The 288,358-nt window shown below is 38.9% G+C and overlaps 1 protein-coding gene and 1 long non-coding RNA gene across 13 annotated transcripts; one reads left to right on the plus strand and one right to left on the minus strand.

The window, feature by feature from the left end:
* Window positions 1-858: 858 nt before the first annotated feature.
* On the plus strand, window positions 859-21,896 carry LOC140624194 (uncharacterized). 2 transcript variants are annotated; one of them, XR_012023707.1, is made up of 6 exons: window positions 859-2,280; window positions 2,590-2,675; window positions 16,016-16,273; window positions 18,546-18,607; window positions 20,273-20,344; window positions 21,147-21,896. It is a non-coding gene; the product is annotated as an uncharacterized lncRNA (long non-coding RNA). The 2 variants fall into 2 exon arrangements; XR_012023706.1 differs by lacking the exon at window positions 21,147-21,896 and adding an exon at window positions 20,487-20,999.
* Window positions 21,897-30,082: 8,186 nt separating this feature from the next.
* On the minus strand, window positions 30,083-124,204 carry TANK (TRAF family member associated NFKB activator). Of its 11 annotated transcripts, none has more exons than XM_072811352.1 (9): window positions 106,371-106,518; window positions 105,894-106,014; window positions 87,260-87,407; window positions 65,010-65,121; window positions 63,613-63,731; window positions 41,000-41,076; window positions 40,240-40,355; window positions 34,513-35,093; window positions 30,083-30,904 (listed from the first exon to the last, which is right to left on the minus strand). In XM_072811352.1, the coding sequence occupies exons 3-9, from the start codon at window positions 87,356-87,358 to the stop codon at window positions 30,725-30,727; spliced, it is 1,284 nt and encodes a 427-aa protein (XP_072667453.1). In that variant the 5' UTR covers window positions 87,359-87,407; window positions 105,894-106,014; window positions 106,371-106,518; the 3' UTR covers window positions 30,083-30,724. The 11 variants fall into 11 exon arrangements, 10 of the variants coding, with proteins under 10 accessions (XP_072667453.1, XP_072667456.1, XP_072667455.1 ...); XM_072811355.1 differs by having other exon boundaries at window positions 65,010-65,118; window positions 106,371-106,516; XR_012023938.1 differs by lacking the exons at window positions 105,894-106,014; window positions 106,371-106,518 and adding exons at window positions 33,153-33,321; window positions 105,418-105,711 and having other exon boundaries at window positions 30,767-30,904.
* Between the last annotated feature and the right edge of the window lie 164,154 nt (window positions 124,205-288,358).

Consider the following 288,358-nt stretch of genomic DNA (forward strand, 5'->3'; position numbering starts at 1 on the left):
GCAGAAACAAGTCAAGTTGTGCAGTTTCGTGAAGTGACCAAGTATGATGTATTTTAAATAAACAAGGCAAATTGTTGGCCTATTCAAAGGCGAGGTGCTACAGTACAGCATTTTAGTGCAAATTATTTGATATCTTAAAAGCTATTTCTTATTACTTCTTTTCAGTCTACAGTGACTGACAACACTTCTGAAGTCACTTGTTCCCATTTGAGTGGCATTTCATTAAAAAATCCCAAGCTAAGACCCCTCCTAGTCCATTATTAAGTACTGCAGTCTACATCAAAACTGTCTACAACCATGAGTCGTGTGTGTTTATGTCTTTACATTAACTGCTTTTCGATTGTATTGAGAAAATTTACTTTTGTTTTTCAATTACTTATTGGATTCTAAGAGAAACAGTTGTCAGAAATAAGTTTACAGTGGTGAATGGCTGCCTCAGTAGGTGTAAAATCAATTTGTGATTTTTATTTAAGAAAAGGGATATGCCAACTACCCACTGTTCCTTTAGTTACTGGATTTGGTAGTGACGGTATACCTAATTCCAAGGAGAAAGTTTTGTTTTGTTTTTTTAAAAAAAAACAAGAGTATGTACTTTATCACGAAGGCAATCGTATCATGAGCTGTGGTGACTGACATTCTTTGAGGAAAGACTTTTCCCCCCAACCTTCTGGCTTCATGTATCTCAATTTACTTCTTGAAATGATAGGATCCTCTTTTTATCCCACAAGTAAGTCTATTTCAGAATCAAAGTCCACAGTGGAGAACCAACGAAGGAGCATATTAAGTGTTAACGTGGAAAAATGACCAAGTCTACAGAGGAAGCTGAAGGGCCAACTACCCACGCAGATGTCACGCTAAAATAGAGCTTAGAGTTCTAGGGTTTTCACTTTTACATCTCTCTCGAGGTCAACTTCTGCACTTCCGAATCCCTGGCTAACGTGGCACAAGCAAGAGCAGCAGGTCGACGGACCGTCTAATAGGGTCGTGTTGATGCCAATCCTCATTGAGGCAAAGGACCTACGGCTAACCCGGCTAACCCGCCGAGACTCCAGCAGGGCCACCTGAGGCGTTTGGGCTCCCGCCCCAACCGCACCAAGCGTCGCGATGAATTTGCCACGTGGACGATTTTGATTCAAGTAATAACCGGAGAAGTACCAGTGCTTGCAAATCCCCAGAAAACAATTTAATTTTTACCCAAGGCACAGTCCTCACGGCCTGCATCTGAAAACAAAACTGTTGGGTTGAAGTGGAGCCAACTAAGCAAAAACAAATGGTTGCGGGGGGCGCGGGCCGAGGGGTCAGGTGCTCGGGGCCTACCTGAGGAGGGCCGAGCGGCGACGAGCCGCTGAAGAGCAGCTCTGCTTGCTGCCTCTTTTGTTCTTGCCAGGGTGCCCATTTTTAAAGTATTCAAACAAAGAACCACAGACCGCCAGTCACACCATAATACCAGCTTGTGTTTACGTTTTCAGCTCTCCGGATCGTGATCCTATTCAGTGCACACAGAGCGGGCGCCCGCGAACGCGCGCCCGTCCGCCGTCAGGAGGCCTGCGACTGTAAACACAAGCTGGTATTTTGCTGTGATCACGCTAATATGGCGGCTTGCGAGGTCGAGGGGCGGAAGGTGAGGGACGGATCCACAGCTTCCGTGCTTTTGTCAGTTTGAGGCAGGCTGCTGACGCAGGGGCTGCCTGTCAGGCTCCAGCAGCCCAGCTCCCCGGGGGCCCGAGGGCCCGGCCCAGGCAGGCGGCGGCGTCTTCCGGGCAGCGGCCGCGGCCTTCGCGACCCGCCGCGCCCCCGACCCGGAGGGCGCTTGGCGGCCTGCTCGGGACGCGCCGCGAGTCGGCCTGGTCGGCGGCGCTCGGCCCCTCCTGCCCGAGGAAAACCACGTCGGGGCTGGGTTCACCACTCGGAGGGTCCGCCTCACCGAGAGAGTTGGGCAACGACTGTGTCATCGGTCAGGGCGCTCCAAGGAGAAATGGACCGAGTTTGAGAAGTGACTCAGAAGACTCCCCCCCCCCCCCACGTCTTGTGGTTCAGCGATTGAGGTTGCCCCCTAATGACAGACACGTGAGGCATCTTGAGCGGAAGCTGTGTTGGATGACATCTGGATTCTGAAGTACTAGGAAGCACCCTCAGGACAAAAAATGGTGCCCCAACTCCCCCCAACAAGAATGAGAGAAAGCAGATTTACTAGAGCTCAATGCCTATTGAAACATAGGCTATAAAATACATAGATGAAATTCGTTTTATAGTCTCGTTTATACCTCCACGCAGATGCAGGTAAATACGATCTTTTTAGTCTGTTAATTTTTTAAGAGTATGATCTTACTAAAATCCTCAATGTTGGAAAAATAAATGGTGATTTCAGTACGTGGTATACATTTGCCTTGCTCTTGGCTCTTTTTGAATGCAAGTTACATGAGGACTGGTTATGTTTCTAGTCAAGTGACTTAAATTTTCCATTTTGCTGACAACACAGACGTTTCTTTCGATGTATATTCTTTAAATGTGTGTGCAAAATAGTCCTGAATAAAAATTGGTTGTCAAACTGTGTTTCTTTGTTGTGTGTGTTTGTTGTTCCGTGTACAGAGATGGAAAACAGAAAGAAAGGTTTCTTCATACGTCCAGTTATTTCTAGTTCATCAGAATCAAGCTTGAAACGAAGCTCAAACGAAGTAAGTGTTTTATTTTGAAACAGGCCGATAATAATTGTACATAATAATATAAATACATATATATATATATATTTAGTTGTCCCCGTAGACAGCAATTATTCCTGTGACAACACTGCAATCGTTAGAGTACAAAATTCAGGTAGCCCTTTGGTCCATTATCCTTCGTATCATTATCTTCAAGTTGACTCCAAGCATGGAATTAGTATCTGCATGTCAAGATATGTGGAGTCTCCTTCTCTTAGAAGCCTTCTCTCACCAATTCAGAGCAACTGACCACTCTGTTCCCTATATGTCCCCACATGCAAGAACCTATTCAATAGATGCACATAACTATCCATATAATAGGCAAACCTACAAATACATAACAAGAGTAGATAACCCATATTAGCTTATTTTCACTCAATTCATTTCAGGTTTATCTTGTCTCTTCTACTAGACCATCAGCTATTTAAAAATTTGAACTACATTTAAACAAGAGTTTGAGCTCCCACTACATCATTTATTCTGCTCATCTTATAATTAATGATGGCAGTACTGATTAAAATGGAGGTGAGAAAATAGAATGTAAGGAGAGGTCAAAAGCCTGAACAATGGTTAAGACCTCGGTAGGATTTTCCACATTTTGACCGAGATCAACACATCTTACCTGGTCTGCGGCAATGTCAGTGACTTGAGAAACACAACTCTTGTAGAAGGAAAGTATATTTAAAGAATAAAGAAAATAATGTGAATGATTAAAAACAAATAAAACACCGCATTATTTCCTGCTGTGTTTTCCTGCTTTACGGTTTTACCTGCCTCTTTTTTTTCCTTGGAATGCTATAATAGAAAAATATATGAAAGTAGCTTTATTTTCTACTTTTTTTTTTAAAGATTTTACTTATTTATTCACTAGAGACACAGAGAGAGGCAGAGTCATAGGCAGAGGGAGAAGCAGGCTCCCCGAAGGGAGCCCGATATGGGACTTCATCCCAGGACCCCGGGGTCGGTCACCACCTGAGGACCGGAGCCGAAGGCAGCTGCTCAACCACTGAGCCACCCAGGCGTCCCTATTTTCTACTTCTTTAGTTAAAAATTTTCCTTTCTTGGCAAGATGGATGACTACTGAATTTGAAAAGAGCAGAAGGGCTTGACTATCATTAGATTTCTTTTCATCTTATTAGCCTAGTGCTCTTTCATTTGGAAAGTAGCAATACATTTTATGAGATGATTATTTGATTAGTAGTTCCACTGACCAGATCAGATTCTGTGGAGGATAATGGGACATGTGATGCCTCCATTTTCTTAACAGTCTTATAAATTAGCTCAAAATGGCGTTAAATGAGACAACCTTGGGCCTCAATCTTAAACAAATTTTCCTCTTTTCAAGAACAAAATTTGTTCAGATTAAGTTAGGCTTCAGAGAAAATGCAAGACATGGTTTAAATATTCAGAGTTTCGTAAAGTGGAGATCAAATCTGTAGCTGACATCTACATGAAAGTTTACACAGCAAGTTACGTGTAAGCATTTGTAGCATTTTAAAAATTTATCTTTTTTGGAAACAACTTCTCATTATATGTAAGCAATTTTCCTCCCTATTCATTATTTAAAATATTTCTTATGTGCTAACATAGAAAAGAAATGAATTAATAACTATGTGTTAGATTGTATACAAATATATGTAAAAGTAGAAAGAAGTGACTAGCGCTAAATAGTGCTTTTGTACTTCTTTAAAAAAAGTTTTTTGGGGGGCAGCCCAGGTGGCTCACTTGTTTAACGCCTGCCTTTCGCCCAGGGTGTGATCCTGGAGACCTGGGATCAAGTCCTGCATCTGGCTCCCTGCATGGAGCCTGCTTCTCCCTCTGCCTGTGTCTCTGCCTCTTTCTCTCTCATGAAAGAATAAATAAAATCTTTAAAAAAAAAGTTTTTTTTTTTTAAGTAAACTCTACCCCTAACATGGGATTCAAACGCAGGACCCCAAGATCGGAAGTCACATGCTCTACTGACTGAGCTGGCCAGGCATCCCTCTTTGGTGCTCCTAATATTTGGTTTACAAAGGCATGGACAAGTTTAGTCTCAGAAATAAATAATGTCATGTGTGAGGTAGACAAAGAAATAGGAAACAACATATCACAACAGAACATACATTAATAAATATTAATCTCTAGTGAGATTAAAGCCATGTAACATGTCCTGAAAGAAAAACATTAACCTCAGTTTGATATTATTCAAAATAAGATAATCAGATAAAATGCTAACATAGGATATATCTACTCATTTAAAAGCGTTTAAGAAGTGTTCTGTCTCTGACTTTTGATAGAAATGACCAGCTGCGGGCAGCCCTGGTGGCTCAGCAGTTTAGCGCTGCCTTCAGCCCAGGGCGGGGTCCTGGGGTCCTGGAATCCAGTCCTGCCTTGGGCTCCTTGTATGGAGCCTGCTTCTCCCTCTGCTTGTGTCTCTGCCTCTCTCTCTCTCTCTCTCTGTCTCTCATGAATAAATAAATAAAATCTTGAAAAAAAAAGATGATCAGCTGCATCTCCCTGGAAGTTTACCAAGAGAGACCAACAAGCCAGGTTTTCTGGTGCTTTCAATACCATGTGTATGAACAGTATCCACTGAGTTAAATAGAAACTTGGGGGTTTTCTGGTTTGTTTGTCTGTTTTTTTGCCACTGAACAAAGAGAGGGACATAATCTAAATGAGGCATTTTCTAGGCATATCTTTATTTCCCTTTTCCTGTTTTTAAAGAGGTTTTAGCTTTTTGTAGCTTGGTAATGGGTGGGATGTGTGAAGAGCGGAATGGCAGAAATGATGGAGAAGTGGAGAATAATTATAAATGTTTTACCTTATACTTTAACAATTGTTTACCAGGGAAAAAGTTTCTCTGTGTTAAAAAGTATTCTTTAGAAAGCTCACAGGTTTATTTAATTATCCAATTCATAAATGCATGCTTGTTCTCAAAAATTAAAACACAACACCAATACCTTAGAGTAAAAACTGAAAACCCATATCAGAACCTTGAAACATATGATTTTATCAACATACCTCTGTATCCCAGAGGTAAATAATATTAAAAGTGTTGTGCCTATCATTTCAGAACATATGCTTATTCATTTACATCACATAAATTATTTGGAGAATTTTGTAGTTTTTTTTTTTAAACTCTCAACAGTACATCTCGGCGATCTCTCCATGCACTAATGCATGGACCTACCTCCTTCTTTAGAAACCGTTGTGTAGTATAGATGTACCTTAATTTATTTAACTATCTGCCAATGATGGGCATTTAGTTCCTTTCAAATATTTCTGTTGAAAACAATGATGTGGTGAGTAGCCTTGTATACCATTCTTTGCGAGTATGTTTGGATATTTTACAGGATAGATTCGAAGAACTGGAATTACTGGGTCATGTGTATTAAATTTTGATGAACACTGCCAAATTGCCAACTATAATGAACGAAAACGCCAACTAAACACTTGAACTGTAGCTTTAAAAACAGCAAAGCTATGTCTGTAGCTTTAAAAAAGGCAAGGCTATGTCCAAGTTCAATGACTCTGCAAAGGTCCAGTTTTGATACCATCATATTACATTGTCAAGTTCACCCACCTGATAAATAGTATCGAGTGCTGAGATGATGCTGAGATGCCTCATGAGTTGCTCAGTGGTGGACAGTCAGTTCCAAGGGCAGGATAAACACTATCCTCACCCTTAAAATCATAGTCAGTCCTGACAGCAGAGTCCTAAGGATGCAATTTTCCTTTTGTTTTACAAAAAAAGGAACAAATGTTTGAATAAAACACGAAGTGATATAAAAGCAAATTGAGTTTTGAAATTGAAGTAGACTTCCTACCTACCTTATTTCCAACTTGTGCATATATGTGCCTGCATTGGTGATTCTCTGACCAGGAAGCAAGGCTGTCACTTTTGATCACATTCTTCTCCAAATGGGTTGATCTGTCTAGATCCAATGCAAAGAAAACCTTAAGGGATTTTCAAAACTAACACAGACATCAATACACTCTGACAGCGTATTAATAATGCAAATAAGAAAGTATCAATAGTTGGAATAATGCAATTTTAAAAAAGTGGAACCAACTGGAAAGCTTTCAAGCAGTGAAGGCTATTTAATCATGTAAAGATGAGTAAGCCATCGAAAAGTGAAAATAGGCCTTTGCTTGGGCCAAAATGCAGTCAGGCCTAAGAATAGCAGTAGTTTGAAAAGAATATTTATAAAAAATTAGGCAGGATTAACTAACCCATTTATAATACTCAAATGCACTGCTTCCTTACACATAGGTTACTTCACTAAGCTGAGACTTGGGAATAAACTGATGTGTTTTACACACACACACACATACACACATGTATTTCTTAGAACCATTGGCAGGGGATTAAATAAAAACAAAAGCACTGTACCTCATTCTTGCTTTCACCAAAACACATTTCTTATCACTGGATCTAAATTAATTGACAGGTTTGCGCTATATTTTTGAAAACCGACATTTACTCTTTCTTAAAAATTCTCATCACACACACACACACACCAGCCAGTGCTTCATCAGACTGAAAGCAAAGGATATCTCAGCTCCTCCCAATTGCCCTTTTACAGAGAATTTCTTGGTTTTTATGTTACAGACCCCTTTTAAAATGCATTGAAGATGCCCTCTTTGAAAAATCAGTTTTACAACACTAACAGATAACATTTAAAAGGGCATTTCAGTTCTAAAACCTGGGTCTTTGGAGGACAACTTAAAATATATGACTCTAAAATTAAGCCTTAAGGCAACGCTTAAAAATACAATTAAAACTCTGAATTTCTATGTTATAATCAAGGATAAATGGGTATAGTTTTGGCAACATTTTGTTGGATGCTTGTGAATAATAGCCTAAATTGATCCACAGAACATAACTAACCGAATGTATTTCTAATATATCTATTGCTATTTATTAAGAAGAAATAAAAGTAAATTAGGCAACTATGCTATATTGTTTCACGTTCAAAATGTGCATAAATATGTCAGTATATTGCTATGATTAAACTACATAATAAGTATTTGAGTTAATTTATTAAAGAATACTACAGATTAATGTGTTAGGCAACTTAAGAAAAATTCATAGGCTTACACTGGTTGGGAGGGTTAATCTGGTCTATCACTTACCTTCAAATGACAGTTTTAGCCAAAATGTAATTGTCTTTTACTTAAAAAATAAAATATTTCTCTTTCTAGAAAACGAAATAAAAAAAATCTTTCTTGGTATTTATCTTTAGTGTTTCCTTGATCTAACAATCACTGCTACCTTATAAAAGTCACATGAGGAGCACCTAGCTGGCTCAGTAGGTAGAGCACACAACTTTTGATACTGGGATTGTGAGCTGCAGCCCTTATTGGGTTAGTTAAAAATAAAAAGAGGTTATTTAAAAATATAATCTTTTAAAAAAAAGTCACATCAAACTGTTGTAATAAAAAAAAAATTCTGTTCTTATTTAGACATAGAGGACTCCTGTTCAGCATCCTTTCTCTGAAAATAAATTTTGCCTTTGAATACTAACCAAGTCACATGTTAACCTTTTACAACTGAATAATGCCAACCCCTTTAGCTTTTCTCAAGGACTTAAATTAAATCTCTTTAGCTTTTTTCTGTCCTTTGAGTTCTCATCAGTTTTGTCACTTCCTTTACAGATGTGATCCCAGAGGTGCCAGGGTGGCTCATTTGATTGAGCTTCTAACTCTTGATTTTGGTGCTCAGGTCATGATCTCAAGGTCATGAGCACTGCCTCTGGTGCTCAGCAGGGAGTCTGCTTGAGATGCTCTCTCCCTCTGTCCTGCCCCTTCCCTCTCCCCCCACGTGCTCATGTGCTCTCTCTCTCAAATAAATACATACATCTTTTTAAAAAATGTGATCCTAGGACGCCTGGGTGGCTCATCGGTTGAGCATCTGCCTTTGGCCCAGAGCATGATCCTGGAGTCCTGGGATCGAGTCCTGCATCGGGCTTCCTGCATGGAGCCTTCTTCTCCCTCTGTCTATGTCTCTGCCTTTCTCTCTCTGTGTCTCTCATGAATAAAAAAAAGTAAAATCTTTAAACAAAATGAAAGTAAATTTAAAAATGTGATTCCAAATAGAAAATGATTTTCAAACAAAAATGTAATTAACATATGATACAGAGGAGAAAATTTCCCTTCCATGTTTAAAAATATTTAGGAAATCATAAAAATCATGTTTGTTTTCTCCCACATTGACTATTTATACTTTTAGATAAATCTTCAAGTCTGTCTCTTCTGTCCTTTTGCCCTGACACTCTTTACAATCCTATATTGTACTGAATGATTATGAATGTAACTTGCACTTCCTTTGAGTATCATTTTCAAAAACATGATCATTATCCTAAGTTGAATTATAATTTATTTTTCCAGGATACCAAGCACCATAATTAATTTAATATCATTTGAAAATTTGTGTGGTATTGCTTTGACTTTTTTTTAATAAACAGATAATACGTTGATTATTATGAGTCTTAAGAGTAATTCCTCAGTCCCTTCTTGGTAAGGCCTTGAAACAAATGCTCATCATTCTAAAAGTAGTATGATTGAGATTTTTTTTTCAGTTATTAATGATCTGAACACATGTGATAGAATGAAAAGATTGTTTATTTCCCTGGAAAAAATGATGTAGTTAGAAAAATGCTGTTAAAAAAGAGTGACAGAGGGTAGCCCCTGTGGCGCGGCGGTTTACCGCCGCCTGCAGCCTGGGGTGTGATACTGAAGGCCCGGGATCAAGTCCCACATCCGGCTCCCTACATGGAGCCTGCTTCTCCCTCTGCCTGTGTCTCTGCCTGTGTCTCTATGAATAAATAAATAAAAATCTTAAAAAAAAAAAAAAAAAAGAAAGAAAGAAAGAAAGAAAGAAAGAAAGAAAGAAAGAAAGAAAGAAAAGAAAGAAAGAAAGAGTGAGTGACAGAATCACTTGGATGGCTCAGTGATTGAGCATCTGCCTCTGCCTCAGGTTGTGATCCCAGGGTCCTGGGATGGAATCCTGATTCAGACTCCCTGCGAGGAGCCTACTACTCCCTCTGCTTGTGTCTCTGCCTCTCTGTGTCTCTCATGAGAATAAATAAATAAAATCTTAAAAAAAAAAAAAGAGTGACGGTGTAGGAGGTAATCTGCCTTTTTACATATTAAGGTATATTGAAAGCTATAGTGTATGGTGAGGAAGCAGGTACACATTTATTGAATTACTAGATGCCAGTAATTTATGATTTATATTATTGAATCTTCACAATTGACACATTTAACAGTGAAAAACCTGGAGTTTTAAAAATATAACTAGCTCAGTGAGGTATTTAGTATTTTTTGTTTATAAGTTTTCATTTTCTCCAAGTCCTTAACATGCCTTTCCTGGGAAGGCAATATATTTTCCTTTGCCATTCACCTAGGGCTTGGACTGAGCAATGGAGTGTGGATGGAAAAGAGAATACGCTGAGTTGAGATTTAAGGAGTATGGCCAAAATTTTGCCAGCCTTCTTGAGCTCTTGCCATTTATCATGAGAAGAATATGCACTAAAAAAAGAGGCATGTGAAATAGTCATAAGGCTGACCAGAAGCCTGTAGCAAAGTCCACATCTAGCAGAATTCTGGAATGTCACAGTTAACCCAAAGACCCATGAAAAAGAAATAAATGTTTGTTGTTGTAGACCATTGAGATTTGGGGGAGTGTTTGTTACACAGCACTATTGTTGCAAAACCTGAACAATATTCTCAGAATCTCATGAATACAGATCATGCTAATACAGATAAATGAAACTGAAGATAAAAATAAAATCTGGAACAACTAGATTACAATATATCTAAGAAGTTAGAGGGGTGCCTGGATGGCTCAATAAGCTAAGTGTCTGCCCTCATCTCACACCATGAATCCAGGGTCCTGGGATTAAGCCCCACATTGGCCTCCCTGCTTAGTGGGGAGCCTGCTTCTTCCTCTCTCTCTGCAGCTCCCCTTGCTTGTGCTCTCTCTCCCTCTGTCAAGGTAATAAATAAAATATTTTTTTAAAAAACAGTGGGAAAATTATTGGTTGCTCAAAACTGTGGTAACATTAATCATTTGGAAAAAATATGGTTAGAGCTCTATCTTAAAAAAGAAAATCTAAATGAGTTAAAGATGTAACTGCAAAATATGAAAACATAAATACAGTTGGAATAAAACATATGAGAATCTTTTCTTACTAATCTTGTCATACAGAATGTCTAAGAATGATACCAAAGATATTAAATGAAATAATAATTTGCAAATTTGATCACATAAAGAGTTTATATGCCAAAAATGACGCAAAGAAGGTAAAAAGACTAATGATATACTGAAATATGTGGATATAACAAAGGATTAATCTTCTTAATCTTAAAGGAGCCATTTACAAGTCAATAACAATACAATATATGCTCCAGAAGAAAACCTGGAAAGGATAGAATAGCTAACTCACAAACAAATATGGAAATAACAATAGATCATAAACATGTGAAACACAATAAGTCTCCTTTGTAATCAAATTCTGGAAATTAAAAGAACAATGAAAAACCATTTGTCACCTATCAGATTATAAAAGATTTAAAAAATATGTCACAACATTCAATAACAGAAAGGCTTGAAAGCAAGATCACTATGACATTTTGGGGGCCAGTTTGGCTGTATGCATCAAAAGTCTTAAAATTGTGCAGACTTGTTGATCTAGCATTTCCACTTCTTAAGGAAATTATGTGTCAAATGTGAAAAGATGTTTTTAGAATATTCGTTGTAAAATATTGGAAAGTGCCTAAGTGTTAATCGATGGAAGACTGATCAAATTGTGAAACACCATGAGATAAAATATACATTTTAATGGCAGCCATTAAGAATTATGAAGATCTGCATTTATGGACAATTAAACGGCAGCAGTAATTATACATTACAAGAAAAAAAGGAGCTATTAAACAATATGCACAGTATGGTCTCATTTTATAAATATATGAAATATATATGAATAAAAGTAATTCTTGAAGAATAGGCAAAATACTATTTTTTTTTAAGATTTTATTTATTTATTCATGAGAGACACACGGAGAGAGGCAGAGACACAGGCAGAGGGAGAAGCAGGCTCCTCGAGGGGAGCCCGGGGATGTGGGACTCGATCCCGAAACTCTGGGATCATGTCCCGAGCTGAAGGCAGATGCTCAACTGCTGAGCCACCCAGGCATCCCAGGCAAAATACTAATAATAGTATTTTTTTCTGGATGATAGGTTTGTAGCTGAATTCACATAAGGAAGTCTCTTTTTTTCTATAATATTTGAATGCTTCTTACAATGAGAATATTATATATTTATAGTCAGGAATAAGAGCAATAAAACACCTTCCTTTTTAAAGAGAAAAAAATATTTAAAATGGCAGTATCTTCTAATACAAATATGGAAAAAAGTCTACAGGATTCAAAATAGGTCATATCTCTTATTTCTTCCTTGTCTAGGTCCTCATAAATTATTCATGGAAATCCTATCTATACTAATAATTATTTTTGTTCATTACTCCTTTGCATTTCATTTCAAAAAATGACAGGTATTGTATTCTGCAGTCATTTATACTTTAGAATATTCCTCATAATTGCAATTTTCTTAAGCCATGTTTACATGATTAAAAAAAAAAGCATATAAATAAAAACAATTACATTGAGTAAAATCAGAGTATTTGTACATAAACCAACCACTTTAGCCCAAACTTAAATGGACAAATTGAGCTGACCAATTATTTTAGGATTATTTTTAAAGTTCAAGTTAAGAAAACTAAAGAAATCAATTATTTAAAGAAAAAAAAAACAAGAAATAGTCTTCAATGAGACAAATTAACTTTACAAACAATCACAGTTATGTAATATATATTTATGATATTGTATATTTATATTTCTGTATATCAATCTATAGATACAGATATATAATTAGGTATGTATAGGTATATAAAATCAAGGTAGGGACTCTCGGTGGCTCAGGGGTTGAGCATCTACCTTTGGCTCAGGGCATGATCCCAGGGTTCCAGGATCGAGTCCCACATCAGGCTCCCTTCATGGAGCCTGCTTCTCCCTCTGCCTGTGTCTCTGCCTCTCTCTCTGTCTCTCATGAATAAACAAATAAAATCTTTAAAAAAAATCAAGGTATAATAAACCACAGAGCTTGTGTAGGATCCATCTGAGAACAATTAAAAAACTTACCTGAGGGACACAGAAATTTTTACAAACAGTTCCTATGTGGGATAATGACAATATTATATAAAAGTGTACCGATTAATCATTTATAAGTTGAATGCAATTCTGGGGCGCCCGGGTGGCTCAGTTGGTTGAGTTTCTGCCTTCGGCTCCAGTCATAGTCCTGAGGCCCTGGGATGCAGCCCCTCGTCGGGCTCCCTGCTCAGTGGGGAGTCTGCTTCTCCCTCTCCCTCTGCCTCTCCCCCCAGCTTGTGCTCTCTCTCTCTCAAGTAGATAAATATAATCTTAAAAAATAATAATAATGCAATTCTGTTTAGAACTTCAGGTGAGTTTTTAATTCCAAACTACCTAAAAGGACTACTTTGTAGTAAAAAGGAAAAGTTCCTCTTCCCCACAATGTTCATTCCCACACCCCAAGGGTAACTATTGTCAAGAATTCTTTTTGTTTATTCTTTCAGAAATTTTTTATGTGTCTATAAGGCACATATCTACATATGCATGGGCACTGCTATACACGTCTATGCTTTTGCTGACTTTAAATACAGGAGGGATAATATCATCTATACTGTTCTACAACTTGCTTTTTCCACTTAATGTATCTTGGGCATTTTTCCATAAGAAAACATATGCTCGCAACTGATTTTTGTAACTTGATAAAGTAATTCTGAAATGTATAAAGAATAAGTAAGCAAGAATAACAAAGACTACTTTTGGGGGGAGAATACTGAAGAGAGACTTGCAATATCAGATGTAAGAATATATAATCAAAGTATTGTGATAAAGGTAGAAGAATAGAGAAATCAGAGGAGCAGAAATTAATCTTGGGAGTAGACTCTGGAACATAAATTCTTTCAGCTTGATTTGAAATCTTTTTAAGTCCTTAGGAAAGAAGTATATCATTCAACAAATATTCAGGGACAGTTGCTGAACAACCGGAAAGAAATGATCAAATCATCACCTCATATGATAAGACAAAATAAAGTGCAGTTTGCTTAAAGCATTAAGTGCATGAAATCAAAACAAAAAACAAACCAAACCAGAGTTATCAAATATGTAGCAGCAAATATAAATGGAATATATAATCTTCATAAGGAGTATTTTCTAAATCCACAAGCATGGGCAGAGAGTTTAATGAAAACTTTTGAGAAATTGATCATTTAAAGATGAAAAAAATCAGGACATCTAGCTGGCTCAGTCTGTGGAGCATGTGACTCTTGACCTCTACACTGGGTGTAGAGTTTACTTAAAATTTTTTTTAAAAAAATGGAAAAGTTAATGACACAATATTACCTTGGATAAATAAAATGTATGGCACAGCGTTATTATGCTTATTATATAAAAAACTCTCAGAAATTAATTAAAAATAAAAACATCTCCAGAGAAAAAAATGAATGATGTAGAGAAAAAAAGCAAGCCACTAAGAAACAATATAAATAGCAAATAAACCTAAAATATATTAAAAATCTTTGAGCCAAAGTAAAAACTAGAAGAACAAAGATGTTTTTAAAGCATCACAGTAGATTAAAAACCTGGTAACATACAGATAAATAGACACCTTCATACCCTTCCATTCTGGAAGATATTTAGGCCTTATGTATTAAAGCTTCTGAAAAAATTTCGTGACCCTGAAATTCTCCTTTTGGGAATTAGTATGGAGGATATAATTGTAGATGTATGCAAGTATTGTCTACAGAGATGTTCATCGTAGCATTGTTTATAATGTAGGAAAATTAGAAACCACTAAATATATAGTTAGAGAACTTCTTAGGTAAACTATGGTGTACTATATAGTTATACAAAATAATTTTGGTAACAAACATTTAATGACATGGGAAAATATTTGTGATTTATTTTAAGTAAAAAAGTATAGCTTACAAATAAGATGCCATGTATTCTAATTATTTTTAATTACTGCACAGAAAAATACACTGTAATGATATACTTAAAAATATTGACAATGACTATCTCTAACTAGTTGGGCTATGGGCGATTTTTCTTACATTATTGCCATAATTTTCACAATAAACACATTAGTTTTATACTCAGCAATAATGTTATAAAAATACAAACCTGGAGCACCTGGTTGGCTCAGGCGGTAAAGGCAGTGACTCTTGATCTAAGGAATGTAGGTTTGAGATTACTTAAAAAAATAAAATCTTAAATAAAATACTTTAAACAAGTGTTTATGATGCAGACATTGAAATTTATGTCTTTTCTCAAGTGACTGGTTGCTTTGGGTCACTGTGTTTAGGCGTAAGCCCAGGTCAGTTTGTCAGCATTTCAATGAAAAAATGTACCAAGTAAATCATGAGAATAAAATTATATGGCGATTTTATAAAAATATCACGATTTTTTGTTAGACAAAATCATAGAGTTAAAATAGGCAATATTTTCATTTTTTAAAATGAAATAAATAGGGCAGCCCGGGTGGCCCAGAGGTTTAGCACTGCCTTCAGCCCAGGGCCTGATCCTGGAGACCCAGGATCCAGTCCCGCGTCAGGCTCCCTGCATGGAGCCTGCTTCTCCCCCTGCCTCTCTCTCTCTCTGTGTCTTTCATGAATAAATAAATATAATCTTTAAAAAAATAAAATAAATAACTATAATAATTAAAAGAATTCAATTAGCATTATGCACCTTTAAGTAAAGATTAAATGGCTCCTCCCTAAATTTAATATGTAATGCAACCTCATTTTTTAATTAACGGGAACACAAATAAGTACAGTTATAAAATTTAATACTCAGCAACAGATCATTTTTTTAATAAAAAATTTCTAAATATTTTCCCATAGACTTTCCCTAGGGAACAAATCATGCCACAGAATATAGTAAATAAACTCTAGGGAAAATTCGTCATTTTTTATTTCTAGAAAATGCCAACTTGTTGATTTGGTGATAAACGTATGCATACATATTGTATTAAAAATAAAATTAATATAAACCTAGTGAAATGTTAAAACTGTGAAGCATTTAGCAGCTAGTTAAAACTACCCATTCTTGCTCATGTATCCTTTCATTTGCCATTTGAGTTAGTAGCACAAACTTTGCATAGTCTTCGCATGGTTAATTAATATAAAATTGTTATTAAAGACCCCCCAAGTAGCAAATATTGAACAGGATACTATTTTAGGATCTGGTTGTAGATCTGACTACTCTGGCGGGCAGCGTGAGAAGCGGCAACCTGAATGACATGCAAGCAGGAGGGTCAGTTCCCAGCACAGCCTGAATGAGAAGAGCAACTCATCTTCCGTGAGCCAGACGCCTTTTGAATTTATCAGTGCGTACTCCATCGGAAACCAGGTGCTGTTCCCAAAGGAGAAAACACTGCCCTCCAGTGGTCTTCCCTGGTGAAATGGAAGTAGCTTCAGGTACCATGACTGCAGCACTTCACAAAACATTGTGTATGTATCTAGTCTCATTTCTGGCTAGGTTTCTTAAGCTGAAATCTCCATCTACAACTGAGCATAAGGACAAAACCTCCAGAGTCAGTTCTAGCATAAGAACAGTTACTCTGGTTCAATAGTCCTATTGGCTAGAAGGAATGGCTGTGGCCTTCTGGCCCCCAAGCTGACCATTTATCTGACAGTCACAATTGGATCACGTTACCCACCTATAGCTTCTCACTTCCCAGATAAGAAAAAAAGAGATTTCATCTCTATGTTTCCCTTGTTGGCCAATTTTTTCGCTAAAAGACATTTAAAATTGTACAGCAGGCAAAACCCCAGGGGACTGAACAGTGTTCCAACATCCTTAAAGGCTTCCCATCACTTGAAAAACCAAATTCTTCCTCCTGTTTCTTAAACTAACCAAAGTAGGCAAAAGCAATTTTAAAAAGTCTTTGTGTCTAGCATTGGAAGTTTCTCATATTTCACACCATTATATAAATGTCACTCTAACCTATATGTATCACAAATGCTACGCTAAATTAGGGCCAAATTTGCAACCTAGTTTAACTGGGTTTCCTCTTTTTGCAAATGCAGTTTTTGTGTCTGCATTTAGCAATGCATACAAAACTGTCCGTGTAGCTAACTGCTTCGAATTGCTAAATTTGAGGATGGATGTGTAGATCGCCTGAGTCTTTATGCCTGTGCCAAAGCAATCCTGTTTCTAGGCATATAAAGACTTCCTAATCAAATGGACCTCGATTACACTGCTAAATTCTTGGACTACTTCATTGAGTCTTTTGGATCGAGTAAAGGAAAAATGGAATTTTACGGGGGCAGAGATGGTTTCCTAACTTCCCATCCCTCTACCCTTCAGATGCCAGAATGGAAGTGCCTCACAGAAGAGCAAGGGCTAGTTCCACGGCCTTAGGGGCTCATCCGTTACCAGTTATGTGACTTAAACTTAGCCTCATTTTCCTCGTCGGTGAATAAAGATAATAATGACCCTCACAATCACCAGCACTGCTTCGACTATTAAAGCCATGCCTATTTCTAAAAATATTACTCTTTTACCATCTTAAGTAAAGGCTCCTCATTCAGTTTACTATCTAGAAGTAGTCCTGGGTCCTCCAGATACATTCTCCAAAGCAAATGCCCTGTGCTATTAAAATATTAAACAAAGTATTTTAACATCATATTGTTCAAATATGGCATCTTTAAGTAGGAATCAAGATTTTTCTTCTTTTCAGTCCCACAGAAGGTGGTATCTATTATTTTCACCTGGATTCACGAAGCACTTCAGAATAAAAAAATGACAGACATAAAATCATAATTATTGTGAAAATGGCTTAGGTATTAGACACATTTGGGGACATTGGACCGAACTACAAAGTCTTTGGTCTGGAGAATATATAGTTCCACAGCTATGCCTGTTCTGGTTGTTTACTCAACTTAGAAAATGTACTCTTCAGAAAGAAATATTGCTTCTTTTAGTACATTAATGTACCCTCCTTTCGGATGAAGAAAAACTTACAAACACATTTCAATACGGCACATCGTTTCCCCCGTCACTAGCTGTGGTAATGAGTTTTTACTGAGCCGAGGCCCCACATCTTCATCTGTTCCCATTGTGTACACCTGCAGCATTATAAAACATAGTTTCTATCCAGATAAATTAATCCAGTGCTGTCTTCACTGTCCATGACATCTCACCAATCACTGCATTATGATACTTTGTGTCATATGACAGAGAATCTTTGATTAATCAGAAGTTTTTATAATAGTACAAACTTTATGATTTAAAACAGAACATATTGAATTGAGACTATAACAATGATTTGATAAATATGCTATATTAGAAATTTTTGAGATGAAGTTCCATTTACAGATGGAACAAAGTACAGCTAGGTATTCCAATAGTGTATATATGTTACATTGAACCCCTGAATAAACATCATCTATGTATTAATAAATGCAAAGAAAATAAACTATGGTTATAACAGTTAAAACTAATCTAAATTAATCTCAAAATCTGACAATGTAACATATGAACTTGTGGCATTCTGAATTTTGAAAAATGCATCATATTTGTGACAGCATCAAAATAATCTAAACTCAGAACACCTTTCCTGGATATAATTATATTATTATAATTCTCTACCTTGACAGATGACATTTTTAGAAAACTCTAAATACAACTTCTAGTATATGCACTAAAATAAAATGTTAACAGATAGACAACTCACCATAGTATAAGTAACACATTCAAATTTAGTAATTTATTTTCCAGGTGGAAACCAGGCTTCTTGGAAGACTTCAAACTATGCCAAATGGTCTGATTTTACCATAGAGGTAGGCACTAAAGGACTAAATTTACTTCTGTGTAATTTTTGTTAACTACATTTTACATGCAAATGTCTATACAACCATGTTAATGAAGTTATAGAGAAGGAAAGAAAGTTGGCATTTCCATTTTTCTGTTTTATTCAAAAGCAACTTTTCAGTTGACTTGCTATATCATTTTAAACCACTTTTCATTTTGTCAAAAGAAAATAGAAAAGCCTAACAATGCTTTCAAATTGGATCACAAGTCAAGGAAAAGAATACCTTACTTATGAAAAGAATACAGGCCTGACGATTTTTTCTCCCATACCGTAAATCTTCAGGACATAGGCTACCTCTTTTGGAATCAGACCAAAAAAGTTCTGTTAATCATACATACTTAGCAAGTGCAATCTACTGACCCAGAGTTGGTCACTCAGTGGGAAAAAAAAAATATCCTTTTTATTAGGAGCTCAAAATTTTTTGCACCCAACATGGGATTGGATGTTTACTTGACAGTTATCAAAAATCTTCTTATCCAAGAAATATAAACAAATATCTTTACATTCTACGTGGGTGAATTTTCTATAGACATTTTGGTATTCGAGTATCAAAGCTCATATTCGCATTGAAAGTATTGCTTTCAAGGGGGATGTTAAGCCCAAATTTGTGTCCCTAGGGTCTAACACAAAGAATGTGTTTAAAATAAAGGCACACTTGACTTGTAATAGACCTGAGAGTGATAACATCAGAAGCGTAGGTGATAAAAGGAGAAAAAGGCAGCGGTAATGGTCACAGCTCTGCATTTATGGTCCATGTTACAGCTAGGACCTATGCAGTCTCACCCCAGAACATCTCGAGAATAATAAAGCAAAATAAAACCTCCTTCACTTTCACCCATGGAAGGGAATCAGGATCCTCACCCAAATTTCAAACTTCTGGAACTTGGAAATATCTGTAAAACCCCCCAAAAGCAAGGTTTCCAAAACCTGCCACATCCCAGGAATAGACAGACAGATCTTCCCCCCTGGAACTAGGACTATTAAGAATTCACAGATTATCTGAAACATTTACTAGTCACCCACCCCCATGCTAGAGGGAGAGGAAGACTCCAAGCCCTGGAGAAAGCCTGCTGTGAAAATGCCAGGTCCTTCTTAGGCCTTGGGTTGTCAACTTAATTCCGGCCACAGCTATTCCATGACTGTATCAGGGAAAACAGTGTACTTGTGTACTTGTGTGTATGTGTGAGAACTGGGGTGGGGTGGAGGTGGGGGACCAGGATGTCAAGACATGTAACAAATCCATATGATTTTTTTTTTCTTTAAACGTTTGAGAATGTTGTGTTTATACGTGCTGGGCAACATAAATCATAAATCTTGCTGGATTTCTGCTACTGCTGCGTGAAGCCCAGAAACGGCATTTCTGTCAATGGGCGGAAGAGATAGAAATCAAGACCCAGACAGGCAGCCCCCCCCCCCCCCCCCCCAGGACGTGAAGCTTGTTCCTACTGCAAGCTGGAGTGGAAGGAGATGATGACATCCAGAACAAAATGTCTTTGCCACGAGGATGCTAAAGCTCTGGCTTTGTGATCTCTGTGTATGAGAAAGCATGATCAATGGAAGGGACTTAATTTTCCCCCTTTTCTGGGATCAGAATATAAGGGTTTTTTAGTTATTTTTAAACTTCTTCCTGTAGAGTCCATTGCTGTGTTCCATGGAACAGACAAAACTCAGCAAGACAACAAAGACTTGATCTGCAGGAGAGAAGGTAATAAAGAGCAAGTCCTCTCCAGAGGGTAATTAATCCTTAGTCATTCATCCTGGAAGTCCCAGTTACCGGGAGGTTAATGTTCAGGTAGCTTCTTTCTATTTTCTTTAAAATTTTTTTAAACATTTTTTTTTTTTTGCAGAATGTTATACTATTAATTGCCAATTTGCATATGTGTGCAGCTGCTGTTTTGGCTCTGAACTCAATCCGATAAGCTTGCTGGAGGTATCGCAGAGCACTTGGCAGCTTTCCTATTTGAAAAGAAAGCCTCTCCCCACTACAGAACAGCTGATCGTCTATCAGCGATAGACCCTGATGGCGTGAATTACAATTACACTACTTTTCACACTAAATCTGGGTGATAGCTACTTGGAAAGAAGTTTCATCATTTTTTACCACAAACTGGAAAAAGAATTACATGGTCATGCTGTGCTTTTAAAGGCAGTTTGGTTCACTTTTGTCTATTTAACACCTAATTCCAAGAAGTCCATAGGCATCCAGAGATCTGAATGGCGCGTAATGAATTCACTGTTTAGATTGAAGATTTTTAAAATCTACCTCAAATTACATTTATTAACAAGGCGACCAGGAAGTGTTAAAGTTGTTAGACGCTTCATTTATTAAATAATTTGTGGGTATTTTCAGTTGTCATATCTAGAGTCATGGGGTTTGCTTATTTTTTTTTAATTAGCAATCCAAAACAATGCTACTGCAATTTAACAATTCATCACATAATCCTGGGCTCTTCAGTTCAGCTGTTAATGTTAGATAATTCAGATTGTTATTTTGATCTGTTTATAAGTGATTTAGGTTGCATTGTGCGGTGAGGAGAGCTGCAGCAGCCGAGGCGCCGGATCTCTCTGTTCACCGCGAGGCTCGGGATCGCAGAGGGCACTTCCGAGGCTGCACCTGGGGAGCTGGCGTCCACCGGAGGGAGCAAGCGCGGGGCCAGGGCCACTAATAGTGACTTGATTTGTTACCAGCCCTTGGTTCCCTTCGTCATTAATGTACATTTCCTGTCTGCGTGGAACACCGAGGAAGGCCTCCTCGCCCAAGTGCCTTCATGGGAGCCTCCATCTCTCGCATGGGTTCTTCTTCTTCTTCTTCTTTTCTTCTTCTTCTTTTTCTTTTTCTTTCCTGGGACATCAGAAAGTACCTTCTTTCCTCTTCTTGCAAGAACCGACCACTCCTCGGAAGCCGTTAGGAGGCCCCAATCCTCTCCCCCCCCCCACTGGCCATCCTAATCCACTTGCTCAAAACACAAGAACAAAGCAAGCCCCCGAAGAACCAGAGTTAGACCCACCTCGAGCAGCGCAAGTGCAACACACTCATCCTGACGTAGCTAACCTAAGAGGAAAGTAGATTGTTTTCCTTTTTTAGTCGCTAGCTTTATTAGATTTCTCACTCTCACAGATTATCCGAAGACTACCCATTGATTGATCGCCCGTAGAGCTGCATTTGGTGTAAAGAAAAAACTCACAGCTTTATTGGCTCCCAGGAGACAAAACAAACAGAACAAGATATTCATATTAATGCAAACAATGCAACAAATGAGGGGAAGCCGCGCGGGGCTGGGGCGCGGCGGGGCGGCGCGGCCGGCGGGGAAGGGCCTGGCGCCTCCCGCCCCAGCCGGAGCCCCAGCCCGAGCCCCAGCCCGAGCCCCAGCCCGAGCCCCAGCCCAGCCCCAGCCCCAGCGGGAGCCGAGCGGGAGCCGAGCGGGAGCCGAGCCGGAGCCGAGCCCCCCCCACAGCCCCCCGCAGGCCTCCCCCGCAGGCCTCGCCCCCCCCCTCCCGCCCCCTCGCTCCGGGGCCTGGGCCCCGGAGCGCCCACCCTGCAAGGCAGGCGCAGAGGGGGGACCCCTCCACCTGGTCGCCCTCACCCCCCCTCACCCCCAGACCCACAGGGAGCAGAGCAAAACCCAACGAAACAGAGACCCTGGAGGAAAATCTGTTCAGTAAGACCTGATTTCACATCATTAGGGTCAAGGAAACACTAAAACCCAGGTTCCCAGGTAGCGCACGGGGCATCCGCAGAGTGCAAATGACTTGTTGTTTAGCTGAAATTCAGATTTAACTGGACATCTTGCATTTTTACTTGCCAAATCTGGCAATACTCACTACAAAAAAAAAATCGCTTTTTTTTTTATTTTTTGAAGAAACCCTATGAGAAGCAAGGCTTGCTGTCTGACGCAACTTAATATAGGATAGTCAGGACTTTGCAATGGGACTTTGCCTTTGAAAGGAAACGAGTTGCCCCCACAGGGTGCACCCTGCAGGTGGGAGGAGGAAGAAATGGTGGAGACCCCTGGAAGTGCCCCTGTAGGTCCCAGGAAGTGGCAGTGTCCTTGCTGACTTGACTGGAAACTGGGCCGGGCTTCCTGCCTTGAGCGTGGCTCCCCTCAGGCCCGGGCAGGGTAACCCGATTGTGCCTGGAAGGAGGGGGGCTTCCAGCGATCCTGCCCACGTCACATCCCATGTTTCCTACCCTTACTATGGAGCCACATTACTCGTTGGTATTTATTTTATTTCAAAAGAAACAAAGTCGGGACTTGGAAACTTAAAGGCCGAAGGGAAGAGCAGAAATCTGCCTTAAAATGTATCCAGTGCTCTCCCCTACAAACCCATCTCATGCGGGCCTTACAGATGCTGAAAGAAAAGACTTTCAAAATGCCTGTGGCAAAAACCTCAGAAAAAACTAAACCGCGGGTCTTTGCATGTTGGAATGTGTGTGTGTGTGTGTGTGTGTGTGTGTGCGCGCGCATGAGTGTGAGGGAATCGAAAAGCTGAACAGTGAGTGGAGCCTGCTGCTTGCATTTCTCCCTCAGTCCTGGTTAGTGAGAGCTTTTTCCAGGAAGCTTTATCACCCTCCCTGATACTTTGGATTCCCAGGGAGCTTGCCTTCCTTTTAAGCCAATTGCTTGAAGTTGCAGGAGCACACCCACCCGGCCGCCCCTCCAACAGCTGCAAGGGGGGCAACTACTGTCTAATGAGACCTGTTTTCAGAGTCCACCCACCAACACCAAGGGCAGATAATATAATGCTGAGACCTCCTCAGGGGCCTCAGGCCCATCTTGAGGCAAGTGAAGGCCAACTCTTGAACCGATGAAACATGCCTTTGGTTTAGAAAATGTTTTAGTTCTAGTTTGATAGTTCTAGAAAATATACAGGCTCACTTCCAGTTCATACTGGCTTCCCTTTTTTTTTTTTTTTTTTCTTTACCAAACAAACGGTAAAGTGCTTGCTTCGGGAGCAAGTGTAGCCAACAAACTGTAACCCTCGGTTTAGAATTTAGACAAAGTTAGCGTTGTGGTTTGGGTGTCATGGTGAGGTTTAACTCTAAGCTTTAAGTTTTGGAGATACAAATCTTTTTTACTTTCTCTTCTTAGTTTGTGTCTCAAGCTTCAGAAATACATCCCAACACTTGCTGCATGGAGCAGGAAAAGAGGAAAATGCTTGACATTCAGTGCACTGAAGTGTTTCTCCTTCCCGGCAGAAATGTCCGGAGGCCTGTGTTGGGGTGGGGGCACATGGATAATCCCTAAGTAGTACACCCCACCCATGGTCAGGTAATGGCAGGCTCCCCACTGTCCCTGTGGTTTAGTATAATGGTTAGTCTCTTTGTGTACAAAAGACTCCTGATAGAATGATTTAAGCTTCCTATGAAGCCAAGTACTAAGCCAGTGGAAAAAGTGTACTTATTTTAAGGTGAAGGATTATTTCAGGAAAAAATAGTGGATTGAAGGGAGAGCATGAGTTGGGTTCTAATGATTTGAGTGGGTTTGAAGGACTCATTCATTCCCTTTAGATGCAGTTTATTTGGGGTTCATTGTTTGTTTGCTTCCCCCCCCCCATTCCAAACAAAAAGAAAATTGGATTAGGCAATCTCTAAGATTTTGTTATTTCGAAAACAATTATTCCTTGAATTAATTAGTAAGTGATGACTTATCTTTTGTACACTGCTTCCAAAAGATGTAAGTAAGATATTTAGAGAATTTATTCATGATCTAACTCTAAACAACAAAGGAATCATGGGCACACTTCAGGTAATCCACGCATTCCAGATTCCAAGGGGTTATTCAAATGGGGGAGACCAGTTCAACATCAAGAGATACCTAAGCAGGTGCAAATATTCTGGAGAAGGGTAAGGGACTTAACCCTGAAAAAAACGGACAAGGGGATAACGTGTTCGAGAACTTACAGTTGAGTCCTCTTTGGGGATTGAGAACTCAGAAAGGAGAAGACTGCAATAAGGAGAAAGCTAAAGTTATTTAGTAAATATACGTAGCATCGTCATTCTCAATAGTCTAGTGTTTGCTGCATTTTAAGTGTATTAATTTATCCGTGAGGTGCTCTGAGGCCGGAGGAAGTTAGCAATCCAGTTGTAACTGGTTCTAGAAAAGGCCCAAGAAACTCACTTTTTACATCCTATCGGGGGGTTATAAAGTGGTATGTCTTTTAATTTGAGGCCCTCCTTGTACTGTGAGCTCCAACAAGCTTTCGCTAAACAGACTTCATTCACATTCTGAATCTGGTTTTTGTCTCACACATATTAAATTTTACAAAACAGAAAGAAACAATAGAGCTTATTAGGAAAAACTTGTTTTGAATAGTAAATTAAGCATAATGGAAATAGGCACATGTTTTAGCACGGTTTTCCCCCCTTTTTTACCAATTGAACATTTACATCTTTTTCAAAGTGCTGTGATTTTCCCCTTAAGTCTTAAGCTGGCATCACATACTTTCAATAAATGAGACTTACATCACTTGTATCTACTGAGAGGACTCATTGTAATATTGTGGATTCCAAAATGCGCAGCCTCCCTAAAAAGAGTTTTAAGCAGTCTCCCCTAAACCGTGTTAATCAACTCATTGTGGCGTTCTAAGAGTCCAGAGAACTACCTGATTTCAAAGATAGTAAATCAACTATCAGTTCTGACCGGTTTCTAATTGTACCCTGTTCTTGGAGACTGGAAACCGGTACATTCCGAGGGAGGTCCACCTGACTGGATGGGTTGTTACTGAGAGATATGCCCCAGGTGGAGGCATCTTCAAAGCCAATATATTTTCTTTATAACTGGTGTCAAATTGATGTATATATTAAAAAATCTTGGAAAATGATCTCAAAAAGGAAGTAACAGCCCAATGAGCCATATGTTCAGGGAACCTAACAGGTTTCCATTGGGACCAAATTTCACTTCACCTTTTTGTCCTTATGTGCAAATAAAAACTTATCTGTAAATACACCATTAAAACAACCACGCAAAATCGTCAAGTCTGTGGACTGAGAAGAAATTGCCTTACACCCGCAACAACCAAGACATTGGAAGATAAAGATTTTGATTAGATATTAGAAATACATACACAGCAAGCAACTGAACTAAATGTATTTGAACTCTGTAGGTTTATCACTTAAGAGAAAGATTTTGGTGGTATAGAATTGGTTAATAAAGAAAAGCCTAGTGAATAGTTAATGAATTAGTTAATTTTGATGCCGATGGAGCACCTGAATCTCCAAATTTACATTAATAAATGTAAAGTCAATTTTTTTTCCTGCTAGGTAGGCTGCTATTTTAACAGACTCAGGTGCTAGAGAGTTTGCCAAATGCCAGATAATGCTCTAGCACCGGAAAATCTCTGAGGCACTGAGGGCAGAGAGGCCTGCTTACTGGTTTTCCAAGGAGTAGAAACCCCCCTCCCCCAAAAAAACATCATACAAAATTCTTGAGGTAACTCTTGTAAGAATTCTCAATTTTAAAACTTTCAAACATTCTGTATTTTTGTGTTGTCGATCCCAACAATTTTGCATTTAGCTATTGTATTGGTATGTCTGGGCATCTGCTAAAAGGAAAAACGATTCACTCTGTGTGTTTGTGTAGTTCTTCATCTGATTAGATCAATGGTGATGATATAAAATACCAAAATTTACTCAGGTCATTTTTATTTTATTCTTTTGTGTTGTACTTTCATTATGACTCATTACAGAGGAGGGTAGAGAGAATAATATAAGTGAAACTCTCATGTATAAATGACAGTTTTATGGAATCTTCTTCACATTTTAAATTGATCTTTTTAAAACAAAACAGTTGTGTGTGTAAATCGATGCAGTGGTAAAGGTCAGCAGAACAAAAAATTAATACTGGCTGGATTATCTTTCAGGGGCTTTCGTTTTCCATGTACGGTTTATGGGGGAAGGAAGTTTTATGATGTTAATTTAGACACCTGCTTAGCTAAATAGCACAGAACTCGTTGGAAGGAGCTGCTTTCTTAGTTCTGGGAAGCTGGGTTTCCTTTATCCCACTGAAGCCACAACAGCAGTGTTTCAGTGTTTCAATCTGTAAGGGTAGTTTATGTAAATGCATAATAGTAAAATGTAGGGTATGGGTAAAAGTGTATTTTAAGCAAGAGCTTCGAGCTCAACAATCAGCTTTTAAACTCAGAAAGTAGGAGGAGACGTTACTGAGACCTCAGGGCCCGGGCCGCCTCCCTCAACAGGCACAGCAGAGGCTCAGGGTTGGGGGTTCTCCGGGGGAGGCTGCAGCCCAGCTGGCTGGGAGGGAGGGGCAGAGGCCCGCGCGCCCGGGTCAGGAGGTCAAGCGAGGGCCCCTCGCCTTCCCGGCCTAGCGGGCGACGAAGGCTGGGGGCGGCCGCGGGGCAGAGCCTGAGCTCGGCTGCCCGCTCCCGGGGCCTTCCGGGCCCTTCCTCGCCCTCCTGCCTGCCCCTCGCGCCCCTCGTCCTCCGTGGAGGCGCCGGGCTCGCGGCCCAGGCCCAGGCCCAGCCCCGCAGCGGCGGGCGGCGTCGCGGGAGGGCGGGAGCGCGGGAGCGGGGCTCGGCGCCCCAGGAGGGAGGCGGGGGCCGGAGCGCGGGCCTCGGCCCACCCGCGGGGGGGCGCTGGGGGGCGGGGGGTGCAGGGCTCAGGGCGGCTGTGGCCGCGGGGGGGCGCTGGGGGGTGCAGGGCGGCGGTGGCCCGCGAGGGGGTGCCGGGGGGGGGCGCAGGGCGGGGGGCGGCGGTGGCCCGCGGGGGCGCCCGAGGAGGGGGCGCAGGGCGGACGCGAGCAGTGGCCCGCGGGGTCGCCCGGGAGGGGGGCGCAGGGCGGGGGGCGGCGGTGGCCCGCGGGGGTCGCCCGGGAGGGGGCGCAGGGCGGGGGGCGGCGGTGGCCCGCGGGGCCGCCCGGGGAGGGGGCGCAGGGCGGGGGGCGGCGGTGGCCCGCGGGGGTCGCCCGGGAGGGGGCGCAGGGCGGGGGGCGGCGGTGGCCCGCGGGGCCGCCCGGGGAGGGGGCGCAGGGCGGGGGGCGGCGGTGGCCCGCGGGGGTCGCCCGGGAGGGGGCGCAGGGCGGGGGGCGGCGGTGGCCCGCGGGGGCGCCCGGGGGCTCCCGACGCGCGAGGGCCGCGGAGCGGTGCTGCCAGCGGCGGGCGGGCCGCGCGGGAAAGCGAGGGAGCAGGAAGCGGCGGCGGCGGCGGGCCGGCTGGAAGGGAGGGAGCGCCGCAGGCGGGAGGCGGGGGCGCGGGGAGGGAGGCCGGGGGAAGGAGGGAGCGCGGCGGGCAGGCGGAGGGAGGGCTGATTAGCATGCAGCAGCGCTCGCGCGCTCGGCTCCATTGTTTTAACACCTCCCCTCTCCTCCGCGCCAATCTGTCACCGTTCAGCAGGCGAACGCTGCTGCCTCAAATGCTGCTCTTCTCAAATGAGACGGATAATTAGTTGCCCCGCACGAATGCCGCACTCTTCTCACCCCTGATTGCTATCACCTTCTTGCTCCTGGCAGTTTTGACACCTCGTAATCAGCCTGCTGCTTTTCTCTTTTCTTCCCGACTTCTGCTTCCCTCCCCACCCCACCCCACCCCCCCTTATTTATTTATTTATTTATTTATTTATTTATTTATTTATTTATTTATTTATTTATTATTAGTTTAAATGCCACCCGGGTCCCCCTTCGGACGAGGCCTCCGCGGCGTCCGCCCGGCGCGCAGGGTGTCTGCGGGCGTCGCGGCGGCCTCGCAGCCTTGCGGGGAACACCGCTTCCGCGCGGAGATCTTTCCGGGCCGGGAGGCGTCGCGGGGGGTGGGGAGGCGCCCGTTCCTGCCCCAGGCGCCCCTGCCCCCCCGGCCGCCCCCCGCCCGCAGCCGCCGGGAGCCGCCGAGCCGAGGCCGCGGGGAGGGGCAGCCGGGCCAGGCCCGCACCCGAGCCGCGAGCGCCAGGCGGGCCTGGGAGCGGCGGACGCGCAGCCTCCCGTGTTTATAAAGTCTTTACCTTGAAGGTTAAAAGATGTGAAGAAGAAAAAAAAAAAAAAAAGGAAAAGGAGGGGCCTCGGGGGTGGAGAGATCCCCAGCTTGCCTGCAGCCCGCCGCCCTCCGCGAGCGGACCCGCGCGCCCGGCTGAGGGGGCGGGGAGCGCCGGGCTGCAGCGTAAGGAAGCAGATGTCCCCGCTGGCAGCAGCCGCGGCTCCGGGGAGGCTGCGCCGGGGGCCCTCCCGGGGACAGTCACCTCCCACTTCTCAGGCGTCCCGCTCACAACTGCCTCGGCGCGGCGGGGGCGGCTCGCTCAGGCTCGGCGTCCCGCGCGCGCAGCCTCACCTGGGAGCTGCTCCTGCCCGGCCACGCTCAGCAGCTGCCGGCACGCGGCCCGCACGACGCGGCCCTGCGGGGCGGGGGGCCGGGGGGCCGGGGGGGCCGTCCCGGGGAGCCGGAGCCGGGGACCGGCGGGGACCGGGCCTTGCCCGCTCGCCCTAACGCTCGCCCTCCCCGTGGCGGAGGGGGACAGAGCGCCGATGACACCTTGCTTTGAGTCACTTTCTGGGCTAGACTCGCCTTTGGTTGGCAGCAGGCTAGTAGATGTCAACTGTGTGAGAGGGGCTCTCTCTCTTCTAGAAAAGGACAAGGAAAACGAATCCCCGTTCACGAGATAGGTACAGTGGCATATTCTGGGTGGCACAGGCGGAGAAGTTTTTATTTTTAATCCCGTGTGTGCGTGTGCGTGGAGTGAGAGGGAGGCTGTGGGTGCGAGGTGGGGTGAGGCTCGGAGAATCCTCTAGGTATTTCCATTCAGCCCCAGCGGCAACGGAGGAGAGAAGTCCGCGCGTCTCAGAACCCTTCACAGTGAATACCTAATAATCGCTATGTCACCTTGGTGAAGAAGATGTCAATGTGATGTGCTTGGCACCCTGAGAAGTCGAGGCACCATTTTCATTCTTCCACGAGTTAAGGCTTTTTACTGGGGCACAGGGGCCTCTCAAATTCCCCCATCCTAAAATCCTCCAATTTTTAAAAACATTTCCTCCAAAGAAGGCTTAAATTCCTGTTTTGAAAGCTGCAAATCAATGTTCACTTTATAAAATGGAAGCCATGCCTCAAAGAGTTTTAAAAATCGGAGGCAAAGGGAAACCTGAAAAACAAGCACCACAGGGAAGAAAAATGAAAGAGACACCTTATTTTAAGAAATATTTTGCAGCCGTCGGATTTGGTATCCTCTCTCTCAAACGTCTTCCAGTGGCCATCAGGCTGCTGACAATGAACCACACATTTCTGAACAACAATGTAAATACTTATAAATCAATCAATAAATGTGGATACTCCTTATAGGGCTTTTTAAATTTGCTCCCTGGAAATACAAGTGTTTCTTTAGCAAGTTTAGTTTGAAAAATAATTACTAAATTCAAAGTGATCTACTACTCGTAATTAAATGTCACCAGATCTGATATCACCCTTCTACCATTAGAAAACATGAATGTTATAAACTTCCCCCAAATGTAATTTATTTCTTTATTTTTTTCACTCAAGAACAAAGAACACATGTAAAGATCACAACATAAGTAACTTTTTAAATATTTAACTAATTTTCATCATGTAGCTATATACATAGCAAAATTTAAAACCATGTATATTATTTAACAAAACAATCTAAAGTATTTAAATAATTCTAACCAGTGATTTTATCCCTGGGCAACAAATGTCTTAGGTTTGGCATTTACCTAGGCATTTATGTTGTCTGCTGTTCTGTATTACAGGTTTACTTAAAAAAAAATAAAATCGCCTATAGCATAAATAATCTAATTTTAGGTGAAAAACCCCATAAACATTTGACATCACCAAATTCAACAGATCTAACTAGAAATCCAAGCAATAAGCTTAGATGTTTGAAACAAACATAAATTAAGGTAATAAACACTGTAAACATGAATACAATGAACTACAGCTTTGTACAGAATGATCTTTTAAAAGAGAAGAAAGTTACAATGTAAGGTTAGAAAAAAAATTCATAGCTATTATTCACTAAATGATCTTGAACTAAGTTTGCAATCAAGTATCTATAGTATTACAAACCCAAGACCATCACCCAGACCTGGATGATCACATAGACTCATCCCACAGGACTGTCTTCAAGTGCATCTTAAGTCTCCCCATTAAAGTGGGAGTTCAGGTGCCGCAGGAAATCCCCCCTGGATGTAATGGATGGTGGGAAAACAGCTTGACAGAATTCACAGACCCGAGGGATAGGCAGCTCTGAGTCCCTGCCACCCAGGACCGAAGATAAGTCACTGTCTTGATTAGGAAAGGGCTTCCAAATGGGCTGCAGGAAACAAACAAAAACATCTTCTGTTATTTGTACTTACAATCAACTTACAGTGAATTTCAAATGCGGGGTTTTCTGCACGGGGTATGCGCATAAACACAAAATTCCCTCACAGGAAAGCAAAGTACCTTTCCATAGCATTAGCATGAAGACAGGACTCTGGTCTCGGTTCATTAAGGGCACAGCTGAACTTTGATTAAGAGTCACTGAAAACACATACATGCGCTTTATCTTCATCTAGTCAAAGATTTTCCAGTTTTACCATCAGCAAATTTTAATGTCTGTTATCATAATGGCAGTAGTTTTTGGAACAGTCAATAAGACTTTTTAAAAATTAAAATTTCTCTTTACTATTTTCCAACAGAAACCTTAAGTTATAGGGCTCTTATTAATACACAGTACACTAGACATGATGTGTGTAAACATGCATTCTGATCAAGAGCCATTTAAATTTCGCTACTTATAAGCAAATACACAATGAATAAAACATATAGGAATAGTGTGGTTTTGGTGAAAGAATTTTTAAAGTACTAAAATTCCACTGATCAGTTGTTTTTTGAAACCTCAAAATTTTAATCATTCAACAAATCTAACATAAGATGCATTCTTTTGACTTATTTTGCTCTTGCTATATATACTGCATAGTTTTGCCTTCTTTACTCTTTCTTGTGACTGAATACAGTGAGACTTGTCAATAGCTGCCTAATTAAAGAAGTATGAAAAATTCAAAGGGACTATCTCCATTATAAGCAACACATAAATACTCTGGAAATACTGCATTTATTCTAAAAAATCTAGTAGGGCAAGAAAAAGCATTTAGTTCAATAGTAGGTGCTCAATAAATGCTTGTTGACGGTCTTATTTTCCTGAATATTATAAACCAAATTATTTAAAAAATTCACGGGGATCCGTGGATGGCTCACAGCAGTTTAGTGCCTGCCTTCCGCCCAGGGCATGGTCCTGGAGTCCCGGGATCGAGTCCCGCATCGGGCTCCCAGTGAGGAGCCTGCCTCTCTGCCTGTGTCTCTGCCTCTCTCTCTGTGTCTCTCATAAATAAATAAATAAAATCTTTTAAAAAAATTCACTTTCTTGTATACCTTGACACAAAGTAAATTACCTTCACACAGCTAATTTCTGATACTTTGAGGAGAATTACCTCAAAAACTCAATTTAAATAAAGAGACCCCTTTGGCCTCCTATGACTAATGTGTTTTTAAAGTAACAGCCTAGTTCAACACCTGATACAGTGTTAGTTTTCATTCCCTTAACCAATCTCCCATTCTAGTTAACCAATCATTTACAATAAACAAGTGTATTACTAATTGAAGCAACTGAGTTTCAAAACATCACTGTCTTCTTAAAAACATTTTACCGGACAGCTGTGTACAGTTGGTGTAAATATACAAAGTCTGCTAGGCACCGAGATATATTCAAATAGCAGAACAGAGGCTTCTAATAACACTGACTCAATTCCCTTTTTAAGAAGTGACAATTTTATCACAAAAACAGTAATATTTAAAATATTTTAAAGTTTGGGGTAAGATAATTTTCTTTAGAAAATAGGATTAAAAGCAGTGATAACTGTGAGAAATAAGCAAAAATAAGTTAGAGTTAACCAGATTTAAATTTTACTGTTTTCAGTTTAAACAAGAAGTACAAGTGATTAAGATGATCACTTTCATGGGAAACTGATATGGATATAAATAAAAGATTGTTCCGTTAAAGGTAATTCTTATTAAGATCTATAAAATAGGAAGAAATAAGCTTAGAAGCAATTTAGCTTCTAAATTTGGTAAGCCAACCTTCTACTGCCAATTTATCTTCAAAGTCCATGTTTATCCTTCTCTATTAGGAGTTACTGGTTCAGATTTGATCTTTTCATAGAATTCAGTTGGGACCCCACTCACTGACTCAGCAAAAGTAGGAAGAAAAGAAAATCACATACAGTAAAAATAAGCAGATATATTTTAGGCTTTGTTATGATAGCTGAATGTATAAAAAGGTATTAAGAAGTAGTGATTGATATAAAATAAAAATCTGAAATATGTAACCCAAATTTTTCACTTCTTTGTCATTATCAACAATTCAAGAATTTTGTATTTATCATACTAGTTTTATTAATACAAATAAAATGGCAAAATGTTCTTAAAATTTTAAGAAATATTCTTTCAATCCTAAACTGCAACATGGCCTTCAAAACAAACTAATTTCTTTGCCTTTTCTGCCAAAATATCAATTATCTAACCTTATGCCCCATGTCTTGTGACAGCTCAACACCAATTCTTCTGCATTTTTTAAGCTGAATACTTTTCCATCAAGTTGTAATCACATACCAGCTGTTTCCCTTGCTGTAGCATAGAAAGCAAATGCACAATGCAGGGTGCCATCTACTGAAACATGAATGCACAGACTAACTAGTAAAAGAACAAGCAAGAGATATAATGGGGGAAAAAAGTAACAAGCATTAGAACTGATGCACTTTACAGCTCCACAGGAATTCTACTTGCAATAAAAGAAATTGTTTAATTTGTTTCATTTAGTAATAACTATACTGGGACTATGATGTGAAATAAGGCACAATGTAGAACATAAGTGAATTTATAATTAAAGCTTATTGTCAGAGATGCCTAGTTTTTCCCACTACCAAAATATACCACAGCTTGACTACTGCCTCCTTTGTATGCTGATTTAGAAGTCTGTAACCTATACCAGTACTTAGAAAGGCAAAGGCTATTCATCAAGTTGTTGGATTTTTAAAAATAAGTATCTCAAGGCAAAGAGAAATTACACAAATGTGTGCAAATTATATAGATATTTACACCATTGTGTATTTTCACAAGCTTCTGCTTACTGTAACAATTATATATTTTTCACTTGCTTTCAGGCATTTTTTTTTTTTTAAACTAAAAGCATCATTCTCTGATAGAACCTGGATAAATGAGAGAGTAACTATGGACTGGGGGCTGTAAGTAGTCTTCAAGCTTTAGAAACATTGAAGTGTTTGATTAAAATCATACATATGCAGAGACTATTTGAAAAATATATTAGGCTGCATGTTCATTGCCAGATTAGAAACCAAAACCAAACCCTGCGGATCTACGTACTGTATAACTGAGAATGTAATGGAAGTATTAGATGAAAGACAGTTTACTTGTTTTGATAAATAGGAGTATATGATGCAATTATTTACTTATGAAAAACATCTATTCTTGTAAAGAGGAAAATGACAAACTTTTCAATAAAAAAATGCCATTTGTTTCACAGTATGAAATTTAACAAAGGATCCTACTGTAACACTGATGCTGAGTAAAAAGCTTTGAATAAGGCACTAAGAAAATGACATACACTAGGTATGGATAAAGCTACCATGTATTTTAAAATGTGCCCTACATTTTAAGGTACTTTATGATAGAGCTTAACCATATTGAGCTTCTAAAATTTCATGACATTTATTATAGGGCTTAGCTTTTTAATTAAAGTCCTTAACTGTAGCTAGTCATTAGTTTAAAACAGGATGTCTGATAACCTAAAAAGGATGCATATCTGTGCATGTATGGCAAAATGTGTGTTCACACATAATATATTTGTTAATGCAAAACGGTTACCTGCTGTGGTCCTCGGATAGCTTTTCCCGGAGAATCAAATGAAGCAAAAGGTACATCAGATGGGTCCTGAAGTAGTAATGTATTTACATATAATGCATTATGGTTTCCAGGTGGCAAACACAGAACTCTATCCAGAGATGTCCTGATACACGTGTTTACAAGATTGGAGGGTTTTGTTTTGTCAGTTATTTTAAGATTTTGTATAGCTGATGCTATGGGGTCAATTCCCTGAATTTGAAATAAAGTTTCTTCTGTTTTAACAAAGTTTCCCGGGTTGTCTCTGAACTCCTTATTAAATTTATCATGACATGATGTCTCAGTTACGACAGGACCAAGGATGTTGGGTCTTTCTGGAGTACTATGTAAGAAAGTAGAGTCATTGTCCGTAGGTGGAAACTTGACATTGAATTTAGAAAGTGATTCAAAAGAGGTATCTTCCTCATCTCGGCCCAGTCCTCTCGGTGTGACAGATGTGACGCACTGTGCACCTCTATTTATATCATCTTTAGCCTGAGGCTTAAATAGCACTTCTTGTTTATCTGTTTTATCCGTACACTGTATAGGAAGAGAGCACTGTGTTTCTGCAGGGAAAAGAGCACAAAAGGAAAACAGTTGCATTCCAATCATTCTTAAAAATCTGAATGTTCAATGAGCTTTGGACAGATGAATATTATTTTTTCTATTAGTTTTCATAGCAACTGAAGGCAACTAGGATTTTTTACATTTGCTATCATCTTCCACAGGAATATTAACAGTCTCTAGTGGGTGAACTGGAATGTAGTTTATTAGTCACAGTTAAACTACTTTGTCTTTTCCTAGGTCTTTTGCTGTAAGCTTTGCATCTCGTTCACAGTTATACTGCTCTATGCTCAAAAAACATTTGCTTGTAGTGTATACATTTAAACATTTTGTCAGTAATGGAAGCTGCAACTGTGAGCTTGCTTAGACAAATAAGTTGTTAAAAAGGAAAATCCTTACTAGGCATATATAATATTATACAGGTTAAGAATCTACATGAATCAGGCCATTTATTACCCCTAATACCACTGTGTTACAAAGTATATCACCAATCAATTTAGCCATTGTGTACTCTCAGTAATCCATGTGAGGGAGTAGTAGTGGTGGGGGTTGGGGAGAAAGAAGACAGCAGAGGCAAGAAGGAGGAAATTTTGGGATGCGTGTTCAGAAAACTGTATGTGAATACATAATTCTCTCATTTTATATATAGCCTCTGAAACTAGTCGGTAGATACAGGTAGATACCATGGCCTCTGCAGCTCATTTAACTGGAAGCTGCTTATCTAACAAATTCAGCTCTCTAGAACAAATTCAGCTCTCTAGGACACAGGCAAAAGCTAGAAAGTAAGTAAATAGAGCTTCTGAGTCAGAATTAGAGCCAAAAGGCCCACAGATACATGCATTTTGCTCTTATTCTCTTTTTAGATTTATTCTAACAAGCTTGATGATATTTCCCTAGCTCGGAGCTGGTTAGAAACAGCAAATTAAAAGGTAGGGATGGGAGTTGTTGAAGACAGATATAGATATCAACAAGAGCTAAAAGCATGAGAGGAGACAAGAAAAACAAAAAAGCACATATAAGAACTCAGAAAACAGTATAGTCTGGGATAGTGCCAATAAGGGCTACATTTCTCAATGCATAGAAACAATGATCAAAACACTCTCCATGTTGATGATCCCGAGACATTAGAAAAAGCTAAATTGTGCTTCTGCAATCTTACCTAAGAAGACCATAAGGTTGGAGATTGGTAATATGTGATTTTCATTAAACAGACAAAAGGTAGAAATTTTTAAAAATCAGCACTTTAAAAAGGTCCTCAGAGAAGTGCCTTCACAAAAGGAGACTTTCCCAAGGACACCAATTTAAACAGAGAGTACCCTGTACAATGTCTGTCCGGCTTAGTAGGCACTTAACAAATATCAGTTCCTTTCTCTCTAGTCTTTACAGTCTCATGACACCTTTCCATCTTTTGCCACAGCACATTCCGACAGAAGGTATTTTCTGCTTGGACATGATGGTAGTACAGTGCAACCAACTTTTTTGGTTTACCTCCGTATATACCTGCTACCTCTCTTTAGTACGTAGCATCTTATCTTAATGGTACTGAACTGCTTCTTTGCCTTTAAATTTAGATCATGTCCAATCCATTCTCTACATTGCTCCCTATTTTCTTTCTAAAATACAAATCTGGTCATGTTACCTTCCCAATAAAATCTTCTCATGGCTCTCCAAAGCTTCACCCCTCAGAAAAGTCATATAAAACTGTTCGTGTCTGGCCCCTGGTCACCTCTTCACGGTCTCACCTTTCACCACAACTATAATGGTGGTGAACTTTGTACAGTTCTCCAAAATAGCCATGTTCTCCTGTCTTTGGGCCTTTGCACACACTGTGCAGACTGCCTGAAGTGTCCTCTCTGCTAATCTTTACCTAACTTTATTTGTCCCTCATTTCTTGGCGTAGACATTAATTTCTCTGGATAGCACTCCTGGCTCCCCAAGACTGGTTTAGGCATAACTCTTGGGCCTTGAGGGTTAAACACTTTGCATTGTATTTGCAAGTGGGAGACAGAATAGTCTCCCATTAAAGCAGGTTTCTTAAGATCTTCAACTGTGTTTTGTTTCCCACTTAATCCGAGTCCCCTATCTAGTGCCTGGCAGATAGTATGCCCTCAATAAATATATTCTAAATGAATTTGTATTCTGTTCCCAACAGAGCCTAGTAATGTACATTTGCTAGATAATTTGTCTCTGACTAGGAGTGGTCTCAATTGAGACCAAGCTCAATTATCTGGCAGGATTTCTTTGTCCTTGAAGGTATCTTAAAGTCCATTAACTGTAGTCATTTTTTCCTGATAGTAGACTTAACAGTAGCTAGAAATTCTAGGAAATACTACTTTCTTTGTAGGTGACATTTGCTAACTGCAAAAATCAAATCAGGAAAATCAACTGTTGAGGTAACCAAATTCTATAACATGTGAGGAGGAAATGCTTATCAAAATGATCCTCACAAGCACAACAGGGAGATGATGAAGAAGCTTCTGCTGCTGCTAATGACAACTATTATAATAGCACTTCTATGTGCCATGCACTGTTAATACCATTGTTTGTGCCTTAATTCATTTCCTACTTAAAATAATCACATGGTAGGCACTATATTATCCCCACTGTACTTGTGAAGAAACAGAGACATGAAGAGGTTACTTCCAAGGCTAATCAATGAGTGGTAGATCTGGCACTGGAACCCAGGCAACTTAATTCTAGAGCCTGTGCTCTGAACCATTATGCTAAATCAAGCATGCTGGTTTCTATATATACAGAAGAGTCCCCAAAATGATAGAAATGTGTTCTGAATTTTTTTTCCCCAGTAGTTGATCTATTCCCCTTGTGAACAAAATCTACAAAACTCAAAACAGCTAAAAAAAGGCAGGTATTTTGTTTTTGTATAGCTAGTGGGCATACCTCAGCCACATTAAAATAATTTTCTGAATTAATCTGTTTAAGCAATGAGTTACTATCAAAAAAAAAAAAAAGATTTTAACGAGGTGCCTAAAAGCACTTGTCATTCTGACACTATACTGAGAAACATAATCAGGTGGAGCAAATTGCTTTTCTATTTTGTTTATTTCAAGAACATTTATTTTTGCAAGGAAAAAAAGCAAAATGAGAAACATTTTTAGATTTCCAAATTTTAAGTACAGGCTGTCCATTTAGACTACTTCTAGCTTAATTACCTTGTATACTGACAAAAGAAAAAGATCTGATGTGGTTGTTTGTAATCTGCAATCCTATATTCTACTCTCTTGATCTCCTCTGAAAAAAGATCCTCCTTTATGCATCAAATAATACTTTTTATGAAGCCACATTTGCTTAACCATACAACTTATCTTTATCCCTTCTCAAGGCTATTGCTGTAAGTGAATGAGAAGAAAAAAGAAAAAGGGAATGTACACTTCTACCAACCCAGCAATTTTCCATGAATTATATATTTATCTAAAAGTTGAATTTTCACAAAAAATAACATGGGGACAATAACGCTAAATATACTCTTTTCAGCTGTATTATGCAAATCACATTTGAAATAGCTTCTTGATATTTTTATTCAATATAACATCCATCCTTAAAAAGTCTGAACAGGCATCTTTTTCCAAAATGCCTTTCTTTTTCTTTTTGACCTACTACTACCAGAATAATACTTAATATTTTGGTTTTTGTCTGGACCCAGGACAACTTCACCGAAGTTGCTGGGACAACAGATCTAAAATATTTCAAGAATAATCTTGTATTATTATTTATGACACATTTAATATAAAACACACACAAAAAATGTTAGGAAGCAGTTTTGGTGGGGAAGAAATTGAAGTTAAACACTCAGTGTTCTAGTTGACAGATACATACTCAGATTTAGACCTGTGCAATTTAAAAATGGTCAAAGTATTAAGCCATTGATAATGGGGTAGGTTCTCTGTATAACAATGAATATATCACCATTACAATGTTTTGATAAGATGCTGATGTTACAAAAATCACGTTGATGAATTCTATGCACTACATCTCTATAGCTAGTACATTTTAAATGAAAATAATTATTTTACTTCAGAAGTACTTAGTGCCTTTAGGCTACACAAAAGAACAATTTCTCATGAAAATAACAAAAATTCAGGTGAAAGAATCAGTTATTTTGGGGGAGGTAGAAGGGAGGGAGGAAAAGAAATAAATGATGTCTATCTATACAGATTGTATTGTTTCTCTACCACATTGTGTACCTTTTCTGAAAATAAAATGGTAGTAGTAGGCAAAAAGTGAATTTACACTGTAAAAGGATTTCTAAGTAGCCTAGATATAAGAGCTGTTAGAAGTGGAAAGTGATCTTTAATTAAAGGGGTATTAGCACTGCTGCAACATCTTTCAGAGTGAAAACTGTAAATCACATCTCTTGGGAATTGTATGCAGAATATCTCAAATCACAAGGGTAAAGGAGAATTTATCATTTTAAATGATCAGTTTACCTTTCCTTTGTTTACAGAAGTGCCTAGTAGCCAGATTCAAACCCTTGCTATTCATATGAAACTACTGAAGCAAACCCCAGTCTGGGGTTTTAGGAAAGGGTAAAGGTTTTAAAAAACAGACTCTAACACATCTATAAAACAGATGTTCATTTTAAGTTATATTTTATACTAAAATTTGTACTTTGCATCTCCAACAGAACTGGCCTCATGAAATGTGAAATGTTTACTTCTTAAACCAAATTATAAAAATCTATCCATAGCGTTCAATCAACTTTCAAGCAGAAGTTAAAAAACTGGTGTTATAATTTTACTTAGCTCATATTTGGTAGTACAGCTTCAAGGTTGCTTACTAACTTATGAATTAATGTTTAATTAAACTCCCAAATAGCTACTGAAGACTTTGAGAGGTATTTCCTATATTTATTTTGTACTTTTTCCAAGGTGGGACTTCTCATTAAGAAGATTAGTAATTACATCACTCATTTCACTCTATATACTCCCACAAACAATAAAGAGAGAAGGCCAATCATTAGATAACGTAATACAGTACAGAACTTAGATAGCACTTACCCATTATAAGTGGTAGGAGGCACAAACTGCGATCCTTAGCACTTAATAAGCATTTAGAAATATTTTTCCAATCAAAAAGAAATAAATTTAAATCAATCAAATTAATATTACTGTGTGTTAAATCAAACCTTACCAGTTGCAGTGGCTGGTACATTAAGTTTGCTTAAGTGGTCTTTTTGTGCTTTTGCTAGCATGCATATTCTATGAAATTCTTCTTTTAGATCCTGGAAAGTCTTCTCTATATAAGCCCTAAAAATAAATATTTCAAAATATAAGGCTTTATCGTTAGACATTTTTTATTATCATTAAACTTAAATAGCACCGTTTTATATACCATTATATACCATAAAATAATTATTGAAAGGTTAAAGTTTAAAAATTACTTCAAAATCCTAGAAAATGTCCCACAGAACTACTCTAATGTTTGGAGAGCCAGCACAAAGGCACAAAGTAAGTGATAAATTAAAAGTTCTAATACATACAGGTGGCACAGACTAGGATATTTACTTATTCATAAGCCGCTCTTTGGATGGCTGTCTCATTCTTATGCTAGAAATTCAATGATTTTTGTTCTCAGTAAACATCTTAAAAAGAAAAAATTAAATGTCCCTCATTTTGATAAGGTTTACATTATAATCTGTCCATATAAAATAATGTGGCCATAATACTTTGTCTATTAAATATTAGAGCTTTAAGTTAGTTTTCAGATCCATCTCTGCTATTCATTGTATGACTTACATACACCATTTTAACATGGAGGAGCCTTGGGGCAGTCTCTTTTAGTTCTAAAAGGCTGCTATTTTGTTACACTTGCAAAATTTTAAAATACGTAAATAAAAATATATTTCAATATTTGTAATTTTTAGAGTTGGCAAAAAAGAATATAGAACTACCTTTCATGGAATAAAGGAATGCCAAGACTCCTTGGTGAAGTTTCTTTTCTAGGAGAAGAAACTTCTTGTCTTCTTACCTTAAAGATACAAAATAATCACCACTTTAAATTGCTTCTAAACTCAAATGAGAACGGGTTAACAGAAAATACAATGGAAAATTCACCTTCCTCATTGAAAAACAAATTTAGGTAGCTTACAGATATACAGAGATTTTTTTTCTTTAAATGGGAACAATCAGAGGAAAAGGAAAATTAAGGTAGAAAAATAGGATGTAGACGAAGTGTTTCTGGTAACTTCTGTAATTACTATTTCCAGTAGTGACAATTCAAGAACTTTCCCAAATTCAAGTACTGAGGGCAGCCTGGGGTGCCTCAGCAGTTTAGCACCACCTTCAGCCCATGGCCTGATCCTGGAGACCCAAGATCGAGTCCCACGTCGGGCTCCCTGCATGGAGCCTGCATCTCCCTCTGCCTGTGTCTCTGCCTCTCTCTCTCTCTGTGTCTCTTATGAATGAATGAATGAATAAATAAAATATTTAAAAATAATTCAAGTACTGATTGAAACTGTTGCTCTGATTATTAAGGCTTGGTATCACCAGCAACGAGGGGAAAAAAAAACCTGTGTATATGTGTGTTTACTTCTTTCCTGTTATTGGCCTACGTTTAAAGACATTTAAATCAATGTCTTTGTATTCTGTTATAGATTCTTGGCTGAGGAATGCAGTATATTTAGAGGAAGAAAGAAAACCAAGCTACAGCACCTTAGCATTTAACAAGCAATTTTAAAGACCATGCAATGATGTATTTAGGCTACTTTCTGAAGCTAAGTTCTTGCCTTTCACTCCCACCCTGTGGCTTATTCTGGTATTACATTTATTCTGACACTTCAAAGTCCACATTGAAGAACATGTAATAAATCCACTGTATGGCTTAGATTAAAAAAAAAAATCTTTAATCATACCTAGAAAACTTTGTGTATCTTCTAAAGGCATGATAAACTGAAAGATGTGAAGATGTCCTAATATTATACAATCATAAATTATAATTCTACCCAAAGTTCATAGGTCTTATTTAAGTTCAAAGTGAAACCGTGAACATTTGTTCTTAGCAACTTTTTAAGATTTAAAGTCATTGTAGCCATCATTAAAATGGATGATTTTACCTCTTTCTTACCATGGTATAACCCCTTTTAATTTGCTTTTCAAAAAGTTCTTTCAGTTTCTCAGGAGTTTCATTTGTTAAGAAAAAGGCTTGATTCCAGGTTTGTTTTTTTTCTAAATTAGTCTCTTCTCCAATTTATTTGTTTATTGCTCTACTTTTCTAGCTTTTTCTAAGAGTGTGTAACATTTCTAAAATAGAGTATTCCTTTAATTAGTAAAATAAAATCTCAGCAACCCAAACAATTTGTGATTTTATATATTATGTTGTCAGATTGAGGTAAAATGAGTATCATTTGCTGCTGCATACTTTTGTCTGGCAAACATTTAGGCCGTGTCTTCTTTTGGATTAGAAGTGTTTTACTGAGCTTGTAAAGCAGTCACATCAAAAGACATTTTCACACTCGTAGTTTGTTTTTAAAAGCAGTTGACAAAATTTTTCTTTAGTGTTACGTGCAATTAAAACACTCAATGGATTTTAGTGTGGACTAGGAAAAAAAGCAACATCTTAAAGATAACCAACCATTCAGGATGCCCCAAGTATGGAAATAAACTGTTAAAAGATACTATATTAAGGGGTGTCTGGGTGGCTCAATCAGTAGAGCTTGTGACTCTTGATCTTAGGGGTCATGAGTTCAAGCCCCATGTTGGGTAAAAAGTTTACTTAAAAAAATGGTATTAAATCTGTATCAACAAAATCAGAGAAGAGGTAATATTAAGAGAACAGAAGCATTTGACAATTTAATGCTAAACAAATCATAGTAAAATATGTGATTAAATGAAATCATTAATCTCCTTTTAAAATTTACTATGAGAAATCCTCAGTACAAAGCAAAATTATTTTATTAGGAGCCAGAAAGAACCAAAAAGTTCTGTTGACCCCTGAACTATGTGGAGTTAGAAGTGCCAATCCCTGTATATAAAATCCATGTATAACTTTTGGCTCCCCCAAAACGTAATTACCAATAGCCTACTACTGACCAGAAGCCTTATGGATAACATAAACACTCTATTAACACATATTTTATATATTATATACTGTATTCTTATAATAAAGCTAGAGAAAAAAAATTACAAAAATCATGAGGAGAATATGTTTAGAGTGCTATATATATATATAAACTGATATTTACTTTTTGTAAATATATAAACTGATACACACACACACACACACACACACACCACATAGAAGTAGACTCACTCAGTTCAAACCTATGTTGTTCAAGGGTCAGCTGTGTTCTGTAATTTTAACCTAAAAATGAAGATATTGGGCAGCTCGGGTGGCTCAGCGATTTAGCACCGCCTTCAGCCCAGGGCCTGATCCTGGAGACCCGGGATCGAGTCCCACATCAGACTCCCTGCATGGAGCCTGCTTCTCCCTCTACCTGTGTCCCTGCCTCTCTCTCTCTCTCTCTCTCTCTCTGTGTCTCTCATGAATAAATAAATAAAATCTTTTTTAAAAATGAAGATATTTACAAAAAGTAGTAAAGATTATTCCAGTTTCCAAAGTACTGATTTGGGAATCATTACTTGGGATGATTGCTTCAGATGTTAAAAAATCTTTAAAAACAAAGGGCTTGGGGGTGAAGATGAGGAGATGAAAGTGAAGGAAAAGGTAGGAAAAGAATGACAGACTTTTTGTGGTTTGGCAAATAACCTGAGTCAACCCATTTCTCTAGCATTTAGATTTTTTTTTTTTTTTAAAGATTTTATTTATTTGAGAAAGAGAGAGAGCATGAGTGGGGAAGGAAAGGGAGAGGGAGAAGCAGATTCTCCACTGAGCAGGGAGCCCGATGAGGGGCTCAATCCTAGATCATGACCTGAGCCAAAGGCAGCTGCTTAGCCAACTGAGCCACCCAGGTGCCCCCTGACATTTAGATTTGATAACTAGTATGTGTGAATTTATCCAGAAAAGATTCCTCAGGTAAGGGCTAATGGGAAGACTATCTTACTGAGAAATTTCCATGAAGTATGTAACACAGCCTTGCTTACTATTATTATTGAAGAAAAACATTACAGTTGTACTCAGCAGTACACTGCATCTTCTATCATTCACATCAAATACATCTCTTGATATAGGCTGAATGAAAATTTTAGGTCTCCAGCACCCTAAGAAAATATTTCAAAGGGACCTTTTAACATGTCAGTTCAACAGATGACAAAAATGGCAAGCAGTTCTCTGACATTGGGAAGCAGGGTTTATCTAGAATGGGTATGGCATGTCAATTCTATTTTCCATTGTAGCTATCTGATGCAACTTTCTGAGAACAATCATTTATTTTTCAAAGGACATAGAATTAGTATAGTCAATAGTAACTCCAATACTTTTCCCAGAAACTCAAGACTCACTTTTCAACGCTAAATTACTTAATAAAAACTATGCAGCTCTCTGAACATCCCAGAGAGTCAGTAAACATTAAAAGACATAACTTGTATTTTTCCTTCAATTCTCAAATATTATCCAGGCGGACCCTGCACTGCAGGAAGCTGAAGTTACTGCAACTTCAAATAAGAAAGCAAGGGAACTTTGAACGTTATATTTTAGGAGATTTTAAACGTTAAATCATTCAACAAATGAGTTTATTTTGAGGTACTGAAACTTAAAATACTTAACATTATAAACTGTTCCAAGTACTAGTTTGGAAATGCCGAACTTGTGGAATGAATACTGAAATAAGAGCTTTACACGTCGTACTTTTCATTTACACTTCCACTATGGCGCTGGATAAGTCATTCAACTAAATCATTAAGATAAACCCATTTAAAAACAGTTGAAAGATGTTGTGAAATGATTCCTTAAATTGCCTCTTATGTGAATTGGGAGAATTCTGTTTTAGTGTAAATCAATTTAAGTTTCTCATAGATGGGTATCATACAAAAAATATATGTTCCAGGGCCAGTTGAATATGCAATGATATTTAAGGAAGGAAAAGAAAAAGTGGCTAATATTTTTGTTAGTCCCAAACCAGATTTATTCTTAATGCAAAGATAATGGAAAATGTTTCTGTGTCTGTGTGTTGTGTGTGTGTTGGGGGTCCAGGATCTGTTAGATATCTACATCTTAAAGAAAGAAATGTAGGTTTTCCCCAATGCTTGCTATTTTTTATATTTAGCACTTGAAGTGAAAGCATTTTATTCCTTTTATAAACCAATCTGAAACATAAAGAAATGACTCACAATAACCAAAATATGGATTCAATCTAAGTGTCTGTAAATGAATGATTGCATATAGAAAATGTCATATACACACAAACACAATGGAATACAACTGACCCTTGAATATCGGTTTGAACTGTGCAGGTCTACTTCTATGCAGATTTTTTTTCAGTAAATAGAGTACAGTTCTATAAATGTATTTTCCTATGATTCTTAACATTTTATTTTCTGTAGCTTATTTTACTGTAAGAAGACAGCACATAATACATATAACATAGAAAATATGTGTTAGTTGGACTGTTCATGTTATCAGTAAGGCTTCTTGTCAATAGTAGGCTACCAGTAATTATGTTTTGGGGGGGGTCCAAAGTTACATGTGGATTTTCAACTATGTGGGGAGTCAGTGTCTCTGACAATATATATGTGTACACACACACATGCACAGACATACGTGATGAATATATCAAGCTTAAAAAAAAAGAAGGAAAATCATGTCATTTGAGACAACATGGATGAAACTGGAGGACAAAATCCTATGTGAAATAAGGCAGGCACTGAAAGACAAATATTTCATGATCTCACTTATATGTAGAATCTAAAGAAGCCAAAAATCATAGAAGTAGAGAGTAGAATGGTAGTTGCCAGGATTTGGGGGGGGGGGTGGGGAAATGGGTGGGATGTTGGTCAGAGTACAAATTTTCAGTTATGCAGGATAAATAAATTCTAAAGATCTCATGCACAGTATTGTGGTGATTATAGTTAATACTGCTACACTGTATACTTGAAATTTGCTAAGAATGTGTTCATCACAATGAAAAAGAAAGAAAACTATGTAAAGTGATGGATATGTTAACTGGGTTGACTATGGTAATCATTTACTAACGTATACATTATCAAAACATCATGTTGAGGGTGCCTGGGTAGCTTAGTCGGTTAAGTGTCTGACTCTTGACTTCGGCTCAGGTCATGATCTCAGAGTCCTGAGATGGAGCTTGGCTTCAGTAGGGAGTTTGTTTGAGATTCTCTCTCTCTCTCCCAGTCTGCTCCTCCTAGCCCTTCTTGCTCTCTTTTTTCTCTCTAAAATAATAAATCTTAAAAAAAAAAAATCACATCATGTTGTACATTGAAAATATATACAATTTCTAATTGTTAATTTTACCTCCATGAAGTTGGAGAAAAATGCAGTAAAATTTAAATTTAAAATCATGTTTTTTCTTAAAACATTTTAAGCAACCAAAGTTAGGAAATTAAATTGTGTTACGAAACTTTTAAAGATAATACTACATTCGTTAATACAATGTACACTCTCTCATATGGAACTTAAACTTTAAAAGCCTAACACTTAATAAAGGTGGTTAAGTTTGCAATGACACATTTTGAACTGCAGCAATGACTACCATTCTATTCCAGTATTCATATAAAAGATTCTCTCTAAAATGTAGTTAAGATGCAAAAGGAATATTTATTTTTAGGTGGCTCAGGCAACTGAGTGTAGCCAATATTTGATTATGCTTCTGGATGAGGCTTAGTAGAATTATGCCTCTTTAAAAAAAAATGGTTTTGTTTATTTTTAAAGATTTTATTTATGAGAGTGAGAGCAAGCACGGGAGGGAGGGGGGAGGCAGAGAGGAAGACACAGACTCTCTGCTGAGCAGGGAGTTCCATGTGCAGTTTGATCCCAGGACCTTGAGATTACGACCCAAGCTTCCGCTTACACTTAACTGACTGAACCACTCAGGCGCCCTTAGAATTAATTATGCTTTTAAAACAGAAAAGAGACTATGGAACTACTTGGAACAATGTAATTCAAGAAATAAGCCAAGGTGAGATAGGATAGATAGTAAAGGAAATATAACTGTGGAATAGTTATAAATACTAGTTTGATAAAGTTTTCTATAGAAAAAGAAATAAATGAGCAGTGGAAAAAAGTAAAAACAAGAATTCACTTATCACTTAGATTATTGAAATTAAGAATGAAATGTTAAAGAGAAACTGAGTTTGAATATTTTCTTACGAGCTGTAGATATATTGAGACAAAGATGTCACAGTAAAGTCAAGCACTGAATACTGCTGAAATAGGGAGAAAGTGAGAATAGGGCTAAGACAAAGAAGAGATTAAGGTGGAAATAGCAACAAAATAATTACAAAAAAAGAGATTTGATGAGAATATAAAAGCATAGTAAAAGAAAAGTTTGAGGACAAAAGGCAAATAAAAAATACAAGAAAATTGTATTTGTAAGTATTTATGGCTGTGTGAAACCTACACTTCTCTAAACATCATTAATATTACTGAAAAGTGGAATACAAATCCTATGATTCTTGTCTGTTCGGCATGACACAGTGTGCCAGGCAAACCCACTGCCAGTACAGGAACAATTTCAAGGCAAAATGGGATCCATTCCAGATTTCTGAAGGAAGCAGCAAGAAAATAAACAATATAAAAATAAACTTCCAAGTTCTTCACAGGATTCTGGTTTAATGTAAATCCCCCAAAATCACTATCAATTCCACAATAAAACATTCTTTAAAAAAAAGTTAAAATTCTTTACCAGTACTGTCGTAATGACAATAATTTCAATTCTATTAATTTGAAGCAGAGTGAGATTGATACTTTCCTATGGTCTTCACTGTGTTCCTTTTGCACACCTTTCTGAATTTACTTTCTTAACAAGAAGAAATATCAAATTGTGGGGGTGTCTTTTTATGCAAAATAGAAAATGAATACCTTAAATGACCAATTAAAAAAAATAAAGTTTCCCATAACTCCCTCATCCCTTTTCCAAACATTACATTTAAAATGCACTTGGGAAAACCCTTTTTATTAACCACAGATTTTATGTAATACCACTACTATTGTGAACTGAAAATATCTTCATGATGTTATTTAAGCAATCAGCACATATTAATTACCATAATCTACATAATATTATGAATTAGGTACTTTGATCTTAAAATTTGCTATAGTAAAGAAGGCTTTGAAGAGGTCGAATAATTTGTCTACAGTCCAGTAGGTGGAGGAGCTGTGACTGGAACCCTGGCCTTATCAGTCTAGGCTCTTAACTTCTCAAGTATAGAGCTTGGCTGCCAGTGAAACTCAGTAGTAGTTATCTAGCATGGTGAGGTAGATATAGAATGGTAACATTTACACATCGCACCAATGCAAACTAATTTTAAGATTCCAAAACCTGTCATACAACAAATACATTTCTCACTGAGAAGCAGTGATAAGCCAAGTTTTGATATTTAAATTTTGCCTGGGAAAAAACCTTTGGTATGGCCTTTTTTTGTGCTCAAGAATGTCCAAGTAGAAATTTACATTTGAAAATAACCTAGATAGATTTACTCAAGTTCTGCCAAACCAGTTCACTTGCTGACAGAAGCAATCTGGCAAGTTTCTTAACCAAAATTCCATAGTTTAAGTATTTCTCAAACTTACTAATAGAAGTTAATCATTTGACAAAGCATGACAATCAAGTATCTTACTGTTAATTCTATCTTCTCAAAACCTCAATTCTCTTCCTGCACTATCCCATTTCCTAACAGAGGACTGGGCCTATATTACAGTAGCTAATTTAAAACCCTTGTCTACCTATTTCACTATCTAGATCTACTTAGAGTTGGTGTGTACTCTTGAAACTGGATCACACTTTATTGACTCTCCATGTATTGAATAATTCTGGACTGTATCTTGAACATTATGAGTATGTTGTGGAGACATTACGGTACATGGTACCAAGGCTGGTACTATTTTTGTTTTTGTAGCCAAGTAACTTGGTGAGGCTCAAGACTCCAAATTGTCACTTCTTTGAAGAAGGGCAGTTCAGATTTCAGTTCAATCTTGTAACCCTAGCTGCAAACTGCTTCCTATTTGCCCCACACATCTACAGCCTCGGGTGCAGCCACAGACTTGGGCTGTCTAAACACAGAACTTAGGGTTCTCTTTCCTTCTCTGGCTTTCTACTGTCTGGGGCTCTTTCCCTCCCTCTGGTGACCAAGCTTATCCTGAGCTCATTCTCCTTCCTGCTTCTTCCAGCCAGAATGATGGTGGACTTTCTATTGGAATTTTAGCCACTGCAACTATGGCCACTCTCAGGACAAAACTAAAGAAAACTGGGAATTTACTCTGAGCTGATTACTTGGTCCACATTTGACTCGTTTCTAAAATATGCAAAGTTCAGTGTCCAGTTCCTCAGGGAGTTGTTCTTGTGTATCTCACCAGAGTTAATACTGTTAATTGTAGAGAACTGGTTAGGTATTCAGTCTTCTATACAGAAGCTGTAGCTCCCAAACTCAGGGTTTTTTTTTTTTTTTTTTTTTTTTTATCCCTCATTCTTCTGAGCTTTCACCATAATTTTCCAAAGAAGTCTTGCTCACAATCCTATGGCTTTTCCTAAAGCTCTCCTTCTGTTCACTGCTCACTTGACAGTATTCACGCTATTGACCATAATCTCCTTCTTTGAAACATTCTTTTGGCTTCCAGCATAACTTACTTAGGTTTTCTTCCTAGGTTTGATATTTTCATTGGCCCCTCTTTCAAGGCCATACACGTGGGCATTCTCTAAGGTTCAGACATGGGTACACTGTATTTCTCTCATATACTTTTATCATTCATTCTCATATCACATCTATGGAGTTTTCATTTTCTTTTTTTTTTTTTTGAGTTTTCATTTTCTACAGTCTGTTTTCAGACCTACCCTCTCTCTTGATAACCACTTTCATCTCTTGATCAATACTTTTATACTTGTTCTGTTGTCTACTATAGACCAAATTTAAAAACATAACCTAGGATTAAAAATCAAAAAACAAAAAACATAACCTAGGACACCTGGGTGGCTCAGCGGTTGAGTGTCTGCCTTTGGCTCAGGATGTGATCCTAGCTAGGGTCTGGGATCGAGTCCCACACTGGGCTCCTTACAAGGAGCCTGCTTCTCCCTCTGCCTGTCTTTGTCTCCCTCTTTGTGTCTCTCATGAATAAATAAATACAATCTTTTAAAAAAATGAAAAAACATAACCTAATTACCCTTTCCTTAAATATAGTTCACATTTTTTTTTTAAGATTTATTTATTCAGGAGAGACACAGAAAGAGACGCAAGACACAGGCAGAGAGCGGAGAAGCAGGCTCCATGCAAGGAACCTGATGTGGGACTCGATCCTGGGAATCAGGGATCAGGCCTCGAGCCAAAGGCAGACACTCAACCGCTGAGCCACCCAGGCATCCCTGGTTCATGTTTCTATGGAGTGTTCTCCTTAGCATCAAAAAATCTTAGGGCAAGATAAACCCTTAAAGAAAGTGAGATTAGGCTTTCCTGGAATAGTAAAATACAAAACAAAAACTGTAGGTCTGACAACAGGCAATAAAGTGCCAAGATCTATTATTTTCTTCATATCAAAAAGGAAGAGAAATTTAAAAAGTAGGGAGGAGAGAGTTTTAGATTCAGCTTTAGAAAAAAGTTACCACTTTGTCCTCAGGACAAGAGGAGAAGAGAATGTTTAATCTGCTGCAGCAAGAAGGAAAAGCAAGAGTTACTGTAGTTATTTGGTCATCCAGCAGAAGTAAATTCCAGATGACAGGTTCAGGGAATATGGACAAGTCAGTGAGCTGCTGCAACATTATGTGGATGCAATGTAGAGGGAGACATACTGTTCTTAATATTAAATAGTGAAGAACAATTAGAGGTAGAAATAATGTGTGTAAACCCATCCAATATGGAATTACTTAGCTGAAAACTAAGTTGGAATACAAAAATCACAATAGCATTGCTGATAAACAAAATGGAAGAGAGAAAACAAAAGCTATCCATTTTGGGTAGACAAAAATCTTTCAGGGAAAAACTTGAGGTTACATAACATGGCAAGACCACCTAAGTAAGCAACAGAGTTCACAGAGTGTAACATATTAGCTGCAAATGAAAAATTAAGTGAGCTGAGCCTTCCCTGTCTCTCCCCCACCAAATTCTAGAGATATCTTTAAGGGGACTACAAATCCATCTAGAGGTTGTTAAAATACAAAATTGAAAAAAAAGCTAGCTGGAGATTCTGTGGTTAAATGAAGCTAAGTGTAGTCTGTTGATTTCAGATCCCATAATACATTTTTATGCCTTTAAAAATTATTAGAAAGAGTACATAGTATGCAGCATTTTACAGGTCGGGGTTCTGTGGAATATCCCAGGAAATGTATCAGGCACCACACTAGCTTTTAAAGGATTAGAATCAAAATTCAGTTTGTTGTAGATTTAATATACTGGGTATAGAGAAGTAACTGGGAGCAATTTATAGGTTTGTTTGTTTGTTTATTTATTTATTTATTTATTTAGATTTTACTTATGTATTCATGAAAGACAGAGAGAGAGAGAGAGAGAGAGAGAGAGGCAGAGACACAGGCAGAGGGAGAAGCAGGCTCCATGCAGGGAGCCTGACGTGGGACTCGATCCCTGGTCTCCAGGATCACACACTAGGCCAGAGGCAGCACTAAACCGCTGAGCCACCGGGCTGCCCTAGGTATTATGATTTAAAGTATAAAGATCTAACTCTTTGGGCTTGGATTTAGTTGGTGGCAACATGGCTAAATATATCAAGAAGGTCGCAATCACTGGTAAATATAGGACCTGTCATGGTGCCCTCCTTGAGAAAATGATGAAGACTGAAGGACGGCTGGGTGGCTCAGTGGTTGAGTGTCTGCCTTCGGCTCAGGTCATGATCTTGTGGTCATGATCATGTATCTCTCATGAATAAATAAATAAAATCTTTAAAAAAAGAAGAAGAAAAAGAAAATGGTGAAGATTGAAACAGGCCAGCGTATCAAATTATACTTGCTCCTTCTATGGCAAAACCAACATGAAAACATGAGCTGTGGGTATCTGGCATTGTGGTTTCTGCATGAAAACAGTAGTGCCTCGACCTACAACACCACATCTGCCATCACAGTAAAGTCTGTTGACTGAAGGAGTTAAAAGACCAGTAGAAGCTCCACCATTTAAAACACTGTTAGCTTATAATAAATGGGTTAATTTATGTAACAACAGAATAAAGGATAAAGCTGTAGAATAATTATTTAAGAAAGGACTGAACAAACTATATGACTTCTATGCATAAATAAGGGATCCTGACGAGATGTTAGAGTATTCTTAGTGCATGATATGATTTCAACAGAAGGAAAAGTGAAAAAGGCAGTATTTTTCTGAAAGAAAATTATAATCTGGTAAAAACTAGTCTTCAAAATATGGCTCAGTATCCCTGAGGTCCTGAAATCCTTTCAAGGGATTCACTGTTGGGAGAGAAATCTCCTTGGGTCCTGAGTGTTCCTGTACATTTTTGCTGTGTATGCCAAGAATACAAGGCTCTGATTGCTCTTTACCTGGGATATTTCTCGGGACTGTGTTTGCAGGGGACAAACCTGAAAGATAATGTCTCCCTTGGACAAGGAGCAGGCTGCTAACTCCTTGCTATAAAATGATAGATCTCCTAAGCTCAGTGTTCCTCACCTTTAAGGCAACCCACCGCATATACAAGCATCCATCTGGGTCTTACTGCATTACCCTTCCCCCTCTACAGGAGGGACCAAAGCAAATAATGCTTTTGCTTGCTGTGATGTGTATAATGAGATCTTTTTTTTTTCCCCCTGATTCTGGAGTCTTCTTATAGCATCCCTGAAGCACTAAGTGGCTTACTTACTAGCTTATAAGTAGGGTAAAAATCAAATCCCTGACGCTGAAATCCATGGAGTCAACTATTATAACATTATTAGATGTTATTATTTGCCTTTTTCACTCCCTTGGCATTTATACTGATGATGCAAAAACAATGGTGAGTGAAACTGCTGGCACCTGAGTATGATCAAGGCCATGGTACCAAACTGGAGTCACCATACTCTTTAATGCCACACATTTGGGGCAGCCCAGATGGCTCAGCGGTTTAGCACTGACTTCAGTCCAGGGCCTGATCCTGGAGACCTGGGATCGAGTCCCACGTCAGACTCCCTGCATGGAGCCTGCTTCTCCCTCTGCCTGTGTCTCTGCCTCTCTCTCTCTCTGTGTCTCTCATGAATAAATAAATAAAATCTTAAAAAAAAAAAAAAGCCACATATTTGGTTAAAAAAAATCCCTGGGGGAGTCTTAAGATATCTCCTTGATGAGACTGGAAAAATTATTAATTTTAATAAATTTTGATCCCAAGTTGATAGCTTTTAAATATTGTGTGAGACAAAATAGGAAATACACAGAAAGGACTTCTGTTTCATACCAAAGTATAAGGGTTGTTTGGGGGAAAGCACTGGTTCAACCATTTAAGTTGCAAGATGAACTAGTCACTTTTTAAATGGAACACTATTTTCACTTGAAAGAATGACTGACATGCAAGCTATGGTTATCCATTCTTAAAAGCAAATGAAGTTAGCTTCTAACTTTAAGGAAAACAGCTGACAAGATTTGTGGTCCATGAAAAAATTTAAGTTTTCAACCAAAAATTAAAATCCCGGGGAATGTACACCTGTTATAGCAAGTCTGACAAATGTTCAATCTTTAAAAGACTTTTATGGTGAGATCCATATGATGTTAGATGTGACTTTAAATACTACATCATAAGTCAATATTTGAAAGATCTGCATAGTTCAGTGAACCAATATTTTCCAAATGACCAATTCATGAAGCTACAAAATCATAGGTTAAGATAGACCACTGGCTTTTAATGCAGTAGAAAAGTTCACTGGTTTCAGTGTTTATAATGCAGTTAACACTTAAGAGACTACTACTACTTACTGAATTTTGGTATAGTACCAAAGGAGAATAGCCACAATTTCTAAAAAGGTTATTAAAATATTCTCCCCTTTCCCAACTACCTATCAGAAACCAGATTCCATATAATTCAACCAAAAACCAAAATAATCAAAAAACAACAGATCACAACACATCAAAGGCAGAAGCATTTCATAACACTGAAAAACAAATGTCTTCAAAACAGATTTTGAGATTTTTAAGGGTGAAGATCATAAGAGAAACTAGATTCTTTTGCGGGGCTAGTCCTACCTACTGAGGTTGAGAGAACAGACTTTTATGCTTGGGTCAAGAGAAACCAGGGCTGAACCGAATATACGGTTTTGTGGTCTCTGCAAAAAAGTAGAAAAGGGAAAAATGGGAAATGTGAGGAAGGAGTTAAAAAGGGGGAAGGTAATGAAAGCCATCATTAGAAAGAATCAAATTTGTTTAGAAGCCAGGGAAGAGGGCAGCCCGGGTGGCTCAGCGGTTTGGCACCACCTTCGGCCCAGGGCCTGATCCTGGAGTCCCAGGATTGAGTCCCACATCGGGCTCCCTGCACGGAGCCTGCTTCTCCCTCTGCCTGTGTCTCTGCCTCTCTCACTCTCTGTCTCCCATGAATAAATAAATAAAATTAAAAAAAAAAAAAAAAGCCAGGGAAGAAAATTTAAAAAATGATATGCCACTTCTCATTTTTTTCCCCTCAAAAATTATTTCCGGTATTATAAAAACAAAAACCCTAAAATGATGTATTGAATTAAAAAACAGACTAAGAACAGTAAGAGGTTTGGCTGGATTAATAATTCAGATTTGGGGGGCAGTTGGGTGGTACAGTTGGTTAAGTGTCTCTTGTCTCTTGATTTTGGAGTGGGTCATGATCTCAGGGTTGTGGGATTGAGCCCTGCACAGGGCTCCATGTTCAGCAGAGTCTCCTTGAGATTTTCTCTCCCTCTGCCTCTCCTGCTTATGCACTCTCTCTCTCTCTCTCTCCCTCTCTCAAATAAATAAATCTTAAAAAAAAAAAAAAATCAGATTTGGAGGGGTTCCTGGGTGGCTCAGTAGGTTAATGTCCAACTCTTGATTTTGGCTTAGGTCATGATCTCAGGGTTTTAAGATCAAGCTCCACGCTCAGCTGGGAGTCTGCCTGAGATTCTCTTACCCTCACCCTCTCCCTCTGCCCCTCCCCACTGTGTGCTCACTCTAAAATAATAAATGAATAAGTCTTAAAAAATAATTCAGATTTGGAAGTAGTCAAAATGTCTGCAATATAAATTTCAATGTAAATATTAAGTGATTTGGATATCAATACATATTTGTTTCTTAAGTTTGTGATATATTTACTGTAACACTGGAAAAAACTCTGAGCCTTAATGAACTGGTTTTCTTCCTTCGAATTATTATTCTACCAGAGAGTCTATAAACAAAGACCAGTCTCCAAAGAGGAGTGATATAGAAATGTTAAATGTTAAAAGAAGGTATATTCAATCCAGTCTCTAGAAACAAAAATTGGAGGAATAGGACATTTGCTCTGACTGAGAAGACAGGGTAGAGTGCTTACATACATTTTTCTCTAATCCTACATAAATCCCAGCTTAGGCTGGCATGTGCCATTATATAGATAGTACAATCACTACTTTTATCTAATAAAAGATGATGAAAAGAAAGAATTCATCATTTGAAGAATATAGTAACTCTTTTTTTTAAATGAAATTGAGTTATATAAGTGACTTTGTTTCAAATACTATGCATTTAGATGATGTAAGCCAAATTTGACTTTCCCACAGAAATCATTTGATAGTTCTGTATCTTGATTAATGGTCTGATTTCTAGCTTTCACTCAAATGATGAAAAATATATTTATCATATATCTGCATATGACAATTATTTTTTAAATAAGCATGTAGATTATTTTAAATCAGTTCAGTACATCATATAGATTGGTTTTATAGTTTTTAATGGACTAAAACAGAAATTTCTAAATAAAGCAGTGTCTGTCTGCCTCTGTAATATATATCTTTAAGGTAAAACAGGTGAGTTTTTTTGGTTGTTGTTGTTGCTGTTTTTAAGTAGACTCCAGAATGGAGCCCAATGGGGCGTGAACTCATGACTCTGAGATCAAGAATGAGCTGATATCAAGAGTCAGATGCTTAACCAGCTGAAGCACCCAGACACCTCAAAATAAGGTATTTTGATAGAACTACATCCACATAAGTAAACAAATCTAGAATCTAGAAGAGAAATCTAGAAACAAATCTAGAAGAGAAATCTAGAAAGGTTTCTCTATACTTTCTTGCTAAAAAAACCCCCAACCAAATTATTAATGACTCAAAATAAGGTATTTTGATAGAACTACATCCACATAAGTAAACAAATCTAGAATCTAGAAGAGAAATCTAGAAAGGTTTCTCTATACCTTCTAGCTAAAAAAAAAACCCAACCAAGGGGATCCCTGGGTGGTGCAGCGGTTTAGCGCCTGCCTTTGGCCCAGGGCGCGATCCTGGAGACCCGGGATTGAATCCCACGTCAGGCTCCCGGTGCATGGAGCCTGCTTCTCCCTCTGCCTGTGTCTCTGCCTCTCTCTCTCTCTCTGTGTGACTATCATAAATTAAAAAAAAAAACTCCCAACCAAATTATTAATGACTCCAGATCCTAAACTGCTAAAGGAAGAGGGGGAAAGGCTGTTGAGTACTATTCCAAGAGCTCTTCTTGCAAAACATAACTGGTTTCATACTATGGTTTTGCTGTTAGGGCAGTATTTTAAATTACAGATGGGAGACTTTATCAGCTACATTTTCACAAAATTGCTATATGTATTGACATTAATATGTCAAAGTATTCATAATACAACAGTCTACTATAAAGCTTTTATAATGCATATAAAACAAGGTACTTGAACAATATACGACAACTTGAATATATAGTTTAAGAGACCTGCAATAGAAAAAGTGAGGAGCTATAGAGGGCCTAAACTCGGAGAGAAAGCCACAAGTGGGAACTGCATCTGAAATCCAATGTATATGACAAATGAACTGTTCAAGAATGGGGATGCCATCCAAAACCTAGACTCATGAAGCTAGGATTTTAAAAGTTACAGAATTCCAGAAAGTAAAGCAGGGTTAAAGTTCATATCCTGCCTGCTAAAACTGTCATAATCAACAACTAGAGGAATACACCGATGCCTTTCACTGAAGGACCACCCACAGAATAAAGTACCATCTACAGAATAAAGTAACAAAATGGTAGAGAGCATTCTGTCTTCTGAAGCCATGATTATGTCATTTAAAAAAGATTACAGTAAATGAAATGCTCTTTTAAAATCCTCAGTTTTAGCCCTCAGTTAATTTATGTATGTATGTACATATTTATGGATATATCTATGTATGTAATTTCATAGGGCTCGAACTCATGACCCCAAAATCAAGAGTCTGACTGAGCCAGCCAGGCACCCCAACTTTCAGTTTATATAATGTTAAGTTATTCTTTTTCCATTAAAATCTTGCAGAAAATTTACATATCTGTGCCCACATTACCAAAATATAAACGTATTAGAATGCATTTTCTTTTCTCTATTTGAACTAAATGTCGAGCCCCTACTCAAGCCTAACTTCAGCTCACCAGGAATTTTTATTTTTAAATTAAGGTCCTACATGTTTTATCTGTAGCATTAAATTATAATTAGTGTTTCATTTTATCATATAATCAAGACCTTGCCTCATCTTATAATGTTTGCTAATTGCTTTGGGTCTCCAAATCCTTGTTTCTCCAACTAGATTATATATAGCTCCTTAAAGGAGATGGATCTTGTCCTCCTCTTTTTTTGTATTCCTGTCACTGACTAGCAAGACTGGGGAAATAGGAATTCAAATACTTCTCATCTAAGTGACTGACAAGTGAATTTTTAGACATCAACTTTCTTCAAACATATCGGAGCCTCTGTATAGACTAGAATTGCCAGGTATCGCACATCTTATTTCCTTAATGTTAGCACTGATGGCAGCTCCACAGCCACATCACTGTTTTACTCTTCTAAACCCACAAAATCTTCGCTGCTCCTCAAAGCTACCATCTACCTGGTTATCTAATAATCGTAATGACAGCTACATTAGAAATGTGCCAAATAACTGGAATCTTTCAGTAATAACTACATTCTTTGTATTTTTACACTTTTGCTGGAAGCATGTAAGTTAGATGAAAAAAGACACATATAAACTAGAAATATATACAGAAAATCAGAAATAGGGATCCCTGGGTGGCGCAGCGGTTTGGCGCCTGCCTTTGGCCCAGGGCGCGATCTTGGAGATCCGGGATCAAATCCCACGTCGGGCTCTCAGTGCATGGAGCCTGCTTCTCCCTCTGCCTATGTCTCTGCCTCTCTCTCTCTCTCTTTCTCTCTGTGACTATCATAAATAAATAAAAATTAAAAAAAAAAAACAAAACATAAGTGCATCTTTAAAAAAAAAAAAAAAAGAAAATCAGAAATAAAGCATAAAATCAGCTCTTTGGACACATAAACACATGAGTACTATTTAAATAAATAGAAGTTAAAATAAACTCAGACTATACTTTGTATCCTGGATACTAGAACCTGAAATGACTTCACAACAATTAGTAATGTTGGTTTTATCTATTAAATCAAGACTTTAAGCCAGAGGGCAGGGACAATATCTCTTTGTTCTTCCAGTAGCTCAAAACGTGAGGTAGATAGTTCAGTTATTTAATGAATGAGTGAAGAAAATGTATCAACATCACCAAATTCTACGTATTCTATATTATCATCACTCTCTATATGTTTTCTTGTATCCTCTCTATCTAGACTTTCATGTAACATCTACAAAAACAAAAAATAGAATCTTAGAAAGAGGAGGGCAAACAATTTTTGTCAAACCCTAGACATCTAGAATAGTATTTAGTTTGGCAATTGAAGCGCTTCTCATAAGCAGTATTATAAAAATCTCTTATTTCCAAGATCTTTTTTTATTATTTTAATTTTTTAAATTATTTCCAAGATCTTAAAAATGACACAGTATATCACAATCCTGGTTTTTAAAAAGGTAAACCAAACAATACCAATTTATATTTACATTAAAAAACACAATTTGTTATTTAAATAACTGCCTCCATGACATATGTTACTATGTCTGACAATGGTGTTCTACAAACAAGAGATAGTTTTGTGAAGAGTAAGTATGTGCATTTTTGTGTTATTTGATTTTCTACATATTTTGAAAAAAAGAAAGGTAACAATAGGCAACAGTTTCTTGATTCTCTAAAACACTGCTCAGCTATTCTTTGGCAAGTCTACACTCATGTTAGAATTTTTGAAATTGTTCTTAGGTTGAGAAGCTATGACATTTCTTTCTTCTGAGATTAACAGTGATAGGAGTCAGGAGATTAAATTTACTATTAAATTCTGCCAAGGTCCTCTACTTTTCACTAGTACTTATCATATTAATTAAACATTATGCCCCATGCCCCTGATCTCTGGTACCCTCTTCTGTACACCACAATCTACAATCCCACAATGCTTTAAAAACACATCTGAGGAGCTTATTTCTTTGCCTCTGGAGCACCTCATAACTTAATTCTAATGAGCAGAACAAAGCAGAAGTGAAGGTATGTGATTTTGAGAGACTAGGTCCTATAAAGCACTGTGGCTTCCTTCACTCTCTCTCTTGAATCTCTTACTTTTTACTTTGAGGAAGTTATTGGCCAGGTTGTGAGGTAAGGCCCACATGGAGAAGTCTCCTACCAACAGTCATGTGAGTGAGCCATCCTGGGCGTGGATCCTCCAACCACACAAACCCTTTAGATGACTGAAGCCTTTGCCCACGTCCTGACTAATCACAAGAGATCTTGAACCAGAACCATCTAGCTAAGTGACTCCTAAATTTCTGACCCGCGGACACTGAGATAATAAATATTTGTTGTTTTAAGCAGTTAAGTTTGGGAGGAAGATTTGGGGTACTTTATTGTATGATGGATAATGGAATGACCCCTTTGCCAAAAATATCTCATCAAGAAAGACTGCAAACATGGTGTACAAGAAGTGAAACTCAGGGGCACCTGGTGGCTCAGCTGGTTAAGAGTTCAACTCTTGATTTTGGCTCAGGCTGTGATCTCAGGTTCATGAGACTGAGCCCTATGTCAGGCTCCCCACTGCTTGGGATTCTCTCTCTCTCCCCCTCTGCTCCTTCGCTTCCCTCTAATAATAATAAAAAAAGAAGTGAAATTCAGGTTTCCCATTAAACTAAGTACTTTCCCCCTAATGCCTCTAAACTATATGCAGAATACTAAGGGTCATCCATTTATATAAGCTCTGCTGTCTTGACTTTAAGATTTATTTTTAGAGAGAACGAGCATACACGCACATGTATAGTGGGGGGATGGCGAGGGGCAGAGGGGAAGGGAGAGAGAATCTCAAGCAGACTCCCCACTGAGCGTAGAGACCCATACAGTGTTTGATCTCAAGACCTTGAGATCATGACCTGAGCCGAAATCAAGAGCCTGACGCTTAGCCAACTGAGCCACCTAGGTGCTCCTTGACTTCGTTATGCCCTTTTAGAAATCAAAGGACTCTGGCATGCTCTATGTAGGAATACTATGAACACAGAATGAACTACAAATTCATGTTTCTCAAATTTTCTAAAAGAGCTTCTTTCTCAACATACCCTTTTCCTCCACTGTTTGTCTCATTCATCAAGACACTCAAAGTTGTCATTTGCCATAATGTCAATGGGTCTTTCCCCTGTCATATATCCTAAACAAATCCTAAACAAAATAAATAGTCTAAAGAAAACAAATTCTCAAACCATTCACCAAACAGAAGGAAAGGACTGTGGGTGGTTAGTAGCTTCCTTGTGTTATTGGTTCAAAGCATCTATTAACTTAGTTATTCATTACAGAGGCTAGGGCAACTGATTATGAATGTGGGAATGTGATTTCTAGAAATTATTTAGTTTTTAAGAAGACTAATAAAAGTATATTGAAAATGGAAAAAAAAAAAAAAAAACACTGTAGCCTTAGCCATTTCTGCATACTGCCTTGTAGTTTTTATGTGTAGGTGCATACTTTTAGAAAATTGCAACTAATAACCAATATATTTTTTCATTTTGGAAAAATCCTGATATACCCAAAATCAAAGTTCTTTAGGAAAAGATTTTCCTTGTATTAACTAAAATTGAATTTAATTATAACTCAACAGGTATAGAATAAAATATATGCCAATTGAAAAGATTTTAATTTCAATTACTTAATTGGCCAACACTTTTCTAAATGTGGCCTAACTTTTTACAATATATAGCTGGCTCTCAAATATTCAATATTTTTCCCCTCTATTGTCTGCCTACAAATAAAGTTATAATGGATGCAGCATTACTAATTCTTTGGAAATAAGCCATCTCTAACATAATTTCTGTTACTTACATTTATGTTAGCCCAGGTATCCAGACATATATTTTACAGACAAAGACATCTTATAAAAACAAAACAAATGGAATTTAAAAAAGAAGTCTGTTGAAGGTTCCTGTTGAGTACTTACTGACTGAAAAATAAACTCTAAAGTGTTCATAAACAATGACAAATTCCCAAATATAAGATAAATTATTAACATATCTAGGAGCCTTTTACACCATCCCATTTGTTCTAACCAAGACTAATCTCTGTATTTTGAACTAGAGATAGTACCTTCAAAGAAATATTATAATGGAATATAGGAATTTTTGAATAAAAATTAATGGTAAATGGTAAATAATATTTAGAAGTCTCTGAAACAGTAAAGTGAAATGTAAATATTGTTTACTTAAGCACTAAATTTATAAGTCACCATTTACAGCAATTCAATTATTTTATACTATAATAGACCCAATCATAAAATTGTATTTCAGAAGTCAGAATCACTGTTTCTGAATCCTGTCTTTTGCAAAATAAATCTAAACATATTCCAGTGCAAGGGTTTCTTGTGTTTATCAGCATTTTTAGATAAATGGAAATTGTAGTCGGGTGAAGAGAGCTGAATGATCCAAATAAAAAGACAAAAATGATTTTTAAAAAATGAAATGGGAGATACTTTAAAGAACTTCCCATTCTAAAATTTTTATATGATATTAAAAAAACAAGATAGTCTTAGTTATGAGGCTTATTGGTAACTGAATAACCTTGGCACACAAAGCTTATATCTCCTACGTTGTCTAGAAGGAAAGAAATAAAGATAGCGTTCTTGATTTAATGATATCTTGTGGATGTTAAGAGTCCTCATTTATTGGGAGATCTTATATTATTCAAAACTGTGTCATCCTCCTAAAACCTAAGTCATTAAAAAAATTCCTTTCTAAGCATAACATTTCAATGATTCATAAAAACATGGAGAATTATATGCACCTATATATACACTACCTTGATTTAACAAGTGTTAACATTTTGCTTCAGCTCTTTTCTTTTTCTTTTTCTTAAGATTTTATTTATTTATTCATGATAGACATAGAGAGAGGCAGAGACACAGGCAGAGGGAGAAGCAGGCTCCATGCAGGAAGCCCGATGCAGGACTCGATCCCAGGACTCCAGGATCGCACCCCGGGCCAAAGGCAGGCACCAAACCGCTGAGCCACCCAGGGATCCCCCAGCTCTTTTCTTTAAAAAAAAAAAAAAAAAAGCTATAGCTACAACTGAAGCCCTCTTTACTACCCAGAGTCAGACTCTTTTCCCCCAACTGTAGAAGTGATCATTTTTCTAAAGTTGTTAACATTCCTGTTTTTATACTTTTACTATATACTTCTGTTTTTATAAACAATGTCATAATATTTTATATTTAAAAAAATTTAAATAAATCATTCCCATTTTATCATTTTGTAATTTCTACTTTTTATTCAACATTGTTTCTGAAATCTAGACATACTAATATATAAATATTTAGTTAATTTTAATTTTTCTAAAGTGTCTCATGGTAAAGGTGTGCCATTCTGCTACTGATGGATGTGTAAGTTGTTTCTAAACAATGTAGCTTGAACATCCTCATACACATCTTGCAAATACAGAATGTTCCTTTTTATATTGTTTCAATGAAGACTTTCGCATAAGCTGGTTAGGTGGATTTTTAAAAAATTTAAGCTCTGGCAATTGAAGAAAAAACTAGAGTGTCATTTTCTAATCCAGAATCATCTGTGCCTTACTATCTACTAGTTAAATGTTTTATTTGTTTGTTAAATGCCTGTGATATAGAAAAGAGAGTATCAGGAAACATGAAACAAATCTAAGCATTTATTTTACTTGGAAATAATGCTTCTATTTAGAAAAATCTAAGTCATTTGTTTGTGTATAAATACAATTTGCTTAAATTCTAATGGTGGATCTACCTCAGGAAAATAAAACAAGGAAGATGTGTTATATGTCAGCATTTGAATGTTGCTTTTTGCAGAAGCATTGGTAGGACTGAAAAGAATCTTCACCCCTGTTCCTGCCCACCCAAATTTGATAAAATACTGACTAATTCAGGAAGTCTGTGGAACCTGATTTCTCATTTCTTATTTCCTTTATGGAATAAACCAGCAGTGCAGTCTACCTTTAATTCCTTTTCTCTTGGTATTCCTGATTTTACATTATCATGTGGCTGATCAAGAATCAAATTATTCTTCCTTGCTTCACTGTCTTCAAGCAGGGGAACATAGCCAAAACTGTTATCTGCAAGACAAAAACCTCTTGGATATAAGTAGAGAGCCCCTGTTTTTAGGACCACCTGGTAAAATAAAAATAAACCAGAAACCCCAATTATAAAGATATTTTAAATTGCGAGCTTCGAAAATTCTTTAGATAATAATTACTTTGACAATTTAAATTTGCTATTTTAGATTTTTTTCATTCCCACTAAATACACAAAACCCCCACTCCCCAAAATCAGTGGTGTAAAAAATATATAGAACTTAGAAAACTAGAAGTTCTTTATAACTTAATAATAGCAATTAAACTTTTAATAAGCCATATTTCCAGGTATGTATTTCTTGTTTAAGATAATTATTTGCATAATTACTCCATACTTATTCTAGGAAAATTAGAAAACGCAGACATGCCAAAAATAAATAAATAAACAAATAAATAAAAACTGCCACAACTTTTATGACCTGTGAATTATTACTGTTAACATTTTGGTTTATATTTTTATCACAGTTTTTCTTTTCCTATACTTACAAATTCAAACAAAAATCTTTTTTTTTACACATAAAATTATATACATTTTTTATCCTGCTTTGTTCATTTTTCTATGTATTATAGGTCTCAAGATAGTAAGTTAACATCTATAATCATCATTTTTCCTTGGCTACATAGCTGTTTGTTATATGAATGACTAATTTAACTCTGAACATTTACTTCTAACTTTTCATCATTACAACTTTTATTGTGGGGGCAGCCCTGATGGCTCAGTGGTTTAGTGCCGCCTTGGGCCCAGGGCGTGATCCTGGAGACCCAGAATGGAGTTCCGTGTCGGGCTTCCTGCGTGGAGCCTGCTTCTCCCTCTGCCTGTGTCTCTGCCTCTCTCTGTGTCTCTCATGAATAAATAAAATCTTAAAAAAAAAAAAAAAAAAAGAACTTCTACTGTGATAAGCTTCCTTGCATATATAACTTTGAGTTCTATAATAAATATTTTCTTATGACATATTTTTAGGGCTTGAATTTTTCATTTAAAAGGTACAGACATTTAAGAAAGCTTTTGCTATTTACTGGTAAATTGTCTTCTAGGAAGTTTCATCAACTTAGAATTCTACAATATAGTATATGTGCATGTTCATTTCCCCATAACTCTGTGCAAGTATTCATTTCTTAAATAAAAATATGTAACTGCACTAGTTATTTAAAAATCAGAACTATTGAGAAATGATGGAGAAATAAAAAAGAAAAACTTAACTTCTACCTTTTTTTCTCCAAGAGGTTCAAGTAATACATAAAAAATTAATATGAACATACCTTGACTGGAATTCACAAGAAGCAACTGTGATTTTAGCTTGTCAATAATAGTTTGTTGAAGTGACAGCTGTTCCTGTTGCTCACGTATTCTCTGCTCATAGTTTTCAGTCTGCTGACATAAAAACCAGTTAGCCTGGTATTTACTAGCAGACGTGCATATACATTTACTGTCCATTAATTAATTATATATAGAGGTGAGTTGCTCTATTGCCATTTCTCAGGTATTGAGCACGCTGTTTGTGAACTAAAAACTGGCTTCAACAGTGTATTAATAGTCATTATAAACATCACTGATTTAAAACACTTAAAACACTGCAAAATTTAAAAAATCATCTTAATTAGTGAAATTTCAGTTCATAGTTCTTGGTCCTTCAAGCTAGTATAAAAATTGTAATTTAGAATTCAGTCCCTAATGAAAACAACAAAAAAGCATCAATGACAAAATGCATGTTATATTGTTCTATAAAAGTATATACTAACTTATTTTTTTAAATACCTAACTTATAAAATGTTAAGATTTCATATCTTTTAAATAAACAGTTTGAATTGGTATTTAGCATATAAAACCACAAAGGAAGTAGCACAACCTAAGTAGCATTTTCCCTATGAGAAAATCAAATGAGCAAGTACAAATTATAAAATTATATTTATCAGAAACTTCCTTTTTCAGATTAAGTTTTAAGAAGTCAGGAGAATATGTGGTTTATCCTTACTGGATATCTTTAATATCATAATTTCCCTTATATTTTTAATCCATTCATCTTGCTATTTTATTGCAATGGCTGTGAGAATTAAGCAATGAAAGAAGATAGCAGTTTGCATTAGAAAATAAGAGATGCTAACAAACCTTCAAGCAAATTTGAAAATGTTGCATTACAATTACTAAAGTTTAAATATATATTACCAATAATAGAGAATTCTTTATCAATTTTTATCACTGGTGCAACAATAAATGACTAAACTGTAAACTCTCTGAATGTAAAATAAGATCCTAATAATCTTGGAATGTCTTCAGTAGATACTAAAGAATTTGATTTTGAGGGGTGCCTGGGTGGCTCAATCAGTTAAGCGTCGCCTTCAGCTCATGATCCCAGGGCCAGAATGGAGTCCCACATCGAGCTCCCTGCTTAGCAGAGAGCCTGCTTTTCCCTCTCCCTCTGCTATTCCCCCTGCTTGTACTCTCTTTAATAAATAAATAACATCTTTAAAAATTTTTGATTTTGTTGTATTTTTTTATTTTGTTATATTTTTATCAATGTTCAAAATTAGTGAAATTATTATTTTCAGAGACCAATAAGCTTAAAGTACTTTGTAAGTTACACAGCTATTCCTAGATTCCCAAAATAAATTAGCTTAGGAAATTAAAAAGTATATATTTAATTTATTTGAGAAAGAGAGAGAGAGAATGAACATAATGGAGGGGTGGGAGGAGGAGCAGAGGGAGAGGGAGAAGCAGACTCCCTGTGAGTGGAGGGCCCAACATGGGGCTTGATCCTGGGACTACAGGATCATGATCTGAGCTGAAGGCAGATGCTTAACTGACTGAGCCACCAGGTGCCCCTAGTTTAGGACATTAAAGCAAAATACAACATTTTCCCAAATAAAGGGGGAAATTTTATATGTAATACACTTCAAACAATAATTAACAGAGTGATAAGTAACTCAAGTGGTTTGTTATATCTTTGCATTATTGTCTGAGAGTAGTGTTATATAACCTTATACTCCCATAGAACTCTGTGAAGTAATTTAGACATAGGAGATATTTAGTACATGCTTGTTAGGAAAAAAAAAAAAAAGGAAATAAAGAATCCAGGTTAAAAAAAAAAAAAGGAATCTAAATTCTATTAATACAAATAGAAGAATGTATGTTGTGAATCTATCTGGACCATATGATCTATAATTATGAGTCTCCAAACTAAATCTTAAATAACAGGGGATCCCTGGGTGGCGCAGCGGTTTAGCGCCTGCCTTTGGCCCAGGGCGCGATCCTGGAGACCCGGGATCGAATCCCACGTCGGGCTCCCGGTGCATGGAGCCTGCTTCTCCCTCTGCCTGTGTCTCTGCCTCTCTCTCTCTCTCTGTATGTGACTATCATAAATAAAAAAAAAAAAAAAAAAAAAAATTTAAATAACAGGGCCATGCCTTTCAGGACAAGACATTTTATTCTCACAAAAATCTATATCTGAACCCCTAGAGTGAGTAGGATTTAAATATCTACAGCAAATTCTGTAGCATCTTAAATTTCCCTGAGCTACACAGAGCTACCAGGCTGAGGAATCAGCAAACTTGCTGATGTTACTTCTTTTTGCTATCTACTTCTGTTTATTTAAACTTTCTCCAAAGAATTCAAAGCTCTTCATGAACACTAACCAGTAAATGCTTATTCTTTTACTATATTTTGATAGGTAAAAATATTCTACTATCCAGACATTAAGTAACCAGGACAAAAAACCTAGCAAATTAGAGACAGACCCAGAATAAGTGTGCAAGTTATTCAAACCTTAGCCCACTGTCTATTATATATATTTTTTTCCTGCCTTCATGGAAAAAAAAAAAAGGACTTGTATTTTCTTTTGGAACCAACTCAGAAGTCTTTGCCAGGTAATATTCACCTTTTAGTCTCTGGCTTAAAAACATACTTTAGAACACCTACAGATAAAATATTATAGAAAACGAGTAAGGCTGAAAATGTTATTTATTGGGTGGGAAAGTTTCAAGTTGAAGTTTTGAACTATTAAACTACTTAATAAAGTACTCAGTAAACTCCAGTAAACTCTATAATAACTTAAAAACTGATATTCTGAAAGTATAGCAGGGGAAAAAGAATAGTAATAGTCCTTGTTCTCTTACTGCTTTTTCCATATACTTACATTATAGCAATTATAATATTTTAGTCTAATTACCCATTAAAGCGACTATAATATTTTAGTCTAATTACCTATATTTCTGATTTTGCTTTAGACTATGACCTCTTCATAGTCAGAGGCTAGAGGCTATTTTCTTCTGACATCTCTAAAGTATAGAGTGGCTGGTACATTTTAAGATGCTCACTATATTAGCTGAATAAAAAGACTTTAAGTTGCTAAGTATCACAGAAACAGGCATGACTTCAGAAGTTACCTGAAAGAATGGAAAAAAGACTTTGCTTTTATTTTAAAAGGGAAACAGGAAAAATGGAGAGAGGTCAACAGGTGAATAGATAAAAAGAAATTAAGTTTGAGAAAATGGGTGCAAAAGATAGGCAATATCTGAATATTTTTTTGTCTTTTTTTTTTTTTTTTAAAAAGAGAAGCTTATACCATCAGAAAAAAGGTACTAATTCAAGAAAAGAAAATACATAATCAGAAAACAGTATAAAGATTTTGACCACAAGGCTATGAGAGGGCAAGTCCAGAAGAAGATACCGCATCCAACTGGGAAATAGCCAGTAAATTTCAATTTATTTGCTGTATTTGGAAACTGAAACAAGAAGTTTTTTTCTTTTTATTAAATGCTTTTGTTCACTGAACAGATATGAATAAACTTATAATCTGAAAAATCCTTTTAAAAGGTCAGATAATTGTTGTACTGTCACAGCATTTTTTAAAAAACAATACAATTACAAACCAAGTGCATTCCAGCCCTATCAAAGACCCCACAAAACAGAAAAATCACTAACAACCACATTGAAAATGTACAACAGCAATGTCTTGTCAACACTTCTGTACAGAGCACAGACATGACAGCTAAAACAGACAGAAGAGAAGATGCTTTTGACAGCCAGTGTGTGTGAATGATTCTTTGAGTCAGATGGCAGCAACAAGTTACCAACTAGGAGATCTGCATGACAACTAACCATCCATCTGTATCAAACACCATCTGGCCAAGATGACTCTGGCTTCTGTGTATTTGACACTCCTTCCAATTCCAAAGACTAGCAAAACAAGTGGTCTATCAGCATCTAAAGAGGTAAGCAGGTACTTAGGTACATGTGCCCATGTGCCATAATGTACTCTGTACTCTTTCTTAGTGTTCAAAAGCAAAACTTAAAACAATGCTGATCAATATAGTACACATTTTAAATTTATTGAAAATGGTTGTCCATACATGCCCTTCTCTGATCATAAACAAAGCAGAAAGCTTATCTTTAGAACTGTCCCTTTACCCAGGGAAAATTTCAATTCATCTTCAAAACTAAGGCAGCATATTCTCTATAATTTTGGATATACAGCTGCTCAAGTTTTCATGGGTTTCATAAATATTAAAAGAGTTCTATAAATTGAAATTTTTTTCCTACTGCTGACACTGAAAACTGTCATTTTTCATATTTTCCAAAGTACTTATTTCCTAGATGGGTGAACAAAAGTTCAAGTGCCCTTTGTCATGGATGGTACTTGGAAAAGGTTCAAACATTATCCCTTTTCATCCTCAAGAACTAATCCAATATTCTGAAAGATACCATTTTTTCCCTCCAGGTATAAAGACAATAGGAATTTAATAAATTGAATGGGTTAAAAAAAGAATCTCAATTTAAAAACCTTTCAGACTGTTCTAAGATTAACAAAGAGAACAAAAGCTTTATAGAAGGCTACTACAAATGCTCTCAATAAGGAAGCATTTCATGAAGTAAGACAATTAAATAACTGTCCCAATACACAACACTTTGATCACAAACTGTCTGATTTTGAAACTCTGGGTAAACTAAATATCAACTTCAATTTTAAGTTAAAAAAAGAGATTGTATAGGATTAGCAACTCAGAGAGCCTGGTTTATATAGCTTATTCTTCAACAATTCTCTGCTATGTTTTCTTGTAACTAGGTTACAAACCCTGCCCTCCTCTTGTCCTGGCCCCATCAAGATTTACCTAGACCTGCAATGTGACAGATCAGATTATCAATTTAATTATCTACTATTTAGTTACAGTGCTACCACCAATTTGTCAGCATGCCAAATGGTACCAATTTCTCAGCATACTAAATGGTAAGGGATGACATTTTTATTTTATGATCTTGTGTTTTTGTTCTGATTAACTTACTTAGCCTCTGAGCTTTGTTTTTTTTTCTTTCTGAAATGAAAATGATATTTGCCTGAAGGGCTGAAGGAAATGGCATGTATAAATTATCTAGTACATAATAAGCTCTTTGCAAACGTTAGTTCCTTTCCTTTAATAATGAGCAAGATATATAATATCTGTTACGATAACATGTAGTGTATGCATCCATTAACTAAAGCCCTAATTACCGCTGAACATGGACGATATGTCACCAGACTTACCACACAAATTCCCAATGCTCTAAATCAGTTTTCTCAGTCTTTCTTCTAGTTCATTGTAACCCAGGACTCAGAAGTTTCTTTTTGAGAAAGCACTGTGGTACCTCCATTGAATCAAAAGCATTCTGTCAAGCAAAAAAACTAAAAACTCTGGTTGTTCAAGGTTTATAAAGAGAAAAAATAGTAAAAAATAATTAAGGAACAATTAATGGCTGTTAAAAATTACAAAAGCAGCACATTGTTGAGAAAATGCAAAAAAACAACAAAATCACTACCACAACAAAACCCCACATATGTACAAGGTAAAAAGTCTTTTCCTTTTACTGTGACTTCCATTCCTCCTCAGAGTTAACTACTGACACTTTGGTATGCACTCTTGCAGAACTTCTGCACATGTATATACGTATCTTACTTTTTTAAAAACCGTGAACTGTTCTGCAACTAAAAAAAACAATACAATCATCATATGATCATTTCACTGAATACTTACTATGCACCAAAATCAGAGAGCTCTATTTTATTTCATTTTAGTTCTTTAGTCTTCTACATAGATTATTTCCCACATTTTACAGGCGAGAAAACTGAGGCACAAAGCCGTACAAACTAACCCGCCCAAAGTTTTTCAGGAAGCAGTGAGGCTGGGATTCGAATCCAAGTTTGACTAACCACTGAAGCCCAGGTCTCTAACCACTATGGCACATCACCTAAGTATATCCAATTCTACCAAGATCCTCTTTTTTTTTTTTCTTTTTTCGATCCTCTTTTTTCCATATATTCTCCCCTTGAACAATCTCATCCGAAGTGGAGGTTATATACCAGACTCTCAAATTACATATTCAAAATTGATGATCTCTTCCCTCCAATTTCCCTTTCTCCCTACTCCTTCCCACCCCAGTTCCCTGCACAATCAGGTCCTTTGCACTCCTTCTCTGTACATGGTACCACTATCTATCTATACAGATATCCACTACCTATTATCTAGAAGGCTATTAACAACCATTGACATCTACTTGTTCTACAGTCAATCTGTTACCAAGTGTCAATTTTAATCTTGAATTTCTTTCAAATTTATTCACTTTCTTATCCCCAGTGTAAGCCACCACCATTCAAGCCATCACAGCCTTAATAAACTACTGCAGTAGCTTCATTGCTCTCCCTAAATGTATCAGCCAATCCATCATTTAAACTGAAGCCATTATGTTTTGCAGAATGCATATGTAATCACAATACCCATTCGGTCCTCCCACTCTTCCCCCATAAATACCTTATAGGGTTTCCTACTGTTTTCAAAATACAGAACCCAAAATCCTCCATATAGCCTCTAAAGATCCTACACAGTCTTGCCCCTGATTCTTCTCATTGTCGTATTTTCCTTAAACTTTCAATTCTCTGATATCAGTAAGTCTTTATAACAAAAGTCCTTATACCTGGAAAGCACCAATCCTGCCCTTTCAAAAATCACTTCATAAAGACTATCTTCTTTATCTCCTAGCTTAGGTCAAGTCCCTAACAGATGTTCTAACAGCAGTTTACTTTTCTTCCTAATACTTATCAGAGTTTGAAAATTTACATTTATGAGATTACTTGTTTAGTCTCTGCTTTACTAGATGTGCCACCATTCCATGAAGCAGGGACATACATGCTTATAATTGTGGACTCAGCACTTGATACAATGTACTGAGTAGGTGCTCACAATATCTTTGAATGAACATAATTTAAACATTCCCAATTATTAACAGATCTTCTTGAACTTGTATCTTAGCATACCTGTCTAAAAATTTTGATAGGACATATTTCTGGAAATAAAAACCTGGAACAAAGGATGCAAATATTTTAAATTTTGATAGGTAGAAAATAAGTCTATGGCAATGTACTGACAATGTACAATAGAAAAAATAAAACTTCCATCAGAAATGGCCAGAACCACCTTTATTCTAATACTAGTAGCTTCTGTATAAAAATACAAGCATCAACTGCTCCATTTCCATGGACACCTACACAGAGATTTTGGGGAACAAAGGAAAAAAAGAATATTAAAAAAACAAAGCCCTTCCCATTTTAAGTCAAAATAAAGGCATTTTAAAATATAGTAATACCTATAATAAAGGTATTTTATGCCTTCATACACACCTAGAAAACATATTCTAAAGCTTTTAGAGGTAACATAAACTTGACATTTTAACATTTCAGATGGGTCAAGACTAACTCTAGGATAAAGCAGTCTGACAATACAATCTTTAATGGCTTAACATTTGTCAGGAAAATGTAAAATGTAATTTATGACAAAAAGTGCATGGCCAAATTTAGTCTTATTTGAGGAGTTCATCTTAGACTCATTTGTTAGTCAGTAAGGCTCTTTACTTAGCAAATGAGCTGGCTTTAAATATTCTGTATCCTTCACTTTTCTTAGCAGTACAAAGAAAGGAAATTTTCTTTGTAAGCACCTGAACTATCTTACAATTAAGAGATTTCTACCTTTTTATACAAGACATTGTTGATTTTCCACTTTAACCAAAAACTGGCAAGAAGAGACAAATATGTTTTATTCCGCATCTTTTTTTTTTTTAAGTTTATTTATTTTGAGAGACAGTGAGAGCATGATCAGAGGGAGAGGTTGATAGAGAATCTCTAGCATACTACATGCTGAGTGTGGAGCCCGACACGGGGCTTGATCTCAGAACACTGAGATCATGACCTGATGAGCCTAAACCAACAGCTGGCTGCTTAACTGAATAAGCCACCCAGGTATCCCTCCATGTATGTCTCAACAAAGGAGATTTATATTTTCTTTTTACATAATGCAAAGATCTTGGGAAAAGCAGATTAGCTGTAGGATGTTTTCTGAAACTTATTTATAAATATGGTAATCTGATTTTAAATCACAATCAACTTTAAAATTTTCAAATGTTTCAACTGTTTTACTACTGATTCTTCTCTTGGCAAGATGATCAAAGAAACAATAGAGGATACCTAAGTCTTTATGAAATATATTTGCTTTTTTCTACAGAACAGTAGCAGAAATGGGTAAGAAGCAACTTGGTATAAGCAATAAAACTGATTAAATATTTAAGTCTACATAATGGGCTTGTGTGACATTTGGAACTCTCCAGCAACATGAGCCTAGTCAGTCAAGAGATGTGGCAAAGACTGCTAATTATTCCCCCACATACATTTTTGTTTTTTTCTTTTAGTAATATAGGCTTTTACCTGGGCACATGGTCATCCAGTAGAGGATATATTTACCAGCCATATGTCTAAGTTCTGTTCACAGCAGGTCAACAGAAGTGACCTATACAAATTTTGGACTGCCTTATTAAAAGAAAGCTGTCTGCTCTTCAATGCTTCTCTGTTCTCACTGGCAGGGAAATGTTAACAAGTAGAACAGCCACTGTGATTCCAGACAGGGAAACCATATTTTAAGGATGGTAGAACTGCCTTACTATCCCTGGCTACGCATCTCTGGACTGCTGCATGAGAGGATAAACTTCTATTTATTTATAAACGTCTTATTTAAGCACAGTACTTCTTGGTCTCTTGTTAACAATAGTTTATCCTGTACAGTGACTAATTCAAGGACCAAGCCAACTCTACCACTGTTCTATATAAGAGTTTCTTCTTTTATTCTGTAAGTGTATCCAAAAGCTGTCCATGTCAGGGGCTACTGTGTTTAAAACATCCCTCTACTTTGGAAAAACCAGAAGGCCTCTTAGTATGGGTACATATGCATGCTTACACAAGGCAACAAACAGAACAAGCGATCATCAGATTGTGAGCCCTTTAAAGTGCATGCTCTATGTTTTAATTATCTTTGAATCCCTAGCATTTATTAACTGGCATATCATAAATTGTAGTATGAATGAAAGAAATATTAGTAACTAGCATTATACTCCGGCCTCTTTTCATAAGACATGTATAAATCACAAAAGTAAGGATTCATCCAAGAAAAGAGGAGCTCAAATTAGGTTATTCATAGTAATGGGAAGAACAGTTTGAATACCTACAATGGGCTGTGATTTAGCCAGGTTAGTAAAACAAGTCTGGATTCAGGTAACCCTAGTTTCAGTATACATTCTGCCACTTAGGCTAAAAAAACTTATTTCTGAGTCTCAGTTTTCTCATTTGAAAATGGGCTACCTATGTCTACTTTGCCAGGCTAGGAGGATTTACATATAAACTATGTGATACTTGTAAAATACATTCATTCAATGAATATTAATTTTTCTTTTTTATGATGTAATAAATTTAAGGACTGAATGAGAAGAGGATGCAACTGGTTCGGCATTATTTGGGGTTATGTGACATTTTAGTATAGTCTAGAATAAAGGCTATACTGGAAGGAAAAGCTAAATATAGTTGTGTTCTAAAAATGAGAGATTCTAATACAATTTAATGGCATGGTGGCAAGAGTACCTCGGTATAACAATGCTAAAACTATTTTAGGGCCAGAGTTAAATAAATATACTTGACGGTCAACAGTAGGACACTAGTTAATAGAATGAGGAATCACTCTTTGAAATTTAAGTAAGGCAATTTAGGATAAATAAAGGTATTATAATTCTACACAGCAGTTTCTAAATCTCACTCTTTTGAAATGATACAGAGAAAAAAATCAGTGGTCTGGGCATCTAGTTTAATATACCTTCCAAGTAGCAATGAGATACATTTGGGTATAGAGCGCAGAGGGCAGATATGGAGTAGGGGGATAAGTTTAGTAGTCATTGTCATAGTTATCTGAAATTATAGGAGAAAATAAGAAGTGAAGAAAATCTTGAAAAACTAATAATACTGTCCTGGTAGTAGAGAATAAACCCACAAACAGATTAAGGAAGAGGGACTCAACAAGAAATGAGAAAAATCGGATGCTATCTGGAATGTTAAAAAAAAAAAAGTTTTAAGGAAGAGGCAGTGCAAGAGCTATAGTCAGCCATTAAATGGAATGCGGTAGCTCTATTATGTATGAATCTGAAAGACTACTGATGATTTTAGATTTAAAAAGTTATAGACATAATATTTACTGTCAGGTAGATTTTGTGTCAAATTAACAGTTCCATTAGCTTTAGTATTTATTAGATACGTGGTTGTGGGCAAGTTATTTCACCTCTCTATACTTCCTTTTCCTCATCTGAAAAAAGAAAATACTTCCTCACAAGATTTGTATAATGATTAAATCAAATGACTGTATAAAGCACTTGGTAAACATAAACTTTGATAAATCTTAGTGATGATGATGGTGAAGATAAAGACATTTAAAAGAATATATTTATTAGAGAGAGAGAGAATGTGTGCATGCATGTGCACACGCAGCAGGGGAGGGACCGAGGGGGAGGAAAAGTCTGAAGCAGATTCCCTGGCTGAGTGTGGAGCCAGAAGTGGGGCGTGATCTCATGACCCTGAGATCATGACCGAAGCCAAAACCAAGAGACCAATGCTTAATTGACAGCAGCACCCACACCCCAAAGTTAGACATTTTTGAAAATCTTAACCTTTTTCAGATTAGCACCATTCTATTTTTCAAAAAGCATGATTCACATATTCTGGAAGAATATGTTTCAAAGTACTAACAATGCTTACCCCTGTGGAGTAAGGGAGAAGACAATCACTTTATATTCTGTATATCTTGAATTACTGCATTTTTTCAATAAGCATGCGCTGCTTTTGTAATTTCAGCCGTAATACTTAAAAAGAAAATCACTTACCTACCCTTATTTGACTTTTTCCCCTCATTAATTTCTAATACACTTAGATACCTTTGCTTGACAGGATGCTCTTAAATGGATGTAGCTCAATGACTTCCTAGAGAGGAGTCTTTTTTTTTAAAGATGTTATTTATTTGAGAGCGAGAGAGAGAGCGCACGTGTGCGCCTCCACGAGCACAAGCAGGGGATAGGGGTAGAGGGAAAAGGAGAAGTGGACTTCCCACTAAGCAGGGAGCCCGACGTGGTACTCGATCCCAGGACCCAAGGATCATGACCTCACCCAAAGGCAGATGCTTAACTGATTGAGTTACCAGGTGCCCTAAAGAGGAGTCTTAAATTGTACTTTTTTACATAAAGACTAAGAGAAGAACTGGCTTTGGGTACCTGGGTGGCTCAGTGGTTGAGAGCCTGCCTTTAGCTCAGGTTGTGATCCTGTGGTCCCGGGATCAAGCCCTGCATTAGGCTCCCGGTGAGGAACCTGCTTCTCCCTCTGCCTATGTCTCTGCCTCTCTTTGTGCGTCTCTCATGAATAAATAGATAAAAAAAAGAACTGGCTTGGAGTATGGACAACTAAGTGGTAAAAGGCTGGTGAGTTTGTATAAACAGATGAACAGCAATAAAACACAGCTAGTAAGAGAATCCAGGTTATACTGATTCTTTTCTTTTTGCAACACTAACTCTCCATTCCCTTTCCTCAGCCTCTAGGAACCACCCTACTACTTGTCTCTATGATCTGACTACTCTTAAGTACCTCATATAAGTAGAATCATACGTGTCTTTTTGTGACTGGCTTATTTCACTTAGTACAATATCTTCAAGGCTCATCTGTGCTGTACTGTGTCAGAATTTATTTATTTTTTATGTGTCAGAATTTAAATTCCACTGTATGTATATACTGCATTTTGTTTAACTATTTATCCATCCATGGACATCTGGTTGCTTTTGTCTTCTATTATAAATAAGGCTGCTATAAACATGGATATACAAAGATTTCTTCAAGTCCCTGCTTTCAATTATTGGGGTATATACATAGAAGTGGAAGTGCTGAGTCATATGATAATACTGTTTATTTTTTTGAGGAAATACCATACGTTTCCCACAGTGGCTATACCATTTTACATTCCCATCAGCAATGTACAAGAATTCTAACTTCTCCATATCTTTGCCAATGCAATGGGTATGAACTTGCATCTCATGTGGTTTTGATTTGCATTTCCCTAATGGCTAATAATGCTGAGGATCACTTTATGTGCTTACAGGTCATTTGTGTAACTTTTTGGAGAATGTCTATTTGCACCCTTTGCCCATTTTTTATTTAGTTTTTTTTTTGCTGTTGTTGAGCTGCAGAGTTTCTTTATATATTCTAGATGTCAATCCCTTATCAAATGTATACTTTGCAAATACTTTCTCACATTCCTTGGGTTGCCTTTTTACTGCTAGTACTATCCTTTGATAAACAAGTTTTAATTTTGTTGAAGTCCATATTGCTTAATTTTTTTGTTGCCTGATCTTTTGGTGTCTTATTCAAGAAATCACTGCCAAATCCAATGTCAAACTTGATAAGTTTTAATTTTGTTGAAGTCCAAATTGCCTAATTTTTTTTGTTGCCTGATCTTTTGGTGTCTTATTCAAGAAATCACTGCCAAATCCAATGTCAACTTTCTCCCTATGATTTCTTCTAAGTGTTTTATAGTATTAGCTCTTGCATTTAGGTTCTGGTTTAAGTTAGTTTTTGTATATGGTGAAATGTAAATTCAATCCATGAACATGGAATTTTCTACCATATGTTGATGTCTTCTTTATTTTTTTCAGCCATGTTTTGTAATTTTCAGTATATACATCTGTCACCTACTTGGGTAAGTTCATTTCTTAGTACATTATTTATTTTGATGATATTGCAAATGGAATTTTAATTTCCTTTTCAGATTGTTTAATGTTAATGTACAGAAATGCTACTAATTTTTATGTTGATTTTGTATCCTACAATTTTGCTGAATTTATTAGTTCTAACAGTGTTTCTTGGAGGAATCCTTAGGGTTTTCTATATATAAAATTAAGTTATCTGCAAACAGGGATCATTTTACTTCTTTTCCAATTTGGATACTGTTTTGGTTGTTTTTTTTTTTTTTTTTTTTTTTTTTTTACCTAATTGCTCTGGGTAGGATTTCCAGTAGTATGTTAAAAGTGGTAAAAGTGGGCATCCTGTCTTATTCCTGATCTTAAAAACCTTCAGTCTTTCACTATAAAGTATGATGTTAGTTGTGGGGTTTTCATAAATGGCCTTTATTATGTTGAAATACTTCCTTCTATTCCTGGTTTGTTGAGTGTTTTATTTTTTAGATTTTATTTATTTATTCATGAGAGACACAGGCAGAGGGAGAAGCAGGCTCCATGCAGGGAGCCAGACGTGGGACTCGATCCCAGGTCTCCAGGATCACAATCTGGGCTGACGGTGGCGCTAAACCGCTGAGCCACCTGGGCTGCCCTGTTGAGTGTTTTTAAAAGTTTTAAAAGGGTGTTGAATTTTGTCAGCTGCTTCTTCTGCATCAATTGAAATGATTGCGTGGTTTTCCCCATCTTCATTCTGTTCAAGTGGTGTACTACGTTGACTGATTTTGTACGTTGAATCATTTTTGCATTGCAGGAACAAACCTCACTCAATAATCCTTTTAATATGCTGTTGATTTGGTTTCCTAGTATTTTGTTGAGGATTTTTGCATCGATAGAAGTATTAGTCTGCAGTTTTCTCGCAATGTCTTTGTATGGCTTTGGTATGAGGGTAATGCTGGCCTCATAAGAGTACATTAAGAAATGTTCCACCCTGTTCAATTTTTGGAAGAGTATAAGAAGAACTGGTGTTAATTCCCCTTTGAATATTTGGCAGAATTCACCATGAAGCCACTAGGTACTAGGCATTCTTCGTTGGGAACTTTTTAAACTCTTGTTAATCTCTACCATTTCCTTCTTTCTGCTAGCTTTAGGTTTAGTTTGTGCTCTCTTATCTAGTTTCCTAAGGTGTAAAGTTAGGTTACTGATTTGAGATCTTTCTTCTTTTTAGGTTAAGTATTTACAGTTAAAGATCTCCCTCTTGGCATTGTTTTCACTGCATCCCATAAGTTTTGGTATGCTGTTTTCATTTTCATTTGTCTCAAGACATTTTCCAATTATCCTTGTGATTTCTTCTTTGACCCACTAGCTGTTTAAGACTGTGCTATTTAATTTCTACATATTTTTAATTTCCTAGTTTTCCTTGTTGTTGACTTCTAGTTTCATTTTATTGTAATTAGAAAAGGTATTTTGTATGATTCCAATCTTTTAACAATTATTAAGTCATTTTTAATGGCCTAACATATGGGCTAGCCTGGAAACTGTTCCATATGAACTTGAGAAAAATGTGAACTGCTGTTGTTGGGTGGGATGTTAGTTCCAACTGATCCTACGATGTTGTTCAAGACCTCGTTTTCCTTACTGATCATCTAATCTGGTTGTTCTATCTCTTACTGAAAATGTTGAAAGTATGGAGTCTTTTTTTTTTTTTAAAGTAGGCTCTATTCCCAGCGTGGAGCTCAATGCAGGGCTTGAACTTATATCCATGAGATCAAGACCTGAGCTGGGACTAAGAGTTGGATGCTCAACTGACTGAGCCACCCAGGTGCCCCAGGGTACTGAAGTCTTTCTTCTTTTAATATTGTCAATGTTTGCATCATATATTTTGAAGTTTTGATGTTATAATTATTATATCTGCTTGGCAAACTAGTAATTTTTTCATTATATAATGTCCTTTATCTCTGTAAAAATCTTTGATACAAAGTCTGTTTTGTTGGCTATCAACAGACACCCTTGCTCTCTTTTGGTTACCATTTCATGGAATCTTTTCCCACTCTTTTATTTTCAACTTATGCATGTGCTTAAATCTAAAGTGAGGCTTGTAGACAACACGTAGTGTAATTCTGTTTTTTATCCATTCTGCTAACCTATGTCTTTTGATTAGAGTTTGATTCATTTACACTTAAAGTAATTACCAATAGAAGTACTTACTTTTGCCATTTTGTTATTTGTTTTCTGTATATCTTAATAGTTTTTTATTCTTCATTTCTTCCATTGCTGCCTTCCCTCTGTGTTTAGTTGATTTTTTGTAGTGATCCATTTTGATTCTCTTCTCCTTTCCTTTTGTGCATACTTTGTAGATATTTTCTTTGAGGTTACCACTGAGACTACATACAACATCCTGAAGTTATGACAATACCTTAAATGGATACCAACCTAACTTCAATTGTATATAAAACTCTCCAATTTTGTAGCTCTGCCTCTCTACTTTGTTACTGATGTCACAAATTGTACCTTTATATATTGTGTACTCATTATTATAAAGATTTATTTATTTGAGAAACAGCACAAGCAAACGCACACAAATGGGGCGAGGGATAGAAGGAGAAACAGACTCCCTGCTGAGCAGGGACACGTCCCCCTCCATGAGGGGCTCAATCCAGGGACTCTGGGATCATGACCTGAGCCAAAGGCTAACTCTTAACTGACCAAGCCACCCAGGTGCCCCCATTATAGATTTAAAGTAATTTTCCTATACATTTGTCTTTTAAATCCTGTAGAAAATAAAGTGGAGTTACAAACCAAAATTACAATAATACCAATTTTTACATTTATCTATATATTTACCTTTACAAAAAACTTTATATTTTCATATGGCTCCAAGTTACTATCCAGGTCTAGTGGTAATGAACTCCTTCCACTTTTGTTTGGGAAAATCTTAATTTCTTCCTCATTTAAGGACAGTTTTACCAGACATATAGAATTTCTGGTTAACAGGTTTTTTTCTTAGAGCCCTTAAAAATATCATCCCATGAGCACTGGATGTTATACTGTATGTTGGCAAATCGAACTTCAGTAAAAACAAAAACGAAATGAAAAAAAAATCATCCCATTGCCTTCTAGCCTGCAAGGTCTCTGCTGAGAAATCCACTCACAGTCTTACAGGGGGCTCCCTTGTACATGATAATTCCCTTTAATGGAAGGCTCTTTGGATTTATCCTACATAGAATTTGTTGAGCTTCTTAGACTTTTTTTTTTTTTTTTTATATCCACCATGTTGTTCCCCAGATTTGGGGAAATTATTTCTTCAAATAATCTTTTTTTCTTATTTCTTTAATTTCTCTTCATCTTCTCCTATAATGTGTATATTGCTCCACTTGATAGTATCCCATAAATCTTTTAGACTCTGCTCACTTTTCTTACTTCCTTTTCTTTTTGCTCCTCAGAATCTATTATTTCAAACGACTTGTCTTTGAATTATAGATTTTTTTTCTCCTGCCTGTTCAAGTCTGCCTGCCCCAGAACTCCTCTAATAAAATTTTCAATTCATTTATTGTATTTTTGAACTCCAGAATTTGTTTCACTACCATTGAGAATGCTGCCATTCCCAACTCTGAGCTCCAAGTCAAGTGAGACAGCAAACAGTCCCTTGGATAGACCACAGAAAGGTCAGGATATTTCAAACAAGTTCCACCCTGCTACTTTCTTCCGGAGGGAGAGAACCAGGAATTTGGGCTAGTTCATCCCAACTGCACCACAGCACATTGGGCAGGGAGTGGGTCAAGGGCAAGGAGAAATGCCATGTAATTTCCTATAGTTTTGAATATGACTTTTTCTCGACTAGGTGTCTGCCTGGTTGCTGAATTATCACTGATTTCCAGAGCTCCTATAAAATTATTTCAATCAATCTGAACAAGGGTCTGCCACTTCCTAGTTTGCCACCTCACTGATGTCACTCACTAGACCAATTCTTTAAGGGTGTTAGGAAGGACAGGTAGGCTCAACTGACAGCACAGCTCTTAGGGCCTTTTTGCCATCAGAATGACAGGCAACTTCTCCAAAGTTGTCTTCTTGCTTCTCTTCTTCTCTTGCTCTATTCTCTTTCTTGTTGGTACTTTCTTCTCCTATCACTCCAAATATCTCTATGAAGAGGATTCTCAAATTGGTATTTCCAACTGGTACCATACCTTAAAGATTCCATTTCAATTGCCCGATCATCATCCCCTGATTAATCTTACATGTGAAGTCAAAATATCCAAATCAACCAAATAATAATTTCCTTTACCAAAATTACCATTCAGAGCCTTTGCTCTAATTTTCATACTGTAAGTTTGAGAACTTAATATCTATCCTATTACTAAAGATTCTCAATGAAGAATATTTAGCTTGTTTTACTTCAAAGTTCAATTTCATTTCTGAGAGTAGTTAGATTGGAACAAACCAGTGATTTAGACTTGGCATATCTGATTCTATAATTCAAAAAAAAATGTTCCATAAAATAAAATCCCAAAAGATACAAGTCTTCTCCCTATAATATTTAAGAAAAAGGTTAATATAAAAACACATAATGAATGAGAGCAAAGTATAAAACTATGTCAGAACTCCTATTTCATCATGCTACAGAGAATTTGTAAAGGCCAATAAACTTGAATTTCAGAAAGGCTGGTATCTTGCTTTAAAATGGGAATTATTGGGATCCCTGGTGGGGCTCAGTGGTTTGGCACCTGCCTTTGGCCTGGGGCATGATCCTGGAGTCCCAGGATTGAGTCCCGCGTCGGGCTCCCTGTACAGAGCCTGCTTCTCCCTCTGCCTGTGTCTCTGCCTTTTTCTGTGTCTCTCATGAATAAATAAATAAAATCTTAAAAAAAAATAAAATGGGAATTATTATGTTGTCTTCTGAGGATACAGATGTCTCTAGTCCCCTCATATGAAGCTGTCTACATCAAACCACAGGGGTTGGGCAATGGACTGAATAAGAAGTGGGAGAACAAGAAGATAAGTACTATCTCACCACATCATTGCTACTTCTGAACCATTAGCTCTTTAAATTTAAGCAAGGGGCCATCCACAAGGCATTCAATTATACCAGTCTCTCCTGGAAACTGTTTAATCTTACAACACACTAGTTATTCTCTCATATTCAAGAATTTTGGCTCTTCCTTTCACACAGTCTCCAGATGCTCCTAATCTTGTCACTTTAGGTGGTGACACCTAATCTGAGTTTAATTTCTCAATCCCATTCTGGCTACCCATTGACACATTATGAAGACAGAGATCTTAAACATCAATTCAAAAACTCATTAGTAATAGTTTACTACTAATAAACCTCTCACATTCTTTTACTCCTGTATCTGTTCTCTCACTTTATGGAGACTTCAGACATAAACCCTCTTTTTGTTCTTAGTCTATTAGACTCCCAGATTAACTTTTTTCTGATGTTAGTTTGTATCTCAAAGCACATAACTTCAATTGCTTTTGTACCCACTTTCTAACCACCTAACCATTCTTCTATTTTTAACTCTGCAATCTCCTAATCCTGGATTTGGCTATTTGCTCATTTCACTTCTGTACCAAGAAATCTGCTGGGAAAAAAAAGAACAACAAACATGGATTGATACTACCAAAAATTCATGGTAAATGCTGATGCAGTATTTTTCTTCTTATTTCTTAACCGAAGCTATTTCAATTCTTTACTACCACTTTCAGAATATCCTAAAATCACTTCAATCAGATGACCTCACCTTGTATTTCAATGAAAAAAAAAAAAAGCCTTTTACATTATAACTTTCTATTTTTTATTGAATAAATTGGACATGTAACATTATGTAAGTTCAACATTTATATATTGTAATATGATTGCCCTTGTAGCAATATTTATCACATTATATAATTCTAATTCATTATTATTGTCCATATTCATTATACTGTGCATTAGATCTCTATGGCTTATTCACTACTCTCAATGAGTTTACATCCTTAAACAGCAATAATTCTTATCCCCAACTCCTAACCCCTGGTAACCACCATTTTACTGTTTTTAATAGGTTTGACTTTAGATTCCACATATAAAAGATACATGAGAACTCTATCTTCCTGCCACCACCATTTCCTATCTGCAAACTTATCTTTGTGTATATCTGTTTTTTTTTTTCTTGTTCCTTCCAGTTCTCAGGGGAACAGGTGTTTCTCCTAGTTTCATAGTCAATTCTTTAGCCTAGTTTTTTGAATCTCCAATGACCAACTGATTGGCCTTACTTCCTTCCTCTTATCGTTCAAATATTCTTGTTCAAATACACTTGAACTTGGAAATGATATTTTATTCAAGACTATAATTAAAGGCTTCGAGATCCATACAGGCAACCGTCCATTGGACAATTTCACCTGCATGTCCCACAGGTAACTAAACCTGGTAACTAAAACCTAATTACATATCTTATTTTCCCCCATCTATAAATCTGCATCTTCTTCTCTACTGTTCCTTTAAGTCATCAGCACCACCATCAATCCAGTCTTCTATTCTAGATACCTTGGTATCATCCCAGAGTCTATGTTATCACACTCAGAGTGGCTTGTATCCAGGTTCCACTTGCCTTCCATTCTATTTCCTAAATAAATTTCCTAAATAAGTATCTTCCCTAATTCATCCCTAAATGCATAAGTTCTCATGTTGACTGCTTGAAATGATTGTCATTTTTTTTATACTGAAGTATAATTTATATTATACTGAACATGGGTCCACTTATATGCAGATTTTTTCCAATAAATACAGTACATTACTATACATAATTTTTCTTATAATTTTAATAAAATTTCTTCTCTAGCTTACTTTATAAGGATACAATATATAATACATATGACATACAAAATATGTATTACTTGCTTATGTTATTTGTAAAGCTTCCAGTCAACAGTAGGCTATTAGTAGTTATATTTTTGGAAAATGAAAAGTTACATGCAAATCTCTCACTACGTGAAGGGTCAGCACCAGGTTATTAGCCCCTGCACTGTTCAAGGGTCAACTGTGTGTGTGTATATACATACATACATATATATACATATACACATATATATAAGTATAATATTTATTTATAATTATACCTTAATATAGATATATTAAAGTTCATAAAGTACACTTGATGATTGCCACTTATTTTTATGTTCCTGGCCTCTTAGAACATTGTTTATCATAACCATATGTGTTGAGCTGAATTCCACATTGCCCTCTATTCTATATCCCAACCTCAGGAAGACTTTTTTAAAGTATATATATATCATCCTTCAGTAAATTCTGATTGAATAAGAATACAGTATGAACTACATAGTCATATTTCTCATGACAGGGCCCTAATCTACCTTCACAGCTTCTTTTCCTGTATTGCTCTGATTACTGTTCTTGCTGGAACCATAGAGTCATCTTATTGTATATGGAATGTACCATATATTCACTCACTCTTGTGTTTTATTATATATACTGTTCCCCCTGCTAGCAGGATTCTTCTAAATTTAAGCATTGGGCTTGAGAGTGGGCTAACGACCTGATCCTCCAAGACTGATTTAGGTGCTTCTTTTTTTGTGCTTATTTGTTATCCTCCACAGATCTCCCTGTAGTGCTTAGTACACTGTGGTAGTAACTATTGATCTTACTTTTTATCTTCTTATCGAAAAGTTCCGTAAGGGCATTAACTATGTTTTGTTTCAGTATTTTCAGAACCTCATCAAGAACCCAGTATACAGTAGACATACATTGATTTTTCTTAAATAATTCAAGATATTTTGAGTTTTATATAAAAGAATATATAATATACATGTTCTCTTTTATTCTTGAGTACTTGATAAATATTAAAAAAAAAATTCCCTTTACCCTCCTTTGCATAATTGCTGATGTGAGCAAGGGCTTCTTGCATGGCAGTTAAAAGGTTAAATCTCAAGTTTTTGGTTGCTTACCACTGGCCAGTGCAGGCAGATGAAGCAGAGAAATTTCAACTTCTGTCTCAACCTAAGAATATCTCAATACTCCTCTTCCCTAATTCTGTTTCCGAATTTTTTTGTTTTTGTTTTTTAAAAAGTGATTATGTCTTATACCTGAACTGGAAAGGCAAATAAATCCAAATTCTAAACTTCAATAATTTTAGAAAACTCACTGTCATCGTTATGCTCCTGTTTCTCCTATGCATCCCTAAGGAAGACCTAGTTCATAAGTCTACCTATATAATTGGAAATATTCTTTTGTAATGATTTTTGAGAAATGCAGTGATGTACGTATAACATCCAGTTCTATAGTTATGTCAAGGAGACTGAAGAGAACTGTGCAGTTCCTATATTTATGGAAGAAACTAAGAACTACATGGCTAGCATATTTCTTAGACTTCAGAATTTTAAAGCTAATAAAATCATTTTTCTTAAATTAGGTAACCAGTGTAAGATCTCCCACTTTCAACTGCCTGTTCAAACTACTGCTAGGTTGGCTGGCATCTGGGAACTTAACTTGTGAAAACATTTCCTAAGTGATAAAGTTGACTGTTGTGCCAAATTAATTAGACTGTATCTTGAAATTTATGGTGAAGACCTACTTTCTAAGAGTCTGAAATTTTGGTTGACATAGGTTATCTATGTGACCAGCTGTTAATAAAAACCCTAAATTCTTGAGTGTCCAATGAAGTTCCCTATATGTAGAAGGACTGCACATGCATTGATTGAGTTTTTGAAGCTGAAGGCAGGGTGTACTCTGCATACCGCCCCCGCAGGAGGGAAAGAGTATAGGAGGCCTGCATGTGGATCCCTTTAGAGTCTGCCTAATGTTTTACATTAAATGATTTGGCTGTGTATCTTTATCATGTCACTGTAATAAATCTTAGCTGTGAGCATTACTGTATGCTAAGTCCTGTGAGTCCCTCTAGATAACATACAGAACACAGACTATCACTACTAAATAGAGATAAGAAACAAGCATACAAATAGTCTATCATTATCATTTCACAAAAGTATGTGTTAGTAAAACTCTGCTCTATAATCCGACAGTATTAAAACATAGTGTGAGAATAAAGGACAGAATTTTGAATTGGATAAATTTAGCATCATAAAAAGTTCATTACATTCTTATTTTTCTCATTTTGCTGCAGACCAGTGAAGACCTAATCATGGACCAACAGACATTTGCCTGGGAACTACTAAATTTATGCCTAGGAAATATACCTTTCTTCTAATATACCCTTTTTAGAAACCAAAAATTAAAAATTACTTATGGAAGATAATGCTCTTTATGAACTCGTCACCTCAGGTCACAATGTTTTTTTGTTTTGTTTTGTTTTGTTTAAAAAAAAAAATCTTAAATTCCATCTATTAATATAGATTTCTTGTGTTTCAGTTATACTTCTTCAAGAAAGCTTCTAATAATAAAATATTTTTCAGTTGCAAAAGATTCTCAAATTTCCATTTACCAAGATAAATAATAACTTTCAAAACCAAAACCATATACCTTTTGCTGTAGTTCTCTCACTGCAGAATCTCTATCCATACATGCCTGTCGAAATGCTTCATAAGCTTTATTGAGTTGCTCGCCAATATTTTTATCCATTCCTCTCTGTTCTGTAGCATCACTATAAAGGATGGAGTAAATGACAGGTCTGGAAAATAATCAGAACAATTTAGGTAGCTATTAAATGATATAAATCTCATTTCTAAAATGCATCTTAAAGACAGTTCCATACAGTTTATCATGAACATTATAGCACCAAGTACTGTAAAGGTTTAGAAAGGCATACAAGTCTCATTTAAAATCCTGATTAGAAATCTTAAGAAAACTTAACTTTTTCATTTTTAAATATTCTTTACTAATGTTCAAGGAGCAAGTGGGGTTCTGGTTCATAAAGATGCTACTTTGAAAACAGTAATCTAAAAATGCAACCTTAAAATGGAGAAATATAAAAGGCCACTTGTTATTAATACTTTATTATAGAAATGCACAAGATTAGCAACGTGGGAAGGGATTTCTTTTTACTAAACGGACAGTTATTCCCACTTACAAGGTGAATTCTTGCTATACTGAAATTAGAGCAAAATTAAATAGATAATAAATGTTTGTGGATGGAGTTCACACTGTTGTTATCGCAGAGCAATTAAAATGTGTGAAAATGCTCTTATTTTAGCACAAAATCTAGGGAGAGTTGCTGTTGGATTCTACATTAAAAAAGAAAAAACACATCCCTTCAGTCCTACCCACAATCCCTATTAGTTTTCCAACCTCCCTGCTGTTTCTGAACTACAGGTGATTTACTGAGTGGATGTAATTTGGTTTTATCATCTCAATTTGCATAACATTTCTAACCACATTCCTTGCCTCTGGGCAGAGGGTCATGTAAAGACTCTGATTTTTCTGATCCAGCTGTAAAAGCCAAACCACAGGACTTTTCTCTTAATCTCCAGAAAGCCACAGAATAAAATTCTCTATCAGTCATAAGGGGCTTAGGGGTGTCAAATTATTTCACTTCTTTATGACTGGAAACCCTTCATAATCTCAGTCTCTAATCTTTCATCTGTCATTTTGGGCATACTATGATTTTTTAAAAATTTAAGTATTTTATATTAAAATATAATTCATGTAAAATTCACCATATTAAAGTGTACATTTCTGTGGCTTTTCATCCAATCATCACCATGATCTAATTCCAGAACATTTTTATCACTACATAATGAAACTTTTTTTTAATAAAATAATTTTTATTGGTGTTCAATTTACCAACATACAGAATAACACCCAGTGCTCATCCCGTCAAGTGTCCCCCTCAGTGCCCGTCACCCACTCACCCCCACCCCCTACCCTCCTCCCCTTCCACCACCCCTAGTTCGAATGAAACTACTTTTTAGCAGTTAGGCCCAATTTCCCTCTCCCATCAATCACTAATCTAACTATAGATTTGCCTATTTTGGACATTTCATATAAATGGAACCATACAATATATGGCCTTTGTGTCTGACTTTTTTCACATAGCATAAAATTTCTGAGGTTTATCCACGTTGTAGCATGTAACAGTACTTCACTGCTTTTTTTTTTTTAATTTTCTTTTTTAATTTTTATTTATTTATGATAGTCACAGAGAGAGAGAGAGAGGCAGAGACATAGGCAGAGGGAGAAGCAGGTTCCATGCACCGGAAGCCCGATGTGGGATTCGATCCCAGGTCTCCAGGATCGCGCCCTGGGCCAAAGGCAGGCGCCAAACCGCTGCGCCACCCAGGGATCCCACTTCACTGCTTTTTAAGTCTAAGTAATATTCCATTGTATGGATATGCCACATTTTGCTTATCTATTCCTCAGTTAATGGACATTTGAATTTTTTTTTTAAAGATTTATTTATTCATGAGAGACAGAGAGACAGAGACAGAGACACAGGCAGAGGGAGAAGCAGGCTCCATGCAGGGAGCCTGATGTGGGACTTGATCCAGGGTCTCCAGAATCAGGCCCTGGACTGAAGGCGGCCGGGCTGCCCCTTGTTTAACTTGTTAAGGAATTGTCAAAGCTGCTTCCAAAGAATGTGTACTATTTTATATTTCCACTAGTAATGTGTAAGAGTCCCAATTTCTCTACATCTTCACTAACATTTGTCATTAAATTATATGCATCCTAGTGGGTGTGAAGCAGTACCTCATCACAGTTTTAATCTGTATTTCCCTAATGATGTTGAGCATTTTTCCAGTGCTATTGGTCATTTGTATATCTTTCTTAGAGAAATGTCTATCTAGTCAAATCCTTTGTCCACTTTTCAACTGGGTTGTCTTCATACTGTTGAGTTGTAAGAGTTCTTTATATATTCTGGAAACTAGAGCTTTATCAGATATATGTAATTTGCAAACTTTTCTCTCATTCTATAGATTGTCTTTGTGTTTCCTTGATAGTGTCTTTTGACAAAGTTTTTAATTTTGATGTCTGATTTATCTATTTTTTCTTTTGTTGCTTTTTTCAATGTCCTATCTAAAAACTTGCTGCCTAATACAAGGTCATGCAGACATTCATCTAGGTTTCCTTTAAAGAATTTTATGCTTTTAGCTTTTACATTTGGATCTTTGATCCAGACTCAGTTAATCTACATACAGTATAAGGGAGGGGTCCAAACTCTTTCTGTGCCATGCAGCTATCCTGCTGCCCTAGCAGTAAAGGCTATTCTTTTTCCACCGAATAGCCTTAGCACTCTTATCTCAATCAGTTGACCATAAATTACAATGCTCTTTAAATATCTAGGTAATATTTCAATCCTATCAGCCAGTCTTTCATTTTAAGTACTAAATACATTCCTAAGTCCTTTTCAGGCTTCTAAAAACAATTTCAAGATTTTTATTATGGGGTTAGAGTGTTACAGCTTTCTGAAGAAATCAAAGAATGGTAATTTTTTTAGGCATTCCACTTAGAAGTTTGTTTCTACTGCTACCTCTGATAGATTAAAAAAAAAAAAAAGATGAAATACTGTTAGGATACCTAACATTGCCGGATCTCTGATGTGCCATAGACACTACGGAAAAATAAATAGCATTAACTCAAAGTATCACTGTCCAGTGATTCATTTGGACACTACATCATTCAAAGGATTTAAGGCAGCACATAAAAATAAAAGTTAAGATTAAAAATAAGTAAAAAAAAAAGCAGCTGTTGGGGCTATAATATAGTGTAAAATGCTAATGCAGAAATTAGAGGTTTACGTAACTATGTGGTTCAGTTACCTATCATGTCTTAAAAAGCTGTATATCATGACAAACTGTTAATATTTTAAAATCTGAGACAAACAAGAACCTTGAATTGGAAACTCATCCAGTTTCTTATTTTGTTCTATCACTGGATGATCCTGACCTTGGTTCAGGGTCGGTAAATCTTTCTGAACCCATTTCTTTCTCTCTAATACAAAAAAGATGTTTGGACTTGATTTCGAAGAAACTTCTTTGTTCTACAGTTCTTGAGTCAGTGAATCTAAAAATGGATGCCTGTTCCATCAAGAAGGTGCATTCTTGTTTTTTAAAATGTAAATGTAGTACTAAAAATAGCTGCATCATATGCAAGTAAATCATGCGGAGGCTTCACTTCGGGTCCTTGAATTAGATCACACAAATGTCACTAAGAAGAGTTACTGAGTAAATTCCACATGGATGCATCCTATTTCCTGAAATAAGAATGTACGCTGGAGAAATACGACTGAGGTCAATACAACTAAATAAATGATACATTTAATTTCTATCTCACAACCAAAAAGAGAATTGGGTGTTAGATCAGTGACACTGACCAGAGAAAAAGGAAACAGTCGCTGGGATTCAACTAATTAAATTGGACAGATTTCAAATATTAACACCCTGAACTTTAAAGCCACTTGTTCCTCTCCTTTTTTTTTTAAAGCATTTGTTAAGTGTAAAATTAATTTCACAATTTAAGACGCAGTCACATTTCAATTACATTTTAGTATGCCTGCTATAAAACCTGCCAGGCTCCAGGGAAATGGTTTTATTTATAGTAAACATGATCAAACCCAAATCTCATTGCCCAAACCCAGGAGATCCAAACTAAAGCAACCTTTGCCTTGGAAGCACTCTTCTCGTTATGGTTTCACAATTTAAGTGTATTTTTAGGAAAGCTTTCCATGGTAATTTCTTTATTTCTGGGTCTGATTTGCTGATTTCCTTCCACTTCATGAGGAAAAGATTAAGCCACTGATGCCCCAGAAGGTACCTAGGCAAGCAGAATGCAAAGCACCCCCACCCAGCCAGGGCAATTCCCCTAAAGTCAGGATAGTCCCTACCCACCCACATCTGTCCCTGTGACGGTAGTTCCCTTTTTCCCCCTGGGTGGTTCCTTTGAGAAGGAAAATGAAGGACAGCAAGTTCCTGTTCTGCCTCCCAGGTCCAGTGCATGCCCACCCAGTAGGAAGCACCAAGAAACTCCCTGGGCAGCAGGCTGCTTCCTCTTTCATTAATCCCTTCGTTCACTAATGAAACTGTTCTAGGGTAGGAGAGGCAGCCTACACAAAGGAGATAATTTTATCTTCCCTTGGTAAAGTTTCCCAGCTCCAACAAAGGTTTGCCAACTGCTAGGGCCAAACACTGCCAAGTAGGAACAAAGCCTGTATTGAGCACCAGTGACATAGTGAGAACAAAACAGACAAGAAACCTATCCTCATAAAGGCTCTGTTAGCTGTAACTTAAAGTGTATATATATACATGTAACCCTGAGGTATCCAAAGGCTCTAGAAACGGGAGAGGAAAGTGGTCCCATCTTTTTTTGCGGCTTAGGAAAGGCTTTGAGAGGTACGTAACACTTGCACTGGGCTTCGAATTAAGGATAGGAGTGACTTCACCTATTCCTTTTATTTGATTATCAAATAGCAGTCATCCTTTCTAGAATGGGTTCTCAAGGACTATAAAGATGTTTTTCATGTTAGATAATATCCATTATTCATTTTTAAAAAGTGAGTTTAATAAGCATTTCTTTATGCATTGTTCAGCTTGATTTTTCTTCTTTTTAAGATTTGAGAGAGAGAGTATGCACATGCAGGGGAAAAGGGGGGGCAGAGAGAGAGAGAGAATCTCAAGCAGACTCCCTGAAGAGTGAGAAGCCCCACATGGGGCCTGATCTCAGGATCCTGAGATCATGACCTGAACGGTAATCAAGAGTCCGACACTTAAGCAACTGAACCACCTAGGTGTCCCTTGATTTCTCGGATCATACAATCTGCAAATCTGAGACAATTCTCCAGTATAACAATGATGGTTACTAACAGAAATGATTGATTAGGCTAGTGCTCTTCCCATAATGCTTGAAAAAAGTAGCAATGGGAATGAAATAAAGGAGAAGTCTGAATTTATCCTTTTTTAAAAGATGGATAGACCTCAACTTTCCTTTATTTTAAAATAAAGTGGCTAAATGATATAATCTCCTTCAACTTTATGATTATATAGCATTTGTAAAGAAATAGAGAGTATAGAAACTATTGTTTGGCAAATATGGTGATATACTTTTCCTCATATGATATCATAGATTTAAAAGAAGTAGTCATTTTGTTTTCTATTGTACTAGGCCTTGGTTACAAACCAGCTGATATGGCACTTAATTTCAAGATGGTGCGAAGCACAGAGTTAAGGGTCCTGGAATTAAAGAGAGGGTATGGAAATATGTGACATAAAAATACGTGAAATACCACTGTGAGGATGACAATTTAATAATATTTCTGCATGTCCTCCTAACACTTCACTAGATAGAAAAAAGGCTTTGGATTTAGATATCAGATCTGCAATTTTCTAGCCATTTGCTTAGCTTCTCTGAATATTAGTTTTCTTATGATATATAGTTTGCAGTGTCATGAAGATTAAATGAAACCATGTATGAAGTTTATATGCTATCTGTTCCTCAATATCTATTCTCTTCTCTAGTATTCCTGACTTTTAACTGGTATGGTCACATGACTATGTTCTGTTCCTTCTTTTCTTTCTCTTTCTCTAGCAAGTAAGTAAAACTTTGAAGAGGAGCTCTTCATTTTTTTCCCTTCCCCAGCTGGATGTGATGTTGTGGTGAGTCACCTAGAACACTATGGTGAGGACAACACTTCAGGGATGCAAGAACAAGAATGAAGGCGTCTAGCTCCTTGACACTGGGGGGTGCCAGGTCAGCCCTGAACATTTATACTTTAAATTGTAATATGTGAAAGAAATAAATTTCTGTCTTATTTAAGTCACTCTCTTAAGAGACAGGCTGAGTTGTTTACTAACTTGTACAAAAGTTAACACTGTTTCAGTGCTGAATGCATGGTATGTGCTCCTTTTTTCCATGGGAAAGAGACAAAGTCTTTGCCTTTTCTCTAATTAGAGCCTATAATTTAGTAAGGCAGACAAGCATGAAAATGATTAATTATACTAGCAGGCCAATTATAAATGTATAAAAGTATAATCATATTTTGGTAAGGGTCTGGGAAGCACAGGGGGAAGCATTTGTAGGAATCTGCCCAAACTGAAGATTTACTGCATATAAGTTTTACCTCAAAAGAAAAAAGAACTGTTAAGTAAAAGGTATAAACAGGGTAACAGCTCAAAAGGAAGAACAATTAGATGAGAGGGATTGTGAAAGGTTTCACAGAAGGTCTGACACTTAAACTAGGCATATAAAAATATGAGGATTTCAATAGAGAATGAGAGGGAGAAAAGAATATTTATTCCCTCTGAAAGAGCAGAGGCATTGAGAAGTCACCTAGTATTGTGCATTTATGGACTGGAAGTATTTTTTATTTATGGAAGTCTAAGATGTGTACAGAGAGGACAGATAGATGAGGGTGTTAAGACAGAACAGTCAGAGCCACCATGTATGATTATGCTACACTACGAAAAGCCTAGAAGGGTACCATTCATGCAGACCGTAATTGAAATCGATCCCCCCCACCCCAGACTCAAAGAGTGTACCAAGTGCATAAACTATATGCAGCAGACCCTGAATGCTACTCTAATAAATTTAGACTTTAACTAGACATTAAGAAGTAATGGAGGATTTCTGGGGTGCCTGGGTGGCTCAGCTGGTTAAACATCTGACTCTTGACCTTGGCTCAGGTCATGATCTCAGGGTTCTGGGATTGAGCCCTACATAGGGCTCTGTACTCAGCAGAGAGTCTGCTTCAGGATTCTCCCTCTCCATTTGCCCCTCTCTTCTCTCATGCACACATACTTTTTGTCTCTAAAACAAATAAATAAATCTTTTAGAAAAAAGTAGTATTGAAGGCTTTTCAAGCAGGAGATAAACCTATTTTAGAAAGGCAAACTGGATACCCATTTTGGAATACAAACTAATGAGGGAGACAAAGTGAGGGTATCTACTGGAAACTATTGCTGGGACTCCTGGGTGGCTCAGTGGTTGAGCGTCTGCCTTTGGCTCAGGTCATGATCCCGGGGGTCCTGCTTCTAACCTTCGCCTATATCTCTGCCACTCTGTGTCTCTCATGAATAAATAAATAAAATCTTAAAAAAAAAAAAAGGAAACTATTGTATTCTGGGTAAAAGATGAGCTTGAACAAGGGCAGAGAAAGTGAAAGATGAATAGATTCAAGAGATATTTCAAAGTCAGAATCAACAGGATTTGTTGGCCGAGTGGATCTAGACAGGAAGGCAGCATTTAGGTACCAGCAATTCTGAATCAGCTGGCCTGGGATGGGGTCCTGGAACCTGTACTTTATTTATTTATTTTTTTAATTATTTTATTTTATTTTTTAAAGATTTTATTTATTTATTCATGAGAGACACAGAGAGAGGCAGAGAGACACAGGCAGAGGGAGAACAGGCTCTGTGCAAGATGCCCGATACGGGATTGGATCCTGGATTCCAGGATCACTCCCTGAGCCAAAGGCAGACGCTCAACTGCTGAGCCACCCAGGCGTCTGTGGAATCTGTATTTTAATAAGCAAAATAAACCAGATGACTTTGTTTAAGATGGTTCACCAGCCATATTTTTCAAAATACTCGGCAGTGAGGGTAGCCAGATAGAAAAACAGGAAGAAAAATGGGGAAGAATGATATTGAATACAATTCTGGATAGAACTACAAAAGACACATAATTAACAACAGGCAGGAAAAATGTACTAATTGATCAATAATGAAATCTACAGGATCAAATGATTATTAAGTATGGCTTCTCTCCTGGTTATATTCTTAAAGTCCTGTTTTGAATATCCTCTGATACTGGTAAGTCCCCGGACGGTCAACCAAGCCCAAATTTTTTTTTTACTAAAAACAAACAAACAAACCACACATTTTTGCAAAGAAAATAGTGGAGAAAGAAGCAATACTCATTATTGCATCACTTCTGTCACAAGATGTACCCTCTTTTCCTCCCAAATATAAGGCAAAAAAGAGGATAGGGCCACTTATTATATGGACAATGTCAGAAGGTAAATAATAAACTAGGGAATGCATAAAACAGCAAGAAGGCATTTTAGCAGAAGTCTGTTACCTTAGGCAAAGAGATTATTAGGCAAAAGGCAGGAATGTTCTCTAATGCTCTGTTCTGTTAATCCTTATATGCTGTTAAATAACAGGAAAAATAACTCTCTGGTAGAGTGTCTGAATGTGTGATCTTTTTGAAATCTCCTTCCTTCTACTCTGCCAAATTTATGACAAGAAAATAGCATTACTAATGATCTTTCACAAGAGTAGGATAGTTTATACCTGTCTTCCGGTCTTAAACAGAAAAGCTTGAAAAAAAATATTTTCAGTAATCTTAAAAAAGTCCCTCCCAATCAGAACACAATAATATACCAGATGTCACAGTCTGCACAACATTCATAAAAGGCAAAGTTGTTTTTTAAGTAGTTAAAATTTCATGAATTGGGGCACCTGGGTGGCTCAATTAGCTAAATGTCTGTCTTTGGTTCAGGTCATGATCCTGGGGTCCTAGAATTGAGCCCTGCATCAGGCTCCCTGCTCAGTAGGGAGCCTGCTTCTCCTTTTGCTCTGCCCCTCCACCCTGCTTGTGTGTGCACGTGCATGCACGGGGTCTCTTGTGTTCTGGGTCTCTCTCAAATAAATAATCTTCAAAAAAATAAATAAAATCTCGTGAATTAACAGATTAGGGACCCCTCCAGCAATTCTTGAGTCATATACTGTATCAGAACAAAAAAACCTACTATGAAGGGAAAGAGCTCTTCTATGAAGATATAAAACTTCAGGAAACAGAGAGGGGACCTTTCACCAAATGGCCAATTTTCTCTTAAATCATATTTTAAATTGCTGAACGGTCATTTAGTCTCAAGAATATTACCAATGATAAAAGGGAACAGGCAAAGGCTTACATAATTATAAAGCTGCACTCTGTGCTTTTAACCACTGACACAGGACTCCCCAGCTCTTCATACCCCTGCTTTTAATTTCCCTGAGGACACTTCGAGGCTGTTGGGCAAATGTTTGCAAGTCACAACTTGTTTTATTAGAAGTAATTGTGAGAACTCCAATGAGAAAATAAATAAGGTTTCAGAGATTTCCAGATCTCTATTTCCAGTCATTCCCAAGATGTTTAGGGTGTGACTTTAAATGTTTAGTATGATAAAAGTATAAAGCCAGTGTATAATACCCTACAACACACTTATTCTAGCTGTTGAATACCCCTGAAGACAGGACCCCCAAATCCCTGGGTATGCTGACAAACCAACCTCTCAAACCTCCATCTATGCCCAAATTGCCCAGTTTCCACTCTTTTCAAAGCCAGTTTTTCTCAAATGTGAATATTCAGACCTAGTAAATCTTAACATTTGCTGTGCTATCCTCCTGTGGGGAAGCAAGAGCTTATTAAAACTTTTTACTTTTTTTTCTCTTTTACTTCTTTTTGTATCTGGAATAAAGAAAAAGATGCTGTAAAATAAAGATCCCAAACTTAATTTTTTTTCCAAACTTAATTTTTAACCAAGACCACATCTTGTGTAAAATATATTAACTTATTAAGACAATGTGAACATCACAAATCAAAATAAAAAGGCTTAGTCAACCAAAGATAAAATCAGATTTGGGAGTACAGAATACATCCTTGTTGATAGGGGAGAGTGAACAAGTCATTTTAACCTTTCTGTGGACCTCAATTTCCTCATCTGCCTCAGTTTAGGATGTTTAATATGTAGAATATACCGTACAACATGATACTATAGAATCACCCAGGGTGGTTTTAAAAAACAGACTGGTAAACTCTGTCTAAGACTTCTTGGATAATTTTGGGGGGAGGGTAAAGGGTAAAAAGAGGGAAGAGCAGATGTGAGACAAATTTAGTCACTGCCACAGGGGGTCAAGTCACATCTGGGAAAACACTGTTCTCTGTGTAACACTATGCAAATAAGTGCCAAGGCAAAGAAATGTTGATAGATAGTTGAGAAAGGGCACAGAACTCAATCCAGGGAGGTATTTCCTCACGGGAAACATCAGGGATGGGGAGGGACCGATACCTACTGAGGTAATATTACTTGTCGGGTGTTTATATAAATTACCACATTTTAATTTTTCTTCTGCAGGAGCATAGATTACCTTTCCTTTCTACATAAAGAAAACAAGCTTCAAAAGATATATATAAGTGGACTAAACTGAAAGAAGTAGACAATGGAAGACCTAGATAAATCCAGGTCTTTCTGATATAAAAGTCCAATCTCTGGCTCTTTTCACTCTTAGTTTTTATTTTTAACCAAAGCTATACATCTCTATATCTTAAGGGGTCAAGGAGTTTCACAAGGCTTAGGAAAAACTGTAAATCCCTTGCTCTCCTCTTTCCCCTCATTTCCTGCTTCACCTTGGCAAAAATTTTCAGCTCTTTTGGTTCTTTCTGGTATTTACCTCGGTATTTCTCAATAACATGCTAATATTGCCATTATTGATTTTTCAGTTTTACTGGTCTTTCCACTATGCAAAGTAAGGATTCAGCTCACAGCTTTGCTATGTTCTCTTCTAGCTTCCATTTGTTTTTGTTGAAGTCCAGGGCCGTTTTGATTCCTGATCTTGAACTCACCTGGAAGTTCATTATTCACTTCTTGGAAATATTCTTCAATTACTTTTTTGGGCAGTTCCATTACTTCTGTATTCTTTGTGAGACTCCTCTATCTGGATGTTGAATCTTCTTCTTCTTTTTTTTTTTCTTTTAAAGATTTTATTTATTTATTCATGAGAGGCACAGAGAGAGAGAGGCAGAGGGAGAAGCAGGCTCCACGCAGGGAGCCCGACATGGGACCCAGGATCACACCCCAGGCCGAAAGCAGCGCTAAACCACTGAGCCACTGGGGCTGCCCTGGATGTTGAATCTTCTGAAGTGGTACTCTAATTCCTCCCACCCACCTTCTTCTTAAATGAATTTTTTTCTGATTTCATAGAAAAAATATCTTAAGCCTGCTGTCTGGTGATCATTATTATTCTGTCAAGTGATAGTCAACCAATCCCAAATAAATAAAATGATCATCAATTAAGTAGTGGTGCTTCCAGAGCTCTATGGAGCCTGGGGGTGTTCCACTAGCAACTGACCAGCTCAAACAGAACAAACCAACTTTGATTAGTTATATACTTTGGGATTTCAAGTTTGAAGAGAATCACAGATTTAAAGATATCAGATTCCTGCCACCTCCACCCACAATGATTTATAATGCTTTCGTAAGGTCTATTTTTTGTGGGGTAGTAGAGACAGGATGGGTGACTTGAGAGGTGGGAAAGGCCCCTCTGTTGGGTTTCCCCCACTGCTGAGACTATTCCGTGTCCAGCTAAGAGTTCTGCCTGCTTACACTTGTGGTAAGAGGCCACTTCAAATCTAAAGAAGTCTCAGGATGGGGGGGAGGAGGATCACCTGGAACTACCTCTTCCACTCCTTCCTAGAAAAGAAAGTCACCAGTTTTCCCAAACCATTGGGGTATGAATACTAATAGGCATTCACATTCTATTGCAGAAAAGTTGCTGCCTTAGCAAAAGTAGTGGCAAATAAGTTAGTGGAAGATACTCCCTTTTTTGTATTTTAGTTCGGCGTTCAACTCTTCACCCACGAAAATCATCAGAAGCAAAGAGAACAAGCCAATAGCATAGTAAATACACTTAAATAAATGGACATCCTCTGTCTCAGGGTAAATTTTTAAAGAACTCAAAAGTATGTGTGTTTTTCCTACTTGAAGAAAGAAAATGGAAAAGAACTGTCACTCCTATAATTTAGTTCTAATCATTCCCCACTTTTAAGAGAGTTCCATAATGCAAGCAACCAATCCCCAAAATGACAGTTTGCATTTCTGGTCTCACTTTCCCATATACCCACAGCATGCTGCCCTACAACTGTTACTGTGTTGCAGTCAGGAAGCTGAAATAATAGAAACTTAAATACCACTGATCCAGCAGTGTCAGAATTTAGATTTTTAATTTTTTTTTCCAAAAGCTGGTGGTTGGCTAAATGTATCAGGATAAACAAGGCAAGACAACCTTCCGATGATCAACCCAAAAGCTCCAGACCAGATTCTCCATTTTGCTGGATGTCAGAACTTGGTGAAACTTTTTGTGCTATCTCCTAAGAGTTAAAAGATTTCACAAAGACCACACCCATGTGGTCTCAGCTTTGCCTTACTTCCTTTTTTTTTTTTTTTTTTGTCCAGTACTTCTTTCTCTCAGACTGTCAAATTCTATGAGTTGAAGTACACAACCAAACAGTATAGCACCAAAAGAGAAACTGGGCAAAGCACATGATGTTCTACTCCAAGGTAAACAGAAATATGGCACTGCTCAGTTAGCTTGCTCATCTTCCTAACCAGTATCCTGAGTAAGGGTCATGTTAAAATCTGGAAATGGGGGGGGACGCCTGGGTGGCTCAACGGTTGAGCCTCTGCCTTCGGGCTTGGGGCATCCCACATCTGGCTCCCCAGAAGGAGCCTGCTTCTCCCTCTTGGTCTCTCATGAATAATAAATAAAATCTTAAAAAAAAAAACCAAAAAACTGGAGATGGGGGTGCGGCTGGATTTATGCAGTTTAAAATGGTACTTTAACATTAAAAATCTGTTTTCATAAATCATATAAAGTAGTGCTCTACAGAATATTCTTGGATGGGGGAACTACAAGAGAACATTTATATTCAGTATGAGGAGGTGTAAGAAGACTATGGGAAGGAGGAACAAATATTAAATCTCCTAGGATGTGTGAGATTTTAACATTTATGAAAAAGGAGATAAGGATCTTTATTTTTTTTAAAGATTTATTTATTTATTTGAGAGACAGAGCACGGAGCAGTGAGGGGCAGAGGGAGAAGCAGGCTCCCCCATTGAGCAGGGAGCCTGATCCCAGGACTCTGGGATCATGACTTGAGCCAAAGGCAGATGCTTAGCCAACTGAGCCACTAGGTGCCCCACATAAGGATTTTAAAAAGCCAAGAACGAACCAAAGCAAAGGCATTTCTAGTTTAAAGAGAATACGTGAAATCATGAAATTATAGTAAATGCCACATAACAAATGGCTATGAATACTATAAGCATTTAAATATGCCATAAGAACAGCTGATTTTACTCAAGCAACTTGAAATAACAACATATTCTTGAAGAAACCTAAGTCCCTGATTTCTGTCCTGGCAAGTCACTCTAGCAAAATTACCTGGTTGTGTTTATTCTGCTGCTCCCAAGAACAATTCTCTAAACCTCACTCTGAAAATATTTCAAAGATTTTTAAAACTTAAGTAACCATCAAAATGGAACTCATGGGGGATCCCTGGGTGGCTCAGCGGTTTGGTGCCTGCCTTTGGCCCAGGGTGCGATCCTGGGGTCCCGGGATCGAGTCCTGCATTGGGCTCCCGGCATAGAGCCTGCTTCTCCCTCTGCCTGTGTCTCTGCCTGTCTCTCTCTCTCTCTCTGTCTATCATAAATAAATAAATAAATAAATAAATAAATAAATAAATAAATCTTAAAAAAAAAAGGGAACTCATGTTATTTTTCTTCGCTCAATTCCCAATACTTCCTTACTGAAATGACTTGAAAGACCCTGTTTTTTCACAACCTATTTTTAATAGATGCTTTTTTTTTTTTTTTTTCCAAAGCAAAAGTACTGGTAGTAAGTGAAAGCTAATGCAGATCATTGGTGCTCAGTTTACTCTCATAATTTAGTATTGATAATTACTATCACAGGGAGTATATCTCTGGGTAAAAGGAAGAAAATCCAAGTTACCATACAGGACATTTCCCCTATGAGATAAATGGTTATCGTTATTTACTTACTAGACTCTTATCCTGGAAACAAAGAAAAGAAAGAGAGAAAGAAAGAGAGCGAGAGGAAGGAAGGAAGGAAGGAAGGAAGGGAGGGAGGGAGGGAGGGAGGGAGGGAGGAAGGAAGGGAAGGAAAGGAAGGAAAGGAAGGAAGAAAAGAATCCCTTAGGAAACGTTTTTCTTGGTTACACAACAATCTAAATACATTCAACACCACAAAACTGTACACTTCAAAATGGTTATGATGGTATTTCGCACTTTATGTTTTACCATAATTTTAAGATGTTTTTATAGACTAGGGATTGAAAAACTATAATATATGTACTACATATGTCCAAAGGCTTGTTTTCAGTTACAAAGGACCTGGTACCACTGCCTTTTCTGTTCTTCCTCAACTATTCTAAAGAGTGTCAAATATTGCATCTAGTTCAAAAGACTCTAATTAGCCAGCCAGCCACAAGGCAGTTCATTTAATATTCTCTGCTATCCTTTTTTGAAGATGACTTAGAATCTTGGTCCCAGACTATAAAGAGATTTTTGTTACCTATTCTAACTATTAACTTTGCCCAGGACTGAAAACCACAGTAGCAAGGAGATGGGGGGAAGGTGAATGGCAGCCACAACATAAATCCTACAGGAATTAGACACCAAAACTTGGCCTGACCTAATGAAACACAAAGTAGGTGAAATTAAACAGTAATACACATGCTTAAAAAGTGTAAGGAAATAAAAAACCAAACAGTAGTAACAGCTTATCAGTTAACACATCATGTCAGAATAGTTAGAATAGTGAAGTTTTACATCAAAAGCTATTTTTATTTACCATTTACTTTTGGATAGTGAGCATGGCTTTTAAAAACATGCAACGTCTTTTGTTGTTATAGAGCACACTCCTACTGTATGCCAATAATTATTTTTTTTAGATTGATACTTGATTAAAATACTCAAATATGCAGGCATTCACATAATGTTTTGAAGTCCTCGAAAGTTCACAGGTGTATACTGCTAAGTTATATTACCTGCTTATGGTCATATTCTTGAAAGTGATCAAAAGTGTCTGAAATAATCATTTATAAAAGGTAATAACTCTACCAAAGAGTACACATTATCCAATATTAACTATTAGCAAATTATAGGTTAGTAAAAAGGTGGTCTTTGGTTAAGTGGCTTGTATTTATTAAAAGCTAGCCCTGTTCTATGTGTGTGCACATGTCACACACATATCTACTGTGCTAATAATTTTCACTTCATGTTAAATAAGTACAGGCTGGCTAGGCTTATGTATTTTTTTCACCTACTCATTTTGAAACCCTCCAAACGGGATTTGGCTACAGTTGAATGTTAGCTTGGTTATTACCTCTAAAGAAAAAACTTTCCCAACAAAATTGGGAAGTTAATGACAACAAAGTGAAATTAATGCTTTCTCAGTTGAGTGTCATTCCTGGTTTCCTTCATGGCAGAGAACTTGTCCACGCTGATGTAACACCCTTTACTTTACAGTATAACTGGAGTAGAGGAAAAGAAAGAACAGCAATACATTTTACTATCGGCTTCAGCCTACCTATAGTATCTTCTCTGACCACGGAAAAATAGTGGGAGGAGGAGAAAGGAAGAAAGAAATGACCAGGATCAACACAGAAGTTCTTTGTTTTCAACATAAATTTAAACTCTTTCATTTATTTGGATTTACTCAGAGGAGTTTTTGTTTGCTTGCTTTTTGTAAGTTCTGAGGCTTTTTGTTGAATATTGTTGCTATTTTCAGGCGAACAGGGTTTCATGAGTGAATTCTTTCAAACCTTCAAAGAATAGGGAGCGCTTATGCTGTTTAACTACTTCAGTGCAGAGAATAAAAGAATTCTCAGTTCCTTTTAGTCAATCATCATACCTCTAACATCAAACTTTGGCAAAGATAACATAGAAAAAGATGACTACAGATGATATCCAATTACTGATTTTAAGTAAAAATGTTACCAAAAAGAAACCTACATGCTTAAATATTACACCATGACCAAATGTAAGGTTGGTTCACAAACTGGAATTCAACTAAAATAACCCATCAACCTAACAGGTCAAAGAAAAGCACACACACAATAGGTCATGACAGATGCCAAAAGCCATATGATAAAATTCAACTTCCATTCCTAATAAAAATGTTTAGTTAAGTAGTAATGAAAAGACACCATCTTAAGAAATATATAGACCAAATGAACACTCAATCTCTATTATTCAAAATTGTTCTCAATATGCCAGCCAATGTAAACAGACACATACATACAACTGCAGTCTAAAATCCATTCTCTGTGGGGCACATGGTTAACCATCTGACTCTTGATTTCGGCTCAGGTCACGATCCCAGAGTCATGAAATCAAGCCCCACTTCAGGCTCTGAGCTGAGCATGGAACCTTCTTAAGAGTTTCTCTCTCTCTCTCTCTCTTTCTCCCCCTTTGCCCCCTCCCACCTTGCTTCTCTCTAAAAAAAAAATAAAGTCTGTTCTCTGTAAAAATCCTAGTAAGCTAGAAATATTAAAGACATTTCCTTGATAAATAGAATTTACTGGAAATTAATAGTAAACCCCATATTTAATGATGACATACTAAAAACAAACTAAGAAAAAATACATGGATAGCCAGAATCATTGTTGTTACATATCACTGTGCTGGACAAGCCAGCAATTCATTAATCCAAAGAAAAGTATAAGTAGAGAAAAGATTACATTTAGATAACTTTTCCTAGAAAATTCAAGGGAAAGTTGGTCAGATATAGAATCAATCACTCATCTACATACTAGCCACAAAATATTAGTTAATAGCTAAAACCTCAAAAAAGGATTATTTTAATGAAACATGAACAGTTCAAATTTTTCATCAAAAAGAATGCAAGAACATTCAAGAAAATTTTGAAAAAGATAAATGAAGGATTTGCTTTACGAATTACTAAAAAGTGCCATAATCAGGAGATTGGTATTTGTATGTGAAGAGATGAATTGTACAAAGCAGCAGAATAATAATAAAAAAGACCCGTGTGTAAATGGAAATTTATTATACTAAGTAGTATTCTCGTCAGGAAGAATTGATTTCAACAAATGATTTCAGGAAAAACGGCTAAATCCCTACCTATATAATGTACAAAAATAATTTTCAGATATTTTAATGCATAAAGCGTAACAAAACTATGAAAGAATTAATAGACAATATAGGAAAGTATTTTAGTAATTTTTGAGTGGGAACTGCCTTCATAAGTGATAAAAAAAAGCCTGGGCATTTTATTTATTTTTTTAAAGATTTTACTTATTTATTCACGAGAGAGAGAGAGAGAGAAAGAGAGAGAGAGAAGCAGGCTCCATGCAGGGAGCCTAACGTGGGACTCGATCCCAGGTCTCCAGGATCACGCCCTGGGCTGAAGGCGGCGCTAAACCGCTGAGCCACCTGGGCTGCCCAAGAACTGTCAGTCTTTGGGTTTAAAATGCCCAGGCTTGGGGCAGCCCAGGTGGCTCAGCGGTTTAGCGCGGCCTTCGGCCCAGGGCGTGATCCTGGAGATCCGGCATCGAGTCCCACATCGGACTCCCTGCATGGCGCCTGCTTCTCCCTCTGCCTGTGTCTCTGCCTCTGTGTCTCTCTCATGAGTAAATAAAAATAAAATCCTAAAAAAAAAAAAAAAAAAAAGACTGACAGTTCTTGAAAATATCGGCTACATATTTCACAAAGAATTACTATATCTGTACGCTAATAAAATGTAATTTTGAAGAATCATGGACAAAATAAGAGATGGCCATTACGTTACAGCGCATCCTGTAGACAATCCCACGCGGACACGAAGGCTGAGCAGAGCTATGTATGGCAAGACTTCTACCACATATGCATATATTTTTTGTCTGCAAACGCAGAGAACAGAGTAGTAGGCATGTATACTCTCGCTTTCCCAGGGAAACGAAGTAACACGTGCACGCACATGCGAGGGGTGCAAGGTCTTGGAGCGCCGCAACTGGGTGGAGAACTGAGAAGAAAAGTTTCTTTTTCTTCACAAATTGTTGGCTTTACACACGGCGCTGTCATTTCGGGGTCTTCCTCGCCTCCCAGACGGTGAAGCAGTACTTTTTCAGTCGAATACGGCGCTTGCTCCTCTGCTACCCTCGTTTGACACGTGTGCATTCCACGTCGGGAAGGAGCCAGATCGCGGCTTTCTGGTCCACCTTCAGGGCACCTCACTTGCGTAGCTCCCGCCGCCCCTCGGGGCCGCCCGTCAGAAGCCTCGCGGACAGAGACGCGGGGCACCTGGGCGGGCCGGGGCGGGCCGGGGCGCTCCGGCTGCTCACGCACGGCGTGACGCGGACACGCCCCCCCCGAGGGCCGGGTTGCTTCGCGCGACCTTCCTCCCCGCCCGACGCGGCTCCTCGGCTGCGGCTGCGGCCGCGGCCGAGACCCTACCTGCCGCCGGGGGCCCCGGGTCAGGCCGGCCCTCTCCGCGAGCCCCGGGGAAGTTACCCCACTCGTCCCCGACACGGCCGTGACGACAGCGCACAGGAAAGCAGAGAATTGGGCAACCGCCCTGGGAAGGACAGAAAGACCCACTTCAAAGTTTTCGAAAGAACAGCTTCCCGGAAGACAACCTTGCCCGCGGGGAGCCTGGACCCCGGGGCCAGGGCCGGGGGCTCTCCGTGCCGCACGTCGCAAGCCCCGCGTCCCCTCTGGGCGGCGGGCGGCGGGCCCGGAAAGCCCCTCCCGGGTCACCCGGGCGCTGCCCCTGCACAGCGTCCCTCCGCGCCCCGGACCCGTCGTCCCCGCAGCTCCTCGGCTGCCCACCCTGCGCCCCCGCGCCGCCCTCGCTCCCCCGCGCAGCCTCCCCGCCGCCGCGCTCCACGGCTTCCCACACAGACCAGCTCGTCCGCGGACTTTCCTACTCACAGTTCAGGGAGCCCGCGCCCGTCCCTCACGCCCCGGAGCCGCGGCGCCGGCCGAGGGAGGCGACCGGAAGTTGCTTTCCGTTCCAGTTCAGAGGGCAGCGCCTGCGCGCGGAGCTTTTAACCCTTCGCCCTCCACCCGCCAGGCCAGGCCGGACCCCTCCCGGCCCACCCCACCGCGCCCCGCCCACCGCGCCCGGCCCCGCCCACCGCGCCCGGCCCCGCCCAGGCCCCGCCCCGGCCCCGCCCCGCCTCTGGGGGCAAAGGACAGCCCCAGACAGTCCTCAATGTCAAGGTTAAAGGTCACCTGAGGGCCGTGGCTAGATTTTTCCTAAATAGAAAATAGCCGGGTCTAACATGACCCTGGGGATTAGCGCGAAGAAGAATCATCTGAGACCCTTGTTAGAGATGTAGATTTACCAGTCCACCCCTACAGATCTTCGAGTTCAGAGCCACTGGGGTGAAGCCTGGAACCTGCCTTTTTGTCGGATCCTCACGTGACTGTGATTAAGGTGATGAAAGCCCACACGGAGACGCACTACACAACCGGCCCCAAACACACACACACACACACACACACACACTCATTTGGTTTTCCCCAGCTGTAACACCTTTCACTAAATGTACTTCCTAAAGTTGGATGGTTGCTAAAGACAAGTAGACCTTTACAGAAAATTCTCATGAACTAAAGACTTCCCCATCATTCCATTTCCTAGCCAAGCTTCAGTATTCTCCAAGATAGAAATTTTAGATACCTTTAGAAGTGTTTGAACTCTCAGGTTTAGCTCTGATACCTACTGGCTCAGCCAGGTTCCTTAACCTAATGAACCTTAACTTTTTATCTGACAATTGGAGACAGTGATAACCTACTTCACAGGATGAATGATTGTGAGGATCAATCCAATAATGTAAACAAAAGCACATGGCAAATTTTAGAATGCTCTTCAAATGAAAGGTATTGTCCAGAGTCGCTCATGTCAGGCTGGCTCTTTGGCACATCAAGATCTGCCCTTGGATTCCTTGGACTAACACAGAACAGTCAAATCCACTGCACATGTGGAAACTTCCTGAGAGCTCTGAAGTCTAGAACTTTCAACGTTGACTGGAGCATGATTACATCTGGCTGAATGCATGTAGCACTCTCAGAAGCTTTAGGAATGAGCTATTTTACTTATTTAACTTAAAAATATTTTAGAGATCTCACCGCTTTTGCACATATCTGACATGGGATGATGGTGTTTGAAAAAGACCTCATCACCAAGCACAAGAGTACTAAGGACATTGAAGTAATAGTTTGATAGCCCTGATTAAAATGACCTTGAATGCTGTGTGTTGTTATCAGGCACAGCCTGCTAGACAGCTTTATATCCACAGACTTTATATCCACAGCTTTATATCATAGCTTCATATCCACAGACTTGACAAAATTTCTAAAGTTGAGGACTTTCTTTTCCTGGTGATCTTGGCCAAGCCATGTCTGAATAAGTCTTCAGCCAATGATTCTTTCTTCATCCTGAAAGATTCAAGCCTAGCTCTGGAATTCTTAGGCTCCCTTTTTTCTATCTAGAGTCATATAGTCCCATATAATTTAGAAGCTGCTATCCTCTCAGGGGAGCCCAGCATTTTGCTCTTTCTGGAATTGTATTTTTTTCTCTGTTAGAGCAGGAGGATCAGGTTCTGGTTGCCACACTTTTTCCTTACACTTCTGAACCATGGGTGTTTGTACTTCTTCCCTTAGGCCTGTAAATCCAAGGATTTAGGGCAGCCCAGGTGGTTCAGCGGTTTAGCGCCCCCTTCAGCCCAGACCATGATCTTGGAGACCCGGGATCGAGTCCCATGTCGGGCTCCCTACGTGGAGCCTGCTTCTTCCTCTGCCTGTGTCTCTGCCTCTCTCTCTCTCTCTGTATGTCTCTCATGAATAAATAAAAAAATAAAACCTTTAAAAAAGAAAGAAGAAAGAAAGAAAGAAAGAAAGAAAAAGAAAGAAAGAAAGAAAGAAGAAAGAAAGAGAAAACTCAAGGGACACTTGGGTGGCTCAGTGGTTGAGTGTCTGCCTTCGGCTCAGGGCGTGATTCCAGATTCCCGGGTTCAAGTCCCACATCGAGCTCCTTGCATGGAGCCTGCTTCTCCCTCTGCCTGTGTCTTTGCCTCTCTCTGTGTCTCTCATGAATAGGTAAATAAATAAAATCTTTTTAAAAAATCCAAGGATTTGAAAATCTACCAAGTTATAGTACATTTTTAAATATTGGGCTTACTTTTAAAAGTCAAAGCCAAAGCATATTGCAATAACTGTTTAAATAAATAGAAACTTCTCGTATATAATGTTGTAATCAGTTGAACAGTTTCTTGTAATGAGTTAAGTATGACATTAAAGTACTGTTTTCTTTAAGAATTTATTTTTTTATAGCAGTTTTAGGTTTACAGCAAAATTGAGTGGGAAGTACAGAGACTTCCCATATATTCCCTGTCCCAACATAGGCAGAAACCTCTTCCATTATCAACATCTCCCACCAGAGTGGTACCTTTGTCACAACTACTAAATCTACATGAACATAATAACATTGTCTCCAAAGTCCATAGTTTACTTTAGGGTTCATCTTTGGTGTGTACATTCTATGAGTTTGGACAGGTATATAATGACATGTATCCATCATTGTAGTATCATACTATACTAGACTAGTTTCACTACTCCTCCAAAATCTTCTGTGCTTTACCTATTCATCCCTCCCATTCTCAATACCTGGTAACAACTGATCTTTTTACTGTCTCCATAGTTTTGCCTTTTCCAGAAAGTCATACAGTTGGACTCATGTAGTATGTAGACTTTTCAGAGTGACTTTTTTCACTTAGTATTATACATTTCAGTTTCCTCCAGGTCTTTTTATGGCTTGGTCGGTTATTTCTTTTTAGCACTGAATATTATTATATTGTCTGGATGGACCACAGTTTATCCATTCATCTCCTGAAGGACATCTTGGTTGATTCCAGTTTTTTAGCAATTATAAATAAAGCTGCTATAACATTAATGTGCAGGTTTTTGCATGGTCATAAGTTTGCAACTCCTTTGGGTTAAAAAAAAATATATATATATAGTATGTTTAGGTTTGACAGAAGCTGTTATCTTCTTAAGTGACTGTACCATTTTGTATGCCCATTAGCAATGAATGAGAGTTCCTGTGGCTCCACATTCTTGCCAGCATTTGGTGTTGTCAATGTTGTAGATTTTGGCCATTCTAACAGGCATGTTTCATTGTTTTAATTTTCACTTCCCTGATGACATATACTGTGGAGCATCTTTTCATGTGATTATTTGCCATCTATATATATTCTCTGGTGAGATATCTGTTAAGATCTTTAGTCCACTTAAATTTGGATTCTTTGATTTCTTGTTACTGAGATTTAAGAGTTCTTTGAGTATTTTGGCTAACAGTCCTTTATCAGATGTATCTTTTGCAAATATTTTCTCCCAGTTTGTGGGTAATCTTTTCATTCTTGACAGTGTCTTTTGCAGAGCAGAATTTTTTTTTTTAATGAAGTCTAAGTCCAACTCACCCAAGTTTTAAGCAAATTGAGAGAGGTGCTTTGATGATTTCTGATTGAAATAGTGGAATTTAATAATACACTCAGAATAAAAAACTAAATGCATAAACATTTTGAATGTGGATGTTAAAAGCTTTGAATAAGGAATAAAAAATTAAGCATACACATTTCTTAAGTATATACTTTTCTCTCATTTCAATTTCATGATGTTGTACTCATAAAGAGAAATGGCTTCACATTTATCCAGTGTGTGAAACATGGATGAATACTGGTGTAAATACATGAAGTTTAGGCTAAGATAATGTCAAACATTTTCCTTTCTCTATAATGATGATACATTTTTTTTTAGAATTGACATACAGTATGTTTTACTAAGGTTAGGAATTAAGTTGAAACATTTATTTATTAGTCCTTTAAAAGAATGACATAATTTCACTTCAATTTTCCTTTACTCATATTTATATACCTTAGGTTAGCAAGCAGTACTATGAGTTAGAAGGGGATGTAAATGAGAACTACAGGCTCATTAAAAATATTTTAGGTTCTATTTTCAAAACTGCTTAATATTTTATTGAGAGTTCTGAATATAAATCTCAAGACGCAGAAAGCTGCCAGTATAAACACTTACTACAACTTGGAATGTCAGGTATGCATCAATGATCTCAGTCAAATCTTTGATGTGAAGTATCACTATTAATAGAATCTGGTTGACTTCCGATTTAGGATGACATCTGGACTAGCTGTTTGTGTTTCAGACTCTAAATTAAATGTCTAATAAAAAATTAGAAAAATATGAGAACTCATAATAGCATCGAAAGGAAGAATTGATGGCCAGCTCCAGCATGTATGGCTGAGCAGGCTGTGCCCTATACAGAGCACCCAGCTGACAGGGTTGGTCACCAAGCTTTGCCCTCGTGGGCTTGCCAAGCTTTGCCCTCGTGGGCTTGAGTCTTCCACAAAGGAGCGCCTTTTTCTAAGTCAGAAGAAAAGCATCAGAAGAGTAGCTATAACCCTGCTGACAAGCATCCATGTGACAAAATTTAACAGAATTTCCAATTATTTCCAAGAATGGTGGGGCAGAAATGGGCGTAACCCTTGTTGCTTGAGAATGAGGAAATCTGCTTGCCTGAAGAATAGTAATAAAACTATCTGCCTCACGGCACCTGCTAGTAAATTGGGCAGTAACCCCACTACTATGCGTGACCTGCACATAGTATTTGACACCTCCTTGCCCAATGTCCCCCATTAGTATTTCTATTATCGTTTTTGGAGCTGTGGTTTGGAGTATGCCAATATAGTCCCAATGGAAGTGGATAAATGTGACATTCTATATTTGAGGATATGTGAGGCCAATAATGAAAGGGGATAAGCAGACAAAGCTGTGTGTTTGACTATCTCTGAGACTTTGATTTTTCATATATAGATCCTATCAAGGCCCAGGGTGGGATCCTGGAGTCCCGGGATGGAGTCCCACATCGGGCTCCTTGCATGGAGCCTGCTTCTCTCTTTGCCTCTTACTCTCTCTGTGTCTCTCATGAATAAATAAATAAAATCTTAAAAAAAATACCTATGGTGACAAAATTAATAAATGTAAGCTTCAGGCCAAAAATGTCCCTGCGACCTATGCATGTCTACTTGTCTCTCAGCTCCATATCTGTGCTGAAGAACTAGTTAAAATCAAGTAGATAATGTAAAGAACCAAGGAAAATCCATACATCCGGTTAGTAAGGCTACAGGATGCTTGGAATGAGAAAATACAAGACAAAGCATCCCTTTGAATAGGTTATATTGCATAAAGAAAGAAAACAGAGTTCTCAAAATACAGAGAAAATGAACACTTTGGAAAATGGTTTATCAGAAGCATAAGTAAATGGGGAAAATCTACTTTGCATTTTCTATGAAAAAAGAGGTATCATATTAGATAAGATATTAGGCTAAGAAAAAGAAGGATCTAGTTAAGAGGCAGGGAGAAATAAAAATAAAGTTGGATAAATTAAGGTTGTAAGGGCATAAAACATGCAATGGCAAAATTAAAATATTATTTGAATGTAATCAAGGATGGAAACAATACATCAGAATTTTCAATCAATGATTAGAACAAAAGCTTGAAAAACTTTCTCAAATGATAATGGAAAGGACAAATAGAAGAAAACCATGAAATGGGATAGTGGGAAGAAAGTGCTCCAGCTTCTTCCTGAAGAAGACATCAGAGTAAATAGAACAGAAATAGCAACAAAAGATACATCAGAAGATATATCCAAAGTAAGTGAAGATGGAAAGGACTCAATAAGTTGAAATGTATTAATGAAAAGAGATCAAACACTTTGACATATCCTGATAAAGATTTTGGTATTAAATGCTTTTTCAATGTATTTATTTATTCAGCAAATATTTTTTGAGTGCTTGCTATGTCTTAACAGTTAGGGATACTAAGATGACCAAGACATAGTACTACATTAAAAGAACTCAGTGTCTTGTGGATCACATATAGAGAAGAAGCAGGCAATTGCTACACAATCTGATATTATAGGGTGCTTTGAAAATACCCTGGAGAAGCCTGAGTCCAGGCTTCAGAGGGTACGGGAAGTTTTCCTATATCTAAGGTTGGGGGAAAATTAATAAGAATACAGGAAGAAAAGAATAAATTACTTGCAAAGAATGAAAAATAGACTATCTTCAACAATAAACTTCAGGAGCTGATTAGAATAACATCTACAATTGCATGGAAAAGTTTTAACTTACAAAGTCTATACCCATCCAAGTTATCATTCATATAGGAAATGAAAACAAAGATATTCTTTGATACCTCAAGGTTCAGAAATATACCACCCATTTCCTGAAACAGTTGAAGGTATACTTCAGTTAGTCAGAAGGGAATCAAATTTTTCAAAAAAGGAAGGGTAAAATTTTAAGATAAAAGAAATATTTGTAAATATTGGAAATAACTGTGGGATTAAGTAAAAATTTGTAGCAAATATAATGAGGCGTTAAAAGTAATTTTGAAGATATAAGGTACAAGTGTAAGTAAATAATTTGTTAATAATATAGTCTAAAATTCCTGTTTATAGCAACCAAAAATCAAGTGGGTAGAAGAGAGGTGGCAGGAAGTGAAAAGGTCTAATTAACTAATTTTCTTATCTTCTATTTATAAAAATAAGGATATGATAGATAAGATGTCATTTTAATTATGATAATTGGATACCTATTATTTTAGGGTTTTTTAAATGTGAAGGTAAATAACTACAAGTAGAATTCAAAATTGTATGTTTATTTTTTCACATTAATAGAAGATAAGAAAACATTGCCCCATATAATAAAGATATAAAACTCTTACTTCCTGACATTCAGTCACCCAATAAGGTAACTCATGTGAGTACTCTTTTGCAACATTTCTTGCATGCATATACTTTCTGTCCTCATTGTTACACGGTGTCTTCATTGCCATTCTCTGTCCTTCTTGCCAGCCATTATTCAAGCCATCATCGATTCTTATGTACCATACTAGCCTCCTAACTGTTCTCCTCACTTTTTCTCTTGTCAAATTCTTTTTTTAAAGTTTTTTATTTTTTATTTATTTATGATAGTCACAGAGAGAGAGAGAGAGAGAGGCAGAGACACAGCCAGAGGGAGAAGCAGGCTCCATGCACCGGGAGCCCGACGTGGGACTCCATCCCAGGTCTCCAGGATCGCGCCCTGGGCCAAAGGCAGGCGCCAAACCGCTGCGCCACCCAGGGATCCCTCTTGTCAAATTTTAAATGTTATACTCAATGCAATAGTAAGATAGACTCAGATCTATCCAAAGCACATTATAATCAAATTATTGAAACAGTTGAAAGAATCTTGAAAGTAATAAAATAAAGATGACTCATTATGTACAAGAGATCCCCAGTAGGATTAACAACCAATTCCACTTTGAAATCATAGAGTCTAGAAGGCAGCAGAATGACATATGTAAAGTGCTTAAAAAAAAAAAAGATTTCAATAAAGAATTCTCTATCTGGCAAAACTATTCTTCAAAAATGAAGAAAACATTAAGATGCTCTGAGGTAATCAGAAGGATTTCAGTGCTAGTAGATTTACTTACCCTATGAGAAATTATAAGGGAAGTCCTTTAGGGTCAGATAAAAGGCTACTAGACAGTAATTCAAAGCATTACAAAGAAAAAAATTGCTAAAGACAATTACATTGGTGAACATGAAAGCAAGCATGATTGCATTTGTTTGTAACTTCTCTTTTTGTTTCCTACATGATTTAAAAGCTTTAAAAAATTATAAACCTATATTAATGGGTACATAATCTATAAAGATAAAATCTGTGATTACAACAACATAAGGGAGGAACTAAGCTGTATAGTAAAGCTTTTGCATATTATTGAAGCTAAGTTGGATAGTTATAAATTTAAAGCTAAATTGGATGGTTATAAATTTAAATTGCTAATTATAATCCTCATGATAAGCTCTAAGACAGTATCTAAAAAATACATAAAATAAAATGACAAGGGAATATAATGGTACAAAGCAAAGAATCAATTAAACACAAAAGAAGGCATTAATGTGAGAAGTGAGGAACAGAAAAATGCTATAAGGCATACAGAAATCCAAGAACAAAATGGCAGAAGTAAGTCTTTCTTCATCAGTAATTTCTTTAAATATAAATAAATATAAATGAATTACCCTTTCTAATCAAAAGGCAAAGCTTGGTAGAATGGGTAATATAACATGATCAAACTATATGCTTACTACAACAGACCTACTTTAGAACCAAAGACACAACTAAGTTGAAAGTAAAATAACGGAAAAATAATGGGTTCCATGCAGACAGTAACCCAAAGAAACATGGGGTGGTTATATTAACATCAGACAGAGTCTTCCCCAAAGATTGTATTTATTTATTTGAGAGAGAGAGAATGAGAGCAAAAGAGAGAGCATGAGTGGGGGGCAGTGGGACAGAGAGAGAGGAAGAAGTACACTTGCTGCTGATCAGGGAGCCTAACATGGGGCTCAATCCCATAACTCTGGGATCATGATGGGAGCCGAAGGCAGATGCTTAATCAACTGAGCTACCCAGGGGCCTACCAAAAACCTTACAAATCAAAACCCGTTACAAGAGGGTGCCTAGGTGGCTCAGTCAGTTAAGCATCTGCCTTGCTCAAGTCATGATCTCAGGATTCTGGAATTGGCCCCTCATGAGGCTCCCTGCTCAGTAGAGAGTCTGTTTCTCCCTCTCTCTCTGCCCCTCCCCCCATGCTCATGCTCTCTCTCGCCCAAATAAACAAAATCTTTTTAAAAAACTGCTACAAGAGACAAAGAAGGACATTAGATATTGACAAAAGAGTCAGTAATCAAAAAGATATAATAATTATACATATTTACACACCAAACAATAGATCCCTCAAATATATGAAGCAAATATTGATAGAATTGTGAAATAGTACTACAAGAACAGTTGGAGAATTTACTATACCACTTTTAATCATGAATAGAAAAACAGAAGATTGGGACGCCTGGGTGGCTCAGTGGTTGAGCGTCTGCCTTTGGCCCAGGGTGTGATCCTGGAGTCCCAGGATTGAGTCCCACGGGGCTTCCTGCCTGGAGCCTGCTTCTCCCTCTGCCTGTATCTCTGCCTCTCTATCTCTCATGAATAAATAAATAAAATCTTTAAAAAAAATAGAAGATTAAAAAAGATACAGAACTTGAATGATACTGAAATCAACTAGACCTAACACATATACAGACCATCCCACCCAACAACAGTAGAATATACATTCTTTTCAAGTATGTATGGAATCTTCTTCAGGATAGATCAAATGTTAGGCTACAAAAAGTCTCAATATATTTAAAAAGACTGAAGTCATACAAAGTATCTTTTCCAACCAAAATGAAATGAAGCTAGGGGTGCCTGGGTGGCTCAGTCACTTAAGAGTCTGCCTTCAGCTCAGGCCATGGTCTCAGGGTCCTGGGATTGAGCCCCCATCCCTGCTCCATGGGAGTCTGCTTTTCCTTTTACCACTCCCCCTGTTTGTGTTCTCTTTCTGTGTTGAGTAAATAAAAAAAAATATTTGTTTAAAGATTTCATTTATTTATTCATTAGAGACACAAAGAGAGAGAGAGGCGGAGACATGGGCAGAGGGATAAGTAGGCTCCATGCAGAAGCCCGATGTGGGACTTGATCCTGGGACTCCAGGATCACATCCTGGGCCAAAGGCAGGCGCTAAAACACTGAGCCACCCAGAGATACCCAATAAATAAAATATTTTAAAAACTGAAACCAAAAAAACAAAATAAAATGAAGCTAGACATGAGTAACAGAAGGAAAACTAGAAAATTCAAATATATGCAAATTAAGCAACACATTCTTAACTGATTAAAAGAGGAAATCACAAGGGAAATTAGATTTACTTAGAGATTAATGAAAACAAAACTGTACTATACCAAACCTTATCGGATGAGTGAAAGCAGTGCTCAGAAAGAAATTAATAGTAGTTAACATCTACATTAGAAAAGAAGAAAGGTATGAAGTCGATAACCTAACTTCTACTTCAAGAAATCAGAAAAACAAGAGTAAACTAAACCCAAAGCTGGCAGAATGAAGGAACTAATAAAGATTAGAGCAGAGATAAATGAAATAGAGAACGACAACAAAAAAATAGAATCAATGAAGTCTAAGTTCTGCAAAATTGACAAAACTTTTCTAGATTTATAAAAAACAAAGAAAAGAATAATAATAAATAACTAAAATCAGAAATGAAAGTGGGGACATTGACACCAATCAAATAGAAATAACATGGATTATAAGAAACCACTATGAACAATAATAGACCAACAAATAAAATAATCTAGCTAAGAAAGAGAAAATCTGAACAGATCCATAACAAATAAAGAGATTGAATCAGTAATCAGAAACCTCTCAAAAAAGAAGAATGCAGAGCCAGATGACTTCACTGGAGAATTCTATCAGACACTTAAAAAGAATTAGAACCAATCCTTCTCAAACTCATAGGAAAAATAGAGAAGGAAGAAATACTTCCTAACTCATTTTATAAAGCCAGCATTACTGTGATATCAAAGCCAGACAAAGACAACAGAAAAAAAAAAAACCTAAAAACAAAAATTCTTTATGAATAAAGATTTAAAATTCCACAAAATGCTAGCAAACATAATCCAACAGCACATTAAAGAGATTATGCATCATGACCAAGTGTGATTTATCCCTGGACTGCAAGGATAGTTAAAGAAAAAAAATTATTCAGTGCAATACACCACTTTATGGAATAAAGGAAAAACAACTCACATGATTATCTCCATTGATGAAAAAAGGCATTTGACAAAACCCAACACCTTTTCATGATTAAAAAAAAAAACAAGACTTAGAAAACTGGAATAAAAGGGAACTTCCTCAACATGAAAAAGAGTATTTCTGAAAAACCTACAGCTAACGTCATACTCAGATTTCCCCCCTAAGATCAGGAACAGAAAAGGATGCATCCTTTCACCATTACTATTTAACATTGTCCTGAAAGTTTTAGCCAGAGTGATTAAACAAGAAAAAGAAACAAAAGGCATGTAAATATGAAAGAAATTAAAATAAGGGTGCCTGGGTGGCACAGTTGGTTGAGTGTCAGACTCCTGATTTTGGCTCAGGTCATGATCTCAGGACTGTAAGATCGAGCTCTGTATCAGGCTCCATGTTCAGCACAGAGTCTGCTTGAATTCTCTCTCCCTCTCCCTATCCCCTTCCCCCAGTGCTCTCTCTCTCTCTCTCAAATAAATAAATAATTTTTTTTAAGGAGAGAGGTAAAAATATTTATTTTTTATTTTTTTAATTTTTTTAAAGATTTTATTTATTTATTCATGAGAGACACAGAGAAAGAGAGAGAGAGGCAGAGACACAGACAGAGGGAGAAGCAGGCTCCATGCAGGGAGCCTGACGTGGGACTCGATCTCGGGTCCCCAGGATCAGGCCCTGGGCTGAAGGCAGTGCTAAACAGCTGAGCCACCTGGGCTCCCCTATTTCTTTTTTTTTTTTTTTAAAGATTTTATTTTTAAGTAATCTCTACACCCAATATGGGGCTCAAACTCACAACCCCAAGATCAAGAGTTGCATGCTCCACTGACTGAGCCAGCCAGATGTGCTAGAGTAAAAATATTTCTATTTGCATATGACATTATCTTATATATAGAAAATCCCAAAGAATCCACAAGAAAGTTAGTAGAGCTAATAAATGAGTTTAGCAAAATGGCAGGATGCAAGAGCAATGTTCAAAAATCAGTTGTGTTTCTATTCATCATCAATGAACAATTAAAAAAGGAAATTAAGAAAATAATTCCATGTATTATACCACCTCCAAAATAAGAGATCTAGGAATAAGTTTAACCAAAGAGGGAAAACACTTGTTCATTGAAAACTATAAGACATTGCTGAAAGAAATGAGGAAAGACCTAAATAAATGGAAAGATATTGTGTTCTTGGTTTGAAAGAACTAATATTGTTAAGATGATGGTACTTCTCAACATGATCTACAGATTTAATGTGATCTATATCAAAATTCCAATTTTTTGGGGGGGGGTCAGAAATGTAAAAGCTGATCCTTAAATTCAGATGGAACTACAAGGGGGCCTTGTAGGTTGTAACCAAAGGAATACTGAAAAAGAAAAATAAAGTTGGAGGACTCATACTTTCCAATTTCAAAACTTACTACAAAACTCTGGTAATCAAAACAATGCTGTATTAACATAAGGATAGAAAATGTGATCAATGCACTAGAATTGAGAGTGAAGAATAAACCCATACATATTTGGTAAATTGATTTTTGACATGGTCACCAAGACTATTCAATGGAGAAAGAATAGTCTCTTTAACAAATGATGTTGGGACAACTTACAGCCATAGTCAAAAGAACGATTTGGACCCTTTCCCTAACATTATATACAAAAATTAACTCAAAATGGATCTAAATATAAGACCTAAACTCTAGAACTCTTAGATAAAAACATGAGGCAAATCATTATGACCTTGAAATTGGTGATAGATTCTTGGATATGATACCAAAATCATGAACAAGAAAAGAAAAAATAAGCTTGACTTCATAAAAATTATCAAGAAACTGGGCATGGAAAGACATTATCAAAGAAATTATCAAAAGACAGTCTATAGAATAGGAGAAAATATTTGCAAATCATATATTTGATAAGACTTAGAATCCAGGATACGTAAGGAACTCTTAAAGCTCAACAGCAAAAAGACAAACCATTCAATTAAAAAATGGGTAAAAGACTTAAAGATATTTCTCCAAGGAGAATATACACATAGCCAACAGGCACTTAAAAAGATGCTTGACATCATTAGTCATTAGGGAAATGCAAATCAAAACCACAATGAGGTACCACTTCACATACACTAAGATAGTAACAACAACAACAACAACAACAACAACAATAATAACAGAAAATAACAAGAATTGGCAAGAATGTGGAGAAATTAGAGCTCTTATACATTTCTGGTGGGCATGTAAAATGGTTTGACAATTGTGGAAAACTATTTGGTTGTTCCTTAAAATGTCAAATGGAATTACCATATGATCCACTATTCCACTGCTTGGTATATTCCCAAGAAGAATTGAAAACAGGTATTCAAAAAAATACATGTAAATGTATAGTCATAGCAAAACTATTTACAATAACCTTGAAGTGAAAATAGCCCAACTATCCTACTCAACAATAGATGAATGGATAAATAAATTGTTGTTTTATACATACAATAGAATATTGCTTGGTTATAAAAGGAATTAAAACCTGATATATACTACAACATGGATGAACCTTCCAAACATTATGTTAAGTGGAAGAAGTTAATCAGAAAAAGTCACGTATTATATGATTTCCCCTATATGAAATATCCAGAACAGGTACACCCATAGAGACAAAAGACGGATTGCCTGTTGGCAAGGGTTGAGGGGAACAAGAAGTGGAGAGCACCAGCTTAATGGGAACAGGGTTTCCTCTTGGGGTGATAAGAGTGTTTTGACATTGGACAGAGGTAGTGATTGCACAAAACTGTGAATGTAATAAATGCCACTAAATTGTTCATTTTAGAGTGTTTTAATTTTGTCATGTGAATTTTACCTTAATTTTTTAAAAAGGCAAAGAAATAAGAAAATTTGAATAAACTATGGACTGAGGTAATAAAAATGTACTGATACTGGTTCCTTAATTGTAACAAATGTACCATACTAATATAAGATGTTACTAATAGGGGAAATTATGTGATGAGGTGAGGCAGAGAGGTATATGGAAACTCTCTGTTGTGTTTGCTCAGTTTTTCTCCAAATCTAAAACTGTTCTAAACAAAGTCTATTAACTGAAAAAAAAAACTTTGCTGTCCTAAATAACTTTTGGATCAAAGAGGAAATAAAACTGCAATTAAAAACATAAAATAATGATGATGTGAAAGTGACCTATCAAAAGTTTTAAGATGTAGCTAAAATGGCGCTCAGAAAATTCTTAGCTTTTAAAAAAATTCTGATCTAAAATAAAAAAGATTTTATTTATTTATTTATTTATTTATGAGAGACACACAGAGAGAGACAGAGATATAAGCAAAGGGAGAAGCAGGCTCCCCACCATGAGCCTGATGTGAGACTGGATCCCAGGACCCTGGGATCATGCCCTGAGCCAAAGGCAGGTGTTCAACCACTGAGCCACCCTGGTGCTCCATTCTTAGCTTTAAATACATTCATTATAAAATGGGAAAGAATAAAAATAAATGAACTAAGCATTTAACTCAAAAACTGAAAAACAGAAAAGTAAAATACTGGAATCTAATACAAGACTTTAAGAAAATACTAATCGGGGACGCCTGGGTGGCTCAGCAGTTGAGCATCTGCCTTTGGCCCAGGGCATGATCCTGGAGTCCTAGGATCGGGTCCCACATCAGGCTCCCTGCATGAAGCCTGCTTCTCTCTCTGCCTATTTCTCTGCCTCTCTCTCTCTGTGTCTCTCATGAATAAATAAATAAAATCTAAAAAAAGAAAAAAAAAGTTAAAAAATGAATTTATATAAAAAAAGAGAAAATACTAATAAAGATAGAGGCTCACTCAGTTTAGCTTCCAACTCTTGATTTTTGCTCAAGTCATGATCTCAGGGTCCTGAGATCAAGCTCCACATCAGGCTCCCTGCTCACTGGGGAGTCTCCTTAAGATTCTCTTTCTCTCTCTCCCCCTCCTCCCTCTTAAATAAATAAATCTTTTAAAAAAGAGAAAATACTAATAGAGGTAAAAGCAAAGACTACTTTAAAAAGAGCTAATCATAAAAATGATATATCCAAAAGATAAATTTTGACATGTTCAATTAGGAAAAAAAAAGAGGGAGAAAACAATGAGTAAAATCAGTAATGAAAAAGGGTTATCTACATTGTCATGGAGATGGTAAAAAAGTACAAGGGAATACTGTGTATACTAACACCTAACAAAAATTTGATGAAAAGGATCATTTATGAACCACCTAAACTGCGTGAAAAAAATGGCATAAAACCCAACTAGATCAATAACAATAGAATATATTGGAAAGCTTTTAAAGAATTACTTCTAAAAGTGGGTGCCCATGTGAAGATTTTGCTCTTTAAACATTTCAAGGAGCAGAAAACTCTCATTAAACTTTTTTTAGAACATGGAAAACTGGTGTTTTTATAAAAAAAATAAAAATACAGATTAATTTACTTGTGAAAATGAAAGCAAAAGTTCTCAACAAATTACAGACTTTTTCAGCATACATTTTCTTACTATAATTGGGTATAAGATTAATTAATTTGGACACACATTTTGCTGTTGGTTATAATACAGTTGTGGCTTGCAACTAGCACAGTCATCACAGGGAGAAAGCTTTTTTGCACAAAGCGTAGGAACAGCTGCTTTGTTTGAGTATCTGGTTGCTCCGCCTGGATAGGGTTCCTTGGCTATGCCACATTGTTTTCATTCTTTTCTGTTAATTTGAGTTGTGAACTGAATTGTGAAACCAAAATAATACAGAAGAGACATTTAAGCATGCAGATTAAAGAGAGAATGAGGAAATGTGTAAGACTGGCTTGGTTCATTTTGATCAAATAATTTATTATTTTAACTAGGGCAATAACTAAGTAGACTTTATAATTCTAAACCTACCTTTATTATGGAGGCATGATTTTTGATAATGGAATTTTTAAATAATACAATTACTGTATTATGTAAGAACAGAGCACTACATACCTTAAAGTAGAAAAACTATACAACTGTCTCTAATAATACCAAAAAAGACATTGAATATAGGTTAACATGAAGTCGTGATACACCTTTAGTAAAATAGAGTGAGAAGTAGATTTGGTAGTTATATGGTTTTTATGATAAATATATTTATCTCAAACCAACAGCTATCATCATTCTTAATGTTAACCGCTAGGGAAATTCCCACTGAGATCAGAACAAGACAAGGTTAGCTGCTATCTCCTCTGTTATTAAACACTGTTCTAGAAGTTTTGATGAGAAGAAAAGAAAGGTGAAAAAATCATATTTTTCTTATCTAGGCATCACATGTGAATTACCCAAAATGATTTAGACCAAGCAGAGGATCAATACAATAGCTGCATACAAGATAAAAATATGAAATCAAGAACTTTTCTAAATGCTAGCAGTAATGAGTTAGAAAATACAGTGGAAAAAGTATTCAAATAACATCCCTAACCCTATACACAAAGAAGATAAAATATATGAGAATATATTTTATAATAAATAAAGAACCTAGGTGTTTCCCAAGGCCTTAATACATGGAGAGAATAAAAATATGTGCAGACAGGAAGGTTCTCTACTGAAAGGATGATCATTTTCCTCTAATTAGTACATAAGTTCCATGAAATCCCAACTAGAACTTTTTTGGCAGAATTTAACACATTGATTTAAAATTTTTCAGTTGGCTATCTCCTTCATTGTCACAAGTGTTTAAGAGAAATTAACTGGATGTTGCTTTGGGGCCCTAACTAACTGCTTGCAGGAACCTGTCAGATTGGACCTAGCATACAGCCCCATGTCCCCTGCTGCATGGAACTAGACTAATGTGTGCACCTGGGCATCATGGAAGGAGTCAGGAGAAGGGTGGGGGAGTGAGCAAGAGATCTAGGAATGGCTTCTAAGCTCCTATGAATGACTCGGCTGCTCTGTGACCTTGGCCAAGTCATTGCCTTTTCCCCCCATCATCTTGCACTTTGGAAAAGACATCTCAAAATATGATTTAAATTGTAAGAGGTCAGAGCTGGTAACAGAGAGTCATAAAAAAAAGAAGCACTATAAATTCAGGTTTGAGCCCTGGCTCTGCCACTTACTAGCTGGAAGATCCTGTGATTGGTTTTTCTCCAGCAGATATTCAATAAATGACAGCTATTGATGTTGATAATGATTTTTGATGTTTAATCTTTTCAAACTATCAACTTTTCTTAGGATTATTCTTAAGAAAATACTACATAATCTTTAATATTCGCTTTCGATTGTGAAAATAAAGGCCAATTGGTTCTAATAAGGCTGGATTACTACAATGGTGAAAGTTTAAACATTCTAGGATTGGAAATGCAAAGCTGTCTATAAGGTTAATATTCCACTGTAAACAAATATTCATAAATGTGTGTTTCTTAGGAGTTGAAAAAATACTTTGAATTAATTTTTGAATTTTTGAATTACACACTGGATCAGGCCAGAACTGATCTTTAAAAATGTAACCCCCCCCAAAGTACAATTATATAAAGTATTAGTTTACTTTTCAATCTAGTAAGCTATATACCATTATGTTATAAAAAACGCTCATTGGAGAAGGCTTATATATTCCAGATACAATCTTAAAGAAATCATTTCAAGTAGAGACACAAATTTGACCTTAAAAGTTGAGAAGAATATAAAGAGATCACAGTATTTAAAAATATTCTTTAGCCTTGGTTAGGGACTCCATCTTTTAAAGGCCAAAATTTCCAATTATAACAATAAATATAAAGATATTATTGAATCATGTCATAAATTACTCACTTTGCAGAAGCAAGAGTAGAACAAATTTTCAACACTTCAGTCTAAGACATCCAGGCCAACATGCTAGGTTGAGAATTGGTAGGAACAACTAAAATTTTGGTTACCTCTTCTCCAGGTTCTAGGTCTTTCTTCACAGACTAGTGCTCTTCAAAGATAATAGTCCGTTACAGAGCCTTGAAGCTTAATCTGCAGGCTCTAGCCACACTGCTCAAGCTGTCCTGAGGTCTCCCTTGTGTTGAACTGGGAACTTCCACTGAGAAATCCCCTAAATTGAAGACTTCCTTATTTGTAGCTCTCAACAGCCAATCATGGCGAGATATTGAAATGAAGTAAAGACTACCAGAAAATGTTCTGTAAACCACCCGTGACTATAGCTCTGACTTCCTTTAGAATCAAAGCTTAAAGAGTTAAGTATTTTAACAAAAGTCCAAAAATTATAAACACCAAAAATATTTTTGGATTAACCACATTTTCCTATAAGAAAATGTTAAAGTCTGTTTGATAAATGGCTTTTTTAATAGCTTTGAAGAAGGTACTTTTTTTTTTTCTTAACGTCAGCAGTATATTTATAAACAGCAGGCAAAGGCTAGATTTCAGTGTGGTTGCCTTTGCTTCCAGTCGTACAGAGATCACGAAGATGATGCCTAATAATAACGAAGTTTGTGGTGGATTCTAGAGCATCGTCTCAGAGACTGAGAAGAAAGATGAAGGGAAAAAGTCTCTTAAGAAAAGCTTTCTCCTTGGGATCTAAGGTGTCCTGTTCACACGAAGCAGTGCATATATGTTCCATGAAATGCTTCACCAATGCATCTATTCTTCCCAGGTTACTTGGAGCAAAACATCAAGTTTTATATACAAATGGAAGGCAGCATATGCACCACAGACATCTTTCTTTGTTATAGAATTTTAGAGCTGGAAATGTCCTGAGACACCATATGTTCTGTTTCCTTTTTATTACAGATGAGGAAACAGAAGAGGGGAAATGCTCAAAGTCATAAAGAAAGAGGCAGCTGAGTCTTTTGAATCCAAGTGCATTTCTTTTTACTGTATTAAACTCTTGGCATACCAGGTTACCGAACAGGAAAATGACTGTAACAACAACGACAAAAGACAGAGAGTCTCTGTTCAATTCCTGCATTTTGCAAATGAGGAGTTTGGGACTTTACTCATAGTTCCACTGTTAGAGGGACTAGAATTTACAACTTCTAACTCTCAGTCTGTTTTCTACTTTAACCCACTGCCCTCCTTAAAGTAGATGTTAAGTAAACCTGAGCTATTTCTGCTCACGATGAAATTATTCTATGAAAAGGAAATACTTTCAAGGCATAATAAGCTTGTAATGAAAAGCATTCCATCTACTTATCTAACATATAATGAAGTATGAAGTTCTTTCGGCACCTTGTGTTTCACAACTATCTTACTGCTTGTATGCAATGGAAAAATAAAACCTATCTCATACTGTAAATATAGCAAAATAAGACAAAAAAGTGGAAGGACAATTTTCTTCTCAAAGAATTTATCTTTTTTTTTTCTTTTTGCATGAGCAGAATTTTAAAAACACAGCCTTTTTTTTTTTTTTTTTTTTTTTTTTTTTTTTTTTTTAAAGCAGTGCTGATGTCTTCACTGGGAAATGCCCCTTTGGTCTCTCCTTTCCCTCTTCTATTTGCTTTGGCATGTGAGTTTGGCTGATGCCCAAGCTACAGCAAAACTGGCTAGTCCTGGGTAATTTGGTCTCAAGCTGGTGGGGCGCTGTTCATGAGAGGGTCTTAAGGCAAGACAGAGAAGCTGTAGTTAGAGATCCTTTTTAAGGAAATTCTGCCCGAGTGCATGGAATTTAAAACCTGTGCCACCAAGCAGTTCTGGCTCTAGGCAAAACATGTGAGACAGATGGAAGTTTTTATCTTTGTATTCTCTAGCAGTTTCTTTTCCTATTCCCTCCCCCTCCTTTTCTCCTCCCAGAGTCATAAACCATGTGACCAGGCAGACAGCTTACTTTGGGGGAGGAAGGAGCATGCTGGCACCAAGCCAGGATGGCAAAGGTTAGAGTACAATGACCAAGGTAGGAGGAGATGGGAAAGTGCTCCAAGCCCTTATTAGAGAATGAGAGGCCAAAGTCAGGTTCTCATTTAGGCAGAGGTGAATGGCCAAGGAGTTTTTAATCAAATAACAGAGATATCACCATCTTGGGGCAGATTTGGGTGAAAGGTTAGCTAAGAATTCTGGGAAAGCAGCATCTTCCCTGGGGAAAGTGGAAGGCAAGAAGGCCAGGGCTCTTCAGTGCTGACTGGGATTCAGGGATAGGTTCTCTGCTCCATGAGGGGACTCAGGCACCTGCAACTCTGGCCTAGAAGCTAGTTCAGCAGCTGGGCTGCATGTGATAGGTGTCCTCTTGAGGAACTTGGTTCAGATGATCACATGGGAAACTTCAGGGTAGATCCTTGTTCCAGGCATGGTATTTGTGGAAGCAGCAGAATTTTCTGGCCTCTACTGGCTGGCGGACTGATGCTCTAGGATTTTATTGACGCAGGGCCAAAGCAGGGCTGGAACCTGCAGGGATAATAGATACTCTTTTTCTGCTAACACTCCAATCTCTATAAACTGCACTGGAGGGAGTAGTTTGTATCACTAATTTGCAACTTAATATAAATTTATGTCAAAGTACTGCTTCTCTGGTGGGGATATTTGCATTTTATATCTTGGAGAGTTGTAGAGTTAGTTAAAGGTGTCCCATTTAATGGAATTTCTAGCCATAATGAATGGGGAAAGGAGATGTGGTCGAAGTAGGAAGAGATGGGGAAGGGGATGTAGCCTTACTCTTTACAGTTCTTATATTAAGCTGTAACCTAAGCTAATGACTGGTCTTAGTAGGAATGTGTAGCAGGCTTGCTCAATTATTTATTCGATAAACATCTATTATTTACTACGTGTTAGTGTTTCTGTGTTTGGTCGAGGGATTATTAAAAGGCTTTTTCTTGCCCATGAGGGGTTCATGATCTTCAGGAAGGAACAGATAGGCAAACGATATTTTCCTGTGCCCACTGCCAAGGGCAAGAGCAGAGATGCAAGGTCCTATGTGGACCGAGAGGCAGTCCCCAGAGCTTGAGCAACTCATGAAGAGAGTTGCTTTAAATATCCAGGGACTAAACAAGCAAAAGGACCAAGTGTTAAAAATGTATTTTATGCCTTTCCATTTTGATTTCTTTGGGGCTAAACTTGTGACTTTTTGCTTGTTTCCAAAGCTTTATAAGTAAAATTTCTCAAAAAAAAATCTTAATTTGCTTTTTAACATTGTAGAGGATTATTTATAGTCTTGATGATAGACACTGTTTTAATGTTCTTGGTATTTTTCCTTAAAAAATAAATGTGTGAGGAACACAGATAGACTGAGCGGTTAAGAAGTACCTCAGACCTGTTATTTTTGAGAATAGGAATAAAAGTAGGGCCATGGTTTCCTAGTACTCTGTCTTCTTCATCTTATGATGGCTACACATTTTTGATTATCAAAACAAAAGAGGATACTTAGTGATGTATGATAAAAAAATTTGATAGAACTAAAATCCAAAAATCCAAACTTGACAAACTCAAATTATAGGCCAAAGCCAATGTGAACTTTTTAAAAAAAATATTTTATTGGGGCACCTGGGTGGCTCAGTGGTTGAGCGTCTGCCTTCAGCTTAGGGCGTGATCCTGGGGTCCTGGGATTGAGTCCCACATCTGGCTCCCTGCGTGGAGCCTGCTTCTCCCTCTGCCTGTGTCTCTGCCTCTCTCTGTCTCTGTGTGTGTCTCTCATGAAGAAATAAATAAAATCTTAAAAAAAAAAAGATTTTATTTTTAGGGGCTCCTGGGTGGCTCACCGGTTTAGTGCCACCTTCAGCCCAGGGTATGATCCTGGAGTCCCAGGATCGAGTCCCACATCGGGCTCCCTGTATGGAGCCTGCTTCTCCCCCTGCCTATGTCTCTGCCTCTCTCTCTCTCTCTCTGTGTCTCTCATGAATAAATAAAAATAAAATATTTTTTTAAAGACACAGAGATTTAAAAAAAATATTTTATTTATTTATTCATGAAAGACACACAGAGAGGGAGAAGCAGGCTCCCCGTGAATCTGATGTAGGACTCAATCCTGGGACCCTTGAGATCATGACCTGAGCCAAAGGCAGATGCTCAACCACTGAGCCACCCAGGTGCTTCCAACATGAACCTTAACAGTAATTATAAAGTTGTCTAATTACTAATGCCATTCCTACCACCATCCTTTGTTTGTTTCATCCTAGAAACAAACAAACAAACAAACAAACAAACAAACAAACAAACAGGGGAAAATGGCCTAAGCCCAGAAAGGGGATAATGACATGCAGTTTTGTAGAAGTCATACAAACACAACTTAAGAGTTTTATTTAAGGTAGTAATCTGGGGATGCTAAAAAGCTCCAAAATGAATAGGACCTTAAGATGTCCTCTGGAATAAGGGAAATGCTAGTCTTGCTTTCAGATCTAAATTTCTGGGTACCACTCTTTAAGATGACCATAGATGAGCTAGTTGTAAAATACTCATCCATATTACATGTGTATGACTGCAGGAATGGAGAATGTTTAGCTTACAGGAAATGAGAAGGAAATTACAGTGTTCAAATGTCAATTAAATTCTCCTATGTAGCTCCAAGGTAGGCCTCAGACTAGTTAGGTAGTAACTACAAGGGACAAATTTTGGCTCATTATAGAAAGATCAACATTCCACTAGTAAGAAGATGAGATAGATAACCTTGGGAGGTAATGAGTTCCCAATTTCTGGGAAAAATCAAGGATAAGATGAATGATCACTGCTTGGGAATCTTGTAAGGGCATTGAAATCTCAGATGAGATAGTAATGGCTAATACCTTTGTAGCATTTACTGTGGGCTTGTCACCATTCTAAGTACTTTACATGTATTATTTCATTAAATTCTTATAAGTATGCTATGAAGAGAATGCTCTTTTATAGACACAAAGAAGCATAAGGCAGTTAGCTAGTTTAACCAAGTGCATGTAGCTTAGTAAATGGAAATGCAGGCATCTGTCTTCAAAGTCCATGCTTTTAACAACTTTACTGTAGTGCAGTAAGCATGCCCATTATAACTTTACGTAATACAGATCCTCTCATTCACTGAAAACATGGAATTTTAGAGGAGGTGATAAGAAGTTCAGATGTTTTCCCTCCCAATTTTTATTTCTTCTTATGCCCAGTTTTGCAAGCTTCCAGTTGATGAGAAATTAATGAACTGAGAATATACCACCTCTACTCCCTGTTCAACATGCACTAGTTTGGCTTTAGGGTGGGCTTCTAAGAACAGTATAATCAGAGACAACAAGATGATGTGAAAAGAAAAGGAAAACAATGTGGGAGGGGGTTCTTGCTGAGAGGTGGAGGCGTAAATTAGACGTGATAATTTCATAAGTGCCAATTTAGGAAAATAGGGCAGACTTGGAGCAGATTCAATGTCATTAGTTAAAGAAGATGACAGTGCACATTTTGTGATTTACTTATCCTTCAATTTCTTTCCTTTCTAATCTGTTATGTAGAGTGTAGTGAGTTGCACACACAAACAAACTCCACGGTACTTTCTACAGGGTACAGGGTGAAGTCTCTAATTCTCCACTAAAAATCTCTATAAGTTGACAAAATTTCATCAGGGAGTAAAGGCACCTCACCATAGAAAGGTCTGTTTCAGGCATTATGTATTCTACTTTCTCTTTTAGTGGCCAAGGTAACAATACATTCAGTTTATTGCCAAATGGCCTTTTTATTTTGATCTATGTCCTGGGATTCCTCCTCCAAGGTTAATGAGAACCACCGACCAAAAGAAAGAGTCTCACAGGCTTTTTTTTTTCTCTTACCTGAGAAACTCAGAAAAATGGTTTAGATATAAGAATAAAGAAAATAAAAATAACTTGGCTCCTTCACAGAGATCCAGAATTTGTAAATGGTAGAAAATAAATTTGCATTACCAGAAACATATTTCTTTTGGATTTATGAATTTATGAAATTGAAATTGCTGTGAGATGCTTAAGGTCATCAATAATTTTCTGTGCAAACACACACAGTACAGTAATTTTGTCCTGATACTGTTTCTAATATTAGCAAGATTAATAGTTCATACTTGTAATTCTCTACAAATGAGAAGATTAAAAAAACCATGTTAGCCCATCTATAAACTCTAAGACACAATGACAAGAGGATAGAAATTAGAGAGAAGAGAAGAGAGGGAGAGACAAAAAGGATAATGCATAAACTCCGCATTTTTTTTGTGGCTTTTGTAAGTCAGACTTTCAAAGATAGCTGCCCTTTGGAAACTGTTTGGCTTGACTCCAGGGGGACACACTGGGAGTCTTAACTAGTTGAAGCTCACAGAGAGATTTCAAAGTTCCTTGTGTGTTATTTATTCTTTGGTTTACCAATTACCTTTTAATTTGACCGTATTTGGAGGGATGCCAGAGCCATGATGAAAGAGTCAATAAACATGGTTCTAAGTAAAATCATAAACTACTGTTTGAGGAGGAAAGATTGAAGTAGAGCTAGAAGTATAGAAATAATCGCCTGTGTGTGTTTGTGTGTGTACATGCTATTCTTTAGATAATCTGGTTGAACCCCTTCACTTCAAAGAGGAAGAAACTGAGACTGAAAGAGGTTTTCTCAATATCAAACAGCTGATTGATGGTGTTGACAGATTCCCACTGGCATTAGAGAACCTAGCTCCAAAGTACTTGATCACCTCTGACTATAATTCGAGGATGCTATACAGGCCTGAAAACCAAGTGGGGTGTAATTAGAGAACTTCTTCGAATCACTCTATTGGTGTGTGCATTGTCTCTTGTCATTGGGTTTTGGGTTTTAAAATATTATTTGAATAAGGAAAAAAAACCTTCTAGGAACACCTCTTTTCCATATCTTTCATTTATTCATTAGTCCTTCATTCATCCATTGCTTTACGCTGATCACCTTTGGGAGAGGGCACTACAGAACCAAGCTCTTTGTTTAGCACATCAGAGGAAGGGAGAATTATCTCTTTGTTGAGAGGCAACATGGCAGAAGGGTTAAGCGCATAGGTATCCAAGCTATATTGTCTAAGTTCCAAATCCTGATTCCATTCTTGAATAGCTCCTTGTCGAAATCTTATGGTAGTTTTGAGAATCAAATGGGTGAGTATATGTAAAGCATTTAAAGCACTGAGCACATGGCAAGACTGTATAAGAGGTTTTCTGTTATAGTCTTTATTATTCCTTGCTATATTTTTACTCACTGTCTCTATAAAATCATAATGTGAATATGTACAAGGATTGCAGGAAAATTTGACAGAAGGAAATTAAATTATTTAAGCAAGATATTTTGGTTCATCTATGCAACATCCATATTGCCTTTTTCCCATATTCCCTCTTACAACTTATACGCTGTTTGTGAAGTTAACTCCATTCCTGATAATGTGAGTAAGCTAAGATCTGAGTGAACCCCAGTACTCTTGTTTAGAATACAGAGTTCTGTTTTTCACTGAGAGTAAACAAGGACACACTACCCTTACTATGTCTGGAGGCCAGCCTAACTCTACCAAAAGCTTCAGCCTTAGGAAAAGCAGAAAGGGGGTAGCCAGAAAGAGTGATAGACAAAAAGGAGTCTTTAATAATACTGCGGAGTCACTGAAACAATCAATTTTGAAGCTCCCTTTACTTCCTGACTTTGCAATTGTGTAATTCCCAAAGTCCTCTTTCATTGTTTAAGCTAGTTTGAGTTGGATTTTCTGTTATTAGCAAGTGAAATTTTCTTGCCATACTACTCAATACAGTAAAAAAGGAGTCACGAATAACAGTAATGACCACAGAAAAATAGCCTTTTGGAGAAGTTGCTACTTTGTGAACACTGTCCTAGGTACTGATCTTTACAACAACTTCTTGAGATAGATATTATGATTCTCTTTCTCTGTTACTCGAAGTTTGGAACTCTGAATGCCGTATGCAAAATAACACGACTACAGATCCTGTATTTCCAACATGGCCTGTTTTGTGCTATTATGTTTGCAGAAAGTAACACATAAAATCTAATTAAATAACAAAACTCCCAGAAGAAAACATAGGTGGTAAGTTCCTTGATATAGGTCTTGATGATTTTTTGGATTTGATACCAAAAGCAAAAGAAACAAACGCAAAAATAAACAAGGGGAACTACATTAAACCAAAAAGTTTCTGCACAACAAAGGAAACCATCAACAAAATGAAAAGACAATTTACTGAATGGGAGAAAGTGTTTGCACATCCAATATCTGAGAAGGGGTTAATATCCAACATATATAAAATTCAATGACAAAAACAAAACAAAAAACCAAAAACAGTCTGATAAAAAAAGAGCAGACCATTTGAATAGTCATTCTTCCAAAGAAGACATACAGATAGCCAATAGACACATGAAAAAAAAAAAAGCTCAGCACTACTAATCATTAGGGAAATGCAAATCAAAGCCACCATGAGAACCACTTCATACCGTAGAAAGGCTTAGAATGGCTGTTATCAAAAGACAAGAAATAATAAGTGTTGGTGAGGATGTGGAGACAAGGGAACCCTTGCACATAGTTAGTGGGGATTTAAATTGGTGGAGCCACTATGGAGAATTTCCCCCAAAAGTTAAAAATAAAACTACCATGTGATCAACAAATCCACTTCTGGGTATTTATTTTTTATTTTTTAAAGATTTTATTTATTTATTCATGAGAGACACAGAGAGAGAGGGAGGCAGAGACACTGGCAGAGGGAGAAGCAGGCTCCATGCAGGGAGCCTGACATGGGACTCGATCCCAGGTCTCCAGGATCACGCCCTGGGCTGAAGTTGGCGCTAAACTGCTGGGCCACCGGGGCTGCCCTATTTATTTTTTTACAAAAAGCACTAACTCAAAAAGATATCTGCATCTCCATATTCATTGCAGCATTATTTACAATAGCCAAGATATGGAAACAACCTAACTTTCATCAATAGATAAATAGATAAAGAAGATGTAGTGTATATATACAATAGAATATTGTTGAGCCATAAAAATGAATGACATCTTGCCATTTGCAGTGACATGGATGGACCACCAGGACATTATGCTAAGTGAAATAAGTCAGACAGAGGCAAATTCTGTATGATCTCACTTGTATGTGGAACCTAAAAACAAAAACAAAAACCAAACCCAAAGAAACAACAAACAAAAAAAATTGAGCTTATTGATATAGAGAACAGATTAGTGGTTGCCAGAAGTGAGGTTCAAGGGTGTGTGAAGTGAGTGAATGAGGTAAAAAAATACAAACTTCTAGTTATAAAATAAATAAGTCATTGAGAGTTAATGTAGAATATGGTAACTATAGTTAATAATACTGTATTGTATATTTGAAAGTTGAAAGAGTAGATCCTGCAAGTTCTCAATATAAGAAAAAAATTGTAACTATGTATGGTGATGGGTATTAACTAGACTTATTATGGTGATCATTTTGCAATATATACAAATATTAAATCATTATGTTGTACACCTGAATCTAATATGATGTTATATGCCAATTATATCTCAATTTAGAAAGCCTAATTAGGCAAGTCCCTCGTCCCTGTTCCTCTAGACAATTTTTTCCCCTAGACAATTATTCCCCTAGGTAATTTTTAAAACTAAATACAGAAGATATTCATTTGAGCACAATAATACTGAAACTTGACAGCTGATTAAGGTTCTTGTATATCTAGGTTTGAATTTTTATTTTATTTTAGTTTTTGTTGTAGGTTTAATATGAGAATCTATTGTTCTAGGATTTAAATGCTTACTGCCTTCCCCCCCCGCCCGTCTTGTTTATTATAACCAAGATATAAGGCTCATTTGCAATAGATTACTCTGGCGGAAAGCCAAACTATCTCTCTGGTTGTTTGCATTTCCTGGGTTTTTATTTTTATTTATTTATTTTTTTAAATTTATGATAGTCACACACACACAGAGAGAGAGAGAGAGGCAGAGACATTGGCAGAGGGAGAAGCAGGCTCCATGCACCGGGAGCCCGATGTGGGACTCGATCCCAGGTCTCCAGGATCGCACCCTGGGTCAAAGGCAGGCGCCAAACCGCTGTGCCACCCAGGGATCCCTTTCTTGGGTTTTTAAACAAATGCTTTGAAGATTTATTCTTTAGGGATGAAGATCCCTCCTCTTAATATCAGTCATGGTCCAATCAGAAAACAGACCCCATTTAGTAGTTTGAATAGGGAAGGTTTAATATAAAAAGTTATTAACTATAACAGCTGGTGACCAAAAAGGAGTAAAGATAACAACAACAAAAAATAACCTAGGACTCAGAGAGGTACCCAAGGAAGGAGCAATGTGGAAAAGAACCCTCTTCTCCAAGGCTGGAACTCAGGCCACGTTGGAAAAAGTGTGGCTTCAGATCATTGGATTGGAAGAATTTTGCTGGATTGCCAGGCCAGAACTGATCCCTAGATGCTGGGGCAAGCAGGAAACACTTCTAAATGCAGGTGGGTCAAGGCTGAGAGGCCGACTTCTGGGACACCCCTGTGACTCATTGGGAAACTGTAAATAGGGATGCCACTGAAATTTGATGGGAAGTCATCCATATGTGTGTCACTGGATGAACCCTACACATGAAGTTGGCAACAATGAGACAGGAAACAGAAGAAGCAAAAGGAAAACACCAGACTCAGTAAGAGAACCCCAATTTCTTTCATAGTGTTTCTCCAAGTCCCCATACTGACAAAGGTTATTCTCACTGAAAAGGAGAAATATTTCAACATTCTAGCTCCAGTTTTTCAGGGTAGACAATAAAGGGTAGCTTTGGAACTGGGAGGCAATATATATTTTAGCTGGTGCACTTCTGGATGTAGGGGATTCTTTTTCATATATTCTGGTATGTCAGTATTTAACAGTAGCTTTTATGTAAGCATATTATCTATATTACTCAAAGGGAGGTAAACCAGTGTTAACTATAAAATGTCTTTTCAGGCATGATCCCCATCAAAATCTTGGGGCTTCCCAAATCCTCCTTGACTGAGGTCTGAAATAGGTTTGAATTTTATTTGTAACAGAAGACCTTGAATCCAATCAAATCTATCTCATTAAGGACAACCATTATACTGTTGTAGGCCATTAAACCTCAAGGTGGCTGAGACTCTAATGCTAACTATTGACAAGGGGAATGAGGAGTTTTTGAGACACTAGGATGGAGGTGGTCTCTGAAGAGGAACATGGGTGAAGAATGAAAAGACTACAAGGACAAAAGGCAGTTTTGCCTATTTCTCAATTTTGTCCAAACTGATTACATGGAGGGATGCCTAGGTGGCTCAGTGGTTGAGTGTCTACCTTCAGCCCAGGATGTGATCCCGGGGTTCTGGGATTGAGTCCCGCATCGGGCTCCCTGAATGGAGACTGCTTCTCCCTCTGCCTATGTCTTTGCCTCTCTCTCTGTGTCTCTCGTGAATAAATTTTTTAAAATCTTAAAAAAATAAACTGATTACATGGAAAGAGGCAGGGGATGAAATTCTTAAAGAGTCTGGGAAATTGGGCAGAAATACAGTTACTGGGAACTTTGTATATAATAGGATGGCTCACATCCTTTCAGGGGAAGTAATAAATGACTGAATGATATCAGAAGGTGGAAAGTCCTCGACTGCACACAGCAAATGAAGGGAAGAGTAACTCTATGGTGTCTCAAATGTCCCCCAGCTCTAACATACCAATACTTTCTGATTCTGTTCCCAGGCATGTTTGAATTTCTCACACAGAGCTTGTTTGTAAGGGGAGAAGACACAGGAGAAAATTGAGAAGAAAAGCAGGTGGAGGGAAGGTTAAGGCAGGAGAAGGAAAAATGTGAAAAAGGATGGGTGCATTTAGGTCAGCTACACAGAGAAGGCTCTGGCCCAGTGTGCAAGGAAGGGTGAGATTGGGGTCTTTAGGAAGAGAAATGAAGCTATCCAAACAGGGACAAATGCAGTATGTTTAGTGTTCTATTTGTTTTGGATTTTCTTGTCTTTTTATTTATTTTTTTCCAAGTAGGCGCTACACCCAGCCAGGAGCCCAATGCAGGGCTTAAACTCATAACCCTGTGATCAAGAGTCAGACACTTAACCATTGAGCCACCCAGACATTCCTGGACATCCTATTCTTGGATTAGATGTTCCTTTTGCCCCAAGCTGAAACTTTCCCCTATCATTTGTCAGAAGACTTTCCTGTCTCTTCTGAACATTTCTAGCACTGAGACTCGGAGACATATAGTTTAGTTTACCTTACACATTCTTTCATTGTTCTGTAATTGTATTTTGAGGGCAGAGGCCATGACTTGCATGTAATTTGTACCCTCACAAACAAGAAGTACTATGGCTCTGCTAGGCACTTAATAGTTCGCGATATATCTGGTACATAAAGAAATATAGGATTGGGTTTGACACCTGACATTTTCTATTACTGCTCAATAGGTAGTCACACAAGATGAGTTTATATGACTGAAGGAAGAATGTCCTCTTTGGCATTATACACTAAGAAAAACTTTTTATGGTAGCAGGATTCTTATTCAAAGAAATAAGAAGTTAAAGGATTTCATTCGCTCTTCTTTTGAATTGATTTTCACCCAGAAACTTGAGGAAACTACCCAGTTGAATACTTAGGCCCAATACACTTGTAAGAATTATAGTATACAAGATATTAAACAAATTTATAACATACTTAGTACAAGCTGAAGTCATTGCTAGCAGGACTCCAGGCTTTCTTCCAAGATCTTCAAAGTAATTTAAAGTGCAAGATGAGAGAGCCAAAAATAAATTAATAAAGAAGATAAATAAACTATATTTATTAACTTCACTGTGCCAGGTATCACATTAATGGCTATATACAAATACATTATCTTACTGAATCATCTCAAACACACTATGAAGTAAATTTTATTCTATTCTACAAATGAGAAAAAAGAGGTAGAAGAGTCACATAGCTACTCATATGGAAGTGGGATTTGAAGCAAGGCCAGTCCAACTCTGGAGCCTATGCTGTTACTACCACATGACACAGTCTCTCTTAAGAAGAGAATCTATAATAATCAGAATCAGTAGAAAATTCACTTATTTAGTTTAGGCCCATGACATGGATATTCTCTAAAAGTAGGGAACATTTCCATGGGGATTGGCTGGAGTGGAATAGGGGCTTGTCAAGGAAGCTGCCTGGATAAGAACTACAGTTTTAGTCCAGTTGCTGACCCAGTGGAGGGGGTGAACAGGTAAAGACTTTCTCAGTGGGGTACTCCTTGCTAGAGGGAGGGGTATGGTCTGGAAATGGGGGGTGGTGCACAACTGGTCTAGCTTTGAAGACTTGTACATTTTTGAAGATAAAAGTAAAAAATATTTCTTAGAATTTCTCATTACATTTTTATATTTGACTTTTGTCAACTGAGGAGAAATCTTTGGTATACAACGCTCTTTCTGAGGCTTTGGAGGAAATGATTATTTAATAGCTAAAAGCTCCAATTGAATAGAATAAATCATTTTGTGCTACTGTGTGGGACACAGAGAAGAATGATATATTATAATATAATCTAGTGGAGAGAAAAAAGATTGGAGGCAAGATCAGTGAGGAATAACTGTTTGATTGTAAAGTTGGCAGGGTATGGGGCCTGACTAAATGTGAGAAGCTGGGGAAAGGGAGTTGTTGATGAGGCTACTGGGTTTCTAACGAGGTGACTGTGAGGGTAGCGGCTCCATGCCAGACACCATTCTAGCAGCTACGCATAAATAGGTTATTTCATAGAATCTTCTCAAGCACACTAGAACCTAGATAAAAGGAAGTAGAGAGGAGAACAGGATCATGATGGCAGAGAAGAGATGTTCAGCTTTATATAGACATTTCTATTTAGCAGCGAGTAAAGCATTAATGTGGAGATACCCAGTAAGTAGCTGGGCATGAGGTCTATCAGGATTTCCATTTACCCATAGACTATTGAGGCAGGAAGTCCTACCAAGAGGCTGAGGAGGAGACTTCATCTGAGGCTTTGTATCTTTAGTCGCCATTCCTTTTTGCAACTCTTCTACAAATGATATGAAACTGAGCTCTCAATATTCTCACTTATTCTCTAGCTACTGAAATATGACCAAAGCCACAAAGGTAGCATTCCTGTCTAAACATACATTTATGTTAATGAGAAAGGTCACTTTTTTTTCTTTCTTGTTTTTCTTTCTTTTTTCCTGTCTTTCTTTCTTTTTTAAGGATTTTATTTATTCATGAGACACACAGAGAGGCAGAGACACCAGCAGAGGGAGAAGCAGACTCCCTGTGGTGAGCTCCACGCAGGACTTGAACCCAGGACCCCGGGATCATGCCCTGAGCCAAAGGCAGACGTTCAACTGCTGAGCCACCTAGGCATCGAGGTCACTTATTTTATGTGGGGGGAAATTGTTTATTTTTCTGACAAATGATAAGAAGTAATATGAGGCTGCAGTATTTCAGACATTATGGAATGTCAAGATTTGAAGATGCAGTTTTATTTCCTTTTTCTCGTGTGGTGGTAAAATTTCTGAAAAGATATTGAACTGAGAAAAAAAAGTACTGACGTGAATGTTTAATTTTAAATTGGACAGAGGTGTGGTTCAGAAGTTTTGTGTAGCTATAAGACACATAGCATTTAAGTTAATATGCAGACGAATTTTGGGGTGCCTGGCTAGCTCAGTTGGTAGAGCCAACAACTGTTGATCTTGGGATTATGAGCTCAAGCCCCACATTGGGTGTAGAGCTTACGTTAAACATAAATAAATTAATAAATAAATAAATAATAAATAAATAAATAAACAAAATAATTTTTCCCTCCAAAAGCTGGCTTTTTTTTTAAAGATATATTTTAGTTTGTTAAGTCTGCCAAAACAAAATACCAGAGACTAGGTGGCTTAAATGGCAAATTATTTTCTCATGGTTCTGGAGAAATCCTGGGGAATGGAGACAATTGGGCATCTGCCCTGTGAGAGACTCCCAAAGTCAGGTTATCACTCCAGCCAACCATAGTACAACTTCTGTCCCAAACCTCTCCTACCTCCTCACAATCCCAAACCATATCTGAAAGATGCAGAGGCAACATAGTGAGATAGAGGTTTGTGGAATGAAAGAGTAAGACAGGAAAAGAGGGCCATAAAGGAGGAAACTGTTCTAGATGTCTCTCCTTGGCTTGCAGATGTCTGCCCTCTTGTTGCCTCTTCCCGTGGTGGTCTCTCTGTGCAGGCATGCCCCTGGGGTCTCTTTGTGTGTCCAAATATTCTCTTTTTATAAGGACATCAATCAAGTTGGATTAGGGCTTACTTAATAGCCTCATTTTGACTTACTTCTTTTAAGGCCTTGTTCCCAAACACAATTAAATTCTGAGGTACAAGTGTGGGACAGAGGGGGGGTGTTAGGGCTTCAACATATGAATTTGATGGGACATAGTGTAGTCCATGACATATGAATGGAACTTAATTTCTTTTTTCACCACTGCCTTTCATCTGTACTATTTGCGTTTTTCCCTGACACTTGATAAAGTCTGGGTAAATTCCAAAACGTCTCTAGTCCCTTTGCTGTTTTCATTTATTTTTTATTATTTTTTAAAAGATTTATTTATTTATTTATTTATTTATTTATTTATTTATTTATTTATTTGAGAGAGAGCAAGCGTGCGCGCAAACACCTGCATGCATGTGTGAGGGAAAGGGAGAGAGAGAAGAGAGAGAGAGAGAGAGAGAGAGAAGCAGACTTCCCACTGTGCATGGAACCCAATACTGGGCTTGATAACAAGACTCTGAGATCATGACCTGAGCTGAAACCAAGAGTCTGACACTTCACCGACTGAGCCACCCAGTTGTCCCACCCACCTTGCTGTTTTTAATGTGCCATCTTCTTTCAGGTTTTAAAAGGTCTTGTTCTATATAAATAAAAAATACTTTTTTTCCAGTTTTGATTCAGGACCTGTAGTAAGAACAGAGGCAAAAGAGGGCCTGGTAAACCTCCTCAGTCTTTTCCTGTCTTGCTCTTTCGTTTCCCAGACTCCTGTCTCACTGTGTTGCCTCTACGTCTTCCAGACATGGTGCGGGGTTGTGAGGAGGAGGGAGGGTATGGGACAGAAGATGTACTACTGGTTGGCTGGAGTGATAACCTCACTTTGGAGACCTCTTGCAAGGCAGATCCCAGTTGTTTTGAGACATTTGTCATGTCCCTGGTGTGAACTATACAATCTCTATCTGGCTTCTTACTATTGCTTCTCAGTCCCTTTGTTTTGGAACCTTGACTTAAACCTGGTTACCTCCCACAGTATCCACTTGGGCCACCAGAACACCTGAGTCATTGCTCAACTCTAGAAGTATGGGCCACTTCCACAATGACCCCCTCTCCTAGCTCTGTTTTCAAGGCCAGGTCCAGGTTGGCCTCTAAACTTTTCCAAGTAAGAGTCTTTGTACCCCATTAACTTTGGTGGACACAAGCCAGGCTCCCTGAGAGATTCTTTGGAAGCTCTCCTTTATCTGGTTTTAAGGGTTGTGTGTTTGTAAATACCTTTCTGAATTCTATCAGAGATGCATAGAGGAAACGACTACACGCTGACTATGACATCTTTCTGAACAACTCCCCCACTACTCATTATCTTGCCTCCTTTTATTTTCAGGGTTGAGTTTCTAGATGAACTTTTTGGGTGACTCTGGAGCAAACTTATAGGTAATATGATTCTTAACTGTTCTCTGCTCTGGAGCTTCAGGTGAGAATTGGAGACAACAGGAACAAGTCGACTTATACTGTTGCATACATCAGTAATTTTACTATTGAGATAATTTAGACTCAAAGTTTAGATGCAGAATATATCTAAAAACAGATTGAGATGGCTTAATTTACAGACTTTTTTTTCTCAAAGTATTGCTTCAGCCAATAGAGTTGGACCAGTTTGGTGTGTAGAATTAGCCTCAGAGACTTTCATCATTCTTTCAGGATGGTTGCCTATAGACAGGCAAAGAGAAAGACAGAGCAAGTGGGAGTCATTTTGTAGGTTACAGCCCATAGAGGAAAACATTTCCAAAAGCTCTATTTGAGGTTTCTTAGGCCTTCTTTCCCAGAAAGCCAGAATGAAGAGGCTCCACTCAGCATCCATCTATGCCTGGTCTTTTGTATTCTTTATCCTCAAATCATGACCTAATTCTGATCTAGTGTATTCTTAATTTTGTCATAATCACCAGACTTGAACAGCCTGCATTCCTGTGCTATTTCTGCTTTACTCTTCATTACAATCTGGGCCTGATTCCTGCTCCTTCTTTGCTTGGGTTCTGGTATCTGTGGCCTTGAGTTTGCTTCACTGTGATTCATCCCATTGTCATGACTCAGAAGGAAGGATCCTGCCACTGCTTTCACAATTTGCTAACAAAGATTTCAAAAGTTAATATATCTAATTCTAAAAGTCTTTGCTTTGATTTCATCTTTGCTATTATTGAAGTCATTTTAAAAATGGAAGGGGAGCCTGGGTGGTGTAGTTGATTGTTGACTCTTGGTTTTGGCGAATCCTGATCTCAGGGTTGTGGGGTCAAGTCCCCATTCTGGCCCAAGGCTTGGCACAGGCTTTGCTTGAGAGTCTCTGCCCCACCCCCACCCCCCATACTCTCTTCCTCTAAAATAAATAAATAAATCTTTAAAAAAAATGGAAGAAAATAGATTTGCCTTCTCTTCAAAGCCAACACAAATTCTTAAAAATGATGGCAGAATTAGATCCCGACAGAGACTCAGAATGTTGTTCCTCTTCTAGGTACTTGTACTGTGTGGGCTGCTCATAAATGGCTCATAAATGCAGCCCACACAGTGTAAAACAGTCTGTGGCAACTTGATGGAAATCAGAGATTCTACTTCTGGAAAAACTGAAAAAAAAGGAAAAAGCTCTGTTTCTTCTATCAATAGATAGGAGATTGCCATAACTTGGACCTGATAAAACCCATCTACATGGACAAGCAGGTAGGAGAAGAAAGCTGAGATGGGACAAACAGATATAGAAACCGGCCCTCCAGGACCAGCTGGATGTCTACCTAACAGAGCACAAAAGCATGATATGCACAGGATTGGTTTAGGCAGGTATTGGTTTTCAAGCCTGGCTCAAAAAGAGCCGGTTTATTCTTTGAGCAAAGACCCCAGTCTTTGTCATTGGCAAGAAAAACATTACCTGATGTCCAAAGCTCCAGTTACGTAAGCCTGTAGTAGCTAAAGGACAGTTGTCTATCATAAAACTTTGATCAGACCATGTGAAATGAGAAGGATAATGTGGTGATTTTTCCTTTTTTAGCCAGATTTATTCATTTTAAGGAACTGCTTTTCATTCTGAGATTTGTTCCCTCCTACATTATTTTTTGGTATCAATACATGGTTTAAAAAAATTAAACAGCAGTGTTAGTGGATAGTTGTTATCTGTTTTTATATCTTTGCTTAGCAAATTAAAGATTAGCAACCTTATTATTGGTCCCCAAAATGTTTTTGAAAATATTATTAGTTTATAAAAATCTAAACATTTTGGAAGTTTTGAGCTAATAAGCCACAACACTATCCAGTGCAATACCATTGACAAAGAAACAAGAAACCTAATCATGAAGAGACCCTGTTGTTTTTTGAATGGTGGCAGAGTGTGGACAAAAATACATCAAATTCCAGATCCAGTTCCCTAAGTCAACAGCAGGAGCTGAGCCCATTATAAACGTCACTCGGGAGTTTTCTATCAAAGCTACTTCTGAGTACCATTTGAAATTGTTGTTTTCTTATTATTCATAGTAAACCAGGCAGACAACAATCGAAAATTCTATGAGAAATATTGACAAAGCACAAATCAGGATTATATAGTTACAAAATAAAAGGAATATTTAATGTTATCCTAAGTGTGTCAATACTTAAATACACTAGTTATTATCACTGGCAGGTTGGTGTCACAAAGAAAGAGATGCTATTGAATTGTCTCTCCAGGCTGAACCAAATCACCCCCCTTTGGGAAATGCCCCTACTTGGAGCTAATGGTTTCCTCCTCTGAACTCCCATTATATCCTTCTCAGGGAAGCCAATATTGGGTATTGGGTGGGGCCCTGTGCTGGGAAGCATTCTAAGGTGAAATATGGGCTCAAAGGCAAACAATGGTATGAATGGTCATTGATATCTGCCAAGGGCTCCAGAAGAGAAGTGGGACTTATTTGTGGTGGCCGTGTATTTACCATTTCAGGTCAACACTCTCATTTGATATTTACCATATACTGCTCCAGATTGTATTCACCAGCTTATTCATACAGAAAACTGTTTTCCATTGTGGTGCTTCCTGTGAACCGAATATAAAAGTAGGTTTCCATAAAATGGATTGTACTTTTCCATAGGAGCAATGCTTTAATTGTGGGATGCATTCCACCCAAAGACTCCACATCAAATATACCAGAATGGCAAACAAAGAATGTCCCGCAAAAGAAAAATAGTCTTGAAACAAGAGAATTGTGCTCTGCTCTAGAATTTCGAGGTGAAAAATACCGTCTATGTCTTTGCTACCTTAGTGTGCCTGGCTGAGCAGCAGCAGCAACAGCATTAGACTATTCAAAATGCAGAATTTCAGGGCCCTGCCTCTGTATTTCTCAACCAGAATCTGCATTTGGACAATATCCTCTGTGATTCTTACGCTTTTGAAGAAACCAGGACCCGGAGGACTCACAGACAGAAGAAAGTCTATTATGACCACGAGATGGGGGCATTCTGAGTACAAGGTGAGGAGTGGAGCCAGGTACAGCTGGGACACGGGGCAGGCCAAGTCATCAGGAGGGTTGAAAGGAACAGCTGCATCATTGGAAACGTTGCCAGGCTGAGCCTGGAAAGTCACTGCAAACTCATAGGGCTTCTATCTGGGAAGAGATGATGTAACTCTTCTAAGTTCCCAGCCAGTGTTTTGGCTGGAGTTGGGACTCAAAGACTAATCAGTAGGGAGCAGGGCTCTGAGGTACAATAAACAAAAGGGGAGAGAAGTAGTCATGTCCCTCCATCCCACTTCCCTCAGGCTGCTCATTAAAATCATCTGGGGAGCCTCAGAAACTCTCCTGTGCCAGGGTACCATCTCCAGAGATTCTGATTTAATTGGTTTGAGGTCTGTCCCAAATGTCAGTATTTTAAAAATTTCCCTAGTTTATTGTTATGTGCAAAGAGCATTGCAAAGTCTGTAATATTTTATTTCTTTAAAGACTTTTAAAATAAAGACCTGCAGGGGAAAAATAATAAGTATTTACATTCCATAAAAAAGCAACTGTACCTCAGCATAAATGTATACTATATAAATTAATATGAAAACTAGAGTAAACATTTGATTAGAAATTTCTTCTTATTGTGTTAGAACCTAGAATGATGAGGTGGGGAAGAGAGCAAGTTTGAAGATCTACCTATTTTTTTAAGCTACAAATAAGCTATTGTGTTTTCATTTTATTTAAATTTACTGTCACAAACGGATACTCAAAGTACAAATTGGGATTAAGAATTGGGAGGCCTGGATGTGCTCTGCGACCTCATGCTAGTGATTAACTTGATGAACGCATGGGTGAAGGTGGGGAATGGGTGTTAATTAGACCGCCTTGAAAAGGAGCAGCTCCACAAAAGGCTAATCTTGGAAATGAGGAAATTCTTTTCATTAACACCTAGTTGGCAAATTCCTAGGAAGGAAAGGAGCAAAAAACTCACTTGTATTGGGTACCCGTTCTGTGCTGGGCTAAACTTAATCATTTTGTTTTCACAACTATTTCGTGAATTAAGTATTTTTCCAAGGAGGCTCAAAGAGACTAAGTAACTTGGACACAGATAGTAAATGGCAGATTGGGATTTGAAGTCAGGTATGTCTCCAGGGCCTATGGTTTTTCTGTGGCACACATGCTGTGACCCCTACTGTGAGATCATATGTTTTTATGTCTGTCACGATATTTCCTACATATGATACATGGCTGACAATTGTTTCTTTAAGAATCTGCAACTGAATTGCACGTGAAACACGGTAGATGTGTACAGCTGTGATCCAATTTCCCTCACTTCACAACACTCCCATCATCCTCTTTCTGGTAAATCTTTGACTTTTCCCATCCTATGATATGCTCCTTCTCTGCCTGTGGAGCTAAAGAGTCAAGTGTTGGCTTGACTCAGAGTCTCTAAATTCTGTAGCCACCGATTCTGGCCTGGCAGTCTTTGCAAATTTGAGTGGAGGGCAGATCTCCACCAGATCTCTTACGTGAAGACACCCAAGAGAATTCAGTGAACTACATGGTGTTTGAACCTTGATTTGAGTTAGATCCAGGGGGAATTAGAATAGAGTTGTAGCCTCAAACACTCTAATCCAGAAATTAGTTCAGATTTAATTCTCAATGTGTTATGAGTTTGTGAGACCCTGTATATTTCTGAAAATTCCTGGGACTGACTCTTCTCAAAGGTTAATTCTGGGGCTGTCTCTTCACTATAATCTATTTAAGACTACTTGCTTGAAAGCTATAGTTTTTGCTGGATTTGAACTAGAGGCAGTGCTAAAAATGAGCAATTTTATAAAAAAAATCAGTCATTAAAAACTTAAAAATACCTGCAGGGTGGGTTTGGCTGTAGAAGCAGTCTTGTGGTGGTTTGGGACAGCTGTATGGGCGCATGATTGTCACAAGTTATGGTTTCAATACTAGGCATGGGTGTGAACATTCATTAATCTTGGTAAGGGTTAGCTAAGCAGAAAATACAGTATTGAAACTCATCTGAAGCTTAGCCAGTGCATTACTTTGGGATAACCCCACCTCCAGTTTAATGTTTGACTGGTTTCCTCTTTATTGAGAGTTTAGATGAGAGGTACAATAATGATCATGATAATATTTATGATTCTTTATGTAGATGACTGTCTTGGCAGTGTGTTAGGCACATGTATACTGTAGCCCTGAAATCTACAGCTTATGAAATTAAAAGTTCATAAATAGACTTATCATAGGTACATAGTGCCAGCTTACATCTTACACTCTATATCCTGAAGGTGCAATGCCATTTTTAGAGACACCAGCATCATTATTACTGAGTTTCCCTGGAATTGTGTTTGGATGGGACAGACACTAAAATTGAGGATTATTTCCCTTTAGTCAGGGGAATCCAAGTCTTACTCCATTCCAGAGTCTGTGTGGCCTGAAGAAGTTGAGCACTAAGAGTAGTTTTGGCAGGATCTGATCCAACACTTTTATTTCCCAGTACAGTTAGAAGAGCGGGAGCGGGGGAGTGGGGGGAGTGCTAGGAAAGGGAACAATTCTGTATTCACAGGTTGTCTGTTATATTAAAGCTCTTCCTGGGCAGGCATTTTTGATGGAGTGAAAATCATGCAATCAAAGAGCTTTAAAAATAGACAAACATATAGCAGATTTCTTCTCCCAACAGAGAATGTACACTCCCTTCCAGGTGTTACCTCAACAAAAGAACAGATCTGGTGAGCAGAGTTCTGGCTGGATGTTGGCTGCCATTCAACCTCTTGCCTGAGCTCTTGCATATCGCAACTTCGGAACAAACTTTCACGGCAGCCTGACATAGGATTTAATTTTATTTGTATTATTTTACTGCTTATAAAATAAAGGGATGGTTTAAGAAGAGTATTTCATCTTGAGATTTTCAATATTGTATGTTTTCAACTTAAAAGTAGAGGACAAAATTCTCTCTTCTTAAGTTGAAACTCTAAGAACAACTACAAAAACCAAATATGCCCAATCTTGATAGGCCAATCAGTGGCTTTTGCACTGCAGAGCAAAATTCATGGTGAATTGTAAGTTTGGCTAGATGACCTGTAGGTTTCTAGAGAGGAGAAATGTAGGTGCGTTCTGGAGAGTGCATCTTTATGCTCTTCCTTGAGATATAGTGAATAGATAAAGGTACTTGAGGTCATTAGGGGAGGGAGAAGAGGGAGAGAATTTTGATTTCTAGTTTGAGAAGTCTTGATGGTATGTGGTTGGATATTACAGTGAGAAGATAATGAGAAATTAAATGATTGTGATACGTTAGACTGAAATCTGGCTCCATCAGAAATCAAGGTAAGTGGAGTTAATCATAGTCACCTACTGTCTTGTTTCATAATACCTGCAAAATAGTGCTGTTAATCTATTTGGTAGACTTGTCAGAAGATTTAAATTGCAATTTGGATTCCCAAATTCTATCACAATCTCTTTCTTTAGCTTAAATTCTAGGAAAACTATAATATTACTATATTTACAAAAACAGATGGAAGGGACAATTCACTTACAATTTTTATAACTCTGACCTTTTCTTAGTTTCTTTTTTCTAATACATACTATGTTTAGTTGTGGTATAATGTGCATGCAATTCGTGCTCTACATTTTTTGTTTATTTTCTCATAGATATTTTCATGTTATTTAGTAGTTTTCTTTTTTTTTTTTTTTTTTTTTTTTTTTAAATTTTTTATTTATTTATGATAGTCACAGAGAGAGAGAGAGAGAGGCAGAGACACAGGCAGAGGGAGAAGCAGGCTCCATGCACTGGGAGCCCGACGTGGGATTCGATCCCGGGTCTCCAGGATCGCGCCCTGGGCCACAGGCAGGCGCCAAACCGCTGCGCCACCCAGGGATCCCTATTTAGTAGTTTTCATAATGATCATTTGTAACAAGAGCAAAATATTCCATTGAGTGTACTAAATTTTAGTTAATATTTTCCTGTGGTTGGATATTTAATCTTTGCAGACCCTGCCTTTTGGTAAAGGTAATCAGGCTATTTATGTATATATATTATTAAGATACATTTGGTCTTTAGAAATCATTCTACTTAATTAAAAATATTTTTGCCTCTTGCCTTTTCTTTTTTTTTTTTTTTAAATTTTTATTTATTTATGATAGTCACACACACAGAGAGAGAGAGAGAGAGAGAGAGAGAGAGAGGCAGAGACACAGGCAGAGGGAGAAGCAGGCTCCATGCACCGGGAGCCCGACGTGGGATTCGATCCCGGGTCTCCAGGATCGCGCCCTGGGCCAAAGGCAGGCGCCAAACCGCTGCGCCACCCAGGGATCCCTCTTGCCTTTTCTTAATAAAGATTTTATTTATTTATTCATGAGAGACACACAGAGAGAGGCAGAGACACAGGCAGAGGCAGAAGCAGAAGCAGGCTCCCTGCGGGGAGCCCAACATGGGACTTGATCCCAGAACCCCAGGATCATGACCTGAGCCAAAGGCAGATGCTCAACCACTGAGCCACCCAGGCATCCCTGCCTCTTGTCTTTGCTTTTTCCCTTTCAGTGAATGGCTTATGCTTCTGTCTTGTATTCTATAACTTAAACTAAATATAACTATTGAAGTTATGGTGACTATTTTAAAGGAGCAATTCTCAAACTTAGTGGCTGTCAGAACCCTGGGGTGCGTGTTAAAATGCATATTTCTGGCTCTATCTTCAGATGTTCTGATTAACTAGATCTGGGGTGTGGGCCTAGGCGTTCTCGTGCAGGAGTTCTAGAGCACATGTGTGAACACTGACTTCAGGGCATCTTTTAACACGTGTGGTATTAGAATTGACCATAGAATGCTGGAGACTCTGTCTGAATTTAGGTAAACTTCTAAAGATAGTCTGTGCAGTCTGATTATTCTTGTATGTATCAGCAGAAAATCTAGTTTTGACTTAATGTGAAAACTAGGTAGGCGGCAGAGAGGAAGTCAAGACTGGGGGAATGAGGAAGAGATCGGCTACCTCCCAAGCAGAAGACTGACAGGGAGGCAGCCCTGCCAACTGCGTGTGTAGATGATGAAGGGTGTGAGAAGACATGAGAAGGGCTCGGGGGTCGTAGATCAGTAGTCTTTTCCAGCTGTAAAGTGATGTGATAAAGAGATAGCAAAGGTATGTAATGTTTTTCAAGAAATCTGAACAGTGATTTCATATGGAACAGAGCATTTAAACATATCTGGTCAGTTTTGTAGTTTGATGACACTAATGGCTTTTATGCAGGTCCAGCATTAAAAAAAAAGACAGTAACTCTATCTTTTTTATTTTATTTATTTATTTTTTAAATTTTATTTTATTTTTACTCTATCTTATCAGAATGAAATATCTATATGTTTATCACACTTCCTCTGAAGGCATCAGGGAATAAAATGTGATTAGAAACCAGTATGTTTTTTATATGATGTTTTTCTATTTTAGAGTGTCCATCATGAAACTCAAAGCATTTGTCAGACTGTTCTTTTTTCCTTTATTTCTCAAAATAAGCAGTGAGTGGGCAGATATCACTCCTATTTTATAATCACAGAAAGAGAAACACTGAAAAGTGAGGTTCTTTGCTTATAGTCCCATACCAGCTAATGTGATCTCTTTTCCCAGATTCTTTGACAGTTGAGGTCACGTTTCTTCAGCCTTCATAAGTGCTACAGCAGGCTTAGCACCGCTGAGAGACAATTTGCCATGTGTCTGTCACATTTCTGCATGTCTTGGGACCAGAGACATGGACTGCCCTTTGCTCTGGAATGTCTTTTCAGGGAGGTTTGTCTAGCAGACAGCCTTTGAAGATAGATAGAGATAGCGCTTCCTCTAAAGTGAAAGGCAGGCATGCTTGCTGTCCAGGATGAAAACTCCAAGTTCCCTAAGCTCAAGTTTCCTTTAATGAAATGCAACCCACTCCATGCACAACCACCAATCTAGGCCCATCAGTGTAGCTTCTGTGGGACTTAAAGACAAGGAAGAATGATAAAAATATGCTACTTGGGCTGCTTGCTGTGTCATGAGCAATAAAGTCCTTTGTCCCTGATCCAAGAGTCTCACGTCATCAGCCAACAATCAGGAAACTGTGACAGGCTAACTTGCTATTTAATCAATAGAGTAAAATCTCACAACTTTCACAGTTCTTGATAACCACAAAACAGTGTTCAGTTAAAGTTTGTGGAAGGGAATGAAGACCCAAATAATAGCCTCTAGGTCTTCTGACCACAAATTCATGGCACTTGGAGAGTCAGCATTGCCCTACATACTGTAGTTGAGGAGGAAATACCAGCAACCATGCATTCCCTGGGAGAAAAAGACACCTAAGTAGAATGAACTGCTAACAAATGTGGTTAGTTTATTTTGCTTGTATTTGAAACTGTGGAGTTTGGAATCACAAACTTGTGACCCAACAAATGGCATATTACTTTATTCTCTGTAAGTTACTGAGAAGTTAGGAAACCAAAATCTCTGTCATCATTGTGCTCCTTTTTCTTTTTCCCAGAGGTTTAAATTTTTACCCAGAAAAGGGGTACCTGTGCGGTTCAGTTGGTTGAGCGGCCTGCTCTTGATTTCAGCTCAGGTCATGATCTTAGGGTGTTGGGGTTGAGCCCCACCTGGCTCTGCACTCAGCTTGGAGTCTGCTTGAGATTCTCTCTCTTCCTCTTCCTCTTCTTCCACCCTCACTCTCACTTGTTCTTTCAAACAAACAAATAAATAAGATCTGAAAAAAATGTTTTGGTCCAGAAAATGGGCAAAGCCATTATGGCCCATTATGGTCTCTAGTGATATGTTCTCTGTTAAAGCCAGTGAGGTCCCCTTGAAGTAGCCTACTCTGTTTCTTCTGCTACACTTGGCATAGACATTTCTGCTAAAGCTCTATCTAGGGAGGAAGGTTCAGGCTTTATGCTCCTCACTTTCTTTCTGGATGTGGGGAAAGCTTTTCTGTCAGGCCAACTTTCCCCCTATCATTCTCATAACATAATACCTTCAAAGAATTCACAATTTTTGAAAAATGAGTATGGAAGGAAACATTTGGATTTATGGAGCAAAGGAGTCCAAAGGGCATGACATTTTTTTTCAAAAGGGATGATGAGGGAAAAGTAATTTTAATTTTTTATTTTTAAAAAATAATTTATTCATGAGAGACACAGAGAGAGGCAGAGACACAGGCAGAGAGAGAAGCAGACTCCATGCAGGGAGCCCAATGTGGTACTTGATCCCCTGACTCTATCAGGCCCTGAGCCAAAGGCTGATGTTCAACCGCTGAGCCACCCAGGTGTCCTGGGAAAAATAATTTTAGAAAAAAGCATGTTTTAATATCTTAATGAATTCTCCTGCCACTAAGTATTTTTATCTTTTCTTTCTTTACATTCTCCTGGGATCCTTTTCCCTAATAAAATTAGATGACCATTTATACTGTATGGCGTGGACCATTTGAGACTGTAAGCTCCAGGATGGTAGTCTAGTGGTAGAAGTGGGATTTAAGAAAATCGATGGCACATACAGAGAGCAAGCAAAAACAATGGAAACCTGCAGATTGGTGCCTTTGGCTCCTGCTCTCTTGGTTCTCTTCAGCTAGTAGCTTTTTCTCCCTCTCTCAGGCTCCCAAGGTGAAACCCACCAGCAAAATGCCTGCTTAAGCAACACTTTTACATTTGAAGACTATGTAAATGACAATAAAACACTGGCAGGATGTGCAGATTCTCTTGCATACAAGATTCAGAAAGGAAAATATGGTCTGTCTTGACTCTCACTGCTGTCAAGTGTTTAAATTGTCCTTCCAGCATATATTTAAAACACATTGTCATTGCAATGTTACCAAACAGTGAGCAAGTCAATGTATCTGAGACCACACAATGATTGACACTTTATAAGTCAAACAGAGAGACATGGAGCCTCATACTGCGACTGCTGTTTCCAGCTCTGAGGTCTGCTGATACAGTTTCTGACAGTGTGGAGAGATGTGTAATGCTGGTTCACACCCACAAGCTGTAGAGTCAAAAGGTAGCCTCCGCTCCTTGGTGGCTTGGCACATGCTGCCTTCTTGGGTGGGAGAGAGCCGAGACAAGAAGCAGTGATGCCACTAACACACTTTCAAGTGGTTGTTCTCTTTTGTGTGAAAACTGGTTTGGGGAGGGGGGTGGTTTCTTACGTTGTTACTTTTGGCCTCTTACTTTATTTGGGTTTGGAAGTGATGAGCATGGCTGGGTTCCATGCTCACGTGGGGTCACCTACAGACTCACAAAGCAGGCCAAGGGGAGATGTGGGCCTTCTGGGTCTCACAGTCAGAAGTGAGCAAGGTCCTTGCCCTCAATTCAAATATTTGCTAAGTTTCTCACAAGTCATCAGAAGAATTCAATTAAGGTTCCACTTTTAAAAACGGAATTTGCACCTGAAAAGAAAGATCAGACTAACCTTCACAGTTAGAACAAAGTTCTAAGTAGCTACCCCCACCACCACCTCACCTGAATGAGGGGTGAAGTACTTTTCCACCCTTGGATTGCAAGCCAGTCCGGAAGGCAGAAAATACATTTTTCATCCTTGTGTTCTAAAAGTGTAGCTCAGTGACTGGCACAAAATACATATTTGATAAATTTCTGTCAAGTGAGCGAAGGAATGAATGCCAACAATTAAGTAACAGCGCAAATGAAAAAAGAGCCTTTGAGGTTTCCTGGGTCTTGTTTCCTGAGGTTACTCTTTCTATGCCATTTTTTTAAGCTCTAATGACTACATCTCATTTTATTACATCTTTGATTTTTTTCTAATTAAGCTTACCATGGTTCACAAACCCTGAGAAAATAGCAAGGTTATCCACTAAAGAGTGTTTCTTGACCCTCATTCCCTTAATAGGCATCCCTGGCAATGTTTTTGACTTACCAAAAGGGTTGTTACATAGATTTTATATTATTTAGATGGAGAAAGAAGAGAACAACATGATCAATGGAATTAAGGCTTTTGCATAATTAGGAAAAAACACCCTTTGCCTGGCACAATTTCAATCTTCTTTTTCACCAGCTGCTAAGTCATTTTCATATCCCTAGCTGCTTCCTCCAAGCGCAAACACACCTGTTCTCCCAGCACAGTACCCATTTTGTGCTGGCTCCTTGTGAGCAGGAGATGTGAGTGTTTTGACTTGCATCAGAGAACTGAATAATCATCTCTTTATTCTGGGATAACAACAGGCCTCTTTGGCAGAGGTAGGCAGCTGAGTAGTGGTCATTCTCAGAGATTTTCTCCTGAGACTGTGAGCTGGGCAGTTCACTTAGTAAGCCAGTGTAGGTATAGCCATAAGCATGGACATCTCTCTCTCTGAGCAACTTGTTGCTCTATCAATCGGTGGAAGCCCCTCTGGCTTGGTGGTACTCATGCAATGGCCAGAGCTCAGTGTCCGGTGGCCAGTCTGGAAACAATCAATCTTGTACTTCCACGTCTGCTGCAGCCGAAGTCACCAACAGGTTGGGAATGGGCAGCCAGTGTGACACCTCTTACTCCGGCGTTTGGGGAAAGAACTTTAATGCATAAAGGCTGCACAGCTTATGTGTAAATGAGAGCAAAGCAACAGCCAGTATCAGAGATGAAATGAAGGAGGTCAAAGTTAGAGCCGATGGTGTGCTGATTGGTAGGGATATCTGGCAAAAGTAGGGGCTATTGGCACCTCTGCTATTCCTATTATACTCCCATCAGGTACGGATGAATTACGTGGGATTCGGGAGTTTCCGTGTTCAGCAACCTTACCACAGGCTGTTCAAGAGTGACCGAGTCATTTTTTATCAGGAATTGCTTTTAGGTCCCCAGCCCCGTCTGATTTAAAATAATTTCCACAATAGTGGTGTCATTCTGAGGATTTCTTTCCATTGTTCCATTCTGTATTCCTCCCATCTGGTTAGTATACCACTCATCTCAATTAGTGAAATGCCATCCCGTCTGCTGTGCCTTGCCAGCAAGCCATTCAGTTCTCAAATCACTTCTTCACCTCCATCATATAGCTTCGTATTTTGCAGTAGGAAAACTGTAACATAGCACATTCTTCTCCTAACAGGGAAAAGTGAAATCCGTTACAGCAATGCTAATTGAGCAGAGTTTAACATTAGCTTTAATTTAAAGCAGCCCTCCTGAGACTACCTAGCATATATACCCAGGGTGTCATGCATTATGAAGCCACACTCCCTCTCAATTAGCATCTATTTATTTGGGAACAACACCAAGCAGCAATAAACAGGCACAGCCTGTTCCTTTTTCTCAATTCTGCCCAGCAGCAGCCTCTTCACTGGAGACTTTCTGTACCAGCAGGAGCATCCTTTACGTGGCTGGGTTAAACCAAACTGAGGCCAAGTAAAGTGTCTTGTTGGGCATCTCCCTCCCAAAGCTTAAGTGTGATTTTCCTTTTTCTGATTTTATTTATTTATTCATGGGAGACACAGAGAGAGAGAGGCAGAGACACAGGCAGAGGGAGAAGCAGGCTCCATGCAGGGAGCCTGACATGGGACTCCATCCCGGGACTCCAGGATCACACCCTGGGCCAAAGGCAGAGGCTTAACCGCTGAGCCACCCAGGGATCCCCATGCTACTTTATTAGTTTGGTTGAAAGGGTTCATGTTAGACTTTCCAGGTAAGCATTTTTAGTTTAGGTAGGGCTTTAAATTGTTTTCTTTCAGTTTTTATTTCACAAACATCAAGCACCAAAACAAAATGTTTTAAAAGAAGGAAAAGTAACTCACAATCCATCCACTCAACTGCACTAAATCCTAGCACCTCTGTAACTGCTTCATCCAGCTGTGTCAGTTGTCCTGCTGGTGAGACCCCGGTGCATTTACAGATGCATGGGATTGATATATCTGAGAGTGTCCGGATAGGGTGATCTTCTCACATTCAGTCCAAACACAGAAGCCTTCTGTTTTTTTTTTTTTTTTTTTTTTTCTGGTTATGTAGATCAGAGCTAGAATTTTAATAAATAATGAATAAAAGAGGTGGGAAAAGGAAAAAAAATTCAAGGGAAATATCAATAATATCAAACGTCTTCTAGGCCCCATCTGTTGCGTAGTCCATTAGGCTGAGAAATTGCAGGGAGCCCTAATAATAGTACATGTGATTGAAATAGCACCTTCCCAACAAAGAGCTTTGCCATCACTAATCTCACCCGTCTTTACAATATCCTTATGGAGTGAGTGCCTGGAACAGGTATTATTTTCAATGTTTTACAAATAGGAAACACCACAGCCCAGGGTCTAGTGATTCAAGCAAGGTCACACTGTTGGGGGGGGGGGTGCAGATACAGGATGTGTACCAAGTGCTTAACAATGGTGCACCTTTGCAGCAGCTACACTGTCCAGATGTTGGTAGAGCCTGGCCCAGATGTAATATAACGACAGGAACAGTATTGTTTGTTAACTCATTGTGGGCAAAGATCAGATTCTCTGCCTAAGGGAAAGCTGGTTGCATAATGGTGCTATACGTTCTTTCTAATGCGTAACAAATGTCCTTATAGCCGGAGTGAAAACACTTAAAGTCCTTTAGCACCAATCTGTTCTTTTGATAGAAATACATGTTTATCACAGTTCTCCCCTCCCTCCCTCTTTTTTCTTTCTCTCTCTCTCTGTGTGTGTGTGTGTGTGTGTGTGTGTGTGTGTTTAGGTGTGGAGCTTTTTGATATGCTGGTCAAATCTGAGCTACTGTTCTTAGAACAAATTAGGCAAAAAGTAGCAGTAAATCTGGTCAGAGATAAATATATAAGGAAAGTTCTGTCAGTCTCAGAGACACTGGCAGGTTCCCTAGGGGTAGGCAGTTGGGTGCCATCTTCCACTATCAGAAAATATTCGTAGTTGGAAGTCCAAGTAGACTTGGCTGTGGGCAAGACCACATTGCTTCTTCACAAGAAAAATAGAAGGAGAACGGTAGCTCATTTAATATTTAAGAAGCATTTACTATTTCAGAAAAGGAGGGCAAATATCCCATGAAAAAATATTCTCTAGATTTCTGTTTTTCTCATTTTATAGCTCTGGAAGCAAGTACTTCATAGATTTCTTCAGTTCATTGAGTCAATCAACAAATATTTTTTTAGCTCCTCATCACATAGTCTCCTACTATGTGTCAGATCTTTATGTAGGTGCTGGGACAGAGGAACAAAACATCCAGGGTGTGCATGGGGCTGATATTTGAAGGGAGAGATAGATAAGAAAGAAAAAAGTGGGAATGACAGAAAATAAACATAGAAAACCAAACAAGGGAATAAGATAATTAGAGATTTTTAAAAAGTGCTCTGAAGGACATAGGGTAAGGACATGGAGAGAGATAGATTGAGAGAGAGAGTGAGAGAGAGAGAGAGAGAGAGAGAGAGAAAGAAACTGGGAGAGGTCTCTATAGGCAGGGTGGTCAAGGAAGAATTTCCTAAGAGGGTGACATTGAAGTTGAGGCCTAAAGCCACGGTTGACGTAGCATCTGTGCTATTTATGCGTTCCTTAATCTCACCTGGATTCTCCGTTCTATAAAAGTAGAACATTTCATTATCGATTCCTTTGGAATAAAGCTTGTTACCTAACATACACCTTGGTTCTCATAGACCAGTGATTCTCAGGATCCCTTTACACTCTTAACAGTTGCTGAGGATCCCAAAGAACTGTGATTAATGTGGGTTATATTAATATTTTCAGTATTGGTAATCAGAAATTTAAACATATTTATTCATTTATTTTAAAGTAACATGATAGGTTTATTGCTGTTCACATAAGTAACATAGTTTGTATTATATATTATAATTCATATGTAAATTATTTTTAAAAACAAAAAAAGATCAGCGAGGAGAGTAGCTTTGTTTTACAGTTTTGCAAATCTCCATCTTTTTTTGGCTTAATAGAAGACAGCTGGATTCGCATGTCTGCTCCTGCATTCAATCTGTTGTGAAATGCTGTTTTGGTTGAAGCGTATATTAAAAAAAAAAAAAAAAACAGTCTTAGACAGCTTTGTAGTTGGAAAAGAGAGGACCTCATGTACCCTCTGAGAACCTGCTGCCATAGAGTATATCTCAGTATAGCTCAGGATATCTACACTGCAATTCCAGGAAAAGTGACAAATATTCATGGGAAGTAGATAGCTGGTGATCTTAATCATCCTCACATTTATTACTTTCAAATGGTTTACATCTCTCGTCGTTATGGGCATGCATCGGGTTAAACTCAGATAGTAATAAAACTCAAATCCGACTTCCAGCAGCTTATTCCTTTTAGAGCAATTTACAAAGTGACTTTTAAATCTCCGAACGTAGAAAATGTAGCAGGTGGTAGAAATTTATACACTAGGACTCATATTTTCACTTTATTTTCTACAACTGATTTTATCGTACTCTGGAGACCTCCTTTCCACTGATGTCAGAGCGCATTGGCTATGCCTGCAGCATAAACCTTCATCGTTGCAGGTTCAAAACAGTCTCTTGTAGGCAATTACTCAGTCTTTTTAGGGTTTCTTCCCCGAGGTGTATTTTTAAAAATTTTTTATTTATTTATGATAGTCACACACAGAGAGAGAGAGAGAGAGAGGCAGAGACATACGCAGAGGGAGAAGCAGGCTCCATGCACCGGGAGCCCGACGTGGGATTCGATCCCGGGTCTCCAGGATTGCGCCTTGGGCCAAAGGCAGGCGCCAAACCGCTGCGCCACCCAGGGATCCCCCCGAAGTGTATTTAAGGGGAAGCTTATGCTTCAGGGCTCCTCATCTGTCTCACAAGTCCCTAGGAGGGGCCCTAGCAATTCTTCATTTATGATTTTGTATTCTTTTTCCCAAAGATAAGTCCTTATTACATTGTATAAGCCTCAGGCCCTGCAAAACCTGGATTTGCTCTTCCTTTCCCCTTCTCAAGTTTCTTTCCTTCCCTTTCCATCTTCTCAAGAAGGCACCTGTGAGGGGGATGCTAATCATCCTTTTATGCAGAGGGAGGGAGAGGGCCGTCTCCCCTTGTGCTCTTGCAGAGGTGCTCTCCTGGGCTCATCTGGGCAGGCACCTGGCTTAGTAACTTCTCTCTTGCTCAGGTGTCATGTCAGTCAGGGCTCCACGGGACTGTGGGGCTTCTCTGAGAGACTTTGGGCCTGCCCAGGAGCAATGCTCCTGCTCCGGGAGCCGGCTCTCCTCCACCAACCTGAGTGTGTCTGTCACTCAGCCCATCCAAAGTTTGCCCCTGAGGAGGTGAGGGGAAATGAGAGCGTTTGCCATGATCCCTTGTTCTTTCTTCATCTCCCCTTCCCCCTCCTTCTCCCTCCGCTTTGTTATCATCTTAATCATTTTTAAATGTATGGTTCAGTAGTGTAAACAGTCACAAATCTGAAACTCTCTACCCACAAACAACTTCCCTTTCTCACCCTCCCAGATCCTTCACAAACACCATTCTATATTCTGTCTATAAACCTGACCACCCTAGCTACCAGACACAGCCTGCATCCTTCCTTGATGGACTTATTTTAGTGTAATGTTCTCAAGGTTCATCCATGTTGTAGCATGTGACAGGATCCCTTCCTTCCTTCCTTCCTTCCTTCCTTCCTTCCTTCCTTCCTTCCTTCCTTCCTTCCTCCCTCCCTCCCTCCCTCCCTCCCTTTCTTTCTCTTTCTTTCTTTCTTTCTTTCTTTCTTTCTTTCTTTCTTTCTTTCTTTCTTTCTTTCTTTCTTTCTTTCTTTTTCTTTCTTTCTTTCTTTCTTTCTTTCTTTCTTCTTTTTTTTTTTAAAGATTTTATTTATTTATTCATGAGAGACAAAGAGAGGCAGAGACACAGGCAGAGGGCTAAGCAGGCTCCATGCAGGGGACTTGATCTCAGGACCCCAGGATCACGCCCTGTGCCGAAGGCAGGTGACAAACCACCGAGCCACCCAGGCTGCCATGACAGGATCTCTTTCTGCTTTAAAGTTGAATTAAAAAAAAAAAAGTTGAATAATACTCCATTATATGCATAGATCATGTTTTGTTTATCCGTTCACCCATTGTTGGACATTTGGGTTGCTTTCACTTTTCGGCTCTTGTGAATAGTGTTGCTATGAACATGGGAGTACAAACGTCTTTGAGGTCCTGCTTTCAACTCTTTTGGATACATACCCAGGAGTGAGATTGCTGAATTATACGGTAGTTCTATTTTTAGTTTTTTGAGAAACCTCTATACTGTCTTCCATAGCAGTTGCCGTCAATCCCACTAACAGTGTGTGAGGGTTCCAATTTCTCCATATTCTTGCCAACACTTGTATTTTCTGTTTTTGTTTTTGGTAGTGGCCATCCTAATGGGTGTGAGGTGATACCTCATTGTGGTCTTGGTTTGCATTTCTCTGATGATTCGTGATGTTGCACATCTTTTCATGTGCATGTTGGCCATTCATTCACTTCTCCATTCTTCTTTGGAGAAGTGTCTACTCAAGTGCTTTGCCCATTTTTCTTCTCTTCTTTTTCCTGACATCTCCTTCCATCTTTTATGGGTAAGGAAATTCCCATAGCTAATAGTCTTCTCTAAAATACGGTTGTTGTAAAAAAAATGTTGAATAGGGTGCCTTAATGGCACACATTTCCTGCTCTCCACTCTACCCCTAATTAACTTCCATCTTCCCTGCTATGATTCTGGTTCAAGTCCCAATCATATTTTATGTGAGCTCTGCAATAGCCTTCTATTTGGTTTCCTTATCTCTGGTCTTGATCCTTTCAGTGTAACCTGTTCCTCGTTACTGGAGTGCTGCTATTTACAAAACATTCTTTTGACAACTACTTACTGTTTAAAACTTTTCAATAGCCCTCCTTGCCTGCAGTGAAATGTCTAGATTCCTTAGTTCAGAATATAATAAGGTTATTTATCATCTGAATTTTGGTTATTGGAATTTGTGTCTCTACCATACCCTGAACGCCTTTTTTCTCCTAGCATGGAATTGCTTCTGCTCCTGTAATAAATCTCTCAAGGGCAGGGTACGTACGGTATTACTCATCTTTGAATCCTTATGTCTTACATAGTGTCTGATACTGGATAGGTACTTGATAAACATATATTTAATTAATGAAGGCAAATAATCATAATTATCCATTTTATTATTTTGAATTTTATTACACTGGCTTTTCCTTAAGCCGGAGCTAGAATTTATGTATATATATATATATACATAAATATGAAATATTAATACAGGGATACATAACATTTTGAGTTAGTTCTGCCATCCTAAAAATCAACACTGAAAATTAATAAAATTTGAAGAGTAAAGAGGAATGACAGCATACCACAAGAAATTTCTAATCTGTTAAAAATTTCATAGCAGAGTTCTAATAAAATATCCTAAATAGCAAGGAATTACGTAGGAAGAGGGACTCATTCCACATCTAATTTTATTTCTCATACATTTTAATGGAAGGCGCTGCTGTTTTCACTGCCAATTTCCTCTTGTTTCAGATTAATGATCCAGGGGTTTAATCATTTAGGGCATTAAGATCTTGATATTTAAGAGACATTCTTCCTCATTTTACCACGACTTCACTTGCTTGCTGAACCAGATATGAGGGAACCAAAGAATGCACCACGTACCGTGCTTTCCAACTGTGTGTCTGGGACCTCAGCTCCATGCCCCATCGTGTTGACCATCAGGAAGCATTGTCGTGCCTGAGTTTCAAAAAGCCCTTCCAGCAGCACCTTATGTCTTCTTTCCCCAAATGCCCCTGTGCCTCAGTGTTCCTCAGCCAGTATTTACCTGGCAGGGAGATGTGTCTCATCTCTTCTGTGTAACTGTAGAAAGTGCTACACAACCATAAAGGGGGTGTCATTCTTCTGTTCTCTGCCCAAAGTCTCTGCCTTTGGCAGCTGGCTCCTGATGGGCCTGGGAATTAGCTGCAGATGTTTATGTCACCAGCAGTTCCTTAGGGCTCAGTTGGAAAACTGACATGTCTCCTTGGCAGTCGGGGATAGAGGTTTTTTTACAACCTATCTTTTTTTTTTTTTTTTTTTTTAACTGCCTTTCTTTTTGTTAGGTCACATGTTTTCCAGAATCATGGTTAGGTTTATGTTAGTTAATATATATATTTTTAAAAGCTTCCTTTTATAATGTAAAATCTGAAAATCCCCAGAACTTGAACATGGCCTTAGATTTGGGGAATCTGTGAACTGCGCAGTTTCTGACCTTCATTGGGTAAATTTGGGTAAGTCATTTGACCAAAGACTCTGTTCCTTTATCTATCACATGGGTTTATTAACACTTGACAAAAGGATTTTTTTTTAAAGTCTCAAAGAGATTCTTTGTGAGCAAATGCTTTGAAAGGTATGAAGCATTGTACAGTGTATTTTTTACTTGGTGATATAATGATGTATTTTTGGACCTTTAGTTATCAAATTTCTGTTAGCAGTTACGTGGATGAATCTTTGTTATATTATAATAATCAGCCGTCTCAGTTAATTCATCCAAACATCTGGTCAAATCCATTGTAATGTTGTTTTGACTGAATTGATGAATAGGCCTGTGTAGAGAAAGTCCAAAATAGCCTGGAAATTTAACTTTGCGATTTAATAAAGAAGCTTCCTGTTTGTCTTGTTAATGGCACCTGTATGACTCACTCCTCAGCCAGATGTTGTACTTCATCATTTCATAATGTGTCATTTCTGCGCACTGACTTTCTTTTCATAGTTTCTGAAGCAAAATCTATTTCATCCCATCACCAGGATATCGTTGGTGACAGCTGCGACACCTGAATAGGTAGCTTTAGCTTTCACATGGACACAGAGATGGAAAATTTTCTCAGAAAGGAGCCAGCAGGGAATGAAACATATGGCAGGAAGTGGAAGAAGTAAAGACTAGCTTCTACAACAAACCCCTGCAAGTTTTGACAAGGCTCTCTGATACACTGTCAAACCATCCCAGGGCTGAGAGGCAGGTAACTTCTCTGTTTCTAGTCTGAACACTAAGATTTGCCTGAGGAAAGAACTTTCTTCTGTTCTTATCCACAATGCTGTTGGGAGGCAGTGGGTTCTTTATTACTGGATATGATAAAGAAATGGTTTGTAACCCTAGCTGCTCACCAGATTCGCCCGCATTGATGGTCAGGAGCCTCCTCCTCTCCCTCCAGCACCACCCTTGGATACTTTAATTCAGTAGATCAGGGAGCGGGCTCAGGCATCTATATATGAAAGATGTTCTGGTAACTCTGAAGTGCAAAAAGCTAGGCAGAAATGTATTAGAGAATCCAATTTTCTAAATGGATGATTGCTCTAGACTAAATCTCCTGCCAAAGCTGAGTTTATCTGAGTGTATGCAAATCTTCCTTTGCAGGGGTCAAAATCAGAATTGTATACAGGGACCAATAGGTAAGGTGACTGTGGGAAGTGGCTCTGTGAAATAAAATAGGCAGTGGTGGGGACTGTGTCTAAATGGAGAGTGAAACTCGCCTGAAAGGTACTCTGGGTGACTAAACATATCTGTGGGCAGATGTAGACCTGGAGTCTGCCATTTTAACTGAGTATAAATCTTCTAGGGGTTGAGGGAGTTGGGGAGATTCTTCTCATGCCTGGAGTTTTCTTCAGCTTCTCCAGTGCAGAGTAACTCAGTACTGTTTCCTTTTTGAGGTTTTAGCAACAATGTTAAGACATGAAATGTAAGAGGCATATCTCACAGATTGCCTTTTACAAAGATGGAGGAGAGGAATATGACCAAAATGGATCCATGTCCTTCCCTCATTTCACGGCCCAGTCTATCCCATCTGACTACATATCAGAGCAAGTTTGATCAAATATAGAGAAGCAGAATATGGGAACTTGACATCCAGGTTATCTTGATTTCTTCTGCTCCTGGGTTCATTCCTGGTCTTGTAGGACAGTGGTAAGGAAGCGTCAATAAAATAAGAGAAATATAAATGAATAGGAAGTACTTTGAGAAGATTTAAAAAACGATTTTGAAGTTAGGAGTATTTTAGGGGCATCTGCTGAAAATGTTGCCTTACTGTGGTATCCGTTTTTTCACTTTGGGGCAATGAAATTTTATGAGTCACTAAATACATATTTTGACATCTGGCTTCACTGCTTTTTTTTTTTTTTCTTGAATGCTGTAAATCCTCATCATAAGAATTTCCTTCTTGTCAGTCTTCTGATACTACACTTTCAGTCATTTTCTGGGTGATTTACAGACAGTTGTACCTAACTGCCTTAGCTCTTGGTTTCCTATGAATTTTGGGTTACAATAAGGCACGAAGGCAAGGAATAGAAAGGTCAAAATTGATGTGAGGACTGGCTAAGTTTTGGCCTTCTTTGGCTGTGTAATTTTTATCCTCGTGCCTATATAATATAATGTAAATTTTTATATCTCGCATTATTCAGTCATGATTCTTGCAGATTTGAAGATTCCCTTGCCTTAAAATTCCATTCTGACACCTAGTCATAATTATAGCTACTGATTTTGGAACTCCAATCCATGTGAGAGCCTGAGATGCTTTAATTTTGAAATTGTCTGGTGATTTTGTTTTGTAGAAAAATTAATTTTACATTGACATAAGATAATGAAGGATATTTTTACGAATAAATTTTAAAAATTCTTTTTAAAAAAATTATTTATTTATTCATGAGACACACACACACACACAAAGAGAGAGAGAGAGAGAAAGGCAGAGTCACAGGCAAGGGAGAAGAAGATTCCCTGCCAGGAGCCTGATGTGGAACTCGATCCCAGGACCCTAAAAACACGACCTGAGCCACCCAGGCTCCCCCAACTTAAAAAATTCTAAACTAGATATTTATGATTTTTTAAAAAAGAGTTTTAATTTCTATAGCTGAGAAAGTATGCCTATGTTATTTGGTACACGGGACTTGTGAAGAGGTAACCAATAATCCTCTCCATTAGATAACCTTGTGGGGAGGTACACAGGGAAGAGTGAGTTTGCAATTACACGTGGTGAGAAATTTAGGGTAATGTGAAGTCCCAGCTCTCTAAGAACCACCTTGATTAATGAAGCTGAGAACGTGATGGAATTCCTGCATATGTATATACACTTTTAGGAAATAAGCTCAGGATCCCTCCGAAATACCTTAATATCTGATATGTCAACATTGAGCCTTAGTTGGTCATATTAATTCCTTTACTGATATTGCCTGATCTTAATCATTGCTGCCAGAATGTGCTTTGTGTGACTTACGCCTTGCATTTGCCAGCAATCCCCCTGGGGGTGTATAGAGGCAGAGTTAATTGCTGGAGCAAACTGCAAGAATTCTTGAGGACTACCATGTTCTCCTGGCTGCAGTGAGAGGCTTGGAATGGGGGATCACCCTCAGGTGTTAGCTTTTCCCAACAGGTCTAATTTCCAGTTGAGAACAACTGAGCATTTGTTTTAGAATCTGTGGAATGGCTTTTGTCTTCTGTTTGGTTTGGTTTGCTTTCACTTTTGACTCTGGAATTGATGTGGAAGGTGATACAGCCCTGGAGAAGATCCCAACCCCAGAAACTTTCTTAGCTGCTCTAGGGCAGGCAGATCTTCAATCTGTTTGCCTCAGGCCAAATGACCACTTTTGTTTTCCTATCTTTCTTAAAGAGAACTGCTTTATTAGGTAACTTGGCTTTGACTAGGACCAGTTAATGAAACTGAGGTCCAAGCCAGAGCTGCTTGAAGTAAGTTACTTTTTTTGTCTCATAGGCTGCCTCCCCACCACTCACTGATTTGTACTCTCACTGACATCATATATATGAAGTCCATAAATTTGATGAAAATATTAGAATATGTATTTATTTTACTTCCTCTTGCTTTTGATCAGAGCTTATCCAGACAGCTGCATCACAACAAGCCCATTATTGATTATTTATGAAGATACCCTAGACATGGTAATTATTAGCTTTTCTTCAAATCAAATAGGCCTAGTCATAGAACTGAAAAGATTAATATGAGCATGGGCAGCAAATGAAAAAAACTGGGAAGACCAACTTTAAATCTGATTAAAATGTCTAGTATACTGAAATTGAGGAGAAGATGTAAAATTAAGAAAGTTACAAGCAGGAAATGGCAAACACCAGCTGAGGCGATAGGGAATGCCATATGTTATATGTTCTTCATGCTTTTTTTTTCCTCTTGCTTTTTTCAAAAAAGACTATATATAAAATACACACATTATATATATACATGCATACATTACCCTGGCACATGTATCATTAAGGATCTCCTTGGAAAGGCAAGTTGATATATTTATTTTTTGGAATAAAAAATCCAAAGTTATTTTCTGCAGCATCAGGTTTGCATTTATACCCATGACTCTATTCATTGTTAAAGATTTAAAATTCTAGTCAGTTTTCTTTTGGTTTTCCTGTTGGATTTTATCTGTCCAAGTTCTGAGTTCTGCTGTCTCTCTGTGTTTCTGTTGATGAGAATCCAAGGAATAGTTTTGGAGCCTGTTCCCATCTATTCTTCCCACAATATTTGTTTAACACAGGATAAACAACTGATCACAAAGGATAAACAATGATAGAATATTCTTAATCTTATTATTAGGGCCATGAAAATCTGGGCCGCACTTATTACGTGGAGGCAAGCGTGAATTTTGTTTTATTTTAAAATATGGAATTAGCTTTGAATGTCAAAGTGAGTTATCCCATTTATGTTCCCTGTTCAGATTTATTTTAAAAATTTGACATTTTCCTCCTGCAATTCACTGTTTAGAACCCGTCTGCATATTTATATTCTTTCATCGTATGCTGCTATAAACAATAATCAATAAAGCATCCAATAACAAGTCTAGAGTTGCTAGTTGTTAAGAAAATCAGCAGCTATTGCAAAAGGAGCAGCTATTCATCCTATCAGCTTATCTACATTTCTCCAGGCCTTAGATGTCTTTGACCTCCCTTAGATGTGTTTGCCTTCCAGATGGCAACAGCAACTAAATTTTCTCTACATGTTCTGTATTCATGATTTCATAGAGCTTATCCTTCAAAAACAAACAAACAAACAAAAAAATCCCTTAGCCCCGATCAACAATTTATTATCAATTCACAGATTTGCAAACTTTACAATAATAATGCTTTTCATCCTTATTACAAAACAAAAAACAATGATGGTTTGTATTTTAGAAAGGAGACTTCCACTTAAATGACTTAGCTTTATTCTCCATCTTCATTCTGTCATTGTGTTCTTCTGGAACCTGTGGGCACTGCTCTCCTTTTGGGGAGACAATGAAGTGGGCTCTATTGAAACAAAGAAATATGTTTCATTAGTAGCCAACACTTTACTCTGGATGTGCCATTCTCTTCTGGAAGACCCATTTGCTAGAAAGGGTTCTTAGTTCAGTCGAAAACTGACAGTGACCTACTATGGTAGCTAACAATAAAAATAGACTGTAATGAATGCTTTTTAAAAAACATTTTCTAGACAATGATAACTTTACTATAGCTACCTAGACTAATGTTTTAAAGGGAATTTAGTGATGTGGATGCAAACATTGTAGTAATACCTAATTCAGAAAAATCAAAAAAGTTCTAAGACCTAATTGGTTGGGGCTTATGCAGAGCTATGTCTACAAAGACATGCACGATCTTTGGATTATTCTACAAAGTCCTGAGTCATTGGAGATTTCAAGTAAATTCCTCCTCCTCTTCTTCTTCCTCCTCTTTCTTTTTAAAAAATAAGTGCATTATTTACCTATTTCTTAGTTGTCTATTGTATTTCATAAACAAGAATTTTCATAAACAAGAATTTTCATAAACAAGAATCTAGGTCAGGAAAATGGAAGCTGGAAGTAGGGAAATAAAGCTTGCTCTTTTTTTTTAATTTTTTTTTAATTTTTATTTACTTATGATAGTCACAGAGAGAGAGAGAGGCAGAGATACAGGCAGAGGGAGAAGCAGGCTCCATGCACCGGGAGCCCGACGTGGGATTCGATCCCAGGTCTCCAGGATCGCGCCCTGGGCCAAAGGCAGGCGCCAAACCGCTGCGCCACCCAGGGATCCCAGCTTGCTCTTTTTATATCATTAATAAAATAGTATTTATTAAGTACACAATCCTAGGATAATTTGATTGACAAATGTATTAGACCTAGCTAATTCTTCGTCCTAGTCTTTACAAGAAGAGATGCAGAACAGCTGCCAGGAATCAGTGCACCCTATGATTCTCAGAGGAGAAAGAAGAAAAACGAAAGGAAATTACGGACTAAGCCAGGACACACGATTAAGAAAGCACAACATTGTGTTTAGAACTGTAGTCTATGAGGACAATTGAATAAGAGAATAAATTATTGAGAGTAAAGCATGTGGTAGGTTTTGGAAGTGGGGAGATGACAAAAAAAGAAGACATTTGGGGACCTTAATGCAAGATGCAAAGTGAAATAGAAATATTCCTTTCTGTCATTCTCTTTTTGCTTCTTTCCTTTCCACCAAATCACCCATGTTGAAGGCCAATGAAACCAATCACTTTGGGTTGGTTTCTCATGAAGGTGTACACTAGTCATCCAGAATGTCAATATCCCTCATTCAGAGTGATTTTGATAAATGTGCTTAAAGAAATAAATATTCCCATTTCAACTAAATCATTTGGTGAGAACTACATTATGAACCATATCACTTCTCCCCTGAAAAAGTGATAGTAGAATTTTTGTGTACTTATATATACTGATAAATGGTATTTCTGTTTTTGGGGTTTTTTGTTTTTGTGTTTTACAATGATATTTACATTCTGTGTGATGTTCAGGTACCAGTATTCCAGAGGTAGAAAGATAGATGAGAAGGCAGGCAAGAAGAGGGAAACATAAGAGAAGAACATAATTTGGTAACTTTTCCAGAGAACTTGTGCCTACTTCTTCTTTTTTTTAAATTTAAATAGTAACATTTGTTTAATGGAAAGGATGTTGTTTTGCTGACACTAAATCACAGCTTACAACATGAATCTGGAACTGACAATTATGACCCAGGTTCTTTCCAGATGGGTAAGATTACATATCTTGGCGGGGGTGGGGGGGTAGTCTGGGGGCTTTGTTAACTTAAAATTTCCACTACTTTTCTTCTATTTGAATCATCACTGGTAACAGCACATGGATATTGTCTTTTATTGGCCCCTTATTTATCTCATTCCTTGCTGAAGAACCAATAATGAGAAGATAATTTACTAGTATAACAACACATGAAATTTATGCTCTAAATCCTATTAATAGTAGTAAGAAAAGGTCACTGATACAGTCTGAAGAACCTGACCTATCTAAAACCTCAAAGTAATGCAGGATCTGAAAGATCTAACCCTGCTCCTCTGGTGTGGGGCATAGATCCAGACAGAAGTGCTAGAAAGAGTCCAAAAGCTGTTAAGAGAAAAGAGAGAAGACTAGATGGCCAAGATCCCGGGAGTCTATCTGGTGGACTTTGGACTGCAAGTGATTCAATGGAGAAAAGATAGACATACTACGTGCTTTTCTCTACATCCTTCTGATGGGTCCCAAATCAGTTTTTTAGGGTACATGCCCCCTCTCCCTACTCTGAGGCTGGGGCAACTCAGGGCTTACACTTCCATGAACAGAATTCTACACTTGTATTTCACTTTCTCTCAGCCCCAGGGCACATTCACTCTGCTTCCACCCCTACACTTTTCATCTTTGATGATTAGAAGATTGTGCTTTGACAGCCCCAAGATGGAAAACACAAACTCAGCATGGAACACATGATGCTTGGTTACCTAGATAATCTAGAATATGTTTATATTTATATTTATTGTGTCTTCTGTTTATTTTTTATTGAAGTATAATGAACAAATATAAACTATTATTTTCAGGTATACTTCACAGTAGTTTGATAGTTTTATATATTATGAAATAATCCCCACTGGGGTGCTTGGGTAGCTCAGCTGGCTAAGCGGTCAACTCTTGATTTCAGCTCAGGTCATAATCTCTGGGTCATGAGATCGAGCTCTATGTTGGACTCAAGCGCATGGAGCCTGCTTGAGATTCTCTCTCCCTCATCTTCTGCTGCTCTCTCCACTCACACTCTCTCTCTCACTCTCAAAAACAAAAACAAAAAACCCCACTGGAAACACATAAACAAAAAACCTGTAAGTTTAATTACTATCTGTGGCCATGCAAAGCTATTACAATGTTATTAACTATATTCCTTATGTTGCACGTTATGCTGCATATAAGTCATTCCATAACTTATTTCTTTTATAAGTGGAAGTCTGTACCTTTAAAAAAATTTATTTATTTATTCATGAGAGACACAGAGAGAGAGAGGCAGAGACATAGGAAGAGGGAGAAGCAGGCTCCCTGTGGGGAGCCCAATATGGGACTTGATCCTGGAACTCAGGGATCACACCCTGAGCTGAAGGCAGATGCTCAACCACTGAGCCACTCAGGCACCCCTGGAAATTTGTACTTCCTAATTCCCTTCCCCTCTTTTGCCTCCCCTAAGCTCTCCCTTCTCCGGTAATTGAGAGTTTGTTTCCTGTATCTGAGTTTGCTTCTGTTTCATTTAGTTTGTTCAATTTCTTGTTTTGTTTCTTAAGAGTCCACATATAAGTGAAATAATACACTATTGGTCTTTTTCTGACTCATTTCAGGTAGCCTAACATCCTCTAGTTGTTGTTGCATCCATGTTGTTGCAAAGGGCAAGATTTCATTTTTTTTTAATGGCTGAGCAGTATTCTACTGTATATATGGAAACTTCTTTATCCATTCATCTGTCAATGGATAGTTAGGGTGCTCCCATATTTTGGCTATTGTGAATAGTGCTGCATTGAACATAAGAGTTCATTTATTTCTTCAAACTGGTCTTTTGTTTTGTTTTGTTTGGATAAATACCCAGGAGTGGAATTGCTAGATTATATGGTAGTTGTAATTTTTATTTTTGGTGGATCCACCATTTTTCACAGTGGCTACACCAATTTCTATTACCACTAACAGTCCGTAAGTCCATAAGGGTTCCCTTTTCTCCACACCCTTGTCAACACTACTTATTATTTTTTCTTTCTGTTAACAATCTAATAGCTGTGAGGTGGTATCCCATTGGGGTTTTGGTTTACATTTCCCTGAACTTGAGCATCTTTTCATGCGATTATTGGTTATTTGTATTTTCTTCTTTGAAAAGTGTCCATTTAAAAAAATCAGCATGTTTGCTTTTTTGTTATTAAGTTGTGTAAATTCTTCATATATTTTGGATACTCACCCCATATTGGATATATGATTTGAAAATATCTTCTCCCATTCAGCAGATTGGGTTGCTGTTTCATTTAACTAATGGCTTCTTTGGCTGTGCAGAGGCTTTTTAGTTTGACATAATTCCATTTGTTTATCTCAGCTTTTGTTGCTCTTGCCTATGGAGACTGGGCCAAAAAAATATTGCTAAGACTGATGTCAAAGAGGTTACTGCCTATGTTTTCTTCGAAGAGTTTTCTTTAAGGAGTTTCATTCTTTTGCATGTAGCTGTCTAGTTTGCCCAACACCATATATTGAAAAGACTGCCTTTCCTATTGTATTTTCTTGCCTCCTTTGTCATAGATTAGTTGCCCACAAATATGTGAGTGTATTTCTGGGCTGTCTAGTCTAGTCTAGTCTAGTCTATTGATCTATGTCTGTTTTTGTGCCAGTACCATACAGCTTTGACTCCTTTAACTTTGTAGTATAGTTTGAAATCAGGGAGGGTGATACCTCCAGGTTTTTTGTTCTTTCTCAAGATTGCTTTGACTATTTGAGATCTTTTGTGGTTCCCCACATACTTTAGGACTATCTGTTCTAGTTCTATGAAAAAAAAAATTGTATTTTGATGGGAATTGTGTAGAATCTGTAGATTACTTTGGGTGGTTTGGACATTTTAACAATGTGAATTCTTTTAATCCTTGAGCATGTTATGTTTTTCCATTTATTTATGTCATCTTCAATTTCTTTCATCAATGTCTTATAATTTTCAGAGTTCAAGTCTTATCTCCTTGATTAAATGTATTCCTAGGTTTTCTTTTTTGATGCAGCTGTAAATGGGATTGTTTTCTTAATTTCTCTTTCTGATATCTTGTTATTACTATATAAAAATGCAACTGACAAAAAAAAATGCAACTGACCTACAGTGTGTTTTTTTTTTTAAGTTTGGTCTAATTGGTTTTTCTGTTGTATATGTTCCTAAACAGAGTTAATCCCTATGAATGAGGTTTTACCTTATAGTAGGGTGTAAGTATTACTGGGAAAGTCCTATCTCTTCCAAAATATTTTAGTTTCTTATTCTATCAGTGTCTATGGTTAAACTATTCAGAATTGATTTCTTCAGGTCATCAAAAATGTCCCATTGAAATGTAAATATACTGGGGAAGATAATATCTTGAGCTTCTAACAATGGAAACCAGGGTGGGTGGGGGTGGACTACTTCAGTGAGATAAAACCTATCTAAATGTCATATAGCCTAAGTGTGAGGATGGAAGGGACAACAGTGTTCCAAGAGGATCATTGATTAGGAAGGTGAGAAGTTACGTAGACAGGGAGAGTTGTAACTTGCTGTCTAAAGAACTAGTTAGCAGTTCAATATAGCTTCCATTCTAGAATTGAACAAACTGCTTAAAATGACTGCTTTGGGGGGGCAGGTTGAAAAATTTCATGTTGTTCATTGTCTTACTGAGAGTCATATACAAACAGGCTTACTTTCTATTTTAAAATAAAGACAACAGAGGGTTGTGACAGAAGCACACTGTGATTGTGACCATGTGTGAAACCCAAATATAGGCCAAAACAACATTTCTACCTGCCCTGCAGGAGCTAAGACATTTGGTGAACTACTCTCTAAAACATAAAATAAATTATAAAAATTCAGTAAATATAAAGAAAAAAATACATGTAGTTTCATCTTCCAAATACAACTGATATATTTTAGAATATATATTTCTAGCCTTTTCCTTTTAAATTAATAATGCTTCTTATTATCTTATGAAGGAAATAGTCATTGCAGAAACTTTAGACAATTGAGAAGGTGTAAAGAGAAAAATCACCATAAACGCTACTAGTTAGAAATGGCCACTATGAGCTTTTGGGTATATTTCAATCCTGGATCTAAAAAAAACTTTGAAACAGTATATAATATTAAATGGTATGCTATTGGTTGACCTCAAACTTTATTTTGCTCTGCTTCCTGGATACATTGCCATTCAACTAAAATCCACACTTCCCAGGTTCCTTTGAGGCTGAGTGTGGCCAAATGACAGGTTTCTCACCAATAACACACAAACAGAAGTTATATGTGCAATTTCTGGTAATTTTTTCTAAGATAATTGCAGGGAATCTGCTCCTGTTTCCTTCCCACTCACAGGGCCTGATTGTTAAGAGAAATCAGGAGTTCCCAGCTGAGCAGGAAATGACACGTGCACTCCCCCCAGCTTGAGTCCTGCTCGTGCCCTTCATCTTAGAGTACCCATGTGCCCTTTGGGGACTTCTGAAGGGGTACTTAGCAGAAGGAAGACTGGGAGTTTGTAACTTTGAAGTTTAGAGCTAATGATCACTTGGATTTACTGGCCTTCCTTAGAAACAAGTTGATGGGACCTAGGGGAAATTTGGATTTATAAATATTTTTATAAGTATTCTATACATTTATAAATACTCTAAATATCTTCATAAATTCTTCACATTGGTATTGCTATATATCTCTATTTCATTATTCTTTGAAAATATGCTCTTTAACATTAATATGATAATTTATCATAAGGATAAACAGTTATTGGACATTTTAATTGTTTTAATTGTTTATTACTAGAGATAATTTTTGATATATAACCTTTTTACTTTCACTTACTAATTTCATACTTTGTATAAAATGCTAGAAGTAGAATTACTAGGTCTAAAGGCATATACACTTTAAGGACTCTTGACATTTTTGGGGGTTAATAAACTGTGACCACAACTGTGGGGTACTGGGATGGACCTGTGAGTCTCTTCCTAAAAAATAAATTATACATATGGCATCAAGGGAAGAAATCATGTAATGTGTGTACAAAGATCATAAAAAGTCCCTCATTATTAAGAAATTATGCTTGTTTACTCTCTAATGTTTCTATTAGAGAATAGAGTGGGACTTGCCTTTCAACGCATTGAATAAATAAGTGAAGGAATTTGAGACTGATATCACCATGGCTTTTGGAAAGAATCTTTCCCCCATTTGAAGCAATTGTCCATTTACTATCTTGGCGCTTGACTGTGGTCTGATATCAAATGATTTCCTGGTAGCCATTTCTGAGACCAAGAGTAGAGGTCCAGAGGGAGGTCTTAGACTCCAAGTATCCCACCTTCAATAGAGGCTTAGAAGTTGTGTGATATTATTTGAATGCTGCTTAGTATTGTGTTAGGGAATAAAGGAAGAATAGAAGGACTTGGCTTAAAATTATTTCACTGATGAGAAAGCCTAATAAAACTTGGGTCAGTGGGGGAATCAACCCTAGTTCTGGTAGCTCATACAACATTAGTGACTGTTTGGAGGCTTCAATTTTACAGATGAAACCTAAGCCCAGGGAAGGCATAACTGCTTCCATTACAGATGTGCCACTTGCTCTGAATTTTTACATTCTTATTTTTCTCTAACAGAAGTTCTTGTTAGTAAGACTGTATTATTCCAATTACTGTAAATGCTATCCATTGCAAGAAAGGAGGTAACTTCTTAGCAGGGTTGCAAGCCCTGTGAAATGTACACCAGATCTAGATAGTGTGAAAGTCAAATTCTCCACATCCTCCACTCCAGCTTGGTTTACACCATTCTGAATCCATAGGCTAGCCCATCTATTTGCATTTTGCTGTAGAAAGCAAGGCAATGACCAAGGCAATGACCTTGGTTTCTTGCACTGGATGTAAGAACAGGAATGTAGTTTCTGGAATGTAATTAGCCTTATGTTTTTGAATGGTGAATATAGTCATCATTACCTGTTCCCTCTCTCATCCAATTGTACTATCCATCAATATTGCAGTGGCAGGAGCAATATACCCAGATTTCCCCACTGCCTGTGAGTTGGCTAACAGCTGATCTCAATATAGCCTCCTTGCTTGCTAGCAATTGGAGGAACAATTATATCACATGCTTGGACAGGCCAGTGAATAATTGGCCAGGTTCAGTTTTGAGTGCCAGCCCTGCTGTTCTACAGAGACTATAAAAATAAAGAAAACTAGAGTCTATAGTCTATAGTCAAGGTCTATAGTCTGTATGGCCTCACTAGCAGGCACTAGCTCTTCATTTTCCATTTCTCACTGCATTCCTGAGGTCAGACATCATGCAAAATGATATTAAAGATTGTCTTGGAGTAGGTAGGGGTATAGAAGGAACCAGGAAAATTGTAAAACAAGAGTAATAATGGGAGTGGGGTGGGGGCGTGTAGAGCCTGGAGTGGAGAAGAGCTCACCAAAAAATGTATGATAGGGTTATAGGAATTTAAGAACTTTGAAACTAGATAGAACAATGGAATAGAAATGGAAGTCCAGAAATGGACCCAGATGTTGTTGAGAATTTATTGTGTTGGCATTTCAAGTTAGAGGAGCAAATACCTATTTTCAGCAAAAATGTTGGGGCTCTGGCTAGCCATGTGCAAAATATAAAATTGTATCTCTCCACAGCTGAAATAAACTTCAGACCCATAAAATATTCGATTTAAAGAATAAAATTGTAAGAACACTGTCAAAAACATGGGCAATTAAAAGAATCTTGGAGCAGAGAACACTTTTCTCAGCATGACACAAAATCTAGAAATCATAAAGGAAAACATTTATACACTTGACTAGTAAAATTTAAAGACTTCTGAAAAAAAGCACACTATTAATAAAGTTAGGAGACAAATACTGGGGGAAATAACTTCAGGAAATGTGGCAAATAAAGAACTAATTCCTTTAATATGCAAAGAACACTTACAAATCAATAAGAAAAAGATGAATAACCCAATGGAAAAGTAGGCAATGGATACAAGCAGCTGAAAGTCACCTGGGATGGTTGAAATGGGATTAGAGTGGGGTGGAAAAGTCTTTGAAATAGATTCTGGGACCCACAGTGAGGCTATTGGACTTGTGGGAATCATATGGAGAGTAGCGGAGTCACCATCTTCAGACAGCTGAATACTGCCAGTCGCAGGCAGTAGGGACTCCCATGGGAGCTCAGCCAGTGCAGACCATCTGTCATCATCCAGAGAACACCACCCATAGCCTGTGCTGAGAGACTGTTCGGCTGTTTCTGTATTATCACTCTGGTGAGTGTCTTGCACAGAAAGTTGCCTGCACATGGCTTGTGAATTATTCGACAGATGTGACCCCCAGCTGTGACTTGATACTTTGTCCAGCTCCATCTTATTGTCCCATGTAGTTTCCACCCTCCTGGAAATGTAGTGCAAGGTCTTTGAGATCCAGAGGACCCTGGGAATCAGGAAGGGAAAGCCCAGCACATGTATTTAGGGAGGCCTAGCTAATGATACAGCACAGCCTTTTTTACATATATGCTTGTTTATATAAATATACTTTCTGGAGTGATACACATAAAAGGAACTGAAAGGATGGGTGTCCTACAATATGGAGTTTATAATGATAAATGTATATTATCTTATAATAAAAATTGTTGAATTAACAAAGAAATGCCCCCCAATCCATTTTAATAAAGTTTAGGAACTGTTGGGGGGTCTGAGTGGCTCAGTTGGTTATGTGTCTGCCTTCAGTTCAGGTCATGATCCTGGAGTCCTGGGATCGAGCCCTGTGTGGGGCTCCCTGCTCAGTGGGGGTCTGCTTCTCTCTCTGCCCCTCCCCTGCTGCTTGGGCTCTCTCTCTCTCTCTAATAAATAAATAAATAAATAAATAAATAAATAAATAAATAAATAAAATCTTTAAAAAAATATAGTTTAAGAACTGTCACAGAAATGAATATTATCTGTCATTTGATAGACTTAATTATTCCTATGTTCTGAATGTTTGGAGATACTTCAGGATCACAAGACTGAAGCCACAACACATATTTGTAAGAGTTAAGCCACTGTATGTTCTTTACAGAGTTGAAGCCACCATGCATTCTTCAAGATCAATATTCTACATGATAAATAAAAGGATCTAGTTTGAGTGCTTCGCTTGTAGGTCTTCCTCCTACTAGTTAAATGATTTTGAGATCTAACCACTTTTTAGCTTCCACTTTCCCATTTGTTAAGGGAGAATTATAATATTAATACTTATTTCTCTGGGTTACTATGAGGCCTAATAAAGGTAATACATGAAAGCACTTTATAAGCTGAAAAGTGTACTTAACTACTAATCATCAATCATGACAATGCCCTAGGAATCATACAAATAGAAGTTTTTATTATTATTCAGAGTATTGGTATAGGAAGCTATACTTTGGCTCATTCATTATATGATTTATTGTATGAATTATTTGAGAGAAAAAATTTCTCTCTACGGGGGGGATGCCTGATAATGAGCCAAGTTAGAGGGCTCTGGAGAGATCCCATTGGGCCCAGGTTGAGGTTATGGAATCAAGGATTTGAGGACCAAGATATGAAACTATTTTTTTTTTATTTTTTTTTAATTTATTTATGATAGTCACAGAGAGAGAGAGAGAGAGAGAGAGAGAGAGAGAGAGAGAGAGAGAGGCAGAGACATAGGCAGAGGGAGAAGCAGGCTCCATGCACCGGGAGCCCGACGTGGGATTCGATCCCGGGTCTCCAGGATCGCGCCCTGGGCCAAAGGCAGGCGCTAAACCGCTGCGCCACCCAGGGATCCCAAGATATGAAACTTATTAAAGTGAAAACAGGTAGGTAACGCAAAGCAGTGGAGGAAGAGTGTGGGAGGTGATTTCTTTCATCACCAAGAAATTTCCACTGCTAATCTCAATGGCATAAGACAAAAGCTGCTTCCAAAGAAACTGGCTCACACAACTAGGAACTAGTGTCTGAAGCATTTATGTCTTTAGAAGCATGGTGGTGTCAACCAGCCACTCATCCTAGATGGGCAGTTTGGCTGAGCTAAGAGTTTGTGTGGATTATAAGTCCAGTAGGTAAAAGGTACCTAAGGAGTACTCATTGGATCCTAAGTGATGCATTGTTTTTTTTTTTTTAAGATTTTATTTATTTATTCATGAGACACACACACACACACAGAGACAGAGAGAGAGAGAGAGAGGCAGAGACACAGGCAGAGGGAGAAGCAGGCTCCATGCAGGGAGCCCGACGTGGGACTCAATCCCAGGTCTCAGGATCAGGCCCTGGGCTGAAGGCAGCCCTAAACCTCTGAGCCACCGGGCTGCCCTGTATTTTTAGTGATGATTTGAATATGCAAACATCCAAGGATGAGCTAGTAGAACAATTTGAGAACTTTGGCATCTTTTTTTAATTTGAAAAATTGAAATAAAATATTAATTTTTTTGGTTCTCCACAAAAAAATAATCCTGAGTTTGTGCAGCATTCGTCAATTTCCATGGACTAAATACTCCTGCCACAGGCAATTTCAAGCTACCAATGTGGCATTACTGAATCTAGGTTTGGGAAGAGATGCACACAATCAGCTGCTGTGTTGTGAACTGTTGCAAACTAACTTCACCAATCTCTGGAGAGATCTCAAAATCATTATGTTGAGCACAAGAAGCCAGAATATACACTGTATTATCCCATTTTGATGAAATTCAAAATATCATGTTGCATATAAGAGTTGTGTTCCTTTTGATTGCTGAGCAGTATTTCTTTGTGTGAATGTAGCACCATACATTTATCCATTCACCTGCTGATGAACATTTGTCTTATTTCAAGTTTTGGCTATTTTAAATAAGGTTACTATGAATATTCTTGCACAAAAACTGCTATGAACATTCTTGTACGAGTTTTTTATGGACATATATTTTCATTTATCTTGGGTAAATACTTAGGAGTGGAATTGCTGAGCCATAGGTACAGCAATTGATCAAAAAAGTTCACATCATTTTTGAGACATTAGGTTTCCAAAACGAGAAAAAGAAACGTGAAAGCAAGGATATCCAGTTTCCTCTCTTGAGACTCTACTTTCAGTGCTACTTTTATACACCCTACCTGAGATTAGAAGAGAGAAAGCATGACAGTTTGTTTATTCAATTATTAGTTCGTTAATAAATATTATTGAATGCCTACTATGCCAGGTACTATGATACACATAGGGAATACAACAGTAAATAGCTCATGGTCCCTGCCCTTAAAGAATTTACAGTCTAAGGAGTATCAAATCTCCTTGAACTTCTTGATTTCTACCACATTTTTCATCTGTAAAAGGGACAATTATAAAGCCACTATTGGTTATTGGAACAGAGAGTTTCATGAAGAGTGACTTCCTGACCACCAAATCCAGCCAGGTTTGAGAATTGTCAAGAATGTTGACTTGGACTTGCCTAAGGTTACTTTTACTTTGTCTTATTACACAGCCAGCAAACAGATGTGTACCTGAAGTTTGGTGGTCTCAGCAGTCCTGGCAGAGGGAAGACCCCAGTCAAAATAGCCCACAGCCGTGGGTTCTTTGCCCTAATTCAGGATGGCTTTGAAGGATGCCTTCAAGAGAGGAGTATGGTTCTGCTCTTTCCCCACCTAAGACCAAATCTTGCTCTGCCAAAGTTACCTACTCCTGTGTTTTATTCTTTATTTTGTCACTGAGCCTACTGAAAGTTTCCATGCGGGAGACCCCATATGCTATTGTTGAGTTTGCCAACACAAAGATAATATTTCTTCCTTCTAACTCTCAATCTCTTATTGGAGACAGAGAGTATGGTGGGTGTAAATATCCTCCCTCCGGGAGAGGCAAATAAGTGGTGAGAAGATATCCCTCAAATGTTCATGATGCAGCCGCAAAAGTATCCTCTCTATTTTGAGGATGAGGATACTGAGGCTGAGACTTATCTGTGCTATACAATTTGAACATGGGTCTCTATGGATGCAAGGTTGGGCACCTTCCTGACTCTTTGTCGGGTAACATATTGAGAGCTAAGGAGAGAGAGATCTTTGTTTCTTCTAGGAAACCCAATGGCTAACTAAAGTGTTTGTCCATTTGGAATTCTTGTAATGTTAAGCTAGTGACCAGAAGTGGAGTTAGCCCTCAGAAGTGTTTGCCTCCTTGAGGGGCCATTTGCTAAAGGCTTGTATACATTTTTCTTGTTTTAGTTCTGCCAGGAAAAGAGACAAAGCCTACTTGCCTATTTGCCTACTTGCCTACTTGCCTACGTTGCTGAGGGCCGTCCCTTGTTACCGACCCCTGGTACAGATCCGAACTGGTGGGGATACCAAGTTATAAATGGTTGTTAGTCACAAATTGGTCAGAAATGGTTATGAATGGCTATCACGTGGCCCGGATTCTCCTCCAGAGGAAGCCCTGTGTGGCCCTCTGTGTCTGAAGAGAGACTTGGGGAGTGTGCAATTGGACGGTGCAAGGAAGAAGGTGGCTTGGTATGAAAACTCTGCTTCGAGGCATAGCTCACTGTGCCAGAATTTCCTGCCAATGTGTTGTTGGGGGAAAAAGCTGTGTGGTTTCTTTTTTTTCCCCCCTTAAACAAAGCTTTATCTGTAATCACAAACCAGCTGGAGGAAAGAAAAAACCCTGTAGAATTGAATTCAAACACCAGCAGTTATTTGAAGACAAATGATTGACTGAACTTAACGTTTTTTTCCCCAGCAACAAGTTCTAGTGTGAAGATAAAACCTCGGTGAAGAGCAGCAAGTTCAAGCAGCACAAAATAAAGGAGAAAAACGTACTTTTATTTTGGTCACTAGTAATTGCTCAGTTTAGGTTGTTCTTGTGCAGACTTTTTGATTCAGTATCTTATTTTAGATTTACCCAAAACAAGGATGTGAAGCAGTTTGGAGTTAAAATATGAAATATGTCAATCTGCAAACATAGCCACTGCTGGAAAGGGGCTTTTTCCTGCTCTTTAACCTTTTCCGTGTAGATTCAGCCGACCAAGAGAACACAAGGGGAGGGGGTACATCACGTTTTACAGAAAGTGCCTTGCTTGTTTACTTAGTAGGTCTGCAGCAATTTCATGTTTTCTTATCTCATTTCTTCCTTGGTAATTGGCATATATACATTTTTTTCTTAGAGGAGCATATGGCATCCTTACTTGTAAACAAACCCTGCAAACCTCTTTCCATGTTGTGGAGGTCTGAACCGAGCTGTAATTTTATTGAGTCATAATCATGGAAGCACAATGCAGTCCCAGAGATAACAAAATTTAACTCGTAGGCATAATAGGTAAATTGTAAGGAACTGGATTAACTGGGTTTTATGTTGCCAGATGACTCAGAGTATGTACAATGTGTCTGATGAAAAAAATGAAGTGAGGAGATCTAATTGCAGCAACCTCAGTCTGCAGACAAAGCTAGGAAACATGAAAATGATACAAATAAAGAGCTGCTGTGTTTGAACTACAAATCTGGGTTCAGTGACTCTCCAAGGAAAACTGAAGTTGTTCTTGGAGCAAAACAGATTTTTGCTGGAACATTCCTATTGTCTGAGATAAAAAGACAAGACTGCACACGATTTTTAACGACTTGCTTTGTCTTAACTCAGTAGGAAAGGGGTGGCTATATATGGTTACATTTTGTAGTCGTGTCTGAAATTTTCACATGGAAATTTTGCTTGACAATCATTGTCTTCAATATGCTCATCACAATTGCAACACACAAACGACATTTTCCTACTTCCTAAATGTGTAGGTGTGTAAATGTCGTCATTCTAAGTTAAAAAAACAACAACTATAATGCTTAAAAATTCTGGCCTTGAGTTGGGAAAGCCAGTTGTTCAGAAATCATAGTGAATATTTATAAATTGGTCGTGAGAAAAATCTTAACAGTAAAATTTAAATATATCATTTTTTTGTACTGTGACACCTATGTACACGCAAAGAGAAAGCATAGGTGACTAAGTGAAGAGGTTGAGTGGGTGCTTGTCTTTTTGCCAAGGGAATCATTCTAGTACTTTGAAGCTGTGTTCTTATGGTATCCTATAAAAGATATATAAGACATAGAGAAAATGTGAGTTGCCCATATCAAAGAATAGGGGGAGGAGAAGAGGTGAAGTTCAGGAGGGTCCAGAGATCTTCCCTTACTCTCCTCTCTCTGCCAATCATCCCTCAAAGCTGCCATCATGTTCTAGGCTTTTCTAAAGATTTCATAGAAATCTTAGAAATTGACGTTAATTGACAGCCATCCACCTTAGCTGATTTAACTAAGAGGGAGAGATAATTCCAGGCCCTTTCAGGAATTCTGAGCTAAGTGGTTTCAGAGTAGGCTGAGAAAAAAACCAAAAGATGTTATGAGATGTGTTAGAATCCCTGGGGGTAACCTCAGGACTCTCAGGCAGGGGACTGAAGATTCAGGGTGGGATAAGACAAACCCCACGGCTGGTACTCCACACAGAAGAGAAGAGTCAAATGTAGTTGGATCTCTGGGCATGGGCAGGCTATGGGAGATTCACTTCATTAATTGTCCCCACAATTTCTGCCTCTGTATTACTCAAATAAACAAAATAAGCTCAAGTGTATATAGTAGTTACCTGAGATAAATCTTGTATTAGAGGTCTTAGCCTTGGGTACATATTGGAATCTCCAGCGGAGCCCTACCAAAATACTGATCCTTGGGTCCTACTTTTAAAAATAAAATACTGATTTAATTGGTTAGGGGTTTTGGAAATAATTTTCTAGGCCTAAGATGGAGCTGCTCTTGCCCAGAGTGCTATGGGAGTAAAATAAAATTAGATAGCTCTCATCTCCCTGTAAATACTCTGCTTGACTAGGAACACAGAATATCCAGTCAGCCAGTCCCAAATGCCAAGCCAAACCTGGGCCTTCTCATTCTAAACAGGGTCAACTGTGTGCCCCCAGCCAATCTGAGATTTTTAAAGTTTTCTCTTCCTTGTGTTTTATTCTTTATCCTAAAAAAGTTTCCTGCCTTACTTCCCACTTTTAGTTGTCTGAAAGGGGACTATCAACTTCATGGATTATTAGATAAAGTTTGTATTACTTACATATATGTAGGAGTATATGTATAATTGTATGTATTTTATATTTAGGTGAAAGCCACTGCCTATAACCTTCATTGAGTATATTTAGGTAAAAACATTGAAATAAACCTTCTCTAAGAAGGTAAAAAAAAATCAAATTTAATTTTGCACTAGTATTTCAGGGTTTGATAGCTACCAAGCTTTAAGAGTTGAAAAACGCACGTTCGAGACATATTTAACAACCAGGGTCGGCTTCCTTCTGAAATCCATTTTGAGCAGCCTCATCAAGATGACACTTGCTGCCCTTTACCCCAAATCCTTGCTCTAATCCTTCTCTCATAGGAGTCACAAGACACTTGGCAATTGCATATTTGCCTGCTTATAATGAGTAAATAGTGGGCAAATCAGAGGTTCTTAGGAGCTAAGGATAGCTGGTAGTACCCTATTATCTGTAAGATAATTCGATGCTTCTTTGAATCATTTGAGGTTTTTTGTGTTGTTAGTACTTTGCTTTTCCTTCTCCAGATAAATAACATCTTGTTCAAAATCTATTAACCAAACATAGCTGAAATATTTTGTTCAACAAATACAACGTCGCTTAGGATTTAGATATAGATGAACTAAAAGCTTGGAAAATCTGAGAAGAAAAGAAATGGCTGGAAAACACTTTTGGTTTCCCCCGGGTAATGGTGAAACAACAGGAAAGAAGTAAAATCAAGGGACTTTTGGTTGTACTATCAAACCTTCCTGAATGTTTAGAGATATTATTTTTGTGATAATGTCTAAGGGATTTTAGTGTGGTTTTATATCATTGGCCCTCACTACAGGCTAGTTTAAAACAGTCTTATGATTCCTACTCTCGGTGGAGGCCCAGCCTCCTCATGACTGTGATTATGAATTTTCTCCTAGGACTATTTTTACATTATTTGCAGATGTAAGGAGTTAAAGTTGTAATAGGGGAATATAGGAGGTGGGCTAGAGATTTGGGGACCTATCCATATCCCAAAGGTGGCTGACCAGGGCACCGCTTTTGATCCTATCTGAGCTTCAGAATCTGCTTGCAAAAGAAGGATACTATCTTGTTAAAGAAAGAAAAATTTACCTAGAGAAGATCATCATGCCATGCTCTTAGATCAGATTCTATAACATTAGTTACTAAGCCCATTAGACTGTTGGCAAAATTCTTATTGTTTTACCTCTAAAGAATTTGTTATTATTCTCCCGCGTGAAAGGAAGTAAGGAAATCTTTAGTCTTTAGGACAGTCTTGTCACTGGGACAGAGAAAACCAAGACCAGAGGAAGTTAGGTTGCCAGACTCAACACTGAGTTTAATTTGTAGAAGAGCTAAGACCAGAGCCTGGTTCCCCAGCCCCAGGTCCATGGCTCTGTTCTCTTCCCAGGTGGTTATAGCTTTGGAATGAAATGAAGAACCTCACCTGTCAAGCTCAGAGTATAAGAAAGTAGATTAGAAGCTATGAAAATATTAAAGAAGTCTTGTTCTAATGGTATTTATTAGAGAAGGAAACCACACGTCATTTACTCTGAACTAGATGGTATATAGATTAGTGGTGAGAGTATATACAGATTTCTATAGACTTCCTGGAAATAAGCATTTGACAATATGCACCAAAAGCTTTTAAAATGGACACATCCTTTGACCAAGCAATTCGACTTTTGAGGATTTTGCTAATAAGCAAAGTCATGGATGTTCACCCAACATGTATTTATCTTATAAAAAAAATGGAAATTGCCAAAATGTCCACAGAAGCAGGATTGCTTGGTAAAATACTATTTTCATTATATAATATAATACAATATAATTCAGCCATTAAAAAAATGCTCTTCAAGCATGCTTAAAGATATGGCAAGATGGTCATGATAAATGGTAAATGAAAATTAGGCTCACAAAATATTTTGTGGGATAGAATCTTGATTCTTAAGAAAACAATATATTTATATCATATAAAGACACGAAGAAGAGGGACGCCTGGGTGGCTCAGTGGTTGAGCATTTGCCTTTGGCTCTGGGCATAGTCCCGGGATTCCGGGATCCTTAAAAAAAAAAGAAAGCACAAAGAAGCTTATAAAGATAGCAAAATGTTGGGTGCTACCATTAGGATTCAGTTTTACTTTTTTTTATACATTTTTGTATTTTCCAAATTTCTTTCAGGAACCTGTATAACATAAGTTATGCAAAATTATACAAAACAAAAATGTTATTGAAAATATAGTTTGGATGAATCTTTTTTTTTTAAAGATCTTATTTATTTATTCATGAGAGACACACACAGAGAGGAGGCAGAGACACAGGCAGAGGGAGAAGCAGGCTCCCTAAAGGGACCCTGATGCAGGACTCTCTCCCAGGACCCCAGGATCACGACCTGAGCCAAAGGCAGATGCTCCACCACTGAGCCACCCGGGTGTCCTGGATGAATCTTAAAAAGAATTTATCTCCACGTTTTTTTAGACAGAAGACCATTTGTTCCTGGGGAATAAGACCTAGATTTTCCGCCCTCAGAGACATTTGAGAAGAGAAACAAGAGGCCTTGTTATAAAGGACAGCCCTGCTAGAAATACTCTGAACCCAATATACGTGAGGCTCTTTGGGCCCAACATAGAAGAGTGACCATTTTAAAAGTGCACAGGGGTAGGAACATCTGAGCCTAACACAGAAAACAAAGTTAAAAAAGCATTAAATTTAGATGCTAAGCATTATTTCTAAACTACTAGCCCTGGTGTCTAAGGCTACACATTTCTGAAGTTTACAGAGAGCTTTTAAATGTCAGCATCATTTTTAGCCCAGAGCTCTTTTCTTACACAACATCTAAAAATATCTATTAGTTTAAATTGTCAGCATGCAAAACATTTGCTATGACTTTTCTCATCATATCACTCAAATCATGTCAGAGCTAGAAATAAAAGAAAATGCCTGGATAATCTGGCAATTACTAGTATAATTTGATGAGATTTTTCACGGGGGATATTTAATGGCAACTCAATAATGTTGTTTATAGTCATAGGGAGCCTCACGAACAGTACTATCTGCCACACATGTCCACCTAAGGTGTCCCATAAGCACTTCAAACTCATAATGTCTGAAACTAAACTCATAATCTTTCTCCACATTTGTTTTACCTTTTTGAATTACCTAATTCTTTCAATAGTACCAGCATCTATTTAGTTGCCTAGACCATAAACTCAAATCATCCTCTAATTTCTGAATTTCTCAGCTGGATTACTATAAAAACCTGTAAGTGATCTCTAAATTTAGGCTTGACCTTTTCCAATCCATTCCCCACTCGGTAGATGGAGTAAATGCTCTAAAAAGGAAATCAGATTATGTTAATTCTTGATTATAACCCTTTACTGGATTCCCAGTTTCTTTCTTTTTTTTTTTTTTTTGCATTTCTTTTTTTTTAATAATAAATTTATTTTTTATTGGTGTTCAATTTGCCAACATACAGAATAACACCCAGTGCTCATCCCATCAAGTGCCCCCCTCAGTGCCTGTCACCATTCACCCCCACCCCCCGCCCTCCTCCCCTTCCACCACCCCTAGTTCGTTTCCCAGAGTTAGGAGTCTTTATGTTCTGTCTCCCTTTCTGATACAGTTTCTTCAAGATCAGATGTAAGCTTCCTAGCATGACCTTCAAGGATCTCTACCCTGTTTACATCTTCAGCCTCTACACTTCCTGGCTGCCTAGATATGCCAACCTCTTGATTGCCACGGGACTGCTTCCTTCTCAAATTTCAGCGTGGATGGAACTGGAGGGTATTATGCTGAGTGAAGTAAGTCAGTCGGAGAAGGACAAACACTATATGTTCTCATTCATTTGGGGAATATAAATAATAGTGAAAGGGAATATAAGGGAAGGGAGAAGAAATGTGTGGGAAATATCAGAAAGGGAGACAGAACGTAAAGACTGCTAAGTCTGGGAAACGAACTAGGGGTGGTAGAAGGGGAGGAGGGCGGGGGGTGGGAGTGAATGGGTGACGGGCACTGGGGGTTATTCTGTATGTTAGTAAATTGAACACCAATAAAAAATAAATTAAAAAAAAATTCAGGACCTAGCTTGGATGCTGTCTTCCTTGTACTCGTGGCTGTTAAGTGCCCCATCCAGTAGCTTCCCAGGCTCCATGATATAGCACCCTATGTTGTAGTTGCCTGTTCACTTGCGTATCTTTTCTGTTAAAACTACAAGGTCCTGGAGGAGAAAGCTTAGGTCCTGTCCACTGTTATAACTCCAGCATTTACCACAGTGCCTATTATTATCTTTAGTTAAAAAAGAATCCTCCCTCTTCTCATGCCATTGGCAGCAATGGAGGATTGGAGCATAAAAGATTGCCTATCCAACATTCATGCTGCACACGCCACCCTCATCCGCACCTCTGTCCCTGCCTCCACATCTCATCTTCCTTTTCTACAGCAGAAGCCAGATTGCATTTACATATCCGTTTTCCAAGAATGTCAGAGGAAGCTGGCTCCAAACCATATTGTCTATGATAATTATATTAATCCCCATCCCCTTGCGTTGGTTTAAGACTGGCCACATGACTCCGTTCTGGCCAAGGAGGTTTGAGTAATCTGATGAGGTCTCCTGTGAAAGATTTCCTTGCATCTAAGAAAGAGATACAGGAAGAGGTGCCCCATGTTACTCCTCTTGACATTTTTATGACTAAAGCCATTGCAGGCCTCTTGTTCCCATAAAGGGAACCAGCCTGGGAACTGACACGGTAACAACGCCCCAGTGGAGAAGTGGAATGGGCGTGGGCCCTTTTGATGTAACTGAGCCACTGATCAGACCACTTCGAGTCCAGACTTCCATGCTCCAGACTTCCGTGGGCTTATAAATTTCCTCATTGCTCAATTCATTTTGAGTTAGGGATTTCTGTTATTTACAGACAAATACATAAAAAATGATTCAAAGAGAAGTTACCAAATAGGCCTTGCTCTACTGAGAATTATTATCCTGGTATAAAAAAAATTGTTTTTTTTCTACTGAGAAGTGTAAAAGTGGACCTAATATAATTGTATAACAGATCTGTAACAGCAAATTAATATCTCCTTACATTGGCTTATATATTATTTACATATTTTTGTTGGCTTGTTTGGTGGTTCATGCAGTAACCAAAGAAAAAGATGATTGATTTTTTTGGAGTTAGAAACAACAGAGAAATCAGACTTTGCATTTTAAGTGGCTGAAGTCAGGAGCATCTGAGTTGGTAAGCCATAACCTAACTATTGAAATGAAATAAACCAGCTTTTAAACTATTTTATGTATCTCATTCTTTTTCTGAGATAGAGGTAGACATAAAGTCTCTTACATGCCAACAATTAGAGGAAAATTGGGAAATACAAACAAACGTGAAAAAGAAAGTAAAAAGTCACCTATAATTCTACCATACGCAGCTAACTAATTTTAATACTTTGATGTATTTCCTTAAATCTTTAAAGAATCAAATATGCATAATATAAATGAATCTGTATTTTTTACTTATATACACTTATATATAAAAAATATATATATATAGCCTTGAATCATGTTTTTCACGTAATATTTTTTCATGAACACTTTTCCATGAAATTATGTATTTGTCAAAACTACGCTTTTACATAGTTATATAATACTCCACCACCTGGACAGATGTACTGTTATGTTTTCCTCATCCTCTATACTTGGCTATTTCAGGATTTTCTCACAATTTTTTGCTATTTAACGAAGTAATAAAACAAATAATGGGGGGGGGGCTGCCTGAGTGGTTGTATTGAACACCACCAGTGACAATGGCATCCTGCAAAAGAATTTTCAGTAAGCAGAAGTTAAGTAAAAATCATTATAGGGCTGAGTCACCTAAGTGTTCAATGGATTAAGCAACTGCCTTCAGCTCAGGTCCCTGGGATCGAGGCCTGCGTCACTGCTTGGGGCGGCGGGGGTGGGGGGACCCCACTTCTCCCTCCCTCTGCTACTCCCCCTGCTTGTGCTCGCTCTCTGTCTCTCCTAAATAAATAAAATTTTAAAAATCTTTAAACAAACAAACAAATAAATTGGGAACAAAGTTTAGATTATGTCCTTAGGGTAAATCTTAATTTATGCTGGTCTGTCTCTTTGCCATCTATTCTGATTTTTTATTTTTATGCCTATTCTTACATTAGTCAGTATTACCTTTTAAAAATTATTGTGGTTTATAATATATGTCAGTTTTAGTAGAGGAGTTACCTAACACAAATTTTCTTTCTTTCTTTTTTTTTTTTTTTTCCAAATCTTCTTTTAAATATATCTCTTATCCTCATGTTTTTCTTCTCGGTCATTTCTTTAAAAATTGGCCAAAATTCCAAAAATCTAATTAAACCTTTGATTACATTATTTCAAGCTTATGTATTGACTTGGTAATAATTGACATCTGTATAATATTAAATCTTCTTATGTCATTTCCTTTTCATTCATTGTGGCTTCTTTTATGTCTGTCAGAAATATTCGAAATTTTTTCCTTATTACTTTTTCAAGCATTTTCCTTTGCTTTTCTTTAAAAAACTTTTTTTTTTTTTTTCAGTGAAAAAACTTTTTTTTGTTGTTGTTGTTGCTATTGTGGCTGTGTGGGAAAAGTTCTTAAAAATATGTTACTGAAAGCTTGGTTCTTTTATTACTAGGCTATTTCTCTTAGTATGTTCACTTTGGCATTTTCTGTTAACAAAATTTTATTTCCACTAGGTATAAGGCAGGAATAGTAGCATGTGCTGAGACCCAGTTCTGTCACTAATGTAACAACTTATACAAAGTGAACTCCTTATCTCATTTTATAAATCTGAGAATAAATATTTAATATGCCTGAACATATGCCATTTAAAACTTCAATCATTGTGTTTTAAAAATTAAAATTATACTCTAAAGGAGGTAAGTTGTGAAACAAATTTTTTTCTTCTTTATGTATAAAGCAATATAAGACAAGTTGCATTTGATTTTAGAGACTTGATGGCTCATATAATTATGTAGAACTAATTAATTCAAAATCTGTTTATCAACAGTAGTCTGTAGCTACAGCATTTTCTCCCAGAGGCATTAACAAAGGCTTATCACCTGCTTTCTTGTTGCAGTTTGTCTCAAAGGCAAATCAATACGAAAAATATACAAATGCTATTCCCAGAACTAACACTTTCAACAATTTACAAGAACTTTTAGTATCTGATACCAATTAGTTTTCTTAGCTTAAATTAAAACAGTTTTATTTAGCCATGAAACGTGTCAAAATAATAAGGATCTTAAAGGCATAATAAAGTTTTCCCCAGGAATTTTTGAAAAATTTAGTAAATACACACACGTATGTATATTTATTTATTTATTTTACATATATATGTAAAATTTTAATTATTATATTTTTAGGGTAAATAACTATAACAGATGGTTGAGGACAAAAGGATATAAAAGAAAGCTATTTTATGCTTTATAAATTAAACAATATAATGTTGTTTGCAATAGCACATGCCTATAGAAATAAAAGTATCTATCATGGGCATCATGGGCAATATCTTCCTTTGTATAAGATCACCAACACAGCAGAAGTGAGTTATCAATAAATGTATGTGTCTGATTTTTGATAGGGTTCTTTTTTTTTAATTGAAGTATAATTGGGGCACCTGGGTGGCCCACTCAGTTGAGCGTCTAACTCTTGATTTCTGTTGATCAACTCTTGACCCCAGGGTTGTGGGATCAAGCCCTGTGTTGGGCTGTGTGCTCAGTGCAGAATCTGCTGGAGATTCTCTCTCCCTGTTCCTCCCCACCACGCTCCTTACCCCAATCAATCAATCAATCAATCAATAGGTAAATAAAATCTTTAATTGAAGTATAACTGACATACGATATCCTATTAGTTTCAGGTGTACATCCTAGTGATTTGATATTTTTATACCTGATGACATGATCCCCACAATACATCTAGTTACCATGTGTCACATCCTAAGTTATTACAACAGTTTTAACTATATTTCCTAAGCTGTACACTATATCCCATGACTTACTTATTTTACAACTGGAAGTTTGTACCCCTTTAGTCCCTTTCACCTATTTTGTCCGGCCCCCAACGTCTGGCCTCTCTCCGGTAACCAACAATTTGTTTCCATATCTAGGAGTCTGTTTGTTTAGTTTTGTTAATTTGTTTTGTTTTTTACATTTCACATATAAGTGATATCATACGGTAATTGTCTTTCTCTGACTTATTTAATGCAGCATAATATTCTCTATGTCTATCTTTTTTTTGCTACAAATGGCAAGATTTCATTTTTTTAATGGCTGAATAATATTCCATTGTGGATATATATATACACCACATCTTTACCCATTTATCTATTGATGGACACTTAGGTTGCTTCCATAGCTGGGCTATTGTAAATAATGCTTCAATGGACAGATGGGTGCATATATCCTTTTGAATGGGCATCTTTGTTTTCTTTAGATAAATACCCAAAAGCAGAGTTGCTAGATCATATGTAGTTGTCTTTTTAATTTTTTGAAGAACCTCTTGATAGGGTTTTCTGATCAAGAAATTCCCCCAAACTTTATTCCAATTATACATTACTGGATGTTCGCCTGTTAGAACACTAGAGTGAAACTTGTTCTGGGTTGGAGAGCTGATATTTATTTATTTAAGAAAAAAAAAGAGAAAGGAATTTCAGGAATTGAAATTCTTCTCTTCCTCTATTTTTAAAAGATGCAGTTGTCTTTTGAAAAACGAAAAGGGCTCCCTATAAGGTAAGTGAGTTTTAAGTGATGGAAGCTTATTTTCATAACTGCCTTTGCGGGTTCAAGAAAAAGTTCCTATCAGGTTCTGGCTTATTAGCCTCAAGTGCCTGAGCATTTGACCCTTTGTCTTATCGTTCCTGCCACACAACCCAAGGAATTGTTACGAGTTTCCCTATGCCAAATCCAAAGTAAACTATAATTCCATAACATACCCAAACCAAGTATCTGCACCTCTTGGTTGAGAGAATGGGCATGAATCCCAAAGCCCTGAGGGGACTACATGCTTAGGTATAAAAGCCAAAGGTACCCCAGAACTGATGGCTTCCTTGAGTCAAGAGGTCTGTGTTTACTCAACATCATTTTTTGTCATGACCATGCACTACGACATCGACATCAGGAGCTATGCCTGGGAGTTAGGAGATCTCTATTTATATTTGTTTAATTGTTATTTGTATACTGTGCTGTAACTTGTTCTGATTCTTTCTTAAAACAAAGTAAATTTGGAAACAGGTGAAGTCTTTGGTGTCTCATGGGTTTGATTATTAGTCTGAACCCAAGTCCAGCAGAGTGTTGCAAAGGCAAATTTTCTTCTATCCTCAATCTCTAAAGCCCAAGGTGTCTCTAAAGCCCAAAGTGTCTACAAAAACTTACTTAATTAATGAGTAGGCAAATTCTCATTATGATTTAACATATATGTTCCTCCCAACATTAACTCAGCATCTCAAACATTAAATTATCAATGACTCCAGTGATTTTCCAAGATGTTAGAAGTTAAGAAAGAAAGGGGCTAGACACCACCCCACCCCTCTGCCACACACACAGTAAAAATTCTTTTTTTAAAAAATATTTTATTTATTTATTCATGAGAGACACAGAGAAAGAGAGAGAGGCAGAGACACAGGCAGAGGGAGAAGCAGGCTCCATACAGGGAGCCTGACACGGGACTCGATCCTGGGTCTCCAGGATCAGGCCCTGGGCCAAAGGCGGCACTAAACCGCTGAGCCACCAGGGCTGCCCCCACAGTAAAAATTCTATGATAAAATAGCATTCAAATACTAGTCCCTGGTTCGATTTCTCCCAATCTCACACTACAATGTCTATGAAACATTGACAAAAGACAAAAATCTCACATTACCTCATGTTAAAAACTAAAACTGACAGATAATCTATTTGCTAAAAGCTGTGAACAATTTACCCATTACCACAAGCCAAATAAGAGTCGATTGAGCAAGACAATTTGTGACCTAACCAATTTTTGCCTCCTGAAATAGAACAGGCCAGTTAAGCTGAGAGGAGGTAAAAGCCAAGTATTTCTCCATTGACCTTGGTAAATTGACCCCCTTGGGCGGGGGGGAGGCAAGGAAGGGGGGAAGAATGGCATAGGAATTTAAGATACTCTGTTTTCCTTTATCTTCACTTTTCATAAACATTCTGGTGAGAATCAATTCATAAACATCTTACAGGAAATGAGATTGGTGGTATGTCATTGCATCTGGGAACATTTGGTCCCCAAAAAGAAAGCATTGTCGTTGAATATAGTACTTAAGAGCCAAACAGACTTGCGGGTTGACTCTGGGTAAGTTATTTAACATCTCTTTTCTCAACTGCTTCATCTGGGATTGCTGTAAGTATTAAATGAGATAATAGCTCAATTCACAGGGCCTGGTACGACGCTTTGTTCAATAAAAGGTAGATTTTATTTTTATTTTGACAAAGAAGAGCGGAAACTGAGAAAGTTCCAACAGTTCTAGTGGTGTGTGTGTGTGTGTGTGTGTGTGTGTGTCGCAGATTTAGCTTTATGTCCTTCAGTGTATTAGGGAATCTAGCCATGGGATGAGAGTGGGTTCAACTTCAGCCATGTACTGTCACACGAGATGGGTTATCTGTGAGCTATTGGCCATGGCCAGGAACGCTGCACATCAGCTATAGGCAATGAGGGATCACATCATGCCTAAGAGGATAGGATTTTGCAAGCCACACACCCTATCATTTGGTAAAAGACAAAAGCCTAGACTACAACAAAAAACTAACATGGGTTATGGGTCTCTGAAAAAAAATACTGCAAGAAGGAAATGGTTTGGAATCCTAAGTGATAATGCAAGAAGACGTGGCCTCTCTGAAACAGCAGGAAGCTGATTAGTCAGTCCCTCAGCCACTGCAGAGTTTAGTATTTCATTCCTCCTCCTCATCTCTACCATCTCTACCTTGCTTTCTGCCGTCATTCCGAGTGCCTTCAGCCTCTTTGTGGTGACCCATCAGTCATGGACTGAATTGTGTCCTCCCCAAATTCTTATGTTGAAGTCCAAACCTCTGGTATCTCAGAATACAGCTGTATTCAGAGATAGGGTCTTGAAAGAGTAATTAAGGGAAAATGAAATCACTGAGATGGGCCCGAATCCAATATGACTGGTACCCTTCCAAGAAGAGAATGGAACCTAGACCCACAGAAGAAAGACCATGCGGAGGCACAGGAAGAAGCCAGCCCTGTATAGGTGGAGGAGAGGAGAAATCGACCCTGATGACACCTTGATCTCAGATTTCTAGCCTCCAAAGCTATGAGGAAATGAATTTCTGTCATTTAAGCTCCCCGGTCGGTGGTGCTTTGTTGGGGCAGCCTTGGTAAATTGATATACCGTCGGACAGTCTGGACTCTCAGGTTCTTTATTTCTCATCTGCAGGGACCTTCACTTTCATTTCTCTTCAGCCCTCCCTCTCACTCCCCTGGGGGGCACCCTGATGTTGTCAGGATCAGGAGCTGCTTGCATTGAGATCTATTCAAATCCGTACTGTTTACTAATCTGTGCCCCTATTACACTGCCTGGCAGCCTTCCCACTAGTCTACCCCCACCCCCTCTGCTTTTTAATCTCACTTATCCCGAGATAAACCCCAATTCCTCTCTTCCAGCTCCTTGGTCTTCTTCCTTTTCGACTTGATCCAGCTGTTCATCCTGTGTCTCGTGGGTACCTTTAAACTTCTATTTTCTTTCCATTGCAACAGCTTTGCAAAAGCCCCACCCAGCTGCCCGTCTTCCGGGGGCCGTGCAGCATTTCTGAGCACTGCCGGAGGAAACCACAGGACCGCACCGTCTGTGGAGTCATAGCAAAGTCATGGGGGCCCTCACCCTTGCCCATCACCTCTCCCCTTCTTCACAACCACCATCTCAAACGTCCTCGGTTCTCCTTTTCAAAACCCAGACCTCACTACTTCTCCACCCTCCCTATTAGCAGATGACTGTCCTTCCTATTTTGTAGGGAAAATAAAGGTCACCAGAGAGAAATTTCCCCGCAGCCCAGCCACAAACTTGCAAACTTCTCTGCATTCTCACTGCTCTTCTCAGATCCTTCAATTTGCAGGTGCTGATGTGCTCATCTGCCTTCTTCCATTTAATCGTTTACAGCTGCTTGGATTCTGTTCCTCCAGGGCCTTGCGCTTTTCATCATTCTGGATTTCCTTTTTCATGTTACCTCTCTCACTCCCCTCACTCCACTTAGGGTTTTTTTCTGGTCATCACTTAAGCAGGCTCAAAATACCCCAATAGCCCCAGGCACCGCTGGGTGGGTGCCTCAAGCCTCAGGGTGCTGGGGGAAAAACGTTCAGGTGAGTGCCACCAGAGGCAAAATTTCCAGGTGCAAATTTCCAGTGACCCGACTACTTATATTGAGCTGAATTTTCACTCATGAGTGAAAGAAATGAAAAGATTTTTCTCACATGGTGGGAGGCTCAGAAAATACATCACACATAAGAAGAATAATAACAAATATTATATATTTGATGATATAATTAGCAAACAGCATTGCCTCTGTATTGGGCATTGTTTTAAGTGCCCATATTTTAACTCTTCTAATACTCAACAAACTTCTGAGGAAGATACATTTTTAATCCTATTGGAGAGCTCAGAAAATAAACCATATATGAACAACACCCCCGCCAAAAGCAGGCTTTTGCCCGGCAATTACTCTTATGAGTTCTTTGCGCTGATAACTCATTTATTCCTTGGACTAACACTGTGAGATCTGTATTGTGACCATCTCTGCTTTGCAAGTGTGACTTCCAAGGCCTTGCGGTTGGTAAGTGGTAAAGCTAGGATTTGAACCCAAGCATGTTCAACACTCTCTACATGCTCCTCTACTTTTTTAAAGAATTCTTTTAAGTGCTCAAAAAGCAAATAAAAATTAAGACCTGAAGAGGGAGGAAGTCATGGATTATGACTAACTTCTGTTCTATGAGAAGGCTCTGGATGCAGGCTTCCTTATTCTAAGTACCAGCTCCCCCTTACCAGTTTTGTGATCTGAGACTGATTCTTTAACCATCATGTGTCTCAATTTTCTCATTTATAAGAGGCGGAATAGTGAGATTATTGACCTCAATGGTTGTTGTCAGGATTAAATAGGATTAAATATAATAATGTACATAAAATACTTATAGTGATGGTTGAGAATGTATGTGCTAAATCGCACTAGTACTATTTTATTTTTCTTATGCATCCTCAACCATGAATAATTGATAATAAACAGGTGTGAAAGGGGATCTGCCAAATATGTCCCAAAAAATTTGCAGAAGTGGCTTAAACCCTTTTGGACTGCCCCTTGGCATCACTGCAATGGATCTTCAGCAATATAGCTCTTAGCCCCGGGCCACAGGGGACCCTGACCAGGTCTTACACTTAGAGGGCCCTTTGTCTCACACATAAAATAGTCATCAAAGAACACATGGGGGCCTCTTTCACTTGGTGATTCATTCTTATGACTGACACCATTCAATTTCAGAGAAGTGTTTCTCTAAAATCTGCTTGACGTCCTCAAAACAAGTCAACTGTTCAAATGGCATGAGGGTGTGTAGATTGAATGAGTATTGATATTGGAGATACTGCACTAGCTAAAGCCCAGGAAGTTATTTAAGGACTGAAAACACTTAGATATGAGAAAAATACAAATGGATTTACTTGTCAGATTCTTCCTTTTAATTAGCATCAATGAAATAGATTCTTATATGATGATACATCCCAGTGGTACCACATGTCTATTTTCTTGCTTCTCTTCTTGTTCCAGTTTATGGTTCCAGAAGTACTCATAAATTAGCACAATATTGAAAGAGTTTCACTAGGCCACAGAATTTCTGCAATATTAAATAATTTATACTACTCAAATTTGTATATATATATATATAGCCTTAAAATGTGGGACGACTGCTGGGCGGCTCAGCGGTTAAGCTTCTGCCTTTGTCCCAGGGCATGATCCTGGAGTCCTGGGATTGAATCCCACATCAGGCTCCCTGCAGGGAGCCTGCTTGCCCCTCTGCCTGTGTCTCTGCCTCTCTCTCTGTGTCTCTCATGAATAAATAAATAAAATAAACTTACAGTGCATAAAGCATGTAAAGAATATTGATTCTTTACATTACTGAATGGACCCACATATTACTTTGAGAGAAGATAAAATTTGTAATATACATGATAGCTATGTATAAAGTGAGAGCAAAAACATTTTGTAATATTGTTTATAATAATAATTTATCTTATATGACTATTACAATGTTTGAGCAAGATGTGTATATCATATTCACTTGTAAATCTATTGTACTAGTAATTTGAAATTTTCTTTCATGATTACCTCAGCAAAGATTCTTCAAATTGTGACTAACAGAAATCTCCTTAAAAAAAACAGTGACCCAGAGCAGATGATCTAATTTGGCATTACTGTCAATAAAGCATATATAATGTGAAAATCTTGATTATAACAGCAGTGTTTAATGATTCTATTGAAATTAAAGCAAGAAAATTATATAAAATACATATATGATCATTTATGAATAATATATGTTTTTTTCTATGTTTTTGTTTTATTTATTACTCAACATCACTGACCTCCCAACAGCATGCATGATAAAAATTAAATTCTGGGGCACTTGGATGGTGCAGTCGTTTAAGCATCACACTTTTGGTTTTGGTTCAGGTGGTGATCTCAGGGTCGTGGGAATGAGCTCCATATCAGGTTTTGCACTGAACAAGGAGTCTGCTTAAATTTCTCTCTCCCTCGCCCTCTGTCCCCCCACTGTGCACACACTCTCTCTCACTAAAATAAATAAATCTTTAAAAAAAATTAAATTCAGTTGTTTTCGGTATTTTGCCAAATCTAAGTTATAAAAAGTCATAGCTTGACATAAACTTTAAACATTTTTGGTAATTATGAAGATGTATTTGTTAAGGTAGGAGAATAGACTATATTTTAGCTAACTGCTTGCTGGCTTGCTTTTTACTTCAAAAATAGTTTCATGTATGGTATGTGGCTCCCATTTGTGCTGCTGCCATGGGTTCTACAACTGTTGGGGGTAAGCCTGGGGTCATGGTTTGGGATTATGAGTTCAGGAATTAAATGTACATTCTCTTGGGGCTATTTTAAAAAAATTTTTATTTATTTATTTGAGAGAGATCAAGAGCGAGAGATCATGGAGGGAAAGGAAGAGAGAGAAGCAGACTTGCTGCTGAGCAGGGAGCCTGATGTGGGGCTTGATCCCAGGACTCAGAGATCACAACCTGAGCCGAAGGCAGATGACTGAGTCACCCAGTTGCCCCCATTTCCTCAGTTTCCAACTGGAGTAATTCCAACACTATCCAGGGATGTAGTAAAAATTTATGTTTGGAAAAGGGCCTTAATGAGCATTAACAAATGTTCTATAAAATTAGAGGGAAGAAAAAAAATCAAATTTACCATTTGATAACTCAATATAATTACTATCTTGCAACCCAGAGACTCTTATGAGTCACTTACGCATGGTTATTGCATCTCTCATATGTATTGGAAAGGAGGGGCTGGAGTATATTGTGAGGACAAATAACCCCAATGAGTGGCTTCAAATACCCAAGGTTTATTTCTTGCTCACATAGGTGTATTTCCTTCTCCAGAACCCAGGTGACAGAGCTTCTGTCATTTGGAAGGTTGCTGACCTCCATGGCAGGGGGAAAGAATGCTTTGGGGGGTCTCACACTGGCCCAGAGCATCACACATCACTTCTTCTATCACAATAGCTAGGAATGGTACGTTGTCCCACCCACCAGGGGAGCCAGCAAATATAATCCCATCTCGGACCAGAAAGGGGTGAATCAGAAATATTTGGTGAGCATTACCAATGATGAGTGTGGCATTGCTATTTACATGAGGTGGTACTGCAAACCCTTAAAGTCAATCAAGCATTGACCAAGAAGGCTGGGTGGCTGACTTGGTGTGACTGGGGGTATCAGGCTATCTACCTTCATTCATCCTCCTCAACGTGTTCCGCTAAAGCCTCCCATTCCTTCATCAGAACTTAGGACTTGAGCCAATTCCAAATAATTTTGTACTCTCTTTTAAAATGCAAATAAACACTAAGTCTACTATAATTTCAGTGTGTTCATCTGGTGGTTTTGGAGAGCTGGTTGCTGCAGGGCTCTTAAAAAGTTGTTTTTGAAAGGCTAAAATTCCTGTCCATGATTGAAAAGGGATGGCTGAAGGTAAGTCATCTGCGTCACTATAGTGCCCGGAGTGAATCCTGACCCCTTGTGCTGGGATTTACATGCCTGAGCACCACATATGGCCTTGCAGCCCTGGACCGGTCAGTTGTGGGACTCATTCTTGTCCGTTTGAGGAAATAGGTCCCAGGAATCCCAGTGTGGGGAATGCTTCCAACCCAAAATGACAAGGTGCATGCTGAACTGTGGTGCCTAATACAAATAGAATCCAACTTTTCTCTTCTGGTAGTTGTCCAGGAACTAAAATATCTTTTCTCTTAAACATTTAAAAATGCTTCTCATTATCTTTAAAAACATCTTAGAGAAATATATTCTAGGTTGCTTTCTAATTATGCAACAAAAATCACTCCTAGTTCTGGTATGTTGGTTAAAAGTCAAAACAGCTTGTATTTGAATACAGCTATACACATACAACATTCAAAAGCTGTTTTCGTCATGATAATTAGACATTAAATTGTGATTTATATTGTTAAATACTGATTTGGAGTTAACTAAGTAACAGTCTGGAAATTTACAAGTACTTTAGAATATTATGCTATATTAAAGTATGCCCACAGTGTATCACGTTTTCTTTTTTTTCCCTCTCAAATTTAGTGGATTATTTTAATTTGCATCTTAAAATATTTTGAATAGGGAAGATGTATATGTAATACAAATAGCTAAAGTCACAGAAGTATTTTTTAGGGAAAAGTAAGTGTTCCTCCCACCTCTGTCTTCTAATCCTTGAATTCCTCCCTCCCTCAGCAATAACCACCACTGTCAGTTTTACTGAGTTTCCTTCCAGATATTCTATATTGCTATAAATTTTCAACTGGTATGTGTGGGAGGTTATTCATTTACTTTTACACTTTTTTACTTAACACAGTAGCTTAGAGATTGCTTCATACCACTCTATACATAGCTGCTTAATTCACTTAACTACCTAGTATTCTATTGTATTGATCTGTCGTAATTTATTTACCTGGTTTTCTTTATTTTTCCCCTGGTTTTCTTTAAATGCATGTTTATGTTGTTTCAAGTCTTTTGCTATATGTACAATCCTGGAAAGACATTCTTACACTTAAGCATTTGTATATATGTGTGACTTTATGTAGGACATAATTCTAGAAGTGGAATTGCCAGATCAAAGGCAGGTTTTCTTAATAGAAATGTTGTTAACATGAATTAAATTTTAAACCGTGTGACAGCATAAAATTGAATTTTTTTTTTTTTTTTACCAACCCTGGGCTAACAGTCAAATAAGACATGGTTCCAGATCTCAAGGGACTTAAATATTGGCAGCTATTGAGAAACTATGTATCTTGAAAACCATTCTCACATTATCTTTATAAAATTTGTTTAGCAACCATAAAATTGAATCTAAGAAATATTTAAATGCTCCTATGTACATGCCTGGACTTTGAAAATTCCCTAACTGTGGAAAATGCTTATGTTTTTCCTTTAAGAGTAAATGCATTTTCAAGTAAATGTTCTTGTAAAAATTTCACCGGGAAGAATGATATCAAAGCTGTTAAAAATTCCATAAACAGTTGATAAAGTCAAACATGATGTGTTTCCTTAAGAGCCTCACTGAGAAGTTTTGACTATAAAATTACCTTCCAAGAAGGTACCCGGACTCTTTAGAAAACCTTGCATGATTAGGGATGATTAAAGAAACCATAAGCAACTTCCTGGGAAATAGTCAAAATCCATTTTCCTACAGAGGAAGGGTGTGGTTTCTCAGAGCAGCACAAGAAGGGTTAAACTATCATTCTTTCCTGATTATTTCATATCACTTGTATAAGATTGCTAAATGTCAAAAAGTGTTTATTTTTTTGCTAACAGTATAAAACTGAACATACTGTGAGACATAAGGTAGCAGGTGTCTTGGCTCTAAACTATCAAGTCTGTGGGCATTCTGTTATAACAGGTGCTCCAAAAAATTTGAACAGATTTTAACAAGAGCTGTATGGGCTTTTTAATTAGCCTGGTTATTCAGCATGTGTAAAAAGCATTAGGTATATGCTTAAAACATCATAGGGTCTGAAAAACAAATGCTTCACATAGTCACTCTCTTTCTGGCTCCTCTTAGCTTTCTGCTATTACATTTGACGTATGTGTTTCTTTTATCACAGAAATTCCCCCATTTGAAGCAGGAGGCCACCAAGAACGATCATCGATAACAGTGATAGAATAAGAGATCCAGAAAACTGTTCTGACTGTTACACAGATACTCGATACACTTTTAATAGAACTCAGGTTTGACACATATTAGAAAGCAGCCTAACCCTCCCCGGGAGAACCTCTTTTAAAAAATTTATATGCCTCACAAACGAACTATTTCCAGAGGACTTTTCACCAATCTCTATAATAGAAAGAGATGAGCTTTCACTTGGGATTCATGTTTAGGATTTTAGGAATAAGTAATGACAAAAACGAACTCAATTCTATCTATAATTTAGTTAGTTTTCTAGGTCATTATGTTAATTTATATATTAATTTGAGACTATCTATGTCTTTTTTGGTTTTGAAGTGCTAATGTTACATTTAATCTTTGGGATCCAAGTTTGCAGCGTTAGTTCATTTATCGAACAAATATTTACTGAAAATCTATTATGTTGAGTGTGTGTGTGTGTGTGTGTGTGCATGCGTGCGTGTGTGTGTGTGTGGCATAGAAGAATGTAAAACAGAGTTCCTGTCCTTAAAGTACTTTATATATATTATAAAGGAGAATGTGGTGGACACCTCAGTGGTGTTATAAACAAGCATCCTATGGGAGTTGAAAGAATGGGAAGATTTACATTTTGTGAAACTGGGAAAAGTTTCGTTGAAGCAGGTGGTGATCTTTGATCTCAGTGTTGCAGCTGGGTAGAATTTTGAAGTCATGATGAGACCTAGCATTTGAGGTAGGCTACACTCCAGGTACAAATGAAAGGTCATGGAGTCATCATTTATGATTATGGCATATTTTACTGCGACCAGTGTTTTGTCTTTTTATTTTTTTTATTTTTTATTTTTTTGTCTTTTTAGATATACAGAGATAAGGTTTAGATTCGTTTTAAACTAAGCAAGTGAAAAGATGCCAATGATTGATTGCTTATTGTGTGCCTAGTCCAGTGCCAGAGCCTTACCCACTTTGCCTTAGTCGATGTTAGATGCCTTAGCTGACGAGCCAGCCCAGGAGGGGTAGCATTGCACCTGTTTTACAGATGAGTCTAAGTTAAAGAGCTTATACAAGGCCGTGTGAGAGGCAAGTGTTAGTGTCAGGATTTGACTCAAACCCTTCTAGTGCCTAGTTGCATGCATTTCTCCCACAGCATGCACCACATCCATCAGATTTAAAACTAGAAGGAAATTTCTGGATCATCCTTGGGGATATAGTTCATTTATTCTTGGTAGAGGCAGAAATTGGCTCTTGAGGGTTGTAGTAGCCTTTTCCAGAGAAACAGAGCCTATTGGATGGATGGACGGAGGGATGGATAAACAGATGTTATAAAAAGAGATGAAGAATAAGAACTGGCTCATACGGTTATGAAGGTCAAAAAGTGCTACAATCTGCGGTCTGTAAGCTGGAGAAACAGGGAAGTTAGTGATGTAATTCAGTCTGATTTTGAAGTTCTAAGAACTAGGAGGGCTGATGTATGAGGCAGGAGTAAGGATTATGTGGTCCTTAAACAGTTTTATTTACACTCTTCCCACACATCAACATTTAGTTTATTAAATTTGTTGACGATCAAGAAGGGATTTTTTTCCTCTAACTTGTTGACATAAATGATTCTATTACAGTTAGTTTTTATATATGTGATACTTTCATATATACCACCCATATGGATACAATGAAATGTGTTCTTCCCACAATCTGCCTTTTCCATTATCCAATGCTATTACTTTTTTGTAAATTCTCTAGGGTTTCTTTATATTTATAAAGCAAAAACAAAAAATATTTTTCTGTAACTATAAAGTGGCATCTTAACTACACTTCTGCATCTTTTCCCTCCTGAATAATTTATCTTAGAGATTGCTTTATATTGCTATGTAGACAGCTTTATACTTTTTTTCTTAGTAGCTGCATAATATTCCATTCCGTTATATGGATGTACTTTTGTTTATTTAACTGTATTCTTTTTTCTTTAAGTTTAAAAACATACATATATATATATATATAATCACATTTTAAAAACTTATTTATTTACTTGAGAGAGAGAGTGCATGAGCAGGGGGAGGAGCAGAGGGAGAGGGCAAGTAGACTCCATGCTGTGTGGAGTCGCTTGATCTCATGTCCCTGAGACCATGACTGGAGCCAAAACCAAGACTCAGATACTTAACTGACTGGTGCTTTTTTTAATTAAAAATTTTATTTTTAAGTAATCTCTACACCCAACATGGGGCTGGAACTCACAACCCTGAGATCAAAAGTCACGTACTCTTGATCGCACCTCATATAATCACACCTTCTTTATCCATTCACCATTGATGGGACTTAGGTTGTTTCTATAGCTTGGCTATTGTAAATAATGCTGCAGTGAACATGGGGGGGTGGGGTGGGTGCAGATATATTTTCAAGCCAGTGTTTTTGGTTTCTTCAAATAAATACCCAGAAGTGGAATTGCTAATCATATGGTAGTTGTATTTTTAATTTTTAAAAAAAGATTTTATTTATTTATTCATGAGAGAGAGAGATAAGCAGGCTCCATGCAGGGAGCCTGATGTGGGACTCGATCCCGGGTCTCCAGGATCACGCCCTGGGCTGAAGGCAGGCACTAAATCGCTGAGCCACCGAGGGATCCCCTATTTTTGATTTCTTGAGGAGTTTCCATACTGTTTTCCAGAGTGGCTACACCAGCTTACATTCCCACCAACAGTGCACAAGGGTTCCCTTTTCTCCACATCTTCACCAACATTTATTTCTTGTCTGTTTGATAATAGCCATTTTAACAAGCATGAGGTCGTATCTGGTGGCTCAATCACTGAAGTGTCCAACTTCTGATTTTGTCTCAGGCCATGATCTCAGGGTCATGGGATCAAGCCCTGCATGTGGCTCCCTGCTCAGTGCAGTCTGCTTCTTCCTCTCCCTGTGCTCCTTCCCCTGTGTGCACTTTCTCTCTCAAAGAGATAAATAAGTAAATAAAATCTTAAAGAAAATAACCTTTTATATACATCCTGCTGCATGTGTGCAAGTATATCTGTAGGCTATACTCCCAGACATGAAATTTGTCAGGGCCTATTTGTTGATAGCTTTTGCTAGGTTCCCCTTTCTAGAAACAGTGCCCCAATTTATATTTATACCAGAAATGTTGTAAGAGTACCTGTCTCTTCACATCCTCGTCAAGAGTATGTTAACAAAGTTTTTAATTTTTGCTAATCTGAGAGGTGAAAATGGTATTTCAAAGTAGTTTTAATTTTTGTTGTTTTGAGTGAAGTTGAGCTTCTTTACATGTGTTTAACTATTTTTAAAGAATGTGTAAATTGATTACATTCTTTGCCCTACTGAGTTGCTGATTTTTCTTCTAGATGATTTCCAGGAGTTCTTTATTTATTTTAAGAAGTCTCTCCTATGTGGATATAGACGTTTACTCCCATTTGGCACCCAGTGATTTTTATATTGAATAATTAAATATAAAATTGTACTTTAAAATTTTGTTAGCATTATGAATTAACATTATTGGAAAAGATTGCTTAATGTAGTTTATCACACGCCAATTCCTCATATTAAACCCAAATAGGGATCCCTGGGTGGCGCAGCGGTTTGGCGCCTGCCTTTGGCCCAGGGCGCGATCCTGGTAGACCCGGGATCGAATCCCACGTCGAGCTCCCGGTGCATGGAGCCTGCTTCTCCCTCTGCCTATGTCTTTGCCTCTCTCTCTCTGTGACTATCATTAATAAATTAAAAATAAATAAATAAAAATAAATAAATAATAAAAACCAAATAATTGTAGCCCTTACAAAAAAAAAAAAATCACACCTGTGAGCAAACTCCAACATCCTATTTAGCAATACCCATTTGCTTTACCTGTTCAGAGTACCAGCTACTTGTGCTGGGGCAGAGGTAGCTTTGTCACTTATTTGTCAAATGCTCTGTAACAAATAAATGACAGATCTAGGAAAGTGCAATTATCTAAGCCTGCTCTTTAGAACCAGCTTCCAAGGGACAGGAAACAGGAGAAGGTTATGTTCAGGGCTTCGCATAGTAGCTAGCATTTAGGGCTTGAAAACTTTTATTTGTTAAATAAAAAAAAACTTAAATAATAAAATAATAAAAACTCTATTATTTATTTGTTGTGTCTAAAACTCCTCACTGTAGTTACTGGGATAGCAAGGACTTCCATTCTTGGCTGGTGGTATTCAGAGGGCTCAGCGGAAACCACAGGGGCTGGAGGAGGTTTCCCCGCCTGGCTCTATTACTTTGGACTTTATGAACTTGTCATTTCTATAGGTCACGAACAGTTGGCTATCGGCTATTCATACGTTTCGATCTGTGTCTGGGAGCCCGGGGCGGCTAGAGAGCCTCTATTTAGCCCCGGCAGCAGCGAAGGCTTCAAGCTGGGGCGCTGCGCAGGCCGGGCTTGCAGGTACCTCGGGGCGCTCCTGCGGAAGCGGGGCCGCAGTACCCCGCAGTGGCCACTAGAGGGGGCATTTCTCTCGGAAATGGGAAGGTGCCGAGCGGTTTCCAGCGTGAGGGACGCGGAGGCGGGCGGGGCCGCGCGGGCGGGGGCGCAGCAGGCCCCGGGGTTCCTCGCTAGCGGCGCCCGCCCCCGCCCCCGCCCCCCGTCACCCATCACCCAGCCCAGCCGCCTCCCCCGCGGGGGTCTGCACAGCTGTTCGCCTCCTTCGCCCCGAGCCCGAGGGGCCCTGATGACCGGGGGCTTGTCCGGGCTGGGGTGGGGCGCAGGGGGGGGGCAAACGGGCGCAGAGCCAGGCGACCCCAGTCCAGGCCCGGCTTCTCCGGCCACGTGCCCCGGGCCCGGGAAACACTGCGGCGGCCGCGGCACGTGACCCCACGTGACCCGAAGTGGCCCAACTAGAGGCACCCCCTTTTTGTTTTTAAGATTTTACTTATTTGTTCATGAGCAGCACAGAGAGAGAGAGAGACGCAGAGGGAGAAGCAGGCCCCTTGCAGGAGCCCGACGCGGGACTCGATCCCGGGTCCCGGGGTCACGCCCTGGGCTGAAGGCGGCGCTAACCGCTGGGCCACCCGGGCTGCCCGACTGGAGGCATTCCTAGTCCTATTAGAAATGGGAAAAAGAGAGCAACTCTGTACGACGAGCTATGCCTATTCTTCCGACGCGGAGGGCCGGCCGGCTGGGCTGCTGGGCGCGGGGCTGGTTGCAGCTCGGGCCTCGCCTCCAGCCCGGGGCGGTTGCAGCTCGGGCCTCGCCTCCAGCCCGGGGCGGTTGCAGCTCCTGTCTCGCCTCCAGCCCGCGGCCGGTTGCAGCTCCTGTCTCGCCTCCAGCCCGCGGCCGGTTGCAGCTCGGGCCTCGCCTCCAGCCCGGGGCCAGTTGCAGCTCCGGCCTCGCCTCCAGCCCGGGGCCAGTTGCAGCTCCTGTCTCGCCTCCAGCCCGCGGCCGGTTGCAGCTCGGGCCTCGCCTCCAGCCCGGGGCCAGTTGCAGCTCCCGCCTCGCCTCCAGCCCGGGGCGGTTGCAGCTCCTGTCTCACCTCCAGCCCGGGGCCAGTTGCAGCTCCTGTCTCACCTCCAGCCCGGGGCGGTTGCAGCTCCTGTCTCGCCTCCAGCCCGCGGCCGGTTGCAGCTCGGGCCTCGCCTCCAGCCCGGGGCCAGTTGCAGCTCCTGTCTCACCTCCAGCCCGGGGCGGTTGCAGCTCCTGTCTCACCTCCAGCCCGGGGCGGTTGCAGCTCCTGTCTCGCCTCCAGCCCGGGGCGGTTGCAGCTCCGGCCTCGCCTCCAGCCCGGGGCCAGTTGCAGCTCCTGTCTCACCTCCAGCCCGGGGCGGTTGCAGCTCCGGCCTCGCCTCCAGCCCGCGGCCGGTTGCAGCTCGGGCCTCGCCTCCAGCCCGGGGCAGTTGCAGCTCGGGCCTCGCCTCCAGCCCGCGGCCGGTTGCAGCTCGGGCCTCGCCTCCAGCCCGGGGCGGTTGCAGCTCCTGTCTCGCCTCCAGCCCGGGGCAGTTGCAGCTCGGGCCTCACCTCCAGCCCGCGGCCGGTTGCAGCTCCGGCCTCGCCTCCAGCCCGGGGCAGTTGCAGCTCATGTCTCGCCTCCAGCCCGGGGCCAGTTGCAGCTCGGGCCTCGCCTCCAGCCCGCCGCTGGTTGCAGCTCGGGTCTCACCTCCAGCCCCGGGCGGTTGCAGCTCCTGTCTCGCCTCCATCCAGCCCGGGGCGGTTGCAGCTCCTGTCTCGCCTCCAGCCCGGGGCCAGTTGCAGCTCCTGTCTCGCCTCCAGCCCGGGGCAGTTGAAGCTCCGGCCTCGCCTCCAGCCCGGGGCCGGGGCCCCCGCGACGAGCTGCCAGACGGCGTAGGGGCCCTTTCCCAGGCTCCCATCTCCCCAGATCTGCGCAAACATCCAGGCTAACTCCGAGGCTTTCCTTTGCCGGTTTGTGCGGACTCTCTCCCTCCTCCAGCTCGCAAACAAGCCATTGTGTCCTTTTCATTTGTTATTCTGGGGAAGAACCGGGCTGTCCCCGCGGGTCGCGCCGTGCGTGGTGCGTGCACAGGCCCAGGGCCGCGGCTCGCGGGCAGGGGTCTCGGGGCGTCGCAAGCGAATTACCACGTCTGTAATTTTCAAGAAGACAAGAGAACAGGGGGGAAAAAAGACCCAAGAAATCTAAGAACGGGGATATTGGGCCACGCTCGGGTAAAAGGCACATAATTCACTTCAAACATAGTGGCTGGCTCCATTGCCCTGTTTCATTTCTAGAACAGAAAGACTTTGCAGGTAAGCTTGTCCCCAGGGAGGGGGCGACTGCCCCAGGCCGTTTGAGCTCTTAGGGCCAGAAGTGAATAATATTCAGAGAGTGGGTCTTGAATATTTGTGTGTTCTACAAAACCATACGTGGAGGGAAAGGTTGTAACATATTGATTTGGCATCATAAAAGCTCTAGACAGGTTTTGCAATATAATGAATTAAAGGGAATAGTTCTCGGGGTGCCTGGGTGGCTCAGCAGTTGAGCATCTGCGTTGGGCCCAGGGCGTGACCCCGGGATCCAGTCCCGCATCTGCTCCCTGCATGGGGCCTGCTTCTCCCTCTGCCTGGGTCTCTGCCTCTCTCTGTGTCTCTCATGAATAAATAAATGCAATTCTACTACTATAGCATATGAAGTACCTCACTGACAATAAATACGATAAATAGGGATTGGGATGTAGATGGAAGGAGATGGGCTCTGCTGGGGAAAAGCGGGTGCAAAGTGGCTGGTACACTCTTCCCCGCTCAGAGCCCTTGAAACAGGAGCTGTGGCCACCTCTCACCACAAGCCCCCTTCAATCCCTAGAGCAAAGCAGGGGGGAACCCAAAAAGGATTGGAAGAAGTGGAAAGGGGAAATGTGTATTAGGGCACAGAGGCGCTGGGGAGACAAAGACACCCTTGGAATGGTCCAGAGGCTTCGATTTTAATCCTGTTTGCGGAGGTCACTCTGACCACATCTGTGGATGATGCTGTTCAATCAGTGAAGGGAAGAAGCCGCGTTCCTGGGTTAGGGGCCCACGTGGGGCCAGAGTACCTGCGAGGTGGAGCCCAGGTGGTTTGCATCAGCGGCTGATTTCCATCACTGCCACGCGGCCCTCACCTGCAGCCAGCACCGGGGGACCGCCTGTGAGGCTGTGAGCGTTCAGAGGGAAAGAGAACATCTGGGCTGCTATTTGTTTTTCTTATCTTGCTCTTACGTTTCAGAGTGACCCTTTGTTCCAGTTCCCTTGAAATGGAAACAAATTGGAGTTCAGGGCATTTCTCTGTAGTGACTTGTATTTCACAGGAATGTGGGCTTTCGAACAAGGAACTCAAGAGTTTAAGAAATTCTAGACCTCCTTGATGAGGATAAGCCACCTGTGACATTACATGCATTTTCCAAAGGCCTGGGAGAAGACGGGAGGTGGGCGTGTTTTTCCAGATCGTATAACGCATTGTTGGATCACCATAAAACTCCAATTCTTATACATTTTCTAGATGGGAGGTGGGGTGTGGGAGGCAGCTTAGACTGTTTGGCATCTTGTTCGTATATTTTGTGGGGGAGGTGCTGATTCTCTTGGATGCTTATGAAGAAAACAGAGGCACTGGCTAGAAATGCCATACGGGGCCTAGATGATTTTCAATGCATTTTTCAAAGTCTCTAAGTGGATTCCAAGTGAGTCCAAAAGTGGAAAAGTGAGTCATGCTCTACAGTAGAGCTATCCTTAGTGGAACTCTCGTAACCACTAGACTTCATCTCGAGGGTCAGGCCATGGATGCGCCCCCCATGGATCTGCACCACTGAGCCTGGGCTCGTCCTTTAGGGCCCCGTCCTAAAATGAGGACGTGCCGCTGTGTTACTGCATCACAGGCACACACGCTGCTGCAGAGGCCTCTCATACATTCGAGAAGGCTCTACTTTTTTGTATCTTTTCCAAACATTCCCCATATTTATCCTGCCAATTGCTTTGCTTCAATAAGTCAGTTTTTAAGAGTCTTTCCACCATGTATTTACTAAAGAAAGACTTTACTCTTCCAGCCTGATGTGAAATTCCTCCCCCAGGAAGAGGAGAGACTATGGAAAATTTGATTACTCCTTAAATTTCTAAGGATGGTAAGAGTCCATGAAGATACAGTTCTTTGGAGGCTTTAGTAAGGCTAGAAGATTCTTCTCCTTACCAAGGGGAACTGGAGACTCACGGGGGCATGAGGATATTTTCCAATGTCGTAGAGACTAGACCTTGAATACAAAGGCGGTCGAACCCTCTCGAAAGTTCTAGGAGGAATCTGAGCTAATGAAGCTTCCAGTTCACTTTCTCCAGTGAAAACCTGGAATACGAACAGGACCTTGTCAGTCTGGAGCTCTCTGCCTGGTGGCCAGCGTCTAAGCTCTGGCCTCTGTTCTGCAGTCGGCCACGTGAACCCATGTCTTGCTTGGCCTGACTAATCCTAGAACAACTGCGTGTCCCAAACTGTGTCCTGAAACATGTATCTATTTCCTTTGTTAGAGTACAAATGCACATCGCTCGATGTTCACAAAGATAATACTTAAAATAGAAACCTAAAACCTGATGGGCTAGAAAGTAGTCCCTGTTCTAGATGGGAGCAATCAGCTTACCCGATCACTTGAGAATTCAAGGCACATACCAGTCACCTAATGCCAGAGGCTGGGTTGGCAGGTGGAGTCCATACGGGTCACAGTTCAATGTTGACACCGGTCAGAGAGTGCAAGGGTCCTAACAGTGTCAGGGGACATTGCTAGGCATTAGAGCTTTATCTGGAGCCTGCGGTAGCAGCTGTCCTTTATTCCTGCCCCTGCCCTCTCTTCTCTGACCCATCCTGAAGGCCTAATAGGATCACCAGGACAAGTGTGTTTCCCTGGGAGAAGGCATCTCCTGCAGCCAACATTTCTTGTTGTCTGTGTCTAAATAGGTGTCAAGCCAGCTCTCACCTGGGTCAGGCTTGTGCGGAGTCTGATGCCTCTTAGGAGAATGCATACCCCGACCCCTTCCTGAGAGAGTAGCTACCACTCACTAAACCCTGACTCGGATCCAGGCCTTCCTAGGTATTTCATATAGGATGCCTTATTATCTTCGATCCTGCAATGTTCCATGAATACGTTTATCATCACCATTTTACTGCTGAGGAAATTGAAGCTCCATGAGGTAAAACAACTCACCCGGGATCACCTAGGCAAGAAGAAGTGGAGCTTGGTTTGAACCCAAGTGTGTTGGCTTCCAAAAACCTGTAACTACTCTATATAACAGGTAGAGAAATGCCTGCAATGAGATCTACATTAGGTAAGATTATTTACACCAAAAAGGGTTTTTTCCCCCCATACACACATACATTAAACACAAAATTTTCCTGAATAGTGAAATCTTTTGGTATATTTCAAGCACTTTCACTTTGAAAAGATGGAGGCCACACTACAGGAAGGTGCCCTAGTGCAGAAAGCCAGCGGCTACAGCCTGCAGCTTTTGTGCCTGTTTTCTTAGCAATGCTCAAGAGTATTTTTTCTTCACTTAATTATTTCCCGTCCTTTTATCCTTTTATTTGAATTGCTTTGTTCTTCATTTCCTCACACTACCATTTTAGAACAATTAAAAAATTTTTTTTTTTAGGCAATCAAAATGAGAACTTATTGCCAGATGACCTACTTCACAAGAAAGTCAGTTAGTTTTCTCAGGTCTATGGAATATTACATAGGCTAAGACCTGGGACTTCCACGAAGAAATGGAGACTATTAAACAATAGAACAAATAAAAAAAATAGTCTTTAAAATTTTTTTTAAAAATATTTATTTATTTATTTATTTATTTATTTATTTATTTATTTATTCACTAGTGACACACAGAGAGAGAGAGAGAGAGAGACAGAGACCCAGGCAGAGGGAGAAGCAGGCTCCATGCAGGGAGCCCGACGTGGGACTCGATCCTGGGACCCCAGGATCATGCCCTGGGCCGAAGGCAGGCGCTAAACTGCTGAGCCACCCAGGGATCCCCTAAAAAAATTATTTTTAAGTAATCTCTACACCCAGCGCAACATGGGGCTTGAACTCACAACCCCATGGTCCAGATGCAGGCCCTACTAACTGAGCCAGCCAGGAGCCCCAGGAAAATGAATAGTCTTTTAAAAAACTTAACCTGCTCTAAAAATTCTTTTTAAGGCCACCATAGTAACGGTGTGTTCTCTCACACTACCATCTTAATTAAGTTTTCAAAGGTGATAATACCTTTTCATAAGTTCTCGGGAATACACTGTTTTCACCACTATCCTATTTTGTTCTAGAAACAGAGAGATCACACAACCAATTTGAGATTCAAGAAGAGACTTTGAAATACTAGCAGATGAAAGCAACAGCTCCGAACTAACACCCCACAGACCCCTCCCCTTCCACTGCGCAGCGGCCGTTTTTGCTGGTGGCCTTGCTGGCAGGAGCCAGAGCTGCCCCCTCCCCACCCCGCCAGTCTACTGTGGACCCTAATCCCATTAACGATCCATTTGTTTCTTTTCCTCTTGCTTCCACAAGAGGAAATACATTATTCATTGATAACCTTTCTCCTCCTTTTGTGTTTTATCAATAGTGTAGACCGAGTTTCCTGTTGTCTCCCAGACTGTGATAGTGGCTCTTTTGGTGACTCTGATGTGAAATTACTCCACTGTCATCAGATATTAACAGGGCTCAAGTCTACATCTGGGTAGAAGCTCTAGGATTCTCTCAGAACTCCAGCTGTCATTCTTAATGGTTCTCAACTGACCCACTTATGCAGAAAGCTGGCGAACCTCTGTTCCGTTCACTTGGGAACATGCCACTTGCCTCTTGTTTACCTAACAACCATCCTACCAGGTACTACGATCTCCTTCGAAATCACAGGGGCTGCGAGCTGTGAGCACATCTTTTCTCCATACTACCTTTGATCATCAGCACCAACAAAATAAAGCTGGATCCTAGGAGCTACAACGGTGTCTTTAATTGGCTGGGCTTATTCTATTGTATTCCAGACTGGGGTCCTTGGGGGATAGAACTCAGCATCCTTTTTTTTTTTTTTTTTTTTTTTTTGTGCCAGTGAAACCCTGTGTAAAACAGTTGCTCCGTCCTCTGCAGAGTCACATGTGGTTTCTTACATTTAACTGAGCAAAAATTGAAAGCCATAGTTCCAGTGCTCAATAGCCAAAGGGTGCCTAAGTGACTACTGTGTTGGACAGCACAGTAGGCATTTCCATCACCTCCGAGAGTTCTAGGCCACAGCACTGGTTTAGTAATAATAAGAGCTAACATTTCTGGGTACGTGTTATGTGAGGCAGTGTTCTCAGCGCCTTACAGGTATCAGTTCTTTTCTTCCTCCCCACAAACGTGTGAGTCAGGTCCTATTATTTGTTCCGTTTATAGAGGAGCAAACCCAGGCACAGAGGGATTATTTATATCATAGAGCCACCTGCATCCACGGCTAATATGAGGAACGGACAAGGCGCACACAGGCCGCCTGGCTCCATAGCCCTGATACCGTCACGCTGGACTGCTTCTCAAGGTGCTGAGGCACAGACAGCCCCAGATCATCCTCGACCTGAATACATGCTTTGATTTAAAAAGAACAAAAGACTGTGAATCTAGTAATCATCCCTCCCCTGTCCTTCCCAGTCCCTGCTCTTGGCGGGTGGTTCACCTTCGTGGCACAGGAAGGGACGGGGCACAACACCTGGCTCCCTTGGTCTCTTTCCTTACTGCCTTCCTTGGCTCTGTTTCTTCACCGATTTCTGTCTCCTTCCTTTGTCTCCTCCTGGAAAAGGCAAATTCCTTGGCTGGCGGTGCTCACTTTCATCCTTTCCTGCCTCATGCAGAACCAAGCTGTCATTATTTACCTTCTCTCTTTCTCATCAGCTTCTGTTTCTCCCTCCTGTAAGATTCTTTGTCTTTGAAGAAAACATACGCAGGCCTTCTCTTCCCTCGCTCTATTAAACATGCCAGTCTAACGCCTTGTCCTGTAAGACTCAATGGGCAGCCCCTGCCCAGGCCCCTTGGTGCCATCACCTTTCCCTGCCCCAGACAGACGCACCTAACGCCCCTCTTCGGTGTCCCCACTGCCTTCTGCCTTCCTTAATTGCACTACTTACCACACCATGTTGAGGGATGCATTTAAATTTCTATTTTATCCAATTGCTTCCTGTTTGAGCGTTAAGGATCACGTTCTAATGGTCTCTAGAGCTCACCGACTAGCACAAGGGCACAATGTAGGCACTAGATAAACACTGATTGGAATGTAAGCATTTATTCTAAAAAGGAAAAAAAAAAAAAACCCAAGCACCTAAACATGTCAACTTTCTTTTGACTTTATTTTTTCCTCTGATATTGGCTTCTGATATTTTACCTTCAAACTTCTTGGAAAATTTATCTACCATCTTTTATTTGTTGCCACTTGGTCTCTTGTGATTTGGCCTCTCTGTCTGTTGAAGAAAAGACATCCTAAACACAAATGCAATGTCTGTGCCTTGATGATACATTTTTGAAATTTTCAGTGTTCGATAATGATGACCGGTCCGTGAAATCCTTTTCTACCTTGAATTCTTTTCTCTTTAGCATTTGAACTCTCAGTCCTTTTTTGGTGGAGTCGTTTCTTTTTGATCTTGTCCTTCTCGGCTAGCTTCTACTTTTCTGCCATTCATTAATTATGGGTCTCCTTTAAGCTTTAGGATATTTTCTCTCTCCCTTTGAGGTGTTATAAATTTCTATGACTTCAATTATATTCAAATGATTCTTGCATTTATATTCCAATCATGTCATTTCTTGGCATCTTTGCCTTATGACCTTCCAGTTCTTGAAATGTAACACTTGTAAACTAAGTTAATCATTTTTGCTGTTAAACTTGTTCCTCTTCCTGACTTTTCCAATTCTTCCAATGGCATTGCCACTTAGCATGACCATTTCAGTCTCCGACTCTTATGTGCCTTTTGTATCTCCAAACCCATGTTCCCAATAAGTCATTATATCCTATTGAGTTTTCCTTTGAAATTGCTCTCACTTCTGTTCCTTTCACAGGGCTGCCTTCCTAATTAAGACCCTTATTTAGCTCTTGGCTGTACTATTGCAAATATCTCTGAGCATCTCGCCCCCCCCTCCTCCTACCGCATCCTTCGCACCACTGCCAGAGTAATCTTCCCAAACAACCCTGATTATGTCTGATTATGTCTTTTCCTTATTCAAAATATCTGTAATGACAGCTCCATGCCTATTTAATAAAGTCCATATCATTTGCTTGACAGGCAAGGACCACATATAACAGTTTTTCTTTTCATTTTTCTCTCCTCTTGTTTTGCCTCCTGCATAAACCCTGAATCTTGTTGTTCCCCAATACATTTCAGAGTTCTTTACTTCCACGCTGTTGTATATTTTCTCCCTTGCCCCCGTGTGCTCTACCCCTTCTCCAGCTCCTTCACTGAGTGAAGTATTTTCAATGCCCTGTCCCAGTGCCATCTGCTCCATGGAGCCTCCCTTGCCGACTTCAGCCAGGAATGGTCTCTTGCACAAATAACTCTTCCACAGCATCTTATTTGGCTGACATGCTTGTCATCTGATCACATGTCTTCTAAGACGTGGTAGTTCCCTGAGCATTAAGGCATGCTTCATTCATCTTCAACATTCCTCAAAATATTTCACTAAGGGCAGATGCTGAATTGATATTTGTTGATGATGGCAAGTACCCAGCTTTCCTTGCTATACTCCGTTTGGCCAATGTATAGCATTAGCATCTGCACTGAGAGAACTTCCACTGGAATAAATCAAGGAGAACTGGAAAACTATCACCTAAATAATGGCAGAAGCTCAATGGAATGTCTGTCATTGAATTCCTCTTAAATTCATTATGGATGGTAACAGAGAATAAACAGTAAATGAAGACTTGAGGAGAGGAGAGTTAAATATTGATCTTGACCTTTCTGTAATACCCATGTATCCTTTCCATTCCATAGTTTCTTCTTTAATGGGATCAGCATCACTGTCCTACCTCAGAGGAACCTTGACACTTTAAAGGGTGAAGGTTATGTGGCCATCACTCGAACCCATTGTGCAGTCTTTCCTCTGAAACTTTATGACTCCTCTTGAATAATACCCCACTAACTAATGTACACCTGTTGCATTTGAACAGTGGCTCCAAAAACATATGTCCACATCCTAATCCCTGAAATCTATGAATATTACATATATGACAGAAATACCATCTTATATGGCAAAAGATGTGATTAAGAATTTTGAGAGAAGGGCAGCCCGGATGGCTCAGTGGTTTAGTGCCGTCTTCAGCCCAGGGACTGATCCTGGAGACCTGGGATCGAGTCCCATGTCAGGCTCCTTGCATGGAACCTGCCCCCCTCTCTCTGTCTCTGTGTATCTCTCATGAATAAATAAATAAAATCTTTGGAAAAAAAAGAATTTTGAGAGAAGAGCTTAGCCTGGGTTATCCTGGTAGGTCCTAAATTCAATCACATATATCCTCATAAGATAAACACACAGAGAAGACGTTCAGAGAGGAAGACAATGTGAACATGTAGGCAGAAATTGGAGTGATGTGGCTATAAGCCAAGGAAACTAAGGATTGCCAGAGGCCATCAGAAGCTAGGGGAGAGGCATAGAAAGAATCCTACTCCAACGCCCTGAGAAGGAGTATGGGCCAGTGCCTTGATTTTGGACTTCTGGTCTCCAGAAATATGAGACAATAAATTTCTGTTTTAAGCCACCACATTTGTGGTCAATTCTGTGGCAGCTGAAGAAAGCTAATAGACCTATCCCGTCCTATTCTTATTCTGATGTTTAATATTTGCTTCCATGTTTTGGCTTTCTCATGAGCTACTTGAGGAGTTGTTAACCACCACTGTGCTTGAAACTTTTTCATTCAACAGTTATTTATGGAAACTCTACTATGTGTCAGGTACTGTTTTCAGTCCCAAGCCTACCAAAATTATTAAGATTCCATTCCTGCCCTCAGGAAGACCATAGTCGTTTGGGAGGCAAGGAAATCTAAGTGAAAAGGGGTAAGGAAGACTTCCTGGAGGTGGTGCCATATAAACCAAATCCTGAAGTTTGAATTGGGGTTAACTAGGCTGTTTGAAGAGATAAAACAACTTTAGGCAAAGGGGACAGCATAGACAAGGTCACAAAGGCCAGACTTTGTGATATATGTTCATGTGTGAGAATCTACAGAGCTGTTGGAGATGCTGGGCTCAGGGAGTAGTGGGTACCAAAGCTGGAAAGTTAGGGAAGAATCAGATCAAAGAACACTTCATATGGTAAAATGTAGGGAAAAACAGTTTCAATCCCTTAACTAACCCCACACAATGGGTATGAGATTTTAACCACTAGATCAGTAGGTGGTCCCTGAATGACTTGGTGTTAAAATGGACACAATTTATAATAAAAGCTATTAACATTTTTTTAAAAAGCAAAAAAAAAAAAAGTTATTGGCGTTACTGTGAAAAAAATAATGTTTTCTTACCAAATAGATGTGTGAACCTGTTGTCATCTGTGAGACTATGATGATGCTATATGTGAGGTAAATAAAATTTACAGACACGTGTTTTTAAACACAGGACAGTATAATAGATATTTTACAACTTGCTACCTTTCGGATTGCCTTTATGAGGTCTATAGAGCAAGTCTGTTCAATGTATGTGTACTAATTAAAAACCTCTGAGTATCAAGACAAAACCTTCCAATTCTTTTTATTATGAAAAGAGGAAAGGAGGTGTCATTGCTTCTCTGGTCTATCTTACTGCCATGAGAGTTGGAGAGGTTGGTTAGGCAATGAGACACAATACTGCTCTCACTCGGGGAGAGGAACAGCCTCCACATGGTCTGATTATGGCTTTCATGCTGTTAGCACTAAGTTCCCTGGGATCAGGATCAGGTGAGAACTCTGTCTCCACACAGGGAACCTCTAGCTGAGAGACATAAATGAAATTAAGTGCTTCTTGTCGCTGGATCGAATCTGCTAGGATGCTGCATATCTGATCTGTGATACAAGGTGAAATCAACTCTGTTGCAAAAAAATATTTTCTAATTGTGTCATTTTAGCAGATTAGAGAATGCCCTACACGTAAAAGTCTCCAAGTGGGCATGTTAAAGTGAAGTGAGCACGTCTCTAGGAAATGTTTACTGTGCATCCATTGTTTCGTGCCTTGCCAGACATAAAGGAGGTACATGATTTCAGCTTATGAAAGACTCAAGAGTTTGGGTGGGAAAGAAAAAGAGAAGACGCTTGACAAAAATACGTAATTATATGAAGCAAGCCTAGTGTGACACTTGGAAGTCCTTAAGTGGAAAGTCCTGTTGGGCAACCAGATTAAAAGGTGAAAGAGGTGGGGTGTGGGTCTGACTCAGCCTTGAAGGACTGGATCTGAGTTGGTGTGACAGGAGAACAGCTTGCATGGAGACGCGGTGTGGGATTAATAACAAGTGAGCGTGTTTATGGGCTGAAAGGACTCCAGGTTGACTGGAGCAGTGGATCACGGTTCAGAGCAATGAGATGTTTGGGGTGTATAAATTGGATCCAGTTTGCTAAAGATCTTAAATTAGCTTCCTATTGTTACCATAACTTTAGCAGTTTAAGCAACACAGTTATTATCTTACGGTTCTGTAGGTCAGAAATCCAGTCGGCTCAAGGGGTTTCTCTGCTTGAAGTTCATGTGGCCAAAGTGAAGGCGCTGGTCCACCGCACCCTGGGGGTAGAGTCCATTTCTGGGCCTCTGCAGGTTGTGGCAGAATGGACTTCTGTGTGGTTATAGGACTGAGGTCCTTGTCTCCTTGTTGGCTGTCGGAGGGAGGTGGCCCTCGCTTATGGCCCCTTCCTCCATCTTCAAAGCCAACAATGGCAGCTTGATTCTTTCTTCCACCTTGAATCACTCCTGTGCTTCCCCCTCTGCCTCTCTCTCATTCCTCTGCTTCTCTCTTTTACTTTCAAGTACCCATGTGATTACATTGGGCCCACCTGAAGAATCTTCCAGACTCTCTGTTTTAAGATCTGCAATCCTAACTCTATACCAAAGTCCCTTGTGCCATGTGAAGTCACATATGGGGGTTGTAGGGATTAAGTGCCAAAGCTGGGGGTTCGAATGTGATCCAAAAGGTAATTGAGGAGCACTGGTAGGTCCTTGAACAGGGCAAAGGTCTGTGGTGACACAGGGAAAACTGATGATAGGACGACTTCACCCTGCGATCAAGAGTCACAGGCTCTACTGACTGAGCCAGCCAGGTGCTCCTAAGAATTTTATTTTATTTTATTATTTTTAAAAGAGATTTTATTTATTTGAGAGACTGTGTGTGCCTGGGGACATGAGCAGCGGGGAGGGGCAGAGGGAGAGGGAGAAGCAGACTTCCCACTGAGCAGGGAGCCCAATATACGATTTGAACCTGGGAATCTGGGATCGTGACCTGAGCTGAAGGCAGATGCTTAAGCAACTGAGCCGCCCAGGTGCCCCAAGATTTTTTTTTTAAAGTAATCTCTACACAAAGTGTGGGGCTTCAACTTATGACCCTGAGATGACAGCACTGCTTCAAACCAGTTTTATTTAACTATTCATGCAACATTGATTCAGAGGAGAGGCTGAGCAGGTCATAGGAATGGGAGGGATATATGTGAGGTAAATAAAATTTACAGACACGTGTTTTTAAACACGGGACACTGGTGGCTGTTTGGGGCCTTAGTTGGGCTCAGGCAATTCTGCTTTGACCCAAACTGTGAACTCTACTCAGTAGAAGAAAAGAAAAGCTAAACTGTACTCACCCTTCTTAGAAGGTAGTTCATCTAACACCTCCGTGTGGCCAGGCTCATTCCTTCCCAGCTCGGTGTGGTTCAACAAAGGATTCCTTCTAAACATTCGGAGGATTTCTCTTGAGAGTTCTAAAATAAGCACTCTCCATCTCATTACCTTTCCGATGATGTTTGCGCCCCCTTTTAGGAACTGACACCTTAGCCACCCCACCAGGGCTCCCAGCCCTAAACTGCCTCTGGTGATATGTCTTCATTTATTCCCTCATGGGTGCTCCTTTGTGTCACTACCATTTCCGGGGCTGGGGTTGCTGCAGCAAACTAAGCCCCTTTGTGCATGCAGCTTATCTTTGTGTAGGAGAAGAGAGTCAAGAATCAAATAAATATATATCAAAAGATTCCAATATGTAGAAAATAATCAAGTGGGTTAGGAGGATGGAGAACGATGTGGGCAGACACTTGAAAGAGGTGAGGATTGAAGTCTGGGTGAGAGTGTTTCAGGCAGAGGGAAGAGCAAGTGCAATGGCCCTGAGGCCCAGGAGGAGGGGGCCTACTAGGGGCATTCGTGGAAAGCAAGAGGGACACTCGTGCCGGGCTGGAGCAGTGCGAGGAAGAGTCGATGTGTGGGCCGCGCTGTGATAAAGTCACCGAGCCGCGCTAGGCGACGTTCTGAAATCGGGCCTGTAAGCTCTTATACACTGTTTGCTCCAAGATTTTAGTCTGATTCCTGTACAGAAGGATTTATTTGTCTCAAGAAATTTGGACCAAGGAACAAAATAACATATTTCAAGTTCTGGGTATGGATTGCTGCGAAAAATTAACTTGTTATATGCATTTATTGACTATTGTTTATGACATAAACAAAGCTGCTCTTCTTCTATAATAAGAAGGGTTGGTAATATTGTACCTTTCTTATTTTCCATCCTCAACATTATTATACAATAAAGAGCTGAATATATAATATTCTGCCGAGAGGGTAATGAGCAGGATTCAATCACACATTTAAATGAATTTAAAAAAAATTCTGAACCCTGTCCAAGTTCTTCCATCTAAGCATCACTTAAGAATCTGTTTGTTCAGTTGAGTTTCATCTCTGCAGCTGCCAAGCCACTTCGGTACTGCCAGCTCGACTCTCTGATTGCAAAATAAAGGGTGGTCACTTCACAGTGGATGTGAAAAATAAGAGTGTTCCGTGAAAAGAACACCCTCACAAGGAATCCTGGTAATGGAAAGCTGGGGGCTTCCGGCTGGTGCAGCCCCTCAGCCCGAGGGCAGTTCATTCAGGGGGGTTTTCTCACCTTCCCCACTTCTCAGCCGTCTTTGGCGGCGGGGTGTGTGCTTTTGGAAGATGGATGCACTTTGCTGCAGCTTACATTCATAAATATTTTTGTAGTATAATAGGTTGTCAAAACAAATCTGTGTTTTCCATTTGTGTGTGCGTGAGTGCGTCAGTAGGCCTCTTCATCTTTTTGTCCATCTAGGGGTAGAGCACACATGATTCACTTTTCCTCATTGGGGTGTTTCCTTATGGTGTGGATCTAGGCAGGACTGAGTCGTGAGGAACAGGTAAGTGGGTGGCCATATGATCTGTGCTGCAGCTCCTTTGTCTTTATTTCCGTGGTTCTGTGTTTCTGCCGAAAACCTGTGGTGGCTTTTAAGCATTTCAACGGGAAAATCCCATCTGAAGCTTGGCCTTAACTGCATCATTGAACCGTGAAGGGGCAGTCAAGGTGGTCTTACTGATCGCGGTACCCTGCCCGTGTGCATGTAGCATTGTGTCCAGAGCATGGGCACCGTTGCATGGCTTTGGAGTCAGAAGACAAACAGAACTGGGGTGATGTCCACCCAGCCTCATTACTCATTAGCTGTGTGACCTTAGGTGAGCTCCTTAACGTCTCTGAGCTTCCACTTCCTGTTCTGTACAATGAGAGAGCTAATGCCTCCTTCCTAGGGTGGCTGTGAGAATTACATGAGATGATATGAGTAAAGCACTTACTGCAGTGCCTGCGCCTGCTAAGTGCTCTGTAGATGGTAGTCATTTTTATGATCATCATTTTTCTTTGGCTTATTTCATTTTGATGGCACAGCAAGCAGACTTGGCATAAAGTAGCAGTCTTCCTGGTGCGTGGAAATATAGGCCCCTGGAGGATAGCGCGTCAAACCCTGAAACCCAACATATACCTTCCTTTGCATATTCACAATATTTTTCTCCCTTCAAGTAAACCTGGAGAAAACATTTTGTTGCTTGCTGCCTGAATTGGCCAGCAGTTCTAGTTTCCAAGGAGATTGTAAATGGATGTATTTGTGTATGCTGATTTGCCTCAACTTTAGAAGAATTCCTCAGGGAATTCTTCAAAAGAAACAGAACATAATGGAGATGTTTTTTCTTTTTGCATAAGCTGTAGAAGTGTGTGTGTGTGTGTCCTTCGTGATCTAAAAGTTACTTAGAAGTGGTCAGGCAAAATGGAAAGATTTGCTAATGAAATATTTATCTCCCTATGACTGCAATTTTATGTCTCTTCAAATTAATTTATCTGGGGCTTTTGCTGTTTAGAAAAGCATTTAGTGCAATTTAGAATTACAACTCGGATATTCTATACCAACTGCAGTGCTTGATGTAACCCTCTAACTTCACTATGGTTACATCACAAAGGAGGGTAGAACTGAAGTCTGTTTTTCTACTCTAGAAAATCCCAAGCACCTGTTCAGTGTCTATCCTAGATAGGTATTCGATATTAAGTAATTGATAGTAAAGGTTTCTTCCTGATGCACAGTTTTCATTAGTGGCTTGGAGTGAAGAATTGTACATTAGTATTTGAAAAAATCATGGACCGCTGAGCAGAGGATGCAGCTTTCAAAGGCTCTTGGTTCTAATTCTCGACTAACAACGACAGTCACATGACATTGGCCTCTGTTTCCATTCAGCCCGTTGTCAGAGGGACTAATAAACTGATATGCCTCCTAGCCTCATAAGGAGAATCGTTGAGGTGCAGTGTTTTCTGTATCTAAGTGCTGAAAGTCTTCACTTAGAACCCGGTGTTGTTCTTTTCCCAGAACTCCCCCATTTTTCACATCTGTAGTAGTGATCACCCTTTATTTCACAGTCAGAGTTGAGCTGCATGACTGAACTGCCTTGGGTCCAGGACTGATTGACCCATTCATTCATCATTCATCATACATTCGTTCAGCATTGAGTGGCATAGTCTGTTATAAAGGATATACGTCTTAGGGTCAAGAAGATTGGGATTTTCATCCAGACTCTCTCACCAGCATTGTGATCTCAGTAAAATTACTTACCTTTATGGCTTCCAGTTGACATCTATGGACATAGGGTGTTGTGATGAATGCACATGAGAATAAGAGAAATGCCTGCATAGTGTATTTCTCTACAAATATAGCTCATTTCCCACCAACTGTGCACGTCGTGCATCCAGGGGGTTAACTTAGTCCTTATCCTCAAGAAGGTTTATAATCTAGATGGGGGATAAGTAAAAAGGAATAATTATAATACTAAGTTTAAGCAATAGCTGTCCTGATTTATGAAAAAAATGGCTCTGAGGGTAGTTGGGATAAAAAGAGTGTGTGATAACCAGGGTTCAATAGGAGAATCTAATGAAACATGGTTGGCAGCCAATCTCAGCCTCTTGAACTGGAGCTCCGCCTTGGGCAATGCCTTCTTCTCCAGTGGCTAAGTTGTAGGGAGACCACAAAGCTAGAGCTCTCATGGCTCTTTGCTATCAAGGGGATTTTGTTTAGCTCTGTGTTAGTAATGTTGGATTAAGTATTAGTAAAAAGTTTTCTCATCTACTCCTGAGTAGATTCAATGGCACATTAATGTGCTTCTGCTTCCATTATCTTTAATATTTTTAATCCAAAATGTATGCAATGGGTTGGGAGTGCTAGGGGATGTGCCCAGCCCCCATAAGCAGATTCATTACCACCCCATCTGCCACCCCAAATGCTAAATCCCAGGAACACCACTGTTTTGCAGTATGTTATATTTTACAAGACTTTGAGGAAAGAGAAACACAGAAAGATAGTGGCAATCACTGCAGGGCTAGAGAGACAGAGAGCATAAGGTTAGAGCTAAAACTTCTAAAAAGCAACTGGAGTGTTGGAAAAAAGGAACAGAGGGAAGAATTGAATACGTTTACCGGGGAATTAATGAACAGGCTAAAGGTATTATGTAGGCAGAGAGCATATGGAAAAGGGGGAGATGAATCATGGAAGAAGGCAGCCAGTATTACCACACAATTTATTCATTTCATCTTGAGAAGCGTAGTGTGTGTGTGTGTGTACATACACACACATATGTGCACACGCACAAGTTAACTTTTTCATTTATACATGGTTGGAGGAAGAAAAAGTTACTAAGTCCAGCCCGTACTATATGAGAGAGGAGAAGGGTGTCTACCGCGACAGTGTCATGATGGCCAATGAGTTCTGCAGTGCTATATCTAAGTCCATCTTCTGGGGAATTCTCTAGTAGTTATAAAGAGAAAACCATAGAGCACAGGGAGGGGTTGCAGAGGGCTGAGATCTGTTTGAAGGTGGCAATCTCTTTTACTTCCTGGCACTTTTATTGTCCTGAACCCCCACTTCTGGAATTCAATACTCCCTGTCATGCCAAATGTTTGGTGTTGCCCAAGCCCAAATAGCTTCTGGTAGGGGTGTCTCTTGCAAGAGTACTATAGAGTGAAAATGCGAGGCTTGGAGGGATTGAAGATTTCTGAAAGAGTATGGCAAGGCGAGGCAAGTTTGAAAGCCTCTACAACCTGAGGCTTTAGAGGGAGGGAGGGGAAAGGAAACTTCTCCCTAAGTATTTCTGGTAACAAATATTTTTTGTTATTGGATGTAATTGTCGTGTTGAGGATAGAGCTAAGGGGACCGTGTGGAACAGGTGAGGATGGGAAAAGATAAAGAGCATAAGAGTCTGAGAATGAAAGTGAAGGGGGAAAGTCCCAGAAGGGGCCCAGAACAGTTGAATAAATGGCTGAGCCTGGAAGCTATAAGAAGAGGCTCCAAGAAGGTGGGCCTGCCCGAGGCCAGAGGTTGGTCAGGCATGTAGCTGTCCTGCTAGCCTACAAACGGAAACCTCCCGAAGTTGGAACGGAACAGCCAGCACAAGCCCAGGTAGCAGAGCAGTGACACCTGTACTAAGCCTAAGGGCTAGAACTGTGTTGTTCCTGTAGGAGCAAGTTTGGGAACGGTCCTTCCTGGCAGGATATTCTCTACACAGCTTGGCTATTTCAGCTGTGTTCCAGCACTGTGCACTGCTCCAAGTTGGTGTATGGAAATCATAATCCAGCACAGAGCCTTGAAAAAGCTCCTGACCATAATGAGTTCTTAGCTTACATTTGAGCAAGTAAAGAAAATGTAGCAGTTTTACGTAATTAAAAATGAAAATATAATTTAACAGTGTCAAAAAGATAAAAGAGTAAAAATATCTCTAAAACAAGAACAGAGGGCAGCCCAGATGGCTCAGCGCTTTAGCACCACCTTCAGTCCAGGGAGTGATCCTGGAAACCCGGGATCGAGTCCCACGTCGGGCTCCCTGCATGGAGCCTGCTTCCCCCTCTGCCTGTGTCTCTGCCTCTCTCTCTCTCTCTGTGTCTCTATGAATAAATAAATAAAGTCTTTAAAAAACATAAAACAAGAACAGGGCTTATGAAATAAGATGTTATAAATCAAAGATATTATAGAAGAAAACCAATTAATGAAGAATAAGGTTGTTGAAATAACAAAACGAAACATAATGGACTGGACATAATGGAAGAGTAAATTAATGAGGCATAAAATTGACTTGAAGAAATACTAAATACTAACTGATCTAATATTTAGTGAGTGTTTGCTATGTGCTGAGCATTATTCAAGCAGTTAACATGTATTATCTCATTTAATCCTCACGAGAATCATATACATCCCCTAAGTGATTTGGCAAAAGTCACACAACCGATCCTGAATGCAAGAAGAGCCCTGGTATTTGACCACTGCACTATAATACTAACTTCCAATATTTGTCGAAATTTACCATAAAGAAATAAAGAGATGGAAGGAACATTGAGATGGAATAAATCCCAGACCTTATAAATAAAAAGCTGCATTTGAACAAATCCCCAGGTAGTTGTTACACTCCGTACTGGTTGAGATGAGTCCTTTCATCATTAGTCCCAAGGAGAGATGCTGCAGTCAGCATACTTGGACTGAGAAAACAATTTTCCTTAGTGAAATTTCAAAAAGTCCAGGAGAAAAATCTGGAAACTGGAAAGCCAGGTGGAACTCCTTGCCAACTCATGTGTTAATCAGAGGAACACACTTACCCTAGTTTCTATATATTTCAGTCAGCCTGAGGCCCTGGAGGCCTCTTGTTCAGTTAGATGGTAGCTTCCAGAAACAAGAAGAATGCTTGCTGGGAGACAAGGAGGAGGGATGAGGTGTGCCTCGGGCCGTGGGCTGCGAATGCATGGAAATGTGAGTGTGTCTGCGTGTGCCCCCTTCCGCCTTGTGATGGGGGTGCAGCTATCAGAGAATGCAGCACGGTTTACTTGTCTCCCTCTCTTTTAGACTGTGAGCACCTTGAGAGTTAGAACTGTTGTCTTACTCTTTGTACCTGTAAAACCGTAGCACGGTTCCTGGCCTATAGAAGCGCACAATGTATTTTTGCTTCTGCTGTTGTTGAAGGCTTAATAAAATTATCTTCCAGTCTTTTTTCTTTTTTTTTTTTATTTATGATAGTCACAGAGAGAGAGAGAGAGAGAGGCAGAGACATAGGCAGAGGGAAAAGCAGGCTCCATGCACCGGGAGCCCGATGTGGGATTCGATCCCAGGTCTCCAGGATCGCGCCCTGGGCCAAAGGCAGGCGCCAAACCGCTGCGCCACCCAGGGATCCCTCCAGTCTTTTTTCTTAAGGTATAATGAGCGAATCTCTTCTTTCATCGTCTGTTGAGAACTCCCTTGAATACTCTGGGCGGATGGACACACAAAAACATTAGGAAACACTACTCAACAGTCCCTAGGACAATTTGTCAAAATAGTTGTCATTCTGGATGCCAATGCCAGGTGATAGGTGGTGGATGCCCGGTGCTGGGCTGAGAAGGGTTCTGAGGCTGCCTCTGGGCCCTGGCAGGAAAGAGCACTCCGATTCCCTAGTGATGTGTGTCAGGGCAAGGGAATGGGAGGGAGCAGCAAGTGCCACATATTTGCCCTGGGAAAGCCCCATCCGCCAGCCACCTCTGAAAGCCAACCAAGGCTGAGTTAGGGTGACATGGGCAGTCAGTGAGGGCCAGTTCTTTGACAAAGCTCTTAAATGCCGGGTTACCAAACTTTCAGAAGAGTACCTTGTTCTGAGGTGACATGAGAAAATCAACATGGACTTGGGATCTTCTTAAACTGAACCACACCTGTTTATCCCGATTCCTAGCAATCAAGGGAGCCATAGTGGGACAAGCTGATCAGAGGAGCCTGTGCCAGTTTATGTGAATTTGATTTCTGAGCTCCCAAGATCTCTGTTGGCAAGACAGGATTTCTGAGAATTTGTCACCATTCCTGCTGGCGTATAGGGTGGAGGACTGCTGCGCCGGTCGGGGCCCCACACCCTGCTCGGCTCTTCATTTCTTCCCCACTCTCCTCAGCCAGCCACAGCATTAGGGGCTGAGTCCGCTTTCATGAGACTGACTTCACAGCCTGTCACCTTTGTCAGGTCGTTGCCTGTTGTCCCATCAAAGATTTTACTTGGCGGGATCCCTGGGTGGCGCAGCGGTTTGGCGCCTGCCTTTGGCCCAGGGCGCGATCCTGGAGACCCGGGATCGAATCCCACGTCGGGCTCCCGGTGCATGGAGCCTGTTTCTCCCTCTGCCTGTGTCTCTGCCTCTCTCTGTCTCTGTGTCTCTCATGAATAAATAAATAAAACCTTTAAAAAAAAAAAAAGATTTTACTTGGCGGCTTTACTTTTTTTTCTTTTCGTGTTTTCTAAAAGTGCTTTCACTTCCCAAGATACTTAAAGGCCTCTAATGTTTTCCAGCAAGGCAAAGCATTAAAGGGCCTGAGGATGACAGACAAGGGCTTAGGGAATTGTAAGATCAGACGTATGATGAGATGAAATAGTCACGGGGCTCTGTTTGGCTTAGTTATTATATTGAAAAAATCATGGACTTCGGTATCTGACGGCCCTAGGTAGAATTTTGACTTTCTATTCTACAATCTGTGAGTTGAGAAAGTCACTGTTTCCTCATCTGTAAAATGGGCGCAGTAACACACCTTCAGGATGCTGAGTGTATAAACGTGTGACACGTTAATAACGTCTCAGCAAAAAATGTGACTTTTCCTTTCTTCTATTACCTGGTTTCACTGCACACGAGCTGCTGGTACCAATCTTAATTTTAAAGGAGCCCAGAGTGAATGTGTGACGGGCACTGGGGGTTATTCTGTATGTTAGTAAATTGAACACCAATAAAAAAAAAAATAAAAAAAAAATAAAAAAAAAAATAAAGGAGCCCAGAGGAATATTCGGCCAAAGTTTCATGTTCAAACTCCCAGAGAGGGGATACTTCCGTACTCTAACCTGTTACCTAACCCAAATCTCTCGTGTTTTAATTTATTCCGTAACGTGAAGATAAGCTGATCCTCATGCTGATCAGGCCACCCTGCCCCCAGAAGACCTAGATGTGGGGACTGAGGGCCTGAGAACCATAAAGCTGGAGTAGAAGGTGGCACCTCCTGGGTCACCTGCCTTCGGGCCTGGGGCCGGGAGGAAGCCCTCCCGCTCATGCGGCCCTGACCCCGACCCCGCGGGGGCTCCGTCGGGAGAAGGGAGGACATGCCCTCAGCTGTGGACCTCGCATCCTGAAGAGGGGAGGCTGGCATCTGTGATGCTGGAGGGTCTCCGAGGTAAGATCTTTCCCAGTCTATTTGACCTGTGAGAAGGTGATGGAAGAAGCTGGGGCGCCCTCCAGTCGTCAGACACGGACCCAGGAGTCTCCGTGTCGCCCTCTGTCCAAGTCGCAGGGACCAGCTTGCTTCTGGGTCACCGCTGAGGCGCAGGTAGCAGGGGGTGAGGTACAAAAGCAACTCTTTGTGTGGCACCCCCGGCCCCGGCCTAGTCCTGACATCCGGAAAGCACCAGGATGACTGACTTCCCTGGGAGGCTACTGTCCCCCCCCCCCCCCCCCCCCGGCCGTCCCAACTCAGGAACTTGGAGCTCACGTGGAGTCTGCTCTTCCCTTCGCTTTTGGGTTTAGGGTGGTCGCTGTGAGAGGGGCCTGAGTGGGACGCCTGGTGAAGGAAATCCTCCATAAAAAGACATGCCATGCAGACTTGGGAGCACCAAAACCAAAGCCGTCGCGGTTTGGGGGCTGAGATGGCTTCAGTGGGCCCGTTATTTGTAGGAAATAGGTTCCCACAAGAAAGCCTCGGTGCCCCCAGGGAGCCAACACGGGCGTTTCTATGGCTACTGCGCTCCTCCTGCCAAGCAGCTTAGTGACACCGCGAGGACCCAGGAACTCCAGGCGGAGGCAGGGCCCTTGCCAACGGCCGCTTCATGGTCTTGACATCAAAGGAAAGCAAATATGGGAAAATCCAGAGAGGAACCCATTAGATTAGTGAGTGAGGCCGATGAACCCCTTTGGGGACTAAAAACAAACAATAAATGAAACAAACAGACAAAAAAAACCCAAGAAAAAGCGATGCCCAGAAAGGAGGAGAAAAAGGGAAATGAGCACGAGTGTCGCAGGGGCCTATGGAGCTCCGGGAAGGAATGGCGCGCAGTGTCACCGGCTAATTACTGGGTAGGATCTCCTGCCAGAATGGAGGAGAACACAACCAAGGGGAATCAGCCTCCCTCTCGGGCACGTACTCGCTTCCCCAGTTAAGCCCCTGGGGCTCTGATTTCTTGGCTGCAGATGGGGCATGTGGGGTTCTCATGATTTCCCTTGCTGCGGCCAGCGTACCCCACGCCGTGTCCCCGGTGCCACCTGACGACAGCCCGGGCCCGAGACACCGAGACACCTGAGTTGGGGCAGAGCTATAGCCAAACCAGCTCAATTTCAGACCGAATTTTCCATTCTCACTTCACCTCACTGCCCCGGATCAGATGATGGCAACCTCTGCGCCCTTCCACAGCCACCGAGAGGCCGAGGGGCCTTCCAGAACACTGGGCCTGTCAGCGTCTCCATGAGCTAAGCAGTTGTCTCTTCAGAGCCAGCAGGTCAGTCCTTCAGAGTCCCTGTCACCACCCTCCTCCCCAAACATTTGCACCCCAGTGCCGCGCCACCATGTGACCAGATCAAATGGCCTTTCTCCACATTTAGGGTATAAGGACACAAGTGGCGTTTAGGACACAGGAAATGTGTCTTTTCCTTAAATGTCTCATGATTATGGAGGATTCTCACAGGTTTTGGAGTCAGGAAGTCTGTGTCTGCATTCATGACTTGCAGTCATGAGGGAACCTTGAGAATTGTGTTCTTTCCTGCCATTTGCTTTTCTGGAGGTCCTTGCTCTTTCCCTCCACCGCGTCCTTGTGCACTTGGTGCAACCCTTAGGGCATTCATTATGCTCTATGTTACCACAGTTCGAATTCTTGATGTCTCATTCCCTATAGATTATAAATTTGGAGGCACAAGGGATGGCATTTTATTCACCTTGGTTTTTCATCAACATACCAAGCAAGGTGCCTGGCACATAAATGTTTGGTGAATTCTCAGAGTCTAGCATGGGAACCATGATAAGGCAACAGTGTCTCCCTGAAGGCAGGTGCCTGGTGGCCCCATATTAAGTCACCTGTCTCAGTTTGTATTGCAGCCTCGGCCGGTATGGTGAGTCACAGTTGAAATCTCTCATTTCAAGTTGTTTGAGGGTCAATTTGTATGCTTTGTGTTCTTCAGCTTTTCTTTGGGTTATGGTCCTTGGGGTTTTTTATTATCATTTTTCCTGGATTTTTTTGCCCAGCCCTCTGATACTAAAGATGCCATACACTGACTCCTATAACCTCAGGAGTCTTGAAATCGGGATGATCTGGTAGGAAAGATTGGAGCTCTAATCAAACAATGGCTTTTAAAGTGTCAAATGCTCCACTGGGAAGCAGTCATTTGATTAATGGATACAGAGACATTTTTTTCCTTCTATTACTTTTTTCCTACTTTGCTTTAAAGTAGAAATGAAAGCTATTTACAGTAGGTATGGTTATCTCCTTTTTTCTAAGTGTATCAGGAAATTTGTAGACTACTTTGGACCTCTGTATTATCAGAGGCAATTAATTAATTAATTGAATTGGTCCTCATGGCACCACATTCATAATTTATAATGTCAGTGATAACTTATGATGTCAGCAACTCCTCAGGGTTTGATGGTGCTCAGTTCTGAGAAGAGTATTAAAGAAATGCAAGCCATGGCGATAGTAGACATTTGTGATGATTTTGAACTGCCCAGGGCTTGAACCTGTTTGCAGAGTTTTCATCTTGTGAGACAATGTCTTACCATCACCAAAGAAGGTGAAAATGCCAAATGCTTGTTTTTCTGGTCCTTCCTGCAGCCACAGAATGGACATGTGACTTGATGCTATGGACCGAACCGTTGTGTCTCTCCAAAGTTCATATATTAAAGCCCTGACCCCCAATGTGATGGTATTTGGAGGTGGGGCCTTTGCAAGTTAATTACGTTTAGAAGAAGTCATGAGGGTAGGGCCCCATCATGGGATTAGTGTCTCTATAAGAAGAGACCAGAGAGCTTTTTCTTTCTGTCTCTGCCATGTGAACCCACAGGAAGAAGAGAGCTGTCAGCAAACTAGGAAGAGGGCTTTCAGCAGAAACCAACTCTGCTAGTTCCTTGATCTTAGATCTCCCACCTTCCAGAACTGTGAGAAATAAATGTCTGATGTTTATTCAAACCACCCAATCCATGATATTTTCTTATAGCAGCCAGAGGAGACAAAGGCATCTAGAGTCTACCATCTGGGTGCGGTCACCCCCTTTTTGGGAAGCTGATGAAACAAAGAAACTTAGAAGACTTGAATTCTATCCTAGGAAGGGTGTTGATCACAGCAGCGGCCACACAGAGGTTTCTGAGGTTTTTGGGGCAACAGTTCTATTTGCAGTGTCCTGTGTCCAGCAGTGGAGCTGTTGGCAGTGTACACTGGGAGGGCTGTGTCCAGTGTTACTAGGAATTTGTCTTCACAGGGCCAACCAGTAATGTGGTGGGAACTGGGGCCTCACTTTTGGCCATATAGCCTCTAAGCCTAATTTTCTAAGCCTCCTACAGTTTCTGTGCCCTACATAAGACATATTAATAAATTCTTTTTCCTGCTTTAATTAGTCAGAGTTAGTTCCTAATACTTGCCTCTGAGAACTATGATTGATCCATTGGCCACGCCCTCTGCAATTTATAGTCTTGGGTTGGAGGTGACTTACATACATGAAACATCTGGAATATATAATTTAGTGCATAGTTTTGTCCAGTACATTGTGCTTGCTACTAAAAATATTACTGGAATGGAGAATAGGAAGAGAAGGTCTAGTGTAATGGTTCGGCTCCAGACTAGATTCAGGAATCCCCAACTGAAATGACTTTAAGGGCTATGCAGATAAAGTAAATAAATTCAAAAGATGGAGGTTTGGAAAAATTAAGCAAGATAATGTTTATAAAGCACAGCGCATTGTTTGTAGTAAATGCACAAAAGTGGTATCAAAGTGATAACGACGAGGGCTAAGGCAATAAAAATAGCCAGGACTTAGTCAGTGCTTACTGTGAGCCAGACCCTGATCTAGTGGTCTATTCGTTGGTGACCACATGGCCAGTTTGCCTGGGGTGAGCCCTGGGGTATCCCGTTTAGTTTAGCATTGACCTTGGATTTTTCATTTTTTGACAGTATTTTTTAAATTAATAGTTGCATTAAAATAAGTCAGAATAGCTTTCTATCATTGCTTTGCCTAACCTATGATAGAATCAATCAATGGCAGCTCATCTCTTTTTTTCCAATCCCTTCCAGACATGACATAAGTAACACTTACTTCCCATGGTCTGCATTCAGAATGCTTATTGTTAAAATGAGGTGCTCCCAGGCAGGAGCAACCAGGGACAGCTAACTCCTTCCAGGTTGAGTGGAGTTGGGGAGGACAATTCCATTTGTTGTTCCTGCTGGTGGCTTGGTGACCTGATAGACATACCAAGGCCCATGAGACATAGCGCACAAGACAGGTATTGGGGACAATATGGTTGAGAAACTGATTAAAGCATGCGAATGTGTACCAAGAATGATTACTCTGCTTATATTGTTATTCTGAATGTTCAGAAAGTCACTATAAAGTTCAAAAAATTGTTTTTGGCTTTAATGTATGTGGATATGTATTATTTTATTTTCTTTGAAAGAATTTATTTCTGAAATAGTTTTTGAATAGAACTATTTTATAGGTCCACCAAAAAATAAAAAAAATGTTGATCAGTAAATAAATATTTCAAAAATAGTATGTATTTTACTTGTTTTTAGTGCTGGTTTTCACTTTCGGAAGTATTTATTTATTTATTTTTGAAAGCTTTATTTATTTGAGAGAGAAAGAGAGAGAGCAGGTCAGGCACAGGAAGAAGGAGAGAGAATTCCAAGCAGACTCCATGCTGAGCGCAGACCCCTGCATGGGGCTTGATCTGACTACCCTGAGATCATGCAGGGCATTTTATTTTAGACAATGAATTATAAGGTCACCTTACTTCTTTTTATTTACTCATTTAATCTTCAGAATTACCCTCTGAAACAGATTTTTCTTTTGAAGTTTCCATTTATAGTTAAGGAGCCTGAGGGCTAGTGATGTACCATAAAATAATTTGCTTAACACACTTAGCTAGTCAGGAGCAAGCTAAGATTTCAAACTTGGCAATTTGGTTTTAGAGTCTTTGCTCACAAACATTACTCAAAAGTAGATTTCACAGAAAATGTAGGACTCTAGCCCAAAGACCTGCCCTCTTCCCCGACCCAGACACTTATTAGCATAAATGTAGGGCAATGCACTTCCCCTCTCTGAGCTTCTGATTCTTTATAAATGGAAGTGCTCCTGCCTATCTCATAGAATTGCTGCAAGGATTCAGTGAATTAACATAAAAGAAAGTGCTTTCGTAAGCTGAAGGTGCTGTACAAATTTAACATCATCATATGTAGAACTTTTCCGTAAATCTAATGCGGCACTGTGTGGGCTGATGCCCCAAGCTGAAATCAGGGACAGGTGATTTCTCTTTGTTGCTCCAATTTTTATTTCCACTTGACTAGATTGGAAGATAGCTTTTCAAATGCATGTAGAGAAACACACTGTGCTCTTAAATATCAAGGACCCTTATACTGATAAAAGGAAGCACAAGCATGTGTGGTTGAATTGTCCTGAGCACACAGAATCTTGGAATCAAGGGACCTGATGGATTTAAAATCTGGTCTACTCCATTAGAGGCATCTGCCGGCAAAGAACCATTTTGTACTTGTGTCTCTGATTTCTTGGACTCTTGCTGCCTAAAATCTAGGTGGAAACTGGAAAAAAGACCCATATCACTGTGACTGGCTGATGGGCTTTTTAATGATCCCATGAAGGGAAGAAGATGATTTCCTGTCCTCATGGCCATTGCTCAGGTCTAACCAGTACTCCTTGGACAACACAGGAGTTCTAATTACCTCGAGTCTGAATTCCTCTGACCCATTTGCTTTACGGTGCTACATAGATTTTTCTGAAATGTAAACCTCATCATTCCACTGTCCTGCTCGCAATCCTTCAGTGACTACCCTTGTCCTTAGGATGAAGTTTAAAGCCCTTTGCATGGTGGAGTAAACATCTATGATTTTTTTTTTTCCTGCCCCACTCACTCCACATGGTTTGGGTGGATTTGACTAAATTCCGTGGAACCAAGAGTGGTGATGTGACCCAGGCCTGGCTAATCATAGCATTAGGGATTAGTTCAGGGATGGGCATAAGATCCAAGCCAATGGAAGTTAGGTTGGGAGTTAAAAAGAGATTCCTGATAACATCAACTAAGTCCCGTAACCAGCTATGTTGAAAAAGTAATTTACCTCTTGAACTTGAGTAACTTGAGTTCCTGCGTTCCACATTTTATTATTTAAGCTATTTGAATTATTTTTCTATGACCTAAAACCAAAAGATTCTTAACTAACATAATAATTCATGAAGTTATTCATGCTCTGGCAAGGCTTACCTCTCTGACTCATCTCCTTTTTTCTTGATATACTATGTTGAGTTCCCCAACACACCATGCTGCTTTATGCCTCTGGGTCTTTGCACAGGCTGTGGTCTCTACCTACAATGCCTTTCACTGTCGTGCTCTTCTTCTTCACCCTCCAATCTTATTCTATTCACCATTCAAAATATCACTTGAGAAGGATGTCTATCAGAAGACTCCCCTGAAACCTCAGTGTGATTGAGTTGCTGCTTCCTGTGTTTGTTTTCTCAGAACAGTTATCCCTCCACAATGTAACCACTGGCATATTTCTTGCTCTTCCTTTTTTACATTATAAGTTCCTTGGGGAAAGGAACTATGTCTTATTTTACTGTGCATCCCTACCTCTTAGGGGGACAATGTTATGAGGTTCAATAAGTGTTGATTGAATGAATAGAAACAGTTCATACATGGCTAAAATTTTCTCTAGTCCAGATCATTTTTGGCACACTAAGGAAATTTATCTGATGTGATGGGGGTTCTATGCCCGTCCTAGCCAGATTCTATTTAGATTAAATTATTATTTAGAGCAAATGTTACTTCATACCCTAATACATTAAAATTACTCCTTCTCCAAGACAGAGACAGTCTTCGAATCAATGAGACTTGGATGGGTGTCTCCATTAGCCTCCAAACAGGTCTAGCTAGGCTGATCTCAGAATGAGTTGCTGGCAGGAAATCTCAGAATGGATCCTGACTAGTTGGCTTGGGAGTGGTTGGATGTGATAAGCTCAGGAAATGATGTAACTGTCACAGTGCTTCTAGAGAGTTATTCACCTTCCACTCATTTCTCAACCCACCCGAACTGGCTCCTACCCCTTCTGTAGAAACAGCTCTTGCTCAAGTCATCACTATACGATTGTCACAAATCACATATGCATATGCATTTTGGTCCTTCTTTGAGCGCTCATCAGCATTTCAATACACACCACTGCTGCCTATCTTAAACACTCACTTCTCTGGTCTTTTTCTACTCCAGCTTTACGCTTACCTTTCCATGCCTCTTGTGTCAGCCTCTTTTTCAAGTTCATCTCCCTCCACACAGACAACTGGACCCTCAAGCCTCAGTCCTGGCCTTCCTCTGTTGACATTCTCCATTCTCTTCTTACAAAATCTTATCAGCATCCAAGCCTTCAATTATCCCCACTATGTACATGACTCACAAATTTGTATCCCTAGCCTAACTTTTCACTTAAGCATCAGACTTGTTTGTATAATCGTTCCCTAACAGCTCTACTTAGATGACATTTCAAACTCGACATGTCTAAAACAAAACTATGGATCTTTGGTCCCAAATGTAGTCCTCAATCTGTGTTCCCAATCTCAATGGAGAAGGACTATCTTATATCCAGTTACTAAAGTTAGAAACCCAAGTGTCATCTGTGATACCTTCTTTTCTCTTTTAGTCATTCCATCTGTAGGCCAGTTGAATTTATGGGAATATCTTTTGAATCTTTTCATCTGCTTGTATTTACCACTGCTACCAAATCAAAGCTTTTGCTCCATTACAATCATCTTTTGAATGCTTCTCTAACTTATACTTTTTCCCTCCTTCAGTATATTTTCAACCCTGTTATGATAATCATCTTTTAAAAACGTACATTTGTTTTGTGTCACCACACTGTTTAAAAAATCTTCAATGGCATCCCATTGCTCTTCACTGGACAGGCCCTACGTGGTCTCACTTTTACCTATATTTCCTGCCTCATCTTGTACTTGTATTTTTGGTTTCTTAACTTTCTCTTCTTTGGGTCACACTGGCTCTCATTCAACCATTCCTTTTTGCCATGCTGCCCATTTTTACATTACAGACATTTTTACATATTCCATTCACTCCCTTCTTGATCTGATTAAGTCCTACTGACTCTTCAGCTTTTAGTTCAGTGGTCATTTCCTCAGAAGAGCCTTCCATGGCATGACAGTCTAGGGCTCCTCCGTGCTCTCATGGTTCTGAGCACCACCCATTCATAGCACTAACCGCAGTTCTAACTGTACCTTTATTTGTACGATTATTAGATTATAGTCTGTCACTACTACTAGACTGTTTGCTTCATGAGGGCAGGGCATTCTGATTTTACTTACCTTTTCCCCCCTAATTATTTAGGTAATGGTACATAATATACCACTCTAAAATTTCACCCTCACATGAAAAGATGTTCAATATCATTAGCCATTAGGGAGATAAAAGTCAAGATCCCAATGAAATACCACTTCAAACCCATTAGCATGGCTATAATAATAATTTTTAAAAAGGAAAATAGATGTTGGCAAGCATGTGGAAAAACCGGAACCTTTGTACATTTGCTTGAGGGAATGTATAACAGTTCAGCTGCTGTGGGAAACAGATTGATGTCTCTTCAAAAAGTTAAGCATAGCATATATATGACCCTTCAACTCCAATCTGAGGAATATACCCCAAATAACTGAAACAGGCACAAACAAGTACATGTATATGCATGTTACTAGCAGCACTATTCACCATGGCCAAAAGGTGGGAACAGCTCAAATGTCCAACAGACGCATGGATAAAAAAAATTGTGTTATGGGCATACAATAGAATAATATTCAGCTGCAAAGAAGAGTGAAGTACTAACAGGCTACAATGTGGATGAGCCTCAAAAATATTATGCTAAGTGAAAGAAGCTAGATACAAAATGGCACATACTGTGTGATTCCATCTGTGTGAAATACCCAGAATAGGCCAATCCATAGAGATGAAATGCAGATTGTTGGTTGTCAGGGACTGCAGGGAGGGGGAAATTGGGGGAGAAATAGCTCAATGGATGCAGATCTTCCTTTTGGGTGACAAAAATGCTTTGGAACCAGACAGAAGTGGTGGTTGCACACATTGTGAATGTTCTAAATACTATTCAATTGTTCATTTTAAAAGTTACTTTTGGGGCACCTTGGTAGTTCAGATGGTTAAGCATCTGCCTTCAGCTGAGGTCATGGTCCCAGGGTCCTGGGATCGAGCCCTGGTCAGGCTCCCAGCTCAGCTGGGATCCTGCCTCTCCTTCTCCTCCCCACTCATGCTATCTCTCCCTCTCTCTCTCTCAAATAAATAAATAAAATCTTTTTTAAAAAGTTACTTTTATGTTATGTAAACTTCACCTCAATAAATTATTTAAAGAGACATTAATCATTTATTATTTTACATGAATCTACATGGTTGGCTAGACTCAGTTCTGCTGATCTAGGTGAAGCTCATTGATCCCAGATGGGCTCATTCACGTGTCTTCAGTTAGCTGTGGGGTTGATTGGGGGTTACATGATCTAGAATAAGTTTAGCTTGGATGACTTGACCATGTTCCCTGTATCTCAAGGCAAAGAGGGGGGCAAGACCTCTCGAGAGCTAAACTCAGATTTAGCAACTCTTTTCCTCTGTACTCAGGTGGTCAAAACAAATTTCAAGACAAGCTCAGATTCAAGGGGTGGGGAAATAAACTTTACCCTTTTATAGGGAGGCTAAAAGGCTAAATTATAAAGGGTTGGGATATAGGAGGAATGGAGGATTTGGGCTATTTAGCAACTGATACAATATAGTTTTTATCCTCATGCCTGGCACGTAGTGAGCACTCATTCCACAAATATTTGTTCAATTAAAAAGTAAATCATGACATATAGGCCAGAAGTGAAGCTGGGTTCCCAATTCAACATTTGAAATTATGAGCTCTTGGAGACTGAAAGGAAAAGAAAAACAGGATTCCTGGGGTGTTTAAGACCTTCTCGGGTGATTTTACCTTTTCTAATTATAAATCAGAAGCCTTTTCAGCATTGGAAGGAGGGTGGAAAACCCCTTCATCATCTTCTCTGGCCTAGTTCCTTTCTTTTACTCCTTGTTTTGGTCAGGGTTTGCAGGACTTTCTAGTGCTAGAATTCTGAGTTAACAAAGTTTAGTAGCTACACCAGTTACCTTAAGAAAAAGAAAATAGGGCAGCCCGGGTGGCTCAGCGGTTTAGTGCCGCCTTCGGACCAGGGCGTGATCCTGGGGTCCTAGGATCGAGTCCCATGTTGGGCTCCCTGCATGGAGCCTGCTTCTCCCTCTGCCTATGTCTCTGCCTCTCTCTCTCTCTGTCTCTCATGAATGAATAAATAAAATCTTGAAAAAGAAAATAGCCTGATTTGTGCTAATTTCCTTTCGACCATGGTCAAAGTCACTGAATGCAGAGTTGGGAAAAGGTGCTCACATGTGGCTCATGAGAGTCCGTGGGAGCCAAGTCTAGTATACCACTGGTATGCCTCTGTCACTCAGGGCCTGCTTTACCTCTAGCTCTTCTGGAACCATTAGAATCAGTGATCTGCTATGGTTTGTTGCCCTGCCATTTAAATTGTTCCTTTCATACATTCACTTAACAGACAATTATTGAGCAACTCCAATAGATCATTATGTTAGGCTCTAGGGATAAAATGATGAACAGCACAAACATGGTCTCCACGGTTCTGGAGCTCCCCTTCTCCTAACAAATTATACTCCCAGGTCCCCTCAAGGGAGTTTTGTACCTCTGACATTTGTCTCAGTGATGCCCTGAGAGGGTGTTAGTGTGGCGTATCTCAGCCTAGAGGAAGATTCCAAATTCTTCACTTACACACAATTGTCATTTAGCAGTTTTTCTGGACTACTTTCTGGGTTGGAACCAAATATTCAATTATAGCTCAACAATATAATTCAATTTTGATAACATTGCTTCATCACAGTCTGAAAATTGAGAGGTTATTTTAGAACCAAGGAGAACCAGAAGAAATCAGAATGCATTTAATGGTTACTGTATCACATAATATCCAACATAGTGTAATCAATATGTAGCACTCTGTATAAATAAACCATTTAGATTCTTACACATCTGAAGGAGAAAGAGGGCACCATTCCCAGAAGTTCCTTCTTTCCATTTGTCAAAGCATAGTTCACACCTTTGGGGAATCAAATATTCATTTAAAGCCAAATACTAAGGCTCATGTTATCCTTTTTCTTCCTTTATTTTCAGATGTACATAGTTCTCTTTTGGTATACCATTAACCATGGACATCTGTTTTTCATTTTACTATGTTACTGACACTCAGTGTCTTGTTTTTCTTCCAAGGGAGGGGAGGGCTGGGTTGGTGAGGATAGTCAATATATAAAATATAACAGCTATTGCAAAAAATATGTATGTATTTTTAGATAATTGACTGAAGTTCCTAACACAAAATATGCCTTAGTGAACAAAAGAAAAAATTGTGATTTATTTACTGTGTCTAAGACCCAAACATAAAGCTTAGTACAATCAGTCATCTACATCACTGATGTCTTTAATATTAATTGCACTTGGAAAAGCAGCAGAATAGCAAACTTTGGATGAGGCAGAGCAGTCAGGAAGTGTATTTTCAGAATACAAAGTCGCTGGCTACCCTTGACGTATGTAGGGAGATGGAGTTGAGAAATACTAAGTCATCCCGGGAAAAGAATGCACCTCACTCACCAGCCAAAGTCACAAAGTTAGGAATTCTGGAAAAGAGGAAAAAGAGACCACCGCTGGGGCAATTTGGTTTAACAGACTGTTATTTCCTCACGCAAAATACATTGCCTTCCTGCCAATTCTCATGAGCATGTAAAGAAAAATAACCACTTGCACAATTACTTTGGGCACCAATGTCATTATGGGCTGTGAATGATGGGTTGTAGGGAAGTCCTGTGGACTTCCCTACATCCCCCTCCAGGGATGTAGAGTAGAAAGATCTGTGTTCTGCTAAATTTCATCAGATCTGGTGTGTGTCTTCAAATCAGCATTGAATGTTTCTATTTGACCTAGAACTGAGCGCTGGAAATATTAACATTAACTCTTAGTATCAGAATGAATTCCTCTTTGCTCTTCATTTCTATAACACGTTACTCTACTTTTAGTGGAGCATACCTTCCATCTAACCTGAACTGAGAGTCCCTTGAGAGTGGTGACCATCCTGGTTCATTGTAATGATCTCTTTGTTCTTGATTGGTATGGAGTGAACATCTGTTTAGTTAAAGTCAGAGGGAACAAAGTTGTTTCACAGACTTTGCAGCCCCCCACTGATTGTACGTTTTCTGTTTAATTAATGGAGCCTTTGGTGGATCTACTATCTTGGCCCTCCCTGGTATACTTCTGCCTCCTGGGTCTTAGTCTCTCTTTCTGTAAGGGAATAATAACATCTTACCTATTGAACAGGGGTTTTTGTAACACCAAATATGAGAGCATGTAGAATTCTGAAGATTTGGGAAGGGACTTTGAGTATCTGTACTTTGAGCAGAAGCCCCTACATCATCCCTACCCAGTGGTCATTTGGCTTCTACTTGGAGGCCATTATTGGTACAGTAGCTGGGATGTTTCAAAGCCATATGTCTACAAACAATATAACTTTCTTTGTTTCTCAATGATTGAACAGGAGTATCTCTCTTAAGTTGCCATTGTACCTAGTGACAGAAAAATTAATCTAGTCAGTTCCAGGGTTTTTCATTATCTCAGGTTGTAAACTCAGCGGTTCAGTCAAATCCATCTCTCTGATGGCAGGTTTTAATGCCATGCATGTTTACATACTATCAGGGTATCTGAGAGGCATCTAGTCTTGGGGAATGTAGTATGTTGATATCCCCTGCACTATCTAATCCTGCCTGGGCATAGCCTCTTTTCACACTGGTGTGCAATGCAAAAATCCTAAATGTCCAAGTCCCCATTTATCTCAAATTATTGACTTAGACCAGCAGTTCTCAAGTAGGAGCCATTAACACACTTAAAAATTATTGAAAGCCCAATAATTTTGTTTTTGTGGATTATGCCTATCAATATTTACTATATTGGTATTATAAGAGGGAATTTTGAGATATTTATTCACTTAAACACTAAAAAATTATCACGTTAATGAAATGACATATTGTTTATAAAAATAACTGTATTTTGCAAAAGAAAAAAATCAGTGAGAAGGATAGCTTTAAAAAACATTTCTTCTGGGATGCCTGGGTAGCTCAGCGGTTAAGCATCTGCCTTCAGCTCAGGGTGTGATCCTGGAGTCTGGGGATCGAGTCCCAAATTGGGCTCCTTGCATGGATTCTGCTTCTCCCTCTGCCTCTCTCTTTGTGTCTCTCATGAATAAATAAATAAAATCTTTAAAAATTTTCTGTAAATCTTTAATGTCTGGCTTAAGAGAAGAGAACTGGATTCTCATCTTTTTCTGCATTCAATCTGTTTTGATATGCAGTTTGATTAAAGCATATAAGGATAATCTGGCTTCATGCTGATATGTAGCTGGAAAAGAGGAAAATTTAATAGCTTTTTCAGATAACTGTCCATATTTTTCTTTAATACTATATCCAAACTCAACAAGTTGTAGTTTCTTAAATGTTAGTTGCAAAGTAAAATCTGAAACTATAGGAACAAACTCTCCATATTCTGTTACATTAAAATCCATTGGTCTATCTTGCACTCTGAATGGGTCTTTTACCTATGCATGATTTCATGACATTGTGCATTTATCATTTGGAAAATGGGTTCACTGAGTTATACAGATATTCCAAATGTTGAGAAAAGTCTTTAATACCAAGAAGATATCAAGCTCACAGTAATAGATACATGTTTTCCAAAATTCTAATTTTTACTTGAAAGCTTGAATTGTATGGGCAACAAATTCTGTCAATTTTCGTGGGTTTTTTTGGAAGTACCAGGCTCAATTGGTTCATTTTATAGAAAATATTCAAGTCTGTCAATTATTTATTTACTTACTTTATTTTCTTAAGATTTCCTTTATTTATTTGACAGAGAGAGAAAGAGGGAAAGCACAAGCAGGGGAAGCGGCTGGCAGAGGGGGAGGGAGAAGCAGATTTCCATCGAGCAGGGAGCCTAATGCTGCTTGATCCCAGGACCCTGGGATCATGACCCGAGCAAAAGACGGATGCTTAACGGACTGAGCCACCCAGGTGCCCCAAGTCTGTTAAATAGTTAAGCCTGACTAATCATAAATTATCTTTCTATTGGGATTAAAATGATGTTCTGTGAAAAAGGCAGCTAGTTCAGCTTGCAACTCAGGAGCTCTTATGCTGTTACTTGACACAATCATTGTACTTTGAAATGCAGCAGAAGTGCTTTATGCACACTTCCCATTACATTACATAGAATATTAAAAATACTTATACTCAAGAGACCGGGTTTAATAAATTTAACACTGTATCATTAAGGACATACTTTTTAAAAAAAGATTTATTTTATTTATTTGAGAGAGAGAGCAAGTGGGGGTGGGTACAGGGAGGGAGAGGGACAAGTAGACTCCTCACTGAATGGGGAGGACCCTGAGATAACACCTGAGCCCAAGTTGGATGCTTAACAGATGGAGCCACCCAGGTGCCCCCATCAAGGACATTCTTAAGTGAAATTGGTATTTAAACAAAACTTTGAGTATATGGTGGTGAAGAATATAAAGACAACCAAGTCAGTCTGGTGTCCCTACTTTGATTTGTGCTAAGGCACCAGCAGCTCAACTCATTATTACCTTTTTTTTTTTTTTTTTAAAGATTTCATTTATTTATTCATGAGAGACACAGAGAGAGAGAGGCAGAGACATAGACAGAGGGAGAGGCAGGCTCCCTGTGCGGAACTTGATTCAGGACTTGATCCCAAGACCCCAGGATCACGCCCTGAGCCAAAGGTGGACGCTCAACCACTGACCACCTGGGAGCCCTCACTATTGCTTTTTTATTGTTAGTGCAAATGTCAATACAGTAAAAAGGACAAACAATATCTTAGTTTTATTATGAAAATAGTTTTAACCTCATGGATGCCCCGAGAGGGTCTCAGTGACCTCTAGGAGTCCGTGGGCCACACTGAACACAGTTTCTTCACTCTAACTGTGAGGCTCCTATAGTCTTTCCAGCCCTCACTGAGCTGTATTCAAACACTTGGCCTTAAGGGAAGGCATTGATTTGTTCCCCATGTTTCGAGGGGTCACTAGAAATCTGTAAGGCTGCCTCAGGGCCTTTGTGGTGCAATCTGTTTCTTTCGTGCTGTTGCAGTGCATGGACTCTAAAGGTAAGTGCTCAGAAGGTAGTTCTATCTGCTTTCAGATATTGTGTTTGAGTGGGTTTTTTTTTTTTTTTCCTAATCAATCTTTTTAAATCAATTTCAGAAGTTGGTGGGCACAATATGCCCTCTCAGGGACATTCATCAACATTCTAATATTGAACCCAAGTTGGCCTCCTCTTATATTCACGTATTGGTATAAATCCCATCTTTTGAACTTACAAAGAATAATTTTATTCTCTTTCTTATATGATAATCCTTTTGATTTTTTCAAAAAGGGCATCAAAACCTCCTTGTTATTTCTATTCTCCAACAATGCTATAATGAGATCCAGACAGACCCGGGTATAAGAGTTTTCAGTGTCACTTATGAAGTAGGACCTTGGGTAAGTCACTTCATTTCTTTGACTTCAGGTTCATTTTCAGTAAAATGGGAATGATAATTCAAATTTTATAAGGTGCTATGGGGAGTTAGTGAGGTAAGTGTCTGAGGAATCAATTCAGTGCTGGGGCATAGTAGGCATGCAATAAATGTTATTTCTCTCCCCTTTTTGGATGTCATAATTGAAAGAAAATATGTGTTTTGAAATTATAATAATATTAGTCTTTTATTACTCATAATGGCACCACAATACCAATAATCTTATTAAGAGCCATTGCTATACTCCTACTTTGGTTTTTAAAGTCTAAAATTTGATCCCAAGAACTACCAGTCATAGCGGCAGAACAGAGAACTGTTGTGATATCTATAACAATAACTGTCAGTTTGGGGCTCTTTTTTTTTTCTTTTTGAATGAAAGAATGAGGGGTTGTAAAAATAAATGTTCAAGAACCTGAGATTGAAAACTTAATATCTACTCATAAAGTAGGGGTTTCCATAAGCAAAAGCAAGATGGATGCCTCATATTTCACAGAAAGAATTAAAGTTAAGGGGCAGATGTGGAACAAAATCCCTTATTGTATTACCAAAAAAAGAATAAAATGGATCCAATGGCTTTCTATTTTTCTAACAAGCAATGGACCAGTGACAAGAAAGCTTGGATTACAAGGGTATAGAACAATGATCTAATTATCAAGCTCTTGTAAACTTGAAGTTCATAAAAATGAAGTTGAGAGATGTGGAAATGTATCACATGAAGTCCTAGGAGATGTAAAATCATTAATCTCTTCCAGGGCCAGTCTAGCCACTAATAGGGTAGTGATTGGCAAAGGCCTCTCATAGCTTTATGAATTCCAGGATACCTTATTTATCTGGAATTATGTTTCACAGGGCAAAAAAAATAAAAATAAAAATAAAAATTCAATAATTAAATTATACTTCTCCTGGAAGTGAAACTATTTTTTATTTTAAAATAGTGGGGGAACCCTGGGTGGCGCAGCGGTTTAGCGCCTGCCTTTGGCCCAGGGCGCGATCCTGGAGACCCAGGATCGAATCCCACGTCGGGCTCCCGGTGCATGGAGCCTGCTTCTCCCTCTGCCTGTGTCTCTGCTTCTCTCTCTCTCTGTGACTATCATAAATAAAAAAAAATAAAAAATAAAAAATAAATAAAAAAATAAAATAAAATAAAATAAAATAGTGGTTTAAAACCCAGGGTTCATGAATCAGTTCTAGAGGCTGAACTACCTAAAATTCTATGGAATATTTTCTGGGGTTTCCTGACATGCATCCTTCCAAAGACAGAATCTATATTTTTTAGAAGCTTTTCAAAATGGGCTATTCTCCTAAGAACTACTGTTTTAAATAATTTTTGAAATAAATTTTTTGGAAGTGATCTGACTTCCCTATTTTATTTGCTACCCATTTTCCCAATAGGTATCCCAATAGGGATATTATTTTCTTGTTACTTTGTCCTACATTTCTATGATTTTGAAGTCTTATGTGTTACCCTTTTTTTTTTTTTTTTTTTTTTTTGGCATTTCTGTCTCTGCCTTTCCTGATGCAGTTACCTTTTGCCTTGTTCCTTTTGCCTTGTTACCAGCAAGTTTACTTCTAGCATTGTAGCAATTTCGCCCTGCCTACTGTGTAACATGGCTGGGAAATGAGATAACAGAGCCTGTTAGGATAATAGTAAATAGTCTTTTCATGAGAGTCTGTCCTATGAATATGTGTGCAGGTGTTAGTGCACAGATAGGAGGACAAGAGGATTGAACACAGATACATGATGTTCCCATGGCCTGGACTTGCACCTGGCACACTTCTACTCCCATCCACCTTCCTCTGGCCACAGCAGATCACACCGTCAAGGAAAACAACTTGGAAGGGGAGTAGATATATTCCTCCAAAGACAGCAAGGGAATACTTGCTGAATGATTACTTAATTGACTACAGTCTGCTTTTTATCACTGAATTCATATTTTTGAAAAGAAAAATGATGATAGATCACCTTGCTATGATTTTTTAAGAAGGCAGATTAAGCATTCTAGTAAGATTCAGAAACTTCCAGAAGCGAGGATTCTTTGTTGTTGTTCATCCTAAGAGTGTAGGTAATGGACCCAAACAAAACAAAGCCAAAAAACAAAACAAAACAAAAACAAAAACAAAAACCAAAACCAAAAACCAAAAACCAAAAACCCCAAAACCCACTCAGTTTAATAACTGAAGGAAAAAATATTGCCAATGTTCCCTCAGCCATGAAATTTCAAATCCAATTCTGAATCACAGTTTATGGATATTGTTGTTCGAGTAGCTTTTTGAGCTCCCCTGATGCAGTAATCCCACAAGGGGTAGTTTGTTTGTTTGCTGTTTCAGATAATACCATCTGCTCTTAGCAATGTCTATCTGAAGTCTCCTTTTTTTTTTCCCATTATGACAAAGCCTTTGTGTAAGCAGAGAAATTTCCCTTTCCTGACTTACTCATTGCTAGGGAAAAGGGTGCAGCCTTGGTGAGAATCACTGTGGAGAGGCATTACCAGGCCTCCTCACTGCCTTGGGGACAGCGCTCATTCATTCTTCCCAAAGATCAACGAGAATCACTTCCCTTAATTTAGAACATGTCAACGGAGAAATGTTGATGTTTGTGTGTGCTTCTTGGCCTTTTATTCTTTCTTGATGTAATTTTCTGTCTTAAAATAAGGACGTATGGCTTGTGCCTTTAAGGTTTCGTAAACAACAAGCCAAGGCAGGATGTGGAGCAACCTTGATGAGAAACAGCACAGGGCTTGGCCTCGATTGGCCAAAGTTTGAATTCTGATGGCAATTAATGAGCTGTGTGTCCTTGGGAAAGTGACCCAACTTCTCTGAGCCAAGTCTCATGATCCCTAAAGAGAGTATTCTCGCACCTCTCTCACAGCGGTGTTGTGAGTTTCACACAAATTAGTCCTTTGGCACCTACAAAATGGAGGATATTCACCAGTGTGCCTGAGTAGGAGAAACTAAAAGAATTTTGATTCTAGAGAGGTTGAGATCCACGGAAGAACCACCAAAATAAAATAAAGAACAGCCTTTGGTTCTAATCTTGGATGGCATCTGTACAAAATTAGACACAAGGGTGGAGAAGAGTGAGTTTCCAAACACCCAGATATTACAACAATTGTTCACAGTCATTGATTTTTTACCTGTAAATCTTTTTTTAAAGATTTTTAAAAATTTATTTGACAGAGAGAGAGAGCACAAGCAGGGGGAGAAGCGGAGGGAGTGGGAAAAACAGGTTCTCTGCTGAGCAAGGAGCCTGATCCAGGCCTGGATCCCAGGAGCCTGGGGTCATGACCTGAGCCAAAGGCAGGTGCTTAACAGACTGGGTCATCCAGGCACCCCTTACCTTTCAGTCTTAGAAGTTTCAAAAAGGTTAATTCAGTCAACATAGTATCCCTTCTACTGATGTTAGCTAGATGGGAGGACTGGGACATGGAGGACTAGAATAACAAAGGACAGATCTGCCACCGTTTTCAAGTCTCTAAATACTAGCTTTTAATGGAGGGGCTATGTTTAATTTTGTCATGAAAACTATTTCATCTCTGTGTAACAATGTAGAAATAATCCGCAAACAAAACACTAACTGTATTCTTGTTTAACATTCAGAGTAATTTTTGTCTAAAATAGATAATTTTGTAATAACAATGGTAATGAGTTAAGGCTTGTAAGGCACTATGCAAAAAGGCCGAATCTGAATTATTTCATAGACCCGCATGAGGACAAATGCTAGACTTCAATTAAAAATAGAGGCATTGAACACTACAGCACTTCGAATGCTGATACAGTCACCTTCTAAAAGCAAAAATCATTTACTTTAGGTGGCTGCCCTAGATAGGAAAGCATATCACGAAATAAGCCAAATGAAATAAATAGAACTGGAAATGCACATACATTGTCACTGTCAAAACAACAGGGAAAGGGCACTGGTCATTATCGTTCACTTAGTTTCATGATGGTGTTTTTTTAATTTATATTTTATGTAAATTATATTTTCATATTTATTTCGTATGTATATTTAAAAACCAGGACATCTTGAAATATGAAAGAAAACTTTACAGAACACTGAAACGTACCAAAAATAGGCTGGGGAAGTTGAAAGGAGAGGAACGTCTGATTGATGGTTAAATTACACAACGTTGTCACATCCCTGGCAACTGAAGGACATTTCTCCTTTGTGTCACAAAACCTCCGCAGTGTTTGCAACAGTAAAATTCGTGGGTTGGCTGTGTGGCTGAAAATTTTCACTAGGGGGCAGCCTCTCACTGAAATGTGAGAGGATCGGGTCTGCATCATCTGATTTCAATAAGAAACTGGCCCAGGGAGGCACACATTCTCGGCACAGCTTCTAAAGGAAAATTTATGCATCTATAAAATGTTGAATCAGCATAGTCGCTAAGCGGTGAGTAAAGGAAGGAAAAAGTCTTGCATAACATTAAAAGCCCAGCGTAACTAGATGGTCAGCCCTACCAACGTTGTGTGCTTTGAACACAAAACCTTCAGAGTGTGTGTGCTGGGCCGGGAACATGGGCTATTGTCATGATTTTTTGAGTCATAGTTTTAGCCTCTTTTATACACACACACACAGACACACACACACACACATCAGACACACACACACACGCACTGAATTAAAAGCCACCATGCAAGTAAACACTGTATAGTTGAGAAGGGATTAAAACAAGTAGGAATTGATTAATTCCTTAGGCTATTAAACCCTAGGTTGAAACTGAGCAGAATGCAGTGGCAGGGTTGTCCCTCCACTGCTTTGTGACTTTTGTATGACCCTATGTATCCACCTATTGTTTTTCCTCTTTGCCACTCTTTCTCTTGCGTTTTATATTCCTCAAGTGATCTCACCTAACAAAATCAACAGCCCCAGCCCCGAGGAGTGTGGTGACTGTGTTTTTTTAACCGGGCTCTGAATGGCCTCAAAGCATTAGGCGGAGGCAATATTTGAAATGTGATACTGCCCAGTTCTCCTGTGAGCCAGCAGGGCTGTCGGGTCCTATTGTGTCTGTGATTGTAACTGAGAGCTCCGACATCCCTGAGCAACTGGTGTGACCTTGTGTGGTCTGGGAACCAAGGTAGAGCCAAGGGTGGCTGGGCACACTGTCACCTGGGACCCATCTGCAACACGAGGTGGCCATTGGGTTGCTTGTAGACACTTGGGGGTACTCCTGGCAGCCTGTAAATGGAGCTTTAAAAAGAGGAAAGAAAAGAAATCTGCTGGACTAGAGGTGGGCATCCACAGAAACTCAGGCCCCCCCAAATCAGTAATCCCTTGGTAAGGCAGAGATCAGAATTTGTGACAATAGAAAGCATGGCTGGGTGCGGGCTGTCTGGCCAGACTGGGGTTTGAATCCTGGCTCTGCCTACGGTTGGCTGGATGACTTCGGGAAGGCTACTTACCTTCTTTGTGTGTCAGCTTCCTCTTCTATAAAATGCATGCTTTGAATAGTACCTGGCACATGATGAGTTCAATGAAAGCTAGCTATTATTATTATTATTATTATTATTATTATTATTGCTTTTGCTATTATTGTTATTAAGGATAGAGAGATGAGGGAAGAGAACTTCAAGCAAAGTCTTGGTTTCCTCATCTATACAATGGAGGGAATAGGAGAACCCACTTTATAGAGAGGTGTTATAAGATTTAAATGAGCTTCTATATGCAAAGTGCTTAGAATAAACTTGACAAATAGTAAGTGCTCAATAAATTATTGTTATTAGACATAAATAGCGATAGCACTACTTTCCACTCTTAGGAGTTAAGAGGGACTGTGAGAAATGAATATGTGTCCACTGCACCACAATCACCCATGATGCTTAATAAATGTCAATTCATCTTACTAGCTTGAGCATTCTGTTGCTTAAGTTCTTAGTACCCACGTGTCTATCGACTCCAGAGGGAAATTGTAGCAGTTGGGAACTAGAATTTACATATAATCAGTTCCATAAAGCAGTGGGCTATTTTATGCCTCGGAGCTCCTTTTATAACCTGAAGATGTCTATGGAATCTCACTCCTGAAAAAAAGCATATGTCTCCACACAGTTTTGCAAATATATTCAGGGGTTTTTGTCTTGAAGCCCATCCAGGGATTTTATGGAAATCCAAGGGCCTGGAGGCTAATAATTCCTTCAGCATAGAAAAGAGTATAACTAGGGGTGCCTAGGTGGCTCAGTCAGTTAAGTGTCCAACTCTTGGTTTCAGCTCAGGTCATGATCTCAAAGTCGTGAGATGGAGCTTGGGTTGGGCTCTGTGCTCAGCCGGTAGTCTGCTTAAGATTCTCTCTCCCTCCCCTTCTGCCCCTCCCCAGCCACAAAGAAAATAAGAAAGAAAGGAAGAAAGAAAGAAAGAAAGAAAGAAAGAAAGAAAGAAAGAAAGAAAGAAAGAAAGAATAGCATAACTAGCAGGGATGATTTTTTTTTTAATTGGGATGATTCTGATTACAGATTTCATTGGTAAGAATAAGGTTAGTAAGATGCCCCCCAAATCAGCATAGGCCCTTAACCAGTTGTTCTCAAACTGTTGGTGGTAGAGTATAATATATGGGATACTTAAAATTAAGGGATTAAGTATCCCATATACTGGGATACTTATTAAAATTAAGATTCTTGAGCTTTGGTTTAGTAGATCCTGGGGGTGATACAGTCTAGAAAACGGAATTTTAACATGTACTTAGTTGATTTTAATGTAGGAGACCTTTAAAATACACTTTGAAAATTATTTCCTTAGGTCTGGAGGAATTTGCATTAGGGTCTGAGTGAAGCAGAATGATCTTTTTTAAAAATGGACAGAAATCATGTCCATCTTAAAGCTCCATAAGCATCCCGGCCAGCTTAGTTTTTCTTGAAGAAAAAGAGTAAAACTGCAACTCTAGAAGAAACTGGTAGGAGGGCTGGGTTTTGCTTGAGGGCACAAATTATACCACTGAACAGTTAGGTGACAGGACACATTTTGATCATTTCAATCCCATTCTAACACAGTTGTCTACCTTAGCTCCAGTTATTTTGTATTTTAGACATGAACTTATTTATCCTCCCACCTATATTATCTGATTATGATTGCTTTTCTCAGCCAGGTAGTAAACTTAGGATCAAGAACTATATTTACTTATTTACCTGTAGTCCTCTACCCCAATATCTGGTAGAGTGCTCAGTAGATACAGTTTTATAGGTTCAATAACTGCTTAGTTAGCTTATACATAATGGACTGGAAAGGCAATAATATGGACTCCAGTGGTCTTCATGACTGCAATTGATGTGCGTCTAGCCATGGCAGTGGAGAAGGGCTTTGTAGTAAAGTGAACTCAAATTCATTTTGATCAGCTCTTCTCCTAGACATACAATAAGAGGATCAAAATAAGCCCCTTTAGGCTGTATTCCTGTTTGGCCATTCTAATAGTGTTGGGAAACATTCCCTTCATATAGACATAGCTGTAGTGGGCTTACCTTGCCTGGCATACTCCTGGCTTCTTAGATGTCCCCAAGGGCAGGGATGGTGCTACTTCTTCCTTCCCTCTTGTTACACTAATGAGTTTATTAATGGCAAACCCTAGACAGAGTAAGGGGTAAGTAAATACTGTCTTCTGACCCTCTGAAGTAGGTTGGGCACAATAACCTCCATGATTGCTACAGAAACCCAGAGAATATCTGCTGACTCAGAGCCACCGGACTGCAAAAAAATCAGGTTTTTTGGGAACTAGAGCTGAGAATAGCTATTCACCTCAATAACACCAGGGTTTGTGTCTCTGAATACAACTGATGTTGTAGATATTATTTATATATAAAGCTTTTGCTTTAATATAATGAGAAGAACATTTGTATGAAGGAACTTTCAGGCATGTAATACTGGGCCATGTTTGGAATTCCCTCATTACTTTTGAGCCTTAAATCCTTTGCTCCTACCTACCCGGATGCAATTGTCTAAGGATTTGTGTGTGTGTGTGTGTGTGTGTGTGTGTGTGTGTGTGGTGGTGGTGGCTATTTTTAAAATGGACTTTAAAATGTCTGGAGTCCTAGGAATATTGCACAGAAATGTCGGCAAACAGAAAGGCAGAGTAACCTAAGATGGTATATTAGGCAAATGTCTGGTAACATAAGAAAAGCTTAAAAATGAACATTGTTGCTACCTGGTGGGGCACATCCTGTGCTTCATTAAACTCCAAACATCTGAAAAACAATTTTTGGCATTCATCATCCTTAACTCTCAGAAGAATATGCTTTTCTAGAGAAAGACATTTAGAAGTATCACTTCAAAGTGACAGACAACACCATCCTCATGCCTATGGGATGTGATGTGAGCTTTCAGCACCTGGAAGGGGGGGATGGGAAGGTGCAAGTAGTGAAGAAACTCAAGCCATCTTGAACAGTGAGCAGAGACCAGATGAGCTGCTTTTCTGCCAAGAATTAAACAATCTTTTTGGAGGTGTGGTTCTGCATCAGTAATAATCCCAAGGGAATGCAAAGTGTTTTGAAACAAAAGAACACAAGTAAAAATCGACACAGATAACACCTGGCCACCCAAGCTTCCTTAGATATTCACTCTCCTTTTTAAAATGACACCAATGAACCAGTAAAGATGCTTAAAGCAGGTTTATTGAACTGAAGGGAAGTGAGCTATGGTTGTGCAGCTCTCACCTGAAGAGGTCGGTTGTGGCACTAAGGAGACGTGCAGCTTCAGACATTTGTCTCTGGTGGGGTCAAATTGTCAGTGTTCAAAACAATCGCCAAGGGAAACTATCTCTTGTTCTATCAAACCTTGTGATCATTCTGAAATGGGCAAAAATCAATGTGCTTATACACATATTTTTCCGGTTGTGGGCAGGTGACAATTCAATCAGTCAGGCTCTTTCCAGGAAACAGAAAGCACCTCTACCAGGAAAAGGATTACAAGTTTGGGGAGAGCTGGAGGCTTGGGGAAGAGGGGCTGTCCTGGAAGCCTAAGTGAGGCAGGGGAAATAGCACTCTCTTAGCCTTATGACCTTGGCTGGTGACTCCAAGAAGGCCAGGCAGCTGATGGTGCATCAGACAGCCTCCTAGGACACAGAGCAAGGCAGAATAGGGCAGAAATGGATGAGGAGAAGAAGGGAAAAACTAAGCAATGCAACCATGCTTTGGGCACAACAGACAATGCTAGAAGAGCACAGTGGATGTACTATTATAAATGCAAACTTATAACAAATCAGGTATTTATTCCCTCCGTTCTCTATTAATCCTTGTAATACATCTTTACTAGAAAGTCTACTAAGGAATCTTAAAGCATGCAGGGCAGTATTTAATTTTGTCTAGTTATTTTACCTTTCTTCTATCACTCAAATAGAGCAGAGCATATGTAAACTTCTATTTAGACTTGCCAGTCTACCTTTTAGTCTTCTCTGACATAAATTCACTGGTAGCCCAGACTGCAAGGCCCTGTGTTCTGGCCTTTGCCAGGCAACTAGCGTGTTCCCCATGACCACAGTTAATGACGCTGTTAAGATCTCCCAGCCAAAACGTACTATTTCCTTATGTTAGTTAGTCTCAAAGAGGATTATGTTGGGCTTCGTGTAGGAAATAGGAACTGAGATTCCAAGGCTGTTGTGGAGGTAGATAGCTGGCTGGTGAGAGGAGGAATGGGAGATCCACTGACTGTTCAACAAATACTTAGGAACTTCTGCTCAACGCTGGACAATTTGCTATGTCCAAGGAACACAAAGATATGAGACGTGGGGAACAGGCAAAAGTTTTGCAATTTAATGTGGCAAGTGCTTTAATGGAGAAATGAAAGTCCCATGATACCATAAAGTGAAACATCTGGGGAATCCAAGAAGGATTCCCAGAAGAAATGACAAGTGAACTGGGTTGTAAAGAAAAAGTAGGGGAGGATCCCTGGGTGGCTCAGAGGTTTGGTGCCTGCCTTCGATCCAGAGCGTGATCCTGGAATCATGGGATGGAGTCCCACATCGGGCTCCCTGCATGGAGCCTACTCCTCCTCTGCCTGTGTCCCTGCCTCTCTCTCTCTCTCTCTCTCTGTGTCTCTCATGAATAAATAAATAAAATATTTAAAAAAATAGAAAGAAAGAGTAGGGGGAAGCCTGTGTGGCTCAGTGGTTGAGTGTCTGCCTTTGGCTCAGGGTGTGATCCTGGGGTCCTGGGATCGAGTCCTGCATTGGGATCCCCACAGGGAGCCTGCTTCTCCCTCTGCCTATGTCTCTGTCTCTCTTTCTGTGTCTCTCATGAATAAATAAACAAAATCTTAAAAAAAAAGAAAGAGTAGGAATTTGCTAAGGATATGACCTGGATAAAGATATGTTTTGGGCCAGTGTAGTTATGACTGGTGGGGGTAGGGGACAGGAAGAGAAGGTCAGAGATGAAATATTCTGGACTCATTGGAAAAGCTTTCCTTATCTGCCATATTTCGGAGTTTGTTTAACACTTATACATACGTGATACAGTTTTGATGTTAACTTCCAATCTCCTCATTCAGGAAATAAACGTCTTTCATCTTCTTTGGTCATTCTACTCCACTGTTCTTCCCTGCGCCATGCCAGGTCACATAAAAATTTAGTATTAATTTTGTAGACAGTTGTAATTGCTCAATGTTTAGAGTTGGATCCAAACTTAGACTTAGTTAGCCTTCACGCATCATCTGTCCCTTGCTCAGGCTATCGCTGTCACTAATTTACTATTGCACAGATTCAAGCACAGCTAGAACTTAAGAAACTTGGCTTTACTTCAGAATATTCTGTGCAACTTGTAAGCTGCTCTTGCCCAGGAAAGATGAGTGTCTATGTGTTTTTCACTTTCCTCTCTCTAGTTATGCTTTGCTTTGTCAGTAAGGACAGCCTTGGGGAAGAGGGAAACCATATAAACAGCTCTTAGTTTTGATCAGACTATTTCAAACCTGAAAGTAGAACATGATACTTCTTTATTTTAAAAAGTGGACATCCCTTCATTTTGTCAAGCTCTTATGACTGACATGGCCTGAAACTTTTTTTTTTAGACCATTGCATGCTCCTATGATAGGTTATGACGAGAATAACTTTACTTACATTGGATTTGTTTTTTATTTTATAGCAAACAAATACAAAAGGAGCCTAAAATGCCCACTTAATAATTGCCTTTATTTATTCATTTTACTATTGTTATGGGCTAGCCATTAACAGTGAAGAAAAAAACTGTAGACCATGGCTAGGAGAAGTGGTCAATCTTAATCGACTCTAGGTTTTTACGATGAATGCACAGGTTACAGTGACCCTTAAATCATCACTAAATGGGGTAATGAATATTTCAATGTAAGAATGACATTTTAAAAAACATGGCTCAATGGAAAAGTGTAAAGCAATATTCCCCAATATAGCAAAATCAGCTCCATTCTCTAAAGAACGTTTACTCCAATCTCAAGCCAGGGAGTGATTTATTGTGGATTTTGTTATACTATCAGATCTGGGTAGGAGTTTAAACAGCTTTCATTGTGTCACGAGCATGGGTGTAACTACCGCTCAGCATCCCGTTTCCTAATGCACAGTCACAGACTAGACACTGTGGTAGCCAGTGGTAGCCAGAGCTTCCAGCTCATTCCTGTTGCCTCAGTTACTCATGTGTGTGGGACATAAACTCCCCAGAACATTACTCTTTCTAAGAATAAGTTTCAATAATGCTATTTTAGGGAGATGATGAAGACGAATACATAATCATTCATATTTCTTTACTGTGTTAGAATCGTTTCTTGATTATATGTCTCCTGTAAAAAAATGCTGACTATGACTGGGAAGGTGGTCAGTTTTGGCTGACTCTAAATTTCTCTTATGAATGGATTTGCAAAGCTTTGAGGGCTATAAAATTTAAAAAAATATATATAATCTATGTGAATACATTGATTTTATTTTAATCATCAAGTGATTTTGTGAATAGTACAGGGCAGGTTTTATTTATTTATTTGAGAGAGAAAGCACACATGAGAAAGAGAGGACGAGAAGGGGGTGGGGCTGAAGGAGAGGGAAAAGAAGACTCCCTGCTGAGCAGGGAGCCCAATCTCAGACTTGATCCCAGGACCCCAGGATCATGACCTGAGCCGAAGGCAGATGCTCAACCCACTGAGCCACCCAGACACCCCAGGGCAGTTATTTTTATCCTCATTATAGATGAGGAAAATGAATCCCATAGGGCACAGGTGACTTGGCCAAGTTTGCCCAAGAGAATGGTGCAACAGGAACTTGAATTTTAGTCCTTTGACTCCAAGGCACTCATTTCTTCCCATTTTATCTATTGAATAAAGATGACATTCCTGACCCACTAGAAAAAGGGCATAAATGCTGAACTGTTTCTCCAGAGATGATGGGTTGTCTGAGGATCCATGCTCTCCTGGGGCTCCTGGTAACCAGTGGCCCACAGTGATGAGGAAACCTGACTGGATTGGACTGTAGCCTGAAGTAAAGAAACAGAAGAAGTTTGGTGCAAAAATCGTGCCAGAGAAAGTTAATCAATTCAACACTTTGTGAGCATGTGCTGTGTGCCAGGACCACTGCCAGGAGATATTTCTGGCACAGTTTCTGCTCTTGAAAAACTCACAGTTTGGAGGGGGAGATAATTAAAAGACAGTGTGACAAATGTAGTGTGCAAAGGGTGTTGTGGGAACCTTCAGCTAAATCTATACTCCAGCTGGAGCTAAGAAATAAGATTAGGGGAGGGAAATGCTCTCTCCACAGAGGGTAGATCTGAGCAGAACCTTGACGAAGTAGGAGTTAGTCAAGCAAAGTAGGAGAGAGAAAGAAAGGACATTTCATGTGCAAAGGTGTGGAGGTGGGCGAGAGCATTTGCAGACACATCTCTGATAAGCTTGGGATGTGGAAGGAGACAAGGCTGGAAAGAGACAGGGGCTGGTAATGGAAAGTGTGGAATTGCCAGATTGAGTAAGGAGTTTGTGCTTTAGTGGGCAAACAAAGGAGAGGAGCTTCAGATTTTGATTTTTTTTTAATTGAAGTAAAAGTCAACTAACATAAAATTAACGATGTTGAAGTGAATGCTTCAGTGGCGTTTATAATATTGTGCAACTGTCGCCTCTATCTAGTTCCAAAACATTTCATCACCTAAAAAGAACCCCTGTGCTTATTAGGCTGCCACTCTCTCCTGCTTGCCCTCTAGTCCCTGGCAGCCACTAACCTCCTGTTTGTCTCTAAGTATTTACCTATTCTGGGAATCTCATTCAGATGGAATCATACAATCTTTGACCTGATGTGCCTGGCTTTTTTTACTTCATATAATGATTTTGATGCTCATTCATGTTGTAGCAAGAATCAGTTCTATGTTCCTTCTCATGGCTGAGTAGTATTCCGCTGTATGGATATACCAACATGTTTATCCATTCATGACTTCGTGAACATTTGGGTTATTTCTACCTTTTGACTAATGTGAATAGTGCCGTGATGAACATTCATGTAACAAGAGTTTGAGTACCTGTTTTCTTTTTTTTTTTTTAAAGATTTATTTATTTATTCATGATAGAGAGAGAGAGAGAGGCAAAGACACAGGCAGAGGGAGAAGCAGACTCCATGCAGGGAGCCCAATGCGGGACTTGATCCTGGGACTCCGGGATCGCGCCGTGGGCCAAAGGCAGGCGCCAAACCGTGGAGCCACCCAGGGATCCCCTGAGTACCTGTTTTCAATTCTTTGAATATATATAATTAAGATTGGAATTGCTGGGTCATAATTGTAATTCTATACTTAATTTTTTGAGAAAACTGTCAAACCGTTTTCCACAGTGACTGCACTATTTTACATTTCCACTAGCAAAGTATGTGAATTTCAATTTTTCTACAGTCACACCAACACTTACTATTTCCATTAAAAAAAATTATAACCATCATAGTGGATGCAAAGCAGAATCTCATTGTGGTTTTGATTTGCATTTCCCTGATGATTAGTGATGTTGAGCATATTTTCATGTGCTTGTTGGCCTTTCATATATCTTCTTTGGAGAAATGTCTATTTAAGTCCTTTACCTATTTTATATTTTATTTTATCGTATTCTTGTTGGGCTGTAGGAGTTCTTTCTATTTTCTGGATGGTAGGCTTTCTTTTTTTAAAAAAATATTTTATTTATTTATTTGGGAGTGTGAGAGAGTGAGCACAGGTGGGGGCGAGAAGGGGCAGAAGGAGAGGGAGAATCAGGCTACCCCGCCCTTGACACAGGGCAGATCCCAGGACCCTGGGGTCATGACCTGGCCCAAGGCAGATGCTTAACTGACTGAGCCACTCAGGCGCCCCTGGATGCTAGACTCTTATCAGAGATATAATTTGCAAATATTTTTCTCCCTTACTGTGGTTATCTTTTTACTCTTTTGACAGTGTCCTTTGATAAATAGACATTTTTAATTTTGATAAAGTCCAATTTATCTTTTTTTATTGTTGTAGTTCTTTGAGTTTTTGGTGTTATATCTAAGATCCACTGCCAAATCCATGGTTGTTAAGATTTCCCTCTATGTTTTCTTCTAAGAATTTTACAAATCTGTAAAATTAAAACAAACCTCTTAGATCCATTTCGAGGTAATTTTTGTGGTGAGAAGTAAGAGTCCAACTTCATTGTTCTGCATGGGGACATCCAGTTCTTCCAGCATCATATGTTGAAGAGACTATTCTTTCTCCACTGTATGGTCTTTGTGCCCTTGTTGGAAATCAATTGACCACATATATATGGGTTTATCTTCCCTCTCAAATCTAGTCCATTGATTGTATGTCTGCCCTTATGCCAATACTACACTGTTTTGATTGCTGTTGCTTTGTAGCCATTTTGAAAGTAGGAAGTATGAGTCTTCCAACTTTGTTTTCCTTTTTCAAGATGATTTGGTTATTGCAAGTCTAAATGGATTTTAAGATTTAGGATTTTAGGGTTTTAGGAAAAGCTTTTCCATGTCTATAAAAAATACTATTGGGATTTTGATAAGGATTGCACTGAATGCATAGATCATTTCTGTGAGTTATTAACTCTCTTGGTTTTCTTTTGTTCTGTCCATGGTGTCCTTAATCTCTTTCAACATTGTTGAGACAATTGATATAATGTCTTTGTCTAGTAAATCCAATGCCTATATTTCCTCAGGGACAGTTTCTATTATTTTCTCTTTTTTTGTCCTGTTAATGAGCCATACTTTGTTTCTTAGTATGACTCCCAATATTTTTGTTGAAAGTTGAACATTTTGAATATTATCATGTGACAACTTTGAAAATCAGATTTTCTCCACTCCCTGGGTTTTGTTAATAAGTCTTGTTTTTGGTTGTTGCTCTTTGCTTGTTTAGCGGCCTTTCTAAACTATTTAATAAAATCTGTATTCATTGTTGTGTGTGACTAAAGAAATCTGTGTTCTATTAGCTTAATGGCCATCTATTATTTTTACAGAATTTCCTTACATGCCTTTAAAGGCAAAAAAGAAAAACGAAAAAACACTCTTCCAAGTCTGAAAATTGGCTCTGTGTGGGGATATTTCTTGAACAGTTGGCCAGGCCCTTTAAACTCTGCCTTTTTCTGCTTGCTCAGAGCCTGAAGGTCAGTCGGAGGTAAAATTCAGGTCTGTTCAGGACTTTCCTGAGCACATATCCAGCTCAGGGAATGTGGGTGGTCTTATCAATTCCCTGGTATGTGTAGGAACTCTTAAAAGCCCTCTCCTCCATGTATCACCTTTCTCTACTTCTTTTCCCCCAGGTTTTCTACTTTGTCCTGGCCGCTTGTCTTGAGTGCTATCCCTTGTCCCAAGCCAATACTTCTGCTTTTAAGTGTTTTTGGCAAATGCTGCCTGGGAAGTCACCCAGCCCCGAGAATGTTCTAAGTCCAGCAAAACAAAGACAGGCCCTTATGCTGGACCTTTAGGGAGCTACCAAAAAACTTAAAACACACAACCAGAATTTTTTGAGACTAACATCCATGTTGCTCCCTTGGGCACTGGCAACCTATATGATGAGGAATGCATGCTACTATCTTCCTGGGCACAGCGACTCTGGGGCTGGGGGATGGTAGATGGGCCACGTGTAATGTTGCAGTGCTCTTTCCACAGTGGGGCAGCTTCTGTCATCTGGAAGTTTCCTCTGATTGTTGTTAATTTTTGACCAGTTTCTAGAGTTCTGCAAAAGTTAACTGACAATTTTGCCAGCTTATTAGGCTGCATTTTTTTCCCTCATGTACTCTTAATATTTTTTATTGTGTAAATGTATATATATATATATATACATAAAATTTGCCATTTTAACCATTTTTAAGTGTACAGCTCAGTGTTACTAATTACATTCACATTGTTATGCAATCCTCACCTCCTATTTAGTGCAACCATCACTAGTATTAATTGCTTTTTTAAAAAAGATTTTGTTAATAAATACTTTAATTAATTAATTAATGAGAGAGTGCAAGAAGGGGGTAGGCAGAGGGACAAGCAGACTCTGCTGAGCCTGACACAGGGCTCAATCTCACCATCCTGAGATCATGACCTGAGCTGAAATCAAGAGTCAGAAACTCATCTGGCTGAACTGCCCAGGTGCCCCTATTAATTGCTTTTATGAAGAGATGGAGCTGTAGATTTCCTTCTCTGCAATTTTCAGTGATGTTATTTCTTACTTCAGATTTTTGAGGAGGGAAGTAATGTGGCATGAAGTATGTTAGAAAACTTAGAGAGTAGCTAAAATTTTACTGATGAGAAAAAGCATTAAATTATAGGGTACACTGGACCTCTCAGTACTGTCTTTGCTACTTCTTGTGAACCTACAATTATTTCAAAGTAAAAGGTTAAAAAAATATGGTGGATAATGTATTTCGGGATCTTATATGTATTAGTTCAGATATTCGAAGGAGAAAAAGCCTAAACTCAAAATAGCAGATCAAACCAGTTGCAAAGAAATACAGAAAGGACTAGTATAAACAGTTTCCAAAGAAAATCCTGAGTTCATGCACGCCATGGCACAAAAGAGCACTTAGAAGATAACCACACTGAGTGCAAAATAAGTTTGGAAGAACATTAGGCTTGATTCACAGGGAAAAAAAAAAAGGTTGAGCTGGAATGGGTATTAAAAAAAGCTGTTGGGCAGCCCGGGGGGCTCAGCAGTTTAGCGCAGCCTTCAGCCCAGGGCCTGATCCTGGAGACCCGGGATCCAGTCCTGCATCAGGCTCCCTGCATGGAGCCTGCTTCTCCCTCTGCCTGTGTCTCTGCCTCTCTCTCTCTCTTTCTGTGTCTCTCATGAATAAATAAATAAAATCTTAAAAAAAACCAACTCTTATAGGACCAATTTGATTACATTTTCACTTGTCTACCAGGTTTGCATCATGTGGACGATTTGTATTTGAGAAAAAAATTAGCAAGAACCAAGAAAGAAGAAACTAGAAGTTGAAAATAAATTAGACTAGAAGAAATAGATCAAAAACTACTTCAGGTATTACAGGGTAAAAATAAAAACCCTTTTTCCTTTATTCTCTTAAGTTCATGGACTGAGGTCCTGCAAATTAAACTGGCAAAAGACAGGAGAAAAGGCATATAAATTTTATTTGATGTTAATATTTTAATTTTTATGTGTACATGAGGGGCTCACAGAAAAGGAAGTGAAAACCCAAAGAAGTGGTTAGGCCTGAGAGCTTACATACCATTTTAATAAAAAGTGATAAATCTGTAGAGAAGTGACAACACAAAGAAAGTGTTTGGGCTTCCACAGGTGGTAAATTGTGGGGAAGTGAATATATGAGGGAAAACTAATGGAAGTTAAGGTTATTTCAGTAAGGTTTATTTATGTAGGTTCAAGTCAGTGCTGTCTCTGGGGATAAGAGTTGTCTCTTCCTAGTATTGGAAAGGAGAGAGGAGACACTTTCACAAAGGGAAATTTATACCCTGCTTTTAGGCATAAAGGGGGGAGAGTAGAGAGTTTTTCTATGTCTGCTGTTCCTCAATCGCCGTTAGTTCAAAATAATTCTTTTGCTAACACAGAATATTTTGAGGTGGAATAGTCTAATCTCTTTCAGCAGTTTAAGGAAAAACAAATTTAATAAAGGGAGCTAGATACTCACAAACTATTAGAAGAACAGAGGATCAGGCTATAACAGGAGACAAGGGATGACTTCTATAACCCACATACATGACCCTCTCAAGATGCTGTAATCTCATCATGAAATATAAGATGGGTGCTAAGAAAGGTAGGCACGGTAAGCCAAACACTGCTCCCACAAACGTTTCTTGACAACCCCCAGCAGAATGTAGTGATCAGGTCTAGAACATGGAGTGTGACATCTGCCACCCTTACAGCTGCCCCTGCCCCATAAAGCTGGAGACTGGACACTAGTACCTCCAGGACAGCAACAAATCACCAAGTTAGTTCCAATTTCATTTCCACCTTCAAAATCTCATGCAAATGCATTTCGTTGTCCTTATTCGTATCCAGGACCCTAGCTGGGAGACTGGGTAATGTAATTTTTAGTTTTGCAGCCTCTGCAGTACAGAAATGCACACTAGAAGGAAGTGGGAAAGAATATTAAGTGCCAATTGAGTATATTCAGCCGTGTGGTAGTTTATATATTCTCTTGATTTTTTATCTGTTCCAGTGACTGGCAATTCTGTCACCCCAAGATTGGAATAAGAAAAAAACCCTCAGAGATCATTTCATGCTAACCCTATAATTCTGCAGGTGAGGAAACTAAGACTCAGAAGCTGTAAGTGACCTGTTCCAGATCCCACAGCTAATAATGGAAGTCTTAATTCCTGTGTCTAGGATCCTTTCCAAGTATTTAATTTATTTATATATACCCACTTTGTTCCAAGGAAAATTTAGTGGCTCTCTGATATAAAAAACAATATAGCAGAATAAAATTCTTAAAAAATAACTATGTAATGTGAGACACACAGGAAGTGAGGAGGATCACTCCAAGGAGCCAGGACTCCAGCATGTAGGAGTAGATAATTCAGGGTTCTGAAGAGTAAGCAAAGATGCAACCTATGATCGAATCTAATTTCTAGGTGCTTGATTAATGAATTCGACCTCAGGTTTGGTTTGCTTAAAAGAATTCCTATATATTTTACCAAAGAAGAAGTTTCTTAGTCACAAACGCGTTTGAAAGAATAGTGATTTCTTAGAAACGATTTCTTCAAAACACAGAAAGCCTAAAAGGCTGAAGAGACCCCACAGAAAGTTTAGGTGGCAAGACAGCAGTGATTTGTTTTGCAGAAGGGTTAGCAGTACCCCTACAGGGTCGGAGAGGGGCTGTCAGCCTCTCCGGGTAGGTGAGGAGGGCACAGTCAGGGGCCATCTGCGCATGTCAGAACTGTCAGCTGGAGGCAGCCCAGATGATTTGGAGAAGAAGAGGACATGCCAAGCAGCAGTTTGATTTCATAATTAATTTAGAAAGTGGTAAATAAAATTGCCTGTCAGGAGCCAAATAACAAAAATAGAAGGAACACTAAGCGTAAGTTATTAGCTCTGTGTTTCTGTAAAATGTATTTTGGAAATTAATAACTTTTTTCTTCTTACCACCTAGCTCCTTTCCTCCAAATTAAAAATTTTTTTTTTCCCACAATGCAATCTGATGTTCTCTCCAACCTGTTCCTCTAATTGCAATTAAACCCCGAGGGAGTAATCTTTCCAAATGCCAGAAAATAAGTTAGTGCCCAAGGGAATGGCAAAGCTGGAAATGTGATGTGAGTAATCACCAGATCAGCTTTTTCTGCTTTAGAACAAAAGAAGGGCTGGAAAGATGGGATCACCCGCAATTCTCAAACAGGAACCCCTGGCATTCATTTCCCCCAAGAAAATAATTGTTCTGCAATCTTTGGATCATCTGACAAACTGCTTCCTGGTGTATTGATTTGCTGCCACACTAAAAAAGTAATAAATCAATAACCACTTTTGTTGAGAAAGCAGGGAAAGGTAGTGTTAGCTTGAGGAACCACCAAAGGCTTTGGGAAAGGAATTAAGTTTTTGAGAGAGAAAAGTAATGCATTTGGGAGGAACTTTAAGGACCTGAGAGAAGGCCGCATAGTAGGAATTTGAGAGAAATTTGTGTCTGGTTAGTCCCATGCCAGTCTCATTTTGCACAGGTTAGTATTGCAGGCAGGAAGCTGAGTCATGCGTGCTCCGAGCAGTGGTCCACGAACAAGGTGAGATGGTCAGGCACCGGGGCCTGGGCAGGAATGACATCCTGGTAGCAAGGTAGAGATTGCACCAGCATCAGAGAGACCTGAATCCGAACTCTGGCTCTCACAGCTGAGCTTGCCTGGGCACATGGCTTGAATTCCTAAGCTTCAGTTTCCTCGTCTGTGAGTCTGTGAACTGGAATAACAATTTTTCCCCCATTGTGGGGATAAAGTACAACATCTCACAAGTACTTGGTGTTTCGCAGTTGATAAATAGTCACCATTATTGTTCATTAGAAGGCTTTGGGGGCCGTGGAGAATAGATTAGGAAGGAAGATAGCAGGAAGCTGGTGTAGAATTTTTTAAGTAGATAGAACAGTTTCTAAATTACAAAGAGACCAGCAAATTAAGAAAAGCACATGATAAGTAGCTAGAGTCTTTGAAAGGAATTTGATGCTACGTCACTGAAGGGAAGTCAATGATTTATTTGAGGAAAATGGTACCCAATTTATCAGTAGAAAGCTATTTGACATTTGTGGGAAGTGGGAGAAAAGTCAGGTCAAAATATAAAAATGCGGAAACCATTAACTGGATGAAATGGAATGCTTGGTGATATGTGAGGGAGGGGACGGTGTGAAATAAGTGGTCTTGAGATAATTGGAGAAAGATGGGTAACAAATGGTATATGTAGGCTGGAGTTCAGGGAATTCCATTATTCTTTGTGAGGGAACATACCATTAGAAATGACATCAAAATTTTTTCTATGTAAGTATTCTCTCTGAAATCTGTGCCAGCATAACTTCCATAATTATAAAAAGATTTTTTTTAAATAATAAAAATAGGAAAAAAGTGCCTGATCAGGTTACTGACAATCAGTTTCCCAATGAAACTGGGAAAGTTAAAATGTTAGGTCAGGTAAGAAATTAAAAATTTCAATTATCTACCTGTCAGCTGTCAAGCTGCCTAATGCAGGATGAAATGCAGAGATGAGATTTTAGGATGAGGCAAATGATGAATTCTAGCAAGGTAGAGTACCCCCCCCCCCCCGCCTCTCCCCCTCCTGTGGCATAGAGTGTTTGTGGAATGAACAGAAACTGGTTTAGTCAGGTGCTTATGAGTGATCTCCTGGATAATCATAGCACAACCAAGCCTGACATTTTTTCAGCTGGGGTCAAGCCAAGAACACCCCACCCAAAAAGTGTTTGAGTTTAGATAAAATTCAATCACTGATCAGAAGAACTTGGCCAGAATAGATTTTAAAATAACATTTTATAAAACCTGAAGGCTAACTAAAAACATCATCGTAAACAGGTGAAAGCTCTTTGCCACAGATAAATCAAAATGTCCAGGTGTTAGGGATGGATTAGAAATTAAGTGACTAAATAATTCTAGAAGCACATTGCAAAATTTTCTGAAATTAGTAATAACAAGGTTGTTTTTAAATACACCAAATTAGCAAGCTATGTAAATATGGAAAAGTTACACATATGGATGAAAAGGGAATAATATAATCCAGTGAATTCATTTATTCTTTTTTCCTGACTAGAAATGTGAATAGCATCTAAAAAGAAAAAAAAAAAAACACAATTAATTTTGAAGAGACAGATTTTTCTCCCTTTGCTTACTTTTAATTACCTGGAAAAACTAGAAACATTCCAAATTTTAAATGAAACCCAGTTTTAAGGAAAACTGCTTGAAAAAAAGTTCTGTAGTCCCCTTCCCACCCCCCCCCTTTTTTTAATTTCAAAGAAGATCTTATGGAAAGATGTTAAGGCTAAATTCATCCCCAAATTAACTTTGGAAACAGACAGTTGAGAGCTACTAAGGAAATAGAGTGCAGCAGGATTGCTGGAAGTGGCTGGTCCCCCCCAAAGTCTTCCAAGGGACTTCAGGTATGGATATTGCTTAAGATAGATTATTAACTGGTCTTGGAGCCTGGAGATTGCCCATATGGCTCTAAATGCACGGGGGCAATGGTTGTACCATTGTAAGTCAGGGGAATCTGAGAAGAGAGGCAGGATTTTAAACACCTAAGAGTTTAAAAAGCGAAAGACAACAATATTAATGCAAAGAAAACTGTCTTTGATTAATCTGCTAGTTGTTTCTAGAACTAGTATTATTGGATTTTTTTTTCTTTTCTTTATTTACTTATTTTTGGATTTTTTTCAATCATAAAAGTAGTATACTTTCACTGAAAAATACCTATAAAATACAGAAAAGCATAAAGATAGAAATAAAAATCAATTATCATCCCACACTCAGCAAAACCTATGGTAGGTAACATCTTAAAATGTGCTTTGCAGATTTTCTGCCATAAGTATGTTTTCTGTTCTTTTTTTGTAAATTTTGTATAAAATGAGATCGTACTATTTTGTAGTCTGCATTTTTTTACTTAGAAACATATGAAATGTAAATCTTTTTAGGTCATAAATAATAGATATGTATTATTTTTAATGTCTGGGCATTATGTAGTTTAATTTTCTACCTTTTTTGACATATTGATTATGTTACATAATTTAAATAGATATTTTATTTACTTTTAAAATCAGTTTAAGATTTGGCTCTCAGTATATTCTTTATGCACATTAGTCCATATGCATTTCCGATTATAGTACACTATCAGGCTTCCTGTTATACTCTGTGCAGCATTTAGCACACCGGAGAGTGACAAAGTCTCTTTATCCACTCACTGGAAGGGATTTTAGAATGCCGGCACTCTATATTTCACTATTAACAAAATGCTAAGCTGCACATCCTTGCTCAATTATTTCTTAGGATAAATTCCAAGAAGTTGAATTGCCATCCCAGAGGTGATGCTCGTTTTTAAAGCTTTTGCTATATACAGTTAAACTGACCTCTTGAACAGTAAATCAATTTACCCTCATGCCCCATTTCCCTGTACTTCCTCCACGAGGAATATAATCATTCTGTTTCATCCTTACAAAGCTGATAGTTTAAAAAAATGGTATCCCACTCTAATTTGTAGTTCTTCAACTACTAACGAGGCTAAATATTTTCTTATAGCTATATGTTTTGTCTGTCTTTCTTTTTCTTTTTAAATTTTTATTTTTTTATTCAACTTACAGAAACTAAAACAAACTCAATTCACCAATTTCTCCCATCCCCTACTTCTTGCCTCTGGCTAATTTGTTCTTTGCGTCTATGAACTCAGATTCCATGTGTGAGAGAGATAATATGGAATTTGTCTCCTCTGATTTATTTCAGTTAGGATAATGCCCTCAAGATTATTTCATGTTTTTGCAAGTGGCAGGATATACTTTTTTATGGCTGAATAATATTCCATCGTGTGACTATATGTATACATATACATATATATATATGTGCACACACAGCATATACATGGTATATTCCATGTATGTGTGTATATATCTATATATACACATCTTCTTTATTCATCCACTGGTGGACACTGAGGTTGTTTCCATAGCTTGGCTATTATAAACAATGTTGTAATGAACATGGGTTTGCAGATATCTTTTCAAATTAGTATTTTCATTTTCCTCAGATAAATATCCAGAAGTGAAATTGGTGGATCCTATGGTAGTTATATTTTTAATTTTTTGAGAAACCTTCATACTGTTTTCTATAGTGGCTGCAACAATTTGCATTCCTACCACAAGTGCACTTTCTTTTCTTTATATCCTGGCCAACATTTGTTATTTCTAGTCTTTTAATAATAGCCATTTTAACAGGTGTGGGGTGATATCTCATTTTGGTTTTGATTTGCGTTTCCCTGATGATGAGTGATGTTGGATATCTTTTCATGTGCCCATTGGCCACCTGCATGTCTTCTCTGGAAAAATATCTGTTCAGATCTTCTGCTCATTTTTTTTTTTCTGCTCATTTTTTGTCAGATTGTTTGCTTCTATATTATTGAGTTATATGAGTTCTTTATTATCTTGGATGTTAGTCTCTTATCAGATATTTGAAAATATTTTCTCCCATTCAGTAGGTTGCTTTTTCATTTTGTTGATGATTTCCTTTGCTGTGCAGAATCTTTTTAGTTTGACGTAGTCCCATTCGTTTATTTTTGCTTTTGTTTTAGTGTTCCATTAAAAAAGTCATTGCCAAGGCCCATGTTGAGAAATTTACTGCCTGTTTTCTTCTAAGAGTTTTATGGTTTTAGGTCTTATATTCAATTCTCTAATCCATTTTTAGTTAACTTTTTCGTGTGTAGTGGAAGATAGTAGTCCAGGTTCATTTTTTTGCATGTTGCTGTCAGTCTTTTTCTTTTTTAAAAGAAATGATTGATATATATTCTTTCTGTGAATTTTCTGGGGAGGGGAGTATTATGTGGCACAAACAATGGGAGAACAACTGACTTAGTTTATTTTTTATAAAAATATTAAATTTTTGGAGGGCAAGGCCTTGTCAGTAATGCCTTGGTCTCTTGGACTTAACTACTGACTTATGTGAAGGACTGGGAAATGCTTTTTTGACATCTTATAAATTATCTGAAAAGGAAAGGGTACTGTAGACTTAAAATGATAAGCTACTGGGACTCAAGTATAGCAATATCTTTTAGGGCTATGGACAGAGATAGAAAAGTGAAAGCTAACCATAGTGGTTTGCTAGTAAAGTATTAGAGTAGTGGCCAGAAACATTTACTTTATTAAACAGACTTTAAAAACCTTTTCACTTCTATACTAAGTTTAAAAATAAACTAACAATTTAATATTTTAAAGGTTTTTTTTAAAGAAAAATAATTAGCACACAGTAATATTGACTTTTTTGGGTGTATGATCCTATGAATTTTAATACATGAGCAGATTGTATAATCACCACCACAGCTAGAATGTGGAACAGTTCTATCTACCTGCCAAACTCCTTTGTACTAATTTCTTGTGCTTAACTCCTGGCCACCACTGATTTCTTTTTCTGTCACTTTAGTTTTGTCTTTCTAAATTATTGTATAAATGCAATCATAGCATATGAATTTTTTCTTTTTAAAGATTTTATTTATTTGGGAGAGAGAGAGAGAATGAAAGCAAGCATGAGCAGGGGGAGAGGGAGAGAGAGAAGCAGACTCCCCACTGAGCAGGGAGCCAGATGTGGGGCTTGATCCTAGGCTCCCGGGATTAAGACCTGAGCCAAAGGCAGACAATAAACCGACTGAGCCACCCAGGCGCCCCTACAGTATGAAATTTTTGAGACTGGCTTCTTTCACTCATCATAATGTCCTTGAGATTCATCCAAATTGTTGTATGAATCAGTAGTTTGTTCCATTTTATTGCTGAGTGAATCCTATTGTATGGATGTACCAGACTGTAAATGAGTAACTTACTGAAAGATATTTGGGCTGTTTCTAATTGTTGGCAATTATGAGTAGAGTTGCTATATAAACACTCTTGTACAGATTATTGTGTGGTTCTAAATTTTTGTTTCTCTAGGGTAAATATATAGAAGTGGAACTGATAGAGAATGTGGTAAATGTATGTTTTAACTTTATAAGAAACTGCTAAAAACTTTTCTGAAGTGTCTGTATCATTTCTATGTTTTTACTAGCAATATATGGTTTATCCAGTTTCTTCACATCCTTGTCAGCACTTAGTGTTGTCGATATTTTTCATTTTAGCCATTGTAATAGGTGTATGGTGGTAACATGGATTTAATCTGCATTTCCCTAGTGGCAATGTTGAGCATCTTTTTGTTTGCTGATTTGCCATTCATATTTCCTCTGTGGCTAAGGTTCCAAGTCTTTTTGCGTGCTTAAAATTGTTGTTGTTGTTTTTTTTAACCATTGAGTTTTGAGAATTCTTTATATATGTAGTCTCTTAATTGTGTCTTTCATAGAGAAAAATATTTTAATCCTGATGAAGTCTTGGGATCAGTCTTGAATACTCTGGATGCTGATTGATTACTTAATCTCCCAACCTCCCTTTCATCTAATCCCCATATATTTGGTCTCCATGTCCAATTCCAAGGACTTTCCCCTCAGTGCACCTACTTACAGTTAATTCAATGATATATGTTATGTATGTGTATATACGTACATGTAGATATAAATTCTATAACAGAAATGCTTTTTTTTTAAAGATTTTATTTATTTATTCATGAGAGAGAGAGAGAGAGAGAGAGAGAGGCAGAGACACAGGCAGAGGGAGAAGCAGACTCCATGCAGAAGCCCGACATGGGACTTGATTCCGGGACTTCAGGATGACACACCTGGGCAGGCGCTAAAGTGCTAAGCCACCCAGGGATCCCTATAATGTAAATACTTTTAAAAAAAGATTTATTTATTTACTTTAGAGAGAGAGAGCATGTGGATGGGGAGAGGCAGAGGGAGGCAGAGTGAGAACCTCAAGCAGACCCCATGCTGAGCTCGACCCAGGGCTTAATCTAATGACTCTGAGGTCACAACCTGAGTTGAAACCAAGAGTTGGATGCTTAACTGACTGCACTGCCCAGGCGCCCCTGTAAAGAAATAACTTAATTTGCTTTTAGAATCAATTGAATATTTGGCATGTTCGTTATGTTTCCTACGCATTTCCAAGTCACATACCCCTGGAAGGTAAACACTTGTCCTTTTTTTTAACCTTATTCTGAGCTGCACCTCGCATATGAGAAGATGATAGATTATCATCGCTGGAAGGGATATTATAGCCCTGGTAGTAAACGTGTGGTCTGTGGGTCAGCACCATTGGCATTACCCGGGAGTCATGAGAAATTCAGACTCTCAGCCCCTACCCTAGGCCTGTGAGTTAGAATCTGCATTCTAATGAGATCCCCAGGTGCACATTAAAGATTTTAAAGCACAGCTGTACAGTCATCTGGCTCTCACTCTTATTTTTCTAAACAAAGAAACTGAGGTCAAGAGAGCGCAAGGATGGCCTCAAAGCCCAAGGCAGCTAGTGCTAGAGCCAGGATGAGAACCTGACCCTCGTCATCCAAGGCCTGTGTGTTCTGCATTGCCAACACGTGCCTCCAGCATTCTGGATGACAACGCCAATGTCAACTCTTCTCTTCTCACCCTAGGCCAGGCATGGAGCATTAGCACTTGTCTTGATGTGGTCTTTCTCCAAAAAGACTCCCTTCACTCCTTATTCCCAATATCCCCTAGGGAGATCCAACTTCCAAAATGCAGACTTTTAAATTTTCCTAATGAAATGAACTAAATACTCTTCGGGGGAATAAAGTGATTTTTCCCCTTGCATTTGTTTACTTCTCTGTAAGCTCCTGAGATGGCTAACATGCTAGTTGTTAATCACACCATCTGCTCAAACAGCACTTCTAAATCATTTGATTCATACTTTTCTTTTTAAGGAATTTTTTTTTTTCAGAACAATATGTTTGTGTCTGTGTTACTCCCATCATTTGGCAATGCAGTATGAGCTATTTAAACTTTCCTATTTATTGTAAATGGCTTTTCAATCAGCAAATATTTTTTTAAATGTGCATACACCACAAAAAAGCTGTGTCTACTGACTTTTCAAACATTGGAAACAGTAGAAAAATCTGTTCCAGTCTGTCTGCTGTCAAATTTTTAACCATCTGATTATATTTAAATGAAGTGTTTAGGAAGATGATTTATCTGACCGACCCCAAGAAAATTTTCCCTGCTGGTCCTGAAGATGGCAGTGCTGTGCAATTTAGTACAACCCTTCCTCCACTACGCCCCCCACCCCCGCGAAAGGAATTTCTGGAATGGCAGAAACTGGGAGAGGATTCGCTAAATGTGAACCTTCTAACACTTAGCATAAACCTCTTCTGAACCCTGGAACAATTTGGTTTATCTTTTGGTTCTTTTGTTTTTGTTTAAAGCTGTACCCCATGCGTTTCCTGTTTCCAGCTGGGATCAGAAATGGAAATAGTTTAAAGGTTATTCTCATATCATGGGTAACCAGGAAATGCCTATATAGTTTACTGAGAAGCTGGTTTTCACAAGACTGCTAGCTTAACAAAAAAAAAAAAAAAAAAAAAAAAAAAAAGAAATCCTCACAAAGGCTCAACCCAAGATAAGTGGAGCTAAGAATACTAGAGGTTTTGAATGCCTACTGGGACCACATCTCCTGGTTTCCTTTCCTTAACAACAGAGGCCTGCTGCCTGACATTCTTTCAATTTCTTTAGGAGGGTCTGGAACAGTGGGCTTAAAGGGACACATGCTCAAGCTCTAGGCAGTATAACTCAGAGGATGATTTCTTGGTCTGGTCCTATCATTGCTAAGGTGTAGGCAGGGAAGTAGAGGGGAGATAGAGGTGTGTTAATACACACACTTGATTTTTGAGATTGTCAACACTTGGGGACAATTCAACTAGCTAGAAAACATTTACTGAGACTTAATTTTGTGAAAGGCATTCTATCAAGCACTGTTACAAATAATCACCAGCACTCTTTATGTGCCATGAGCCAGCCCCTTGCCAAATGCGTCAGCAACATATCATTTAATCTTCACCAGAATTGGACAAGGTAGGCACTATACCTCCCACTTTTTTTTTTTTTTTAATTTAAGGAAACCGAGGGACAGAGAGGTTAGAAAGTGAGCCTAAGATCATGCAACTTGTTGAAAGTACAATCGTTGACGTTACATGTCAAGCCTTATAACCCCAGAACCTGCTCAATCAGTTGCTGCCTGGTGTTTTGATTCACAGATGAACTAGCATAGATACGAAGCTCTCAAGTTGGAATTAAATATATTTGGTACCCATTTAAGAATGACGAAGACTGGGGGAACTAGTTCCCACTATTTTCCTTCTTCTAAGTGCTATGCTAAGTGCTATGGAGTTGTAAAACAGCTAAGCCCTTGGTGAACATGAATGTCATTTGGGCTGGGGAGCTCCACGTAGAACAGCACACCTAAGTGACAAAAGATGTCTTTCTCCCCTGTGACCTCCTCAGAGATCACAGCTCCTTTCTGGGGCTAAGATTTGCTAATGAAGCCAGGGACACCAGGGATATCCAGTTGGGACTGTAGATTTGGGCACCTAGGGACAGAACACACCCACATTTTCGAACTATTTTGGCAGTGTATTTTACCACTGCCCAAACTCAGAGAATACTGATTCTGTTAAATTCCTCAAATTTGAACGTGGGAACTCTTCTTTCATCTTCACCACTAAAGCAAAGATATATGGAATCTCATTTCCCTTCTCTTTGCTGTGTGAATGTCTTATAACACTGCCTAGGGGGTGATTCTCAAAGTGTGGTCTCCAGACCTGTAGCATCAGCATCAGTTGGGAAATTGTAAGAAATACAAATTCTCAGGTCCTGCCTGTCAGGTCTCCAGACCTACTGAATCAGAAACTCTGGGTGTGGAGCCCAACCATTTGTGTTTTAACAAGCCTTCCAGGTGATTCTGATGCACATTAATATTTGAAAACCACTAGACTATGCTATTATCTACATGTGATTTGGAAGAAAGAGCTCCCAGTGAGTCAATGGTCACTGTGCTGCGCTGTGGAAGGTGGGTCCTTGTTAGCCGCCTTGGGAACGCCAGGTAGCACAGCCCCAGGCTGGGCGGCTGTCCTTGAAGTCTCACTAGATCCAGTGCCCTCTTCCAACACATTCTCTCACATCATTTCCCTCTATCCTCCCACTCCTCCCCAAAGCTCAAGGAATTCTTTTCTAGCCTTGAAAGGATGTGGGATGGGAGATGAAGGTCTGGATGAGGACAACTTCCTAGGAGTCGTCCCAATTTCCAGATCCTTCATTTGGGCTTTTGATGGTCAAAAGCCAGGAAAAAGGGCAGCCCGGGTGGCTCAGCGGTTTAGCGCTGCCTTCTGCCCAGGGCCTGATCCTGGAGACCAGGGATCGAGTCCCATGTTGGGCTCCCTGCATGGAGCCTGCTTCTCCCTCTGCCTGGGTCTCTGCCTCTCTCTCTGTCTCTCTCTCTCTAATGAATAAATAAATAAAATCTTAAAAAAAAAAAAAAAAGCCAGGAAAAAGCTCCTTTCTTTTCTACGTTTTGTGAATATATTCTGTTTTGAAAGCAATGAGCTTGATATGGCTGGGATGGGAGGAGAAGAAAAGTAGGAAGGGGAATATATTAGTGTTCCAGAGTCATTATGGCAACAAACTGGAATGCAAACTGCTAGGTTTTCCATATTTCTTCCCAAATGTCTTCGGCAGAGATCTGACCACACAGAGATTAGAGGTAACTCTGGGTTGCTGAAAGTGATTTGAGAAGCTCCAACTGTATCCTCTCAGTGGGAAAGTATCTTCTCTATGAGAGATCTAGTGTAACTTAAGCTTCTTCTTGGAAGTTTATTTTTATGAGTAAAACTTAGATCCATTTGGGCATTGATTCCTAAGAATGAAAACACCTCCTGGAGTATGTGCCTTAATTTGCCAGGAGCTTGCCAGGAGTACCTTTCCCTTTCTTTCCATCTGTCCTCTCCAAGTCCTTCCTAAACAGCCCATCTGAAGTCTAAACTACCTTTGTAAGTATTCACTCACTGATCCAGCCAATACTGATCGCTCCTCTTTCTTACCACCCCAGCACTCGCATGTTTAATAATTGGTTCACTTTCAGTTTAGAAACCTCTTTCATACTGCCTTGTTTGATTTTCTGTTTCAAGTCAGATGACTTTACTTGTAGATGCTTTTTTGTCTCCTCTAAAACATAATCTTGCAGGAAATGGGAACCACTTCTGTTTGTGAGGAAATTACTTCCTCTGTATCACTTCACTATTACGTGAATGCTCAGGTTATTATTTTCTCTGAAGATGGCATTTTACTGTGGTCCTATGTTTGGTTCTGGTCACACCCACACCAGGGAACAAGATGCAGCTGAAAAGTAAGATTATGGCCAGTGTCTGTCACTTGTGGAAGGAACATGTAGCAGACCAGCACTGACAGTGCAGGAGAATGGGGGGGGGGGGGGGGCGGGTGTTGTCTTGGTCTTGACATTGAAGGAGGGGTTGGGATCTCAGAGATGTGTGTGTGTGTGTGTGTGTTTTGAGGGGGAGGTTGTGGTCACAAGGTATGTTAAAGATGGGATATGTCACATGGAAGTCTCTGCTTAAGGTTATTTTTTTTTTTAAAGATTTTATTTATTTATCTGGGAGAGACAGCAAGAGAGAGAATGTGAGAGAGAGCACAGCAGGGTGGGAGGGGGAGGGGGAGAGGGAGAAGCAGGCTCCTGGATGAACAGGGAGGCCCACTGACCACTGGCTTCATCCCAAGACCCTGGGATCATGACCTGAGCTGAAGGCAGATGCTTAACCAACTGAGCCCCCCAGGCACCCCCTTAAGGTTGTTTTTGAATGTTGCTCAGAGACTCCCTAGGGTTCCACAGAGGAGCCTCCAGCTCAGTAGTGCTGCAGGTCGCTAGTAAGAGCTGGGAGGACTGTCCCTCCTCTAACCCTTACTAGAGCAGTTCCAGGGGCTTCTGTTTTACCTATTAGAGCTTTGTGTAAGATTCAGTTCAAAATATAGGATTTCTTATCGAAAAAATATTAGGGGAGGAAAGCTCCATCCTCTTTGTAGTCTAGGTTATTTTGATTACTGCATTCTTAATGTTCCTTTCCCTTTATTGATTCTTGGGATTTCACAAACCCCGGTTGAAAATATCTCAGCTAATCTAGGGGAAAAGTGTTTGCTTACACCTCCCAGAGGTGACCATGGGAGTGATGGAGAAAACCAGAGGGAAAGGCCTCCAAAGCAAAGGTAAAACCTGGTGGGAAGGGGGTGCAGAAATCAGGTCACCAAGCTCCTTCTCCCCACATTTCTCCTGGTCCCAATTTCTTATTCCAGTGCTAAAGGGAGTTTTTTTTTATAAAGATCCTTTTTTTTAATTTTTTTTTAAAGTGCATTCTTTTCTTCAAATACCTAGTAACAGTACTAGGTGCTCAGAAGGTGCTTAATAAATACTTCTTGAATTGAATTAAATTAAGGACCTCAGTGCTGTTAAAGAAAAGAGATGCTGAAAGTTGAGGGGAGAATACAAAAAAGGAAAGATCATGGAGAATGAACCTGTCTTTCTTTCCAGATGGTTTCAAGGAGTGAAGGGCAAAAATGAAAACCTACTCTCCCCCAGCTGGCTAGTCACGGCATTTGACTTACCTTATGAAGAGTGATATTTTCAGGAATCATGACACAAAATCTGAGAGTGTCCTCAATGCAGCCCACATATGATGCCAAACTGGGTCCCAGAATTCTGATTTTTTGGCTTATTTTCAGGGAGTCAAAGGGTGTATATGATTTCATTTCAGACTCTTTGATTGTCTCCCAGAATGTTCTAGGAAACAGACTTTGGGCTATAATTTTATTTTTTGTGTGTTTTAGGAAAATCTCTTCTGGCTTTTCTCAGTAAAGAAATTAAAACAAAAAAAACGGAATGGCATTTTTGCAGCCCAAGCAGGAGCAGTGGCGACGGCATCAGCCGCCACCACTGCCCCAGCTGCCGCCATGCTTCATAAAACCATCCCAAATGGGATGAGTGCATTTAGCAGAATGATCAATCCACTGCTGCCATATCACTTCTATTTATAATCTTGGCAGAGCTACAAATTTCAAGGGTTTTCGGAGACAGAGGAACTGTGTTACATGAAGTGATTTTAGCTCTCATCGTTTCAGAGCTTGAATTCAAGGGAGTGGGATCTTCCAGCCTTAAAAGGAATTGATGCTCCTACAAGAACTCAACTTGCTTGCTGCTCACAGGTGATGACTTTTAATACAGGCAAGGAAAAGGCCCAGAAGGGTCTTTTTTTTCTAGGGCATCTTTTTTATTTTTAAAGGAGTTTATAAGATAGAAAGCTATTTCGTGTATTTTTGTATGTTTATCCACAGATAATAGCCTTAAATCACCTAAGGGTTTACTCACACATCTCTCTGCCTCGCCTCAAATTATTCATTTCCAATACTGGCCTCTCTGTTAATTAAATGGTATGTCTATGGGGGCATTTCCACTTGAATGATAATTAATGTGTTTTTTCCCAATCCAGCTGCCCATGAACTCTTGGTAGATAAATTGTTTTGTAGCACATATTTGTGGCTGGGCTTGGATAATGATTTCCTGCTCAACTGAAAAAAAAAAAAATAAAGTAAACATCATCCAAAGCACAACATCTCTTCTTTACCTTTTTACAACTTGAGAATGTGGGGAGCAGAAGGATACTCCCTACTTTGCAAATAAGATGACCGAAGTAACAGAGTTAACCATGGTGGAAGCTACACTGACCTTTTGGTTAATTTTCATAATTATTTGATATCCTTGCCTGTGTCTCTGGTGGTTTTATAAGGCATATGGTTTCTGAGACATGTATAAATTAAGGCTAAGTTATTTAAATGTTTTTGATTCCAGAGATATGTTAAGATGGGACAGATTTGCTTTTTAATGCACAAAGTTTTCTTTTTCATGTTGGTACGCTGCAATGATTTTCTGTTCAGAGGCACAACATGTCATTGTGGTTCCAGACATAGGCTCCAGAATGAGAGCTGTGTTTGAATCTTGATTTTACCATTTGCCTAATATGAGACTGTAGGCAAGTTTTTTTTTTTTTTTTTTTAGGATTTTATTTATTTATTCATGAGACACACACACACACACACACACACACACAGAGACAGAGAGAGAGAGAGAGAGAGGCAGAGGGAGAAGCAGGCTCCATGCAGGGAGTGGGGCTCAATCCCAGGTCTCCAGGATCATGCCCTGGGCTGAAGGCAGACACTCAACCACTGACCCACCCAGGTGCCCCAGTAGGGAAGTTCTTAACTTTTTTATATCTTACTTTGTTCATCTGTGAAGTGGCAATAATTAATATCTCCCCTATAGCGCTATCATGGATTAATAGCATTTTTTTTAATGTGAAACAAAATAGAATGGTGCCTGACACATACTAATCATGATATTAACTATTAATCAATATTTCAAAAATATATTTTAACATTAAAGTAGATTTATGGGAAAAATTGTAAAAATTTGTCCAGTTTGCTATCACACTCTTAATTAATTGACAAAAGTCTCTGAAAGTGCAATTTTAGCTCCAGGATACTAAAACCTCAGCAGATGGATAGTGTGGGCATAAAATTTATAGTTTTAATGAATGTGAACCTCAAAAATAACAGGTATAGATCAGAATATCAAGATAAGGGAGAAGTGTCCATCCAGACAGGTGAATGTCTAAGGGTGGACAACACCCTCACAGAGAAGGGAGGGGGAGGAAATCCTTGGGCCGGAACTCCTATCTAAGTATCTTGCTTACATAAACCCTGTTATTACATTTGCTCAGTGCAGACTTCACCTCCCTTACCCTGAGCAAAAGCTTTATGAAAAATCAAGAAGTGGGATGTTTGGGTGGCTCAGTCGGTTAAGCATCCAATTCTTGGTTTTTGACTCAGGTCGTGAGCTCAGGGTCCTGAGATTGAGCCCCATGTTGGGTTCCCCGCTCCGTGGAGAGTCTGCTGGTCCCTCTGCTCCTCCCCTTGCTCTCTCTCTGTCTCTAAATAAAATCTTTTAAAAATCATATAGTTAGGAAAAAGGAAAAATCTTTGGCCTTACAATGCCTCCTCCTGATTTCAGAATGAAAAGATTAGGAAAAGTGGCATATCAGAACTGGGTCACTAGCTGATGCCAGTTATGTGTAGAGAGCTCTAATCTGACTTGGTTCTTGATAAGAGGATTTGAGTGGGGAGTTTCCAAACCAAAAGTTTCGCACAGTTGCATAGTAAGTATCTAGAATGGGAGTCAGGTCATTGCATTTAGACGAATCTTTCTGATGAAGGTTTTATTTATTTATTTATTAAAAAATTTTTTTAAAACATTTTATTTATTTATTCATGAGAGACACTGAGAGAAAGGCAGAGACAGAAGCAGGCTCCATGCAGGGAGCCCAATGTGGGACTCGATCCTGGGCCTCCAGGATCACACCCTGGGCCAAAGGCAGGCACCAAACCACTGAGCCACCCAGGAATCCCTCTGCTAAAGGTTTTAGAGAGAAGCAGGTCAGTTGGAATTTCCTTTGGAAAAAATGGTCTTCAGAGCTTTGGAAATACTGTCACATGGTCACTTTTTTCATGTTCCCAAATTTGTAGAATTAAACCTACAGATGACCTAGCTAATGTTTATGAAATACTTCGGAGTTCTGGGCACTCACTGTGTTAAGCACCTTGTATGTTACTTTGTGTAATCCTCTTTGCAACTTTGGTATTTTTCCATACTTTCCCAGCCAAGGAAGCTGAGGTTCAGACATACAGTTGGTAGATGGTAAAGCTGAGATTCAAATCCAGGTAGTCTGGCTTTAGTCCATATGCTATTAGTCTTTTGTTTTGTTTCAGTTTTTTAAGTTTTTTTGTTTTTTGTTTTGTTTTGATGCTGTTAGTTGTAACCACTAAATTCCCTTCTATGGTCCCACACAAGTGTTACCAACAAGAGTTGGTAAGTATCAATTCTAAGACCTAAAAAGTAATTATCTTATGAGGTTTCCATACATATTAACAACAGTGCTGACAATTAGACTAAAATGTCAAATAGCAAATATTGCAATGTTGGAAAATAATAGTCTCCTTCCACAGCTACCGACATCACTTTGTTGTTGTTGAAGAAGTGAACAAATCCCACAGGTAAAGCTAGTCCTAAATGGAGGCATTTCATTGATATGAAGGCTCAATAGTAGCACCTGGAGAAATATCACAGCGGAACCACTGCCGACGTTGGGCATTGCACTGACCTGCAATTTGAAACGGTGAGCTTCACACTCTACCTAATAATTAAAGCAATTTATCTTCAGGTGGATCTAGGCCATTTTGTTATTTCAACATGAAAGTCTTGAGGGAATGAAGATGACTATAGAGAATCTCTGTTGTTCAAATACTAATATGAAAAGTAAGTAGGTAATTCTTTGAGATGCCATCAACTCTGTGGTCATCTGAACTTTGGTTACTAAATTGATGCCACTGCACATGGCTAGGAAAGACTTACTGAAAAATTAGCAGTAAGATAACTGAAGCTTTACCACCATCTTGCAGGACCTAAAATGTAGACTACGTGACAATGTTTGTACAAATCCTTATCCTGTCCCAAAGGTCAAATTAAGAAACAAATATGATAAAGTAGTGTCTGCAAAGGCCAAAGGATTCTGACATCATATGGCATGCCCCTTCTGTCCGAGTTTGTTCTGTCCAATTCAATATCCACTAGACTGTAGTATGTGGCTACTGAGACTGAAATGTGACTAGTCTGAATTAAGATGTGCTGTGGGTATAAAATAAGAACTAGATTTAAAGAGTTAGTATGGGGGATCCCTAGGTAGCTCAGCGGTTCAGCGCCTCCCTTCGGCCCAGGGCGTGATCCTGGAGTCCCGGGATTGAGCCCCACTCCCTGCATGGAGCCTGCTTCTCCCTCTGCCTGTGTCTCTGCCTCTCTCTCTCTCTCTCTCTCTCTCTATGTCTCTCATAAATAAATAAATAAAATCTTTAAAAATAAAAATAAATAAAGAGTTAGTATGGGAAAAGAATGTAAACCATCTCCATAATTTTAAAATACTGAATATATGTCGTAATAACATTTTCGATATATTGGCTTAAATAAAATATATTATTAATATTGATTTCACCTGTTTTTTTGTTACTTTCCCAAATGTGGCTACCATAACATTTGACTTGCATATGTGGTTTACATTGTATGTTTATCAGACAGTTCTGGTGGGTCCTCTACACTAACGGCAATTGAGGAATGAGACAACGTTGTTCTTCATCATGGACAATGAAGGACTTTTTAGGAGCCACTTGGAGTATTTTGATGGTCTCATCATCTAGTATTTTTTGCTTGTTTGTTTCCAAGTTCATTAATTTCTGTCCTTTAGTACAACCGTTTTTTCTATTTTCTCTGAGTGTTCTTCCCAACCTCCACCCCTGCCCCGCCGCCCCAGTCTTCAGTGGAATCTGTAGCTCACTTAATTTTAGTCTTTCTTGTTTCTCGGTACATTAATTTCATGCTAAAATATCACTTCAGAAACATTCCCAAATTTTGGCATGTAACTGACACTTTTATTGCTGTATAGTTTAAATTTTTTTATAGTATCTTCATATGGTTTTTTCTTTACTAGGTTATTTTTATGATACAAATATGTGATATAGATTTTTTGGCATTTCTTGAAATTTCCTTTGTGACTTGCTATGTAGTCAGTTTTTCTGACAGTTCCATTTGTACTTGAAAGGAATGTGTATTTTATATTTTTTATTCATTATGTGCTTCTACATATAGTAATTCTTCTGGATTAGCTCTTTGCTTTGTTCAAATATATATGGTGATTATAATTATAAATCCTTAAGTTACAAGGATTATAAATTATAATTATAAATCCTTAATACTTTTTCTGTCTGCCTCACTTATTGGTTACCGAGAGAGGTACATGTAAATTTCCCACTATGATTATAGATTTTCCAATTCCTCCTTATAGTTCTGTCATTACTTTATGTATTTTGAGGCTATATTGTTAGGTACATAAAATTTCATGACTATTTTATTTTCTTGTCGAGTTTTTTTTTTTATCATATGTATCTATGCTTCTATCAATTCCTCTTGGCTTAATATTCTATGTTGTTTGATTTGAATATCCTATCACCAACCATCTCTTAATGAGTTTTTGCCTGGCTCATATTTGTCCATATCTTTCTGATATCATTATGTTTCGTGTGTATCTCTTAAAATAAAAAAAAATAGATGAATGTTACTCTTTTTTTTTTAGACAATTTAATTTGAGGTGATTTTAATTTTTTTAATTTAATATGACTACTGATACATTAATGCCTGTTTGTCCTATCTGGTTTTATGTTTTTGTGTTTTTTCTTTTGTGTGTGTATGTTTATTGAATTGACCAAATGTTCTTTATTCTCTTTAGAGCCTTTAAACTCATTTGGTAACTACACATTTGATTTTTATTCCCTTTACTGGTTTTCCTTCTGACTTAACAAATTGTGAAGTTAACCAGATCTTTTTATCTCCTTCTTGAACAATATAAGAACTGAGAGTGATTATTCCTTCCTCTATTCTAAATTATCATGTGCTATTATAGTTTTAACTTTTATCTAAGCCACCAAATTAATTTGTTATCATTATTTTGCATCCAAAGTTCATTTAGATCTACCAACATGTTTACCAGCTTATCTCATTTTTTTCCCCTGGCATCCACTCTTTTCTTCCAGATTCACTATTATTCTTGCTGAATAATGTTACTTAGTAGTTTTTCAGTAAACTGCTGTGAACAAACCCCTTAGGTCTCTGTTTATTTATCTTCCCTTGACATAGTTTAACTGGCAGATAGTAACTTCGCTTTACCACTGAAAATTTACTCCATTGCATCCTGGCATCTCTTGTTACCAATGGATGGGACATTTTCTGTCGGTCCACTTTGCCTCTCTGCACACAGGGAATGACATTTTGAACTCCTCTGTTTGTCCTAGCTCCAAAGCCCCTGTCAAGTTCACCATTAAAGGTACAAACTATGAGTTGCTGTGGTTTAAGCTCTTATTCATTCTCTGACTTTGGTTCCATTTTTTCACACTCAGGGACTTTACACTCTACATTTGAAATTTGCTTCTGTATCCAAATTTTGTTTCTGTAGTGTCTAATTTTTCTGTGAGGGAGAGTCATTCTCTGTCAACTCAGTCTGCCATATTGACTCGACATTCTCAATGGTCTCATTGCTGCTACACCCCACAGTCTCTGGAGGTGCCAGTTTGACAGGATGGTCTGACTAATGTCTGTAAGTTAGAGTCATGGAGAATTTATGATAAAGTTTTAAGAGTCAGGGCACATTTACTTGCTGAGGCCACTCATGACATCCCCACGTTCTACTCTTACCTCTACTCCTGTGGTTCCTGCACATTAGCAGTCTGCTCTTCTATGCAGAATTCTGTTGTGCATGCCCTCTGCCTGGCATTCCTATCATGGGCTCTACAGCTGGTCCCTAGGATATACCTCGTTGACTAGATATTGGAGAGAAGTGCATTTATATCCCAGCTGAAGCCCTCTGCGTGCTGCCATGGGTTACCTGATGTTTATCAGGTGAGTCTGGTTCTAGTCTACCAAGCCTTTCAAATTCAGGGAACGTACACCTCTGAGAAGTTCTGTTGAAACCTCCCCCCTCCCTGGCTCTAGTCCTGGAGAGAAGTGTCAACAACCCTTTCTGTTGGGGTAGGAAGGGAGATGGGGATACAGGGCTCAGCTTGGGCCAGAGAAAATCTCCTCACAAAATTCCTTCTCTCAACTCTTTGGCCTTTCATAATGCTTTTCCTATAGATCAATAATTGAAACTTTCCTTGGTACCAACTTTAACATTTTTTTTCATGATTTTATCTCTTTATTCTCCCTGTCTTTATTCATACTAAGCGAAGCTTTGGTGTTTCATATCTGAAATAAGATATGTATCAGATTTTGGTGCCTATTTACTATAGTTACAGTAACTAGTGAATTATTAAGGATTTCTAAAATGTATTATTTTTTTTTTCTTGAGATTTTCCTTTAGTCTTCATTGTTATGGAATATGTTTTCCCTTCTGAAAAGTAGTCTGTGATCTGTGGTCACCTAGGTTAGACATGGTAAAAATGTTTGAGTAAAGTGTCTTCTGGGAACAGAAATTACTTCAATAGTGGTTAAGAGTTTTAATCTTAGCTTTGATAGATTATCTTTCACATACTAGGCATTACATGAATATTATTGAATAAATGAGTGATAACGAAGCAATCCAAAATCTGTAACACCTGTTCCTGAGTTCTAGAAATGCCAGAAAGCATTGAAGGAATTATTATTTCTCAAATCTCACAGAAGAACAAAAACTTTTTAGTGTGCCTTTTCTGAGTTGCAGACACATTCCCTTTGGTGTACTTAAAACATTTACCTATGGTTGCCCTGGTGGTGTGTCTGCCATTATCCTTCCTGAATTTGTGACAGTATCTTACTTTAAAAGGCTTTTCAAGGATGCTTGCAGATTCGTTCATAACCGGGGACTGGTAGTGGGACTGGATGAAATTTAAGGTCTTTTCCAATGGAGAGATTCTGTGATTTCCTTCAGGATTTTGGCATTGTCTCTTCTCTTCACATTAGTGGTCCAGCAGAAGTGAGTTATGCAGGGCAGAGCTTGGGAGCCTGTGGAACAATTACTTTTCCAAATGTCTTCATTGGCAATAGTATGCTGCCATATGGCTAAGTATAGCATGCAGGTGTCACAGATGAAATCTTCCAGAAGCTTTCATGGCCTCACAAAGCCAAACAACTTGCTTTGGGAACACTATGTACTTTATAAGGAAAGTTAGATTTTGGTCCACATGTGTCTTAAGGAGCATGAATTATTTAGAATGAAACGGGACCTATCTACATAAAGGAACATTTTGTTTCTTCTTACACTTAAGCACGGTGGTATATTAAAAGTATCAGAGGTAGGCTTTTACACTTTAAAAATTCTGTGAATTTTTAAATTCTCCCTGAAAGTTCACATTTTTGACCAGAGTATGCTATGGCGTCCATTCTGTCTGCTATGGAGAAAACATGTAACGGTAATAGGACTTTTTAGTTCTATTTGTTATCTTATCAATGACTATAACAACTTGCTTGAGTTCTTTGTGATTCATTTTCTCTGTAACAAGTAGGATCTTTCTGTTCCAAAAAGCTCTAAGTATTATTTGGTGATGAAACAGATTCTAGAAGGACCTTTGTTTAAGAATACTAAGAGGTATTATTTTCTCTCTTAGTTTCTATGTATGTTTAAATTCCTATGATTGAATTCAGTAAATAGGAAACAGGAACATATACACCCATATTCTAAATGACTGAGAAGGAAGTCGATAAACAAGACCATATTTAGCAAGCATTTTAATTTGGGGAAGAGACTGGACAAAAAAAGGGAAAAGATCATCGATAATGCTGAACTTCAGTGAACTATATTCGTTAGCATCCATATTGTTCTCCAGTTAATACAGGGATAAACATTCTGTAGTCTCTGGAATAATTGTCATCTATGTTTCCATTTATTGAAACATTCTAAAAATATCATTCTGAATTCTTCAAAGCAGAGATCATTGATGCCAGATAATCGAGGGGACTGCCTTTAGCAGATCTGTATGTATGAACGCACATTTATATATAAATGTAGATGGTGGTGGCACCTCTGAAGCTTCGTGACTGCTGGGAATCAACAGTGAGTTGTATACACATACATATTTGAATGTAACTTGTAGAAATGAGGTGGTTTGAAGTGAAAGCTATTGAAAAAAAGGAAGCCTTCTGGAATGAATTATGCTGTGTAGTCCCGTAGAGGCAATTGAATAGATTGTGGCTTCTGAGAACAACACAACAGAAAAATTACAAGGAAATCTTACCAAGAGCATTTTAGTGACCTATGGCATGGAACAGCTCACCATAGACAGACATGCCAAGTAGTCTCTTCAACTTATGGTTCACATTTCCATAAGAAAGAAGCAGCTAGCTAGTCAAAAAAGAGTGGCAATAATTGCTTTCTCTGTCAGTGGGAAAATAGGAAAATAAAAACCAGGATAACTTAAGAAAAGAGAACTTATTTTGTGCATTCTGAAACCTTTCAGTTTTAAGTCAAAACTAAACATCATGTTTTCTTCGAAAGCAACAAACACAATTTTTTCTTCATAGTGGAGCATCATCTCCTGTAAAGAAAAATAAAGCAATGCTATTTACATGTTTAATGTTTAAAAAAATTAATAAAGACAAGCAGTCACCATAATGATGGGGCAATGGACAAAGAACAGACCCAAAGATTTCCCTTCCCTCCTCTGGACCTCCACCCTGGGAACTTCCCCAGAGAGGAGAATGCAGAAGTGGATCAGAGCTGGGAGGCTGGAGTTTGGGAAAGTTATCTCCCACTTTCTCAGAGTTTGAATCCCAGGAGGTTGACTGGCAGCCCCACTCTGACCCTCTGGCTATTTCTGGAAAGATTCAAGGAACCTCTTTAAGTCATATGATTTGGCTGTTCAAGATTTTTTTTTTAAAGTTTTTATTTATTTATTTGACAGAAAGTGAGACAGAGAGTACAAGCAGAGAGGGCAGCAGACAGAAGGAGAGGGAGAAGCAGGCTCCTGGTGGAGCAGAGAGCCCAATGTAGGGCTCAATCCCTGGACTCTGGGATCATGACCTGAGCCAAAGGAGATGCTTAACTGACCGAGCAACTCAGGAGCCCCATTGGCTGTTGACGATCTTGAAAAGAAATCTTTCCTTGACATGGGGACAGGGTAAGAAGCAAAGAATGAATTATCTAAAGGAGCATCAACAGTTCTGCCTGCCTCAATGTCCTTTTCTTGAGAGGTGCTGTGCGTGGAATCTCAGCTGCACTTTTGGGTCAAGCTCCATTGACTCACCTGCACCATCTCTGTGGAAGAACACAGCCTCGTCCCCTCCCAGGAGGAGTGACTGTTCATTCCAAAAGGAGCCACCATGTAGTGCCCGACGCAGCCAACCCTCCCCTTGTACAAATCTACAAATCTGTTCTGCTGGGAGTAAGGCATTCTAGGCAGGCAATGGACAAGAAAAATCACTGTGGTGCTTGCTTCTCTGCATGGGAGCTCTTCAAATAGCAGAAGGAGAAGTACAGCTCTCTGCCCAAAGGGCTTTGCTCAGGTTGATGATCAAATATGTGGTTGAAAAATAAAATCATCTTGAATGGTTTAAAAACTGCAATCAAGTTTGATATTTAAATATTAATGATGTTACCTCATCTTATAGTCATCATATAGGGTGACTGTAATTGGGATATTGTTAGTGGTCCTCATAAATAGAGGGTTGAAGTATCTATCTTGGATGAGGAAGGAAGTGGGGTGGATTTCCTTTCCCAGGGGCAAGATGGGGATGCAGTATGAGGTATTATGAAAAGCAGTGGCCTCGGAGATTAACTGGTTCGGGTTTGAGGATGGACCCAGCCCACCTGGGTTGTTTGACTATGGACAAGTTACTTGCTCTGTAAACGTTTTGAACTTTCATCCCTTCCTCTATAAAATGGTGCTAATAATGCCTACACCATTGGGTTGTTGTAAGATTTGAGTAAATAAATCAACTAGAACAGGACCTGGTACATGGTAGTTGATCAGGAAATGGTGACCATATTTATAGTACTAAGATGGAAGACATAAAAGCATTAAAAATAGAAGGGTTTAAATATCAGTGGGTGTTATCAAGGCTATGAGATAATGGGAAACTTTCTATTTTCCCCCTCATTCTCTTTTTTATTAAAAAAACAAGCAAGATGATTGAAGTTTATAATATTGACTTTCTATAACTAGCATGTCTTTATTTTTATCTATCCCTCTATCTCTCTACCTCTGTATACATATAGAGATTTGAATGCATGCAGTATTTTGGGCTGAAATGATTGCTTGCTCTGGAGAACCAACTAAGACACCAGCAATGACACTCCCATGTGGGGTGAGGACTCTGGTACCAGCTTCAGAGATCTTGAGGCTGTTTGGGTATTTCTTCCAAGGTACCTGGGGAACTTTTGGCTTAGTTCAGTTTTTTTCCTTCATAAAGTGCTGTGATAGGAGGACATGATTATGAAAGTCTCTCTGTGCTGTGAAGTAATGCAATTCTGTGCAGATCACAAACAGAGCAAACAGCCACTTCTAGCCTTCCAGATCCTACCTGGGAGTCCCTGGATGGAAGATAGAATGTATACTTTGAATGGAGTTTCATATGGAGAAGATTATTCTCTGAAATCTCCTATCTCCAGGCTTATGGAGAAAACAAGAGGAATATCTTGTAGTGTCATTTTGAAGTTTCGGATTCTCATGGTCATTCAGAATCACACAGATGTAACTGGAGGCTTTTGGTCAATGAGTCTCCACCGCGACATCTACCTGGCTAAGGTTGGTTCTGCCTCCTTTGTAAAGTGGGTGCCTTTTCTGTTCTGCTCTGTTTCACTGAACTAATAAATCATGAATACTTTTCCCAGCCATTTAAAAGTCATTTCCTCTCATTTTCCCTGGGCACCAGAGGCAGTCATGTACATAAAGACTGGTGTGTGTGTGTGTGTGTGTGTGTGTGTGTGTATGTATGTGTGTTTGTATGTTTTGATTGCTGCCTTCAAAAATAGTATATGATAGCAAACAAATGCTTAGAGATTTTCAAGCCAAAATTTATCAACAACCTAAATTCTCTAGCAGTGTATTCATCAAAAAGCAAAGATGTATGACTTGTATTACTTAACCTTTCCAGGCCACCTGCTTCTTATTATATTTTTTATTTTATATTCAACTTCTTATTTGAAATTCAAACAACTTATTATAATCATGTGCATGCTTTCTGGACTAAAGTGGAACATTCTAAAACCTGGTGTTTCATCTATAAAAATTGCTTTTACAATAAGTCATCTATTCAACAAATATTTATTGAGTGCCAAGTGTAACACAGATTTCTAGATATTGGGTATACGTCAGTGAGCAGAGGAGAGGATAATGTCTGTCTTCATGGAGCTTAGACTTCTAGTGTGTCTGGGGGTGAGGAGGAGGGGAGACAAGCAGCAAATACTAATATTTTTTAGTATTTTACTAATACTGCAATGAGTGGTATGGAGAATGAGCAAGCAGGAAGATGGCAAGTTCCAAGAGTATGCGTATGTGTTGTAGGGAACAGGGTATGGGGAAACAAGGGTATGGGGAAAGACTCTGCTGTCAGGGTGACTTTGGTACAAAGATCTGCAGGAGGTAAGGGAGAGGGTAGGGGTGGGGGGAATGGGGAGGTGCCTGACTAGTGGGAAAGCTTCCTGCTGAGAAAGGATGGCAAAGTGCAAAGACTCCCAATGTGAGGGAGCTGCCTGGCTGGTTTGAGGAACAATGACAAGGTCCACAGGGCTGGAATGGAGTGAGGGAGGTAGGAGATAAAAGTAGGAGAGAAAAGGTGGCCAGATCAGAAATACAGAAGTATTTCAAAGAAAAAGTGATGATCGATTATAATTACTAGGCATGGGGCAATACCCATGAACAGAACAGATGAAAAATGCCTGCTCCTGATATTCTAATGAGGAGAGACAGCAAAAACAAAAACAGAAACACAAAACAAAACAAAATCCCACCCAAAGTGATGTTCTAGTATGCCAAGAGGGATAAAAGCAATGGGAAAAAATAGGCGGGAATGCTGTGGTGGGATGTGTGGGTGCTAGAATGATCTTGGCTGTAAACTTCTCGAGAGTGGAGCCTAAATTCTCTTAGTTCCTTTAAGGATTATTCAGTTCCTAGCATGAGCATGAGTAAGAACTAATATGAAATCATTGAAAATGATCCTGCTAAATATTCTTTCAACAAATATATTTTGGTTATGTTTTGTGTACCAAGGACTGTAATAGTTGAAATCTGTCTAGACAGTGATAGCTTCTTGCCTGTAGTTTGAACTGTATGGAAAAAAGGAGGTTCTAATCTAAAGCTGGGTAAACTGGACTCATGGTCTGCAGAAGACCACGGGACCTCGGGTGTTCTTTAGGGTGAGGCCTTTCATAGATTCTGGGGTGGAGGTGAGCTATTAGTGTTCTTTTTTGTTTGTTTGTTTTTAATTCTTTTTATGAAGCCAAGAAGTCTGACTCCAACTCAATAACTCACTTTAGATAAACCTATTTTTAGCTTTGTTTGGAAGATGTAACTCTTGGTCATCCTTTACTGTCCATTACTTTAGATGACTAGTGATACG

The sequence above is a fragment of the Canis lupus genome, chromosome 34 (genome assembly GCF_048164855.1).
Source record: "Canis lupus baileyi chromosome 34, mCanLup2.hap1, whole genome shotgun sequence".
Taxonomy (NCBI): Eukaryota; Metazoa; Chordata; class Mammalia; order Carnivora; family Canidae; genus Canis; species Canis lupus.

Excerpts from the sequence above, each read along its gene's own strand:
- TANK (XM_072811346.1), bottom strand. The coding sequence starts at position 105,617 with ATGCACACGTGTCAAACGAGGGTAGCAGAGGAGCAAGCGCCGTATTCG. Across the intron at positions 65,122-87,259 it reads TGAGAGAACTACAGCAAAAG|CAGACTGAAAACTATGAGCA; the intron begins GTATATGGTTTT and ends TTTTTATGTCAG. Across the intron at positions 30,905-34,512 it reads CTATCCGAGGACCACAGCAG|CCCATTTGGAAGCCCTTTCC; the intron begins GTAACCGTTTTG and ends TGTTTCCTGCAG.